Genomic DNA, 222,811 nt, shown 5'->3' on the forward strand with positions numbered 1-222,811 from the left:
CACATTCCTTGAGGTTGTAAATACTGTTTTCTGCTCTAGCTATAATCTACCAGTTTGGTTTTAAAATTCCAGTGAATCCTAATCCTAGAAAGTGGGAAAATAAATTTGCTATATGTGCAAAAATATTTTCTCGTAAATTAATTTCTTGCTATTTACTCAATTTAAGTTTGAAGTAAAATGTTTATAGACAGAAAAAAATACAAATCTGTCAATCTTGAATGTCATCATTATTACTCTCAAAATCTAAATTTAATTAGTTTCTTTTTACTATTCACTCTACCATTTTGTAACTACACACATTTATAAATTAATTTTTTATGTGCAACATTGCCAATTATGGTGCCAGATGAAAAACATTTTAGTGACTTTAATCTACATGTTTCTGCACAGATTTCTGATTTTGAAGCCAATTAAGTCATTCAGACTTAGATAATAGAATGATTCTCAGATCATTTAGACAGTAACAAATTTTTTTATGATACAAACAAGTTATTTGTTATTTATTGGGGAAGGGGACTAAGTTACACATTTATTAAAGCAGTTACAGTTCAGTGAGGATATTCTAATCAGTCATAAGTTATAAAGGTAATAACTATGATACCAGTTTATTACTATACACTAATGTGATCATTTGTTTAAAAAACCTTGAGTGAATTTTAAAGATGTAAATGTTATACTGTTTCTTTAATCTTTCTTCCTACTAAATTTAAGTGTTAAAAAACTGTAAAGTAAATGTTATGAAACCAGTGCTGTTTTATCACATTTTCTGTGAAAGAAATGTGTAAACTTGATGAAATGTTGGGTATGTTTTCATAAATTATATTCTAAAACACAATTGGATTCTTTCTGTCACTGCAATCTCCCTGTTATTAAAATTATTTGCATACTTAGTATATCTACAACTTTTTACTCTCCCACCCCTAAGAAAAACAACATACAACTTTGTAATTTTTCTGTAAGAATGCTGCAGGACAAAATCGTTTTAAAATGAATTAATTTGTACAAAGCTATGTGAGGGTTATCTACAGCAACCATCCTAAATTTAGCAGTGTAAGACCAGAGAAAAGGCAACTAGTCATCACCACCCACCACCAACTCTTACTAACAAATAGCAGAGTTGACTCCATATAACACCCCTATGGCTGAAAGGGTGAGTATGTTTTGATGTGATGGAGATTCAAATCTGCAATCCTCAGATTACGAATCAAGGGCCCCAAATGCCTGCCCACACTGGGACCCTATCTTATACTACCAAAGTTTAAGCTTGTTGTGTCAACTTAGTTTTTCATCACTAACATAAATGTATAGTTCTCTGACTAGAATACTTTTGTCACATTAGAAAAACTATTGGTTATTTCACAGGAATATAGATATAATTGTTTCTGTATATAAAACAAAATATTTTTAGAAGAAAAGCTGGCTGATAGCCAATTCATCCTGGATGTGTGAAAAATGGGTGATTCATTTAAATGATTAATAAGACAAATTAGGAAACTTGGATCATTTTCAGATAGTTAGCAAATTTTTCCTAATTTTACAAATCTATTATATAAAAAATTTCAATGTTAATGATATGAAATATAATTTAATATCCTGTTAACAGATATGTTTTTAAATGAAATTACCCTTTGACTTTTTGACATTGTTATGAGGTCTAGATTAGCATGGATAAAAACCATAATCAGACTAGAAATATTTATATTAAAATAAACAACACTTGCTTTATCAAAATGAGAGAAAAGGCAGAATGGGGAAAAAGAGATCTTGGATTGAAAAATTATTTTAATTTCTTCTCTCTATGATTAATCTATGTACACAAAGTCCACTTACAAGTCCATTATCACTTTTTCAAACTCATCTAGAATAATGAATGGGAAAGCAGCCCTGGCCACATGCTTTATAGAGGTTTTACTCTGACTTGTGAGAACCTAAATTCTTAGCTAGTTGGATACGAACAGACATTCACCCAATCCTCGAATATGGTATTAATAACTACAGAAACGTTAAAACTATCTTTGCAAACAGGAAATAACAATCAATCACAGATAATTGTTTTCAATATTTTATTCAATTTTTAGAACCACTTACATAAAAGGTCCCCTTAATTTGATTTCTAGGTTTATTTATTACTATTTCCAAAACCTGAGGCTGAAAGGAAAATTTACATTGCTTTTAAAAATAAGTGAGATGACCCACTGAACATCGAAAAGTTCCTGTACAGGTAAAATATATTGTACACATAACCATACATTACGTGGTTCCTTCCATCTGTGAAGAATAATTTGCATTCTTAATGAACAAATGGTATATGAAATGTTAAACTACACAAATAATCCATGTTTTTTTTTAACAATCTTTGAAGATGCCAACATTGATTGTTTGGATCCTCTCAGCATACAGAATATACAAACAAGGCTTTTACTGACTTTCCCAAGATTTCTAAAATATTACTATTAAAACTATCTATTTGGTCAATATCTATTCTATTGGCTTGGAACAGAACACTAGTTAACTGGATGATCTGTAAACTATAGCTACACATTTAGCCAAATGTCAGTAACCTTTTATGATAACTAGAAATAAAAGTGTCAGTAACAGAAATGCCAATAATATCTTAATACTCAAGGAATAAAAAGCTACTTTTCCATACAAAATTCTTGCAGTTCAAAACTTCATAACACTTAATTCTAACTTTAACTTCTTTATGATGAAATATTTACACAGTAATGTATAACAATTTTTAAACTTCAGTAACCTATTCACAAATCAACTTTAAACACTAGCTACTTCTGGGTCAATGTTTTCTGTCAACTGTATAAATTGAGATGTATGAATCAGTGCTGCCAGCTGCCAGGTTAGCCTACAACAGAAAATGTACAAAATATACTAAAACTCATAATATTTACACACAATCAAAAACTATTCTTTCATAACTTTCTTTTAATATGATTAAACCATACAGTGAACAGTTAAACATTATTTTGCCAAGAAAAGATTAAAAGATGCTAAACATAAATGTTTATATTATATATCAAAATAAATAATTATTCTTACAAAACAGAACTACTCAAGACCTAGTGATGTAAAAAAACATATGAATACCACAATGTTTCATGACTTCTCAACATGTTTAAAAAATGAAAAGATCAGAATAATTATGTCTTTTAGACAGACATAAAATTCCTCAATGGATTGCTGAATTTACAAAATCAGCATAAATCCATTGTAGAAAATAAATGGGGTGAAAGGTCTACTGTATTCTAATATGATGCATATACATTAATTTTAAACTGTCAGTGTTGTTTTCAATCATTAACACCAGTTAGTATAAGGTCATAGTGACCTTACACTAGCATTATGGGGTTAATGGGCACCACCTAAGTGTGCATTCAGTTTTGGTAGGATGCAGATGTATATGCATAAAATTATTAAAAAAACATTAATGAGAAAACTGCACCTTCTGGTCACAAATGCATTTAAAGAAAATTAAGAACTTTTAACTTTAGACAGCAGAACAAAGTCAGAAGTAGTTACCACTTATTATTAGCAACGAACAGTCATGGTTTGACATGTGGTGGACTACTGGTGAGTCACAATGATTAAACCTGTTGTTTTTTTTTAAAGGGCACTAGTACTGAACATCTTCCATGGCCCAACTGTTGAAAGTATCTTTAATACAATAGAAAATATTGGGAATCTTATTTCAGGACATATTAAATATAGTTAAGCAGACTGTGAAGTAGAGTTTGAGCTTTAGAGTAGTTCGAAACAAAGGAGTATTCCACAGTCTTGTTCAAAGGAATGTTTAACATAACAGGTACAACTTGAGACAACAGGTAAAGGATGCCTGTGAAAGTATAAAAACTTCTCATAAGTTTAGCTAAGAAACTGTTAAGAATTTCCCATAAATGGAAAATGGGTTGGAGAAGATGACTAAGGCCAAAAATAAACTACTATTTAAACACACTGAACCACTCCTCAAGTTTCAACTCTACTGTCAAAGGTGATATACTATGGTATTCTTCAGTATCTCAGTTTTAAAATTCCTCTGGGTGAAGGAAAGCCTCCCTCGTATCTACCTAGATATGGTGAAATTGTTGAAGTAATCTAAGTATGAACTTCCATTATATTTGTTCCCCTATTCACTCACACACACTTCGTAACAAAGATTTATATGCAATGTTAAAGAACTAATCTCTCAGAAAATTTCATTGTTATCTATCAATTTAATTTTAAGCTAAGTTTGAAAGGCTTTCATACAAACAAGCTACATGAATATGAAATACCATTAGCAAGTACAAAGTACACTTTATTCACGTTTACCAGCTTTCACTTACAGTTGTGACATATTTATCTGAAAATCCCTTCTCCTAAACTGATTTATAATTCAGAAGAGGTTGCCATTTCCCTTAAAATAAAACATATTTGCTCACTAAAATTTGACCTTAAAGCAAATTAAGGTGTAACATTTGGATATTAAAATAAGAACACCCAATATTTGAATGAAATTTCACATAAAAAAGATGTTGAAAAAGAGACAGGATTTTATATCTTGAAAACCAATCATATCAAACATACACCAACACCATTGAGAATGTGGTCAACAAGATATCTCTTCTGTACATAGTCCCCACTAGGTGCTATATGTACCCTTTACTGTTCAATGAGCTTCATCATATCAGTTGGTAAAATATTTACAAATATAAAATGTTCATGCAGACAGTATTTGATAGGACCACAGTACAGAAATTCAGAAGGTCCTAGAAATATACAATTTATGTTTCTCCACTGCATATCATAATATAGGGCTTTAAAGTATCCTAACCACCAGTGAATGTTGATACATGAATATGGTTATTTGTTGACTGCAACTAACTTTAAATAAATGTTTTTGAAAGCTATACAGACAAAGTTTCTACAAGTAACTTTTTGCTATTCCTCTGGTTAAACCATATTTGTATAAAGTACTTGTCTAAACTCATTGTGGCAAATGTTTAATACTCACATGCAATATATGAGATTAAAAATAGTTTCTTTCAGAACATCCTTTTAAGTGTGTATGTTTGTTTAGTGTGTAAGGACCTACACATACACACAACCAAGTGTAAAATAGTATTTCCATCCATTTACAAATTTACAACAATGATTAAGCACATAGCAAACAGTCCAGAACTATATTTACAACAATAACTTACTTTGTAAGGATGAAAGGCCAAACAGCTAATTGGTCCAATTCTTTGACCCATGAATCCATCATGGTATTTAATTACACTAACAGTTTCACCAAGAGTATTGTAAACATTGATGATCTGGTTCACAGAACCACTACAGGGGTAAAGAAAAACAAATCTTGAAACTTTTGAAACACCTCTAATGCTAATTACATATACGAAAAGAGGAACTTTTTTTTTCCAATTATACACACTTTATATACACTTTTTTACGACTGATATTTTCTAAAGAACGTATCAGAACTCTTGCATCTATTTATATGTACAATTTGCATTGTTTTCCTTTACTATTAGCTTTTCCTAATTTGAAAGTTTTAATACAATTCTATAATGCAACTGTTATATGCTTCCAAATACACAACCAATTAAAATAGTGTAAACAAAATTATCATCGTAACTACCTATTAAATCAATGGTTCTTAACCTTTTTCAGTGTTTGCACCCCTTTCAAATCAGTAATCATTTCTTGCACCCCCTGGAAACTTAAATATAAAAAAAGCTAAAAATACAAAGTTGATGTAATCAAAAATTTTTTTTAATCTTCATACATACAGCATACCTTTTTTCAAGACAAAAATTCAGGGTACATAATGAAAAATTAATTTCAATGTTTCTTCTTAGGAGAAATATAAAGCATACTCTTATGTAAAAATATAGATTTGCTTTAATTATTCATGGGCATCCTCGCACCCCTGGTTAAGAACCCCTGTATTAAATGAAACCTGAGTACTCTCTCTTTGATGTCATTTTCTACTGACTGTAAATTCCTGAACATTAAGAGAATTAATTGGATTATGTACTGAGATTAGTCATAAACCAGTGTTATAATTTTACACTTAATAACTTAAGAACAGCTGTTCCATCAATAACAAGTTTTTATTCCCAAGCTAATTTTTCTGGCTTCTTGAAATGCAATCAGTTTTTGAAAACATCTATATCCTGTTTTTGCGTTAAGTGTTAAAAAAATGTGAACATGCACCTTTACCGTTGCTCAATGAGCACAACTGATATCACAAAAGTTAATATTACTGTTTTTTTCTGAAATACAGTGACTGGTATTTAAAGCACAGTTCATCAAAACTCACCAGGCCAAGATATTGAGAGACTGATGCACAGCCATAGCTGTCATGCCTTGTGAGGAAGGTACTTTTTGGAGAGAGTTTGTGCGTCGTAAATCCCAGAACCTCACATCTCCAGCAACACTGAAATAGCAAAATCACAACTACAGCAGCAGTACATTACCTAGTCATAGCAAGTAGTATTAAATCCCCAAGACAACCATAATAGTGCACACATTAAGTACCAATGAAGTGGTACTTTCATCTGCTGAAGTAGTGTGAATCTTGAAACACCTACTTAGTGATAAAATGTTTTCCTCTTGTTTTTTTTACTTCTTATTGTTTGTATCACGTTAGAAAAATATGTTAATTACAATTTTATAGCTTACTCAAGATGAAACTATGACCAAGTTTATGAGAACTTACTACCATTATTTGATGTTGAGTTTGCTGTTAACAAAAATGGAACTGTTCACTTTATAACTACTATGGTTAAACTGCTAATTAGTTTTTAATTTTGCTAATGTTTATGGAATTATTAACATATATTTGGCACAGCTAACAATAGTTACATTATTAAATTACACAACACTTCTAAAATATAACCTCTAATGCAAGCTTAACATGGTTAACATGACTAAACTGTTATGTACCTGAGACAACCAAAAACAAAATTGTAACTATTTCAAACAAAATATATGAAAGTAAACAAGCTTATAACCTGAAAACAGCAGAATAAAATATTTTTATTGATTTATAATTAGCCTTAGATTGGCAACTGTCGGATCCTTTAAATACATAATTGCTGCTTATTTTCAGCTCAATAAACAATCACAAATTTGCTAATGGTGTCAGTAACATTAAATTCTGAAGAGACATATCATGCAGTATTCAATCAATTTTAAAACTTATTAGGAGTATGCACTTCTATATGTTAAAAAATACAACAACATAATTGTGGAGCCTATGTACCTATTTATAAGCCAGAATGAGTAAATATGTACTTGGCAAACTATAGCTTATTCTTAGGTCATACTTCAAACAGCTTGTGACCCGATTGCTGATATGACCAACACACATAACTTAGTTGAACTGCTAATATATAAACTAGTTGTTAGTTTCATACATAGTTATTTCTCATGTCTTTTTCTTACATAGTTCTTGTATATCCTAAAACTATTTAATACAGCTTTGTTCAAAGGAAGTACTAAAAATGTTTCTGAATACTCTTATTTTTGTTATCATGGTTATTATTGACATTACACAGATTCTCTCTGAATCCTCTGTTTGTTATTATTGACATTATATAGATTCTCTCTGAATCCTCTAATTTTTGTTATCATGGTTATTATTAACATTATATAGGTTCTCTCTGTTCTTGCCAAGTGCTGGTGACTCTATGAAATAATCATTGTACATGACATATTTCTGCCATCCACACCATGTTCAATTTTCATGAATTATTTCAAACACCATGTTGACACATGTAAACTAAACTGTTCTTATACAAAGAATGTTCTGTTTATAATTTGGTCTGTGGATATGCCATATGAATTTTCTCAAAGGTGGCTACTTCCACTGATTAACTTTGAATATATGCTTTTTGAAAGTTATAAAAGCTAAACTTCTAATACTCACTTCTAGCTATTCACCTTGTTAAACTTTGGAAATGTACTTAAAAAGATCATAAAGGACAAATTTTTATTACTCAATTATAATAGGTCACTGAATATATACTTATCAAAAGCTACAACTCTAACATTGGTTAAACACTGATGAAATACTTATCAAAACATATAAACACTAAGTTATCAATATTCACTTACACTGGCTATAAACACTGAACATATACCTAATGAAAATCATACAGACTAATATTCTTACACTCACTTATGGCTACTACACTGGTTAAGCATTCAATGTACACTTATCAAAAGTTATACAGGCAAAGCATTTTTATATGCTTACTTGTGGTTATGTTTGCTAATTACATTTTGAATATGCACTAATCAAAAATTATACTGTTATGTTTCTCCCATACAAACACTTGTTTCTACAGCCACACATACTTGTCACTACTTACTCTGAATTTAGCAAATACACACCTTCCACTAATTACTTGTCCATTTCCTTCAGAGTTCTGGAGAAACTTAGCCTTGACTATCCATGCTGAGTGTTCTCGTAAAGTCATGACTCGGCTAAGGTTAGGAAAGGAATTAACATTTATAAGTTCACTAACTATTATATTTTTAAAGAACTTTTCTTAGCCCTTAAACTCTAAAAAACTGAAATAATGGTCCACTGATCAGAATGATGATGATGTGTTATGAAAACATAGTGGTAAAATATGTAACAAAAACTTACTAATTCATCAATAACACATTTTACTAAGAATAGCACTGTGGTCATTCTTTGCAATGATTTTTATTATTATCTGATGCTGGAGGTACTTAAAAGACAGTGACATCAAACAATGTTAGAAGTGAAATGAAAAATTACTGAAAACAATGTAAAAGTTACTGAAAAAACCTGAAGAAACATTTAAAATTTTCTAAAGAAAGAAAGAAAGTGACATTATAAGCTACTCAAGAGAGTTAATGAAAAGAATGTTAAAGATTATTGCAAAAATCCAGTAAAAGCAATTTCAAAAGTGAAATGAAAAGTAAAATTGTATAGATATTGGAATATATTAGAACTATGTATTAACTCACCAAAAGAAAACTTTACATATTGGATATAACCTATCAGAAATGCTAGGATAGAGGTTTGTTCAATTCATAACACTAATATTTCTCATCTAGGAATCTACTACAGTTCATAATATAGTAAAATGCAAGCTTCCTTGATACAAACCCTTAATGCTACTGAGGAATGCACACACTTACAAACTTCTGATTGTCACCATTACTCATATATTAGTTTCTAGAAGTTGAAAGAAGTTCCTAATCCAAACTATATGTTTTTACTATTTCATAGTTTAATGAAGTTCTTTTCTAAATGTTCATTTTATTTCTTATCACTTTCCAATCCATTTTTTATATTGTCTCGCCTAGTTTCCCCACCACTGTGCCATACTATTATGTTTTGCCTTCTTTTCACATGTCACATTGATAGTACTTCTTCTTTATTACTGTATTCACTTAATTCAAACTTCTATTTTACAAGAATTTATAATTTCTGTGGCACCATTCTGGTTTTACTCCCTTTTTGATTCTGTTGAAGAGTTCTTTTCAAAAGCATTATAGCTCATCGGTCTTTTTTTAAATCACTTTAATCCCCAATTGCACAATTTGTTCCTTTCAAAACGGTAATAATATAATATATAAATATGTTCACATATTTTAAATTAAAATGCCAATTTTTTCAACAGTGTGATAATAAAACTAACCTAAACAAATATTAAACAGGGTTCATGTACACTTTACACATTAAAATTCCAGGAACGTAAAACTTATACTTAAACTTTTATGATTCTCAGTGGCTGAAACACAGAATTAAACTTTCATTTTGATTTATAAAATGTGACCACCAATAGAAATTTCCACAATTTCACTTCTTGCAAAGAATGAGATTCATTACAACATGAAATATAAACAAACCTGGTTCTAATAACCAAACTTTTTTGTTGTTGTTGTTTCCGTTTAACTTTCTTTTAATTAAGCCAATTACTTCATGGAAAAGTTTTACTGAAACAAATATGAGGATCTTTTACATGACCACAACCTAAACAGAAACGTTTGCCAAGACTTACAGCTCTGAAATTTTTAAGAGTTCATTTGCCATGACTTAAAGATCACAGAAGCCTGCCTGAGCCCTAATCAAAGGCATGCTTCCACCTCTGTAATTCTGAACTAATTCATATCTATTATATAATATAAGCAAGATATCTTGGAAATTGTTGCATAAGTTTGTTAGATATAAATGGACAATTTAAGTTTTAAGTACTAAAATAAACCATTAATATATCTTATAATCAGCTCTTACTCATTGATGCTTTAGCTCACTCCATGAATTTGTCTACTACAAATAGGCCAATGGAAAGCATCAATTAAAATATTTAACTTTAACATTAGTTTAGACTTGACATATAATTTTCTGCCCCAACTATATTTGTTTATAAACAAGTCCAACCTCATGAACAGATAATTTTAAGTAACCTAAAACAAGAGACAGAATATGTTTATGCTTTGTTGGTTGGTTCAGCATTTCTGTACTGACACACATAGTGGAACTTAAAATATTTCTTTACTGGCAGAGAGGTTGAGTAAGTCATATTAAAACATTTTGGAGTCTCAACATGATATTACAGCAATAAATATTCAGCTGGAAATGCATCAGTTGTTATAAAAAATACATATAAAAGGAATATATACATATGGTCAAACAACTATACAGAAGGACTATACATTTTGCAGCATATATTATATTAAACAACTACAGAGGCAGATTACATCATATTACATATTAAGATATTTTGGAGCTTCACCATATTGCTGCAGTCCACATTGTCATGTCTGGTCATGCTAAATCTTACAGTCATCATGTTCATAGCACTGTTCGTTTGTTTTTGTTTTAACTTTACTGAACATTTTAATTTTGATATTTTCTTTCATATCAAGGCTCTCCTTAAAGTTGGGTCAAAATTTTGGAATTAATCATCATAAGGTATTGGCTTTGAAAAACTAAGAAAAATGTCTCATTCAATGTCACTTTGCATTTAATTACTCTAATTACTGAAAGGATTTTGATTTCTCATCACACTAGATGATGAGTTGTTCAGAATCAATACATTTATTTTGTTTCTAAGAAACCTTTACACAATGTTTTTGATAATGAAGAGAAACTGAACACAAATGACAGGTAATTCTAACGAAAACAATTTAATCTGAAAGTAACAGAATTTTACTTCTTATATATTTATACATACCAATCAGAAGGTGACAACCGTTGGTCATACAAGCGGATGGTACCATCACCACAGCCTGCTACTAATAGGTGTAGAGTACTGTCAGATGACAGGGAGGTAATACAGCTGTCTGCACCAGTAGGTATATCCTGAAAATAATTACAAAGAAAATGCTAACACTAACACACTTCAATAAATAATAAACTCATCAATTCCTAAAAGGCATGGAAATTTGCACTTTTCTAACACACACAGTTCAAATTTTTAAGCTGTGATATTAATCACAAAACTTACTTCAATTTCTATCACATCTTTCTCAAATCATAAATGGAATATTCATGATCCAACAGAAATTGTTGGTTTCTAATTGAACTGAGTGAACTGTGTTCCTGAGTTCTTTGATATTCCTAGAGATAAGGGAGTAATAGTTGCAGGTACAGATGTAGATCTGTACTTAAAATCTCAATCCATTATTAATTTTGTTAGCCATAGCTATGTACTTCATTATCAAACAAGTAACAGAAATTGTCTTTGTAGTTATATAACATTTATGAATGATATTACTAACATTAGAAATGAAAAACTATTAATTTCATAAATGATTTTACAAACATAAATACCCTTAACATTGAACTTTGTATTGATGGCAAACCTACCAAGACTATTTACTACTGTCTTTACTTTTAAGCTACAAACCAGAGAGTTTTGACTGCTGCTATTAATAATGCACCAATAAACTTTGGAGCACCATTTTATGGTACCACACTTATCCAAACCTAGGATGCCAGCTCTATCTACTGTAACTTTCTACAATGAACTAACTGATTTGAACTTTTCATAGTACACTGGTCAATTTGGAAACTTTCATAAAGTGGGAATTGATTTGAATTTTTTATAGTGTACATTAATAAATTTGAACTTTTCATAATATACTAATCAATCTGAACTTTTCCACCATACAGTGAACAGTTTGAACTTTCCATAGAATACAAATTTATTTTAACTTTCTTTCTACATTCCACTAACTGATCTAATAAATATCTCACCTGAAACAATTGACTATACAAAATAGGCATCCTTTACTGCACCTCACAAAGATTTAGCAAATTATATTCAAAATTTCATTAATCTTTTTTAAGTTTTATATTATACCAATTAGCACAGCATAAAATCATAGCTAATTATCCATATTTTAACAGTATACAAGTTTTAGGTTTTAATTTTGTAAGTCAATATTTTAAAACATCCTGAATTTCTCCTAGTGTGACACATTTTCTCTATGTTATCCACCCCACACAATAAGTATAAAATTAAACATATATTACTCACTATAAGATTGCCATTGCTCAAACAAACCAAAATTTTAATAGCTTTCAAATTTGTTTGGTTACAGAGCTATCAAATGGAAAATCAGACCCCTCTTGTGACACCCATCTTCTGTAATATTCACATCTTTCAAGATCTGTTAATAGTTCTCTCTCTTACATTTAATTCTATATTATCTATAACAAATAGAAATCTAAGATTTTCATTTATCAAATGACATATTGTATGACTCATTTTCTGAAGAGAGAATTTCAGTTTCACTGTTAGTACAACATATAGATTAGCCTGGATGAATCTGTAGAAGCTCTTGTTGCATAATTAAGAAATCCAACAAATTTGAGAGAGAGGGAAAACTGTCTATTTTTTGCAGGTTATCAGTCTATCTTCTTTGATGCATTAATTAATTAAAATTTATTTAGTGTATTACTACCATTAGTATAAAAAAGTAGAGTTAAATATCATTAACAATCAACAGTCAGAAAAAACAAAGATTCAGATAAGTACTTTATTTCTTGTTGTTCATGTTTATTCTTCATTTATAATTATAAAGGTAATTCAAATGTACAAATAGAGATCTTTTTAGGTTAGTTAAGGTTAAATTTAGATAGAATAAATAATAATATAATCAAATTTTTTTGCAAGACATGCACCTAAGCAGCTTGTGAGTAATTTAATTTTGCCATGTAATGTGACCTCACATTCCCCAAGTGATTTACAACATATAATGGTGAGATTAGAAGTTAGACAAAGTTCAAAGGGCAATAAAATAATAAAAATTAATTATATATAGATGTGCACTGTTACAAATTTAAAGCTAAATAATATAAACAAATGTTGTTTCCTGTTACAACTTAAAATCATTCTAAAAAGAAAAAAAGGACAATTTAGATTTATTTTTATTGTTACAAAGTCAGTCAAGTTAATCAACATTGTATAGAGTTAGGGAAGAGAAAACAGATACAATATGAATTTTTACTGAAAACAAAATAAGTATTTAGCAGATTTTAGAGATTGCATAGATGAAATATGAGATTAAGATGACGAAAAGAATTTTTAATCTGAACATGGAAACCCCTTTACACAAAGACTACTCAAAACAAATATTTAATATATTCATGGACAAATTATTAGTAAAAAATACTTAATTATAATTTGAGTTTTTGTGTAGAGAATACTTGTAACATGTACTAAAAGTCTGCCAAAATTTGTGAAGACACACACTGTATTGAAAGTTATAATATTAAAACAATATACAAGTAAAATGGTCCTGTAGTCAGTCCCTGTGACTGACCTCATACTGAAAGAGATATAGAAGTTCATATTTAGACTGTTTCAACATTCATGTTTTCTATCTGATTAATAATCAATTTTGATGTAAACTAAGTCACAAGTAAATAATAACCTCTCATACTCATACGAAGGTAGGACAAGAAAATATCCAGTATGAATAGAAATATTCTCAGTTGACAAATACAAAGACATTATTCACAAATATTCTCAGATATTTGAGGGCAGGTTTTAGTAAATGTGATATAAAACTATTAATGAAATATAACTATCACATGCAACCAGAACTGATTAACCTAATGAAAAGAGCAAGAAGAAATGATTGTTAAATAATTTTAATTTGCTTTATTAATTTTATTAAATAGAAATTTGTAAATAATGTAAAAAAAAATCTGTTCATTTTGCCAAGGCACCACATGAACTCATATACAATAGTCACTAAAAATTACATCACCTTTGTCATGCATCTTAAAAATTAATACAACATGAAATAAATTACAAAAATAAAAAGAACGTTACAGCTTTATCTCCTTTGCAAAATGTCACAGCTATAACCAATAACAAGTGAGAACTTGTGAAAAATGATCACTTAATTTATATTTACTAAATGGCTATGCTAAGGCTAACAAAACTCAGTTAGCAGCAAAAGGTACACTCTCTTTTAAAATCTTATGTCATGCAGGATAGATGTAAAAATAAAAATAAAACTAGAAACAGTACATTTCTAAATACTACACTATCCTAGTAATATAATCAATTTAAAACACCACAGAATGTAGAATATCTTTAACAACAGGTTTATGAAAGTTAAACATACTAATCAATAATAACTCCAGAAACAACTGCTACTTGGAGTTAACTTTTACATTGATACATGTGAAAATGAGTCTTAGCAAGCCAATGAAATGATTTTTAATTACTTTTTCTAAACCTTTGAAAATGTTATTAAAAGAAGTTGTCATAATATTATATTTAATCTCTTTAACAAACTAATACAGTAAATTTCACACAATTTTTCATTGACCAGATATGGCTTCTCTGTTCATGAAAGTTTATAACACTCTAAATGTTCCATTCATCTACCTGTACTTTCCTTTCTTGAATGGCATCCCACACTCTGATATTTCTCACATCTCCAGAAGCAAAGAGTTTGGAGGTTTGCTGTTCCCACTCAAGCACCAGTCCAGAACCTAATATTTCAAAAAGTTAGAAATTCAACAATGTAATAAGGTTCTTACATACTGAGCATAAAACAAAAGTTTTGTGCTTAAAATAAGAACCAATAAATAATTTTTATTTGTAAATCTTCCAGTTTAGCAACACACACATACTGTGTTTAAGCAACCAACAATACTGGTACTAGTGACAGTTGCTATTTCAACAATATTCCAATTTTGAGAACAACTGTATTTCTAGAACTATTACAAAATTACAATCACAACTAATGTTCATTCCTCAAAAATGCTGAAAACTTTTTCCGAGTCGAATTTTTTCTGTACAACTACTTTAGGTCACATGCAATATTTTGGGGGATTCTCATGGAACAGTACTTAGAAAACAATTACACGTTAAAAGTAAAGCTAACAAACACAACAATAAATTTATGTGAGCATTAGTCTAATATTATACATTTTTGTTCCACATGCAAAACATAAATATAGACCAAAATAAATTACTATTACTTTACTACTGAATGGACCAATGTTACACTGTGCTAATATGTAACTATTTTCTGCATGTTGAAAATAAAACAGCTGTTCTGCATAGTTTAAAATTTTAAAACTCATTCTTTTAAATTTTTCTGTTTCACAGTTTGTTCTGTTAGTTAACTCACAGAAAAAAGTTTATTATATATTCTTTCCTTAAGGAAAAGATAGATTAATTATACTTGAGATCTGAAGCTAACTTTATTTTTTTAGTTTTTTCCTGTAGATTTTTTTATTATTATTATTTTTATCAACAAATCATTTATCCATTCATTACATAGTACGCTTACACAATTTACAAAAATGGTGCTTAGGTTAACATTGAATATATGTTTATGATTACTTTACACTTGATATTCCAGTACTGCATTATATATTTATATGAATGTTTTGTTTTCCCGAGCTACATGGGATCTCATCAACTATGAAGCCTAAGGCTTCAGCTTCAACTGCCATTGCCCCACTGATAATCCTACTCTGTCTAGAGTTTAGCAAAATGTCCTTTACCATAATGGATACAAATATATTTAAGTTCTCTGTAGAACTAAATGCAAAACACTATATATTTTTGTATCTTAAAAATAATTTGTTTCTAGCCCAATTGTTTTATGCTTAGCCAGAAATGGATAAAGTTTAAAAGTTCAATTCCACCATACTTTGTGTAAAAATAAATATGTTTAAAATGGTGCTGTCGCTCTCGATCGTAACAAAAACATGAGAGTAAGATGTGTACTATTGTGACTTGACTGCCACACAGACCATACATTGCTGCATCAGTACTAGATAAAAGAAAGTAGTGAGTTAAAAAACTGTGACCAATGAGTAGCCTAGCCAGAACAACTTCCTCCTTCCAATCCTTACAGTAGCAAAATGGCCAAAGAGCAATAGATGGTTTTATTTGGAAAAGCTTATTAACATGTTGCTCACTCCAAGTTGACTGCCAACTGGTGTGGAGCTGAGCCTTGAATACAGGACCGTAGCCCATGTATGAGACAGGCACGACAGTGATAGTGGCAGAGCAGACTGACTTAGATGTGATGTCAGTGAGCTCGTTCCCGTGAATACCAATGTTGCCTGGTATCCAGAAAAACTGGACAGAAGGAGATGATAGAGAGAAATGGGCAGTCAATTTTGAATATCGACAAGAATAGGGTAAGAACTGACATGAAGCGATTCCAGGGTTAACAAAGAGCTAAGTGAATCGATATAAACAATACAGTTCGTGTACTGCATAGCTTCTATGTGATTCATATGACTCTGGAACTGATGGTAGAAGAGATGCTGGAGGTGTACTTAATCCAAGATTTCTTCTGGCTTTGATGTTTTACCTGCTGGGCATGCACACAAGCCTGCTGGAATGGAATGTGGTTTAAAAACGTGAGATACCTACAAAATGTATCCCAAGCACGTTTGAGCTTTTCTTGTCATGTGACAGGCAGAATTCCACAAAGAATGAGGATACTGTGTGAAACATGTCAAGGTTTTAGGAATACACTGAGCAGCTGCCTGGACAATACAATCAGTTACTGCTACCACACAGTCATCTATTGATGGCTTACACACAATGACAGGATCAAGTTTTGAGTGAGTGGTGTAAGAACGTCAGTTAGCTTGGTCCAACTTCCATCGAGGCACACGGGTCGGATGACATCAACCATGGCCAGTCTCTCTCAAAATGATGGGAAAATTATCACTGCCCTGTGAATTACTGTAAAGCCTCCAAGAAAAATAAGTGAAAAGTGAAGGGAAGCACACAGAAAGATCTATAGCAGTAAAAGTCTGATTAGGTGCATGAAATAGGCATAAGGAACCAGTACTTAAGAGAGATAGGTTGTGGGGATTATGTCCATTACAATCCCCCAATAGTAAAAAGAGGGATTAAAACTGATTAGGTGCATGAAATAGGCATAAGGAACCAGTACTTAAGAGAGATAGGTTGTGGGGATTATGTCCATTACAATCCCCCAATAGTAAAAAGAGGGATTAAAACTGCTCATTGAGGGTATCAAGGTCAGACTAATTATAGATCTCCTCAGGAGTCAAGAAGAGAGAACAAATAGTGATGGTACGACCCAATGAAACACAGATGGCTATAGCCTCCAAAGGTGTATCAAGTGACAGAGACAAGGTAGACATGTGCTGATCAACCAACAATGCCATCCCACCATGCACTCGTCCACCACACGACCTGTCGTTTCTGTTCAAAGAAAATTGCAGAATGGTGACCATATCAGTGGGTTTCAAAAATATTTCCTGTGAGGATAGACACACTGGATGGTGAGAATCAATCAAATCCTTAATGTCTTCTATATCTGATCAAAAACCTCAACAGTTACACTGAATCTGAGTGGCCATTTTTACTTATGTGGCAGGGAGACCTTGTTTGCACCTTTTTTTTTTTTCTTTTCTTTATTGGACTAAGATCTATCAACCTCCATGGACCCTGTCCTGGGTCGAGTAGGCAGGTCTCTGTCTGTGGACAAAGATTCCAATGACTATAGATGTAAATGAATGGTTGATTTACTTTTTGGGGCTGCAGAAGGAGATAGGATGGACCCAAGAAAATACTTGAATATGAAGGAAGTGGAACTGGGCAATCACTGAAAGGAGTGGTAGGGACAAAGACAGAAGTAGACATAGATGTGTCAACTTTTTTAATTATGGAGAGCACAAGATACTTAAGGTGTTTTGCAAACAACTCTGTTGGATGCACAGAAAGATTCATCTGCACTCCCACTATGGCAGTGGAATGGAGTACAGCAGCACATGTCCAAGATGGAGTTGGGGACAATAATTTCTGATCTTCTGAGTAGGTGATATTATCAACAGTCTTTAAGCATTGCACCACTTCCTCTTCTACCCATTTAGGGCAAGAAATGGAGTAAGAGGGGTATTAGCCACTACAGTTAACACAGTGCAGTTCCAGGATGCACTCATAAGCGCCATGGTCTTTACTACCACAGCGAGTATATATCAAAGAACCACAACATGATATTTTTGACTGATCAAACCTCTGACACTGGAAACATCTGATGTTTGACTGTGGTTGGAGTATGTGGTGATGTAAGTGTTAACATCAGAACACTGGTAGTTCCAAAATTCCATCTTTATGAGTGAAGATTTGGCACACCACAGTAACACCTTGGACGGAGAAACCAGCGAGGATCTCAAAGTTGGGAATGTTCTTTAAATCCCTCTCAACTATAACTCCTCTGGAAGAATTCAAAGTTGCATGGGGGGTAACCTCAGTGGGTATATCCCCAATGGCCTTTGATTTCAATAAGAGTTTGGTATGTTGTGATGAAGATGTTTCCATCAAAATATCTCCAGAGAGAAATTTCTTTACTGACTTTGAGGAGCCAGCAAGTCCCTCTAATCTCTTTTAAATAAAAAATGGAACATCTGCCCCAAAGATTTCTCAGATAAGGAATGGATAATCAGAAATCAAGGTGCAGAATGTGTCTGTAATATTGACTGTAAAACAGAGCCGTCAATGCGTGGTCAGTTTTCAATTATCTCTTTTTTTTTTCAACTATTTCATTTTTATTTATTTTGTCTCAAGAGAAGCATCCATAATAAAGAAGTTATATTTCAGTGCTCACTGACCCCAGCCACCATGAAGCCCTACGAAAGGACACACTACAGTGCCAAACAAAGACACTGCAGCAATGGCAGGATTTTGTTAGCACTATACCCAAACACCAACCTCAGATACAATGTCAACAACACCCATTGAGAATATCCAGCATTGGTACTTGGTTAACCCTAGCCCAAATGGACCAACTGACTGATCCTAGGGGACCACTCCAAGGCTGCCTGTCTACAGGATTTCAAGGCCAAAGTGATGTTAGGGTCAGACTCCTCAACCACAATGATCCTCTCCTCCCCTTCATGGATCTCCACACATGGCAAAAACGTAGGTGGAAGTTTAGATCCCAGAGGAGATACACTGTAGGAACAGAACCTTCACTATAAGGTCCCCTCACCACATACAGGAATCCACGCCAAGGAGGGGAAGATAAAACCAGTCATGTTGCATGAAGCTAAGTGCTGAAGTTTAAAAAAGAAGGAGCAGATAAATATAATAATGGAAGAGAAAAGGACATGACAGAAGAAGAGAAGGATAGATGTATAAAGAGGAGGAGCACATATGAATGCAGCTCTGACACAGAATAGGAAAGAATAGATAGCATGGACCAGAAAAGAAGACCTCAAATAATTAGAATAAATGAAAAAAAGTCTAAACAACTCTGTATATTCACTGCAGCAAAACTGGTAAAAGTATTATAATATTTATTAAAATTGCTCCTAAATCTTACCTCTTGGTGAAGGTATCATTTCTGTCAGAGCTTGGAAAGCTGTGACCATCTCTGGTTCCTTTCCTTCTTCTCCAATAAAGTTACGCCATACTCTTACTGCTCCGTCATCTGAAAGATTAACACATATCTAACATTCATCTTCTCTTCTTCTGATAGAAAAAATAGCTCACCAACAAATGGTTAACAACTATAAACTAAAGTAATAATTTACAAAGGACAAAACAAAAACAACAAATTATCTAAATTTGAATTACAAAAAAATTTGGACAATCTTCATGAAAACAGTAAAGAAAAACTGATAAATAACAAACTAATTTGAAAAACTTACCGTCTACAAAAGTGTCCTGAACGTTTGTTCATAAGTTTTTTAAAATTTTACATAACCAAAAATTTTATTTTTACAAACATGTCTTTCTGTCCTGTTTTGTCATTCTGAACATACCAGTATTCTGACTTAACTTCTATCATTCACCAAAAATGACCAATTTTTTTATCTGTTAATTATAATTTTTTTTGCATTTTTATTCACTTTTATAAATGTTTAAATTTGTATAATTGTTATAAATAAACAATTATTGCTATAACCATTAATATGTCAATACTCACAAGAATTCTAGATCTATAGAAAACAAAAAGTTTTTCATTACACTAATGGTTGTTAAAATAATTCAAATAGTTATAGAAAGCTAACAGGAGGTTTGATAAAAACAATATTTTGGATATAAAATATTTTCAAAATAGAAACAGGATCCTTTACCGAAAGAATAATTATTTTAAAAGTCATATAAAAGCATACACACATTCAAAATTTATATACATATTAAATGAGGTATTCATTTAATACAAGGAAGTCACATGTAACCTCCAGGGGCCCTAAGGGTGTATGCCAGGATTGTTGATAAAGAATTTGTCTGCATGTTTGCCAACTGTAAAAAGGCACACTTTGGACTTCGTAAAATGCTAACATATATATAACATATTCATATGTTGATAAATAACAATCCAAAAACACTTCAAATAGATATGCAAAAAATACTTCCAGCATTTAGTTTCTTTAAAACTTTTTGGTAATCTTACAGTCAGAATGAACTGGTTTAGTGTAAATAAATGCTGTCAAACTTACAAAAAAAAATACTTATGCATGTAATAGCTTGTGAATATTATTATTTTGGAAATGTAAAATGGTTTATAATAATCAAGTTCTGATACTGAAATTATCACTCTGAACCTTTATTAATGTGTTATACATATTTTAAAATCTGTACATCACTAATAATAAACAACCAATTATTATGAACTATGATGAACCATCAAAATCTTGTGAAGCATAAATAATTTAATTTTGACTGATTCAACAGAAGCCTCACTCCAAAGTCAATCAGGCCTGATGACTAAATTTTAACTTGACACATAAAAGTAGTTCTAATTTTAATACTGTGATGTTGACATTCAGGTTAACTGGTGATCATTTATAACACTACTTCATCAATGGAATGTACCTGAAATATGAGAAGTAGTCTTTGCAATGGTAGCCCATACTGAGCTAGTTAAATGAGAAACATTGAAAATTGACAGTTGTTACCTTACTTTGGTTGAAAAAACTTACTACTACCTACCTGAACCAATAAGTAAAAGAGCCAAGTCATGACTGTTGAGGAAGTCCATTGCTGTAATGCGAGTATTGACAGGGTTTCCATTAGCATTATTACTTAATATCAAGCCTTGCTCCCAGTCCCAGATGCTGTTCACAGCCATTGAAAGTAGATTATTATCAAATGAATCACACATTGTAAACTACCATAAGTTAAATATACAAAAAATAACTCTAACCAATAAAACATAAGTGATCAGTTACTATCATTAAAACACTTGGAAAATTCATTAGATTCCATAAATAAACAAAATATAAACTAGCATCAACACAATATTTAGATATACAATCTGTATAAACTGAAAAGAAATAAACTATTATCAACATAATGTACAGACGAAACACAATCATTAAAAAATAATAAGATAAAGTTAACAGTAAATAATGAACACAACATAAAAATATTAATCAATGTACCCTAATAATATTACATACAGGCAAAGTAAAGCTTTATAATTAATACAGTATGTATCAACAAACAAAATCTTTAAAATGCAATAACATTTTGAAGAAATTCCCTTCTTTATTTAAACTTGTGCATTAAAGATCTCAGTCATACTGTTATGCTGAAACTGGTGAGAAACGAAACTGTGTAAATTTTTTAAAGTTTAACGTTAAATCTGTTTTAAACTATTACTACTAAAACGTTTGGAGTCAAAAGCTTCTAAACATTCAAAGATTTCATTGTGAAAACAAAAAAGTCTAACATTAAATTGGTTTTGTTTTAAATTATTACTGTTAAAGCTTTTCGAGCTTTCACAGATTTCAGTGTGAAACCAATACAAATTTTGATCAATGTACAGGTTGCATAATGCAGACAAAAAAATGGAAGCATACACAAAAAATGCAATAAAGTGCAAACTTATCATAAACTTTCCTTTTCCTTTATTCTGTGGTTGCATACACACAATAGCCAAAGAAACTTTATATATACAGTGTAACAAACTATATGTAATACAGTAACTTACAATTTATTACAATACATACTGGTGAACACTTTTAAACAATTTCACCAATTTTTACTCAAAACATTTTTAGAATTGAAATTTTGCCATTTTGTAATATTTATTCAGTGTAATAGTCCCTCCACTAAAAAAAAATAAACGTTTAAACTTACACTTCTACACAGTTCTGAAGAGTCACACCCCTTTTGTTTTTAATTTACTTCCCATTCCAGGGCATAAATCTATATTTTCTGAAAAACTGTTATCCCTTCCAAATATAATTATCATGGTTTTGTTTCTCATGTGGTTTTAATTCTCTTAGTCTTACTTTTAAAGACAGTGAAGTTAACAATGGTTTGTGGTACATATAGATAGCTAGTTTTAATTCCTTTCCTACCTGTATGAATCTTTATCTGACACCACAAAATAAGATTCATATGGATGAAACTGAATCACTGAAGGGATACTGGTGTTTTTGTTGATGAATATCTGTTCATCCAGTCTTCCTATGTCTGAAAAGTAATGCTGTTGTAGTAACTAATTCACTCTTCTTATATATGAAAGGTATTAATTTTTTAACTAATAAATGTAACATCATCACCTCTGAAAAGTTATTATATTAATTACCCAATTCTTGTTTTACACACAAAAATATAAACAAATCTCACCAGTAAATCTAACCTTCTCACAGCTAAAAAATATATACTAAATTAGTGTATTCAAACTTCTCACATATGAAAAATAATATTATTATAGTAGTGTTTATATTTGAAAAAGGCACTCCTTGTAGTTTGATGCACTCCAGGACAATTTACATATTTTCTAAAGTTTTATTTAAACTTTTCTGATTACATTGCACAACAATTTTTTTGAAAAGTTTTACTTCCTGAAAAGTTTTTGCTGATGGTGACAGGTACCTGATGGGTATGCACAAATATAGTTTTGGTTTTGCTTTATCACATGGGAACTTTGAGAAATAGACAGTTAACTGTTCACCAGCATTAACATATTTAATTGCAGTTATGTTTCTAATATGCTATTAACCAATCAGATGAGTCAAATATCATCTTCCCTAAAGCTGGGCCTGCAGCTAGCATCTCATAAGGTCATCGGGGATTTAATAACAAAAGAAAAGAGAAACATTATCTCAAATTGGCTGTTACACAATTTTGCTTCCTTAATGACTATTCACAGATAGTCTTTATAAAAACAAAAACAATTTACTAAGAACAGACCACTGGAAATGTTAAGTAAAACACAGATTCTCAAAACAGTCATTATAGTCCTCATAACACTCACATACTTCTACAAGTAGCATAATGAAACACAAATATTGAAATATTACTATTTAAATATAGAAAATTTGATTTTCTCATATACATTCCAATAATTTAGAACACTGGAAGGTTCTTAACAACTGTTTTTGCTCAACACTAAATTTCATCAAGCTGGTTAAACTGAGAACTTGTTCAAATAAATATTAAAGTACATAAGATGTTTCAAACTTTTAAGACAAAATAACAACTGCATGAAAAACAAAGTAAGTTGTTAAGTTTACATTCCTGGTGTTTAGCTAAAGAGAATCTCGTTGGAATCCTTTTTTGAAACAAATACAACAAAAAACAGACACTAAAAATCCTACTCACCAACTTTTTTCTGTTCTTCTGCTACACCCATCCTACAAAGAGCATTTCTTTTGAACCTTATCTCTCTTTCCAGGTACTGAGAGCTTTCTACGTCTACTTCATCTACACTCTACAAACAAAACAACTTACAATATAGTTAAAAATAAAGTAGTAAGAGGAGACTAACTACAGTCAACAAGTATGTTATGTAAAGTGTTACACCTAAGGTAGAAATGAATAACGTGAAAAGTGTGTGTGTAAATGCACACCTATATATAAAAAGAAAGGATAACTAAAAATATACACCATCCATAGCAGGACTAATGAGGCAAACTTACAAGATATATATGTTGAAATAAGCAATGTGTAAGTAGCAAGCTATTAAAACTGAAAAGCTAAATATCATAAAGTTGGAGAAGCAGTTAATAACTTAAGTGAAAAGATAAATAACCACAAAAACTGTAATAAAAGTGTTTGTTTACAGTGAAACACAAAGCCACACAATGGGCTATTTGTGCTGTGCTCACCATGGGTATTCAAACCTTAATTTCAGCATTATAAGCCTGCACATTACCAATGAACCACTGGAGACCATAACAGAAGTGATTCACTGAAAGTGAAAAAATAATACAAATTATGGTAAATGTGGTACAAGCTGAAACCAATGAAAGCACACATTAAGGAATAAAAGATGTAACAGGATAGATCATATGATACAAGTTTCAATTTATACCAAAAATGTTCTCTGTCTTCCTAATTATACTATGATTTTAACTTTTCACAACTGGTTTGGTCCCAGGGACCAACCTTGTAACCATTTTGTACTTGCCATATTTTTTGTATGATATGATACAAGTTTCAATTTATACCAAAAATGTTCTCTGTCTTCCTAATTATACTATGATTTTAACTTTTCACAACTGGTTTGGTCCCAGGGACCAACCTTGTAACCATTTTGTACTTGCCATATTTTTTGTATGATATGATACAAGTTTCAATTTATACCAAAAATGTTCTCTGTCTTCCTAATTATACTATGATTTTAACTTTTCACAACTGGTTTGGTCCCAGGGACCAACCTTGTAACCATTTTGTACTTGCCATATTTTTTGTATGATATGATACAAGTTTCAATTTATACCAAAAATGTTCTCTGTCTTCCTAATTATACTATGATTTTAACTTCTCACAACTGGTTCGGTCCCAGGGACCAACCTTGTAACCATTTTGTACTTGCCATATTTTTTGTATTATAACTTTTAATGCAGTAAGCTTATTGTGACAAAATGTTGCATACTGTAAGTAAACATTACAAGGCTAACAAATATATCAGATTTTTAAAATTAAGTTTAAAGATTTTTAAGTGTAATTTGCTCATACCTTTTCTTTTCAAATGTTGATCACCTAACATGTAAAGTAATTTTACTTTTAAGATGAAAAATAATTTATGCCTTAGAAAATTGTCAAATTTCACATGAAAGATCTGTACAACCCCTAATGACCTCAAGATAATTACCTAACTTTTTTTTCTGTTTATCTATCATTTCTTCTATTGTATCACTGTAAGGGTTTGGTTAATTGACCAATCTTGTAACCACTTTACAATTTAAGAACTAGTTATACATTTTGCTATTTTCAATCTAGGATTACTACAAATTTTAACATGGTATCACAAATGATTAATCTAAAATACCTTTAATCTCATAACATTATACATATATAAAAATGTATTACATTTATTTTATTGGCCTTTCAGCAGTGTCTGACTAACGTTAGAGACATTGCAATGATATAGTGCACATACAATCATGTTATCATATCAAATAGTATAAAACTGGCTGTTATAAAGCAGCTGTCTTAGTTTTATTCTACTGAACCAGTATTTTGTAGAATACAGTCACATAATTATAAAACATTACATACAGTTATTTATTTATTTACTATTTACAAACAAGTTCTTAAATTTCAGTTATTCTTCTCAGAATGTAGAACAGTAAATAAAAAAATATATAAAGCGATGATATATTCTACTTTTTATTGCAAAAATGTTTGTACTTGTTTGTCATACCTTGCATACTAAACCTCACATGTGGAGGATGTAAAACAAAACCTTTTAGGTTTTATAAATGCAAATTGAAATAAAAAATTGTAAGTAACTATATTAATATCACATGATTCTACTGTACTTTATCAGATTTACCAATTAAGCTCTACATGGGTCTAAAAAATATTGTTTTTCACACAAAAATTACACTTACCCCTTTCTTGTGAGATTTAAGACAAAAATAACCATGGGAACCAGTTTGAGTAAACCATGCAAAGGAAATTTCGAGCTTCTGATTGGTTATAAAGACATGACAGAACAAAGTGGGTATTAATAAGGAAGTATTTCCAAAAATGGAAGAGGTGGGTGGACTTCTTATTTTATAATATAGTCTGTCAATAATGGTAACTAAGAGTTTCTAATTCATAAGAGGCTATAGACTTCATATTTAGAAATTATGAACATCTAATCTGAACGAAAGTTGCATTCAACATACCACATGATATTTAAGTTTTTTTTCTTAAATATTTACTTTTACATTAGAAAATTAACTAATGTATAATGCTAAAATTTGATTTACAATCTACAATTTGATACCAAAGTTATTTACATTCATAAATAGTATTTCAATAAAATATTGAATATAAGTTTACAAACATGATGACATGCCCTTTGACCCATAACCATAGAAAAAACCCATAGTGATAGGGTTAATGCCAAATAATTATGGAATATGCAAAAAATAAAACAGAAAATCATATTTACTAACCCTTGTTATTAGCTGGCTAAACTGTTTGCAACACCAGTCTACAAACCCAGTATTAATAAGAGGAGATTTGTGACTTCCATTCTCTTCCTGTTCCTCTGCAATCTGTTAATATTTTGTATAAAACACAATATTTACAATGACAAATGAAAAATAACAACTTACAATCCAATATTAACAAAATTAACAAGCTAGTTTATCAGGTTAAACAAAGACAGTGGTGGTTTGTGTGAAACTACAAAAAAAAATCAAAACTATCCAAGTAAGAAAAATACATTCACTTGTTAATATTGTTAATCTGATTATAAATTAGACATAAATTGGGTACATAAAAAAATGTAAAAGTATGAATTTGGTGTCAAGAGGTTTCACACCTCCTCAACAGTGTAAAGATTCCAAGACACTAAATCTAGTTAAGTGAAGCAAGTTACATCAACTAAGAGTAACACAAGCATTTTTGCCACTATCAAGCAATTAAACAGAAATGAAAGAATTATAAGAAAATTAATCTTTACTGTCTATAGCTATAAACTTAAAGCCATTAATAAAAACTATTAATTGTGAATAAGCTTACTTGGTTAATAAGATAAAATGGTTTTATCCAGTAATAGCACAAAGTTATTTTATTAAAATTCTTAACAGTGAATACACAATACCATCCTGATAGCCACTCATACTTTTGTCTAGTATTCACATACACATACACACAAAAGAGGATAAGTATTTACTACAACCGGGCCTCTATCAAAAATTTTTCGAGTTCGTGTGAAATGAGCAGAGTAATGGTACTGCTGACGAGGTTCTGTAAGCTGTCCACTTCCTGTATGAGGGCGAGAACTATCATGATGTCCCATATTGGCTGGGGGAGACTCTCCCCTGAAAATAATATAAAAAATATGTAGCATAACACTGTATTCACGACCTAACACAAGTTTCAACTGCTTACACACAACTTCAAGTTTATGAAGAATCATTTAACTGAAAACCTTTCATTATTCTAAACTTCTACTGAAGTTAAACAACAACATCAACAAAGGAATTTGCTGCAATATAAACCAGATAATTATTCATTAGACTCTTCTCTATACATACAGAAATTTCTTCAATATGGCACTCAGAAAATTGTTCACAGCCACATCTAAATGCATAGTCCTCAAAGGTCTGACAATTTGTATCAATTCCCAAATAAAATATTTCAAGAAAGCAAATGGTTTTCTCTCTCTCTCTTTACACTACACACAAAACTGAAGTTCTAAAGTAATTATAATTTCTACACTATGCATACACAAAATTTTAAAAGTTATCTTCTACATTATATTCCCACATACATAACAAACAGAAACAATCACTTTCAAAATTAGTTACACATACAAATACAGAAGTTTGAAAATTATTATAACTTCTACACTAGATACAGTATTGAAAATAATTATGTAAACATTGTATAAAACAAAATATCTTGGGTTTGCTCCTCATCTCCATACTGTATAAAATTCACTGCTCCGATGTACAGTTTTGTACTGACAGTTTACACAGTGATTTACAGCCATCTAATCAGACACTACCACACCAGCACAATACCTATTAAATACAAGCAGTCACACTATTCACAGCATTAGTATTGTGAATGTATTAAAGGTTCTACAGAGACAAATTCAAGATAGTTACTCTTTATGACAGAATGACTCATTTTTAGGTTTTAGTAGAAGCTACCTAAAAATACCAAAAATGGCACATGAAACTAGTATAGCCAAGAAATAACCAAGATGGAAAGCTCATACACATCAAACGTAATAAGTAACACAGGGTATACTTTTAATACAATACACAACAATCCAGTACAGATCTTGCCAATGACCTAGCAGCAAGTACAAATGTGAAATGTCACCTCAGAACAGTGAGATATAAAAATTTCGAAGTGACCTCAGGGGATGTGTGTCTGTTGAGAAATCATTACTAAGAAGAAGTGACTAAACCAATGTGATGAAAGGCCTTTAGCCTTTCACCCCTGGAATGATGAATTCTAGATAAGAGTTCTTTATAGATTATTGATTGATTGACTGATTTAGTGTTTTATGGCACAAAGCAGCGAGGCTATCTGCGCCAGACATTCGGTAAAAATGTAAAAAAATAAATAAATAAATAAATGTAGTAATAGACATAAATGGAAATGAAGGTAAAACAAAAAAGTATAAAACCAATGTTGACACCTAGTCTACAATGTTAAGACAGAAGGCAGAGTATAAGAAGTTGTAAGTTATTTACTCTAGCAAAAAGGTAATGATCATAACCCGCCAGGAAGACTAACAGGTAAGTTCAAGAATCACCGTCAATCACCTGAAGTTGGCCTTTCCAGTCCTGGTTCCGGGTTATGTGTCATAGCAGCTATTATCAAAATGTAAAAGAATAAAAGTTTTAAAAGACACTCCGCAAAATCGTAATAATGAGTAGCCAAATTTCCAGTAAAAAGATAAAAGTCAAGTAAATGGAGTAAAATTTGTAAAAGTAATTGAAAATGAAAGCAAAACGGCAATTAAAACAGAAAATGGCGTAAAAAACCAATGTTGACATCCAGTCAACAAAGTTGTAAAGAACTACCTGTAGCAGAATGGTAATGATCATAACCCACCAGGAAGACTAACAGGTAAGTATAAAAACCACCGTCAGTCACCTGAAGTTGGTCTTTCCAGTCCTGGTTCCGGGTTATGAGTCAATATGGCCAGTACTAAAAAGTTAAGTAGTAAAAGTGTGAAATGATATGCAGCAAAAGTATAATAACAACTCGCCAGGACGACTAACGAGTAGTTCAAACAGTAGCGTTAGTCACCTGAAGTTGGCCTCTCCAGTCCTGGTGTCGAGTTATTTAATGTTCTGGCCATTGTCCAATGTCAAATTGAATGAGAGAGATTAAAACTGTAAAAAAGGAACCACAATTAAAAAGGTGTGATGAATAAATATGCAACACTTAAATGAGATTAAAAAGATTAATGGCCATTAAAAAATTAAAAACATTATCAAGGTGGACAGAGTCACCATCACCAATAACTCTGTCCAATGTTACAGATTGACCCTGGGAAAAAATATGTTTAAAATATTGCCGTCGTTGAGAATTGTAACGATGGCAAGAAAGAAAAACGTGGCTGATAGTGATTTGAGTGTTACACAAACTACACATTGGTGCATCAGTTACAGATAAAAGAAAATGATGAGTTAAAAAACTGTGACTAATGCGTAGCCTAGTGAAAACAACTTCCTCCTTCCAAACTTTACAGAAGCTAGAGGGCCAAAGTCCAATTTTGGGTTTGATTTGAAAAAGTTTGTTGTTGCGTTGCTCACTCCAAGTGGACTGCCAGCTGGCACGGAGCCAAGCCTTGAAGACAACACCATAGTTCATGTACGGAATAGGCATAGGAGTGATGGTGCTGAAGCAGACATATTTAGCTGCCATGTCTGCAAGCTCGTTCCCGCGAATACCAACATGGCCTGGTATCCAGAAAAACTGGATTGAAGTAGCTGCTAATGAGAAATAGGCCAGTCGGTTTCAAATATCAGCGAGAATAGGATGTGAGCTAACGTGTAGCGATTCCAAGGCAAGTATAGAACTAAGCGAATCAGTATAAATAGTGCAGTTGGAGTACTGCTCAGCTGCAATATGATCCAGGGCAAGAGATATGGCATACAGTTCAGCAGTGAACACAGAAGCTGTAGAAGGGATTCTGCACGCAACTACTGACCCATAGCAAACCATAGCAGAGCCCACTGAATTACCTGATTTGGAACCATCTGTATAAATGGGAACTGAATGATTGTTTGAAAGATATTCATTGAATAAAAGACGGTACTTCCAATCTGGAGTATCTGCCTTTTAGGTGACTGAAAGAAAGGTCACATTTGGGGGCTGTAATAAGCCATGGTGGGATGGGCGACCTGTGGAATCTACAATGTTATCCAAGGACAGACCCAATTCATCCAATTGCACCCAGATCACGAAGGCCAAACGGAGCAATGACAGATCGTCTGTTCTGAAAAGTACTGCCCACCGAGGAAGGAAAACACATTTCCAGGTGGGATGCTTTGGTAAGGAATGAAGTTTCAAGTATATTGTAAAAATAGTTGCAAACAGCGAAGGTGTAGAGAAGGTTCGTGAGATTCAATGTATATACTTTGAACTGGAGAGGTACGGAAAGCCCCAGTGCAGAGTCAAGTCCTTGGTGATGAATGGAGTCCAGCATCTTTAAGGCGAGGGTCTGGCAGAGCCATAGACCATTGATCCATAATCGAGTTTCGATCTAATAAGAGCACGATATACCTTTAACATTGAACAGTGATCTCCCCAACTGGTAGAAGAGAGAACACGGAGGATGTTCAGCTCTTGTGCATTTGATCGAAGCTGCTTTAAGTGTGGTATAAAGGTCAGTTTACGATCAAAGATAAGCCCCAAGAACTTGGTCTCCAGGACCACTGGCTTCAAAACTTCACCGATATGAAGTTCAGGATCAGGGTGAATACCCCGTCGACGGCAAAAGTGCATGCATACAGTTTTGGAGAGAGAGAAATTAAAGCCGTTCGCCAGAGTCCACTTCCATACACAATTGAAGGCGGTTTGTAGTTGCCACTCAATATATCTCATGTTTGACGACTGACATGAGATGTGAAAGTCGTCGACATACAGCCCATTCACAACAGTGAGAGGGAGTTGTTCAGTGATGGCATTTATCTTTATACTGAAGAGTGTAACACTCAATACACAGCCTTGAGGGACTCCAAGTTCCTGTATAAAAGAACGGGAAAGTGTCAAACCCACACGAACTTGGAATCTCCTGTCCATTAAAAAATTTTTAATAAACATGGGTAGATGGCCACGTAACCCATATGTATGGAGGTCTCGCAAAACGCCATACCTCCATGTTGTGTCGTAAGCCTTCTCTATGTCAAAGAATATTGATACAAGATGTTGGCGGTTGAGAGAGGCTTCTCTGATAGATATTTCAAGACGAATTAGGTGGTCTGTGGTAGAGTGCTGTCAACGGAACCCACACTGGATGGGCGAGAGGAGGTTGTTTGATTCAAGGAACCAAATAAGACGAGCATTAACCATCCTTTCTAATGTCTTACAGAGACAGCTCCTCAAAGCAATTGGATGGTAGTTTGAAGGAATCTTGGGATCTTTCCCTGGCTTAGAGAAAGGTAAAATAATAGCCTGGTGGCAGGCATCAGGAAAAACATTCTCCTGCCAGATCTAGTTAAAAACAATCAAAAGAATAGCAAGAGAAGCAAAAGATAGATGGTGCAGCATGTCATAATGAATATCATCAGTTCCAACAGACGTACTGGCAGACCGATGAAGGGCCATTTTTAGTTCCACCGGGGTAAAGGGACAATTATAGTCAAAGAAACAGTCAGTTCAAAAGGAAAGAGGTGATCGCTCTGCCCGAGTCTTGATGGCCAGAAAGGTGGAGGAACAAGCAGAAGTGCTAGATACCCGGCAAAAGCTTTCACCTAGAGTGTTAGCGATGTTCCAAACATCAGTCACCTCCTGACCATCAGAGAGTAAGAATGAGAGGGGGACAGAATTGTAGTGCCCATTAACCTTTCGAATCCTGTCCCATATGATCTTGGAACTGGTGGTAGAAGATATGCTGGTTGTGAACTTAATCTAAGATTCCTTCTGGCTTTGACGTCTTATCGATCTAGCATGTGCACGGGCCCATTGGAAAGCAACCAGGTTTGAAAGTGTGGGATATCTACGAAAAGTATCCCAGGCCCGCTTTTGAGCCTTCCGTGCTAAGTGGCAAGCAGGATTCCACCACGGATGAGGATATCGTGTAAAACGTGTCGAGGTTTTAGGAATACAATGAGCAGCTGCATGTGTAATACAGTCAGTTACCGCTGCTACACAGTCGTCTATTGATGGCTGATTTACGATGGCAGGATCAAGTTCTGCGAGAGCAGTGAAAGTGGACCAGTCTGCCTGATCCAGCTTCCACCGGGGCACGCGGGTAGGGTGGCATCGACCAAGGCCAGTCTCTCGCAAAAGGATCGGAAAATGATCACTGCCTAGTGGATTACTGTCAACCCTCCATGAAAAATGGGAGAATAATGAAGGTAAGCAAACCGAGAGATCAATAGCGGTAAAGGACTGACTAAGTGCATGAAAGTAAGTGGAAGAACCAGTATTGAAAAGAGAAAGATTGTGATCAGAGAGCATCCGCTCTACAGATTGGCCCCTCCCATCAATAATAGCACTTCCCCAGAGGGGATGATGTCCATTAAAATCCCCTAGGATTAGAAATGGAGATGGCAACTGTTCAATGAGAGCATCAAGATCTGATTGATCGTATGTCTCTCCAGGGGACAGGTAGAGAGAACAAACAGTGGTGGTATGACCCAAGGAAACACGGATGGCTACAGCCTCCAAGGGTGTGTTGAGTGACAAAGACAGGGTGGGCACGTGTTGATCAACCAACAGTGCCACCCCTCCATGTACTCGACCATCACACAACCTGTCATTTCTGTACAGAGAAAACTGCCGAATGGAGACAGTATCAGCAGTTTTGAGAAATGTTTCTTGTAAAGAAAGACAAACAGGATGGTAGGAAGCAATCAGCGTTTTGATATCATCCAGATTAGAACATAAACCTCGACAGTTCCATTGTATAAAGGTGGCCATTTTTAAGAACGGGTAGGTGAAGTGGCTGGAGAACTCTTTGGTTTACGACCACGTCTTTTTTCTTTACTGTCTTTAGTTAGAAGAGGTCAATCAACCTCCATGGATCCTGCTCTGGGTCGGGTGGGCAGGTTTTTGTTATTGGAAGGGGAATCCAGTGACTGAGGACGTGAACGAATAATTGTTTTGTCTCTTGTGGTGGGAGAAAAGATGTATCAGAAGAAATGCCTGTATTTGAAACTGAAGGACGTGGATCTTGAGGTTTGTTGGAAGGTATGGGAGGAACAGAGATGGGTGTGGAAGTCGATTCATCAACCTTTTTAACCATGGAGGTCAAAGGCTTTTCATTGGTTTTGAAAACGATTCTCTTGGAGGCACAGAGAGATCTGTCTGCACTCCCACTGTAGTTGTGGAATGAAGTGCAGCAGCATATGTCGAAATGGAGTTGTGGACAGCAATTTCGAGCCTCAGGATAACTAATGTTATGTGTCGTTTTCAAATGCTGCACCTCTTTTTCCTCCAACCATTTTGGTCAAGAATGAAAATAAGAGGGGTGAGAACCATTGCAGTTTACACAATGTGGGTTCATGTCACAGTCATAGGCATCGTGGTCCTTGCCTCCCTAGCGAGCACATGTCAGGGAACCACGACAAGATGTCTTTGAGTGGCGAATCTCTGACATTGGAAACATCGAAGAGGGTTTGGTATGTATGGCGAACCCTGCAAATGAGATAACCTGCCTTGATGGTGGCAGGGTGCGTGGTAAAGCAAATGTTAAAGCGAGGGTATTTGTTGGCAGTGTAACTCCATCTTTGCAGTGGAGATGTGCCTCACTGCAAAACTCCTTGAATGGAGAGACCAGCGAGAATCTCTGACTTGGGAACATTCTTCAAATCCCTTTCAACAATAACTCCTCGTGAAGAATTCAAGGTAGCATGGGGTGTAACCTCAATAGGTATATCCCCAATTGCCTTTGAATTCAAGAGGAGTTCACTGTGTTGGGATGTGGATGTTTCAACCAATATGTCACCAGATCAAAGTTTCTTTACTGACTTTGGAGAGCCAGGAAGTCCCTCTAGTCCCTTTTGAATAAAAAAAGGGGACATTTGCCCTAAAGGTTTTTCGAAAAGAATGTAATATAAGAAAATGAGGTGCGTGTGTTACTGATGTTGAAGATTGCTGTTCTGAGTATTCAAGGCGTGGTCACTTACCCATTGACTGTTTTTTACAATTTTATTTAAATTTTTAGAGGATCCATAGGAAAAGAAAAATTTTGGTACCCACTGACCCCACCCACCATGGAACCCTACAAGGGGACGCACTACAAAGTCACACAAGGACAATGCAGCAACGCCAGGGTTTCGTGAGCACTATACCCAAACACCAGCATCAGGCACAATGTCCACAACACCCATTGAGAACTTCCAAAACTGGTACTTGGTTGACTCTAGCCCAAGTGGACCAGCCGATTGACTCAAGGGGGGCCACCCAAAGGCCGCCCGTCTACAGGAATTCGAGGCCAAAGTGGTGTGTTAGGGTTGGACCCCTCAACCACCAGGATCCTCTCCTCCCCTTCACGGGTCGCCACGCACGGCAAACATGTGGGTGGATGTTTAGATCCCAGAGAAGGTAACCAGATAGAACAGAACCTTCCCTAGGAGGTCCCCTCACCACATACAGGAATCCACACCAAGGGGTCTTTATAGATTAATTCAAATGCAAGTTGTTTGGCAACAACAGTCTGTCCAATTGCAGAGGGGAAAACAATTTCACAGTGAACATGCAAAACTGATAGTGAAGTTTGCTTGAGGACCAACTACACCAGTACTCCTGTGGACTGCCTCCTGAGTTGGGAGCAAGAAGATTCTTATCAATCAGGAAAAATATTTTTTGGGTAACAACTGATTTTCAAGCACAACAGTGATCCCAAGAATGTACCCAAACAGATAAAACAATATATGGAAGTTACAAAGATACAATAAAAGAAGCAAAATGATGACTTGATCTGCACAGATTCCCAATATTAATATTATCAAGAATTTACCTGGCTTTTAAGAATCTGAGGCAGTCACACTGCAAACAAAATTTTGCAGAGTTTTGAGGAGTTATACATCACATTTCATTATCAATGGATGGATAAATGTATCATTACTATACACTGATAAGATGTGCTGTTCTGTTTAAAACAAATACAACATATTAATGCATTTTACAATATATCTCCTTTTATTTTATATTATACATAATATTTAGTACTGATGATAAAAATGACTATTTGGTTACAAGTATTCATTGGCTGTGAATTATGCACAAGTATCACCTGTGTTTCCATAGTTAATTCCAAATTTGTACACACAAACACTGACCATTTATTCAAAATCATTATAATACATACATACAAAACTTATAAACCAATTACAGCATCTTTAATAAATACACACATACAAAACATTAAAAGATATTCCAGATTCTTCACAACATTCTAGTTCAAAACAAACTAGTCAGTTTGTTTTTATACATTCAGTCAGTTTCACTTTGACTGACAGTCATTTAATTTATTTTGATACTTTCTTTTGTCAATGAAAGAGGTCACTACTTCAAGCTATAAATTATGAAAAACACAGCAAAAACTGGCAATGGTTTATAAGTGACTTATGACCTGACCTGCTACAGTGACATCACCATTAACTTTGTCAGGCTAAATAACAATATTTTCAGAAACAATATTCTTGTTTGGGACCATTTTATATCTAACAAGTATAGTTTATTTTCAGCAAATAATAAGATATTTTACATATTTATATTGCTTGTATAAAATAATTTTGACAATAATATTCCATAAGTAAGAATTTGAGTTTTTCTGTTGTTACCCACCATACTCACTAAATCTAAATAGGTTTATATTTCTTGTCAGTAACAAAAATGTTCATAGCTTCCAAACAGATATAATTTAACAAGAAAACATTTTCAGGAATGAAAAGAATGGCTAAAGAATCTATTAAAAAATTCACAGATCTGTGAAAGCCTTCTAAGCTTCCATTAGATTCCTTTGTTTCCTCTGGAGCTCCATGTAAACACTATGAAACCACAGATTACTGCTCATACCACTTTATTTATTATACATTTGCACCTAAAAAGTGTTCTGTGATCTGAAAATAGTTCAAGGAATATGGTTATAAGAATGTAGAAATGTCTGATTAGGTAATATAGTAGCTTTAACATACGTGATAAACTTGGGTCGACCTGAAGGTGATGACGGTTCTGAGTAACACAATGATTTGTTTTCTCTGGGAACATCAGCAGACTGGCTATTACCCACTGTCTAAAGAAAATGACAGAAGTGTACTTTTAATATATTTAGAAGCACATCTGAACATAACTACACAATTTTAAAAAAGTAGGCACTGAGGCTAGACATTAAAAAATAAACTGCTCAGTATCAGAATTTGTTTCTAATCTGCTCAACTGTATTAAGTCTAATGAACTGTTTTCACACAAGGTACAATAAGATGTGTGATGTATCTAATCTCAACAACTGATAGTATATCACAGTGATCTTGTATAACATAGTTATTTTTCTTTACCCACTTTTCACTATGCTCAACACTAATACACCATACAGTACACAATAAAGTGTTTAATTTATTTATTCATTTGTTGTTACATTCAAAACTACACAATGGACAATTTGTGCTCTTCCCACCTTGAGTACAAAACCTATTTTTAGCATTATAAGCCTTAATTATTTTGAGTTTTTAGTTGAGCAATCAAAGCACAAGATCAGCCCCTTAAAATAGCAAGGTTACATCTGAAAACCCCCTACTTTTCACATGGTCAGTTCTATGTTAGGTGTTCAAGAGAAGGTTCAACAAGAAATCTCTCTATTCTGGCCCAGGAAGAAGAAAGAATTTCTAATACAGTTTGTCAAGAAACAAAGTATAAACAGACACTGAGGCTGACAGGAATTAGTAAAAATAAACAAATTAGAGGAAAGCACAGTATTTGTTATACCACTTATGTAATGAGGAATAAAGTGGTTGTGAATGAATTAAGTATTAAACAAAATAGATATGAATAAAGTACATGTAAAATAAATTGTCTTTAAAGTAAAATATGCATGTAAATGTAAAGTTTTTGTTTAATTTATTAGTTCAGATCCTACACTCAATCTTCAAGACCCTAAACAGAAGACAGGTGTCTTAGTATGTTCTACATAACTTACAATAAAATACTTGACATTAAAGTACCATATGACATAACTGTTACATGAGCTTTGGTACAGGATAATAATTAGTTAAGAGTTTTAACAAATATTAAACATAGTAAACATTAAGAAAAAAAAAAAAAGCATATGATCCTATTAGGTAAACAGCATTAAGACATGAAAAAATTATCAGACAGATAAGAAAATATAAGATAACTAAAGATAAATACTGTAAAATTTGTCTTTTAACCCATAAGGTTAGAAGATAAATACTGTAAAATTTGTGTTTAATCCATAAGGTAAGAAGCAAAAGAAGTTACTGAAGAAATATGCAAAAAAATTTAAAAAAAACAACTGATAAACAATTAATAGTGGCTGATAAATTTGGGAAATGAAGCCTAATTAAAACAGTATTTCAAACATTTCATATACTAGCTAAGTTTTAAGGAGAAATTATAAAAGCATTCACAATTGTCTTTACATTTTTCTCCACAGTATTAGAAACAACAACAGGTCTTATTCTGTATAAAATAATAAAAAATGTTAAATCAGTGTTACTTTTATTCTGTTTATTAAGTAACTAACATTAAGAAAGTAAAAACATTATATGATTTTGGCATATAAACACCAACCTTGGACAAAATTGTATTGATCAGTGTTGTTGCTAAACCAGCAACTTCTGTTGACGGGTCATTGCCCATTGTCAGCACAGCTTTCCAAATGTTAGTGTAAACACTTGCAAAAACCAGTCCACTGAGCAAAGGTCCACCAGTCATACTACTGATTGAGGTGCTTGAGCTCACCCTCCTCATAGAATCTGAGACATGAGAAGCATCACTATATACTCCTGACTCCATATTACCACCAAGGCTTGCAAGAAAATGACCTACAATATGAAATATAGTATAATATTTTTATTTCCTATTTGGGTAAAGATTCCATTAATGTAAAATATCGAAAATAACTTCTGTTTCAGATTGTTACCTATGAAAAATCTACTTCAAGAGCAAGTATATTTTTAATCATTGGTTCCTATAGTACAACTGTGAAAAAAAATAAAATTAATATGTAGTCTGAGGACTCATAAATAAATAAAACCTACAGTTTAAAATTTTAATTCCTTTTAACCTGCACTTCCTTATGAAGCACATTTTATGACACAACTAAAATTATGTATTTTAAGTTGTGGAGTCATGTTTATTCTTTTATTATATAAATCAATCTTACAATTTCTTTGACTAACAATCTTTATTCTGACACAACAGCAGTTATTCCTAACTATGTTCCTTAATCACATGTATTGCTGATGCAGAATTTTGTTTCAATGATACATTTATATTTTAAGGGATACAAGCAAAACTAACTTAATGCAAGAGACTACTTAATAGTAAAGCTAACACTGAATAATTTATTCTGAGACTGATACTAAAACAAAACAGCAGATACCATTAATAAAGAACTCAGTGATTTTAACCAAGTATTTATAAAATCTACTAAAAGTTCAATGTTATCACTATCAGTATATATCAATGTATATGAAAACCTTTGCATTAAATACAAGGTTTGACATAAGTTTTAATTTCTTAATGTCAAAGAAATATTTAAATTAATTCTCAATCTTCACTTGTCTGTATCATGTAACACCTTTTTATGCTCAAATTACCCATTTTAAATTTTTAGTTTGGAACTTTGCTTGTTCAGGTGTGTGGATAATCTAACAGACTTCTAGCTTAGTTAAAAAACCAGATACATTCTAGTAGTTTTAAAACATTTTTGTTGGCATTTTTTTGTAATCTAAATTGCATAACAATATTTTTAAAAAATAATTTCTGAGACCACTTTTGTAATTACGATTTATGCCTAGAATTTCATACAAGATTTCAATAGTATTTAAATACTAATTTTCAGGTTTCTTATATTTATTATTAATTATTCTGATGAAAAAATTAAAATGTTATAATTAGACAATTATTACGTTAGATGAGAAAACTCAAATAAACAGAAAACTTTTGAAGCACATGATCAGCCTGATTGTGGCTTATCTAATTTGACAAACATATGCTGGTGACTTGATCCTTTATTTACAAAAAGTTGTCTGCAAGATAAATAAATAGCTATCTACAAATTTTGAAAGAGTCTACAAACTCAACTTTTTTTTTCAGGGTAGGTAAGTAATTTTATAAGCTGAAATATTTTACAGCAATGTTGCTGGTCAAGTTGGTAAGCATATTAGGTGAAAAAAGGTTTGAACCTGCAATTTAAGGTTTGCAAGTCAACCACCCTAACCACAAGGCAGTGCCAGGCACAAATTAAACCATAAAGAAATAAAACTAAAAGAAAAACACATTAGCTTTGGCTGTAAAAATAAATCATGTGCAACTGTTCATACAATCATTATATTAAGCAAAAAGGGTAACTTATATTCACTTCATAATCTTTCATGCAACAGTTACAAGGTTTGTTAAATTGACAGAAACTGATATAACTAATATCAATTGTATTTAGAGTTCATTTTATTTCACCATGTAGTTACCTAAATATATTTAGGTATATGAATAATGTTATGACATTTTATAATATTTATTATTCAATATTATACAGTGGACCAATTTTATAATGATTGTGTGTGTACATACATATATTAAAGATTCTTTTGTTTTTCACCAAACGTGAAATTGTAAAAAAGAACCTGTGATATAAACCTAATGCACTTTTTTTGTTAAAGTAGAGAAAATAATAGGTAAAATATGATATTCATTTAAACGTTCTAGAGATTATGAAATAAAGTGAAAATGATAAAAATGGAAAAAAGTAGCATCACTTTCAGCATAAAAATCACCTTGAACTCAGACTTAATAAGTAAGATTGTTTGTTTTGGAATTTCGCACAAAGCTCCTTGAGGGCTCTGTGCTAGCCATCCATAAGCTTGTCATCACCACCCACCGCCAACTCTTGGGCTACTCTTTTACCAACAAATAGTGGGATTGACCGTCACATTATAATACCCCCACGGCTGAAAGGGCAAGCATGTTTGGCGTGACCAGGATGCGAACCTGCAACCCTCAGATTACGAGTCGCATGCCTTAACACGCTTGGCCATGCCAGACCAAGTAAGATAGAAAATCCTGTACTTTCTAGAGGGGTGATAAATAAATTAGAGAAGAAGGAAGACCTAAAAATCAAATGTCATAGTTCTGATATTAGGGAGATAAAATATTTTTTATAATATTAAAATCTGATTTACTAATTACATTTTCAGGCCAATTTTATTTGTATACAATAATAATGGAGTAGTTTAATGAAATTTTGAATGTAACTCAATAAACGGTTGTGTCATACACACTTTGAATTACCTACTGAGAGAGATTTAAAGGCATCAAGCAAATGTGAACATAAGTGAAGATATGACTTCATAAACACTTTACTACAATCATTATACATAAAACTATAAACAATAACATTTAATTTTGAAAAGTATTCATAATGTGACTATTACTTCCTAAACTTTAGAAATATGTTACAAGACTAACAATCTTTTGAAGGTTGTTCATATAAAAACTTTAATTATGTCATAATTCAAAAAAGACACAGGAACAAAATTCCTGTAACCTCAGATAATTACAGTCAAAAACATTATAGGATGGAAATAAAGATATAATTTTTATTACTTTAGCTGCTAGGTTTTACTTGTTCTATCAGCTTTGACTATCTAAGCCTAATATTTTGTAACTAGAATTAATATTCTTCTTCCTTACCCTAAAGTTTAATAAAGTCATTGCAGTTTACTGGGATGCAGGTTATTTTCACATAATTAACACAGAACTTTCAAAATATTTTTATTATGTCAAATTGGTTAGTATTATTCATTCATTGTGAAAAACGTTTAAAACTATTAATTATAAACTACTTAAGAGAAGTTAAAATGGATATAGGAAAATTTCTTAAACAGAGTTAAGGTGATTTCACACTGTGCAAAAAAGTATCAGAATGTTTCCATGTAATACTTTTCACATAAAATCACAATTAGCCTGGAAAATTTGTTTCACTATATGAAAAGCAAACGTTTTCCAAATGTTTTTTCCTTACAAGATGTAATACACATACATTGTCCAATGGCAAAAAGTATTCTCTCTAATTTCTTGTGCACTACACATAATCTTTCAGATTCTACTAAAAGAGTAAGATAAATACACATATATATTTTGAACTATACACTTATATGTGTTAATATTCTGTAATGCCCTGCACAAGTGAGCACTGAAGGCAAAGAATGTCTACTTTACAGGTGACCAGTATAAGAGCCCTTATTCACCAATCCTATATTATTTAAAGTACAAATAAATAAAATATTGCATTTGTAAACAGCACAAGGTCTTAAAAAAATCATGTTTTTATAGCTCTACTAACCTCCACTTGGTGATCCAAACAGCTTCAGTCTATCTCTAGATGTCACTTTCCTCATTGTACTAGTAGAGGATATCACTTCAGGTACTGGAATAGAAAGTGAATATATTAATACTTTATTCTCCCAATATAAATTAGATGAATAATAGTGTGTGTGTATAAACAAAAACTATATTTTATTGCCCTCTTAATAAGATCATTATTGTTCTATAAATTTGAGATCCTTATTATACACAAGATAAATAAACATTAATCATTAATATATATATATATAAAAATTAAATTATGTACTATTTTTTCACCACAAATTAACAATAACAAAAGACCTGTCAGAACTTTAGGCAAAACAATATCAAACATAATTTGCTGAATTAATGTAGATTTTAAAACTTCTTATTTCCATTCATGATAAAAAACTTAGAATTTGTTCAACAAATGTATTCACCAGTTGGTAAAAAACTATTTGGACTTTGGTTCTGTATGGTATCTTTCAACCTCTCCTCTTCTAGGAACTGAGTAGCAACAGCAACAAACTGGTTCTCAAAAAGAAGAACCAACCACTGGAGGGCAACTACCAGCTCCTGGAACAACATAAGTGCTTAATTCCATTAAACAAAACAAAAAATGGATCAAAATACAACTGTCAATTTCTGTAATAATGAAATTACAACAAAGAACTCTATAAATACCTAAACGTACATACTCATTCATTGAATGACAATGTATACTCCCTTAAACATATCTCAATTTCCATAATATATTAGCTACTGAATAAAAAAAAGTTTTTAAAACTAATATTTAAAAGTATGTATATATTTCAACATCAAATGTTTATGGTTACTTTGGGGAATATGAACTGAGTGGATTCCATTAATTAAGGGAATAATAGATATATTTTGAAATGTTTATTGTCGCTTAAAGCAGTTATACTGCAACTTTTTAAAACTTATACATATCTTCACAAAATTTTGAATCACATTTCAGTTTACATATATACGTGCTTAAATTTAAATTATTTTTCTTAAAACATAGAACTGTAAATAAATGAATAAATAAGTACAGAAAATAATTATTTCTTCTAGTTATGAACTTTGTACTCATTTGCAACCTGTTGTAATTTAATAAGCCTTATCAAGTTTTGCACATGAAGAATATAAAACCTAAAAAAAATATTTTGTTTTCCACGTGCGTTTCGGAATAACAAAAAATCTTAATTTACTATAACATCAATACCAAAGAATTCCACTATAATTTATCAGGCTTAATAACTAAGCTGTATTTGGGTCTAAAAAATATGATTTTACAAGCTCAATAATGTCTTACCTTACAACTTGGATTCTACCATGGAGAGCAACAATTTCCTATGTACTTACTTCACAGAGCCTCAGAAAACCACGTGGGGAGCATTCTGAGATTTCAATTGGTTATTCACACATCATAGACAGAAGTTGGTGTATGTAAGTAAAATGGACAGAAGTGGGTAGACCAATGTGTTTGATTACTAAATGCAGCAATATTTCAGCAAACAGAAAGAACAGGAAGTTCTTATTTCATACCATAGCTTGTCAATATCAGTAATCTGAGTTTCTTATTTGTAAGAAACTATAGATTTTGTACTTTGACATCATAAAAATCTAATCTGAACCAATGCTGCATTAAACATACCAGTGACTCACAAAATGACACTGATTTTTTTAATATTTATTTTAAAACTAAGTTAATTAATTTATATATAAATACTCAAATTTAATTATAATCTACCATTTGATACCAAACCTACTGATTTACATACATATAATTATAGTTTAATAAAAGTTTTAAGTGTAAGTCTACAAATGTGATAACATAGCCTTTGTCCCTTAACCATAAAAAGACCCATCTTGGTAGAATCAACAGACCAGCTTAGTTGTCTGTTTTTGGACACTCACACAATGCTATTCAAAGATTGTTTGTGCTAACTGTTCTAATTACAAATTGATAAAGTGAAGACAGATAGTCAACAGCACCCACCACATCTTGGGCTAGTCTTATCTCAACGAATAATTGGATTTGATCATCACCCTAATAGCTTATCCACAGCTCTATAAGTGTAGTAATAGAAAGTGAATGCAGAACCACAATTTCAGTAAGCTAAAGCCAACCACTGAACCATTCTCAGGCTCTTTAACATAACTAGCAAATGACATACAACATGCATTATTTTCAGTAATGCTAGTAATTAAGTTATGATGGAGGTCTCCAAGAGTAAAAGCTATGCTAAATAACTATGGCAGTGCAGGATACAAAAATGCAACCCAAACTTTACAATGAAATATTTTTTTCCCTTGATTCCAAAAAACCTATGGTCTGTCTGAACAAATCATTGAATTTTTAATATTTCATACACAACAATGTTGTAAAAGCATCACTAAATTTCCTTACCTTTCTCACAAGGACACTTCCATCATTGGCTAAAGTACTAATTAATGTCATTCCTATGCTGTGGTCTATACTATTTGCATGGTCAGATCTTTCTGTGGCACTGTTGATAAATGTTCCTAATGCAAAAACTGTAGCAGCTCTAACCTAAAAGGATTGAACAAGTGCATATAGGTTGAAGTGTTCTCTCTGACAAAAACACTTAGATAAAGGAATTATAAAAGGGTATCACACTAATCATACTATCACTTAAAAATGTAAGATGATGTGAAATATGAACTCCACACAAGATTACTACTGAAAAATTAGAACATTTTCTTTATCACAATATAATCATCCTTTTTAGGTTTTTAGACAGTCAAACCAATCTAAGAGAAATAAAGGGATGAAAATAAAAATACTTATTCAAAAACTGGTAAGTCCTTGGTCAATTATTCCTGCTATATACCAAGTGGTTTTATTCAAAAACCAAATAAAGAAGAAATTTAACTTTAAACACATTATTGAACTTTTAAAGAAATTCAGTAAATACTACCAATTATTACTAAACCAATGTGAAATTCATTAAAGTGAAAGTCAAGCTCAAGGACCTCACTAACAACTGGATCTTATACTTTTACTTGCACATCATATAAGTGTTTAGCTCACATGTCCATTGGTAAAAAGTTACAAAATACATTCCAATAAATAAACTATCTTCTTCAACATATAATAATTAGTACAAATATTCTGATATAAACTGATTTCCTTGAGATGTACCTCAGGTACTGGATCATTCAATAAAGAGTAAAGTTTTTCATGGGCACTATCACGGACTCCACACCACCTTGCTGCATCATACTTTGTCCACGTTCTACCTAAACAAATAGCCAACCACTGACGCAGTCTGGAATTGGAATCCCCCAACTGTTCTAAGCAGATGGATATCAAATTGCCTTGAAGAGCTGCTTCCTGTAAATATAACAAAAACTATCTTTAAAAGCAAACTGTTTAATTTTTTTCAGGTAATATTACAAAACATATTTTGTTAGGTGAAACAATTTGTTATTAAAAATTTGTACATGTTCTTCATATTATGAGATTAATATTTTCTTCAATCATATTAGATACAAAAATTAACAGGTATCATGTTTTATTTTAATAAGTGATAATTTACAGAAATTAAGAATTGAACTTAATCACTGGACAGTACAAAATAAAACTCTAACAACTTTACTTATATGAATACAAAATTTTATAAACTAGTACCTGAGTAACAAGTAACAGTACTGGAATTGTAACAAAACATTTTTTTTTACCTGTCCACTTGGATATCCATTTACTATACATGCCATCACAAATGTTGCCATAGTTCTGTGTTCTGCCTGCAATAAATGAGTAGTATAAGTATGTGGAAATCAGTAAAAGTTAAGTAGATTAATAAAAAAACATCTTAACATTATAGAACTGATGTCCTCAATTCAAGTCAAACAGATTTTATTGGGATTTTTTTTATCTCCATGTGTCTGCAGAGTCTGGCACTTTTAGTAGCATAAAAGTTAATTTTATTTCTCTCAAAAATATTTACAAAACTCCATTTCACACATTAACATTTCAAAGTTTTCAAATGATCTACAGTCAGAGCAACTGTCTAGTTTAAAGTTAAAATTTTCTTGAACTGAAAATGTGTTCCTGACAGGTACTTCTCTCTACTCATTGTTGCCCTTGCACTTGAACTTTTGTTTTACGCATGCCAAGAGCCTTTTGCTCCCACCCTATTGGAATTAAATGATTACAAGATGCTTTTCATATAATGCATATGACTCCCTCTATGTACCTTTACTGAACTATCATTTCAGAGTTTGGCAAAAGAAGGAAGCACTAGAAGAGTGTAGGGAGGAAAGTGTGAGAAGAGGAAAGTAACTATTGGAAATACGTTTTCAGTATAGGAAAATTTTAACTTCTGATGTGGTAGATTAGCTAGAATTCCAGGCTGATTAGGAAAAGAAAGAATAGACATACCTCCCAGAAAGCATATGAAGGATACCTCTGCAAGTGAGAGAGTCAAATCTGACCAAGGGAGCCTAATCACTTCAGACCACTTATACTTTTCACCCATCAGTAAAGAGTGGAAAAAAGAAAGAAAAAAAAGGATAGCAGCACATTCAAGTGAGAGAGAATTGAGGGATGATAAGTATCTGAACCATTAAACAGATATATACAAGTCAATCCCATAAAACAGAAAAGTGGATAAACAAAGGATGAATTCCATGATGTAGAGTGGTTAGGCATGACACAACATTCTTGGAAAAAATCAACTACAAACAAAACCCTGACATGAGAAACAGACATCCATATGAAAGTAAGATAAGGATCATACCATCTTCACCTCAAGCTCCAGAGATCAAAGGGAATCAAGAACCACTCTAATCCTAGGGAGTAACACGATATTTGAGAAAAATTTCAATTTGGGAACATAACATCTGGTACCAAAAGGACATCTATGTAAATAAAACCTACTCCTCCAAGCAGCGAAACTGAGCAGAATCATCCAATAAGCAATAAAATCCATGGACGAAGGTACACAAGGGATAGATAAACAACAGAAACAGAACAATACCCCTTATCCCCACTATGACCCACAACACAGAGGGAGTGCACAATCGAGGGAGGAAGATAGATAATCTTGAACATGTGTGAGAAATTATGTTGGTTGGTTCACTCTAAATCCAAATCCCCAACTGTGGGGTACTGAAACCCACTTAGGGTTAGAATGAAGGCTCCCAATCATAGGGATGATTTCGTGATGATGAGAAACCCACTTGCAGTAAAAACGTATCTCAAGACAGCTGGTATGGGTACTAAAACTTTTATTAAAATAAAGTAGAGAACAATGTTTTAACCTCCTCAAGTCATCTCCAGTTTAACTAAGAGAGAGTTTGAAACAGACTGTTACCAGGCAGATATCTTATGGACGGGAGTGCAAACGTTTCAGATAGTAGGTGGCATTGCAGTTAGATGTTAGGTTATTAATTAGTATAGGTATAAAGGTGTTTATTTATATTGGTTTAATTTTGATTTTAGTTGTATGGCAAGGAATGGCAGCTATTCCCTTCTGCTTTATCCATGAAGTCCATGGATTGTACAATCCATAGCAGGCAAGTTTATGAAGCAACAGTCCAAGTTTATTCATCTTCAAGTAGTCTTGCAAAAGATCCCATATCAATGGCAAGCACTGTGAAGCCTTGGATATGGAAAGCCAGAGTTAACATGGCTGTATAATGCAAATTTTGAATTATAAGATACCTGACCAAGCACTACTTGCCAAAAAGCTGGATCCATGTAATGATAGTATAAAGGATGGGCTCCTGAAATAAAACATTAATACAGACTTACCTAGTCTTAAAGTAAAACCAAATCTTGAAGAATAGCCACTGACAGAAGACAAAAACCTGAGAAAGCCAAAAATTATATATGATGAAAATAATGGGAGATGAAGCGTTAAGTGTGGTCAACATGCCCAGTTGCAGGATTTCCTCCAATGGCCAACAAAGACGAGAAGTAATGGAAAACATAAGGTGTTGAATCTGACAAGAAGTTACTCTGAACAAATTCCTATGGGAAGGGGACAATGAGGAATTAGCCAATTGTATTAAAAAAAAACCAACTGGTGAGGGTGGAAGGGAAGAGGTCTTGAGATGAAAAAGAGTGTCAAGCTGTGCAGGCAATATAGCAATGAAGGGCACAAACCAAACCCTGAGGTCTACCTGAATCAGGACAAACGTAGAGAAAGAAGGACAGGAAATAGAAAATAAAGGAAAAGATAAGCATGGTGATAAAGTGTGTGCACAACATTGATAACATACAAGTCAGACCATCAACAACCACAGGCCAACATGAGAAGAAAATATGCTTTAAGGGAAAGGTGAAGTGTAGAACATGAGGAAAGAGGTTTGAACAGAGGTAAAGTAAAAGAACACAGGATCACATTAACATCCCACTCCAGAAAAGTAAGTCACTGGGAGGATAACAAATCTGAAAGGAACAAATTAACATGGTAAAGACAGGTGAAGCAAAGACATTACAGTAAGGGGAAAGACAAAACATACGAAACAAGACTGCCTGATAACCTTAAACTGAAGAGACCAAAGACTTCCAGTCAAAAAGCCACATCAGAAAGTTGGACACACCAGCAAAAGTAGGAACTAAAGCTGGAAATTTCCAAGCATGGGACCATGTGTAAAAAGACTTTCAATTCTGTTGATCTAACTTCATGAAAGAAGAATGTAAGGGCCAAGCCAAATGGGAAGCTATATGATTGGAGAAATCCAATCTCCTTGCCATGAACTGGATAAAAACCAAGCATGAAGAGAGAAAGAACAAATTACAGGATGTAGAACCAGTGATTAGGACTGACAAAGGAGGGAAGAGGATAGTTGGTTGTTTGGTGTTTTATGGCACAAAACAGCTAGGCTATCTGCACCAAACATCCGGTGAAAAGTTAAAAGTAAATTTAGTAAAATTCATAAAAGGAAATTAAGGTAAAACAAAACAAATTTTAAAAAACACATATATAGCATAAAACCAATGTTTACACCTAGTCTACAACATCAAGAGAAAATCTACAGTAATTCAAGTTGTAAAGCACTTTCTGTAGCATAGCTGGCCAGGAAGACTAACAGGTCAGTACAAAAACCACCGTCAGTCATCTGAAGTTGGCCTTTCTAAACCTGGTTCAGAGTTATTTGATGTTATGGCCATTTTCAAAAAGGAAAGTAATAAAAAGGTTTTAAAAGATGTGTAGCAAAATTATAATAATAACTCGCCAGGATGACTAACAGGTAGTTCAAACAGCAGTGTTAGTCACCTGAAGTTGGCCTTTCCAGTCCTGGTTGAGTTATTTAATGTTATGGCCAGTTTCTAATTTCAAATTGAACTAAATGAACTGTGATTTTTTAAAAGGGAGCCATATTAAAAGGGTGTAATGTATAAATTAAAAAACGTAAATGGCATTAAAAAGATTAATTTCAAAAACTAAAAACATTACCAAGGTGGACAGTGTCACCATAACCAAGAACACTGTCTATTGTTATGGACAAACTTTGAGACAGAACATGTTTAAAATAGTGCCGTCATTGAGAACCGTAACAACCACAATAAAGTAAAATGTGGCTTATTGTGATCTGAGTGCATCAGTTCCAGATAAAATAAAACGATGAGTTAAAAAACTGTGACCAATGCATAGTCTAGTTAGAACAATTTCCTCTTTCTGATCCTTGTGGAAACAAGATGACCAAACTCCAATGTAGGATTTTTTTTTTTTGAAAACCTTGTTTCTGCATTGATCACTCCAAGTCGACTGCCAGCTGGCAGCCTTGATTAAAGGACCATAGTCTGTGTATGGAACAGGCACAGCGGTGATAGTGCCAGAGCAGATAGACTTAACTGCAGTGTCAGCGAGATCATTCCAGCAAATACTAACATGGCCCCGGTATCCAGAAAAACTGGATAGAAGTAGATATTAAAGAGAAATGGGCCAGTCGGTTTTCAATATTGGCAAGAACAGATGTTCAGCAAATAGTAGACAGTATTTCCAATCAGGAGTGTCTGCTTTCCTCAGATGACTAAAAAATAGGTCACAATTGGGGACTGTAAGAAGCCAGGGAGGGATGGTTTGATCAGCGGATACAGAAATGTTATCCCAGGACAGACCCAATTCATCCAACTGCGCCTAGATAAGAAGGCCAAAAGGAGCAATGGCAGATCATCTGTTCTGAAAAAATATAGCCCACCGAGGAAGAAAAATACAACCCCAGGTGGGATGCTTTGGTAAGGAATGAAGTTTCGAAGCATATAGTAAAGATAGTTACAAACAGCAGAGGTGCAAAGAAGGTTCATGAGACTCTATGTATAAGCTCTGAACTGGGGAAGTGCAGAAAGCCTCAGCACAGAGCCGAAGTCTTTGATGATGAATAGGGTCTAGCATCTATAAGGCCAATGGTCTGGCAGAACTACAGATCAGTCATCCATAGTTTAGTATCGAATAAGAGGAATAAGAGCACGATATATCTTTAGCATAGAACTTTGATTCACTGCCCAAGTGGTGGAAGAGAGGACACAAAGGATGTTTAGTGCTCGTGTACATTTAACCTGTAGCTACTTGATGTGTGGTATAAAGATCTGCTTATGGTCAAAGATAAGCCCCAAGAACTTTGTCTCAAGGACCACAGGCAGCATAGCTTCACTGATGCGGAGTTCAGGATCAGGGTGAATACCCCGTTGGCCGAAAAAGTGCATGGAAACGGTTTTAGAGAGAGAAAAGTTAAACCGGTTCCTGTGGTGCTCTTCAATAGATGATTGAGAGCAGTCTGTAGCTGCCGCTCAATATACCTCATGTTTGACAACTGACATGAGACATAAAAGTCATCGACATAGAGCCTGTTTGCAACAGTAAAAGGAAGTTGTTCAGTGATGGCATTAATCTTTACACTGAAAAGTGTAACTATCACAACACAGCCCTGAGGGGCTCCAAGTTCCTGTAGAAAAGAATGGGAAAGTGTTGAACCCACATGAACGTGGAAGTTCCTGTCCATTAAAACATTTGTCATAAAAATGGGCAAATGGCCACGTAACCCATACATACAGACGTCTCACAAAATGCCATACCTCCATGTTGTATCATAAGCCTTCTCAATGTCAAAGAATATTCATGCAAGATGTCATTTGAGAAGGGCTTCTCTGATTGATGTTTCAAGTCGAATCAAGTGGTCCATGGTGGAACACTGTCATCGGGACCCACACTGAGTGGTTGAGAGGAGGTTGTTTGATCCGAGGAACCAAACAAGAAGAGCATTAACCATCCTTTCTAAGGTCTTACAGAGACAGCTTGTTAAAGCAAATGGACAGCACTTTAAAGGAATCTTGAGATTCTTCCCAGGCTTAGAGAAAGGTAGGACAATAGCCTAGCACCAGGCATCAGGAAAAACATTCTCCTGCCAGATCTAGTTAAAAACAATCAAAAGAATAGCAAGAGAAGCAAGAGATAGATGGTGCAGCATGTCATAGTGTATATCATCAGATCCAACTGATGTACTGCCAGACCAATATGGGCCAATTTGAGTTCCACCAGTGTAAAGGGACAATTATAGACAATCAGCTCGAAGGTATAGAGATGATCACTCTGCCCAAGTCTTGATGGCTAAAAAGGTGGAAGAAGAAGCAGAAATGCTAGATTCCCAGCAAAAGCTTTCACCTAGAGTATCAGCTACTTCCTGGCCATCAGAGAGCAAGATTGAGAGGGTGACAGAATTATATTGCCCATTGACCTTTCGAATCTTGTCCCATATGATTTTGAAACTGGTGGTAGAAGATATGTCAGTTGTGAACTTAATCTAAGATTCCTTCTGGCTTTGACGTCTTACTCATCAAGCATGTGCACGGGCTCGCTGGAAAGCAATGCAGTTCGAGAGTGTAGGATATCTACGACAAGTATCCTAGGCTCATTTTTGAGCCTTCCATGCCATGTGGCAGGCAGGATTTCACCACGGATGAGGATATACTGGAAAATGTGTTGAGATTTTAGGAATACATTGAGCAGCTGCTTGTATAATACAGTCAGTTATTGCTGCCACACAGTCATCTATTGATGGCTTACAATTTTGAAAGAGCAGTGAAAGAGGACCAGTTTGCTTGATCTAGCTTCCACCAGGGCACGTGGGTTGGGTGGCAATGACCACAGCCAGTCTCTCTCAAGATTATAGGAAAATGATCACTGCCTCATAGGTTGTTGTCAACTCTCCATGAAGAACGGGAAAATAATGAAGGGGAACAAACTGAGAGATCAATAGCAGTAAAGGATTGACTAGGTGCATGGAAATGAGTAGAAGAACCAGTATTGAAAAGAGAAAGGTTGTGATCAGAGAGAACACACTCTACAGAACAACCCCTGCTATCAATATCAGCACTTTCCCAGAGGGGATGATGTCCATTAAAGTTCCCCAGAATGAAAAAGGGAAATGGCAACTGTTCAATGAGAGCATCAAGGTCTGATTGATCATATGTCTCTCCAGGTGACCGGTAGAGATTACAAACAGTGATGATATGACCCAAGGAAACACAGATGGCTAAGGCCTCCAAGGGTGTGTCGAATGGCAAAGACAGGGTGGGCACATGCTGATCAACCAACAGTGCCACCCCTCCATCATATAGCCTGTCATTTCTGTACAAAGAAAACCGTCGAAAGGTGACTGTATCAGCAGGTTTCAAAAATGTTTCCTTTAAGGAAAGACATACAAGACTGTAGAAAGCAATCAGTGATTTGAGGTCACCCAGATTAGAAATTAAACCTCGGCAGTTCCATTGTATCAGGGTGACTATTTTTATTTACGTGTAGTCGAATTGGGTGGAGAACCTTCCCTTTTACGACCACATCTTTTTTCCTTATTGTCCTTATTTGAGGGAGGTCTATCGACCTCCATGGATCCTGCCCTGGGTCGATTGGGCAGGTCCTTGCTGTTTGAAGGGGATTCCAATGACTGAGGATGTGAACGAATGATTGTTTCGCATTGTGGGGTGGAAGAAGAAGATGTATCCAAGGAAATGCATGTACCTGGAACCAAAGGATGTGGATCATGGGGTTTGTTGGAATGTATGTAAGGGACAGAGATAACTGTTGAAGTGGATTCATCAACTTTTCTAACCATGGAGGTCAAAAGATTTTTCAATTGTTTAGAGAGAACTTTCTGCACTCCCACTGTAGTTTTGGAATGAAGTGCAGCAGCATACACCCGATATGAGGTGGTGGACAGCAATTTTGAACCTCAGGATAAGTAATGTTATGAATCGTTTTCAAACGCTGCACCTCTTTTTCTTCCAACCATTTATGGCAAGAATGAAAGTAGGATAGATGAGAACCACTGCAGTTGATGCAATGAGAGTCTATTTCACACTCATAAGCATCATGGTCCTTGCCGCTACAATGAGCACACATCAAGAAACCACAACATGATGTCTTCAAGTGACCAAACCATTGACACTGGAAACATCAGAGAGGGTTTGGAATGTATGGCCATACTCTGCAGTTAAGATAACCTGCCATTATGGTGGTAGGCAGATGTGGTGATTTAAATGTCAGAATGAGGATACTGGTCGGCAACATAATTACATCTTTGGGAGTGGATATATACCGCACTGCAGAAACTCCTTGGGTGGAGAACCAGGAAGAATCTCCAACTCTGGGGAGTTCTTGAAATCTCTCTCAACAATAACTCCTCGTGATGAATTCAAAGTAGCACAAGGTGTAACCTCAATCGCCTTTGAATGCAAGAGGAGTTTACTGCGTTGAGATGTGGATGTTTCCACCAATATGTCACCAGATCGAAGCTTCTTTACTGAATATGGAGGGCCAGCAAGTCCCTCTAGTCCCTTCTAAATGAAAAAGGAAGACATCTGCCCTGAAGGTTTGTCTGAAAGTGAATGCAATATAAGAAAATGAGGTACAACAGGTGTTACAGATGGTGAGGATTGCTGCTCAGAATCTTCAAGATGTGATCCTTTTACTATAGACTGTTTTTTCACTATTTTATTGAAGTTTTTATTTAGAGGAATCATTATAAAAGAAAAGGAAAGTTTAGAGAAAACTTTCTAAAAGTTCCCACTGTCCCTATCTACTATCTAGAGAAACCACAGCCAAGGGAACAGGCTTGGAGAAATCAGGACATTTCTGCCTGATTTATAGGCAGAACTCCTATAATCTGGAGTTCCCCTCACAATGTACAGGAAACCACACTAAGGGGAGGAGGGAAGAGAATAAGGAAAGGGGTAAAAGAGGGAATAACTGTTGTTGGTGAAAATAAGAAAAGCTCAGTTGAGCCAGCCGATAAGGAGCTATTAGAAGGAACTAGCACAGAGTAGTGTGGATCAGGAAAACCACCTCATAAAGCAACTGGATAAGAGGACAAACATATAGGTACTGATAGCCAAAGTCTGAGGCAAAGAAAGAGGAGTAACTGGTGATTGAGAGTGATATTGGAAGCATCGACATGAAAAAAAAGCCACCAAAAAATAAGAGGATCAAGGGTACACGCTGTTGGATAAATCATATTGGGTGGAAAAGACAATCCATCACAAGAGTGAGAGCATGGAAAACTGAACTGAATCCTTAGGAAATGTGTAAAAAGATACAGCAAAATCAGTAGGTGGAAACAGGTGATCAAAGTCCTCATTAGCCTAAATAGGTTAAACCTATTCAAGAGAAAGTGGGGCAATGTCTGGAAGAAGAGGATGATCCATTTAACATTCAATCTCTGCAAATAAACATTTATAAATATCCTATAAAGTCAGCCTCACATGAGACCCGAGAAACAGTACCTGTTGAAGCTGAGACACCCAAAGTAGCAAAACTGACTTATCATGCTTCAAAAGTCAGCAAAGAAGGATCATGTATAGAAAAATTAAGAAAAAGGTCACTATAATGATCTAGAAGTAAGGTAATGTGAAAGAAAACTGGTTAGTTTATAAAGTATAACCACTTCATGAAGAAACTATATCTCACTTTGAAATCAGGTTAAAAAAGAAAGGTCCAGGGGCTGCCAACCAAGAACCGACAGTTTGAAAGAGGGCATGAAGGAAGTCATGTCACGTAAGCACACTATGCTCCTATTGGTTTAGAGGTGATACATGATGGTTTACATGAGATGTGCTCTAACCACTTGATTCAATAGGAGAGAGCATAAGGCTTGTATAAATGCATAAAGAAAATATTTGCCTCTAGGGGGCAGCAATGAGAATAGCTAATCTTGGAAGTGGAAGAAAGTACCACATCAGAATTTTTTTTTTCTTCACTATTCACAAATATGTTTATTACAAGAAGTTTCATACTTATCAAATATCCAGAGCAGCACAATTATACAGATGTTATAAAATAAAGTGAAAGAAAGCATTTGGGTCTATTTGTATTTGGACACATAGCAATTTAGGTGGTCAATCTCAACGATGCTTCTATTTTACTCTTGAAATACTGAGAATTACAAAGTTATCATATCTCTGTGTTTGCTAAGTAATAAAAAAATATTTGGTATATGAAACAGTTACAAATGTTTTAAATTACTTGCTCTCTGATTAGCTTTCACACACAAATTGTAGTATCTCACCATCATCATAAAACCTTTGTCTCCTCTAATAGTCTGACTATTAATGGGCATTTAAAATTGAAATAGCATAACAGATTAATAAATTCAACATAAACTGCACCTTAACCAACATAAGGGCTAAGGGGCCAGTTTAGTGACCATTAACATTCAGACATAACAATCATTAATTTAAAACTGTTAATCAAAGATAGGTCAACAAAACAGCAGCAGCCACTACCTCATTCAGTCAACTGATACTCTTAATCATATAACAGGACAGACTATTGTGTTTATAACAACCTCACAGCTGAAAGTGCTGTGTATGTTTAGTAGCACACTGTGGTTAAAATCTTAGATCTTCAAGCTGCAGCCCATCAACCACTATATCATACTCAATTTAGCACACAGAGCATAACTGAAAACACCATTTGTAAAAAGAAAAGTAAAATAAAAAAATTACCAAACACAAACGAAAGCTTCCAACATTTGTTTTGCAGATAGTCATGAAAACTGATATACATACTCTCACTCTCTCTTTTTTTATTGGATTTAATGTAGCATATTAACCAAAACAATAAGCATATATCATACAGATGATTTATTAATACAAGCAAGCTCCTTTCTCAATTTAGTGAAGGTATCATAAGTATTTCATAAGTCAGCTTCTGGGTTTGTTTGGACTTTTTTTTTGTCTATCTATGCCAAACAATTGGTTATTAAAACAAGCCATTTTATATCAAGGTCTATGAATCAGTATAAAACTAAAAAAAAAGTCAACCAGAAAGATGTCATCACTGCCAATGACATAGTCCAAAGTCAGAGGAACACCATGGTTAAAAACATGTTTGAACTGGTGCTACCACTCAAGGTTGTAGAAACAGCAGGAAAGAAATACAGTGGAGCGCCGTTAAGCCACGGTATTTGGGGGGTCAACCTGCTTAACTGTGGCTTAAACCTTTGTGACTGAAAAGCCGAAGTCGCCAACAGCTCCGCCAAGGAGCCTCATCAGGGCCATTGCGTGATCATTATATCGGATTATTGAATTAAAAATAATACTTTAATTATTGATCACTTTTTTCACTGATTTACTGCGGATTAACTTTAATGTATGGAGAGGTGTGATTCGGTAACAATGGCAGCCTCCATAAAGCTGATATAGAGAGCGGATAAGGTAGATTAACGGTCAATTTCTATTGTAATATATTTTATTTATTTCCCAAATTAAAGCAAATCCTTTTTAAATATCCCCTTGAAGTTATAAAGCCAGGATTAAATTAGTAAGCTGCGTTTTTACACATTCTTAAATTAGCAGTGAGCCGTGATAATCCTCACTCACAAGACTTGATACAGCGGCTTAAGCGATTTCGCGGTTTACTGGTCCGTGGCTTAATGGCGCTCCACTGTATACGGACAACTGCAATTTGAAAGTCAAACTACTCAAAAACTGGCAAGTCACTCACTTATAAGAAAAAATGAGTAATAAAACTATGGTTAATGCATTTGTAAATATACTTGTAGCTGTAAAGGTATCTATACTGATAAAACTTAAACTCACCTACATGTACATGGACATGTGTTGCTTTTTGTAGTTAGTATGTTGTGAAATTTTCAAATATAAAAAACACATGGGAATATCAGCCAAAAGCGAAAATAAGCCAACTGATCCAACTGAATCCACATCCTATTACATAATGAAAACCACAACCCCATCCTTCCCAAGAATAACAATTACAAACTCTATTAAAAAAACAACAACTTATTTTCACTAAATAATCTACTCATCTACTTATACATCTACCCATTTCCAGATCAGCAGTTTTTCTTTTCTTTTCTTAAAGTTGCTGTGGTTTATATTTATATTTTAGCCTTTCTTTATAATGTTTACTCTTGACATATTCCATTATACTGTTACCATTTAAATGTTTTTTCTACACTTCCAGCAGTATCAAAAAATTCTAGCTTAACAGCTGTGTTGCTTTTTGTAGTTAGTATATCGTGAAATTTTCAAATATATATAAACAATCAATACTTACAATAACGTATGAATCTGCTAAAACATTAAGGAAGTATTTGTGACCACCATCTCGTACCAAATCTGCTTGACAAGTCTATAGGTAAAAAAACATTTAAACAAAATTTTCCAATAAGAAAATTTTCAGAATTTCAATAAAAATTGAAATAAAGTCAAAAATTCATCTTTGACTATCACAGTACTATTACTTGTTAAAAAAAATGTTTTCTTCTGATGTATAAATACTTTGTTTTTATGAGGTGAACCCTTGTTAGTCCAGACACTGAAAATCTTGAATGATTATTGATATACATAAATTTTCACAACACATTATTTAATCAGTAATCTGTACCTTTGTATTCTGAGTCCAAACAGCTATTTCTTATAATAAACACACATTTTCAATGGATGTATGTTTCAGTAATTCCAACATAATCCTTCAAGAGGCAAATGATAATTAGTGACCACAAAATACCTGTATGTGTAGTGAATACCACTTTACAATAATTTTGCTGAGAACAACCTTCACAGTGTGAATTCGCATAGACATTATAACAGATATTGAGAGGGTATCACAGTGATTATGCTACAGTCAAGTCATATTAGTCCAAAACAAAAATGTATAGAAATATCAGCATAATTATAATATGATACTCATTTATACAAGAAAACAATACTGACAACATGGAAGATAATAAACTTGCATTTTGTTTACTAGTTACATACCCCATTCTTACTTGTTTGCAACCTTACATTTATTGACCAATAGCACAGCACATGCTCTTAATGGTATCTAAGTGACTGATTCAATAATATGGTTTCACTGAATACATTTTTGTGAATTGTGAAGAGTACCTCTTCTGTATGAGAAAAAAAATAGAGTAACTTTTCAATCCTGATGTGAAAACAACATGCAATATTACTGAAATGCTTTTTAAGTTGTATTTTAATAGATTTTAATTAAATAATTACTTTTCATTGAAAGGTTTTCTCATAATAGTATTTTTTAAAACATTAATAAACACTTTTACAATTCTGAAGCACTTTGATTTTAATCATGAAAGTTAATCTTCAATACATCACTATTTATTATGCCTACATAAAACAGAGATAGTCAACTATTTTAACAGCAATGCCAATTTTAGGCTCTGAATTTTGATTACTATACTAATGATACAATGAAGTACTCCAAACCAAAGTCCATAAGAATTCATGGAACCAAATATAAATGCATTATAAATTAAATTAAATAATAATATGTCACAAACTTTGTGCTATGTGACACTATATTTCAGTATTTTTTTAAATTAGAGGCATATCCTAAGTTTTTTTCTCATATACCATGGGTTTATAGCCATTGATAAAAGTCATATGTTTGTATATTCTACTCAAGAAATCATAGAATATTCCTTAAATATATGTCACTGATTGACAATTCATCAGATACGAAAGAAATGTTTTGATTAATGAATAAATTACTTTTTTTACATAGACCATTAATGATTAAACTTCAATTAATTATAATAAAATGTATTTACTTTAACAAAGACATTTAACTGATATTTCAAATCAGACCACAATTACATTTAAATTAAACACCTGGCAACAGTTAATATCTACTTTCAATCAACATCTCAATAGACTGGAGTATCTTGTAATAAATACAAACATTCTTATGATGGGTTTAAAATAAAAAATGATATTTGGGAAACTGGAAGTAAAGTACATCAGTTTGTAATAAATCACAATTTTAAACTGATATGCAAGCTTCTTTTTCTCACTATAGAATTAAAAACAGATATTTCAGAAATAAAACAGAAAAAAATGATTAAAGAATTAGAAAAAGAAATCAACTTAACTGAAAAGCACCAACTGTGAATGAATTAAGAAAGCTCAATAATATAACTTGTATTTTTATTGATGAGATTTTTAAAAAGCATTTTAATCATCAACATATTTGCAGAGAGATTAACAACAGTAATAGTTTCAATGATCATCCTATCTACTTATACTTACACTATCAACAGCCAAAATTTTAGCCCAGATAAATACAAGCAAGGGTCGCAGATCTCTTGCTGAACTTTGAAGCAGTTTTAAGACATAAGGAAAAATTCCTACAGAAAGTGCCTGATGGAAGAAAAATATAAAGAACAAGAGCAAAACTATATTCAATATTTTAAGCTGCATCAGTTAATTAAATGAGTAAAACAAATATGTTATGGCCCAATGCTGAACAAAGGGTGCACTATACAAGTGTATTAGTGTAATTCAAATTAGTACTATAAAAAAAAATTAAAATGACAAAAGATACATGGTTAATTTATTAATTTCATTCATTCACATTTTAACATTTTCTTAAATTGAAGATGCATTTCTAACAGCACTTACCTCTTTCTCACACTTATATGTATTACTAGACTGCCAGAGTTTCTTCCTTTGCCCATCTAAGCATTTGCCTGATTTTTTTCTTGTTTGCTCCAGTCTGTTATACCCCACTTAACTGGCCTTGGTGATATCTGTCTCATGGCACTCTCCACCTACATCAATGTTTCTTCTATCCTGGCACTGTATGTAAGTACCTCATTCAGATAATGTTGTTATCACTTTTCCGAGACTGACTTAAGCCACTGTCTCTAACACTGGCTCTTAGTGGGGAGGAAGTGTGGGTAAGTGTGAAAGGAGGAAAGTATTACTTGAAATAAATTTCTGATTAAAAAAAAATGTTAACTTCACAAACATACCTACTATCTCACTTAAAGCTAGAGTCCCAAATTGAGAAGAGATTGATGAGGCATTATCCATACATAACACATCATCATGGATGTACCAATAAAAGACTGGCACTGTAATGATCACTGGCATTGATCTATTCAGGTTAACTATAAAATCTGCTCTAGAACCCTTAATTTCTAGGAGCAGATGTATTATTTAAGAACCAGAATATGTTTCCACTGGTAGGTGATGATAGGGTAAATCACATTGTTCTGACAAGTGTACCAGATAAGGCACAGTTATCCTTTCGTGCAACTGAGCAGTAAACTTCCCTGCGTGAACCGCAATGTCAGTGGATGAAGGTAAAACTAATTATTTGTTCCCATACCTTTCAGCCATCAAGTAAGGTGCAGGCTCAAAAGCAACTAGGACCAACTGAAGGAAAAAAGAGCCTAGGGCAGTTTATCTCAAAATGGCCTCCAGAGAAGCCAAAGGAATAAAAAAAAAGGTTCAAGAAAAATTAATCTAAAGTTTTTCCAGAATGGCCAGTATTGTTCTCAACTTGCAGCTTCAAAGTCACCCAGAGGAACATCACCAAACCAAATATCTGTCTCCATCTCACTAAAATAAGCTCACTGAGAGTCTCAACGAAGAGTTACCCTCCTCCAGATTGTTAAGTGATGCTATATATTAGAGAGACCTTACTTGCCTTTGTGCCAGAAATAATAATCTAGAAATTCATACCATATATTAAGTTGTCAAATGAGAAAATCAACTAGGAAACACAAAGAATTCTTTGTTGAGAAGAAGTGCAAAAACTATCTGAATGAGGTGCTTATATATGATACTAGAACAGAGGGTACACTAATGAAGGTGTCATGAGACAAATATCACCAAGGGCAATTACATAGGATATAAAAGGCTAGCACAATTTTTTTTAAAATTTGACCAATGCTTGAATAGGTAAAGAAAGAAACACTAATAGTCAAGTAATAATTGTCATGAAATATGAAAATACTTAACATATTATCATATCATATCACAAGTTCTTTTACAAAAGTATTATATTCATATATAGAGAATAAAAATCTGCATCATTTCTTTACATTATTAGAAAATGAAAGACAATATTAACTAATGACAAGCTCATGTCAGTTAATATTTTATAAACACAAATGAAAGAGAAAAGAAGCACTTAACAAGCTGAATAAAAATGTAACCAGTATTACCTGCATTATAATCTGCTTAATTAATATAAGAAAATCTCAGGACTGATCCCTCCTTACCAGGTTAACTGCCCAAGGACCAAGATCAAGAAATCTACCAAGCAAATCCAATGCACGTACTCTATGTACTTGACTTAAAAGAACCTGCATGGAAAAAGTATAAATATGCTAATAAATACCATAATATACATATGGAAAAAAACTTAATCAATAATTAACCTTATGCACATTAATAAAATAAGACATAAAAATTACAGAAATTAAAAATTATATCAATACACATTTTAACAAGTCCTCTTTTTGACCAATAGCAGTGCACAAGAATTATTGTTATTAGCTTCCTATTAGACTTAAAAGTTGTAACACAGCTGACCAATTATGTAGAATTTTTGTTTTTTTCCAGTCACTATTATAAACCAAAATCATCTTACTTAACTAAATTTTAAGGGTATAATCTTAGTACTGAAATTATTTTCAAATGAATACAATGTAACAGCTAAGCACTACAATGTATATTCAAAAGACAGAGTGTGCCAATATTATATATCATTTTCTTTTCATAATTATAATTCTGGAACTTTTACAATAAAGAGTCCTCTGAAAACTTAAAAATGTAACAATATAAAACAAAGTAATTACCTTAACCCTCTTACCTTGGGTATCCTTTACTTTGCATGGCACAAGGTTTTAGCATATTTCTTTCAATATGTTATTTGCATTATACCAATTAACATAGCATAAACTCATAACTAATAATCCATAATTTAATGGTATACAAATTTTACCTTCTTAATTTTACAAGCCAATATTTTAATAAAAAATACACAATTTCTCCCTAGTATGACATATGATACATTTCCTCTAGGTATCATCTAGTCTCTACTTTATCCACCCACCATCCAGAAACTACAAAATTAAATTTAAATTACTCACTATAAAATCATCATTGCTCAGACAAACCATAATTTTTAGATCCTTTAATTTTGTTTGGTTATCAAGCTATCTGTATAATACCCGTAAACTAAACAATAGAAAGTCAAGGTTTTCATCTATCAAATGACATATAATATAACAATGTGTTTTCTGAACACAAATTGACTATTCTTACTTGCAACTCAATATGGAAATCACAAAGGCTAGCTATGATGCATTTGTAGTGGCTTCTGTTGCATAGTTAGAAAGCCAGAAAAATTGTAAATGCTAGAGGAAGTTCTCCGTTTTTTGCATGTTATGAATTTATTTTCTTTGATGTATTATTTAATTAGTTTAGAAAAGTAGGGTAAACCAAGTCAACTGTAATCATTCTAGAAAGAAAATGAGAGTAATTTAGATTTTGTTCAATTTTTTTTAATGGTTACAAGATCAGTCAAATTGACAAATCTTGTATAGAGTTAGAGTACAAAAAAATAATACATAAAATATAAAGTTTTACCAAAAACAAACATTTTAAATGCATGTAAGAGGTTTAAGAGATTACATAAATGTAATTTGACCTTTTTAAGATGAAGAGAAGTATTTTTAATCTTCATATGCAAAATCATTTTGTACACAAACTATTCAAAACAAATGCTCAATGTATTCAAGAACAAATCTTTTTTATAGTTTATTAAAAATACTTCACTAAAAAATATGATTTTTTGTATATGAAAGACTTATTATATTTTCTGAAACTCTGCCAAAGTTCATCAAGATATACACACTATATCAAATATTAGTATCAAATCTATAAAGATTATACAAGTACAAAAAGGTCATGTGGTCAGTCAAATTGACTGAGTCCATGTGAAGATAATTAAAGCCTAATAACTACTAATGTATTTATAAAAAACTGAATGTAACTGCACGACTAGAATATGAAGTGTCTGACGCATTTTCCCAAAAAGTTTCACAATGATTTTAGAACAGAGAATTGAAACTGCATGCAAAAAAGTAAAAAATGAAAAAAAAGAAATGAATACATATCTTCTTTAAAGTACAGTATATTTAAATAATTTATTTATTTCATTTTAACTGACCATAATCTATTTTACTGTTATTAAAAATCCTAAATAAAACATATCAAGTCTTAGCCATACTTTTGTGGCAGATACACAAATTCCCACTTGCTGTCATTATTCTTACTCTTAGTAGAATTATTTTCCATCATCATGGATATGTTCCTAGCTAAATAAAAGTGCCTTATTTGTATGAAGTTATAAATAAAAATACATTCTTATAATATTTTATTATTATCAATTGCACCACCTCTGAACCACATATATTCTTCACCCAACCACAAAATATGTAATAGACAAGAACAGAAAAAGAGAGAAGTGCATCGAAGTGGGAGACAACAATGGCAACATAGTGATCGCAACCATCAAATGTACAAGTAACTCAATCCCACAAGGTTCAGAAGTGGTTAAATCAATGAATGGACCCCTTGGTGTAGAGTGGCTATGGTGAAATAGACAGTATTCAGTAATTCAACTACATTCAAAGCCCACGTTGCTGGGAACCAACATCCACAAAGGGAAGGATAAGAATCATACTGTCTTCTTGTCAAGTTCAAGAGACCATTGGGTATCTAGAACCACTATGACTCCTGAGCATCATATCTTTGATTTATCGATCCATGTACCTGATATCTTGTATTGAAATGATGTCCATATCATATAAATTAACTCTCCAAACAACAAAACTAACAGGAATCATCAAAAAGCAATAACATCCTTGGCTTAAAATACAATGAGGAATAGCAACAAGTACAGAATCAGAACACTCCTCCTTACCTCCACTGTGACCCACAACACATTAGGAATATGATCAAAAGAGGAATACAGACAAACATGGGAGGACTTATGTTGGTTCTACTCTAAATCCAAAATCCAGCCACAGGATACCAATATTCATGCAGAGTTAAAGAGAGGGCTCCCAATTAAAGAGGTGAACTACAATTTGATGTTTCACTCCTTTATGTTTGTATAATGCATATTGGAGGATATCACATCATCTACACAAACAAAACTTCACTACCCTAGACTGCACTGAATTATTGTAGCCATCTTTGTGTGGAATCCATTCAAAATAGTGCTTCCATGATCAACCATCCCAGTGACTTGAAACTGGAAAGTGGTAAGGAGTTCCATACTCCCTTTGAAGAGAAGTGGGTGAGAACACATTGGAGAGTTATCACCTGAGACAGCACAACAGATGACTGTGAATCCCTATTTTGAAAAGCAGGTCATATCAATTCATTCAATACAATGCATGGCAGGGATGGGAAACTATCCCCTTCTGCTTTATTCATGCAGTCCATATGTAAAACAGTGCAGAATGGACAAGCTTATGAAGCAGTGACATTATGAGGTTATTCACCTGTGAGCAATCTTCTGAAACACCCCATCTCAACAGTGAGCATTGCAAAGCTATGAAATACAAATCTAAAGTCAACACGGTTGTATAGTAGATTTCAAACCAAAGAATACCTGGTCAGGCACTAATCACCAGAAAATGGGATCCATATAATAAATAAATGAAAAAATAAAAAATGAATATAAACTAACCCAAACTTACACTGAAAACTGAAGAATGGTCACAGATAGCAGGTGAAAACCCAAAAAGAAGAAACTGCAATATGATGTAAATACTGGAAGATTAGCATATTAAGTATATTCCACATGCCTCCAAAGGGGACATGCAAGAGAAAAGGTGAGGTATTAAAACTGAAGAAAAGACACCCTGAACAAATTCCAGTGGGAAGGAAACAAAGAGGAATATTTCAATTGAATCAAAATTCGAATCCAAATGGTGAAAGTAGAAGGGGAAGGAACATGAACAAAGGAAGACTGTCAAGGGAAAAAAGAGTCATGAACGAGCACCATGGAAGGAAGCTGTGCTGGCAAAATAGCAACAATGGGTACGTACCAGACATAGAAGTCTATCTGGACTGAGATGAGAGTAAAGATTTAAAATAGAAGTAAGTGGAACAGGCAAAAAAGCAGAGTTACCCTCCATAGCCATCTAGGTTTTAGAGAGGAAGGAGCAGTCTTGATAAAGGAGAAGAAAGGTAGAGTAAAAAAGCATATGTAAAACATCAATAGCAAGCAAAGCAAACCTTCAACATATAGAGGTTAAAAGGAGAAGGAAATATGTTTTAAGGGAAAGTTGAAATCTGGAACACAAGAAAACAGGTTCAAATGCAGGTAACATGAAGGAATGGAGAACCACATTAATATTCCAGTCTGGAGGATTAGATCATCTGGGGGATGATAAATCCAGAATGAATGCAACAACACAGTAAGGATAGGGGAACAAAACATTGATGATATCTCAAAAAAGAAAGATACAAGATAAGGCAGATCAATAACCTGAGAGCAATGAGACTGAAGACACCCAGTTAAAAAGCCATGTGAGAAACTCAAGCACATAAGCCATAGTAGGTCTGTTCATGGGAGAATTGCAAATGCTGTGGAATACCTTACCTTAGTTCTGACATACTGCCACTGAATAAGAACATCTGGAATAAGCCAAAAGGAAAACTACTTGATGGAAGAAACCTGATCTCCTTGCCAAAGACTAGATAAAAGCTAGGTGGGAAGATAAAGGACATGAATGACTGGAAGTAGAACCACTGACCAAGGTTGACAAGAAGGGAAGGAACCAAGGAGACAAGTATGGGAGGAGAATTGCAGTTGTAACTGTGGAAATCATAGTTATACTAGCCTATAAGAAAGATTAGAAGGTCCTGACACAAAGTGGAATTGATGATGAAAACCATCTGATGAAGTACTCGGGTATAAGACAAACATACAGGATTTGGTGTGACAAATCATGGCTGAAGGCATCATCAGCCAAAGTCCAAGGAGAAGGTACCAGGGGCCAAAAGAGGGATACAAGGGCTATGGCAAATGCATCTACATTGAGAAAACTTCACAGACTGCAAAGCCACCAGAACTTGAGGGTATATAAAGACTACTCTGTTGGTGAAAGTTTGTATGGACAGGAAAGACAATGCACTAATAGATTGAAAGCAACTGAAATGTGACATGCAATATGATAAATGTGATATATGTGTACACAACATAGGAGATGCAATGTTTAAAAACATAAGAGATCTTGACTGGGTGCCTCCTTGCAAACTCATATGTGAAACTACCATAGAATTGTCGGAATGAATCATCACTAGACAATGTTTAGTGACAGGAAGGTAGTGACTGAAGTCCCAACAAACTTTAAGGATATTGATGTGCAAATACTTTTCACCAACAGTTCAAAAACCCAAAGCCTCTTGGTGAATGACCCACGCACCCTAGCTCTAAAGCAATGTGTTCATGAACAAATGTAATCCCAGAAAAGGAGGAAGGAGTAGAATGTCTGCCAATGTATAGCACATGTCCAACCACCAAAGCAAGTCATCTATCAGAATATCAAGAAGGGTAACGGGAGCTGCAAAGGGATCCCAAGTAAGGTTCCATTAATTTTGAAGAGCCCACTAAAGGGAGTATATGTATGTGCATTACCAAGAGTTTTCTTGGGGTTTTCCACACCTGAGTTTTCCTGGGATAACAAAAGGACTGGAATTAAAACCTGGTGAAGGACGTAGAACAGGTTTGATGAACTGCTGAGATAGTAGGTGTCTTGATCCACCTTCAAAAGACACTGGCTAGTCATTGTATCCTGAAATGGAGGGAAGGAAATGGATAATGGAAACACGGGAGGTGGGGAAGAAAAAGGATCATAAATTCTTCTGATAAAACTTGAAGAACCCAATTAACTGTGATGGAAGGATGCCAGTAATGAAAAAAATTGGCATGTTGACTTCCCACTAGACTAGAACCCACAGAGCACTCACCGAGGCTGTTGGCAACATAATGCTTGTCATCAAGAAAATGATGAAATAAGGTACCCAAGAAGGGATGGGGCAAGGGCTGGGAAAGGGAAGGACAGTAAAGAGATTTACAGGAGGTTAGTGTGCCACACCCTAAAAAGGCAAAGGGGAACTTAACAATTATTGGTAAAAAAAAGGACAGTTTTCACAATGATATGCAAGGGCAAACTGATCCAAAGCCCATGGGGGGAGGGGGGTTGAAGCATGCTAATCCTGTCACTTAATTGCAAAATAGTCAGCATGTACCTAAATATTTGAGAAAGAACCAAATAGGGATGTAAAGAATGTAAATTCATGTAAAATATGAGTAAGGAATAAAACATCACATACCTCAGAAATAAATCCAAAAATACCATAAGAGACTAAATTGAAAAGACACAGCAAGCTCAGGAAGTACAAGTAGGTGATCTAGGAAAGTAGGGTGAGATTTAGAGATAGAGGTTGATTAACATAATGTTCAATCTCCCAGCAAATAAATGTAAATAATCCCCTGCTAGGTCACCTGCACTTGAGGCCTGGGAAAAAGAATTAGTCACAGATGTGATACACAAAGTTGTAACTGAACTTTAGGACACACAAGTAAGATGAGTCAACCAAAAATCACGAATATGAATAATGATGCAACTGCAATAAACTGAGTTTGTGAAGTGAAAGAACAGTCTAAAGAAACTTGGAAATAACATAAATGAAAACTACTTCACGAGTATACTAAAGACGAACGAGAAACTTGAAACACATATGACTACAGAGGGAGTGATATGATGTGCTCCTATCAGTGAATAAGTGACAAATGAGGATTTACATGAGACATTGAACAAGAACAGCAATTCTTATGAGAAGAGGGAAGTGCTGTGAGAAATTTGTATTGTTTCCTTTTAATGCATTTACTGTATTCAGTCCAAATCTAAATGCTCTTAACCTACAATATCCCAATAAATATATGTAGAATGTCAAGTTAAAACACTTCCCAAAATGCATATGCATAATTAACTGTATTTTTACCAGCAAAATTATTTATGTTCAGATATTTTTTAATCATTTCTTTGTGGATAAACCTGTTGACTGTGGTGAGTGAAATGCATGCTTACACTGCCTAAAAAATTCCTTATATGAACAAAACATGCCTTTCAATGTTACATTAACTAAAAGGTTAAAATTTAGATGAATTATTATACTAACATTTTAAATTTTACACTAAAAAAAGACAAAATATTTTTGTATATATACAAACAAATAACAATTATCTTTTTTAAATGACATAAATGTTAATTGAAAAAGTTACTGGTTTCATATCATTACACTATATAATTTTCTCACATTGTTCCTAATCCATACAGCAAAAAAATAAGTAAAAATAACATTAGCACTTCATGGTTCTCTTTGCTGCACTTTGTCAAAGGTATTAAGGTTAAAGGTTAAAAAATATATACATCTGAACAATGATCTGCCCACTTAGATATTTCTACGGTGATTCATGAAAAAAATATTTCATAGCTTTGTAGTCTAGCAGAAACATTAGCACAAACATTACTGAACATTTGTTCATGAATAAGTTTTATTTCTTTAATAAACACAAAAAAATATTTTGTTTGTAAAAAAGTCATATCTATTCCATCAGTACATTCCATATATTGATTCATCAAATTGTTTAAACACTCTTAGGTTCAAATTATATTATTTCTAACAATGCCAAATATTTACTCACTCTGAATTAGGACAAATAGAGTATGCTTATGGTAAGAGGACGTTAATTTGATTATTTCTCAATAATGTGAAAAAAAATGGAACTTTGATCAATTAGAATAATTCTAAAGAATAGGGCAACAGCGAAATTCCACTTGGAGACTGGATAATATGGATCATAAAATAAATTAAAATATTAAGTGTCTATAAAACACTTGATAAACACAGAGCTAGGTCTAATTTTTGTCCCTTTTAAATATATATTTATACAGGTTCCTCTAATTCTTTTCAGCTCAGTAACTCGTATTTTTTGACAGCAAATTAGATTAAATTTCAAAATATTCTGTCTTAACTAACTCTTTATATTGCTTACAAAAATAAAAAAACACTAACTGAAACATTTATATTTGAGATGTTTGTAGTAACAAAAAGTATGAAGCTTTTAGTTTTACAGTTTCTGAACTTCTAAAGTAAACAGTCATAAATATATTGACTGAAAAATGGTGATATTTTATTTCTCACAATCTATTTACCATGCAGGAAATCTTCTTCCCTAAGGATTGTAAATTTTTAAGCTTTTAATTGTTACATTTAAATTTTTTTTATCACAAGCCTCCAAAAAATTTAACTACATGAAGGTTTCATATTTTTTATATGCCACATTAAAAGAAATTAATTTGATTGTTTCATTTATTCGTTTACTTGATACAATTACTTTAACAGTTGGTTTTTGCTTTACAAAACCTCTGGTTAGTATTTTAAAGCTATGGAGTCTTAGCCCCATTATGAAATTATAGATCAGTGATGAAGAGATTGAACAGCTATATGTATTTCTAAAAAGAGAACAGAGGTAAACTTCATAAATAAGTTACAATAAGAGAAATATACTGTCTGTTTAATTTAGTTTTAATAATATAAATTTCTTTGTAAAATTTTAGTCAACAAAGCAGACTAGCAAATAAATTCATTAGCTGTTTGACTGTGTTACTGCTATTGATTTGTTTGTTTGTTTTGAATATTGAGCAAAGCTAACCAAGGACTATTTGTGCTAGCCATCCATAATTTAGCAATGTAAGACTAAAGGGAAGGCAGCTAGTCATCACCACCCACCACAAACTCTTGGGCTACTCTTTTACTAATGAACAGTAGGATTGGCCATGTAATAAAACCCCCATGGCTGAATACGAGTCAAGTGCCCTAACCATCTGGCCATGCTTGGCCTTACTGCTATTCAAGAAGTATGTGTGAAACTTATATTTCATATCAATAGTTATGATTGCACTGCATAGTACATAGTCATGTTGTGGTTTTATTTCATTATAAACTGTAAACTTACCAAGGAAATTTAGGAAATTTAACTAACATTCAGTGGTTTATCATACTTTATGTTTAAAGTGCATGTATATATCAGATATGTGAATACTTAGAAGCTATTAACTTTTACAAATGAACAATGGATATACGACGTCACTGGGCTTAAACTGGCTAAAACAAACATGCATAAAATCAAGTGTGAAAATGCTAACAACAACATGAGCCTGAATCACATGTTAAGTAATGATACATGAAATAAAGAGAACCATACTGATTAACTCCATACAACAACAAAGTAAAATGTGTCTCTTGTTTTATGTATATCTTACTATTAACAAATTATTGTTTGTTACTTTTTAATTTGTTTCTGAAACAAATTCTACAGCACATTCTAAAATAGATGAAAAAATATACTGAACTGTTAAGTTTGTACAGTTTTATCTCAAGAAAGATAAAGAGGAAAAAAGGCTAATTAGAGAAGCAGAAAATATATAAGACAATACAATCTGTAAACATAATTCTGGTAGTACTGGCATAACAAAAGCATCAAGAATTGTATTGGTCTTCTGTTTAAAACTACTCTGCAACGTAGTCTGATATATGGTTTATAATACTGCAGTAGAGCAACATTCTGATATCTGATAAAAAAATCATTGGATATTTGGACATACAATATATATCTGATACATAATAAATATGGATTGTAAATTTACAATCACCAGAATAATCTTGAATTAAGTCTATATGAATACTGTAAGATCATACCAACCTGTAAAACAATGGGAAGTTGTTCTGGGGGATTCTGGGTCTCTGATCCAAAATTCAACCACACCTGAAATGCTGTTAGCTGTTCAGCAAAAAAAGGGCTGTGCCGAAATACTGCAGTTCCTGCCAGGATATCTGGAAGTTGAGATAGGCAAATATCTACAGCTAAGTCCCATGCTTGCCTGAAAGTTCATATTAATAATAAAAAGAAATTGTATTACTTTGTGTTCGAAATTACAGTTTTGATAGTAATGACAAAAATACTGTGTTATAAACCATAATAATTCAAGGAACTGCTGCAATCTAATGGAAGACACTTAGGATCAGTGAATAAATGTCAATGTCAGGATTCATGTAATATCTCAATAAAACATGTAGAAAAAGTTTTACACCAAATTTATGTTCATAGGAACAACAAAATTAAAATGGCAAATGTTTCAATTTTGTTCTTAAAGGTTAATAAACACTGAGGAAACTTTAGCATTTTTAAATTTTTGCCAGTAATACATTCCATTTTTTTGTTTTTTCAGAAATAATACTGTATAAAATTCAAATAAAATCATAATCTACATGAAATATTCTTATAGTTAGAGGTCAAACATGTTAAAATTACTTTAATGATCACCTTATTCCCATTTGCAAAAAATGTTTTTCTTTCACTATGACGTCTTCTTTAGACAACATACAAGATTTTTTTAATTTTGCGAAAAGCTACTTGAGGGCTATCTGTGCTAGCTGTCCCCAGTTTAGCAGTGTAAGACTAGAGGGAAGGCAGCTAGTCATCACCACCCACTGCCAACTCTTAGGCCACTCTTTTACCAAGAAATAGTGGGATTGACCATCACATTATAATGCCCACCCAGGTGAAAGGGTGAGCATGTTTGGTGCAACAGAGATTCAAACCCATGATCCTCAGATTACAAGTAAAATGCCTTAACCCACCTGGCCATGCTGGGCCAACATATAAGAATTAGCAATTTTGTTTTTATGGCCCCTACAAACTTGAAATTAGTATCAAATATTAAATTCTTTTCTATATATATATTTCAGTGAGATACTAGTTGCACATTAATTTTGATAATGAATTTTGGTCAATGATCTTCCAGTTCTTTAGATTTATCTGGTATTAATTATTATACTATTAAATATATGTCACCAATTAAACTGGCATTAGTTGTCATGCCATTTATGTCATTAGTTATCTTCTTATACTTTCTTAAAAATAAAAAAATATTTAGCATATTTACTTTATAAACACAGGTACTTCTCCAACATCATCTATAGACAATATGATGTTTAAAAAAAAATCTAGGTTCAAGAATTATAGAGATGAAATAAAAACCAAATGACAGAGCACTTTCAAAAGGTGGACATTTTGAAAGCATTTGCATTTTATTTCATCAACTACAGTCAATACATACAGATTTTGAGTGAAAACAATCAGGTAGTGCATGTTAGCATACAAGTACATATAATTTTTATTCTCAAGTTATTTTGATGTCCAAGAGCAAAAAAATAAATTGAGCATTTAATTAATTAATAAGTACATTTTTCATATTAACTTTGAAGACAAAATCTTACAGCAGGTATCCCAGAAATCTTTCAGACTAAAATGCTGAGACTACCGAAAGAGAACTAAACATTACATATCAGGCAAGAGGAAACTTACCTACACAAATATATTTGTCACAGTCCTCAAAATAATTACAAATATTCTGTTTCAATATATTTAGAAGAGAAAAGTTTTCAAAAGTAGGCTGTCCAACCCTAAAGTCTTGGCACTCATTTAAATTAATAGCCAGTATCATGTGAAAATTCTTTATTTCCTCAACCTGGCTTCATCAAGAGTTAGACACCCTACAACAGAAGCCCAGTCTTAACAGAACAAACAGTAGATATAATTAAAAATAATAATAATGTGTTCTTACAATGTGTCTGATTGAATCATGTTATCAACAATATAAAAATTAATAATGAACATAACAGATGTACAACAATAATATAAGTCTAGTAAAGAAATCACTAATTTAAAAGCAAAAACAAAAGGATGAGTCATGTTAGTCATTCACATCTAATAATTATATAGAGATAAACTGTAAACATTGTTATCAACACACAAAAACTGTTTAGAGAAGAAATTGTGGAAGGTATTAAAATGCCCATACACAGATCTAAAATTTAAAATCAGAAACTTTCTATCTCTGCTGACTAAATGCTCCTGAGAATTGATGTGAAGGAGCTTTTTGTAGTTCTGTCCAGGAAACCATTTTATTTTTGTTTTAATGTTAAAAACATCATAAAATTTGGACAAACTATGCCCATTAGTAGAATATGCAGCAACTGTAATCTTATCAACATCCTCCATTATCATTGCATGGATATGTTTTGTGCAATGCTCTTTTCTAAGTCTCTGAGTTTTACTAATATATTTTACATTACAAATGTCATGAGATAGTGTAAATTCCACCTTTCTCCATATATTTATTCAGAAGTCTGTGATGCAGCTGTTATGGTAATTATTATAGGGTTTAAATGTTGAGCATATTACATGCAATTTAAGCAAATGTCCAAGTTTTTTGTTTATCACATATGTAGGCAAACCAGAATCCTTCACAACATCCTTAATGATAATTATTAATCTTAGAATTAGTAAATTAAAAACATTTTCTTCTTGAGTCCTGTTCTTATTTCTTTGTTTGTCATAAGTGGTGAAAATTTTGTTAACTAATCTTTCAGGATAACCATTTGATTTCAAAATTTCCCTTTTCACAATTGTGGTGACTTAGTAAACCTGGAAAGCCTTCATTCAGTATGGATAGAGGGATGTTATGGTAAACTTCTGTATGTGTACATGGACATTTTAATGCCTTCTACTTTGTTTTCTAACAAGCATGTACATGTGGTTGTAACTACATTTACAGTTTACTTCTACATTTTCATCATATTTGAATGTTCACATGAATCACATTTTTTTAAATAAATATTTTATTCACCAAGTTTATATTAATGTGATACATTTTTTTATCCTTTTATTGTTGATAATGTGATTGTTATTACTTGAGTTCTGTATCGTGTCTCCTCTGAAGAAGTCACAAGGTTAAATGTTAAAGAAATGAAGAATTTTTGCTGAATAATGGCTGTTTCTCTTCATGAAATATGTTTATTTTCAAGTGTGCACTATGCTATACAAATTCATCTGGACTTACATAATGCTGATGCCCAAGTTTCTAATTCTGGCACACATTTAAAATAAACATCACATTTTTAACTATTTTTATCATAATTTCTTAACTGCATTGCAAATTGAAAAAACCCAAAGAATAAAAATTCATAAAAAGTACCAAATCCTGCCATATTTGTAATTTCATAATTTATAGTATTCTCCACATATGAAAGGTGTCAAGTTTCCTATGAAGAGTTTTTAGGCATTTGAAATTAATTTTCACTTAATAAAATTTCCAAAAGTTTGGTCAACTTTTACAATTAAAATTAAATTTTAATATATTTAATATTTGATACAGTAAATTAAACTAAACAAATTCACAGTATAATACCTTCTCAATGTTTTAGTCACAATAAAATAGTACTCATCATGTTAAAAAAAACCTCTTCAATGATAACTCAATATAATTGGAATAATTACCACATGTAATTGTTTAACTAATTTTATAATCAATGTTTCACAATAAATTTTTAAAATTAGTTTTCTTGTACCTCGATAAAAGTCCATGGAAATTACCCAAAATAAAGTAAATTATAACTATCACTTCTTCAACGCCAGAAACGTGAGTGGTAAAAAAGTCTGCTTTCTTGAATACCTTTTTTCATAAAGCAGAGCATAAAAATAATATGTAAATTTTATAATATGGTAACTTTCCCTTACAAGTTTCAAAGAAATGAGTATGTGTAAGCTGTAAGATGGCTTAATGATATGCAAAGAATAAACTGTTTTCTGAAAACACAATTATCTTTCTCTTTTTTGTCGTATATTTTCTCACTACCAATTCTGTTTTTCTTTTTTATTACTGATTTGAACTTATCACTTTTTGTCACCATACTTAAGATACGTTTCACTAGAATAATTAAAAACACTGACCACATGGGATGATGATATGTTGGTGGCAACTTTGGACTGGATACAGGATTGCAATTGTAAGAACGCATTATTCTTTCAGCAAGGAGAAAATTTCTGAAAAGACTTGCTACCAGTAAGTCCTGCCTGAATAGCTTCTGAAAGAGATCTTTTGGAAGAACATTCCATGCTATGGTGTCTGTGATTCCAGTGAATATCCAGTTAAGTTCCCCAAGCATGGTCCTTCGATCATTAAGTTGTCCTGGAATTCTAGAATTTTATTTTTTATTTTAATAGGATGCTCTAACATAAAAAAGTGATTTTAATTTTTACAGATACGACTAAGACAATATTTAATATAATGTCATAATTTTTGTTACACAATTCAGTAAAATTATTTGGTTTTGAACTATTACCTAGGTAACCCCAAATGTTTAACACAAGAAGCCAAGTGCAACACTTCTCTGAATACAAAACATTTTAATGGATTTTATACACAAAAGCAATTTGGTTGATAAATTTTAAGAAAACAAAAAATTGAACTCTAACAGATTTGTTATAATTCAGTAAGATTTTTTTCAAAACTTGTTTTTAAGTTATTATAAATTTTATACACTACACAGGAACAAATGTACACAAGGATCCACATGATTTTAAACAGAACAACTTTTCTTTGTGTTTGTTGACCATACAAATATGGTTTTAAGTTTGCAATAGAGATAAGTAAGGAAACTATTTTTTTAAATTGTTCTTGAATAAAAAATATAAAAATTCATTGTTTCTGTACTTAAAAATACTCATTTCATCCTTACTATGCATCAAACAAAACCTAAAAACCTTTTTTTAAGAAGCAATACAAATATAAAAATAACCAAATACAACATGTCACTATCATTAAGATCACCTGGTAAAAATAGTTAAACAGTTAGAAAAAACAGAAGTACAAATAGAACTATCAACAAATGTTGTTGCACCCACAAAATTAAAAAATGAAAAACTTTAAACAACATAACAGACCTTGTATAATGGAAGTTATAATTTTCTTATAATGAAAATGTATTTCTGATAGGCACTTACTTCATCTTGCAAGATTACCCATTCTTGTTCAGTGCTGCCTTCTATATGCAAATGTTTTCTTTATGCATGTCACAAAGCCTTGAGGTGCCCCCTTGTTTGATTTTGTATATTCCAATGTGTCTGTCATGAAAATTCTTATTCATCATACATCAATCAATAGTAGCATACCGTGCTCATGTGACAAATGACTTCCTCTACACTCCTCTACCAAACTTTTACTAAGAAGTTTGACAGAAGGTGTGAGCACTGAAAAAGGGAAGATGAAAGATGGGAGGTGTGAATGGAGGTAAATACCTGTCAGAAATACATTTTCAATATAGGAAAATTGTAACTCTAACACAGTACTTAACTCCTCTTATAAGATTAGTAAGAATCCAACATTAAGGAGGAGGGCCAATGCAAAGGAATAACAAAAGCATCACCAAAAAACATCTGAGGAATACCCCTGACTGTAAGGAAAAAAAGAGACCCAGAGATCAGAGGGAAACTGCACCACTTCTAAGCCAGGTATACTCTTTGCCCATATGTATAACTCATAAAATACAAGGGCAGAAAATGTGAGGTGTAAAATGGTTAGGGAATGTTGGACCATACTTAGCAAGTCAACTACATTCAAAACTTCCTCTACTGGGTACCAACATCAATGCATTTTCACCTCTTAGGGAAGCACCTGAAAGCAGATGTGTAAATGAATGAGGGGGAGGATGTAGCAGCTTAGTCCAGATACCAGTGCAGCTCATCTCCAAGGGAAGGCAGAAGGTAAATGGTGGCAAATGAAGATCCCATTGCAAGCAGTAAGTGACCGGGCTGAGAAAGTACAATGAACTGAAGAGTTCAAAGAATGTAGATGTGAAGGAGATGATAGTGTGTGACTGATTTGGGTGTTGAAGAAGACTCCCAAATGCAGAGGGATTGGGTGGGTCAAAGTAAGAACCTTTCTAAAGTAAAAAAAAACAGTCCTTAAAGATGCTCATAAAGGAGGTCATAAGTGTGAGCGGTTGACACCTACTCAGAATGAGCTAAAAGAAGCTACAAGTCTAGGTAATAATGAAATCACAATACCATATTCTGAAAATTATGAGAAAAAAAGGCTCATGATGTGACAAAACACCTATGGAGTTAAGACAAGACCAAAGTGTGTGCCTAAAATAGGTAAACCACCATAAGATAGAAAAATCGAAAGGTAGAAACTGAAGTACTAATGACATGTGGAGGTAAGAAATGGAGAAAACAGGGACAAATGAAAAGTGGGAAGGAAACCCTCCAGAGGGATGATGAACTGGTTTGACTACCCAATATAAAGCAAATTCTGAACCTCTACTGACAGAAGCAAATATGTCACAGAATCAGAAGGAGGAAGAAAGTAAATGGGTAATGAGATGGGAAGGAGAAAGAAACTTGATAATGAAACTTATTGAAAGAACCCTTATCACCCATTAATGGGTCAATAAAAGGAACCCAGCAAGGCAGAAACACCATTAGTTCAGCTCCTATGAGACTCAAACTCTCAGTGTAGTCACTGGTACCAATGGCAATGGGTGGTACTCCATCAAGGAAATCAACAAAAGGTAGCACCAAGAATTGAAGGAACAGAGAACGGTTGGGAAGAAAGGATGGCCTATAAATTTTCAACAGATACAAGTGGGCTACAAAGGTTGTTAGGGTAGACTACCAATGAGCTGACATCACTTGCAGCTTGATATTGTCAGAGGCTGAAGCAAATACATGAAGCCTGAGAAAAGGAGAAAGACATAAGACCCTGAGACATATAGAAGGTAAAATGACCTGAGTCAAAATTGAGTCCCTACCTAGAAGGTCCTAACAAGAAAGAAACCACAATGCAAGGCTAGAATTCAGAACAAATTACAAGCTAAATTGAAGGTGAGAAAGTAAAAGATATCAGCAAAAATCTCTCAGAATATGTTTGGAGATCCTCTAAGAGCTGATGTAAAGAAGAAAGATACCAGAGAAGGACACATGTAAGACTAATAGTATATTCAGGATCCACCCTCCAAATAGATAAACTCCAAACAACTGCTGATCAAAAACATATAGTCCACCTAATGCTATGAAATGGTGTAAATGATCAGAAATCCTCAGGGGAGTGCAAAAAATTAATCTCCTTGCTTAAATGTGAGATTAACAGAACAGCAATAACCCAAATATTATGGGAGAGAGTTAAAAACAAAGGTAAGAAAATATAAATAGTACATGTAAGATGGAGAACAAGGTGAAAAAGAAATAAGTAACAAGAATAAAACAACACAAATCTGATACAGAAATTCCAAGGAGAGTGAATTAGGACAAGGAGAAAAAATCCTCAGGTTGGGAATGGAATGACTAGCAAACTCTAGAAGTGGAAAAAGATTAACAAAGTCCTTGTCAACCAGCAAAGGCTCCTCAGCAGTTTCAGTAGGAACTGTGGCAAAGCCTGTAAAGAAAGATTGGACCTTGTAACATACAACCTCTAAATGAAAGACAGCAGATAAATCCATTGTTGGGTCTCCTACACTTGAGGCCAATCAAAAATGCTAGTTACTGTTGTAATCCCTGAAGTGGTAAAGTAATTTTCAAAATGCATTGCAAAGAATAGTTTCACAAAATTTTGAATGCAGAAATAAAGCAACATGAATTAACTGATAAATACAAAAAAAAATCTGGTTAAACAAATCAAATGAAGTTTAAAATGAACCACTTCATGGGGAAAACAAAATCAAGTATGCAGCAATAAAAAAGCATACTCAACTTCAAACATTACCAAATGAGAAGTGAAGATTTGATAAAGTGTAGAAGGAATCACATAAGCATGCTATGCTACTATTAATTGATGTACAATGATTTGCACAAGACACACATTGAATTATACTAATTTCAACAAGGGTGGAGTACAAGGCTTGTTGCATGCATAAACAGTTTGTATATAGATGGCAGCACTGAACAATAGCTAATCCTGTGGGATATAGTAAGTGCCACCTCAAAATTAGATGCACATTTCTGTATGCTTTGTAATCTTTATTTTTCCACCAAAATATAATTCAACATATGATAGAGGGATCATTTAATTTTGTTTTCTCAAGAACATTTCATGAAAACAAAGTAATGCAACAATAAGAATTCTGAATATACCATAAAAGCAATGTCAGAGCAAATACAATACTTATTAAATGCACTGTAATATAAAGTTAACATTTTACTTATCTGAACATGTATTTCAGGTGGATATCTCTCTTGGTTAACCATCTAACTCTAATGTTGACAAACAACGTTCATCAAAAACTGTAACTTAGTCGTTTTGATTCAAAAACGTTACTCACTTCTATGGACAATAAAGAGCTGTTGTCACTAAGTACACTACTGTGTATGTTCCTGCATATGTCAGAAGCCTTTAACAAAGCTTCAACCCTACGGGTATCAACGTGCCTGTCTATGATGTAATCTTCCATCAACAGGAAGGTATCAAACCTAGTATATGAACAAAGTTTCATTTTTCATGAGACAGACTAAACACACTGGATGTGAGAAAGAAGGATGGTAGGTTAACAGAGGAGTGAGCATCCCTCAAAAATAAATTTTTAAAGTTAAAAAAAGTAAACTTGAGAAATGTTACTTACCCCTCTGCCTCACAAATGGCTGGAATCCCACAATGAAGACAATGGAAGGACCAATGCAGAGAAATTACTAAGATAAGATCCATTCCAAAAACAGTGGCAAAAGTGAAAACCCCATAAAATGTGGCATCTGTGAGGCACAGGATAGATTAGGGGGATTGTACTTGGTGGGAGACCACATCCATCTTAAGCAAGAAACATTTTTGGTCATTGTTATAATAATATTAATTATTAAGTGCTAAGACTGCTAAGGTGGACAGGATGCAAGATTGCCCAACAAGTGATTACCTCACAGGTAGAAAGTTGAGTATGAATATGTAACATGGCTAGACCTATAAGTCAGGCCATTACATAAAGGAAGAGTACTTGCATGAGATACTCACCACAATAGCCAGGTACAAGCAAAAGCATCTCATACCTGTCTCCTGAGACAAACTCTGGTTATATCTAAACACCAAGAATAGCACAGTTCATATTGTAGTGTGGGTGTCCTATAGCATACAATAATAAGAAGTAACATCCAGCCTTACTAACCAACCAAGGAGTGCATCATGTGGTTTATAACAGGTGAGATTGCACAACCTGATGTGAGCAATTTCCATACTGACTTCCCCATGACTTGTGACTGGGAAAGCAATGGTTCTCCTGTAATCCACTAGAAGAAATGCAGAGGAACCAAAGAGATGTTAGAACCATGTCATCAAGCACAATCATCTTAAATTAGGTCTCACACAAAGAACCAGTGTAATGAGTTATCATGACTAAAGATAGCAGGTGTGAGAGCATGCACACATTTGGTACTATCATTTTTTGGGGTTGTTTTTTTTCACAAGTGCAGAATTGTTTGATAGGTAAAATACAGAGACACCATTGAAACAGTCTTGTGGAAAACCCTGTCTCAACATTGTCCACTGAGCAAAATTGGATAGGCTTAACACTTTATGTACCCCAATACCTGATGCAGATTTTATGAAAGCATTCTCTATGAAGTACACACTGGCCACAGGGGCTTCCAATGTCTCAATAATACAGATATATAAATGTTTTGAATAAGTTACTTGCAAGACCTGAAAAAGAAATGAGAAAAATAGCTCCCCAACATTATCTAGGTCAGAAAGACCATATAGCAAAGCATAAATGTGAAAAAGATGGAGAAAAACAACCAATCACCCTCCCATACCACCCAAATGTATGAGAGAAAGGAGTTGAAAGAGAATAGTAACAATTGCTACCTGTAGTAAAGAGTGTGGAAAAAGGCTAAGACAAATGTGAAAGGGATGTCTCCCACAAGCAAGAAATTGAGAAGACAGTTTAAAATGATTTATATATAAAAAACGGATAATTTATTTAAATTTGAAACACTCTCAAAAACTTTGCACACTACAAGAGAGTCTCTTGTTACTTTTATATAAAATGTCTGGTTATTTCCAGTAAAGAAAACAACATAAAAATCATGTTAAGATATCATATTAATGTACTTAATGCAAATTGCATTTAATGTGGCTTCTTACAGGCATTTTAGATTGTCTCAAATGTAGGAGAGTTGGAAAGGCAGTGATGACAGGACTCCCATATCAAACACACAGAAAACACCTTTAAACATGGGAAAAGACCAGATTCAGGAAAGACAATAGATCCACAACCAAGACCTAAGCTCCAGAGATATGATGAACCAATAACTCAACATGAGTCTTTTAGTTCTAAGACAGAAAATCCATGGTTATGAAGACAGAGGTTCCAGAATCAAGTATCTCCTATCTAGAAGATAAAAGAAGTATCAGATAAGAATCTAATTGGATCTCTATAAAACCAGACAGATAATGGCAAGCCTACAAAGCAGCCACCATCTCATAAATTTATAGATAAGGATATCCATCCTTCAAAGACCAATGGTTAAAAATATATAAGGCATCAAAAACAGCACCCTACCTGAACAGATGCAGTAGTGGGTAGGTATATCTGCAGAAATGGTTGATATCAAACAAATACCTAATGTGCACCTGTGCTCCTCCCATCATTAATACAGAACCTTATGAAAGCAAACGAAACAAAAATATGCACTGGTGGGACCAAACAAAACCAGTGAGTTCTTATGACTACAAAAGGTAAAATAACAGTGAATACATCTGTAATGACATGCCAAAAGCCAATGAATAAGACACATATAGACACCTTCAAAAGAAATATGAGATTCAAGAAAACAAAAAGGCAAAGCCCAAAACAGACAAGTCCCCAAAACAAGAAATGGAGACATGAAAGCCTGGTAATCCACAGCTTCAAGTCTCAAGTACATAAATACGAAGGCTGAGTTTGCATCTCATATAAAGGGAGAAAGACCTCTGACTTAAAAATATAGAGGGTGAAGATTGAGACTAAATAAAAAAAACTGAACCAGCAACTCCAAACTCCTGAATGAAAAAGAAATTTGCAAAGGAACAAGCCTTATTGAAAGAATAAAGCAGAAGCTACATATCTACAGAGCAGTAGAATAACAGACATAAAAAATGTAACTTCCAAGCAAAATCCCATCAGGTTCAAAAGGATGAAGTCGAAGTCAACTCAAATGGAAGAGTTAACAACTGAATGTTTGATCATTGTGGATGAACTGAAAGTAGTGAAAGGCAGGCAGACAAATAAGGATATGGAAAAAGTGTCTGACCCTTTGAATCAGATCATCCACCACTGAGAAGATTATCAACTTCACAGTATGAAAACTCCACAGGGAATTGAGGAAATATTAAAGTTGAATCAAGTTAGACAGACTAATAACTGATCAGCCGTTTTCATGGAAAGAACAAAATGATGGAGATAAAAACCCAGAAAGTGGAAGAGAATTTCAAAACAGGTGAGGTGGAGAGTACAAGAACAAACCAGTGGGAATGCACCTGAGGAACTCAAGATATTGTAGCAAAGAAAGTCACTTGTGTAGAGATTTTGAGAGCAAAGTTTCCAAAGAAGTGGTGCCTACAAGTGACAACAGAAAAAGAAAATTGCCCACAAGACCTACAACAGTTAGCCTTCAAACAAGGAGGACAATAGATAGTAACAAGAAAACAGAACATAAGAAGGTGCTCCCATGGGGCCATATATGATGAGAAACCCAGTGATCCCACTTGGTCTCAAAGGAAAAAGAAACAGGTGAACAGAGAAGGCTGCTGATCAGTTGCATCAGCTCAAGATGTCAAAGTAGGAAAAATATCCCACAAAAACCAAATCATGTAGAAAGGTGCAAGACAAAGGGCTTGAAGAGAAAAGAGAAGGGGACAAGTTAACCACTTCTGTACAGAAAGTGGTTACATGGCATGTGATCATTTTTTGTAGACTTGTATCAAAATTGTATTAAACTACTATTTTAGGAATGTACATCCATAAATTTAGTGACAAACTGTTGTTTATAATTTTAGGTTTAGTATTATACATTAGTCAGCTTCTTAATTCAAAAGCAAGTATTTTAAAAAAATTGATAAATATTGAATTTTTGTGTGTTATACAGAACATTGTTTTCTGCTTTAGCTTAAATTGTATTGTAGGCATCATAAAATGTGAAATCTACAATTTTCCATAAATTAGAAACTCAAATTACCAATACTAACAAGCTAGAATATAAAAAAGAACTGGCTACTTTTTCTATTTGCTGAGGTATCATTATATTTAGCATACTCACCAAAGTGGCTCTCCCCATCTCTTACTCTTTTGAAAATACTTGTTTACTTATGCCTACTTTTCTTACATACATGTTTACAAAGAATAAAAAATACTCAATTTCAACTGCATATTCCTGGTCAGTTTTCCTAAAGTATTTATACTTTTAAAGTCATTATAACTGTTGGAGAATTTGATAAGTGGTGAATGAAACAATATTACAATAAAAAATTATATTTTTTTAGAGCCAAATACTGCTTAATTAGAAAGCCTGATAAATCACAGTGAATTTTTGTAGTATTGGTACAGCAATTCATAGTTTTTTGTCATTATGAAATGCATATAAATATATATATATATATATATATATATATATAGCCTACCTTTTTTTTTTAAACCTCTATGGCAAAGTTCAACAAGACACAAAGACGTGTATGACACACAAGCACAAAAAATATTCTAACATTGCAAGTAGCAAAGATCATTGTTTTCTGTATATTTTTTATTTACTGTTTTATGCTTTATGAAAAGTAACTGAAATTTATGAATTTATTTGTAAACAACAGTAACAATACACACACACACACACACACACATGTATGTAATATGTGTGGTAACTGAAATGTCTCATTGGAACCTCATAAAATGCTTTATAAAATTTAGAATTATGTTAAAATGTCAAATGCATGTCTGGCAGTCCAAATATATCAAATCATACACTTACTAGCCTGTCAAATAAAAGGGTGCATAATTTAAACTACACACGTACCTCTCACAACCATAGTGAGATGCTAAAATCATGTAATTTCACCTACCAAAAGTATGCACACTAGCCAATACCCGGGGCACCAGTGTATTAAACCCTTGTGTGAAGTATTTATAACATCATATCTGCATCCTGAGAATGTAGTCAAAGTTCTTTGTGATAGAAAATGGAAGCAATACAGAAACATTGTGTAATAAAAAAGTTTTTCCAGTATCATACATATAAGTAAAAGTTCGATTATAGTATGTGACATATTCATAACATCATACCTGCACCCTGAGAATGAAAGAAAATAAAGTTCTCTGTAATGGGAAACAGAGGCAAAACTGGAACACCATGTAATAAAAAGAATTTTCCCAGTATCATACACATAAGCAAAAGTTGCATTATAGCATGATATGTGACATATTCATGATGTCATATCTACACCCCAAGAATGGTAAAAAATAAAGTTTTCTGGGACGGGAAATGAAAACAATACTGGAAAATCATGACCACTATTGCAAATCTACAGGCAAACAGAATAAAAATTTTGCAATGTTGGGGGTTGCACATTGTGTAATAAAAAAGTTTTTTCAGTATCATATAAGTAAGAGTTCCATTATAGTATGGTATCACTACCAGGTTATGACTAATAACGAAATAATGCACATTCCCATTTGTCATTTGCATCTGAATGTTAAAATGCAAAACATACTTCTTCAAAATTATCAGTCATAATAAAATTATGAACAATCCCATTTTCTCTTCCAGCAGAAATAATTAAATAATGAAACTGTTAGCAAATACCTACAAAGTTAAATGAAATGTTATTCATTCACATCCCCATCTTATAACTACTATATGTTCTGAGAACAATGTACAGAACTCTTTCATGCAATCAGTCACATAATTGGCTCTATATAATAGTGTAATTCCAGAAATAAGGATCAAAGTTTGATACTAGGAATGCTTTGTACCTGTCAATATGCTCCAATGTAATTCCAGGAACTAACTTGCTTGTGTTCTGCATAACAAACCTTCAGAAAAAAAACAACAGAAAAATAAGAAATTAACTCGCATCATTCTAACTGCAAAAAACATCAAATTAACTATTAAAAAAAATTTGTTATACAACCAGAAGTTTAGTAAGAGCACAGATTTGAAATGGTAACAATAAAATGGCAATACAACAAAAGTGCTTCCCCCTTTTAGTTTATGTAAATAGATAATAACAAGATCAAATGTACAATTTCAATGTCCTAGCTTCTCAATTTCATGAGATATCAATATATTTGTTCAGCTCACAACAGAAGTTCTGTCCATCTAACCTTGACCTTCAAAGCAGTTTTTAAAACCATATGAGCTTATTTAATATACAAGTTTATAACCAAAAAAAAGGTTTTTGTTTTGTTTTTCAAGCTTGCAATACTTCTTTTAAGTTTGGTGGCAATAGACATTGGTTAAGAGAAAATGATTAATGCAGGTGTATTAAAATCATGAAGTGAAAGATCCTTACCACCTGAGAGCAATTTTAATTGGCGTTGTAAGGCATGAGGTAAAAAGGTCAGCAGGCAAGTCTGGGTTCATGGGTAATATCTGATGCTTTCCGCAAGCAGCTAACTGTATGCAGTTTTTGTAATTAGATGGTGGTGGTCCTTGGTATTGGCCTTTACTGTTGGCAACAGACAACTGAAAACACAAACTTCATGAGAACTGCAGTAATGAAGTAATCATAAATACAGATAAATCTAGTTTACAGAAAGAAAAAAAATAGTACAGAAGACAAAAATTCCAAAACTCTACAAAGTTTTTGTCTTGTTGGATAGCAACACCTTAAATTACTTCAGATAATGAGCTACCTAAATATGTAACAATACGCTATGCAACAAATTATTTAACTATCTGTAATGGTTAAAACAGCAATTATTAAAAACAATATAAATTTTATTAACTGATAACATGACAGAATTAAAGATAGCATTACCCTTACCAGAAAATGTGTATTTCAGATATCTCAATAAAAATAAATAGCTAGTGCTCATCATTTCTGCCAAATGTTTTTGCACCAAGCCTTTGAATATTCTAACATTTACACATAATAACATGAATTATGCTAGTGTATGATGCAATTAGCACTTACCTTATCACAACAAGTTACAGGTCAAAGGCCATTTCATCTTCTTATTGACTTACATTCAAAATTTATTAAAATACTATTCTATGAACTTATGTCAATAAGTTTGGTGTAAAATTGTAGATTATAATTCAAATTTTAGTATAATATATTAGTTAATTTCATAATTTAAAATTAACTATTAAAATAACACAAATATGGATTTGTGAGAGTCATTCCATGGTATGTGAATGCAGCACTGGTTCAAATTAAATGTTTGTGATGTCAAAATACCAAGTCTGTAATTACCAATACCAACAAGCCAAAATATAAAATAACCTCATATCTTGTTATTTTGCTGAGGTACGACTTATGTATGTACTGAATCAATCACAATGACCCTGTTCACCACTTTCCATTTTTGGGAATGGCTCTTTGTATACACTTAATTAAATATGATATGTGAATAAACAACTGACAGCCCAGCCATTTTTATCTCTTAATTGGCTACCTCATTCTTTTGAGCCAAGGTTTCAAGGAAGTAGGATTGTCTTTATTCTGGTCAAAAGTTCATGTTTGTTTAGACCTAACTAGAGCTTACTTAAGAAGATTGATAAATTATAGTGGAATTCTACAGTACTGATATAGTAATTATAAATCATGATTTTTTTGGTTATTCAACTGTATACGTAAAACCTAAAAAACATATTTACTTTCCTATCCTCCACATGTGAAATTTTAAAATACTTAGCAACTTATTTCCAACAGCAACTGAGTTCAAATATCATAACTAGAAGAAACAATTATTTGTTTTACTTCTTTAAGAAAAATAAGTTTAATAACTTATTCATAAGTAGTAATGATCTAAACATGTATAAAATATATAATAATTGAAATATGACCAGTCCACTAAAACACAGCCAAAACATAATCAGTTTGTAAAGACCTAAAGTCAGTTTTATATTCTTGGATACAGTAACATAAATGCATGTTCACCACTTTAGTACAAGTTATGTAATGTTAGCTAGACACAACTGAAAAGTCAGTATAATAAATAAATATATTTATATGATTTATATATATATCATAATGAGACTTAAGCTATTTAGACTAAACATTTGTATTTGCATTATAATCTGCAGTCATTCTAGAACAAAAAAAACAAACTTATATTTATTTCCTCATTTTCTATGGTGATTATGGGGTCAGTGAAATGTATAGACCCCACATACTTATAATAGAGAAAATAACACAAAATATAGTATTTCTGAAAAAAACTGTTTGAAATTCACAATGACAAGAAACCAACCTGAAGTAACAACGTATTCTCAAGACAGCTGGTATGGGTATTAAAACTTTAATTAAAATAAAGTACAGAACAACGTTTTGATCTTTTCAGGTCATCTTTATGTTAATATTTTAATCAAAGTTTTAATACCCATACAAAATGTTTTAGAATATAAATGTTTGAAATGTATTTAGGCAGTTTTAGAGATTACACAAATAATATTTGAGATTTAGAAAACAAATTTTAGATTTTTAATAATAACATGAAAATCACTTCATACTTGGACTTGTAACACAACACACTCAATACTTTCACAAACAAATTTTAGTAAAAATACCATTAAAAATATGATTTGTGTACTAAAAGTCTACAATACAAACCTTTGTGAAGATACGCTGCATCACTAGTTATAGTATAAATATTTAATATGTCTAAATATGTCTACAAACTTGTGTATATTATACTGAGCCCATCAAGATATAGTTTAACTATACCCTCCTACCAATAGGAGGACAACACATCCTCTTTGCACAATACTACTATTAAGTACTTTATGAAAACCAAATGTTCATCTTCGATGAGGCAAACTGATAATACAAAAGTGGGGAGGTTGAGTACATGGTTTTGTGAATGGGTGAGTATCTATCTGAAATACATTTTCAGGTATGAAAAAAGTTAACTTTAGGCTACATTATCTACATCTCACAGAACAAATACCTACCTAGATTCTCACACTAACATAGTGGAGGGGCCACTGTGGAAATGAATTTAAAAAATGAGTTCCTTTCTGAGACGGTAGTTACAGAAAGAGAAAACTAACAGTGAATGTGTCTCCCACTGAGGAAGGGACCAAACTGGAACAGCACTCAATAAGAAACTGCACCCACATATAACAAGGTAATGCAGAAAGTTTCTGTCAAAAAAATCTTGTACTTATTGCTAGTCTTTGCAAATATGAGTGAAATTGTGAAAGCTGCTTAATCACCCTATATAGCCCAGGAGGTTAGAAGTAAAGTATATCATACAGCATAAGGGCAACACAAAAATATGCATGTTCAGGGATGAATAATCTAAGACCTTCATCCCAAAAACTCAAAACCCACATGACTAATTACAACCACTGGGAATTGTCCAGTTCTTAGTGTAGGGGATGGCCTGTACTATTCTAACAGGGTGATACCCTTATCCTACTTCCAATCCAAGGTGCATCCAGTTGGTCTTTATATCACTAAGATTAAACCAATCCAAAGGAGAATTCTTCATGTTAACCACGTAAGCAGTTTGGGACTGGGGAAGCAAAAGTTCTCTTGCTGCACTAGAATAAACTGAAAATGAGAAAGCAGAGTAAGGTGGAACACTAGAAAGATGTATGAACTGAATAGGAATCATTTCAACAAACTGGGTTATTACAAAAATGGACAGAAGAAATTGTCCAAACTAGTGGAATTGTTCCCAAGTTTCTTTTATTGGTCCAGTATGGTTTGGGCATTGCACAAAAGGCATATATGTTGTACATTTTCTGTCATTCCCTACTTAATGAAGATTTTGGGATAGAGAATTATTCCCTGCAAAGAACAAATGCTGCATGATTGTTTCCTTTTGGGTTTTTCTATACATACTTATTTATTAATGTATTTATTAAATTATTTTTCTCCTGGTGTTGATGGTGAAAAATAGTGACTGGAAAAAGACAAAATGCTAATGAGACTACAGTGTGATGTAGGTAATGTGACAGAAACAGTGTTTGGGGTTGTCCACATCTGCAACTGTAGAAATTCATCCAAGGGACACTGACAGCCAGAAAGGCAAAAAATAACAAAACTGATGGGGAAGAACAGCAAAAAAATGAAAAGTGTTATATCCCATGGAGAACAGACAAGCTAAATGAGTTATTTAACCTATACATTAAAAGTGAAAGGGGAAAAACTTAAGAAGAGGTCCCTCAGCAGGACTATATCAGTTGCATCCGAATGAAGTTGTATGAATAAGATAACAATGTAATATCCACATATGCGAAAGAATTGGGCTCTAAATGACTACACAGAAGAAACTGAAGAGAGGGTTACTGGAGAAAACATTTAATCAACCTCCTGGGTATCCAAATCTTAACATGGAATGGAACAAAAATCAACCTCTTCCTATGAAAAAGAGCACAGGAAGTAGTCTCCCACAAGCATAAAAGGTAAAGACCATACATTATGCTAGAATAACTAGATATTATAACATCAAAATACAAATGTTTAGTATAGGTAGCTTAAGTCTTATAATGCTATATATTTACATTTGTATTTATTATTTTTTATGATACTGACCTTCTAGTTGAGCCTGGTTAACATTACATAGCTTGCATTGACATCATTCACATGCATTCAAATTACCATATCCAGTAACACAAAACTGAACTTTAGTCTTTCCAAAGTGACCCTTGCTGTGGTTGTATTTTAGTGGACTGGTATTTTGTAATATATATATTAATATTTAGAAATAAATCATTAAACTTTTTTTTCCTACAATTTAGGACAATAAGTCAAAAATTTCAGCAAATAATTATCTCTTTCAGCTACAACCTTTGAATTCAGTTGCTGCTGGACATAGGTTGCTCATTCTTTTAAAATTTCACACATGCAGCATATGAAACAAAATATTTTTTTAGAGTTTACATATATATAGGTGAATAACCAAAAAATCATAAATTACTATATCAATACCACAGAATTCCACTATAATTTATCAAGCTTAGTAACTAAGGTATAAACAAATACAAAATACCGACCAAACTAAAGACACAATCTACCTCCTTAAAATCTTGGTTCGAAAGAATTCGGAAGCCTTTTGACACATTAAAATGGTTAAAAAAACCACAAGGAGGACATTCTATGCTGTTGATTGGTTATTCATGTTATATTTTGAAGTGTATATAAGGGAACATCTCAAAAAATGGAAAGGGATGAATAGGACCACTTTGTTTGATTCAGTAAAATTAAAAGATATGAGGTTCTTACTTTATATTCTAGCATATCAATATTGGTAATTTGAGATCATAATTTGTACAAAACTATAAACTTAGAATTTTGATATTACAAACATCAAATTTTAAAGAGTGCTGCATTCAACATACCAGAATTCGCAAAAATCGACATTTAGATGTATTCTTTTAATATTTACTTTTAAGTTAAAAAAATAACTCATATATAACATTAAAATTTGGATTATACTCTAAATTGGATACCACATTTATTGACATAAGTTCATTAAAATATTTATTGAATTACTATTTAATGCAATTCAAATATTAGCATGGTCTTGGACCCTTGAACAGTCAGGAAATGGTTATTACAAAGAAAAAGATTGAGCTTTGGTTTACACAAAGTACTCAGCAGGAGTATTGTACCAGCAAGATATATCCTTGTCCTACTGGTTGAAAGGTATCATCCAATGTTGATTGTATCATAGAATAGTGCAGGTTATGTTATATGAAGGGATAAAAGCTCATTCAAAGATTTAGCATATTTGGAAAAACTTTCAACATTAGCTCATAGTGATAACTCTATTGTTTGGGAGGTGAATGGCCTAGTATGATCAAATGTTTATTTCATGAAAGAGATGTTATATTTTAAATGATATTCTGATATTGCAAGAAATGGATATTTTACCACTTTTTATAGCTCATCGGATCCTGTATGTGACACTAATAAAAAATTAGTAAATAGCTTTGATTATTTTAACAAAATTAGCTCAAGACTTCTTTTGCTAATACAAAAGAATTTAAAAAAGTTAAATTTGTCCTATTACAGCAAAATTTTCGTGATCAGTAGGAAATTTTTGCCTCAAACACTGCTGAGAAATAATTGTATTTTCCAGAAGCAGAAAGATAAAATTTACTTCATATTCCCTTTCATGCTGAATGGCAAATTGTTTGAAAGATTCTACAATAAGTCCTGCACAGGAACAATCATAAACATAGATTGAAGGTGATCCCATCCACTGCTGAAGATCACAGACAGACAGAGGAATATACTGTGTAAAATTCTGTAAAGAAAAATAATTGGTCATGAATTAATAGAAACATCCTCCAAATGATTCTATATATATACACACACATATAGTTTTTATACACAGACCACTCATCTGTGCTGAGAATAAATATGTTCATTCTAAGAAATATTTTCATGGTATTTAATGTTATAATTTATAGTTTCTTATAGTTACAAAGCCAAGGTGAATATGAATAAATATATCCATTTAATGGTCTAATCTTTATTCCACATGAAGTACTTCAATCAGTTGTACAATCAGTCTATGAGTACTTAGAACTCTATGGAAATGTATATAATTGGAAAAATAAGCCAACTGATGTTTGACATCTTAAATAGGAAGTACCAAACTTCAACAAAATGTCATGCTAGCTAACTAGTTGCTTTTTTCCTCCTTCTCAAAGTTTTAAATTAGAACATCTCAGTTTTTGTTTTAGTTATGCTCCAGTCTTTAAAAAATTCTGAAGCATATATTAAAATATGCTAATTATACAAGTAAATACAAATAATAAGTTCACAAGATAGAATTAATTAGATTTATATTTTAATGTATATTGAACTAAAGAAGTTTTTCTCTAAACACACACACACACATGATATTCACTCTAATTATGTTTATTAATTTGTTGTGAGAAGCACTGTTTGAAAATAAAAAACTCTCTTTTGCATTAGAATTTCAGTTTTTTTAACATTAATCAGAAAGTTACATATATATCCAACTAGTTTCAACTTTACCGTTATCAAGTAATGCTTAATTTTATACCTTATTGTGTTGTTGCTTCTTAAACCTCACCCACTAGTTTATCTGCTCTGTCTAATAGTATTTAAACTTACCCTGTTAAATACCCAAATTTCTCCATTCACAGTGGGCTTTGGAACACCATGACCATTAAAATGGAAGAGTACACGTTCATCCTAAAAGATATGTGGAGAAATAACAATCCCCCTTTCAACATTTGAGGTATTTCAACACTTTAGTGTATCTCTCTAGAAATTCACAAAAAGTATATTTTCAAAACTAGCAGTTATACAAGATGGCATATTTAATTAAGGAAATTTTTTTTATTACAGAATAACTTATATAATAAAAATGTATGTGTTTCTTTACAAAAACAGTTTGTTGGACCAATTAGAGTATTATACTATAAGCTAGTGTTAACTGTAATATGCACATACTGTCTACAAGAAGATTCCAAGTCATTTTTATCCTGATTAGCCCTTTCCAGACATTTTTGGGTTTGGGGGAAATGTTATTGATACACTTATAATTTATTATTCTCATAGTGAAAATATATAACGAAATAGCATGAAATTTATACAAGATTACTAAATAGTATCTAGTTGTATCTAACCCATAATTTTATTTAGTTTTCCTATACTTTTCATGTTGTGAAATTGTGAGAAACACTGTTTTGAAAAAAAAAAACATTAAAATATCTCTTTTTATTGATTGCTTTTTTTTCGCATTTACTGACACAAACCAACTACACAATCTGCACAAAACAATCAGTAAAAACCATAAAAATAAAACTCTTATAAAATGTAAAAACAAAACAAATTAAAAATAAAAATGTCCAAATTTCACAAAAAAAGACTTGAAAGAATTAAAAGGGCCAAAGGCTCATAAAATTTGAAAATAAAACCAAGTTGAATAGTGTCACCATCATCAACATCAGGGCTAAATTCTCAGAAAACATATCTAAAACACTGCTCTCAGTCAGTCATAATGACAGCACAACAGTAAAATGTGGGTTATTGTAATTTAACTGTCACAAAGGCCACACATTGGTGGAATTAGTCCCAGAAAAAAGAAAATGGTAAGTTAAAAACTGTGACCAATGTATAGCATAGTTAGCATAACTTCCAATCTTTACAAAAACAAGATGGCCAAAGAACACCAGAAGATTTGATCTGGAAAAGCTTATGATGTTGTTCACTCAAAATTGACTGTCAACTGACATGAAGCTGAGCCTTCAGTACAGGACCATAGTCCACATATGGGACAGGCATGGTTGTGACAGCATCAGTGCAGACAGACTTAATTGCAAGTGTCAGCAAGCTTGTTCCTACAAATATCAACATGGCCAGGTATCCAGAAAAAAATTGAATACAATTGGAAAGTAAAGAGAAATGGGTCAGTCATTGTTGAATATCAAGAAGAACAGGGTGAGAACAAATGTGAAGCAATTCCAGACCAGCAGAGAGTTAGTGTAAATAGTACAGTCAGTGTATTGCATAATTTCTTACATGATCCAGGACAAGATAAATGCATAAAACTCAGCAGTGGACACAGAAACTGCTGATAGGATTCTGCAAGCAACTACCTAGCCACAGCAAACTATGGCAAAGTCACCTGATTTTGAACCCTCCATGTAAATAGGAACAGAAGAAGGGTTCAAAAGATGTTTAGTAAAGAGAAGATGGCACTTCCATTTCTTGTCTGACTTCTGATTAACAAAGAAGAGATTTGTCTGAAAAATAATGCATAATGATAAAATAAAGGTGCAGAATGGGGTGGAGACTACTGTTAAAATTCAAGACATGGTCCTTTACCAGTTAGCTGCTTTTTTATAAACAATTTTTCAGGATATGGGGGATCCATGATGAAAGGAAAGAGATTCAGTGTCCACTGACTCCACCCACTATGAAGTCCTAAGAAATGATGCGTTGCAATGCCAAACATGGATAATGTAGCAATGCCAGGGTTTTGTGAGCACTATATCCAAACATCAGCATTAATTATAATGTCCACAATACCCACTCAGAATGTCTAATACTGGTGATCAGCTAACCCTTCCCCAACAAAACCAGCTGACTGATAATGAAGAGTCACATCAAAGCCACCCATCTACAAGGGTCACTATGCACAGCAAAGACATGGGTGGACGTTCAGATCTCAGAAGTTGTAATATGAAAGTAAAGAACCTTTGCTGGTAGATCCTCTTACCACATACAGAAACCTAACCTGAGGGGTTTCTTTTCTGTATTAGAATTTCAATTTTTTTAATGTTGAAAAGAAAATTACACATAACTAGTTTCAACTTGACAGATATTCATTAGTGGTTATTTTGATACTTTATTTTGATAATTACAGTACTTACTGCTTCTGGCTGTAAACCATAAACAACAAATTGACCAAGACTTATCAGTTAGTTGGTTGTTTAGCATTTATTGGTGCAAAGCAAGTGAGCTATTTGTGCCAAACAACCAGTAAAACGGTAAAAAAGTAAAATCATTAAAATAAGTAAAAAACAGAAGCAGTGAGTACTGTGATGCCAAAACAAAACATAGTTCAAGTTTCAAGTTAAAATTTTAAATAAAGTTAAAAAAAACCAATGGCCATTAAAAATTTAAAAACAGAACCGAGATGAACAGTGTCATCATCACTAATGATACTGTACAATGTCAAGGGTGAACCCACAGTTAAAATGTGTTTAAAATGGTATTATCACCCTTGAATGACATCATGTGAGCTATAGTGACCTGACTGTCACACAGACCACACATTGGTGCATCAGTACAAGATAAAAGCAAGCAATGAGTTACAAAACTGTGACCAGTGAGTAGCCTAGTCAGAATAACTTCCTCCTTCCGATCCTTAGAGAAGCAAGATGGTCAAAGAGCAACAGAAGGTTTGATCTGTAAAAGCTTGTGAGCTATAGTGACCTGACTGTCACACAGACCACACATTGGTGCATCAGTACAAGATAAAAGCAAGCAATGAGTTACAAAACTGTGACCAGTGAGTAGCCTAGTCAGAATAACTTCCTCCTTCTGATCCTTAGAGAAGCAAGATGGTCAAAGAGCAACAGAAGGTTTGATCTGTAAAAGCTTGTTATAGCATTGCTTACTACAAGTCGACTGCCAACTCATACAGAGCTGAGCCTTGAATAAAGGACCATAAGTCCATGTATGAGACAGGCACGGTAATGATGGTATCAGCAGACAGACTTAGGTGCAATGCCAATGAGCTCATTCCCATGAGTACCAATGTGGCCTGGTAACCAGAAAAACTGGATAGAAGTAGATGATAGAGAGAAATGGGTCAGTTGGTTTTGAATATCGATGAGAATAAGATGAAAACTAACATGAAGCAATTCCAGAGCCAAAAGAGAGCTAAGTCAGTATAAACAGTACAGTTTGTATACTCCATAGGTTCTATGTGATCCAGGGCAAGAGACATGGCATACAAATTGGCAGTGAACACAGAAACTGTTAAGGGAATTCTGTGTGCAACAACCAAATCACAATCAACCATAAGAGAGCCCACAAAGTCACCCGCTTTCAAACTATCCATATAAATGGGAATGGAAGGATGTTTCGAAAGATGTTTGGCAAGTAAAATGATGGCTCAAAGAAAGGTCACTTTTGGGAATGGTAGTTAGCCATGGGCTGATCAGTGAGTACAGCTATGTTGTCCAAGGACAGACTCAATTCATCCAACTGTGATAAGGATTGGAACCTGCAAACCTCAGATTACAATTTTAGCATGGAACATCAGTCCTCTCCCCAAGAGATGGAAGAGAGTACACGGAGGATGTTCAGTATGCTTGTACACTTGACATGTAGCTGCTTGATGTATGGAATAAATGTCAGCTTACAGTCAAAGATAGGCCCCAAGAACTTTGCCTCATGGACCACGGGAAGCACAACTTCCCCGAGATCGAGCTCAGGATCTGGGTGGATATTTCATTGGCAGAAGAAGTGCATGCAAACTATTTTGGATTGAGAAAAGGTAAAACTGTTTGCTGTGGTCCACTTCAGTAAGAGATTGAGGGCAGCCTGTAGCTGCCATTTAATAAACCTCATGCTCAATGACTGACATAGAATGTGGAAGTTGTCGATGTAGTGACTATTTGCAACTGTAGGAGAGAATTGTCCATTGATGGCATTAATCTTTATAATGAAAAGTGGAACACTCAAGACACACCCCTAAGGGATTCCAAGTTCCTGTGTGAAAGAACATGAAAGTGTCGAACCCACACGGACTTGAAATTGCCGGTTCATTAAAAAAAGTTTAATAAAAATGGATAAATGGCCACACAGGTACTGGTGGAGGTCTCACAAGATGTCATACCTCCACTTTGTATCATAAGCTTTCTAAATGTAAAAAAATACAGAAACTAGATGTTATCACTTGAAAAAGGCTTCCTTGATTGATGTTTCAAATTGAATCAGGTGGTCCATGGCGGAGCACTGTCATCGGATCCCACACTAAGTGAATGAGAGAAAGTTATTTGATTCATAGAACCAAACAAGATGAGTATTAACCATCCACTCTAAGATCTTACAAAGACAGCTCATCAAAGCAATTAGACAGTAGTTCAAAGGAATTTTGGAATCCTTCCTAGGCTTAGGAAAAGGGTGTAGAATAGCATGACACCAAACATCAGGAAAAACATTCTCCTGCCAGATCCTGTTAAAAACAATAAGAAGAATAGCAAGAGGCAAGAGAGAGATGACACAGCATCTCACTGGGTCTGACTGATGTACTTCCAAATCAATGAAAAGCAAGCTCAAGCTCCACCAGCAATTATTGTTATAGAAACAGTCTCTCTGCATATGTCTTGATGGCTAAGAAAATAAGGGATGAAGCAGAAGAGCAAGATGCACAAGAAAGCTTTTGCTGGGAGTACTGGTGATGCTCTGGGCATCAGCAAATTTCTGGTCATCAGAGAGCAAGATCGAATGGGGGACAGAAGTATACTGTCCACTAACCATTCGAATTTTGTCCCATATGACTTTGGAACTGGTGGTAGAAGAGATGCTAGAGGTGTATTTAATCCAAGATTCCTTCTGACTTTGATGTCTAACTTGTCCGTTGTGTATGGGTCCATTGAAGCCAGGTAGAAACAAACAGTGATTGTACAATCCTAGGAAGCACAGATGGATACAGCTTCCAAGAGTGTATCAAGTGACAAAGATAGGGTGGGCACATGCTGATCAACCAGCAGTACCACCCCACCATGCACTCAACCATCACACAAACTAACATTTCTGTACAAAGAAAACTGCCAAAGGGTGACTGTATTGGCAGGTTTCAGAAATGTTTACTGTAAGGAGACACACACAAGATAATAAGAATTAATGAAATCCTTAATGTCATCTATATTTGAACAAAAACCTCTGACAGTTCCACTGGATCAGAATGCCTATTTTTATTTATGTGAAGGAGAACATGGTGATAAGCCCTTCTGTTTTTCACTTTTTTTTTCTTTACTGGGTGAAGGTCTATCACCTTCCATGTATACTGCCGCAGGGTAAGTAGGCAAGTTTCTTTCTGTGGACAAAGATTCCAGGGACTGAGGGCATAAACAAATGGTCCTTTTACTTCTTGAGGCTGCAGAAGAAGCTGGACCCAAAGAAACACCAGAACTCGAAGCCAAATGAAGTTAAACAGAGCAGTCACTGGAAGGAGTGGCAGGGACAGAGATGGAAGTAGACACAGTTTCATCAACTCTTTTAATTGTGGAGGGCCAAAGATTTTGCAAACAACTCTTCTGGAGACATGCAGAAATCTGTCTGCACTCCCATTGTGGGTGTAGAATGGAAGCAGCAGCATATGTCTGAGATGGAGTTGGGGCCAATAATTTCCATGCCTCTGAGTCGGAGTTATTATTTATATTCTTCAAGCATTGCACCTCTTTCTCCTCCACCCATTTAGGGAAAGGAACAGAGTAAGAGGGATGTGAACCACTACAGTTAACACAGCATAGTTCTAGTTTGCACTCATGTGCATTTGGTCTTTCCAACTGCAACAAGCACCCACAGCATGATGTTTTTATGTGACTGAACAGTTGACACTAGAAACATCTGAGAGGGATGGGAATGTATGGCTGTACCTTAAAGTTCAGATATCTGGATTTAACTGTGACAAGAGGAAGTCATAATGTAATCTTCAATATCAGAACATTAGTAGGCATCATAATTCTATCTTTGCAAGTGGAAATTCAGCACACTGCAGAAAAACCTTGGCTGGAAAACTCAAGAATCTTCTTTAAATCCTCAACTATAACTCCTCTGAAAGAATTCAAAGTTGCATGAGGAGTAACCTTGATGGGTATATCCCCAATGGCCTTCCATTCAAAGAGTTTGGTATGTTTTGGTGAAGATGTTTCCATTAAAATGTCTCCAGAGTGCAACTTCTTTACTGACTTAGGGGAGCCAGCAAGCCCCTCTAATCCCTTTTAAATAAAAAAGGGGAACGTCTGTTGTAAAGATTTCTCGGATAAGGAATGGATAATTACAAATTAAAGTACAGAATTTGACTGTGATGCTGACTGTCATCCATGCATGATCGTTTTTCAATAATCTGTTTTGTTTTTCAATTTTTATTTATTTTTCTCAAATGGGGGTATCCATAATAAAGGCGTTATATTTTATTGCCCACTAACCTGATCCACCATGAATATCCACTGTCAATTATTATGTAATTGACAGTAAAAAATATAAAGATACAAACAGCCTACCTTAAAATAAAATTACAATATAAAAATTCATCATTACTTTTCCTAGATACTGCATATTAGATATATGAATGCCTGTATGAAGAAAAATAATAATAAAGATTATATTAATACTACAAACCTTTGAATTTCTCCTCAATGAGGTACAAAGTTTCTTTACCTCCTCCACTGTTGGGTCTAAAGATTGTTTATAACGAGCTCGAGGCTGCCACCGTTCATACTGCTTTAACAAGTTACTACCAATTGTTTCCAGAGCTTTATGAGGTGCCATTGACAAAGGATCTAGGAAAAATTATACATTTAGATAATTACGTCTTTTTCAGAAAGTGTTAAACAAAAATACTGGGAACCCATAAAAAAAGCAACTAAATCCAGAGCAACTAAAATATCTTAGACTTTTTTCTATGATGTTAGTGGAAGGAAATATATACACACACACACACACACACACATTTAGTTTTAAGTTTAAATAAATTGTATAAAAAATAAAAACAATATAATATTAAGACATCAAATATAAACTATATGAATCTCATTATGCAAAAATCTAACTGCTTAAGTAACTTTCAGTATTGACAAGATCATTAAAAATGGTAAAAGCAAAGGTTGAAGATTATAATATATCCCATGTGCAAAAACAGTGATTAACCCTTTCGGCGCTGAATAACAACTTTGAATGTTTGGCATGGTGCTGAATATGTTTGATGCTTCAACTAATTATGGTATCAGTACTAAAAGCATGATATCTCAGCAACAGCTCAACAAAAGCCCCTGAAATATTCAGTGATTGTACCCAATACTATATATGTTACATTCAATACATAAGAATAACAGGAATAAAGGAAAGTCGCCTGCCAAGCTGAGCCTTCAAGTCAACTACAGTCACCAACCTCGCCGAAAGGGTTAAAAAACTTGTAATGTTAAAATTTTAATGTCCACTTTGCAGAATACAAGTTTATATATAATCACCTTCATTATATAACTATTTCATCTTAGGTTTTTTGTGGTTGAACAAATTTGAAAATTTATCACGCTAACAACTGTCACTGAATATATACATGCACGTGCAATAAACGTTTATGATCACTACTATGGTACTATCATTAACTCCCTCAAACATAGACAGATATATATGAAAATAATCAGTAAAAATCAACACAAGTACATCTACATGTAGTCACCAAAATTGATACATAATACTTTAGAGAAAACATTTTACAGCAATTAAAATATATACATTTATCTTTTTCAGAGAAAATAGTAATAATAATAATCTATGTAAAACAACTTTAACCTATGGTGTTGTGATCGTATGAAAGTTAACATTTTCCTAAACTTAAAATCTATTTTGGACTAAACACCTCCTCTCACACACACACAAAAAAAAAAGATTTCTTTATCAGTACTGCCCTCCATCAGCACAAATTTTTTGCTCACTACTAACCTTGTAACTCCTGCTTTTTTCTGCATACCTATATGGAAATTATCATGCAGAAACCTCCACCAACAACATGATGCAACATGAAGCACCATCTCTAATAAGGCACCTGTTAGTCACTTCAGACTAGCCATGACAAAGTTAACCAATACACTGGAAGTGAGGGAGACGGGTAGGAAACGTGAGAAGAGGTAATCATATTACTAAACTGAAAAATGTTAGTTTCAGATACAATACCTTACCTTCTCTCACAAGAAGCTAGAATCCCACAGAAAAGTGGTGGATGGCTTGAAAAACCACCCCCAAAAAAATCATGAGATGTGATAAAGAATGTGATAAAACAACACACCATTTCTGAGTCAGATATATTCCTCACCCTACAGGAATGTTGCCAAAACTGAAAAGGTGAAAACATGGATGGTCCTAATATCTTATCAGCAGTAATGGGAACCCTAGATGTCAAATTGCTAGGGCACAACAGACAAAATGGAAGTTTAATGTTAACCAACATCTGGTGACATCTGGAATTGTACATCAGGTCCACAGAAGGAAGATGGTCCTCTAACTTTCATCTCAGAAACAGATATTGAATGGAAATATGAGCATCCATACCAAAAACCTGACTCCATACGTGCACACCTACAACACTGGATCCACAAGGAACCAACATCTAGCAGATAGTTGAAAGTAAGAAGAGCTAAGGAGGCTTTCATCTCCAGTACAAAACCTGGCAGCAGTGGGAATGTTACATCCAGACACTGATAAGAACAGGAAAGTCAGTTTTACACATGCAGGTAATCATGTTTCATCCACCTTCAAATAACATCAGATCCACCAGTAACCAACATCCAGTGTATGGTAAGATGTAAAGGTACATCAGTTTGGAATAAAATCTCCACTCCAAAACCTAGCAGCATTTGGAATTTGTTATCCAGTCTGCTTTTGGGAGAAAGAATTAGCCAAACAAATGCGAGGGCTTATATGGTTGTACCATCTCCATCCAATTCCTGACTCACTTAGGAACCAGCATCTAAAGAATGGTAGGAAGGAGCAATATTACAGCCAGTGTAGCAGACTCACAAAATACCACCACCCTACTCTCAACTGAGTGGTACTGTGCTTCACTTAGGAGGATTGACCTCCATGGTTACCACTGCCAGCAGTTAGAAACTAATAAGTGGCAGGGACTCTCATACAATGCTAGAAGTGGGTGGATGCATTTAAGAGTAGGGAGGACCACAGCATCAGAGAGAGTGCAATGGCTGACCACAAAGCCCTAGTTTGGAAAGTAAAGCTACAATGTGGATGTACTCTATATACCAGCATCTGATGGCATCTGGAATTATGCCTCAAGTCCATCATAAGAAGCACCCCAATATCACAGTCAAATTGAATAGTCACAGGGAGTACAATGTAAATTTGAAACTAAGAATACCTGGTCAGGCACTGCTTGCCAAACAGTGAGATTCATGACATCTATGCATGAGTGCCAAGTAAAAAAAAAAAAAACTTAGGATTTTCCTGTCACAAAAAAAAAAGGTGTATAAATTGCTTAATGAATGTAAACAGAACTCCAAAGAGCACAAATTAGCCATGTGATACAGGTAGTGTAGCAAAAAGGCATGTAAGGTAGTCTATAAACCTACAATGATGATGTCCTCCATAGGAAGACAGAAATGGGCAGCCAGAGAACAACAAGAAAGTGATTCAGAGCCAATAAACCAATTTCCTATCTTTCGGAAAACTACATACAGATAAGAAGGATCTCAGTCAATGGCACCCTTGCAAAATAAATCTTCAATTACCTCTGATGGGAAAAAAAAAGACATGAAAAAGTTGACAATCAATTGATGAAAGGGAAGAATATACTGGGTGAATTACCTGGCAAATCCAACCTGTGAGGTTATTGAGATAGATCACATGAAATGGCAGAACTCTAATGAATAAACAAATGGATTTGGGAACTGTGAAATGGAGCAGTGTATGGCATATAAGATCAAAAGCCTGACTGGGCATAGGAAGCAATCAGGATCTCTCTGGTCAAAAAGATGAGATAAAGGGGAAGGAAATGTGAGTGAAAGCAGAATTACTCTCACAAGCAACCAATCCTGGATAAAAGGAATGGTTAGGAAGAACAACAACACAGGAATGATGGAACAATAAACATCAATCACATGTCAACAACAAAAGATATCACAAGAAAGCAGGGGCATAGATCCTGGGGGGAATGGGGGATACACCCCCTTCATTTCAGGTGGGGGGTATGGTGCATACAATCATCACCCCCTACAGGTTGATCTGTTGAATTGTTTTCTTGCATTACAGGCCTATAAATTGTGTGTGTGTTCTTGTGATTCTCGTGTTCTTACCAATCAAATTACATAATTAGGCCTAGATGTAGACTTTTTCAGTAGCCAAAATGTACATCTTTAATATAGGCGTGCTCCTAAGCTTTTCAATCTAAGTGATAGTTCGTAAGTATCAGTCAGTAGGCCAAAGTATACATGCAAGGCTTGCAAGCATTATCACAGAATCTACCTACATCTTGTACGTAGTGTAATATTAAGTAAAATTTTCATCACAACAGATTGAACAGAGCATGAATTTCGAAAATATTACTCCCAAGCGTAAACTCCTGTGATCTATATCTGGCAGGCCATTTGTAGCTTGTAGCTACATCAATCTTATGTGTATATTGTACGGTATTCCTATGCCATTTGTTCTTATGCATGTCTAGCCAGTTTTATTATCGAACGCCTGATTCTTCTTAGCTGCCAAAGCCGCTGACCATAGTGTATGTTTAGTGTACAGTTAACGACAGGTTCAGGCCACTCAGATCCAGATGTGCCCTACATCACCACCCTCTGCTCCCTTTAGTTTGAGCCTCAATTTTACAACAGGGCTCATTAGACCTGTGTTTGTGGCCCTCATTAATCCATGAAATTTCAGATTATCACTGCCCTCTAATAAAGTGCTGGTGCTTTATGGTAAAAAAACAATATATTCTCTTATCATGGATAGTAAAAATATTGTATTTTCTTGTATAATTAAAACACAAAAGGAGCAATTTCAACAACCTGAAGCCTCTACTCAAATTGTATTGCTAGTTTATGTTTAGGTGTTTTTATTTAATAGACGTGCTTATAGAATTATATCACAACGTGTTTGCCTTTTGATGAACTTTAACAGGAATATAATATATTTGTGACTGTTTAAGTATTTTTCAAGAAACTTGCAATTACTTGTGTTGTAACTAGCACACAATAGTGTCACAGCGATACCCAGGCAGTCAGTCAGCTCAGTAGTCACTGTGAGGTTCGCGCATTCGACTTAAATACATTGTACTGTTCAGACTACTTCCATTCTGTTCTATCTTCGTTTGTTGTATGTTAGAGTTTTTCAATAAAAACTGTATTTTAGCCTGTTGAGTCATCTGGGAAACAGATTCCAATTATGACAAGCAAGTGTCTGAAACTTTCCGATATTAGACAGTTCTGCAAGCCAGTTACTAGTACTACAAGTGACAATGCAGATGCAGATAATCCAACAACCTCAAGCAAAGGAATAGAAACTTGCCATACAGAGGAAATACCATGTTCATCAGAGCATGAGCCTGAAAATGCTTGTGCAACTATTGCACATCATGAACCACCAGATAGTTGTGAAACAGGTTTGTGCAGTAATGAAAAATCTGACACTCCACAGATACAGTGTGGAAAGCCATATCATCCAGATGCACAACTAATACCATGACAGAAAGCAAAATCTCAAAAAATAAACTTCCAGGGCAAGTGGTTTGATGAGTTCCCATGGCTGCACTTCGACAATCAGATTAAAAAAATCATATGCTTTCATTGTGCTAAGGCAGAAAATAGAGGCCTTTTTACAGGGAAATTGGAGAGGCCAGTGGAGTATACCTTCATATCCACCAGTTCTTGCACCTCTAAAAAAAAGCAAAACAGAAATTCCACAAACACCAACCCTCCTCAAAGCACAGATTTGCTAAATCTCCAAAAGGTTCACTTGATGTAACTCCAGTGACTGTCCAGCTACATAATGGAAAAAAGCAGCAGCAGGAAGAATGCAAAAGAAGTCCAGCCAAAATATTCAGAAGTTTTTACGTTTCTTACTGCGTCAAGATTTAGCATTACGTGGACATACTGATACGGAGGGGAACTTCCTGCAGTTAATGAAGCTCCTGGAAGAGGAAGATCCTGAGTTGATGGCCTACTTGTTAAAGAAAACCACATTCACATCACCCCAGGCTCATAATGAAATAATGGAGATGTTCAGCCATCAAATACTAAGGAACACAGCACAGGAAGTGCAGCAAAGTAAAGTCTTTGCATTAATGGTTGATGGCACTCAAGATTTTACAGGTGACGAACAGGAAGCAATATGTGTACGATATGTAGATGAGGACCTTGAAGTCCACGAGACATTTCTTGGTTTGTACAGTGTCTCTAATACAACTGGTGAAACAATATCCTCGACTATACATGATGTACTGACTAGACTCAATTTACCACTGTCAGGATTAAGAGCACAAACCTATAATGGAGCCACTAACATGAGTGGTGCGTACAGTGGATGCCAGGCAAAAATAAAATAGAAGCAACCGTTAGCTTGTTTTTTCAATGCAGAGCAGACAAGGCTAATTTAATAATGCAACATGCAGTTGAAGCATGTGAATGTGTTCGAGATTCTATCCAGTGGGTACATGAACTTTGTGTCTTGCTTCAGAGGTCAGGCAAATACAAGACAATCTTTGAAAATATTGTATCGTCAGACAGCCACAATGGTCCAGTTAAATACATCTGCCCACTGTGTCCAACACGCTGGTTGTGCCACCTATCTGCAATTAAATGTGCTAATGATCACTATAGTGACATTGTTGATTCTTTGAATTAGCAAATGAAAAATCAAATGTAGCAGTGAAAGCACGAGGTCTGCTGGACAGATTTGGCAAAGGAAAGACAGTTTTAGGATTGCTGATGGCTCAGCATCCACTACCTGCATTAGAGGAACTAAACCGTGCATTCCAAGCAAAATCAGGGACAGTATCTGGCATGATTGAAGCATCTGCAATGACAGTTGAGCAATTGTGGGTTTTGCGAACAGAGGAAAATTATAACAAGATATTTGATGAAGCTGAGAAAAAGGTAACTTCCCTAGATCTGGTGCCTATTGAACTACTGCACATTTGCAGACCCCCTAGAAGGATCACAGGTAATGGCTCAGCACACCTTTCTGCAACAGCTGGAGATTACTACAGAAGCCAATATTTTGAATTTATGGACATAGTCATAGAACATCTGACCACTAGATTCAATGAAGACAACAATGGCTTTAGGCATTATCTGGCACTTGAGAACATGATCACATCTGGCAAGATTGACAACTCGGTTATAAACTTCTATCAAGAAATCTCTGAACAACGGCTCGAATTTCAGTTGCCCATGTTCAAAGGAACAACAAAAGCAGTATCTCTGAAAGGTGTGATGCTTACTGTAAAATGCATGAAACAAGCCAGCAGTTGTTTAGTGAAATATTTCTTCTCATGAAAATTTTGCTTGTATCCAGTATCCAGCTGGAAATGTGAACACAACTTTTCTGCATTGGGACAGTTGAAGACGTGGTTAAGGTCAACTATGTCTCAGTGCCGCCTCAACCACTTTGCAGTTTGTTACACTCACAAAGATGAAGCTGACAAGAAAAATATAGAAGAGCTTATGAAAGAATTCATAAACAGATCATTACAAAGGAGGTCTACGTTTGGGAACTTGTAGACTAGAGGACTAAATGAATCTTACTTCAATGAAAAGTATGAATAATTATGTGCTACATTGTATTGATGTGTTATTATCAAGAGTTTGCAAAGACATTTTAATTATTTTTATCAAACAACATGAACAGTTTTTCAGTAGATATAAACTTATCAAGGATAATTACTAATTTTATTAATGTTTGAAAACATAATTCATGCAATGAAAGTTATCAGTAACCTTGTCAAGTATAATGGCCATCTTTTATACTGTGCAGTGTGCAGGAATAAATTCATGTGGCAGTTAATTTGTGACACATTTGTCTTTATTCTATTAACATTTTGAAAACTGTTCACAACACCTCACTCACACAAACCTACATGGAAACACTGAAGTATCGTGGCAACAAGATTACTCAGTGACTGCATGTTTACAGCTTTCAGGTTCACGTAATCAGAGATTACCAATTGGCAAATTGAACAGTCCACATAAATGATTGCAAAAATAATCCCCCCCATCAGGTGTAAAAAATCTATGCCCCTGCAAGAAAGGTGATATAAGTTAAAACAAAGGACAACACTGAGGTTGAAACTGAGGAAAGAAGCAGGATGAAAAAGATAAACAATGAAGAATGAATAAAATAACACAGATAGGACAGGAGACTGGAATACAGATGCAAATCTGTATTGTAGTGCATCCCCTCGTAGGGCTCCATGGTGGGTGGGGTCAGTGGGTACCGAAATTTTTCTTTTTTCCAATGGATCCTCCTACAAAAATTTTAAATAAAATGGTGAAAAAACAGTCAATAGGTAAGCGACCACCTCTTGAAGACTCTGAGCAGCAATCTTCAACATCTTAGACACGTACCTCATTTTCTTATATTACATTCTCTTTCAGAAAAACCTGAAGGGCAATTGTCCCACTTTTTTATTCAGAAGGGACTAGAGGGTCTTGCTGGCTCTCCAAAGTCAGTAAAGAAATTTCGATCTGGAGACATATCAGTTGAAACATCCACAACCCAACACAGTATATCACAATTGGGGATATACCTATTGAGGTTACCCCTCATGCTACCTTGAATTCATCACGAGGAGTTATTGTTGAGATGGATTTGAAGAGTGTCCCCGAGTCAGAGATTCTTGCTGGTCTCTCCACTCAAGGAGTTTCTGCAGTGAGGCACATCTCCACTCGCAAAGATGGAGTTACACTGCCAACAAATACCCTCGTTTTGACATTTACATCATCACGTGCACCTGCCATCATCAAAGCAGGTTATCTAATTTGCAGGGTACGGCCATACATTCCAAACCCTCTCCAATGTTTCCAGTGTCAGAGGTTTGGCCACTCAAAAACATCATGTCGTGGTTCCATGATATGTGCTTGTTGTGGTGGCAAGGACCACTATGCCTATGAATGTGACATGGACCCACATTGGGTCAACTGCAATGGTTCTCACCCTTCCTACTTTCGTTCTTGCCCAAAATGATTGGAGGAAAAAGAGGTGCAGCGTTTGAAAACGACTCATAACATTAGTTATCCTGATACTCGGAAATTGCTGCCCACCACTCCATCTTGGACATATGCTGCTGCACTTTGTTCCACAACTACAGTGAGAGTGCAGACAGATTTCTCTGTGCCTCCAAGAGAATCGTTTTCAAAACAAATGAAAAGCCTTTTGACCTCCATGGTTAAAATGGTTGATGAATCGACTTCCACACCTATCTCTGTTCCTCCCACACATTCCAACAAACCTCAAGATCCACATCCTCCAGTTTCAAATGCAGGCATTTCTTCTGATATATCTTTTTCTCCCACCCCAAGAAGCAAAACAATCATTTGTTTGCATCCTCAGTCACTGGAATCCCCTTCCAATAACAAAGACCTGCCAAATCGACCCAGGGCAGGATCCATGGAGGTTCATAGACCTCCTCCGACTAAGGACAGTAAGGAAAAAGTCATGGTCGTAAACAGAAGGGTTCTCCAGCCACTTCGCATAGCCGTCATTAAAAATGGCCACCTTGATACAATGGAACTGTCGAGGTTTACGTTCTAATCTGGATGATATCAAAATGCTGATTGCTTCCTACCATCCTGTATGTCTTTCCTTACAAGAAACATTTCTAAAACCTGCTGATACAGTCACCATTCGGCAGTTTTCTCTGTACAGAAATGACAGGCTGTGTGATGGACGAGTACATGGACATGTGGCACTATTGGTTGATCAGCATGTGCCCACCCTGTCTTTGTCACTCAACACACCCTTGGAGGCCGTAGCCATCCGTGTTTCCTCGGGTCATACCATCACTGTTTGTTCTCTCCACCTGTCCCCTGGAGAGACATGTGATCAATCAGACCTTGATGCTCTCGTTGAACAGTTGCCATCTCCCTTTCTAATCTTGGGGGACTTTAATGGACATCATCCCCTCTAGGGAAGTGCTGTTATTGATGGGAGGGGTCACTTTCTAGAGCGTATGCTCTCTAATCACAACCTTCCTCTTTTCAATATTGGTTTTTCCACTTATTTTCATGCACCTAGTTAGTCCTTTACCACTATTGATTTCTCAGTTTCCTCACCTTCATTATTCTCCCATTTTTCATGGAGGGTTGGCAATAATTCACTGGGCAGTGATCATTTTCCTACACTTTTAAGAGAGACTGGCCGTGGTCAATGCCACCCTACCCGCATGCCCAGGTGGAAGCTGGATCAGGCAGACTGGTCCACTTTCACTGCTCTTGCAGAACTTGATCTTGCCATTGTGAATCAGCCATCAATAGACAACTGCGTGGCAGCGGTAACTTGCTGTATTATACAAGCAGCTGCTCAGTGTATTCCTAAAACCTCGACGTTTTCCACGATATCCTCATTTGTAGTGGAATCTTGCTTGCCACTAAGCACGGAAGACTCAAAAACGGGCCTCAGATACTTTTCGTAGATATCCCACACTTTCAAACCACATCGCTTTCCAACAGGCCCGTGCACATGCTAGGTGGGTAAGACATCAAAGCCAGAAAGAATCTTGGATTAAGTTCACAACTAGTATATCTTCTACCACCAGTTCCAAAATCATATGGGACAGGATTTGAAAGGTCAGTGGGCACTAAAATTCTGTCCCCCTCTCGATCTTACTCTCTGATGGTCAGGAGGTGGCTGATGACCGGAGCAGTATAAAGATAAATGCCATCACTGAACAACTCCCTCTCACTATTGCGAATGAGCTGTATGTCAACGACTTTTACATCTCGTGTCAGTCGTTGAACATGAGATATAATGAGAGGCAACTACAAACTGCCCTCAATCATGTACTGAAATGGACTATGGCGAACAGCTTTAATGTTTCTCTCTCTAAAACAGTTTACATGCGCTTTTGCCGCCAACAGGGTATTCACCCTGATCTTGAACTTCATATTGGTGAAGTTTTGCTGCCAGTGGTCCCTGAGACCAAGTTCTTGGGGCTTATCTTTGACTGCAAGATGATCTTTATACCACACTTAAAGCAGCTACGGGTCAAATGCACAAAAGCACTGAACATCCTCCGTGTCCTCTCTACTACTTGTTGGGGAGAAGATCAATGTTCTATGTTAATGGTATATTGTGCTCTTATTCGATCAAAACTCGACTATGGATCAATGGTCTATGGCTCTGCCAGACCCTTGGCCTTAAAGATGCTGGACCTCATTCATCACCAAGGACTTCAACTCTGCACTGGGGCTTTCTGCACCTCTTCAATTCAAAGCTTCTACGTTGAATCTCATGAACCTTCTCTGCACCTTTGCCATTTGCAACTATCTTTATTATATTCTTTGAAACTTTGTTCCTTACCAAAGCATCCCACCTGGGGATGTGTTTTCCTTCCTCAGTGGGCCATACTTTTTCAGAACAGATGATCTGCCATTGCTCCTTTTGGCCTTCACATCCAGGCACAATTGGATGAATTGGGTCTGTCCTTGAATAACATTGCAGAATCCATAGGTCAGCCCAACCCACCGTGGCTTATTCCAGCCCCCAAATGTGATCTTTCTTTCAGTCATCTGAAAAAGGCAGATTCTCCAGATTGGAAGTACCATCTTTTATTTAATGAACAATCATTACATTCCAATTTTTACAGATGGTTCCAAATCACATAATTCAGTAGGCTCTGCTATGGTTTGCTGTGGTTCAGTGGTTGCGCACAGAATCCCCTCTACAGCTTCTGTGTTCACTGCTGAACTGTACGCCATATCTCTTGCCCTGGATCATATTGCAGCTGAGCAGTACTCCAACTGCACTATTTATACTGACTTGCTTAGTTCTCTACTGGCCCTGGAATTGCTACACATTGGTTCACACCCTGTTCTCGCTGATATTCAAAACCGACTGGCCCATTTCTCATTAACTGCTACTTCTATCCAGTTTTTCTGGATACCAGGCCATGTTGGTATTCGCGGGAAAGAGCTTGCAGACACGGTAGCTACATCTATCTGCTCTGGCATTATCACCACTGTGCCAATTCCATACATGGACTATGGTACTGTATTCAAGGCTTGGATCCATGCTAGCTGGCAGTCCAATTGGAGTGAGCAATGCGACAACAAGCTTTTTAAAATAAAACCCTATATTGGGCTTTGGCCATCTAGCTTCCGTATAGTTCGGAAGGAGAAAGTTGTTATAACTGGACTATGCACTGGTCACAGTTTTTTAACTCATCATTTTCTTTTATCTGGAACTGATGCACCAGTGTGTAGTTTGTGTAACACTCAAATCACTGTAAGCCACATCTTACTTTCCTGCTATCATTACGACTCTCAACGACGGCACTATTTTAAACATGTTCTGTCCCAGGGTTTATCTGTAATGTTGGACAGTGTTATTGGTGATGGTGACACTGTCCACCTTGATAAAGTGTTTAGTTTTTTAATGGCCATTAATCTTTTTAATCTCATTTAAGTGTTGGATATTTATTCATTACACCTTTTTAATTGTGATTCCCTTTTCAAAGTCTCAACCTCTCTAGTTCAATTTGAAATTGGAAAACGGCCAGAACATTAAATAACTCAACCAGGACTGGAAAGACCAACTTCAGGTGACTAACGCTGCTGTTTGAACTATTCATTTGAACGACCCATTAGTTGTTCAGAAGAGTTGTTATTCCAATTTTGCTGCATGTCTTTTAAACTTTTATTACTTTACCCTTTGGTACTGACCATAATGACACATAGCCCGGAACCAGGACTGGAAAGACCAACTTCAGGTAACTGACGGTGGTTCTGGTACTTGCCTATTAGTGTTCCTGGCAGATTATGATCATTACCATTCTGCTACAGGAAGTCCTTTACAACTTTATAGACTGGATGTCAACATCGGTTTTATGCAATTTTCTGTTTTTAATTGCTGTTTTGTTTTTACCTTCATTTACTTTTACAATGTTTAGTTTACATTTACTTTACTTTTATCTTTTTACTGGACATTTGGCTACTCATTATTACGATTTTGCTATGTGTCTTTTAAAACTTCTATTCTTTTACATTTTGATAATGGCTGCTATGATACATAACCCAGAACCAGGACTGGAAAGGCCAACTTCAGGTGGTTCACGGTGGTTCTTAAACTTACCTGTTGGTCTTCCTGGCAAATTATGATCATTACTATTTTGCTAGAGAAAGTACTTTACAACTTCTTTTACTCTGCTTTTTCTTTTAATATTGTAAACAAGGTGTCAACTGTGGTTTTATGCTTTTTCTAGTTTTCAATGATGTTTTGTTTTACCTTCATTTCCTTTTCTGTATTTTACTACATTTAATTTGTTTTTACCTTTTTACCGGACATTTGGTGCAGATAGCCTAGCTGCTTTGTGCCATAAAACACTAAATAAATAAATCAACCTTTCTATTTGATCTACTGTTCTTCATCTTTCATCCTCTTTTACTTGGCTTTATGATGAAGGTTTCTTGGTTTTTTCTACTGCAGGTTACAGAGCTACTTTGCCTTCCACATTTTGATTTACCAGATTTGCATCTGTATTCCAGTCTCCTGTCCTATCTATGTTATTTTATTCATTCTTCATTGTTCATCTTTTTCACCCTGCTTCTTTCCTCAATTGCAACCTCAGTGTTGTCCTCTGTTTGAACTTATATCACCTTTCTTGCAGGGGCATAGATTTTTTTACACCTGATGGGGGGGGGGATTATTTTTGCAACCACTTATGTGGACTGTTCTCTGATTATGTGAACCTGAAAATTGTAAACATGCAATCACAAAGTAATCTTGTTGCCACAATACTTCAAGGTTTCCATGTAGGTATGCATAAGTGAGGTGTTGTGAACAGTTTTCAAAATGTTAATAGAATAAAGACAAATGTGTCACAAATTAACTGCCACATGAAATTATTCCTGCACACTGCACAGTATAAGACATCATGCAAGGACAATGCAGCAACGCCAGGGTTTTGTGAGCACTATACCCAAACACCAACATCAGATTGTCCACAACACCTGTTGAGAACTTCCAACACTGGAACTTGGTTAACCCAAGCACAAGTGGACCAGTTGATTGACCCAAGCAGGGCCACCCAAAGGCTGCCCATGTACAGGAAGTCAAGGCCAAAGTGGTGTGTTAGGGTTGGACCCCTCAACCACCAGGATCCTCTCCTCCCCTTCACGGGTCGCCACGCACGGCAAACACATGGGTGGATGTTTAGATCCCAGAGAAGATAACCAGACAGAACAGAACCTTCCCTGGGAGGTCCCCTCACCACGTACAGGAATCCACACGAAAGGGAAGTAGAAAGGTAACCACAACCTACAGATCAACAAAAGTATGTAGACCACTTACACTGATAAACCACATGCTAAGATTGTTAAACAGGATGGGAAATCAAAGAGGCAACATTTCTGGAAAGTGCATACTGACTGGCAATGGACCATACAAAATCAATGTGTGAAGATGTAGTGGAGAAAGAAAAATATGGCAAATACCAGAGTGAGACTGATAAAAAAGCACAGGATACAATGTGAAAGAAACTGATGGTGATGCCAAAGTCCATCATAGACGTATAAACCATATTTGAATCAGCCAATAAGGAGCTACCAACATAAAATGGCTAAGAGTGATCAGAACTATTAAAATAGCATGAGAAAAAAGGTGAATAGAAGAATCAGCATAAATGTAACAATCAGTTCAACTGCAGTTGAAAGCATCCACTGCACCTGCCTGTGGATAAGGAACAGACAACCAAAAACAGAGAAATTTCATGCTGAAAGGAGATGCAAGTACATTTAAATCATGGTTACCCCTGTGAGCACATAAATTCCATAAAATATGGGATACAAGGACTACTTTAATTGGTAGAATCTTGTCATATATGGACAACTGATAGACTTGCATATTCTAGGCAACCAGAATATGCCACAACAGCAGAGTAATGTGATGGCTGTGAGCCCAATAAAAGAGATATAATGTCCAAAAATAAATGTCCTTCCTCACTTGGAGGTATGGGACACCATTGTCAAACTGTCTGAGTGAAACATCCCCACCTGTTGCAGAAGATGCAACAGGAAGAACAAAGGTTTTGAAATGAAGAATGGATTCTGTAAGAGTCCACCATCACAAAACTTCCTGACCATCAAGATACACTCTCCAACCAGAAAAGGAACCATCAGTTAAAAAGGTGACAATACAGACTAAGCAGAGAAGGAGTAACCCTCATGGTAGTATAGTTTTGATCTACACACCAAGTAAAATCTATCACTTATAGAGAGAAGGGTAAAAGGAGCCTCCAAAGGATCCTGAACAAAGCTCCATTAGTCAATTAACGAATACTGAAGATGTCACGTGGGCCTTGTGAGAGGCCAATGTTCCCAAAAGAAGAGGATAAGGAAAAACCTTGCTAACAAAATGCTCCATATTTCTTAACTGAAGTGGATGAGGCTGGACCCAAATGAGAAATGAATTGAAAAACACATCAAGATGAACCAGAAGCTGCTTAAGTAAGAGGAATGACTTCTCCACCTTCTTAAGCCAACCAGTCCTGATATCTTCCTGAAGAACAAACTGAGTGTGGAGGGCTAAATCAGTCTAAGAAAATGCTGACACACAGGAGGGAGCCATGGCTATGCCAACAGGAAGGACTCAAAAATAAAAAATAAAACACACCCATAATGAACAAAGCATAAGAAAAATGAGTTTGCTGAAGAGATGAGACTATGAAGACATTTACCCAACAATTCCAAAGACCTGAAGTGAATACCTCAACGAGGTGTCAAGCATGATTTCACAATGAACTTGGGAATGACAAAGTGATTCAGAGATGATAAATCAAACACTGAGTGCCAGTTGCCAGTTTTTTGGGGAATGAGAAACAAACAAAAATAAAATCCTGGAGAAGAAAGACATTCTCGTTCAACGGCACCCTTGCGAAGTAAATCCTACACCACCTCTGACAAATGCTGCCATAAACCAGCAATCCATGGATGGTGGAAGGATAAAGGATGGAAAGACAATGGTGAAGGTGACAGAAAACAAAGCAGCACACCTTCAGAAATAAACTTTAAAACCACAGATTGACTGTAAAAAACCTCCAAATATGGGAAAATTGTAATAATCAGGCCCCCACTGACTCTAACTTACTGGCATGTAATGCACTGAAAACAATGATGGACAGCACAATGACTGTGCCAAGCTGATGAACAAGAAGTTGGGAATGGCAAAAGGTTAGAAGGTAAAATGAATGTCACTGAAACAAGAACAAGTGTTTGAGACAAACAAAAAGACAATGAGAATACAGAGTGGTGTAGATGGGCTGATTCAACCTTGTATTTCAAATTATTGAAAAAAAAATTGAGGTTAAGAAAAGGAAACTGAAGTATTAGGACCTGAACACACTAAGAAATAAGAATTTTAAAAGCTTGAAAGTCTATATAGGAGTGGTTTACAAAAAAAGAAAACGAAAAGCATAATCATCCAATGTACATGGAGGTTGTAGCATACTGGACCCCACTCTCAACCATTCCCCAAAATGATTAGCATGAGCCCCAATATTTAGAATGAAGGTGGAAAAATCAGATATTGGCTCAAAGATTTGTCTCCAAGAATGATAAGGGGTAGAATCAAAGGAAACAGGAGACAAAACAAAATCAAACACACATGATGAATCAAGTCAACAAAAGGAAAAGGCCAAGCAATTGAGAAACGTATTGAGGGAGAAAAAAGCTGTCCAAATTTTCATCATCTCTGTAGAACACACCAAACACTGGTATGATAGGATACTCCTTGAGGGGTGGCGAATGTTGCATGAAATTAAACAATTTACTACAGATCATAGAAGTCACATCATCAGTAAATAACTGTGGAACCAATCCTTAAAATCCCACAAATCCTGCTGGAGCATAAACAGCAGTAGTAGTAGTAGTAGTAACAACATGAAAATGTAAGTGCATACATATAAAGTCTAAACTAAAAAAAACAGTGTTTTGAAAAATGTTCTAGAAAAAATTTCAAGTACACTTGAAATTCAAAAGTAAAAAACAACATATCTTAAGTGTAAGACTGAAAATAGAGAAATGATTAACAAGTGCATTATTTGACTCCTATTGGTAAAGGATTGCTAGATGATCATTTGCACAAATATGCAGGAAAAAAGTGGATGTTAAAAGGCTAGTGGTAAGAGAAATTTGCACCTATATAAAACAGTACAATCAAGAAAGTTAATTTGTGAGTAGAAATAAGATATCATATCAAAAAAGGTATTTAGTAAAACCACAAAAAATAAAATAAAATGAATATATTCATGCAGACAATACACTTCATAAAAAGCAAATATTTACTCCATACCTGTCATTTAAAAAATATAACATACTGCAGCATATAGACTAATGTTATATCTGTACCTGCATGAAATGTTATTAAAATATGTCATAATTAATTAACCTAATTTGTAATTCATTTTAATTTGACTGTTTTGAAATATCCTTCATCTATGTCTTAATATGAGTCGCAATCTAAACGAAATGTGGATCTGGTGACTTAATTAAGGTTACCTGTCCAACACTCAAGTCTAGCACATGGTTGTGTTTTCACAACATCTGGAGGGTCAACACCTACGTTCAAGCACAGTACAAGAGCTACACTAACTGTTTTCATCTGTGAATGAATAAAAAAAAATTAGATTGGAAGGTACTTTTCAATTATATACAATCACATGTAATAGTTTCTTTCTGCACAGAGAAAGTACTAAATTCATAGCTTTTCGTGTTGATAATAGGTTTTGCAGTGATTACTCATCCAATCTAATAATACATTAGTCAAGAATTTGTAGAAACATTATGGCTAACAATCACTGTTCTAAAAAGAATATAACAATGTAGCAAAGAGTATATTTCATTAAATTTAAATTAGTTTAAAAAAAGGAAAAATGAAACTTCTTCCTTTAAGCAACTGATTACAATAAAAAAGAAATAAGTATACATAAAAAATTTGGTGCACAGAATTAATGAAATATTAGTAGGAGACAAAAGTCCCATTTAACCATGTTGTACTCTCTGTGATAAATTTTACATCTTAATTATTACTATATTTAGATATTTTTGCTAATTTTTCTAGAATTGTAATATAATACATTTACCAAATTATATGAACATCTTTATACTCTTTGTCAATCAATTAAGTATTCAGATGTCAAGTATCAAATAACTTCACCAAAAGTTTTTATTTTCACTATGCTTTAAGTATTATACTTCTAAACCCCTCATTGCCCCACCTACTCTATATATATATATACTTGTGAGAATTGTAAAACCAGGAGAAATAAATTTTGGCAGTGTAAGGAGTATCTTCTGACAAGACATTTACTTTTCAAACAAGATGAATGCCTTTAGAATGGACTGTTTTCAGATATGGTGGATGTGGTAAATTTAAGGGAGTTTAAAGGAAGGTTCAATTAATATTTTAATGATAAGGTCTGACTTTGAAAATTGTATTTAAACATTTAGATTGTTCAGTTATTGGATGGGATAGAAAAGATGAGTCAAAAGGGCCCTTGCTGTCTTTAAAGTTTATATTTCTTACAATATTAAGTCAACAATAAATCATTATAAATTGTACAGGATTAAGCCAACATTAAGAACCATCATATGACTGCCTGTTGACCAGAGTATGATGTATGCTTAGATCACTTAAGAAAAAAATAATTGCTTATACAGTACTACAGAGCTCTGAATAACTGTACCTGCACAATTATTTATTTTTAGGCAGTTTCCACCCTGTATGATACTTATTTGGGACTGTATGGTTATTAAATTTTATCCAACGAGGCAAGAAAATCTGTCAATATTGTTACTTGAGATAGATTTTGGTCACCTCATTTGCCAGGCAAATCCACAAGCATTGCTCAGGTTAGTCATTGCAAGACAAGGAAGTAAAGGTTAGACTGTCTAATTATAACAATTTGCAACTTGTCAAGAGCTGTGTCACAAAGCAGTATATAAATTTTAGCCTATTTGAAACTCAAAGTAAAAGCATTTCCATTGAATCTAATGGAAATTGGCAGGTTACCTGTCCATAACTAGCCAGTTTGCTTAGATGTTTGATAACATTGACATTACAGTACACTTATTATCAGCAAGGATTCAACTTTAGCCTAAAATGCTCCAAATAAACTTGTTTAAAGACAACTGTCACTTCCATTTCCTTTTGTATTTTATTCAAATAAATGTGGTATTATTACTGCCACCACCATAACTACAAGAAGAATAAAAAATAAGTACAGATTAAAAAACAAACAAAAGTGTTTTCTACACCATAGTATTATTCAGAACTGTATAATAAGTTGTAAGGTTATTAACATACCTGCAATGTATTATGTGATTTGTGTATGATAATGACTATTATAACTTGGCATTTCATGGTATTTGTTAATTGATTAGTACATACAAGCAAATAAACAAATATCAGCAATAGGTATAGAGTCAGTTGCCTTTCCTTTAGACAGAAGTTCAAAATTAGTGAGAGTGTCAAATATCCTGAGTAGCTTTGCCATTACCAAAGCTGAAAAGACTTGAAGAAAAGAGAAAAAACCCTAAACGGCTAAAACTGTGCAGAGCCAGATAATTATGGAGCTTTGTGTTTCATAACAATCAAACATAACAATATTTTGATTAACTGGATATTTGGAATAACAAAAATAATAATTATTGGAAATCCTAATTTTAATTATATGCTTGATTTCATTACAGATGATATAATTGGAATTTCAATTAACCCTTTTGTGACAGGCCAGGGGTGAAAGGACATGTCATCACATTTATTAACTGCATCCAAATTTTTTATTGAAGTACTATTTTATGATTCTATGTCAATACGTTTGGAATCAAATTATAGAATATAATTCAAACTTTAATAATATATACAAGTTAATTTCTTAAGTTGAAAGTAAATATTAAAATAACACCTAAATATAGATTTTAGCAGTGTGTTGAATGCAGCACTGTTTAAAATTAAATGTTTGTGATGTCAAAATACGAAGTCTGTAGTTTTGTACAAATTATGAGCTCAAATTACTAATATTATCAAGCTAGAATATAAAATAAGAACCTCACATATTTTTATTTTGCTGAGATATAACTTATGTTCTGGATCAAACACAGTGGCCCTATTTACCTCTTTCCATTTTTGAAAATGATTCTTCATATACACTTGCTTCAATATATGACATGAAAAATGCAAAATTTATATTTATTTCCTTTACTGATTTTTTATGATAGCTACAAGGTTGGTCAAGTGACTGTTCCCACACAGTTGAGAGTATAGAAAATAAAAATATAGTCTTACTAAAAACAAATGTTGGATTGATATTTAGAAGGTTTCTGAGATTACAAAATAATATTTGAGATTTTCAGGAAGTTTTTTTTAAATCATAACATTAAATCACTTTGCACTCGTACTTGTAATAAAACAGGCTCTCTTTTCCTAAATAAATCTTTAGTACAAATATTTAATTCAAAAATCTGATTTTTTGTGCATGAAATACTTTAATCTTTGCTAAAAGAGTACCGAGTGTTATGAAGATATGCAAGTTGTATCAAAAGTTATAGTGCAAATGTGTAGACAAACTTTATGTACATTAATTATACTGAGCCCATCAAGAAACAATTGATCAACTGCTGGAATAACTGAAAACAGTAACAATAGTATCCGATAATTATAATTAGTTTATTATTTTCATGAGAATCAATTTAATAGTGATTTTATTTAACTGTTGAAGTAATCAAAAAATACTTATTTTGATTATTTGTTTCATAATTATTTCTGTTAGTCAATTAGCTTATGTGATACCACCTGATAATTTACTGTTTTTTATTCACTGATTAAATTGCCCAGCTCTGGTGTAATTATGGATGGTCATCTGCCAACACACACCCATTTAAAACAGAAAGAAATATATAATATATATATAAATACACAAGCATATATAAAATGCTACATTAGTTCTCAGTATATTTCCCCACCAAGAAATTTGCATTCTCAAACAAAAACTAAATATCCCAATATATTAGAATGAAAAAGGTGAATCTAAGGACATGTGTTTTTGTGTTTTTCTTATAGCAAAGCCACATCTGGCAATCTACTGAGCCCACCGAGGGGAATCAAACCCCTGATTTTAGCGTTGTAAGTCCGTAGTCTTACCGCTATACTAGAGGAGAGCAAATCTAAGGACAAGACTATCAATCTTGCTATAAGGGACACAGTTATATGCCAGCATCTATGTGTATAACCACAACTCTTGTGCCATCTGTTGAAAGGCACCAAAAACAAAAATCCATAGAAAATTTCAAACTTTGAGTATTCAAGATTCAGACAATTAGAAAAATAACTGTGGTATGAACAACAACCATTTGTTTTATAATAGAACACAATTTTAAATAACAGTACTCTCCTCACAACCAGAACACAACTTTCATAAAGATAATTTGTAAGAGTTTCAATTAGTATTTAACAAGTCAAGGGTAAAGATGATAGCCTCGAGCACAGCTAGATGAAAGAGATGATTGCCAGTATTTGATATTGATGATAAATGAAACAAAAAAGGGAGGAAAATCTAGCAAATTAACTGAAAAGTTAGTCAAAACTTCTGAGCAATAACCTTCATTCTGAACTTGAATAAAAAAATAATTCCAATTAACTTTACATAATTCTTGTAAGACAATAGAATAATTGTCTCTAAAGATTTTCAGAAATGACATTTTATTTGAATTTAGTGTATGTCAAGTTTCATATAGATCTTGTAAAGTATCAAGGCACCAAAAAATCAAGGTTTCTCTTGAGTACTGGGAAATCTTCAACAGCCATACTTTACCAAGATCCACTATCACACAACATGAGCTTCTGGAAACTGCTTATTAAACATTATAAACGACACAATTTGCACATACTGAAAAAATTACGTGTATTCTCCCACACACACACAGAACGGCATGAACTGCATTAGTTTACAATATAAATCAATTCAAATGGTTTATTAGTACTGTTACTTATAGACAACTCTGAAGTACACACTATATAGCCTGTGCAATGTTATACAGGCAGCTGCCCTACTCCCATTACCTTTTACATCACCTAAGTTATCTATGCATACACTGCAACTCAGTATACAGGGATGTAACTTATTTCCAAAAATTTACATGTCTCTTAAAATGACAATTTTAATAATAAACACATTCTCTTCACAGTAAATTATTTCCATAAGAAAAGCACATTAGACATAAAATATGTTATATATATCATTTTCATGCTTTGGCTTAACCAGTGAACTAATGTCAATGTAACTTACTGGTACAAATGCATAAAACAAAGTTTGTTAATCTTAGGCAAATGTCGAGTATTGTTAAACTTAAAGAATTATTGATAAAATTGTTAACTTAAAATATGATACATATAATCAGGTTGATGCAGAATGTTTTAAACTGTAATTTTTTAACATTTCATTTTGTATGAATTTTACACATTCATATTTTCAGGTGTGCCTGTAGTATCTGGTATTCACAGTGATATATACACATTTTACCACAATGTATTGCATACAGTAACTCTGTACAGTAAGTTACTGTTACGCTGAAATCTTACTCTCTCTTTCATTCTCCATGTGTGAGCAAAAGGTTTCATCCCTTCAATCTTCTCAGTATGTCTTTTTTCATTAAAAGCCAAGGAAAGTTGCCAATCTGAAAGATCACATACATCTTCATCTGAATCAATTTCAAAAAGCTGTCCGTGAGAAACTGGGCTCGTGGTCCGCTTTTTATCATTAGAATTTTGGTTATAAGGATACAAAGCATTCGAAGTCATGACTACAACCAAACGTTTTTGAGTCTCGACTACAATAATAATATTATTAGTCACGTGTCGTATATAAATTAGGCTTAGCGAAATAGCAACACCAACACTATTCAACGTATCTGAATTTTACCATAAATATATTTATTAACTTAGCTTTTCACAAAATCTTATCGTAAACACATTGATATTTCAACCATTTTGTTTTAAAAACATGACTCTTTAAACAAATTAATTAGTATTTTTTCTATATTTGATAAAATACATTTTAATTTGACCAAACTTTACACTGCGAAAAGTAATAACATTGTTTTCCATTTAGCTTAGTTTATATTTAAACCACGAGAGGATGCAACAATATTTTCTTTTTCATTTTTATATGTGCCGTTAATTATTCGTGAATTTATTTTCCTCATCATAATGAAAATTTCAATAAAAAAAAACTAACGTAAGAAACCTAATCTATTTTCTGATTCGTCACTTTATTTTATAAAATGAAACTTTAATTAGATTTTAAATGTTTAAGTTTTACATGTTGAATTAAATTATACAACGCATGGAATGGTCAATATTATAATACACGTTACGTTCTATATGTTTTGCTAGTGGTTATAAATATCATTGGTATTAGTAAAAACAAAAAAAAATCTTATTAATTCTATATCAAACAACATTTGTCATTCATTTCTGAAATATTATCTTTAGCGGAAAAAAACAGTAGAGATAAAAGTGTGGGATATTTATATTTAAAATATATATATATTAGAAACTGTGATGAGAAGAAAGTGGATGTTTTTAAACATTTAATTTTTTAGGGATGCCAAATAGCTAAAGCGTTTTTTCGCTTGTTTTCAAAGGCATCTTTAAAACAGGAAGGAGAGAGAGGCTTGTTGAATTGCAGCCACCTCAACTAGCTTGTCAAACACTCTGGTGAACTACACATCTTTACAGTGACCACCCTCAATATTTTATATAGTTTTCACCACCCCTCCCACTTGAAAAAAGCCGGCGCCGGATCTGCTTGCATTATTTATCAAAGTGTTTACCACTTTTTTAAAGTTAGAATTCCTGAAAGTAATTCTAAAATGAAACACTTAAATATTTACAAATAGTGGAAAATATAAAACTAGTTTTGCTGAGACTTCAGTAATGAAAATTGAGTTCACGACTGAAATAATTTGACTTAACATCAAATGCTCATAATTCACATGAGTAGCATATTTAGTCATTCAAATTCCATTGTTTCGTCTTCAAAAGTAGGTCATTTACAATTCCCAATTTACATGGAATTTGGTACAATGATATTTTTCTACAGTAAATACGCATTGACAAACAAAAATGTTGTATTTGCCTATTTTTTAGCAGCTATAGGAGGGCCAAGTTTTCACAAATAACATGATTTTAGGACTTTTTGACAGCTACTCCGTCGTATTTCGCCCAATTTGAATGGGATTTGGTATAAAGATACTTTTTAAATGTTTCAAACAGAAGTGCAAACAGTTTAAGAAGTTTTGTCTTTTGTCCTATTTTGAAGCGAGGAATATACAAGTTGAGGTTTTTGTGAACTATTTGTGTGTATTTCAACCAACTTATATTGGATTTGGCACATATACCTTTTTTCGGCCCCAAGCAAGGATATAGACAGTTTTCCATTTTTCTGGTGTAAAAATTGACCAAGTTGGCATTGCTCGTGAATGTTGGTTTTTAATTAGTTAGTTATATTGGCATGTGCTATTTGCATATGTTTCCTATTTTCTTATTTTAATGTAAAACTTTTCAAAACGTTTCAGTCATTCAATACAAAACGATTCAATACAGTTTTTGCATAATACGTGGTCCAGTAAACAATTAAACTTTCTTCGTTCTAGCTGCCTTTGTTCCTTTTTTATACTCTAAAGTTAGTACATATTTTGCTCATGGAGGATATTGTTGTAAAATTGCACTTTGTGCAAAAAGTCAATGACAGTAGGATACTTTACCGATAAAGCAGGTGATACCTAAATGTTATGGCCTCCAGTATGTTCAACAAGGATGACTATTAATGTAATAATACTAGTTACTATGAGTAGATCCACCGTTTCCCATCAAGCACAAAACATTAGTTTTTAAAATTCTACATTGTTTCTTCAGTGATTTGTTTAACGGGAAAACATCTTTAGGAAAAAAAAATTATTGCTCAGTTCATAAGCGCAGCAACAAATGATCATCTACTGTCTTAATGCAAGTATAAACATTGTGTTTGTCCATTAATCTCAATAAAAAATTATTTCATTTTGTATAACATATTATGTTTAGTGTGATTATTTTTCTCTTTGAATTCAGTTAGCTAATTTCAGGCTTCATAATTTATTCTGCCAATCTTCTCATTATAAAGTGAACCTATCAAATATTACTTGAGAAAAATCAGTTTAACCTAAATCAAATGTGATCAAAAATAGTTAAATTGCTTTTGTTCTAGCTGACATATTTCTTTTCCACTTGTTTGAAGTAATACATGATCTGATGTTATTATTATTATTGTAGCTCATGTTTTAATCAGAATTGTTAGTTTGATTATAAGGTTCTTCACATAAAAATATATTGATGTGAATCATGGCTTTGGTCTCAATAGCCTTGGTCTAGGTTCTGGTTTTTACCCACTTAGTCTTGGTCTCACCCACTCGATCTTGACTACATCTTTGCTTTTAAGTTTAAATAAGAATGACCAATCACTTAAATAATGCCAGTTGTTCTACGTACATCTGACGTTACCTGAAAAATAAATAACATTATATTAAAGTAGGCTGATATACAATACTGACTGATACAGACTGGATATAAATCAGCTTACCATCCACTAAAATGAGCTGTCCAATTTCTTAAACAAATGTAAACTCCAAAGTGTCTTACAAAGCACTGAACTTCTGTATTTCATTCTCATTAACTAATTGGGTTTCAGGAAAATTCGGAACTACTCTGTAAAATATATCTTGTTTAATCGCCTCTTATTCAACAGACCTATCCCATTACTATAAGTAAAACCAGTTTGATCTAAGTATATCACAAATTTCGCCAATCATTTCTATTGTCCTCAAAAAGCAATATTAACCCGTTTGTAGATTTATGCTTATAACTTTATTATTTGTAATATTTGTACATGATTCATCAGGATTTTCATGTACGAGATTGAGAGCTGGTTGCAAGACTTTTCATTGCCAAGAATTTCTCTTGATTGTTATAGCTGAAATAATTGCTAATGCCACTTATGTAGAAGATAATTTTCATAAATTTCTTTGCACTTTTATGTGAAATCATGACATTTTTCTAAACAGAATATTGAAATATCATGAACATGTGCCAATCCTTTTACACAAACAAAGATGTGTTATTTTAAGTCAGAATACTTTTCTGAAAGGATGATTTAAGAAAATCCACTATATAATCAGAGACCCTAGTGGCAAAGTGGTATGTCTGCGAACATATTATGCTAGAATCCGGGGCTCTATGCCTAGGGTAGGTAAAACACAGATAACCCTTTGAGTAGCTTCGTGCTTAATAACAAACAACACCAATAATATATAATCAAACGTTTGACAGGAAACGTTGCCAACTGATATTGAGTTCTGATAAAATTGATTGAGGTTCTGCTGTCATATAAACGAACAGGACACAAAGTGCAATACACAATAAAACAATCTTTTTGTGTACAATATAAAACAACAATGTGTCTACTTCAACTCATAGATGACTGATAAAATTGTGTTCTTTTAATCTGGTTTCCATTTTTATGCTTGCTCCTCCAATACAGAAGTCGTGGCAGTAGTTACATTGTATTTTATAAATAATGCTGGTGCTTTGTTTATCAATGTATTTTTTACATAGTATGAGCTTTAGTTTTGAAACCTGGTTTTTGAATAAATTTTGTGTTTACTGGAATGTTGTCTTTTGGTATGTTTTTCCAAATATTGGTTATTTTTCCGTTGATGTCAAGAATGTATGGGATGCAGCAGTGTAAGGTTTTGTAGTTTGTTGTATTTTAGGATTTATTGTTGTTGATCTAGGTGTGTGTGTATAATATTTTCAACAACTTTTGGAGGAAATTTGTTGATGTTAGTAAAGCGTCGTTTCATTTTGTTGATTTCACCGTTAATTTTATCGGGTAAGCATAGCTTTGTAACTGTGTTTATTTGGTTTCTTAATATGTTAAGTTTTTGATTTTTCAATGTGCTGAGTCCCAAGAAATATATAATCCAAGATGGGTAATTTTTCTGTGTATTTCTATTTTGAATTGTGTATCGATTCTTGTGATTTAGAGGTTGAGGAATGCTATTTGATTAGTTTTCCTGTTTACAGGTTAATTTCATGTTTGAGTGTATAGCATTAACGTGGTTGAAAAAATTAAGTGTGAGTTCTGTTGATATGAATCTAGCAATTGTATCGTAAACATATCTGTACCAGTACAGTGGTGGGTATAAGGCTGCAACGTCCTTTACTATTAAAATAGATTTTTTTTAATTTTGCAACCAGGATATGCAGTAAGAGAACAACAGTCACGATGCGATGCCCTCATAGGAGAAATAATAAGCAGTTTGTTTTTTGGTTGTTGTTTTCAAAGTTGAAGCAACTAGTTTAACAAAGAATCATACTGAGAGATAGAAAGCTGATATTCTATATATTGGTTTAAAACAGATGATCATCCACCTGCTTATACAGGTACACACAGTTGTTTTTGTTTTTTCTGTAATAAAGATTATTTTGATTGTCCACCAAATGTATCTAATCTGTTTATTTCTGACGCAACTTAAAGCTTTCGAGTTTTCATATTGAAATTGCTCCCGAATTTCCTGCTAGGCTCTGCTGTTATAAAGTGAGCCACTCTAATAATTTTATGGAAATACATTTTTCCACATCTGTTTCAGTCTTGTTCTTAAATTAACCTTAATTCCAACGTCAAAAGCAACTAGATTTGTGAATGAACATTGGTCAAAAAGTATTGTAACTCTTTTCACCCCTGTAAATATCTGCTAGTTATATAGGAACAAAATCTTCAACACAAATAAATACAATGCATAATAACCTTCAATTTACATGACTGAATGTTTTTAAACATAATCAAATCAAATAATAAATACGACACGTTTATATTTGTTATGTTATATAACACTATTCGTGAATTTTACTTTCCGTAGATAACTTCATCCACTCTCACATTTTAGTTCAAATGGACTGAAATGTTTCTGGCCAACACTTGTGAAACAACAGATCAAACCGTGTTATTCTGGAAATAAAAAAACACACATGAGTCTAACCCTTACTGTATCTCTTTCCACAAAATTCATCATTTGCAAAATATTCCAATGCCAAAACTGAAATATTCTCTTATTGCCACTTTATCTTCAAATAATGTTTAAAAAATCGGTCTTAACATGAACATCAAATTTTTGCTTCTCATTTAAATGTTGCATACTAGTTATGTTCTTAGTTTATTATAAGATTATGCAGCTGTTGCATAACATGTAGTCCAGAAAGTTGTTGAGATGACCTTGTTGTAGTTGCCCAGGTTTTTGCTGTTTTTATTCTGGAGATAATATTCTTTCTGCCCATTAAAATTATTGCTCTAATGTTGCATGCTGTGAAAGAATGTTGACAGCAGTGTCTGTCAATGCTAGGTTAAATGGTATCTTGAGGTTATTACGTTATTAAAATCTCCCCTATGTTGAATGAAAATGGCCATTACTTTGAGTAGTGTTAGTCACTAGGAGTCAATTAGATGTTTCCCTTTAAATAAGGAATGATAGATTTAGACAGAAATACACAAGGACCCTATTGACATTGTAAATGAAGAAAACCAGTTGATCAATTTACGAGTCTGGTGAAAGGCAGCCATCCAGTGTCTGTTTGAATTTCGCACAAAGTTACACGGGGACTATCTACAATAACTGTCCCTAATTCAGCAGTCAGAGACTAGAAGGCAGCTGGTCTTTATTATCCACCGCCAATTTTTGTGCTATTCTTTTACCGGCGAATAGTGGAATTAATCGTCATATTATAAACCTCCATAGCTGAAAAGGCGAGTATGCTTGATGGCACGAGGATTCGATCCCACGACCCTCATATTACGAGTCGAACGCTGTCACCACCTGAACATGTCAGACCTTGTCACCAGAGAAGGAAGAACAATATAAAAGTATAAAAACAATTGAATACATTCTACTAAGAAAGACGCGAACACACTGTAAACCTAACTCATGAAATTACTGAAAAATTATATTGAGAGTATCTGCAAAATGATATATTTATGATTAGAGGGACATTCAATAGAGTGCATATCTCCGTCACGTATAGTTGATCATACTCTTCCCTTAAAAAAATACGGAAATGTGTTCATGTGTCTGATATTAAAAACAGACACAAAACATTTTTAGTTGGAAAATGAAGAATAACATTCTACATAAGTGCTCCAAGTTTTATCAAAATTCAATCATTTTTTACCGAGTTGCAGAGCAAAAATAATGTGAAAAGCCGGTCTTCATTTTAATATATAGAGGATATTTTGAATTATTAAGACCTTGACCCTTCCATAACTAATCACTTTTAAGTTGGGTCATAGTCCAAAGATATATAAACTTTCGTCCAAATGCATTCAGCCATTTTTGAAAAATTTTGTTGACAAACACATACACACACAGGGTTTTAAATATATTCTCCGTCAAATTAGGCGGAGGAGGTAATTATAAAAAAAACTATATAGTTTCAGTTTCGAACTGCTTTACCTCCTCCTTATTGTCATAAATAAAAAAGAAATTGAAGATCAAACTTACATACCTGTCTAATTTTGTTTTAATTTTCATAATAACGCTTTTAGAATACAAGATGACATAAAATTAGATATGAGACACAAAAATGAAAACTTTTGTTAAATACAAAGGCCCCATACAATTCTATTTCTCCAGCGTATTTGACGTCTTAAAACATTACTCTATTCCTTCATTTTCTGTTAAAAACCAACCAAAGTAAAAATGACTAAGTTTAAAACATCTCTGTACATAATGCAGATTTATCTTTTCTCCTCTTTCTTAAAGTTACAAGTTGTCGTGAGGATGTGGTTAATCAAATTGTAATTTAATTTGGTAAAACTCAGGTGATCCCAGGAAGTTTGCACAAAGTTACACAAAGGCTATTTTCGCTAGCCGTCTCTCATTCACCAGTAGAAAGCAATTAATCATCACTACTTACCGCCAACTTTTGGGCTACTCTTTTACTAACGAAAAGTGGGAGTGACCGAAACTCATAACACGGCTGAAAGGGTGAGCATGTTTGATGTGACGGGGATTCGAACGCGCGATTCTCAGATTACGAGTCGAGTGCCTTAACCACCTAACCATCTCGGGCCTGATCTCACGCAGATCAAATTTAAATGAGTAAGAAATCTGGGGGTACGGTTCGAATTTAATACAGCGCATATTTCGGGTATCTCTGCCAATGACCCGAACTCAGGGAATTGCAACATGCATCAGTCAACAAAATAAATACATGCACATTTGCTACTTAATATTGAAACATAAAAACTTTATTCGTTTCTTAGTATTGCCAAAATTGTAAAATTTCTGACCCTAGACGTAGAAAGTATTTTTGATATAAAATATACTTGGCATTGACCAACTGACCTGGCGTATATGTAAAGAAAACAAACAAATTATCTGCATGGTTTAGCGTTGGGAAACCTTGATGTTTTATTGCAAACTCAAGAGAACAGTTTATCTTTCTGACGCCTTGAACGTGATCATTTCGGAACATAACCTTCAACAAAATTTACGAAAGGTAACTTTCTTTTTGTTAAAATAAATGTGACGATATTATTTAATGAAATGTTAAGACTTTGCAGACGTTGTTATGTAAATAGGATTATCTTTTAGAGACTCCGTTATAATTGCTCATGGCTCTAGATTGTTTCACTTTATTTTTAGTTTTAAGGTAGACTACGAAAAGTTGCAAATAAACTACTTGCATCATTTCATGTGTATTATTGTACATTCCACTTGAGTTAATCACCATTGTTGTGTTATATGGGCCACACTATCACTATATTGAGGAATTTTGTTGCGTGACCGATACGTGAAACTTTGGACTTTAGAAGCTTTCCATTTGGTTGTTTGCCTACTTCTGCCCTTGAACGCCTGGAAACACAGAATATGTATGTTTTTTCCTGTTTGTAAACTGTTACTTGCATTCCTTATTATTTTTCGTTTGATATAGTTATAGCTAATTTATTTTTATTATTAAGATTCTTCGAAGTTTTTCAATACTTTTCAAATACTGAATACTTTTCAAATTACACTCAGAGTTTCACACTAAATTTCACCAAAAACTGACTGACATGTAATGATTCCTTTTTTTAGAAAGAACAAATTAATAGAAAAAATCAACTCCATTGCAATCTTAATAGTTTCACCTACACCATAATTAAGATAGAATAAAAAATGATTTGCAGTTGTAATGAGTATTTGCTGTCTTTTCTTTGGAAACACTCATTTCTACAATCCAGAGTTAAAATATTTTAAAAGTTAAAATGGAAAGTTGCAGAACATTCAAAAACTAAAATAATTTGTGCCTATATGACACCAAAAATTGAGAAGTCTTTGAGAAATTCCTTTTGATAGTTCACGTTTTGTTAAAATTCTACACAAGGTTTTGTCTGTTCAAAGCATGTTTCGAAAAGTTAAATGTAGAATGCACTTATTCAATAAATATTAACAGTACCCTGAGATGCACATGGAATAGACAATTATTTCTGATTACATTTATCAGACAAGAAAGGAAATGTGAAAACATTTTAATTGGCAAATTGTTCAATACAAAATATATACAATAAACTTAGTTTAATTCAAAAACTAAAAAGTATAATTATTTTGGTTAGGTCTTTACAAGATCTGAACTATGGATTACATATACACATATTCATGCTCACTTACAGAACAAGAACATGAGCTTTAAGTATATACAACCTGCCTAACAAGCATGTTTTTAACTGAGCTTATACTAGAAGCATAAAAATTTATAAACTATATTGTAACAAAACAAAAAATATTTTTACTACTTTTTTACATTCCAAACAGCTCTATGTGAAAAATAACAGGACTGTATATTTAACAAATATTTTGTATACATGGCAAACATTTTTCTTCTAGAAAATCACATCAATACAATATTGCCATTATTTTAGAGCACATTCAATTTTAAATTGGAACACTTTAGAAGATTTACATAGATTTAGCCCCTTTACAAACAGAAATGGGCAAGTAAAAAACAAAGGAGTACAAAACTTCACAAATTGTTTCCATATATTTCTGACCTTGAGATGCAAATTTTACAGGAAACAGAAGTTGTACGACTATAATAAGAACATTTGATACAATATTTTGTCACACAGAAGATTTTTATGGTTAATTTTATGCTTGTAGATGAGTTTCATTTGTGTAATTTCATCCTTTATCCATAATTTATGGGTATTATGAAAACAGTAATCAAGTTTAAATTAAAATTTTTTATTTTAAATGTGGAATTAACCAAATTTACATATTAATAAATAATGCATAATGGAATAATAAACAAAAATCAAACTTTTCATTCTAATATTACTTTACATGAAACTAGAACTTAAGTTTCAAGAAGAGTTCCAAAGTTAAAATAGAGTTAATTAGCAACTATTTTATGAACAAACAAGACTTCTTCAGGTATAAATGGCTGAAAGTTTTAACCTAATCAAGATTGTAAATAATTAAGATTTTGGCATTTCTCAAGTCATTTGGCAAAACTATCACAACACACATGTTGAAGTTTGTATAATCATTTTAAAAGTGTACAGTCCTTTTCTGGGGCTCCTTGACAATTGTCTGGGGTAGAGTAAACATGTGTCACTCCATTTTCAATTACTGTCTTCTCCACTCCCATCAACAGATATTGTAGTCTCTTGCACAGAGTTAGAATAGCTACAGTTGAAGCTCCAATACTGACTACTGTAGCAATGATTACTAAGAGTACACCACTCAAAAGAACAAAACCTGCCATCAAGAGTGTTCCTAAAAATTGTGTAATACATTTTCAAATTCTGATAATATTAAGGTACTATTGTGAAAATTCTCTTTTTTTCAAACACAGAAATTAATAACTAAAGGCTCACTCATTTTATTTATTAAATTCAGAAAAGTTTAAGGTCTTTAGTCTGTAACAACTGTCTCAGTAGAAATAAAGAAACATTCTCATATTTCATTCAATTTCACATACTCTTTTTTGGTCTGTTTAAAAAAAAAAAAAAATTTAAGAAGTGATCAAAATGTTATCCTAGGCCTTTATCCAAAACAGACAAGAATAAATAACTTTAAAATCTAGAATTATGCAAGAACAACACTCATTTTCTGCCACAACCTGATTTGTCAAATACATCAATATCCTCATCAAAACCTCACACAATAAATGTGTTTGCTCATATTAATCTTACAATTTTCTAACAGACTTCCATCTTGAAAGTTTTTATGGAATACATGAAGAAACTACTTGCAAAAACAGTTTACTTTTAATCCATTTTACATAAATATCAATTAAATGTCCCAAAATAGGAAGAGAAAAAAAATGTGCATGTATACACGTGTGTGTTATTTTTTTTAAAGTTAAACCTAATTAGAATATATTATCTTATGAAAATTATCATGTTTTAACCAGGTTAAAACAATGAAAATCATGTTAAGTTATTACTGTACTTCAACTGATTGATTCATTAATTGATTAAATACAGATTTTATCCAACTTTTAAAGATTAAATGTAATTGTAACAACATTTTTCCAGTACTGCATGCTATATTTAATAATACTTTGTTCACAAACAAGTCACATGTATTGTTGACTCACCATGGTTCACAGTGGCAAAGTTCACTGTACTTATATCACATGAGTGCAATACAAACTTAAACTTATTACAGGTGCTTCCTAGCACTTTTCACAGAGACTTAATGAAGCAAACAGTATGGCTATAGAGTATATTCCAGTAAAATAAATTATTTTTCTACTCATTTTCTATATCTCATCTGACATTTTTCATAATGGCCTGCTTCACCCTTTAACTAAAAATCAAGGATTTTGTGTCATTATTTTAATAAATAATTTTTCTCGATTAGATAGCCAAAAAAGCTTTATTGGTGTGATTTTAAAAAGATTTGAACATAATCCATAACTGCAGGAAATTAAAATTAGCTAAGTTAAAAAAAAAAAAGAGAAAGAAACAGAAATTATCTAGCCAAACATTTTAAAAATTACAAGACTCCTGATTATTTGAAATTACAAAAAATAAAAAAATAGATGGATCTCAACATTGGATTATTTCCGTGTGTTTTATGTGAATACTTAATTGCATAAACTTAGCAATTTCATATTGAGCACTGTTTTTGTGAATACCTCACCCTAAGAATGTGGAAAATCTGTAATATCTTAAGAGAACACAAAAAATAGGCATACAGGAAACAAATAAATTAAACAAGGAGATATTCTTATAGTAATGGTTTAAAATTAATAAATGTTTAAGAAAGCACATTGCATGAGATTATCTACAATTTTTACATCTATGTAAAAATAAAGTTAAAAATTACAAAACAAAAAATATTGGGAAAAAATTCTGATGCAACTTAAAGGTTTTATATGCACAAATGAAAGGAAAAATGTTTTTATAGTGGAATAAGGATCAAAGATAAACTTATTTTCAGTCACAGTGTAGAAGCTTGTACAATTGGTAAGATTTGTGTGTGTGTGTGTGTGTGTGTGTGTGTGTGTGTGTGTGTCCATTATCTCTTCACCAATTTGAGATCTAATTACAGTTTTGGGCCAAGGATGTCAAACCCTTTTGATTGATGTATTTGGTCACACCAAAGGTATCATATATCAATTTACTCTAATCCTGCCTAAAATGATTTCAATTTGATCCTGATATGTAATAAAAGAGAATTGGGTATACATGCACCCACAAAAATATAGCTAATAAAAATGGAAAAAAAGGTCTCAAATTAATTTACCCTAATTTTGCATAAAAGAATTTCAAGTGCCAAGACTATTGAGAATTCCCTCATTTCACTTTACAGACCACTTATCAAAACAGTCAAGATTCTTTTGATGAGAAATATACTCAACAGAACAATTCTTTCAAGCATCCAAGTAATAAATTAAGCTAATTTTAGAGTGACAAATTTATTCTAAAGATGCAATTCCCATGAATAAATTGTCATTTATATATTCACGTAGCAATGCTACACCAAGACACGAGTAGAATACACCACCAGATGGTCATTTACTTGTATAAAAAAACAAAAGAAGGTAACTAGTGCTACTCAGCATGTCCTGTCAAAGAACAATGTTACTAACAGTAGTGATAATTTCATTATAGTATTCATTCAAATGTAGTGATTGGTTTATCCCTTCCTCCAACAATTTTAATGAATAGCAAAATTATTATATGAATCTTTGTCATACTGGTATTTACTTTAAGTGGTAAATGATAGACTACTAGGAAACAGAATGATCGCTAATAAGCAATACATATATAAAGGATTTAGAATTGTGTGTTTTATAACTTTATAAAGAATTAATTTATATTACTTAAGAAATGCTGGTTTGCAGTTCATTCAAATTTTAAAAATATTTAATAAATGTTTTTAAAAAGTACTATAGCCATAACATTCTTAAAAATAAAATGCTTATTTATCAAACTACTTCTTAGGAATTGTCAAAAATATAATTTTCTACACTTCAGAATGTGTTGCATGAGCATTACAATAATAAATTTTATATAACTATTCATACTGTTGGAATCTAATGTTAGAAGTAACTTACGAAAAAGTTGCATTGTTGGCATTTAACAACTGTAACTACAGACTCAGAATTAAAGAACTGTATTTAAAATTGCACAATCCTAATAGGTTCTTTTACACATTGAGCCACAAGACAAACTTTCACAAACAATCTTCCCAATCACAACCCAAACTCTGTTGAAGTGCATTTTCTTATAGCAAAGGCACATCAAGCTATCTACTGAGGGGAATCAAACCTGATTTCACTGTTGTAAATCTGAAGACTTACTGCTGTCCAAAGAGGGAACAACTCTCTTGAAATAATCATCCATTCATTTTCACGTTTAAAATCACCTATTAACAGTTTTTTTTAAACAAATAAAACTCAACCTCTTCTTCTGTTCAGTTGCTTTCTCCCTCTATGAGTACATTAAATTCTTCAGGAACCACATTATAACATTTTTCAGCAAACCTCCTTTGTTATTTCAACAACATACTTACTGAAGCAAAAATAGCTTCAAGTTCTAATATGCTTTTCTTCAACCATTAATTTTTTTTAAGTTGTGCTTTACTTCATTTTTGGCTATTTTTCTTCAAAAGTAAAAATTCATATTTTCACCCAAGATGATTCAACACTTCCTCTAGTGAAAGTATCCAGCATCTGCTTGTAATACTAATCCTCAACCTGTTCAAAGCATCCTTCCCTAGTCAAGTTTGAATCATGCACAAATTATTGCACAACAATTACAAGTCCTAGCAGTTCTCAATAAGGAATGTTCAAAAAGTTATGTTTTTTTTGTTTTTAGAAAGGGATTTTCTAATTAAGCTAAATGAACATAACATTCAAAGGCAGCAAGAAACCTTTTAGTGTACCTAGGCTGACCTATCCACTAAATTAAAATAAATAATGAAAAAACAACCTTATAAAAAGAAGGTGTATGAACAATCTCAGACACACCCCTTTCAATTCTTCTTCTGTTCAAGAAAAAACAATTTCAGAGATCTTAAGCCATCTTCATAAGATAATCTTTCTATCTTAGGTAGAAAGTAGGTATATCCTTATACCCTTCCTTCAAACTTTTCCAGCAATTCATTGTCCTTCCTGTAGTAGCTAAAGACTGAACATAGTACTCCAAATGTAGCCTAACATTTTAATTCAGTTCAAGGATTAAATGAAATTATTATAGATATGGGTATTAATAGACTAACAAAAGATTTGTTAGATATGTTTTACAAAAGGTGTTTGAGTATCATAGGTTTTATTTAATAAAATTACAGCAATAAGCTTCAGGAGCCACTAAATTCATTCATCAGCAATTATTTAAACTAAGTTTGGAGAGATATAAACTATTTGTAAATGAATGAACTATGAAATGGCTAGATAATTTTGCATTAATAAATCAAAATATAAAATCTGTACATGTGTAATAGTTCTTTAAACCAGTAATTCTTTAACACATTAGGTTCCATATGAACAAAATAAATTTTTCCCACTTCTTGCCACAAACTGCTAATCCTATCAACCACATACTAAAATCTTTGTACCAAGTAAAAATTTTTCAGTTTCTTGAGCAGCCCCTTCAAATAGAAACTTATTTGGGTACTTAACTAGAAAAGCCTCAAAACAGATTAAAAAATTCCCTGATCTCCTAATATGGCTAACAAGTACTAAGTACCCTGGCCACCTTTCTTCAAACTTTTAAAAGCTTTTCTCTTCCAATATCCAGTTTTCTTAGAAGCTTTCAAAATTCACTTAAGTTGTTTTATAGTGTCAAGATATACAACAGGTTAGCCCTAATACAAAAAATCAGTAGTCTTCTAAAACAAGAATTGGTTCAACAAATAAATATATTAAAACCATGCTCATTGCTATTCACTTCCAGTTTTTAAGACAAAATAGTTGCAAATTATTTCGTGCAACATATGTAATTATCTTATGACTAGCACTGTAATTTGACAGATTTTTTTTACCCATTCCTCTTTTTTTTTTTTTTTTTTTTTTATAGGAACATATTAGCAATACTTTGTCAGTAAATTCCCTGTTGTCAAAAATGCTTTTTCTCAATACCTTCTAGAGCTCCCAACAGCTTCTTTCTTAAATTATTCTCAACTGTCTAAATATTTTATCAAATCACAAGTACTTACTCCTTTAATATTTTAAAATAAATTTCAAAATTTTCTTTTCTTCAGGAATAAACAAACTACAAAAAATAAGGGATTTTTAAATTTACTTCAGAGCCAAGGAACACTACTCAACTTGTTAGACAGACATAAGCTTATCCTTCCTCACACTGGTGCAAAAGATAAATCATAGCCACTAATAACATACATTTTTCTGAATTTTCCAAATACTAGATTTTGAGCAATATACATTCTACAAGTTTATAAATAATTATTAAATGTTAAATAAACTATACATTTTATTCTGTTTTAATGTAAGTAATAAAAAGCTATTACTATACTGTTAGTTTTAATTACAAAAATATTGCACTTAAGTTTTGTGAAATTCTGTTTGAAACATCTTAAGGATATTGTGACAAAAACATAATAAATATGTATATACACACACTCACCCTCAATGAATAAAAATGCTAACAGCAAGGCTAACATTACTCCCAGAATAAAAGTAGCAAATGCTATCAGTGGGACTGAGCACACACTAGCAGCTATTGTAACAAACAATGACAGAATGGGGTATTCCTGACACATTTCCAGCCAATGCTGCACCATCTGATTATTTTTCAGCCATAACTGAATATTTTCTAACATTATTTGAAGTTCTAGCCAAAGTAGTTCAAGACCAGAAGGCATGTTGTTTAGATCTCCAGAAGAAATCTAAGAAATTCAACAATAAAAACAATTTCAACTGTTACTGGAAACAATTTAGAATCTTATGATATTAACTCAACCTATAAACAACAAAGTTATTGCTAATTATTTTACAGCACTACAGTACACTTATTCATGTTCAATCAACAACTGTATGCAAATAGCAAGATGTATACATATATTCATTTGTAAAAATTACTTATTTCAGCACTTAAGAAATACAGCTTTTACTGACAATTTTGCAACCATATATTTTAAAGCATGACAGAAGTTTTAAGTACTTATTTTGTGTCTGTAAAGAATGCCTGTTCAAGTGACATAATGAGATTAAGTTGACGAGCTAGAGCAAGTGACAGAATGAAATTGAGTTGACGAGCTAGAGCAAGTGACACTTTCTATTTGTACAATACCATGTGATTGTTATGTGACCTATGTTCACACAGAAGTAAACTAAGTGCCACTCCTACTACATAGCACAAATTTGTCTCATTGCCTATGTGACTGGTATTAACCTAGTTATTTTTGTAGATTGTAGCAGTAACAAATTTACTAATGATGTCAGGTTCTTGAATATCTAATAATGGAAGACATGAAGATGAACAATAAATTTTCAAATAATGAAGAATTATGAAGTGCAGTTTAAATCCTAATATTTTTATTTATTTGATTTCAAAATAAACAGTCATAGTAGCAGTAGCAGATCTACAGAACTTTAAATACCATGTAAAACGATAAAGGAATAAAGGTTAAAACTAGTAGTAATGAGTTAAATGTCACTAAGATGTAGTTTGAAAATACAGGACTAAAGTGTTTATGTAGACATGATATCGATAACTGAAAATTAACTTCAAGTCAACTTCATCTTGCAACGGTCGAAGCTGTGCAATTTACAAAACATTATATTTTATATTTCGTTTATTATACATTACTACTACTTATATAGCCTCTATCTCTACCAAATCCGAAGCAAACACATGCACGGCGTCATAGAAAATGGGAAAAGAATAAGACTAAAAGCACGAACGATTTTTCACTCCTTTACTTCTTACTTTCGTTTTATATCCACTTCTACTCACACACTTATTTATTATAATGCTAATAGTAATAATTAAAGCTTCAAGATCAAATTAAACTTCAAAATTCAATGGTCGTACGTCATTTTCCAAATTCCAGCCATTAAAACTAGAAAGTACAAGTTAAACAGCAAACATTACTCACGTAGTTAGGATATTTATCGTCAAAGTTAAACTACTCTAAGTAAAATGTTACATTTAAAATAACTTTTATATCTTAAATTAATCACATTAGTTTAGCATTACTGTACCATTCTAATGAACTGACATACATTGAACATAAACGATACCTCAAACTGTACTTGCATTAACCACATGAATTATCAATTCATAGATGTCACCATAATTTATTACTTTTTTGTACATACACATTGCCTAATTTGCATCACAGTACAAAAAAATTCAGATATTTTTCATAACTAGAAATTCACCATAAAATGTGAAAAGTGAATGAATAAAATGTAGTTTTACTAAAGAGTTTTTTTCTTGCACCATGTTTCTCAAATCGTTTACTGAACCTTCGGCTTTTTTTTTTTTTTAACGAAGGTACACGTGCCAATGTTGTTTATATATTTAAAATAACGCTCCAGACACACAGTGATATGTTTGTGGAATTACAACGCCACAAAAAAATGGTTATGAAACCCGTAGTAGGAAGAGCGTGGAGAGCTCATTCTGTAGCTTTGTGTTAACTACAAACAAACAAAGTTTAAAACATATTCCTCGAGGATACTCCACAAGGAGGTTGCCTACATCACGTACATTGATGAAAAGGTAAACCGATAATAATTAAAAGTTTTTAAATATTTTTTATCGATTAAACGAAATAATCTGGGTTATTTAAGATGTTGACCCATCTTAACCAGGTGGTTAAGGCACTCGACTCGTAACCCGAGGGTCGAGGGTTAGAATCCCCGTGACACGAAACATGCTCGCCCTTTCAGCCGTGGGAGCGATAATGTTATGATCAATCCTACTATTCATTGGTAAAAGAGTAGTCCAAGAGTTAGCGGCAGGTGATGATGACTAGCTGCCTTTCCTCTAGTTTTACACTACAAAATTATGGACGGCTAGAGCAGATAGCCCTCATGTAGCTTTGCACGAAATTCAAAACAAAACAGACCAATTTAAGATTTCAACTGTTGAATATGTATAAATATGCTTTAAAATGTAGATTAAAACTCTAAAACAGGTTATGTTGATTACTCTAAATGTCAGGAAAAACTGATACTGCGATGAATTTTAAGATTTAAGAAGATCGCAAGATTCGCGACAGAAGTGTTATGTTGACAATTTGAAAAAAAAAAACTTAGGTGACTAATGCCCGAGCAAAACGACTTGACTGTAAGATGTTCCTTTAAATGAAGACTTTGCTCAGTGGAAGCCGAAAATCAAAACAAAAGTTTCTATTTTGTGTGTATGTGATAGGAACATCACAACCACTTTACTTCTGCGCAAAGACCCGTTGAGTATCCCGAATGTTTTGGCAAAACAGAGCAGTAGTGGCCAGGAAAAACAGGAGGTTCGCAAATTTCATACATGGGTGTGCTTCCCGATGGTTGTGATGGAAGGACTAATAAGAATGAGAAAGGACACAGATTTAAACAAGGGACCAATATTTAATGAAGATCTTCACAGTTTATAAAAATAATAATACTTTATTTTACAATACAGTGCAAGCGATCGTGTACTTATACATGCATCATAAGAAGGTGCGTGTGACTAACATAAACAACAGACTTTATTAAATTATATATATATATGTGTATGCTCTTGCTAGAGCGTGTATTTTCCCATCCAGTAACTTGAGCTAGATAATAAAATTTTACAAACAGATAGTTTCTCAAGTTAAAATGTGGCACAACAAAGTTGCTTCTAACCTTAACCTTATTAAATAATGCTACACTATTCTGCGGAGGGAGGGTAAACTTTACACTGTTCACTCACTAGCGAACTTAAACAGAATACCTAAAAAATTTAACATAACCATAGACGAAAGCCAAATAGAGTTCGCTCAAATGAAAATGGAAGTCGACTTTAAAGTCACGGAAACACATGAAGAGTTCTCATAAGGTAAAACTTCCAGGCCTGAGGAGAGGGGGGTTAAGAGAGGGGCGGGCGTCAATTAGGGGGTCCGGGGAAATATGGGGTAAAGAATAATGCATTCTCATTTTCATAATATACTTAAGGAAATATTGCAGTACTACGGGAAATCGCTTTGCTTCAAAAAATGTAAATTCTCAACATATTTGGTTTCGCCCACCAGAAAAAAATTTCATACGCCCATGAATGTACCACGAATTTATGAAGACTTTAAAAATGGGCCCGGGGAAATAACTCACCCGGGTCCGACCTACCTCTCGACGCCCCTGAAAACTACACCAAAATATATAAACCTGTTACAGGCAATCGAAAGCGAGAACATTAAGAGTTCCTAGGTAGAAGTGACAGTGACTACAATCTTGGAGTTTAATAAAAGTTGCTAAAATCTTTGTAAAATCTGTGGTAATTCTACGTGAATCTGGTGCAAAGCGTAACTTATATCCAGATGAATCGTTATACCAATCTATGTAAATCTAAATTATCATCTGAGTAAAGTCTAGAAAAATTCTATATAAAATCTGATTAAATTCTGTTTTCTAGACCAATGTAACCATCGAGGTTCTATATCTTAAAACAGCAGTTTGTGCCCGATTTATCAATTGGCTAATTTGTGAGTCCACTCGCACCCACTGTCCAATTCGTTGACAAGAAAACTTTGGTGTACTATTTACAAAGCACGTTTTAATTTCTGTAAGAAACTCCTCACGACAGATCATTCCAAAGTCATCACCCATTTCACACTAACTCTCAATCACATCCATAACTCTTTCTTCCTTCTCGAAGTTGCTACACTACTTCTCAGTTTTAATTAGATACTGACCTGATAGAGTATTTGGCGCCTGATCAGCGAAAGTGGGTTTTCCTGGAGTACTTTCGTGCCTCCCCATATCTAATTTTACGCAAAAGTTTTTTAGATCCCCCACCGCCTTGAAGGATCATAAGTTCCATAAAGGCTATTTGGCTATTGAGCGGAATTACAGTGACACCACCAGTATACTCTAATAATGCTAGAATCATGAAATCCAAGTAAAGCTCCCTATCTCTATCACAAGTGGGACGAAAAAACGCTAAAGCCTCATAGCACCCCAGTAATTTTATACAGCTTCATCTCGAAAGATCTTATACCAAGACAACAGCAGAGAATTTGTGCGTACGTGTTCTGTGAGAGAATCAAAAAAGAGGTTGCTTAATCTCCACTCTAGTCAGTTAGCCCCAGAGGAGAGTTATAGTTAAAAAGCCTTTTGGGCAATGCTGTGTTTCAGTTTTGTTTGTTTTTTGAATTTCGTGCAAAGCAGTCCCTAATTTAGTAGTGTAAGACTAGAGTGAAGGCAACAAGTCATCACTGCGAACTTTTGGGCTACTATTTTACCAATGAATAGCGCGATTAACCGTAACTTTATAATGCCCCCACGGCTGAAAGGGTGAGCATGTTTGGTGTGACAGGGATTCGAAACCGCGACCCTGAATGCTTTAACCATTTTACCATGCCGGGCCTTGTTCCAGTTTTTGGAATTAGAGTAGAAAATAAAACACTTTTAGTGCATTTAACTCTAAACTAGAAAGAGAGAAAAAATGCAATACAGCCAGTACTACTATATATGACCTGTTATAAATTAACAATTTCTGAGAGTTCGCTATAACAGTGTTGAAACCAAACTTTTCCACCGGAGGAGAGAGGAGAGAGAGAATTAAACTACTTGACTCTACAAAGTTATTATGATATATTTATTATTATTGATTATAGTGTTTTAGGTAATTTTTTACGAATCTGTGAAAAAATACTGAATTAAAAGAAAACACAAAGCCAACCACGGTTTCTAGCGACGTGAGTTTATAGACATATCGTTGTGCTACTGATGGGACGTGGGAAATAAAGCCAGGAAGTTCACTTTATCTTATCTTAGAAAAAATGAACGAGTCTTGTTTTTTTTCGTTTTTCACGCATATAAGTCGATAACCCTTAACAGTAAGGTGTCGAAAAGTGCATTAGGTTCCTCGATATTAATTTTCAAGCACCTTTGAAGCGTTTCTTGTCATATCCGATATCCCATCTTATTAAAAATACGATTCATGCCGTTTAGAATAGTCAAAATAGGCACCACCATCAGGGATTCAGCCATTTTTTAATATCGTCATAATCGATGTTTGCCTTTCACACATAATGCATAACATTTTGATCTTGACCATTCCTCCCTCCTGCAGCACACTCGAAGGAGCTCAAGATCGGCATTAGCATACAGTCCATCAAAGAAGCTACCTCTTTTTTTCACGTCATCACATGATAAATTGAACACTGACTGGACCGTTTAGAGCAGAGGTCACCAAACTTCGGCCCTCGAGATCATTTTGTCCGGCCCGCCAGCAGCTAGCCGCTTGGAAATAAAAAGTGACATTTCATCAAATGTCCGACTGTCATAACAAAATAAATCACACCGATGGTCGCTTTAAACTGGCAAACACAAGACGTTATGATAAAAAAAAACAAGGCTGTCATGAGCATTTTTAACCAGTAGGAAAATTCTTCTTTCGTCCTTGCTGCCCATTTTTTCATATTGAGGCACGTATCTATGAAAGCATCAGGATTTCGAAAACAAATATAGACTTAAACCTCGTCCAATCGACTCGTCTTGTAAATTCAGCGGCCTAGGGTTACCATTTCAGCAAACTCATTTCTCTTAGTAGTCGGGTTATGCGCTTTTTGCAACTCGTTCTTAGGTAAGTTTCATGTCAAACGTACGTTTCAATATATTTTGTTTGTGCGTTCTTGGACCAGTACAATACTTTTCTCACAGCGTTCTGTACTTTTCATTTTCAAATCCTGTTTTTTTTTCACCCATCTTTATTGTTATGGCTGCTTTTAAAAGAAGAAAAGTGGACTCTGAATGTCGTGCTTTCAATGAAGAATGGGGAGAAAAGTACTTTTTTGTGGAAACAAAACAACCAGAAAGCTACTTGTGTGATATGCACCGAAAGTTTTGCCGTTTTGAAAGAGTACAATCTTCGGCGTCACTATGAAATAAAACATCTATCAACATATTTGAAATTTTCAGGAAAGTTCCATTCTGAGAAATAAGAATCCATGAAACGTGTTTTTGAATCTCAAAAGAATCTCTTCACGAGAAAATTTGCTGAAAATGAATCTGTCACTCGTACAAGTTACAAAATAGTACATAGGATGGCACAACGAGGAAAACCTTTAACTGATGACAACTTCATCAAAGAGTGTATGATGGAAGCAGCAAATGAGGTGTGTCATGAAAAAGCCAATTTCTTGGAAAGTATCAGTCTTTCAGCAACTTCAGTTGTACGGAGAGCAGAAGAACTTGGAGAGAACATCGCATTACAGATACGCAAAAAGCTAGAAACTTCCTATTGTATTCTCTGGCGCTGAATGAGTCTACTGATCTCTCGAGAACGTCACAACTTCTCGTGTTCATTCGTGGAGTTAATTTGGACTTTCAGATCACGGAAAACTTGGCATCAGTTTGCAGCATGCACGGAAGAACAACTGGAGAAGACATTTTCATGGAAGTGCATAAAACTTTGCAAGACTATAACCTTCAGTGGAATCAGCTTAGAGGTGTAACAGTTGATGGAGATAAAACATGGCTGGAGTAAAGAAGGGTTTGGTGGGGCTGATCAGGAAACAGTTGGATGATCTTCAACATCCAAGCGCTCTGTTCATACACTGCATCATACATCAGCAAGCACTCTGTGGAAAATACTTAGATATTTCTTGCGTACTGAAACAAGTCATTTCTGCAGTGAACTTCATTCGGGGTCATGCACTTAATCATCACCAGTTCAAGGCGTTTCTTGAAGAAATTTATTCGGATTTCTGTGACTTGCCTTATCACACAGCGGTGAGGTGGCTCAGCTGCGGTAAAGCCTTGTCTCGTTTTTATAAGTGGAGACGAAAAATAGATATATTTCTTATCGAGAAATATACAGCCAATCCACTTCTGTCGGATCCAACTTGGTTGTCAAAGTTGTCATTTTTGTTTGACATCACATCCCACATGAATAAATTGAACTTGAAACTTCAGGGAAAAAATAACCTTGTCTTTGATCTCTATAGAATCATTAAAGGATTTCGGAAAAAGCTGTCATTGTTTGAAGCACATTTGGGAGGAGGAAACCTCTCTCATTTTCAGTGTTTCAATGAGTTGTATGCTGGAATCACAGAAGATGTCAAGCTGGAGTTTCAGAAAAAGATTATTGGTGATTTAAATAAGCATTTTAGAGAGATATTTGAATCTCGATAGAATCGAAAGTGACATTCTTCTTTTTCAGAATCCTTTTGATTGTGTCATTGATGACGTGCCAGTGGTACTTTAGCTGGAGGTTATCGATTTGCAAGGAAATGACTTGTTGAAAGCAAAACACAGAGAGGGGTAACTTATTGAATTTCACAGCTGCATACCTGAAGATGATTTTCCAAAACTGAAGCAGTTCGCATCTGGTATGGTATTAGTGTTCGGAACAACTTATCTCTGTGAACAAGCATTTCCAAAAATGAAGTATGTGAAGTCAGAACATCGATGAAGGTTGACTGATGAACATTTGAGAGCAATTCTGATGGTTGGATGCAGCAATTCAAAACCGAGCATTGAAGATATTTTGAAAGCCAAACGCCAATTTCATAAATCTCACTAACTTTTTTGCGGCTTAATGAAATTCAGATATGTACTCACTATGTGCGATGAGACAATTGTTTTTGCTAATGTCATCTTCTTTGATAACCTTTTGGTAAATAAAAATGTTGGTTCTATTTCTGTTTGTTTTTTATTATATGTGTGTATTGCATGCTACTTCCACATGGCTAATGTGGCATCTTAAACTTAGTGTTAAGTCTTTTACAGAGAGCTTTCGTTCTAACTTACGAGTATTGAACATAATGATCATGTGTACCGCGCTTCTCATTCCCCAAGTAATCTGGCCCAAATCACCAAAAGTTTGGTGACCCCTGGTTTAGAGGGAAGCACATATGTTGATGAGAGAAACCGCTTGATCATTGAATAGATGCTTCATTTGTTCAGTCATAGCGCAAACATTGTTTTTTTAACGTTTTAACTTTCCAGCTCATTTTCAAGAATCGGTTGCACACCAGTAGCTCAGTGTTTTGTCTCAAACGGGATTATAGAATTTAAATTCCAGTCAAATGGAAACTTCCCATAACTTTTTAAACCATTAATTTGTCCTAAGTCACTTTGATGCATTTTTTTTTTCCACAATGGGGAGATATTTTGTGAATTTAGGTTAATAACTCGGTAAAGCGCGACTTGATTGGTGTCAAATTTCATGGACACCTTAAGGTTGTGTCTGCTCAACGCACTACAGAAAACGATCCAAATAGTTGTTAATTTTGAAACTGTGAAATACATTTTTAATTTCCGAACCTTATCCAATAGAAACCAGTCAATCTTGAATAGGAGGATGGGGCGAGGATATGTATTCTTTCTGCTTGTTTTGTTTCCTTTTTGAAAGAGGGCTTTTTCATGTAAATTTAAATGACGATCGCATATCTTTTGATTTGTGTAACGTAGGTTGTATCATATTATTAATTCTGCTAGGCTATCATCAGTATTAGAATTTTGATCATAGTTCAGCATAAAACAAGAAATATACGAAAATGAAAATCAGTGTTTTAGAAATCATACATAACATTACTACGGAAGCATTGAAATAAAAGTATGAACACCTTGTGAAATTACGAGTTATTTGTAATGATAATCCAAATGAAGCCTACGAGTTTTGTTTTTGAATTTCGCACAAAGCTACACGAGGGAGATCTGCGTTAGCCTTCTCTAATTTAGTGGTGCAATACAACCCACCACCAACTCTTGGGCTGCTCTTTTACCAACGAATAATAAAATTGAATGAAACATTGTAACGTCCCCGTGGCTGAAAGGGAGTGCATGTTTGGTGCGAAGGGCATTTGAACTCGCAACCCTCAGATTACGAGTCGAGAGCCTACGAGAAAAGGAGAATTGTAAAAATAATTATTATATTTGAAATTATCTGTGATGAAACTGACATAAATGAACCAAAGTAAAATTAAATGTTTTATTATTCACTGAGGTACTTGAAAGCATAACATGAAAAATTAACTTATGTAGATTTCCTGAACTACACGTGTATGATATATACAGATGAAAAACAATGCAATTTTAACGAAAAGTTAGGATCACTGGTTATTCGTAAAACTATTATAAAAAGTATCCAAAACAAAATAAATACTGCAATAAAAAAGTACACAAACAACAAAAGTGACGGTGGTTGGATATATTTAGACTTCTTCATTTAGCTTTACAAATCACAACGCTAACCAAAGAAGGGATTGGTAATCATTTTCAAACCTATCCAACTGTTGCAATTTTTGTTTCTATACTTTTCATTGCAGAATTTATTCTGTTTTGGATACTTATACAAATAACTAACGGTCCACACTTTGTTAAATTTATGTTTTCTATTTATTTCTTCAGTTTTTATGGGCATGTCTATAATTTTAGAATATCCCTGATAGCTACAACGTTAAGAAGAATTAAAACTACAATCACAATATATCTGAATGGTTCGTTTTTCGGCGTGTGAATTATTTGGAAAACTTGTCGATCCCATTACGAAATGAGTATGACACGCACACTTGGTATCCTTTACATCTGGTACGATCATTTCACACAATTGTAGTGTACCTAAATTAAAAAAAAAGAAAGAAGTATTCTTCTGTGGGATTCTTGGTCTGATACAATAATCCAGTGTGGTATATTTAAGAACAAATAATTATTACAAAGAACAAAATAAAATATGGTGTTATATTTTGAATCTAATCCAAAAAAAAACTGTACCAATGTCATGTTCCCGAGTCAGGGTAAAATCATGGGAACTCTGTTGCGCTTTTCATCGAAGGTTGTAACGTATTAGAGTTAGTGTAACGAAAAGTGACTGGAGTGAAAAGCCGTCTTATTCTAATTTTTATTTAGAATTGAAACTTTAACGTGGAATTTGTTTTTCTTGGATAAAACCGTTAAATTTTTCAATAAAATTAAATGACAAAATTATGCTTCGTTAATGCATGTTTTAGCATGTACATTGTTTAACACTTACATAAGTTCTCATAAGAAATGTTTGGTTCTGGTTTAAGAAAACATAGGATGATCTAACAATAGATAAGCAAATACACAACAGAAATGAAAGATTTCTGAGTGAAGGTATATTTTGTATTTAAAGACATGTTCCAATCTTTATTTCAAATTAAAATATTAAATAAATAACAAAATATTTCATGTTTTCTTCAGAAAACATTAATTCTAAACAAAATTATTTTTACCCAGTTATTGCTGTGTCCTTTATATAACAATTAAAGGATTCTTGCTATAAGGATGTATGATCCTATCTTCAAAAACTGTAAAATGCATAAGAAAATGAAAACTCTATCTAATCTACAACTTTCTAAAGCAGAACTGTGTAGGTCCAAAACAGTTATTGATAAAAAATATTTCATGCTTTTAATTATAAAGAATGAAATGTTGAGGGATGAATCTCTTGCTTTCTGGTATTTACCTGGTCTTTGAGAAGTTTAAATTATATTCAACACCAAATATAACAAACAAACAAAAAAAACACTGCCCTCAAGGTGCAAAAATATATCTTACAGAACACATTCTGTATGATCTTCTCAGGCTGAATTTTGTGACATTTCTATTATTTCTAAAGTAGCCAAAGCCTATCTTAGCATTACTTGTACATTTAATCTTAGTTTTCCCTGAGATCAGAGGTCAAGGAATAATAAAATAGTATGACTAGTGTTTCAACAATTATTCAACTATATATAGAAAGTAAAATTTATGCAACCAAAGTCAAGGCTTCATGAAAGTAGGGAGTACACGTTTGGCTAAAGTTCTAATTCTACATTTTTTATTTTATTTTATTAGTGTGACATACTGTATGTCAGTAAAATTACTTTAATAATTTTGAACTGGTAAATAAAATATCAGAATATATCTACACCATGTACAAGTTATATTAAATGACTAGAAATATAACTTTTAACAATGTTTAACTTAAGCCCAGGCATCCAATCTCAGGAAAATCTGCAGCGTGTCTTCGATCATATAGGCTGATATTAATTCATACAATGTAAGAACAGGATAAAAACAATTTAAATATAGCTAGTGTATATTTTTGAAACTGTTTTTTAACATGGTAAATACTACTTTTACACAGACTGTTAACTTTCTGAAATAACTAAATACTTCCATGATAATAAACATGTACTATTTCAACCTTCTGAATGAAAACTGAACAGAAAATACCAAATTTTTTTTTGTCTGTTTACGGTCATCTGTATTAACATTTTTTTTCTTTCAAGGTACAGGTTCCAATAACATGGAAATATATAATTGCCAACTGCTTTAAAAACAGATGGCTAATTCAAAAAATGTAAACAAATTTGTTGAATACGTTTATTCAACAGCATCTTTAAAAGGATAAAATAAAAAAAAATCTGATAATTGATGAATTGTAATAAATTAAAAATTTCTGTATTAACATTTCATGACTTGGGTTTTTTGATTTATGTTAATCTTTGAAAAGAAGTTCTAATGACAGGCTGAAACAGTGTCCCAACAGGGCAGAGTACAAGGATCTATCTGAAGAATATGTATATGTATGTCTGTGTGTTTACGTACCTGAATCATAATGTTTATTAATTACTTAATCAAATATGGCCACATTTCAACCACAACCATTTTGATACTAAACTTTGCCTTGTTATCTAAGGAATTAAATCACTGAGAAATTGGTGAAAATAGGCAAATATGAGGATGATAAATTAGGCCATATAATCAATTATGATGTGTAAGAAAATATCCGGCTGTGGTTTTTATATAATGAAGTCTACATTCCTACAGGATGGACATCAGTGTACTTAAGATGGCATTTAAATTCGATGCACAGTCTAATCTAGCTAGCCATCTCTGAAGGCTGGGACTTCTGTAGTTTTTGCATATCCAAGATACACGGAGAATTGCCTTAGATTCTGCATCCCATTTTGTTGAGGATGGTTGAAAAATACTTCGCCACATCAACACATTCCAGTTCTGATCGCTGTATGAATCTGTGTTCCTACAAGAAAGATAACTTTACCTAATGATCCTTGAAAAATAAAGTAAAATTATAAATACAATTAAAATAGAGCCATACAGCTTATTAAAAAAACTTACACCAGAAATGGGGAGGTTGAGTGGGAAATGTGAGAGGAGGTAGGTATTAATTGGAAATACATTCTCAGTATAGGAATGGTAGGAAGGTGGATCTTCAGTTCTTCACCAAGTAGTGTGAGGAATGCATCATTCAGTGTGAATTTAAAAGATCCTTGGTGTTCAGTGACTAGAGCACGTCAGATTGTAAGTGGGAGATCAACTTCAAACTGTGATAGAAAGATCTGGCCCACAGTGCAACACTCTTCACAAAGTGGGATTCTAAGATGTGAAAAAGTAACACTTACCCACTCAGAGAATTACTGAGTGCAAAATAGTGACAGAATAAAGACAACTAAGTGTAAAACAGAAAATGGATAGGCTAGGTGGTGAAGATAATGATAAGAGAAAGTATGGGGGAGTTGCTCATATATTGGCATAAATGATGCCATCTAATAATGGTGGAAATAAGCAGTTTGAGGTATGGTAAGGTGATGGATTTGATGGGAAGAGACATGGAAAAAATGGCAAACATTCAGTGAAAGAGAAGACTATGCCAGGTGAAGAAACTGGCATATCCAACCTGTAATGGAAACATGAGAAAGTTCATGGGGACTTGGAGGAATCTCGGGGAATATACAAATGGGAATGGGAACCAGGGTAGGAAGCAGAAAGCTCTGATCAGATGGAGAAGGTGAGCAGGTTCAAAATAGTCATAAGAGTATGACAGAGAAGGAAGGGAGACGGGTGTGAAGCTGGAATTACCCTCTCGAGTGACTGAAGTTTTGGGCAGAAAATAGTACACATGGAAAGGACTATGTAGGAGCAGTGAAAACAGGTGCATTGGACACAAAATCAAACATCTGATCACTGACCACCCCTGCCTGCTAACAGAAGAAGGAAAAAATTATGTCTGAGTGATTAAATCAAAAAGGGAAAAGGAGGCTCAAGCACCTACCCCAATATGAAACATGACTGTGAAGCATAGGCAAGAGAAGAAAACATGTTGCTCAAATCCTCATCTCCTTGTCCAGGCACACCTGTGTGCACATGTTATGAGAGGGTAATCGTCAGGTAGCACAAAAAACTGCATAAAAGTAGTCAACTACCTTCAAATGAAAGTGGCAGGAAGACCAGCTGTATCAATCACAGCAGCAGAAGAAGTTGTGATGTGGTATTGTAAGATCATGATGAGTGGATCTGACCAGGAAAAAGAAGCAAGACTCCAAGAGCAAAACAGTCAAAACTTGAAAGGTATGGTTTGAACATTCCAAAAAACAAAAATAAAATGAGGCCTTAAATAATATTCAAAGCTTGTGCAAGAAAGCTAACAGGAAAGCATGAAAAGTAATCCAGGTTACTTGAAAGATAGGGCACTAGTCATGACAGAAGTCGCACTCTTATCGGTGGTGAGTGCTGAAAGACAGCATTTAGATGCTTTATGTGAATACATGAGAGGGTAGGTGGGAGTGTTAAGGTGAGTGGGAAGTGAAAATTTGTACACATAGAGGACAGTATAAGTCGAGAAAAGCTATTTGTGAGGTGAGGTAAAATATTTTATTAGAATATAACTTTTTTTACTACAGTAAATGAGTCCTTTGAAAATACTAATTTTTTTTCATACTTTCAAAATGAAAAAAATAATTTTCAGTCAATTTTCTAGCATTTAGTCAATATTAAATCCATAAAAATCCATTTTAGGAACTTTATGTTTATATACAGTTGTTATGAACAAATGTAATTTCAGATGGACCAATTGATTTTCTATGAAACATGCATATATTTTATTATATGCTCCAAATTAAACATAAAATATCTTCCTTTACTTTGTCATTTGGCTGAATGGTAATAAATGTACAAGATGTTTTGTTGGTTGAAGCTATACTGGTTCAACTTACCAGAAGTTTCTTATACTTGGGTCGATGTTGTTCTTCTTTTATCAAGCTAAAAAAATAAATATTTCTCTTTTATTAAACAATATGACAGTTATACTTACAGAACAGCAAATGCTGGTAATGGTAACTTGCAAATATTTTGGTGTTACATTTCCTTTATTTACTTGTATGTCACATGTTGTTAAACAAAAATATGTATGTTGTTCATTTTGAAAATGTCTCAAAAAGTCTTTTCCTGAATACAGTCAGGTAGAGATTTTTAACCAAATCATTCACAAACAATATATCTATACAATATAAATACAAGAATAAATTACAAGTGAACTAAACAAAGTGCATTCAGTCTAAGTTGTTTCCTCTGACCAGTATCTTTCACAATATTCTGTTTTATGTACTGAAGGACTAACAGTTGCAGTAAAACAGATTATTTATTACTATATCTGTGCTGAATTACCATCACTTCATACATTTCTAAGACTGAGGGTCCAATAAATTAGCTTAATTAATTAATAAACTTTACATCTGAGTGAAAATAAGTCCAATAATATTCATCAAATTCTTATGTAGTTTTACTTCAACATATAGGTGACAACTGGATTTTGTTAGTAAATTTCTTTTGGCAACTTCAAACTACACGTTTTCATAAGTTATATATAGGGCTCACACAGCATACATGAAATACATTTCCATGTTTCTTTATAGATCCAAACACGGCTCTTCATCCATACCTTTCATACTAAGAAAAAGTATTTTTACAGGTATAATACTGTGTTGTTTATTCAACAGAAGGCAATAACCCAATTAATTTCAAATCAAAGTGGCAGGAAGACCAGTTGTATCAATCACAGAGCAAGAGATATCTAACCTAGTACTTGAGTAATTATAAAGCATAAATATATTAACTACTGTAGAGTGACACAAAATAAATACATTGTCAAGTTTAATAACAACATTCAAATGTCTTCAACATTATACTGTCAATACTTAACTATCCTGAAATAAAACAAGGATCTACAATTAAACTGCCCTTTTACATTTTACACTTTATATCCTTGCAATTTACAGTTCTAGGTTTTTGTTCATTTCTTTCAGTTATATTTTTTACACTTTTATAGATTTATCCAGGGCATTTGATTTAGATATAAAATTAAGTTTTATATAAGTTTCTTCCATTAGTACACAAGTATTTGCTGATATCAGCAAATTTTTCACATTCATTTAAATTTCTTTTCTCTTCACTTTTATACTGTCAATCCCTTTAAGCAGAGCAATTCTTTTCACATCCATTTCCTTTTTCCATACTGTTCCCTGTGTTCATCCAAATAGCAGCAGTTATTTAAAAATGATAATTATATTCATGCCACCAACACATTTCATATGATATACAATCAGTCTGAGTTTCAGAGAATGTTCCTTCATATTTTCTACAATTACCTCCTTGTTTACTGAAATACCTCTCTTAATAGAAACCTGTCCATGATATTTTTAGGACAACAGCTCCAAGAGATGCTCACTCAGTTCTTATTTACTTATATTGTGGCATACATCAGTGTCCAAACAAGTGCTAGAAGTGAGTGACCTAAAATCAATATTAGCTAAATTCCCATCAAAGAAGTTCTTAAATTGTCTTAGGATATCATAACAAGTCTATTTTTGACACCTTTTCTCTCACTCATGATTTCTAATGTTCTCTTGAGTTGTATCAAAACAGGTCCTGGCTGAATATTTTCAACAGGTTTATCCATGAAAATATGCCTAACTAAACTACACTGGATTTGTGATTTTTTCAGAGACCTTGGAAAAATTTTGTTGGTAAATTTCTTTCTTTCAGTTCTGACAGTGAATATCTCTCTCACAAATGCACTTTTTAAACTTCAATTACTTCACTGTTCTGCCAATCGTGAATCCTACTTCAACTTTGGAATTTATCTAAGTACAATGATTTATTTTACAAAACAATTTTCATCAATTTAATGACTGCAGAAAGAATGTTACTGCATACATATCATTTTTCAGAATTCTATTTAACAGACTTTGTAGCATCTTGCATGAGTCCTTTAACAAGAAAAGCAGTATAGGTACGACTGTTTGGTACTTTGTTAAAAACGGTGCAACTTCTTTTGTTATTGATAAAAAACAAAATGGTTGCAGTTATGATAAAGACCTGTATCTATCACATTAAATGATGTTTAATTGGAAATTTAAAACTCTCCTCAGCTGCATAGTTTTGACCCATTTTTGTACATATGGCCACACTTCCAGTACACTTTCAACCACCTGTATATTTTCCAGCCTTATGTGTTTACAAAAAAGTGCTGATTTTGTATAGGCTTCTCATTTGGCTGGTGTTTTATTGAACAACCAGAACAAACTCAGGGTTTCCTGAATGTACTATCCCATTTCTTACAGTCTGTTTGAAAAGCACTTGATGTAGTTCACATGATCCAATATTAAGTATAGTAAAAGTGGTATCTTCTTCAAAGTTATCTGACAATAAAGTATACAGCTTCTAATTTATGTTAGGGCTATTCACAGAAATTGGCATATAACCAATGTTTCCTGAGTTTTCCATGTTGATCATCAAAAGCAGCATGTCCCAAATCTATTGGTTAATTGTAGAATGTGCTAACTTGATAGTCTGCTTGTGTTCAAGGTCATGGCTGTTCCATTATATAACATCAGCACAACATTTTACATACAAGTTGATGCTAAATGTGGAGGTGTGTTTGCATAATATAAATTACCTTTTTAAAAAAAAAAAAAGAAGAATTACACTTTGTTTTTTTCTAACCACACTTTCATCACAGTTTTAATGTTTTCTTCCATCCATTTATGTGGCTTGTCAGACCTGCCTCTCTCATAACTAAAACATTAGTTTTTTTGACACCATACATTATGCTTTTATGTTAGATTCATTAACATTCGGCCATTCTTTGTTTATAAAAGAGGAATGTAAGTTGACTACTGGGTTTCAATATTTAAAATTTTATGAGAAGTAGTGTGATATATAAAAAATATTATAACAGATAAAACTTAAAGAATTAACAATATTTGAAGGAACCTGACAATTTCTGACATTAGTTAAAACAATATCAAGTTTCTCACCAAGTATTGACAAAGGCCACAAAATCTTTAGAAAAGGCCCTTCCATTTTCATACAGACGTAACTGAGGTGGTTCCCCCTGCACAACTTGAGTCAGCTGTTCAAAAACACTGTTCCATTTAGGGTAAGGGAATTTCCCTGTAGCAACTTCAATCTGTTAAAAAAGTAAAAATGTTTTGAAATATAGTTTTTATAATCAATTTAAAATTTTTTACCTGAGTAAACAACTTGATACATATTCTTTTATATAATGATAGTATAGCTAAAACAAGCCTATATTATTTTATGAATTGAAATTTGTCAAAAACAAAAATCTAAATTTAATTTTATATTCTACTATTGTTAAGCATAAAGCTAGACAATGGGCTATCTCTGCTGTTGCAGTGATAGAATAACACTGAGATAATATAATGATAACAAATAAAATTCTGTGCATGAAGATGCAATTTCCATTTACATCTAATAAACTACAGTGACAACCAAAGTCATTAAAATATAGCATTATTAAATCATCGAGTAAGTATATTCAATTCTATGAACAGATTTAGTTTAGTCACTGTGGAAGAATTATGTTAATAAAAGTAAATAAATGCTTTCCCACTTTTAAACTAAAATTATACTAAATGTGATGTATGATTTATATTTTGTGCATCTAATACAAGTCACACAGACACCAGAAATAAGCCTATACACATTTACAGTCCTTGTAGCTTCACTGTTAAACATTACAAATTAATTGCTAATTTGCACAATACACAATTTTTATACTGGATAAACACACATCTTATGAGGGGGGGAAAACAAGAAGAAAGACTGCACAGTAAAACTCTGATATCTAATCTTGTGTGTTAAATACAAAAAAATTCAGAAATGAGATCAAACCCTTATCACTATGAAGAAAGTAGGAAATTTGATGTATGTGATATGATTTCAAAATGTTCAACTTTTCTTACTAGCTTTTACAATATACTAAGTTTATTATGGTATTTTCTTAGAATTACCACATTCTCCTTATGTTTTTTGAATAATCAGATAAACAATAAACAGAAACCCATTGCGATGTTTCTGTCCAATAATCTTAACTGGGAAAAAAATGGATGTAAATGTAAGTAAATAAACAAACTTATGAAGGTGTCTTTAGCAAAAATTTCTAAATGTAATATGAATAGAATTTCTTCTTTTACCTTATCACATTACTAAAAGATATACGAGTAACAAGTAAAATCTGATGAGCCTATAATAAATTATTGTTTTTGATAAAACTGTAGTTTGATGATTTTTACCTATTATAATGATGATAGAAGAAGAGGAATTCTACATTAAAAACATGTAGATAAAAAAGACATTAAAGTATTTTAATTTAAAGATACAGAAAACTGTTGATGTACTTTTACTGCAACAGAATACAGTGTTTAAATGACCAATATAACTACAATAGTATACTTTGGGAAACAGCTAGTTTTCCAAATAGGAAAGAATCAGTTGAGGTTTTCAGTTCTCAAACAGGCTTGTAAAAACTCATATGATCATAATTAATCATCATTTCAATTATACATGAATTTTTCAAACTGTACTGTAGTAATAATCTTAAGTTAATTTACAAACTGCAATACAAGAATACCAGCTTTATATGCATAGGTGGCACAATACTATTGATGAAGAGTAGTCATATGATATGTACATGCTGAGAAATGGTGTGAAATGAATGGGTTATATAGACTGGTGCATTGATCATAAAAAACTTTTTATATAAATGCTTAGACTGCGGTGAACATCAACACAGCCTTCTGAGAGAGACAGTAAGACTGTATTGAAATGTAGGTTGATTATAACTGGTTTTTTACTAATTCTAATTAAAAGGAATAAAATATACAGTAAGGAAAAACAGTTATTGTAAAATAGATTCTTAAGTCAAAGAAGAAAGTGAATAAAAAATGCAATAAGTTGTGAAAGGACATATCAGTAAATAATGAATTGACAAGTAAAATATCAATGTTAATTACATCAACAAGTATAATAGTAACTTTGTTAACAATACATCAATAACTATGATAGCAATGTTAAAAACAACATTAAACTTAAAATATATTAAAAATTTAATAATTTTACAGTTAGAAAATTATTTGCTTTCTGTTATATTTTTTAAACATGATTACTAAGCATGTATACATGTGATTCTAATAGGTATACTGAAAAAACATGTATTTTAAGTTTTGTTTTTAAACAGAGCATAATGAACTTATGTAATGATCCAGTTGTTTACTCAAAATGCATTAATAGAAATGCAATACTTATTAACATTATCACCATTGGCATCCTTTAGTGCACATGTCACAAGGTTTTAGTGACTTACATTCAAAATTTTATTAATCTAATTTTGTATATGTTATGCCAACTGGTATAGCATAAAATTAGTTAATAATCAATATTTTAATAGTGTATAAGTGTGAAGTTTTTTATTTTATAAGGAAATTTTGTAAAAAATCCTGAATTTCCCCAAGTGTGACATATGCAGGAGCAGATTGTGTGTGCCACCTAGACATTGGGCAAAATGCTGGTAAAACCTAGACCAGTGAGATAATAAACTGCTTATACTGTCTCAGTGCTACTGACTAGCCTACTGTAAATCTTTATATATTTATCATCCTGATTTTTGAGAATTTGCCCAAGACATTTTACGTTCCAAATCTGCCCAGAACACATTTTCTCTAGGCTTCTCCTCTTCTCTATTTTGGCCATCATCCCTCCAATAAGTACAAAATTCAACATAAACTACTCACTATAAAATTGTTCTTGCTCAGACAAACTATAATGTTTATAGCCTTCAATTCTCTTTGGTTACATACTCATCAAACACAAAATCAGACCATTCTTCTCACATCCTATCTTTCAGGATTTGTTAATAGTTCTCTCTCATGTTTAATTCTGTATTATCTATAACTTATAATAAGATAACGTTTTCATCAATCAAATGACATATTATATTATGTTTTCCAAATGGAAAGTTGCCAGTTTCACAGTTAGTATAAGCTTCATTCCAAATGTAACAACTAGTCTGAATTAATTTGAAACAAATTTTGTCACATAGTTAGAAATTTAGAAACAATTGTGATAGTTAAGGTTAATGGTCTACTTTTAGCCTGTTATTATTTAATATTCTACAGTATTTACTGAAATAAAATTAAGTTCATTACTACCATTAGTATGAAAAAAGTGTTTGTTAAGTGTCATTGAGAATTGATAGCAGAAAAACAAACAAACTTGGGTCAGCACCATATTTCTTGTTTTTCAAGTTTATTGTTTAATTATTAATCTAAGAGTAACTAAAATATAAATAAGGGCCTCTTTATATTAGTTAAAGTTAGATTATATAAAATAAATAACAATAGTAATATAATGGTTGTTGTTGATTTAGTGTTTTATGGCACAAAGCAGCGAGGCTATCTGCGCCAGACATTCGGTAAAAATGTAAAAAAAAATAAAAAAAATAAATAAATGTAGTAATAGACATAAATGGAAATGAAGGTAAAACAAAAAAGTATAAAACCAATGTTGACACCTAGTCTACAATGTTAAGATAGAAGGCAGAGTATAAGAAGTTGTAAGGTATTTACTCTAGCAAAAAGGTAATGATCATAACCCGCCAGGAAGATTAACAGGTAAGTTCAAGAACCACCGTCAATCACCTGAAGTTGGCCTTTCCAGTCCTGGTTCCGGGTTATGTGTCATAGCAGCTATTATCAAAATGTGAAAGAATAGAAGTTTTAAAAGACACTCCGCAAAATCGTAATAATGAGAAGCCAAATGTCCAGTAAAAAGATAAAGTCAAGTAAATGGAGTAAAATTTGTAAAAGTAAATGAAGGTAAAAACAAAACAGCAATTAAAACAGAAAATGGTGTAAAAACCAATGGTGACATCCAGTCTTCAAAGTTGTAAAATATTTACTCTAGCAAAATGTTAATGATCAAAACACGCCAGGAAGACTAACAGGTAAGTTCAAGAACCACCTTCAATCACCTGAAGTTGGCCTTTCCAGTCCTGGTTCCGGGTTATGTGTCATAGCAGCTATTATCAAAATGTAAAAGAATAAAAGTTTTAAAAGACACTTCGCAAAATCGTAATAATGAGTAGCCAAATGTCCAGTAAAAAGATAAAAGTCAAGTAAATGGAGTAAAATTTGTAAAAGTAATTGAAGATAAAAGCAAAACGGCAATTAAAACAGAAAATGGCATAAAAACCAATGTTGACATCCAGTCAACAAAGTTGTAAAGAACTACCTGTAGCAGAATGGTAATGATCGTAACCGCCAGGAAGACTAACAGGTAAGTATAAAACCACCGTCAGTCACCTGAAGTTGGTCTTTCAAGTCCTGGTTCGGGTTATGAGTCAATATGGCCAGTACTAAAAGTTAAGTAGTAAAAGTGTGAAATGATATGCAGCAAAAGTATAATAACAACTTGCCAGGATGACTAACAGTAGTTCAAACAGGAGCGTTAGTCACCTGAAGTTGGCCTTTCCAGTCCTGGTGTCGAGTTATTTAATGTTCGGCCATTGTCCAATGTCAAATTGAAGGAAAGAGATTAAAACTGTAAAAAAGGAACCACAATTAAAAGGTGTAATGAATAAATATGCAACACTTAAATGAGATTAAAAAGGTTAATGGCCATTAAAAAATTAAAAACATTATCAAGGTGAACAGAGTCACCATCACCAATAACTCTGTCCAATGTTACAGATTGACCCTGGGAAAAAATATGTTTAAAATATTGCCGTCATTGAGAATTGTAACGATGGCAAGAAAGTAAAACGTGGCTGATAGTGATTTGAGTGTTACACAAACTACACATTGGTGCATCAGTTCCAGATAAAAGAAAATGATGAGTTAAAAAACTGTGACCAATGGGTAGCCTAGTGAGAACAACTTCCTCCTTCCGAACTTTATGGAAGCTAGATGGCCAAAGTCCAATTTTGGGTTTGATTTGAAAAAGTTTGTTGTCCCATTGCTCATTCCAAGTGGACTGCCAGCTGGCACGGAGCCGAGCCTTGAAGAAAACACCATAGTCCATGTGCGGAATAGGCATAGGAGTGATGGTGCTGAAGCAGACATATTTAGCTGCCATGTCTGCAAGCTCATTCCCGCGAATACCAACATGGCCTGGTATCCAGAAAAACTGGATTGAAGTCGCTGCTAATGAGAAATGGGTCAGTCGGTTTGAATATCAGCGAGAATAGGATGTGAGCTAGCGTAGCGATTCCAAGGCAAGTATAGAACTAAGCGAATCAGTATAAATAGTGCAGTTGGAGTACTGCTCAGCTGCAATATGATCCAGGGCAAGAGATATGGCATACAGTTCAGCAGTGAACACAGAAGCTGTAGAAGGGATTCTGCGCGCAACTACTGACCCATAGCAAACCATAGCAGAGTCCACTGAATTACCTGATTTGGAACCATCTGTATAAATAGGAACTGAATGATTGTTTGAAAGATATTCATTGAATAAAAGACGGTACTTCCAATCTGAAGTATCTGCCTTTTTTAGGTGACTGAAAGAAAGGTCACATTTGGGGGCTGTAATATGCCATGGTGGGATGGGCCGACCTGTGGAATCTGCAATGTTATCCAAGGACAGACCCAATTCATCCAATTGCTCCCGGATGCGAAGACCAAACGGAGCAATGACAGATCGTTTGTTCAGAAAAAGTACTGCCCACCGAGGAAGGAAAACACATTTGCAGGTGGGATGCTTTGGTAAGGAATGAAGTTTGAAGTATATTGTAAAGATAGTTGCAAACGGCGAAGGTGTAGAGAAGGTTCATGAGATTCAATGTATATACTTTGAACTGGAGAAGTACGGAAAGCCCCAGTGCAGAGTCGAAGTTCTTGGTGATGAATGGGGTCCAGCATCTTTAAGGTCGAGGATCTGGCAGAGCCATAGACCATTGATCCATAATCGAGTTTCGATCTAATAAGAGCACGATATACCTTTAACATTGAACAGCGATCTGCCCCCCAACTGGCAGAAGAGAGAACACGGAGGATGTTCAGTGCTCTTGTGCATTTGACCGAAGCTGCTTTAAGTGTGGTATAAAGGTCAGTTTACGATCAAAGATAAGCCCCAAGAACTTGGTCTCCTGGACCACTGGCAGCAAAACTTCACCGATATGAAGTTCAGGATCAGGGTGAATACCCCGTCGACGGCAAAAGTGCATGCATACAGTTTTGGAGAGAGAGAAATTAAAGCCGTTCGCCATAGTCCACTTCTGTACACAATTGAGGGCAGTTTATAGTTGCCGCTCAATATATCTCATGTTTGACGACTGACATGAGATGTGAAAGTCGTCGACATACAGCCCATTCGCAACAGTGAGAGGGAGTTGTTCAGTGATGGCATTTATCTTTATACTGAAGAGTGTAACACTCAATACACAGCCTTGAGGGACTCCAAGTTCCTGTACAAAAGAACGGGAAAGTGTCGAACCCACACGAACTTGGAATCTCCTGTCCATTAAAAAATGTTTAATAAACATGGGTAGACGGCCACGTAACCCATATGTATGGAGGTCTCGCAAAACGCCATACCTCCATGTTGTGTCGTAAGCCTTCTCTATGTCAAAGAAAATTGATACAAGATGTTGGCGGTTGAGAAAGGCTTCTCTGATAGATGTTTCAAGACGAATTAGGTGGTCTGTGGTGAAGTGCTGTCGACGGAACCCACACTGGGTGGGCGAGAGGAGGTTGCTTGATTCCAGGAACCAAACAAGACGAGCATTAACCATCCTTTCTAATGTCTTACAGAGACAGCTCGTCAAAGCAATTGGACGGTAGTTTGAAGGAATCTTGGGATCTTTCCCTGGCTTAGAGAAAGGTAAAATAATAGCCTGGCGCCAGGCATCAGGAAAAACATTCTCCTGCCAGATCCGGTTGAAAACAATCAGAAGGACATCAAGAGAAGCAGGAGATAGATGGTGCAGCATGTCATAATGAATATCATCAGGTCCAACAGACGTACTGGCAGACCGATGAAGGGCCATTTTTAGTTCCACCAGGGTAAAGGGACAATTATAGTTAAAGAAACAGTCAGTTAGAAAGGAAAGAGGTGATCGCTCTGCCCGAGTCTTGATGGCCAGGAAGGTGGAGGAACAAGAAGAAGTGATAGATATCCGGCAAAAGCTTTCACCTAGAGTGTTAGCGATGTTCCGAACATTAGTCACCTCCTGACCATTAGAGTAAGATCGAGAGGGGGATAGAATTGTAGTGTCCATTAACCTTTCGATTCCTGTCCCATATGATCTTGGAACTGGTGGTAGAAGATATGGGTAGGGTGGCATCGACCACGGCCAGTCTTTCTCAAAAGGATCGGAAAATGATCACTGCCTAGTGGATTACTGTCAACCCTCCATGAAAAATGGGAGAATAACGAAGGGGAGCAAACTGAGAGATCAATAGTGGTAAAGGACTGACTAGGTGCATGAAAGTAAGTGGAAGAACCAGTATTGAAAGAGAAAGATTGTGATCAGAGAGCATCCGCTCTACAGATCGACCCCTCCCATCAATAATAGCACTTCCCCAGAGGGGATGATGTCCATTAAAATCCCCTAGGATTAGAAATGGAGATGGCAAATGTTCAACGACAGCATCAAAATCTGATTGATCATATGTCTTTCCAGGGGACAGGTACAGAGAACAAACAGTGATGGTATGACCCAAGGAAACATGGATGGCTACAGCCTCCAAGGGTGTGTTGAGTGACAAAGACAGGGTGGGCACGTGTTGATCAACCAACAGTGCCACCCCTCCATGTACTCGACCATCACACAACCTGTCATTTCTGTACAGAGAAAACTGCCGAATGGAGACAGTATCAGCAGTTTTGAGAAATGTTTCTTGTAAAGAAAGACAAACAGGATGGTAGGAAGCAATCAGCGTTTTGATATCATCCAGATTAGAACGTAAACCTCGACAGTTCCATTGTATCAAGGTGGCCATTTTTAAGAACGGGTAGGTGAAGTGGCTGGAGAACTCTTCGGTTTACGACCACGTCTTTTTTCTTTACTGTCTTTAGTCGGAGGAGGTCTATCAACCTCCATGGATCCTGCTCTGGGTCGGGTGGGCAGGTTTTTTGTTATTGGAGGGGAATCCAGTGACTGAGGACGAACGAATAATTGTTTTGTCTCTTGTGGTGGGAGAAAAAGATGTATCAGAAGAAATGCCTGTATTTGAAACTGAAGGACGTGGATCTTGAGGTTTGTTGGAAGGTATGGGAGGAACAGAGATGGGTGTGGAAGTCGATTCATCAACCTTTTTAACCACGGAGGTCAAAAGGCTTTTCATTTGTTTTGAAAACGATTCTTTTGGAGGCACAGAGAGATCTGTCTGCACTCCCACTGTAGTTGTGGAATGAAGTGCAGCAGCATATGTCCGAGATGGAGTTGTGGACAGTAATTTCCAAGCCTCAGGATAACTAATGTTATGTGTCGTTTTCAAATGCTGCACCTCTTTTTTCTCCAACCATTTTGGTCAAGAATGAAAGTAAGAGGGGTGAGAACCATTGCAGTTTACACAATGTGGGTTCATGTCACAGTCATAGGCATCGTGGTCCTTGCCTCCACAACGAGCACATATCAGGGAACCACGACAGGATGTCTTTGAGTGGCCAAATCTCTGACATTGGAAACATTGAAGAGGGTTTGGTATGTATGGTCGAACCCTGCAAATGGGATAACCTGCCTTGATGGTGGCAGGTGCACGTGGTGAAGTAAATGTTAAAACGAGGGTATTTGTTGGCAGTGTAATTCCATCTTTGCGAGTGGAGATGCGCCTCACTGCAGAAACTCCTTGAGTGGAGAGACCAGCGAGAATCTCTGACTCGGGAACGTTCTTCAAATCCCTTTCAACAATAACTCCTCTTGAAGAATTCAAGGTAGCATGGGGTGTAACCTCAATAGGTATATCCCCAATTGCCTTTGAATTCAAGAGGAGTTCACTGTGTTGGGATGTGGATGTTTCAACCAATATGTCACCAGATCGAAGTTTCTTTACTGATTTTGGAGAGCCAGCAAGTCCCTCTAGTCCCTTTTGAATAAAAAAAGGGGACATTTGCCCTAAAGGTTTTCCAAAAGAGAATGTAATACAAGAAAATGAGGTACGTGTGTTACTGATGTTGAAGATTGCTGTTCTGAGTATTCAAGGCGTGGTCGCTACCCATTGACTGTTTTTTCACAATTTTATTTAAATTTTTTAGAGGATCCATAGGAAAAGAAAAATTTCGGTACCCACTGACCCCACCCACCATGGAGCCCTACAAGGGGCGCACTACAAAGTCACGCAAGGACAATGCAGCAACGCCAGGGTTTCGTGAGCACTATACCCAAACACCAGCATCAGGCACAATGTCCACAACACCCGTTGAGAACTTCCAACACTGGTACTTGGTTGACTCTAGCCCAAGTGGACCAGCCGATTGACCCAAGGGGCCACCCAAAGGCAGCCCGTCTACAGGAATTCGAGGCCAAAGTGGTGTGTTAGGGTTGGACCCCTCAACCACCAGGATCCTCTCCTCCCCTTCACGGGTCGCCACGCACGGCAAACAGGTGGGTGGATGTTTAGATCCCAGAGAAGGTAACCAGATAGAACAGAACCTTCCCTGGGAGGTCCCCTCACCACGTACAGGAATCCACACCGAGGGGTAATATAATGGAAATGTGTCACAAGGCATGCATGCGAGCAGCATGTAGTTTCATGTTAGAATTTGAAATCATTCTATGAAGAAAAAAAAAAAAAAAGGTAATTTAGATTTTTTTGTGGCTAGAAGATTGGTCAAACTGAGTTAGAGTAGAGAAAGTAACAGATAAAATATAAAGTTTTACTGAAAACAAACATATGAAATGTATTTAGAGATTACCAAAATTAAACCTGAAAGTTTTAAAATGAAGTATTTTTAATTTTAACATGAAAATCACTTTGCACAGGGACTATTCAATCCAAGTAGTGTATTCACAGAGAAATCTTTTTCTTTAGTTTACTTAAAATACTTCATTATATATATTATTTTTCTGTGTTTGAAAGATTCATAATGTTTACCGAAAGACTGCCAAATTTTGTTAAGATATATATATACTATATTAAAAGTTAGTAGTATCAAATCTTTTGACTTTATATGAGTGCAAAGAGATGACGAGGTTAGTCAAATCGACAGAGCCCATACTGAGAGTTAAGGACCTGATCAAAATAAAATAAATCAACGATAATTTTGACAGTAATATTGAATTAGTACACTTCTGCCATGACTGGTGATATAGTATTTAACCATTACTGAACTCTGATTACAAAAATGTTTCCTGTTGACAAAATTTTACAATATAGTCTAGTATTAAAACTTGAAAAATTGAGTTTAAAGCATATTTATGATGATACATAATTAATAACTTTTACACTACATTCTAAAAAGGAGTTAAAAAAGCAAATCAACAAAAAAGGATAAATAAATTTAGATTTACTTTGGTTATCTCACCTATTTTCTCATGGATTTATTTCAATGTTTATGTGAAATAAACATAAACTGTTCTTACCAAAGTTATTCCTAAACTCCACACATCAGATCGGACATCGTACCCTCTGGCCTGGCTTGGATCAATTCTTTCTGGCTAAAAAATAAAATTATTTATAAATTATAAAACTCTCACAAGACACACTTGAGTTGCATTAGAAATGTTCATATTAAAAACCTAGAAAGTTGGTCATGCTGTTGAAGACCTCTTACAAATCACTACATAGCAAGAGAGTAATGAAGTTGAAGGACCTATCTTGTTGTTAAATGATAAAAATTTACAATAATCAATGATAAATTTGCAATCAATATTACAAATAAAGACACAAGTGGATAATGTAAATTTTTTTACACATATAAATGATTATTCTGAAACTTACAAGAGTAATAATACTATCAGAATAGGCTGTACATCTAAAGTAGTGGTGGAAAAAGGACCTTAATATCAATCCATCAATGTCAAATTAATGTAGTACCTCTATTATCTTTTTAGGCTCAGAAATTTTGAGATACTGTTAGCACTTCATTTTATAACTTAATATTTTTTAATTGAAAGTGCTCCATTTCATACATCCAGTCAGTTTCAACTTGAATGAAATTTATTAATTTAATTCTTTTGTTACTTTATTGTGCCAACTGAAAATTTACTGCATCTGGTTCCATACCATAAAAGGCATGGTGATTTTTGTCAAAAATATTTCTTGAATGAGGTTAATTTATTTCAAGTAAATATAGTTTATTTCTAATAGGTAACGTCTTTGATTTTGTATTTGATACTTATGTATGATAAATTTAACAATAATATTCAATAAAGAATTAAACGAGTAATCCAAATAATTTTCCACTGCTTACAATAATCAATAACTTGTTACCCAATGACTTGTTAAAGAAAAAAGTTCCTGTAACTTTAAAACATTGTACAGATTTAAAGAGCATCAAAAGAAACTATAAAAGATTTCCAGCTCTTGTTTTGTTCTTAAGTGTTAAGTTTTGTACTAGAATCTTTTTTTCAAAATGTATCTCAAAACAGCTGTTATGGGTATTAACATTTTTATTGATAAGGAGAGAACAACATTTCAACCTTCCTAGGTCATCTTCAGGTTAATCTGAAGATGACCTAGGAAGGTTGAAATGTTGTTCTCTCCTTATCAGTAAAAGTCTTAATACCCATAAAGGCTGTTCTGAGATACATTTTTATTTCAAGTTGGGTTTCTCGTCATCAAGAATTCTTTTTTCACTCTAAATGAATGGCAAAAATACTCAATATATAGACAAAACATAAATTACAGCTAAAAACACTTTATTTACTCTGTACTGGCACAGATGGATAAGAATGTTTTTCAGCTTAGGCTTTGACTCTAGTTATTTTCAAAGTCAAGCCTCATTAGTAATTGCTCAAATAGGTTGTAATATGATTAAAGAACCATAGTAACGAAATCACTGACACAGAATGAAAAACCACCACAAAACCATTACTGAATCACTATTTTCAAGGAGTGATAGCTTCTTAATAGATATAATCTAAAACATTGGGATGGGCAGAAGAATTTTAAAAAATACTACTTGATAAATGTGTTGTTTATGAGCAAAACTCCTTGGTCCTGTGCAGAATTAAAGTTGGGGATGAAACCATTTTATGAATGACTTTAAATGTTAAATAATGATAAAATATTAATTCTAAAACATTTTTGAGTAAAAAAATAATTGTTTAAATAGTGTTAGAAGTGTATTTCGAATATAAAATTTGAAACTTGATATTCAGGTGTTCATTTAACTCCTAAGAGATGTTATGCTAATCGAGTTAGGGTTAAGTTCCTTCCTATTTAACACAATCCAACTTACTGCCATGTATGGTCTACAGCCTGCATCTCTGGTATTGGCTATAGAGTCCACTAACTGACCACTAATGCCAAAATCACACAATTTAATATTCCCTCGTTCATCTAAAAGAATGTTGCTAGGCTTCACATCTGAAATAGCAAGTAAAGAAAAAAGACAATAGGGTAAGGGTTAACTATTCAATCACATTCACTATAATTAGATTCTTTAAAAGTCAAATATAGATAATTTTAAGTTTAAGAATCAGAATAGATTTAGATTATTGTCTTTCTGGATGTTTTTTGTTAATTTTTTCAATTTAAGGTAAAATCTAACTCTTTCTTAAATTATATGATACCCTTTTATTCCCATTCTACTATTAAATATAACCTAATGCATATGTAGTGTAGAAACAAAACAATCATTTATGCAAAGCTACAATTAAATGTATTTTGTTGTAAAAAAGTCTATGTGAATTTGCATTCATGATTACATTACATATACATGCAAATAGTTAACATTCTTTATCAATAAAAGTAGAAATATAAAACTATACTAATGGAGAATACAGTGCTTAAAAACTTAAAAATGAGGGAAAGATGGGTTTTTACCACAAGTATTATCTGTAGGGTTACCATAATTTCCTTGAATAAAGGGCAGAGGTAGGCTCTTATTTAATTGGTATCATTAATTCTCTAAACATGGCTCAGTTAACTGAACATGTGAAGACTTTGTACTCATTTAAAGCAGTGTGGTTTTGATACTCCTAACTTTTAATACAGTCTATGTATCTTCACAAAATTTGGCAGACTTTCCATAAACATTATAAGTCTTTTACATACAAAACATTACAAAAAATGTATTTTTAATAAACTAAAAAAAAATTTGTCCATGAATATATTGAAATTTTTTTCACAAAGTCTGAGAACAAAGTGATTTTCATGTTCAGATTAAAAAATACTTTTCTTCATCTCAAAAACCTGAAATTTCATTTGTGTAACCTCTGAAACCTCTTAAATACAGTTCAAACTTTTTAAAAGGAAGTCTATATTGTATCTGTTACTTTCTTTACCCTAACTCTACACAAAGTTTGTTAATTTAAATGACCTCATAACCACCAAAAAAATCTAAATTACTTTTTCTTCCTTTTAAAATAACTTCAAATTGTAAGAAGAAACTACATTTGATTAAGTAGTTTTACACTCATAACAGAAGACATCTATTTTTACTTAAATTTAATTGTTTTATTGCTCTTTAAACCATGTCTATTAATGTCATTACAAGTTTTAAATCACTTGGATAGCATGGGACTAAATGTTACCATATTACATCACTAAGGAGTTACTCTGAACTGCTCAATTGAATGCCTTAACAATTTGTTTCATTATATTATTATTTATTTTACCTAATCTAATTAACTAATCTAAAGAGATTCCTATTTTCACATTTTAGTTACACATACAATAATAAAGAATGTAGATAAAAAAACAACAAATAAAGTACTTGGACCTTTTTTGCTGTTGATTATTGATGACAATTTACTTTTTTTTATAGTAATGGTAGTAGTGCATAAAATTTTTATTTAATTAAATAATGACTCAAAGTACATGTAATAATAAGCAAAGAACAAACAATGCCCTATTACAATCTCAGTTATTCTGGGCTACTTACTATGTGACATGAGATGTTAAAATTTCATCCAAGATAATCAATGTTTTCTATGGGAAAAATTTAGCACTAAAAGAAAAATTGACAATTCTCTGTTCAAAAAGTAAAGTAATATGTGATTTGATTGATGAAAGACCTTGGCTTTCTACTGATTATAAATAATACAATATTAAATACAAGAGAGAACAACTAACAAATCTTGAGAAAAGAAAAAAAAAAAAGGATTTGACAAGTGGGTAAGGTAAGAGGAGTATGATTTTTTATTTGATGGCTCTGTAACCAAACAAGATTTACGGCTAGGAAACTATGCTTTATCTGAGAAATGACAATTTTATAGTGAGTAATTTGTGCTAAATTTCATATTTATTGCAGGGATGGTGAATAAATAAGAGAAGAGAGAACACCTTAGAGAAGATTTTTCACATTTCTTACACTAGGAGAAATTCAGTATTATAAGTTATGATTTTATGCTATACTTATTGGTATAACATAAACAAAAATTTAACTCACTAACACCTTTGTGACAGGAGTAGTAATGGATGCTCATGGCATTACCACACAAAGGGTCACCTGTACTCTGCCAACAACAGGTATTGAAAACCAATTTCTAGTGTTATAAGTCTGCAGACATACTGCCATGTCACTGGTAGGCCTCATGGCAAGAGAGTTAAAAAGCTAAAACCATGCCCACAACTGGTTCCAGACAGTGATTGCATAACTGTGGGTTAAAACATCTAGGCTCTACCCCTTTAGTTACAAGTACCTTTGTTGTTGCACCAGAATACTCAGTGAGTAGCTGATATTCCCAATAACATATGGAGCTATCAGTTATTCATAATTAAAAAAAAAAACTTTTATTTTTGCAATTGGAATAATATTTTGTGTTGCCAAATATATATAAAAAACAGTTCATCTACAAAATTCAAAATTATAATTTTTAATTGCTATTAAATGAACAACCATTTTTCTTGATTCTGCTTTCCTTTAACACTGAGTAAGTAACCTATTTTTATAGCTATGTACATCAGAAAATAAAATTCACATTTTTGGTGATGAAATCTACAGGATGTTCAGAAAGTCACTGTGCAGTTTTGTAATCATATTTTATTCAGTCTATTCCAAGCCAGCAACTGATAGTGGTGTTTAGAAACAAAATAGAAGGATCCAGGCTTTTATTGATGCCAATGGGGTCACTTTCAACATTGTTTATAATTGTAATTCATATTTACCTCCTGTATTCTATATTGAAACATGTCTGTTGATAAATATATAAGTGCACAGTGACTTTCCGAACACCCTGTTTTATAAAAGATACATTTAATGGAAGCCATTAACTACAGCAATTAATCTCTCACTGCAGGCTAAGTCAATGTAAGGTGCAAAGCCATTTTCATGTTAAGATTAAATATAGTTTTCTTCAAATGAAAATTGTCAAAATTCATTTGCATAATTTCTAAAACCTCCAAAATAATTCTTTTTTTTTTTTTTATCAGTAAACCTTTATATTTTATCTGTTATTTTCTCTACATTTAGTCAATTTCTTTGAGCTGGTAACTACCATAAAATACCCAAAATAAATCTAAATTACTATTGTTTTTTTGAAGAATGACTAAAAATTGCAACATTAAACTATCATTGTTTTTTTCCTAAATAGTTTACAGCTCATAACAATATACAGGTGTTTATATTTAATTTTAGTGTTCTTTTGCCCTTTGACCAGTGTCTAACTAATATTCTGACACATAAGTTATAAATCACTCTGCAAATGAGTAACTCACATTTTCATATTGAATGGTTTGACACAAAAGCTGCTCGCTAGCATATCTTGCAAATTGAATTTAAGTCTATTTTCATACTAATGTTAACTGCACATTAAACAATTCACCTCAGAAAACCAAATAATAACATACAAAAAGTAAATTTCCTGTAACTGGTTTTCTAACAATAGTTGAGAACCTTTCAAACTGAAGGTGTAACAGACAATTCTCTGTGCAGTAGGTAATGTAATACAATATGTTGTTTGATAAATTAAAACTTTGGTTTTCTATTGGTTATAAACAATGTAGTACAAAGCATCAGAGAGAACTTCTGGTAATTTGTGCAGAGAAAATGATGTGACAGCTGGGTCTCATTTTCTAAATAATGCTTTGCCTTTTAAAGAGTAATTTAAGATAAAATACATATTTCTCACAGGGAGAAGTAAAAAAATTATAGACAAGGAAAATTTACCGAGAACATACGTTACAATTCTCATCCTAAAGGAGATTGGATTTTCTAACTTTTCAACTTCTAATATATAGAAAAGCCAATATGTTTTGGTAGTACTGTGTCTTAACAATGGCTTTTATGTCATGCTTAGCAACAAAAGTGTAATCTAATATTGTTAGTCTGTGTACTGAAAGTAAAAATAGAAATGAATAGACAATAAAACTGAAAAAAATATATTTGTTGAGTTCTAAATTGAGAGTCTCCATTTATTAAACAGGTTTGTTTTGTATTAAAATTGTTGGTGTGATACCAGAAAATAGCTTAACTTGGAGGAAATTTAAGTTTAAAATTGAATTGATATTTTTACATTCAGAATAAATGAGATGTATTTGACTCTAAGCTAAGTGATCCCATACCATGTCTTTACTTTATGCTTATTATACTAACACTCACTACACTTGCAAGGTATCATAGCATGCTCCCCTTGGAACCTCCTCCCTACAATCATAATGGGCAGACAGTAACCTAACTACACTATTTAGATAAATACATTTTGGTTTTTATGACTCTTCCTATTTCATGAAATTGAGCATAACATGATGCACTCTGGCTTTTATATTTGAGTAAATTAAAATTTGAATATATAACTACATTTTGATGTCAAATTTATTTGTATATAATAATAATAAAACAGTTATATTTTGATTATAATTAAAAAAAGATTTGACATGGACACTTTGATCTACTTATAGTGAGAAGATTAAAAGAATACCTTTAACCAGAGATCAACAGATAATTAAAAGAAAAACAGTATGAACAAAAAACCACAATAATTCAGGTTTTATCGGTTCACAGTTTAATTGGAAGATTCCACATAATTATTGACGTGTACTGAACTTAAACATCAAGAGCTTGAAGTATTGACTTGAGGCTTAATGAAAAAAACACCTTGCAATAATAAAGAAACATCAGATTTCAAATCTTATGGTATATAATGCACATGTTGGTGAAAAATAATCTGTTGATTAGTAGTATGTATGACATTACATTGGAAAAAAATAATAATAATATTAATTATATCTTTCTTTATTGGCTCCATTCAAATTTTCTTACATTGTTTATCAATTCATACTGAAAAAAAATAGCAGCACACAGGCATTTACCACAATTGTATTCATTTGCCCTAAAATCTACTCTGGGATTGTGGAATTAATTTTTTCATACACAAACTTAAAGAACATGTTTATTTATAATGCTTCAACAATGATAAATTTTTGTACTCAGAAAAAGCCTCTTCAGAAATAGTATGTGCTATCAAGGTATGCAGTTTAAATGCTACCATACACTCTTCTTAATAGAAACCCAAGTAGACCCAGTGTGTGTGTGTGTTGGGGGGGGGATGATTAAAATTATTAACGTTCTCATTTTAATATAATACAACAAACTGCAAATCAACATGAAGGATGTATTTTTAGTTTATCATTCACTTAATACCAGAAACTTTTCAAGTATTTTATTATCGCATTCTTTTTAGTAATTTTTATTAATAGTAATAATAACAACTCTAAAGACTCTAATGACAAGAATTTCACCTAAATCTGGATTTGCAATTTGTGTTTTTTATTCTCTTGCTCTTTAGCTATATTTGAAAGATTAGTATACATTGGTTATCAGAAAAACAAATTATTGGCTTACCTCTGTGAATTATGTTAAGCTGATCCTTAAGATAATTGAGGGCTTTGACAGTCTGATGAAATATATACAAAGTGAAAAATCGTACAATATCAAAGACAATATCAATTTTTTTTATTAATTTTTTTTACAGGCAAGCATCAGCCCACAATTAAACAACTAAAAAAAAGATAATCCTTTTCCTAGAATTATATTTTTGAGTTATTTAGTTTTAACAAAATATATTATCCATTTGACTTTCTTATGTTACATTGAAACTTTAGTATAACTCACGTTCACTGACCAAAACATAAATAATTTTGTATTTTATTATTACATTATAGGATTGGGGAATGTTAAACAAAGTAACCTTCCTGTCAGAAAAACAAACAAAATTGGTTACACATGGTCATTACAAGTATTTTGAAAATTATAAGATAAATACAAAAGAGCTCAACATCATAATTAATTTGAATTATAGCATCATGATATTTCTTTCAGTTAAATGGATATCAAAGACAATAACACAAAGCAGGTTCTTTGCTGTTTAAAATAGCTTTATTTATATTCAGTAATCTGATTTTCCACAAAGAAATTTATTATTATTTTAAAATATAAGTAAATGTTGAAGCTAAAGGAAAGAAGAAACTGAACAGTCTCATTAAAACCAAAAAGCTTCTATATGTGTGTGAACTTTGATTCTGTGTCCATAAAGGAAGTTATTTACTTCAACACAAAGTTACTAAAACCAATACCCACAATCTAATCAAACATATTCTAAGTCCTCACAGTATATTGTGCAACTGCTATGCTCCCTTAAATCAAATAATTGAAAATGAGAGCAAAAATGATGGTGATAATATTACCAGACCAAGACTGGCAATAAATAGAAAATAAAATTATTACTTTGACCTCTCTCTTTGACTTTGACAACCCATCATAAAATTGAATTTGATCTGCAACCTTTGTCATTCACCTATATGCAATTAAAGCACAAGTCTAAACTTCACCTACATTTAGCAACTGAATAGTTTGATATAAATTTTTTTTTTAATTATGTTGAACTTTAACATAAAATGCAACATGATGTATAATTTACAAAAGTAAGAAAAAGGTAACAACCATGCTTTCCCTAACTCTCAAAGATAGAATATCAAGAAAGAAGTAATAAAATTAGATTAATTTCCTATAACTATTATTATTATCTGATGAATATGAAAACAAAGAAAAAATAACCAGACATCAATCTCTTTTTGGCAGTATCTTGATCTTTGCAATCACAATGGACAGTAGTTGAGATTAAAAAAGTTCATCTATGTTACCTTGGTCCAAGGAGTGAAGATACCGTTTTATTTACAATATCATGGGAATTCAAATATACAAAAATAAGTTTTTCACACACATTTTAGCCACAACAATACCATTCTCCTTCTTGTCCAAACATTTCTTGGACCATTTTTGTGAAGTTTCATCCATTTCTGAAAAATGTTTATTAAGCCCATAGTTTCACATCAAATCCTACTTGAGATATGTAAACACCCATATTATAGATAATTTTCTTGCAAAATTCTACACGTTTTTTGTTAATCTACAAGAAATTTTGACTTTCCAATGCTCATTGTTTGAACATTGCTAGTAATAAAAATATTTTCAGTATGATTTGTAGAGTTAAATTTTGTGAAAAACACAGATACACACAAAGACAAATTAACTTGTATAACAGTAGGTAGTCACTTACCACTACAGTTATTTTCCCTAAAATACATTCTGGGATTGTCTCATTCATTTTCTCATACACAAACTTATAAAACTTGTCTACTGATGAGTCCATCAGCTCCATACAAATCCAGCAGTCCCCCTTTAATAGTGGAATGTCACATTTTATTAAGTGAACATATTTCTCTAATCTCATAATTAATTGAGTCTTTTAAAATGTAAATAAAATATCCAGAATATGTTAATTTAAAATTTATTTACCATAATTTTTCACAAAAATAAAACAGCATTTTAAATTTCAAGCAACATATAGCAAGGAGTTTTAGTGGGCATTAATACAAATATTCTAGTGAAAGAATGCCCTCATTTTGTAGATATGCTTCTGAACTAAAATCTCACCTCTTTAAATATTGCTCCAAAGAACTGAACAATGAAACGACAGTCACTGCTTCTCATAACCACTTCTAAGTCCATGAGCAGCTGTTTCTGTTCCTTTTCATCAACAGTTGATCGGATTCTCTGAGGTTAGGACCACAAGAACTTTTTAGCTCAAAACAAAAACTAAGAATTATACAATAGGACACATACACAGATACTCTTGTTGATACCATATTTCATATTTTACTGTTAAAGATTACATTAAGTTTAACTGCAGTATATTAAGCATGGATAATATCAAAACTACAGCTGAGTTGCTATTATTAGAAATCTTTAAGGTAACAAATATTGTCAAAATTTTTGTTCTATTTTATTTAAGACTAAAGTTTTTGTAATTCATTGTTCTGTACTTGATTTTAATCAAAGTTTTAATACCTACACCAGTTGTCTTGAGAATAAAGTGTCTGTAAACTTACATAATTGTTTTCAGTATTTTCAATCTTGTTAACATGTTTTCTAAGTCACAAAAGATTTAAAAATAACTTTTAAGTTGCAGTTGATACATCAAAGTTTGTTATGCACACAAACAGTTATACATAATGCACAATAATACTACAGCTCCTTTGCTAATAATAAATAGAATATTATATGTTAGATTTAATAAACTATTTAAACTACTACATGGATATAATGAATAACATTCAGTAGAGATTCACTTTCACAGTTAAAATATATAAGAAAAGTTAAGTAAAATGAATATACTTGAAAGTTACGAATTTTTTTCTTCTTCAGTAATTAGTGAGTATAAAATATCTTTTATGACTACTACCCCAGTAAGTTTTTTTAAACATATTTTCTCTGATATCTTTGAAACAGTGTTTCAACTCTTAAGATTTCATTGAAATTAATTCAAATGAAACAACAAAAACTTAAAAGTATTTAGACACAGTCCTTTTTGTAAATGAACTACATCTATGTAGAAATGCTAGTTATATAAAAAAATTAAAAAATTTCTTATCTTTACTGATTTAAATTTTTTGCATGGTTTTATGAAGCTTGGACAAGTTGTAACTAGTTAAATCAAACTGCTTATGAAATATAAATGACCCATATTATAGGAGTTAAAAATCCCACCTTTACTGCCATAGTAATATTACTTCGTTTATGAGTCATTTTATTCACTGTTCCAAAGGCTCCTCGACCAATTTCACCAAGATCTTCCAGGTCATCAGCAGTAAAATCATATGTCTAAAGAAACATAAGATTAAGAAGGCTTCACAATTTTTCAAGTCATAAGTAACCTTTCACAATAAACTTGTTAAATATCTGAAACGATAGTGTAGTAGACAAATAGAGATGGAATTATAGCAAGCACGTTTACATATGTATATACAGGGTGTTCGGAAAGTCACTGTGCAGTTTTGAAAGCAGTGATAACAGCATTCATTCAGTCGATTTCAAGCCAGCAACTGATAGATGTGTTTAGAAACAAAATAAGAAGGATCCAAGCCTGTATTGATGCCAACGGGGGTCACTTTCAACATTGTTTATTATTGCCATTCATATTTACCTCCTGTATTCTATATTGAAACATGTCTGTTAATATATATATATATATATAAACGCACTGTATATATTCTTTGTAATATTAGGGGCTTGCTGAGAGATTCAAATTTAAAACTAGATACATTTAAGAAGAAAATTTCAAATCTCATTGTTTAGAGAATTAAACAATTAGTATTCTTTACAGAATCACACAGGAAATCTGAATAGTCTGAAATACTATAAAATATATGAAATAAAGTTATTTAATGAAAAATTGAGCTAATAATGCTCAAAATTTTATCAGTAGTCTGAATCAGCATGATAAAGGATTTAATAAGTAATTTTGTAATTATTAGAACAATGTTATTTCCTAATGATGACCTTGTATACTGTTAATATTTACTGTTTCTCCGAGATAAAAATTACACTGTTAACTATTTCATAATATTCAGTAAATCTCTTTGACTCTTTTGTATTTTGAGACATAAGTTAAAAAAATTCTGTATCTGTATCTTAATATTGTTAAGATGCAGAATTTATACAGCTTGGGTCATCTAAAAATGGAAGCCCATTCTAATTCTGAAATACATTTTCCAAGATCTTCAATTATTGAATATTTTTGCCAAGCCTGACAAATGCCTATACATCAGCTTGGTAATAAATAACTGAAACAATGACACTATGTTCATTTATGGAGTAAAAATGTGAAATGTTGTTAGTTAAACTTCCTCTACTATGTTTACAGTCAAATTTACAGCATAAAATAAAGCATATATTCATCTTCAATGACAGTCCACAAATACACAACTTTACTTGGTCACTATGATGACTGAAACACTTCAACATTTCTCAGGAGTATCAAGTTTCACATCACAATCTTCTTCAACAGTTTTTAAGTTATGCACTTTCCTCCTTAAACTATTCTTCTGAATTGTGTGTAATTAAGCACAAAGATACATAAATAGCTATTTGTGCTCTACCACTGCAGGTATTGAAACCCAGTTTCTAGCATTGTAAGTTCACAGATATGCCACTGTGCCACTGGGAGGTATTCTTCTGAAATCAGCAAATTTAACACTGCAGGAAAAAATGGTTATAGGAGTGATAAACATTTTATTTGCATAAGTTAATTTAAAAATACACTTATTCCACCTTCAGACAAATCATAAAACAAGATGTATTGATAATATATCAGGAAATAACTTAAAAGAATATAATCAAAATGTTATTATTAGCATAAAATGAATGGTAATGGATACATATCTATAAATGATAAGCACAAACTAACAAAAACAGAATAGCAATAAATAAGTCACAATTTACAATAAATTGATCGTTTTCATCATTACACTGATTAAAACAGTTAATATAAAGAATGTTTGTAAATCAGTTAGATCAATGATATATTCAGTCTGTTGATAAGGTTGTGACAAAGTTCATGAGTGTCTAGGAGTATTGAGTAGAACTGATGACTTGTGAATTTCAATGGCAATGAAAGCAGTTTTTTCTTCCAGCAGGTGAACCTTTGAGTAGATACTACTGATTTCATAACATGCTTGAAATAATATCCCATCCTGTTACCTCAGCTCCAGTTTTGAAGGAGATGTGAATTATGTGAAGTGTACATAATCCAATGCTCATCAATGAAGCATCCAATCTGCAAAAAACTCCATTATGTCCAATTCACTCTGGGCTAACCCATGCTTATATGAACTATATTAGCAATTGTCAGCTCACTGTTGAATACTCCACATTTGAATTGTTCAGACACATCATTAGCTCTTGTAAGAATCAATAATTTTATATAAACCTTGAAATCTAACCAGTTAATAATTAAACTTACAACAACACATATTATATTAAATTGTTTTATAAGTTTATACAAAGCTCTCCATGATGTTATCTAATATGAAATTCAACACACACACACACACACACCAGTGTGTATACATGCAAAATATTTTAACCATCTACATCACATTATTTCTTTTATACCAATTTATATATTTATGCATAATTGATCATAGTTTTGCTAAGCACTTGCAACATCCAACTCATATCAATTCTTAGCTATGAACTGTTATTCCAATTAGTAAATCATAATTCTGTTTCCATCCCAGAAATGTACCACTAAATTTACCTACGTTCTTTACTTTTGTTTTTTTTTCTTCAAACTTCCTTCAAAGAAAATGATAAATTGCCCTTTAATTATCTATTAGTCCTTTCAAGTACTCAACAATGCCAAATCCACACAAATAAATTGTCTTTTTTTCACCATACATTAATTTTGATTCAAAACTGTTGTAGGAAGCATAGTCATCAATAATGAAACTTTGTTGAATGGACGACAACTGCCTGTTGCAGAGACACAAGTCTAGAGGACGACGTTTTGAAAGTCTTCCGCCTTTCTTCTTCAGGTCATAACATGCTCTTCACAATCCACCAGGACACTATAAAAGACCGACAACACCTCACACACACACTGACCTGAAGATAAAAGGCAGAAGACTTTCGAAACGTCTTCCTCTACACTTGTGTCTCCACAACAGGCAGTTGCCGTCCATTCAACAAAGTTTCATCATGAATACTCTGCCTAAACAATCTATCAAAGAATAAGCATCAATAATTTTTATTCAATTTAATTTAACCTACAAGAGTACTATGCTGAAATTATTTGCAATGTTCTCACAACTTATGTCTTCAGAACATATTTTATCAATGTTCAAAACAGATTGACAACGATTTGCAACCAAAATGCTTTCCCATCTTGGAGAGGCCAATTGTCTTCTTTCAACAGTAACAAATAGCTTAGTACCTATTATTTTTCACAGGCATTGACAGAGCTAAATTGTTTAACCCATACATCTGAATCAGTAAAGATATGAAATTGGTAATTATTAGCAACAGGAAACTGGTCTGAAAGACTACCTACAGGATATAAAGCAACGAGTTAAAATTTAATTTCTTGTGCATATTCATTTTTGTTTTCTATATATATATCAATAAGTTTCATGATAATGTTTGAAATTCAAAAACTTTTCAATATAATGCCTCAAATTAAGGGCTTTTCAACCCTATATAGATAACACACAGAAATTCACTTCTCTTTATAATTTCAATGTTTACTATAAAACTTAGAGCTTACCTCTTTAGGAGAAATCCTTAATTTACCAGAAGTTTGCTTACTTTTTGTAAGCCAATTTTCTCTGCTGTAAAAACAAAAATCAAGTTTATAATAAACCATTAAACATCCTACATATTCTTCCAGATTTATTATTCTTACACAGGCATACAAAGTAATATTAACACTTGCTAGTGGGATGATACATCCTCAATATATTTTTCCTTTTCACTGTGGAATGCTCAAAAATTGTATAAACTCAGTACAAATGTCCTAAATGATATATAGTTCTGCTTTCAATATTCATATAATATGATTTAGTTTTCTATAAGTTTTTATTCTGTGAAATTTAGTAAATATTGATGTGAAATACCTTAAAAATGTTTCATATCATATTATAATTTAACTTTCTCTTACTGTTGATCAGAAACCTCCAATTTACATATAAGCAAGTTTTAACCTGGTGGTGTTCATTAAAATATTTATTTTGTCAATTACAGTTGTCATCACTTCTGGCTACACATATAAACCACAGATAAAAATGACAGATTTATCAATGACCAATACTATAACCTTTTAAAATGGCATTAAACCAGACTAGGTAATATTTTTATGAACAATATTCTTGGTCAAGCTCAATCTATATCTTATAAATACAGTTTCTTTTAATTATTTACATTGTGTTCTCTTGACATTTGAATCATAAAGAAACACAAAAAACATGAATTCACAAAATCTTTGAAATGCAATATAAATTCACCAAAACCACCTTAAACCCAAGTTATAAATCAGAGATATGTCTACTTTAAAAAATAAAGAAACAAGTTCAAGAATTGTAACAGATCCCACAATTCTTCATTTCAGCATAATGAGTAATGTTTGTGAAAAGTTTAGTACTAGGTCACATGATAATGTTAATGGTTGGTTGGTTGGTTGGTTGGTTTGGTGTTTTATGGCACAAAGAAACTAGGTTATCTGCACCAAACATTTGGTCAAAGTTAAAGTAAAATTATAAAAATTCATAAAACAATTAAGGTAAAACAAAATGTTGAATTTTGAATTAAAAACATAAATTGCATTAAATCCAATTTTTACACCTTGTCTACAGCAGTAACAGAAAAACTACAGTAATACAAGTTGTAACGGACTTTTTGTAGTATAACTGTAATTATCATAGCTTGCCAGAATGACTAATGGATAAGTTCAAAAATCAGCATCAATTACTTGAAGTTGGCCTTTACAGTCATGGTTTTGAGTTATTTGACATTATAGCTGTTTTCAGAAAGTAAAGTAATACAAGTTTTAAAATACTTGTGGCAAAATTTTAATTATTATAACTCCCCAGGATGACTAAAAAGTAGTTCAAACAGCAGTGTTGGACACCTGAAGTTGGCCCTTCAAGTCCTGGTTTCGAGTTATTTGACATGACAGTCATTTTCTAATTTCAAATCAAACTAGATGTACTGTGATTCTTAAAAGGAAATCACATTAAAAAAAGTCTAATGTATAAATTAATAAACTTAAATAGCATTAAAAAGGTTAATGGCCTTTAAAAAACTAAAAACATTTCTAAGATGAACAGTGTCACCATTGCCAATAACACTGTCTAACATGATGGATAAGCCTTGGGACAAAACATGTTTAAAATGGTGCTGTTGTTAAGAGTTGTAACGATGGTAAGACAGTAAAATGGAGCTCATTGTGATGAGTCTTACACAGACAAACATTGGTGCATCAGTCCCAGATTAAAGAAAACGATGAGTTACAAAATTGTAACCAATGAGTAGACTAGTTAGGACAATTTTTTCTTTCCAATCCTCATGAAAACAATATGGCCAAAGTCCAATAGAGGGTTTTATTTGGAAAAACTTGTTTTCATGTTGCTCCCTCCAAGTTCCATGCCAACGAGCATGGAGCCCAGCCTTGAATATGGGACGATAATCCATGTATGGAACAGGCACAGCAGTGATAGTGCCAGAGCAGACAGGTTTAGCTGTAGTGTTGGCAAGCCCATTCCTGTGAATATTAATGTGGCCTGGTATCCAGAAAAACTGGATAAAAGTAGATGTTAAACAGAAATGGGCCAGTCAGTTTTGAATATTGGCGAGAACAGGGTGAGAACTAACGTGAAGCGATTCCAGGGCCAGTGGAGAATAAACGAGTCAGTATAAATAGTGCAATTCGAGTACTGCTCAGCTTCTGTGTGATCCAGGGCAAGAGAAATGACATACACTTCAGCAGTAAACACAGAAACTGTAGAAAAGATTCTGTGTGTAACCACCAAACCACAACAAAACATGGATGAGCCCACAGAGTAACCTGATTTTGAACCATCCGTAAAAATGAGAATGGAAGGATGGTTTGAAAGATGTTCGGCAAATAGAAGGTGATACTTCCAATCAAGAGGATCTGCTTTTCTCAGATGGCTTAAAAAAGATCATATTTTGGGATGGTAATAAGCCATGGTGAGATGGGCTGACCAGTGGATACAACAATGTTATCCAAGAACAGACCCAATTCATCCAACTGCACCTAGATATGAAGGCCATAAAGAGCAATGGCAGATCATCTGTTTTGAAAAAAACATGGCCCACTGAGGAAGGAAAACACATCCCCAGGTGGGATGTTGTAGTAAGGATCGAGGTTTCAAAGCATACAGTAAAAACAGTTGTAAACATTCTGCACTTCCCAAGTTCAATGCTGAAGTTCCTGATGATGAATGGGCTCCATTATCATCTAGGCCAAGATCCTGGCAGAGCCATAGACTAGAGACCCATAGTCTAGGTTCAATCAAATAAGAGCACAATATATTTTTAGCAAAGAACATCGATTTGCTCCCAAAGTGGTGAAAGAGAGGACACGGAGGATGTTCAGATGGTAATAAGCTATGGTGGGATGGGTTGACCAGTGGATATTATTCAAGGAGAGACCCAACTCATCCAACTGCACATAGATACAAAAGCCAAAAGGAGCAGATCATCTGTTCTGAAAAAGCTTGGCCCACTGAGGAAGGAAAACACAACCTCAGGTGGGATGCTTTGATAAGGAATGAAGTTTGAAGCACACAATAAAAACAGTTGAAACAGCAGAGGTGTAGAGGAGGTTCATGAGACTCTGTGTATAAGCTCTGAACTGAGGAAATGCAGAAAGCCTCGGCACAGAGCCAAAGTCCCTGATGATGAACAGGGTCCAGCATCTTCGAGGTTGAGGTCCTGGCAGAGCCACAGACCAGTGATCCATAGTCTAGTTTCAATTGAATAGGAGGAAATGGAAGACGTTCAGTCCTTTATACATTTTACTCATAGCTGCTTGATGTGTGGTATAAAGGTCAGCTTATGGTCAAAGGTTAGTCCCAAAAACTTTGTCTTAGGGACCACAAGTAGCACAACTTCACCGATACAGAGTTCAGGATCAGGGTGAATATCCCGTTGGCTGCTAAAGTGCATGCAAATGGTTTTAGAGAGAGAGAAGTTAAAACCATTTGCTGTGATCCACTTCAGTAAATGATTGAGGACAGTCTGTAGCTTTTGCTCAACATACCTCAGGTTCGATGACTGACATGAGACGTGAAAGTGGTTGACATAGAGCCCGTTTGCAACAATGAGAGGGAGTTGTTCAGTGATAGCATTAATCTTTATAATGAAAAGTGTGACACTCAAAACACAGCCCCAAGGGTCTCCAAGTTCCTGTAGAAGAGAACGGGAAAGTGTCAAACTCATACGAACTTGGAATCGCCTGTTCATTAAAAAATTTATAATAAAATGAGCAAACAGCCACATAACCCATATAAATGGAGGTCTTGCAAAATGCCATACCTCCATGTTGTATCAAAAGCTTTCTCAATGTCAAAGAATATTGATACAAGATGTAATTTGAGAAAGGCTTCTCTGATTGATGTTTCAAGTCGAATCAGGTGGTCCATGGAGTGCTGCTGTCAGAACCTACACTGGGTGGGTGAAAGGAGGTTGTTTGAGGAACCAAACAAAATGAGCATTAACCATCCTTTCTAAGGTCTTACAGAGACAGCTTGCCAAAGCACTTGGATGGTAGTTTGCAGGAATCTTGGGATCCTTCCCAAGCTTAGAGAAAGGTAGTTCAATAGCCTGACACCAGGCATCAGGAAAAACAATTTCCAGCCAAATTTGGTTAAAAACAATCAGAAGAATAGCAAGAAGAGCAGGAGATAGATGGCACAGTATTTCATAGTGTACATCATTAGGTCTGACCAGTATTTGGTTAAAATTTGGCCAGACCAATATAGGGCCAGTTTGAGTTCTACAAGTGTAAAGGGATGATTATAGTCATAGAGACAGTCAGCTCAAAAGGAAAGAGGTGATCCTTCTGCTCAGGTCTTGATGGCTAAGAAGGTGAAGGAAGCAGCAGAAGTGCTAGATACCTGGCAAAGGCTTTCACATAGAGTAATGGTGATGCTCCAGGTATCAGCTACCTCCTGGTCATCAGAGAGCAAGATCGAGAGGGAGACAGAATTATATTGCTCACTGACCTTTTCAAATCTTATCCCATATGACTTTGGAACTGGTGATAGAAGATATGGTGGTTGAGAACTTAATCCAAGAGTCCTTCTGGTTTTTATGTCTTACCCACCGAACATGTGCACGGGCCTGCTGAAAAGTGATGCACTTCGAGAGTGTGGGATACCCAAGATAAGTATCCCAGGCCCGTTTATGAGCCTTCCATGCCATGTAGCAAGCAGGATTCCACCATGGACGAGGATATCATAGAAAATGAGGTGTTTGGAATACACTGAGCAGCTACCTGTATAATACAGTCAGTTACTGCTGCCACACAGTTGTCTATTGATGGCTTTCAGACAATGGCAGGATTGAGTTCTGCGAGAGCAGTAAAAGAGGGCCATTTGGCTTGATTGAGCTTCCACCAAGGCATGAGAGTTCGGTGGCATCGACCACAGCTAGTCTCTCTCAAAATTATAAGAAAATGATCTCTGCCTCATGGGTTATTGTCAACCCTCCATGAAAAGTGAGAGAATAGTGAAGGGGAGCAAACTGAGAGATCAGTAGCAGTAAAGAACTGACTAGGTGCATGAAAACAAGTATAAGAGCTAGTACTGAAAAGAGAAAGTTTGGGATCAGAGAGCATATGCTCCCATCAATATCAGTACTTTCCCAGAGGGGAAGATGTCCCCCAAGATTAAAAAGGGAGACAGCAACTGTTCAATGAGAGCATGAAGGGCTGACTGATCATAGGTCTCTGCAGACATTAGGTAGAAAGAACAAACAGTGATGGTACGACCCAAGGAAACAGAATGGCCGTGGCCCCCAAGGTGTGTCGAATGGTAAAGACAGTACCACCCCTACATGCACTTGTCCATCACACAGCCTGTCATTTCTGAACAAAGAAAACTGCCAAAAGGTGACTGTATTGGCATGTTTCAGAAATGTTTCCTGTAAGGAAAAATATACAGGATGGTAGGAAGCAATCAGTGTTTTGATGTCATTAGAACGTAAGCATCAACAACTCCATTGTATCAAGATGGCCATTTTTATTTGGATGGAAAATCCTTCTGTTTGTGACCATTCCTTTTTCTTGTCACTGTCTTTATTCGAGGGAGGTCTATCGACCTCCATGGGTCCTGCCTGGGTCGATTGGGCATGTCTTTGCTGTTGGATGAGGATTCCAATGACTGAGGATGTGAATGAATGATCATTTTGCATCTTGGGGTGGGAGAAGATGTATCTGAGGAAATGCCTGTACCCAGAGCCAAAGTAAGTGGATATTGGGATTTGTTGGAATGTATGTTAGGGATAGAGATGGGTGTTGATGTTGATTCATCAATATTTTTAACCATGGAGGTCAACAAACTTTACAACTGATTTGAGAACTATTCTTTTGGAGGCACAGAGAGATCCGTCTGCACTCTCACTGTAGTAGTGGAATGAAGTGCAGTGACATACATACAAGATGAAGCGGTGGACAACAACTCTTAAGCCTCAGGGTAAGTAATGTTTTGAATCCTTTTAAAACACTGCACATCTTTTTCTTCCAACCATTTAGTCTCTCTAAATGTAACTAAAACCTTTACAATAAAAGGTACGGAAAGTATGACCGTACCTTGCAATTAAGAAAACCTGCCTTGATGGTGGCAGGTGGATGCAATGATGTAACTGTTAAAATGAGGACATTGGTTGGCATTATAATTCCATCTTCACCACTGCTTCATCTTGTATGTATGTCACTGCACTTCATTCCACTACTACAGTGAGAGTGCAGACGGATCTCTCTGTGCCTCCAAAAGAATAGTTCTCAAATCAGTTGTAAAGTTTGTTGACCTCCATGGTTAAAAATGTTGATGAGAGTGGAGATATGCTGCACTGCAGAACCTTTTTGGTTGAAGAAACCAGCAAGAATCTCTGACTCGGGAATGTTCTTCAAATCCTTCTAGCTCAACAATTGCTCCTCATAACAAATTCAAAGTAGCATGAGGCATAACTTCAATGGGTATATCCTCAATCACCTTTGAATGTAAGAGGAGTTCACTGTGTTGAGATGTGGATGTTTCCACCAATACTTTTTGACTGACTTTGGAGAGCCAGCAAGTCCCCTTCTAGTCCCTTCTGTATGAAAAATGGAGACATTTGCCCCAAAGGTGTGTATGAAAGAGAATGTAGTACAAGAAAATGAGGTACAGGTGTCAAAGGTGTGGGAGATTGCTTCTCAGAATCTTCAAGGCTTGGTCATTTACCCATAGGCTGTTTTTTCCATTATTTTATTCAACTTTTTAGTTGGAGGATCCATAATAATTAAAAAAGAAATTTTTGGTGCACATTGACCCCACTCACCATGGAGCCCAAGGAGAGAATGCACTTTACAATGCCAAACAAAGACACTGCAGCAACACGTGGGTTTTGTGAGCACTATACCCAAACACCAGCATCAGATACAATGTCCACAACACCTTTTGAGAACATCCAACATTGGTGCTTGGCCATCATCTATAGGAATTCAAGGCCAAAGTGGTGTGTTATGGTTGGACCCCTCAACCATCAAGATCCTCTCTGTCCCTTTATGCATCACCATGCATAGTAAACAGGTGGGTGGATGTTTAGATCCCAGAGGAGGTAAACTGGAAGAGCAGAACCTTCCCTGGGAGGTCCTCTCACCACAAACAGGAATCCACATCGAGGGGAATGTTAATGGACCATAATGCTTTTTCAAAGAGATGTGTGTTTGGTGTTTGTTTGTGTTAGAATGGTTACATCGTTAAGGCAGTGGTACCCAACTTTATTATTCTGCATTTTCTTTTCAAATAAAGCCAGTGGCTTACTCCTAACATATGTAATGTGTAACAAAAAGGTTTAAATTGGATTATATTTTTTAAAGAAAAGGTAAATCAAAAGAAGTAATTCAAGGTTGAGCCAACAATACATAAACATCAAGGGCTGGCTTGCAGATCATGTTGATAACGTACTGAGACTGGCCTCCAGTTTTGAGGTATGGTGTTTATTTTCTTTTTGATGTTTTTCAAATGTTCACACACACCAAGAAAAACTTTACACACTACAGGTTGGGGGCAACTGCCATAAGGTTTATAAAACTAAATGATGTAATGAAATACTTCAATGTTTAACAAGATTTCTTAGTATATTTTAAAATATCAATAATAGTGTGATATTTACAATATGAACTGATATGCACTTGAACTATCAAATATTGATTTTTAATGCCTACCTTTTTATACAGTTATTTGCTACCTACATAAATAAGCTGACACTAATTGTTAAAATATCTTTTATCTTTTTATTTCAAAATATCAAAATTATTATTGTGCAATATTAACTGCTTTTATTGTTAAAAATGTTGGTCTGTACTGTAGGGGAATGGGGTACAGGTGTTGCACTCAGGGAAAAGTGGACCTTTTACAAAAAAAGCCACAATTTACTATCAAACATGTCATCATTTTTCAACTATAAAAATTACACTTTCATTACAATTTATCACAGAAATAAATAATCTGTAATCTTTAAAAGAATAAATACTAACATTTTAAATATATAAGATATTGTGAAAGGTACAGATGTACCTATGCATGCGATTTGTGTACACATTTTGTATTTAAACATCTTCACATTCAGAAATATAATTATCTTTTGAGATAAAATGCCCACCTTATTTAATTATATTAGATACTAATTGCAAATAATACACAGAAATAATTTTTTAACAGTATGATGTATTTTTAGGCATGCCATATAATAAGGGTTGCATCTAACTCATTTTCTTTATTAAATGCATGCTTTAGTTTATAACTTTTGACAATTACTGCTTAAGAGTACAAAAAACAACTAACATGCTAAGTAAATAAGCACCTTGATAAATAACTTATTCAAACTGCTTTACATTTAGTAAGATGTAGAAAAAGTTAAATTCCCATATCAAGAACCCATGTAATTTTTGGTAGGTTCTAAAGTTAGAAAAAAATTACTCCACAAATGCTTATTAATCACAATTATAACCTACGTAGGAACTTGATAGCTTATTCCAGGGAGACAAGTAGGTATCTGAGCCCTTCGTGAACTTCTTCCTGGTGTAAAATTCAACCTCAGCTGCCCACGTTTTTCTATTAAAAATGAAACATTGATTTCAGGGGAAAAAGTTACCTATATAATTTTTATAATAACATTATCAATGTAATCTGTGTATCATAACTTAAGGAGCAAATACCAATGAAGTTCAATAAATATATATAGGCTGATTACATTTAACACTTCCATCCTTTTCCTGAACATTACTTAACATTAAGCTTTGATTACTGAAAAACAGTTGTCAAGAATAACTTATCACCATCAGAGAAACTTAGAACTGTGGGACATAAAAAAAAGATTCAAGCATTCTGTTTACTTTGTATTATCAACATGAATAAATAAACGTATTAAATGTTTAGCTTACACACATAATATCCAACTTTAAAGTGTAAATTAGCTAAAAACAAATTCTGAAACTTTCAAAAAAATTTACAAAAAACATTATTATTAGTGAGATTAATCCAGGTAAAAAAAAAATACTGTTGGTGTCTGTAAAATGTAATATAAATAAACAAATATTTTTCACTCAAATATTGTTTCGTGAATACCAGAGTTTAGTTTAATCGGGTGAGGTAAATGTTTTCCTTCATTTTAGTGTTGCACCTATCAGAGAAAATTTTTTAAAGAAAAAATATACATTATTTACAGTATTACTACAGAAGTATTTTTCTTAGCACATTCACACTAACATCAGGTTGGATGTTCTTATAAAGCAATGAGACTCCTTGTTAAATGTAATGTTCAAAACATTTAACAAAAAGATACAATAATAATGACAAATAAAATTCCTTCAGTATACTATCAGTCATATATATTTCATTAATCAAATCATTAAGTATAAAGCATTTACAACTGAATAATCTCAGAAACATTTCAAAGAAATCAGACTCAAATCCTGTAAGTCATAACCTTTGGCAAATGCCAGGTTTATAAGGTTGTGAGAACTAGAATTTGATACTGAATGTCCCAGCTTCAAATAAAAATATACAAAGAAAAATAATCATATGTCAAATACTTAAACTTCTCTTACATTCTGTATATGAGACACATAACAGTTATAGGTTAAAAAAAGAAAAAAATACCAATTTCACATCACGACAAATCTTCTTGAGCATAAAGAAACAAAACAATAAAAGCACAGATTAGAGATTAACTTTGATGTATGATTTCATTCATGTACCTACTACCACATCATTCTTTATTTAAGCTCTACATTTACATAAATGCTATGCTTAAAACTTGTTTATTAACTCCTGAAAAATATACTTATGGCTCTTCTTATTATCATCTATAATTCCAAAATACTCTTTCCATTCATACGTTGTGTTTAAATAATTACACGTATCTCACAGAAACACACCTTGTGAAAATATTAAATTTCTTCTTTGATCACACATCTTTGCAAAACACGTCCAGTTTCTAACAAAAACAGATGGGGTGTAGTTTTCAATCACTTTCACCTAGTATCACGCATAGTGTTGATTGTTCAAGTTTGACTTGAATACATCTGGATTTGGATATTTCTATGAAAGTAAATGAAATTCTTTATACTTATGTACAAATATGCACAAATGTGCAGATTTACCATTTCTGTTTATATACTTTACTATGTACTTATTTCAATATGTTAAAAATATTACCAAATGTAGCCTTATGACATTACTTTTAATGTAGAGATTGATTAATACAAGTTAAGCAGTTTTGTGAATAAACACTTATATTATTTGTAAACTTATATTTACATACCAGTTATGTACATATTACAAACATACTGCAAAGTATCATGATTATTAAACATATAAATAATTTCATCTTTGAAATATAAAATTCATGTTACACTTTCTTAATCAGGAGTTTTTTAATGGCAAATACAACTTTTTAATGTATAAAATCTACTGGATCCAACTTACAAAGTATGTTTTATTTTAAAATCTAATGGGTTTTTTTTAAAATAAAAATCAGCTAAATCAGTTAGTGAATTTTTTTTAAAATACATATATTGAAATGTATGAATGTGGGTGTGTTCATACATATAAAGAGTTAGAATTACTTTGGTTGCTTGCAATTAGAAACAAGATGATTAAGAGGTTTTAATATTTATGGGCTGTCTCATTAATTACATTGATATAAATTTATTTGTAGTAGAAAGCACAGATAAACTATGACTAGAAATTGCTTCACAGATGATAAAGCACATGGCAAAATAGTCATATTGATAATTTAATTACTGGCACACAAGGAACTTTTTTTAGTTCATATAGGAGTGAATAACATTGAAAACTGTAAATCAGAAAAACTGCTTAAATATACAAACAACTTATTTAGGCATTTATAGATAAAAATAGACGTGGCTAATTTCAGAGTGTAATACAAAAAACATTCACTTCTCAGCAGAATCAAAGGCTTAAAGTTAACATTTACATTACCTGAAGCCATATTTCACATAGATAATTCCCAATAATTAATAATTGCAATTATTTTGGAATTTCAGGTTATTAATTATTTAACAGTGACAGACTTTTTGAGACAGGGGTAAGATGGATCTTCATATAAGAAATTAACTGCAGCCTATTGGGCTCGTTGGTTGTTGGCATTTTATGGTGCAAAGCAATTAGGCTATCTGTGTCAAACAATCAATAAAAAAAGTTAAAGTAAAATTATTAAGATTCATAAAATGAAATCAAAGTAAAACAAAGTTTAATTTTTGAATTAAAAACTGAAATAGCATTAAATCCAATTTTTAAATCTAGTTTACAGCAGTAAGTGAGAAAATAATAGAAGTTCTAAAAAACTTTCTGTATCATAATTTTAATCATTATAAATCACCAGGATGAATAACGGGTAAGTTCAAACATCAGCATTAGTCACCTGAAGCTGGCCTTTCAAGTCCTGGTTTCGAGTTATTTGAAGTCATGGCCATTTTCTAATTTTGTATCGAACTAATTTTACTTTAATTCATAAAATGTAATCACGTTTAAAAAAAGTATAATTTATGAATTACAAACTTAAAATGCATTAAAAAGGCCAATGGTCTTTAAAAACCTAAAAACACATGTAAGGTAGACAGTGTCACCATCACCAATGATACTGTCCAAGTTATAGGTAAATCTTGGGACCAAACATGTCTAAAATGGTGCCATTGTTGAGAGTTGTGATGACAGCACGACAGTAAAATATGGGCTATTGTTACCCGAGTGTCACACAGACCACACATTGGTGCATCAGTCTCAGATGAAAAAAAACAATGAGTTAAACAACTGTAACCAATGTGTAATCTAGTTAGGACAACCTTCTCTTTCTGATCCTTATGAAAATAATATGGCCAAAGTGAAATGAAGGATTTTATCTGGAGAAGCTTGTTTTCACATTTGTAATTCCAAGTAGACTGCCAACTGGCATGAAGCTGAGCCTTGAATACAGGACCACAGTCCATGTATGGAACAGGCACAGCAGCGATAGTGCCAGAGCAGACAGACTAGATGTAGTGTCGGCAAGCTTGTTCCCACAAATACCTACATGGCCTGGTATCCAGAAAAACTGGATAGAAGTAGATGTTAAACAGAAATGGATTAGACAGTTTTGAATATCTGCGAGAACAGGGTGAGAACTGATGTGAAGCAATTCCACGGCCAGTAGAGAATTAAGTGAGTCAGAATAAATAGTGCAATTTCAGTACTGCTCAGCTTCTGTGTGATCCAGGGCAAGAGAAATGACATGCACTTCAGCAGTAAACACAGAAACTGCAGAGAAGATTCTGTGTGTGACCACCAAACCACAACAAAACATGGATGAGCCCACAGAGTAACCTGATTTTGAACCATCCGTATAAATGGAAATGGAAGGATGGTTCGAAAGATGTTCAGTAAATAGAAGGTGATACTTTCAATCAGGAGTATCTGCTTTTCTCAGATGGCTTATAAAAGATCACATTTGGGGATGGTAATAAGCCATGGTGGGATGGGCTGGCCAGTGGATACAGCAATGTTATCCAAGGACAGATCCAATTCATCCAAGTGCGCCTGGATACGAATGCCATAAAGAGCAATGGAAGATCATCTGTTCTGAAAAAACATGGCACACTGGGGATGGAAATCACATCCCCAGGTGGGATGCTGCAGTAAGAATCGAGGTTTCAAAGCATACAGTAAAGACAGTTGTAAACATTCTGCACTTCCCAAGCCCAATGCTGAAGTTCCTGATGATGAATGGGGTCCATTACCTTCAAGGTCAAGATCCTGGCAGAGCCATAGACCAGAGACCCATAGTCTAGATTCAATCAGATAAGAGCACGATATATCTTTAGCAAAAAACATCGATTTGCTCCCCAAGTGGTGGAAGAGAGACACAAAGGATGTTCAGTGCTCGTGTACATTTGACTTGTAGCTGCTTGATGTGTGGCATAAGGGTCAGCTTATGGTCAAAGATAAGCCCCAAGAACTTTGTCTCGGAGACCAAAGACAGCACAACTTCACCGATATGGAGTTCAGGATCAGGGTGAATATCCCATTGGCAGCAAAAGTGCATGCAAGCGATTAGAGAGGGAAGTTAAAGCTGTTTGCTGTGGTCCACTTCAGTAAACGACTGACAGCAGTCTGGAGCTGCAGCTCAGTATACCTCTGTTCGACAATTGACATGAGATGTGGAAGACATCGACAGAGAGCCTGTTTGCAACAGTAAGAGGGAGTTGTTCAGTCATGGCATTAATCTTTACACTGAAAAGTGTGACACTCAAAACATAGCCCTGAGGTACTTTAAGTTCTGTAGGAAAGAAAGGAAAAGTATCAAACCCATACAAACATCGAACCACCTGAACATTAAAATTTTTTAATAAAACTGGGCAATTGGCCACAAAACCCATATAAATGGAAGTCTTGTAAAATGCCATACCTTCACATAGTATGATAAGCCTTTTCAAAGTAAAAAAATATTGATACGAGATGTCATTTGAGAAAGTCTTTTCTGATCAATGTTTCAAATCAAACCAGGTGGTCCATGGTGGAGCACTGTCGTCAGAACCAAAACTTGAAGGACAAGAGAATGTTGTTTGATTTGAGGAACCAAACAAGGCAAGTATTATGGGGAATTCATAATAAAGAAAGAATATTTTGGTGCCAACTGACCCCATCCACCATGGAGCCATATGAGGAGATGCACTACAGTGCCAAACAAGGACAATGCAGCAATGCCAGGGTTTCATGAGCACTAGACCCAAACACTAGCATCAGATACAATGTCCCCAACACCCATTGACATGTGGGTGGATGTTTAGATACCAGAGGAGGTAAACTGAAAGAACAGAAAATTCTCTGGGAGGTCCCCTCACCACATACAGTAATCCACACTTACTGAAAGTGAAAATCTTGAAACCTAATGGTTGAATCGACATGGGATGCAATCAGGGTTTTAAGAGTAGAAACTTTCAATCAGCAATCATTTTCAGTCATATGATTAGAAAGATAATGTCAATAACAAATTGTGTAACAAGGTTAGAATTGTTTTTAATAAGGATGTCAATGCAGCAATGGAAGACTAATATCAGACACACTAATTATACTGTATATAGTCACATAGTTTTCTTGAAGTGATTTAAAATGGCTTTCTATATTCAAATGGCCAAATAGATGTCACTTTAGATTTATTCTTTACCACTAATGAGGATATGGTTGCAATGTTGAGGAAGGGTCATATTTAGGAAAATTATTATTGCTCAAGAGAGCTTGATGTTCAGCTACATGTTAATTATGTAAAATGTAACATTTGTTCCTAACTTTTAAAAAGCCAATTATGAGGCCAAGAGACAATGTGCTATTAATGAAAAGGGTTAAATGGTGATGTAGAATAGATACAAGAAATAAAAACAAAAACGAAAGAAATCTATGGACAACAAAGGGTCATTTGCTCCTTCAAGGCTGTCTTTGCATACCGACCCAACCTCAAGAAAAATAAAAATTTAAATGCCTTTTCTTTTTATAAAATCATTACTTTTGCCACTTTAATTTACTGTAAAGTGTTGGCTTTCACCATTGCTAAGTACAACTCATTTAAGTTAATTACCATGTTATAAACATAAAACTGTCTTAACTAGTACCAAACTGGCTTTTTTTAAAAATCTTAAATTTGGTCCTCTTATCCTGTTATTTTCAGATTACAGTACAAAGTAATCAGAGTTCTTAATGTTTTTGATCTCTTAAATAATAATGTAAACTTCAATAAGATCACCTCTTAACCTTTTCTCAATGGAAAATAAAAAAATATACCCTAACGGTTTATTAAGTATTAACAAGTTCGACAGACTTATCAAACACTACATCAATATCCTTTCCTTCTTTCAGCAATTAACTGATTCCCATCTATACAAAATGTGTGATACAAATAATGATAATCAAAATGCATAATTTTTCACTACACCAAATATTTTTCCAACTTACAATTTACTCTAAGTCATCTTTTAGTATTTCAGTATTCTCAGTATAGCTGTCACAAACAAATGCTCATACAGATTCATAATGACATTTTGGCCTTGATTGAAGATGGTGATAACGACAAAGAAAGCAAATATGTCATGAAAGAATGCAAAAATGAATATGAAATCAGAGACGTTTTTCAGAACAGATGCTTCTTCACCAAGCCAAAAATCATGTGAAAATGAATCCTTTAGTATTTCAGTACTAAATTAAAATATACGATGTTGTCTTACCACATGAAACAGACCAATTACACAATGTAAAAATTTACTTTTTCTTGTTCCTGGGCAGAAAGTGTTATTTCCCAATTGCTTATGCCTAAAGTAATGTAAAAGACCTATTTTTGTTTTCAAAATTTGCTTTTACCTGGGTGATGAAATTTTCAAATTTACCCATTTTTCAGAACATACCAGGTAGATTCAATGCTGAGTAGTTGACAGAGAATTTTCTCGAATTTACAAGAATGTTTAAGAACTTTCTAGAATGTTGTAGAACTTATGAGAATTTTCAAGAAACTTTTAGAATTTTCTAGAACTTTCCATAGTAATATATACATATACAGGGGCTCACCACTAACCACTTCAGTTTTATTCTAGTTGCCTAAGTGAACACACAGACTTATCTGTTTTTATCAGAGATGGCATCAAGAAGCTGCAAGCATTCTCCAGATGCATTCTGCTGTAAATGTAGCCAATTTATCAAGACAAGAGCAAAAACATGCTCTGTGACAGCATATTTTGGCATGCCTGTTTGGGATCAAGACAAACCTTGGACACCTCATTTTACCTGCAAGCACTGCAGAAAAAAAACTCTGGAAGGTAAGACAAACAATTTTTGCTTGCTTGAATAGTAAGATTTTATATTATACAAATTTTAGACCTTTTAAAATTTAATTTTTTTTTTAAATTTCCAATAGTGTCGAAAAAACATCACATATAAAATATTTTGCATGAACCTCTTACACATTAGTTGTGTATGAAATAAACTTATTCTTCATAATAACAATTTTATTTTGCTCTTTTGCAGGATGGTACATAGGGGAAAAGAGCCATGAAGTTCGTTATTCCAAGGACTTGGCATGAACCCACTGACCACTCAAGCAATTGCTACTTCTGCATGGTGGACCCTTCTAAATGTTGGGCTGGCAAAAATGCATCTGTTATCATGTATCCCAACCTTCCATCATCCATTACCCCAGTGCCACACTGCCTTGAGCTCTCTGTACCCCCTCCGCCAGAGAGAGAAACAGGCATCCTCAGAGGAGGTAGACGTTGAAGATCCAGATTACAATTTTAGAGGTACAGCTGATGAGAGAAACCCATACTACCCCAACCAAAGAAACCTCAATGACTTGATCAGAGATCTTGATCTAACAAAGTCAAATGCAGAGACTATATTTGGGAGCTGATACATGAAAGTGGTTTACATTACAGTTGCAAATCTCGAAAAACTACTCACTCCTAAACATTTTTGTATAACTTTAGTATAAATGCATGTAAATCTTGATTCATATGTTGTTTCATTCAAACCTTATGTACATAAAAATGTGCAAATTTGCCCATTTTAACATAGAAAATAGATTAATTTCTAAATTTCATTATCCAGGTCACAAAAGCAAAGTTCCAAGGGAATAATGTCCATTTTCTGTACTTTTACAACATAAGCAATTAAGAAATAACATACTATTCAGCAACAAAATTTGTGTTACATAGTGTTATTGTTTAATGCAGGAAAACAAGTTGTGAAAAAACAGGAGAAACCAAACAAACTATATCCATAAAGAAGCTAAAAAAATACAATTGAAGTATGATCCAAACTTTGCTGCATTTTATCCATTCTAGCAGATTAGTTTTGTCAATAATGATATAAAGTTTTATATCTAGATATTCTTTCATGCATATTATGGTTGCTAACACTTATAGTACAGCATAGCAAAGAATAGTCCAAAAACTGATAAAGAAATTGTTTTATATTAACACTGATATCAACTAAAATGACTTTTAATCCATGATGACAAGAAAACCCACCTGCAGAGAAAAATTATATATGTCAAAACAGTTGGTATGGGTAAAGAAAGCACTACGTAGAGGAATGAAAAACGTCAGGTTCACAATGACTGAAGGTCAAAACGTTGTTCACTCCTCCACATAGGGCTTTCTATACCCATACCAGCCATTTTTACATGTATAAAATGACTTTTGATATGCATCATTGAGTTTGGATCATATTGTGAAGAAAAGCAATATAACAATTATTGTCTAACTACGAGTTTATGTATTCACCAGGAATGTATATTTATGTATACAGTTGTGGTCTGAGGTATAGAAGTATGCATTTTTAAACATTTATGTGTGGTGCTGGGTAGTTATCTTAATTGTCTGTGAGCACCAATTCCATTGATTAGCATCACAAAAATAATTAACTGAAAGCTAATATTTTCCTTTACTGAAAATACATTTTGGATAGATATTTCATTTTCCTTACAGTTATAGCTTTCTTTGATTTGAAACTCTCACTTAATTCCACATGCATACCATATTGTTCAGTCATGTTTAAGCATGCAAATTAGCATGTGATAGCTCTCCACCAACAGGTGTGCCACACATTCTCTTATCACAGAAGACTCTCTTTATACAGTTGAACCCAATCTTCACTTTGAGATTAGACATGAAAAAGGAAGTGGAAGTAGGGAGAACAGGTGAGAAGTGTGAGAGGAGGTAAACATTTATCAGAAATAGGTTTTCAGTAGAGGAAAACATTATTTTCCAACATAATTATGCATCTCTTCCCACAGTTACAGGTAGAACCCCACATTAAGCACGTGTAATATAAATAATAATAATATATAAATCCACTGCAGACAAAAATTCCCAGTCTAGTTGCATGCAAGATCCTGCGTTGCTTAGTCTGTCTCCAACCCAGACCAGTCACCCAAGGAACCAACATCCTGGCAGTAGGATTAATGGTTCCTAGCTAGAGAGGTGAACTGCAAAATAGATGAAATAAAACATCACACTCATGACAGGAAGATAGTCATGCTTTTTTCACAGGCAGAACAGCACTATTCTACTCTTGACTGAGTGGAATTGCACATTCAGGAGGAGAATTCATTGATCTACAACTCCAGCAGCTAGAAGCTGATTAGGACTCCTACACTCAATGGAAGAATGGGGAGAAGAAATATACTGGAGATTCTGGAGTAGTGCATTTTCTAAGAAAGTGCAATAGGTGACCATGAAACCATATTTTGAAAAGCAGACTCTTCCCAATTCCATCAATCTAAAAAATGTTAGAGATAGGCAGCAATCTCCTCCTGCTTTATGCATATTAGTCATTGAACAGATGTATGACACAATATACCAAGAGAAAGAACATGTAAATTGTCCTACAGTACACCAAGTCTCACAGTGAAAATTTTCAATATACTTATCCCTGGACAGGCACAACTCACCACATAGCAGGGTCCATAACATGTGAATTAGACCCCTAAAAAAAAAAAGAGAAAAGAAAAAAGAAAGCAAGCAAGAAATATAACTTTCTCACTCAGAGGTGTACCAATATATTGATAATGATAATTGGAAGATAATTATATGGCTGAGGTGGAAACTGCCAGATAGTGAAAGTTGTGTGAGACAAGGTGCAAGGAGTGGCCCACGTGCTGGCCTGAATGATGTCTTCCAAAGGATGATGGAAATGAACAACCACAGATTGTGGGAGGTGTAGGATTCAGGAGAAAAAAATGAGAGCCATGAAAAAGTTCTGTGTGAGACATATAACACTGTAAAGCAGGAACTGGATACATAAGAAAATTTGAATCAGATTGGGAGACAATATGGAAAGAAGAGAAAAAGAAATGAAAGTGAAATCTCTTTTATGGGCATATGATGGTTTGGGAAGGTAAGAATGGTTGGAATATAAAAGGACATAGGATTTTTGGTACAAAATGCAGTAAACATCGAAGGCAAACAATTGTAACTGGTGACATCCACAAGCCAAAAGGAGAAGGAAAATGAAGGGGAGAATCCATGCCAGAAAGACCAATGATGGAATAATTTTCACTCCCATCAATACACAGATATGAGTAAAGAATGGAGAAAGACAACAGGAACCAGAGGGAAACCATGCAAGAAGTTGGAGTATGGGAACAGAAAGATGAAGCACTCCTGAGTGAGGCTGCTGGAGAATAGATTGTAAGGTAACAGGCATAGTTCCTGGAGAACAGAGAGAAACCATATGTGAGCCAGCCAGAAAGAAGATACAAGAAGGACTCTGCATGAAGTGAAATCGATGACATAAATTACTCAGGGTAACATAAAGATAGGAGAGTATGTATAAAGAAAAAGAATCTTCTAATCCTGGCTGAATGCATACACAGCTGAAATCAAACTATATGGAACTGAACACCAAAAGAGAGGAAGTTTGGCAGTAAACAAATAGCAGATACATACAACTGGAATGCATCCATCTGAGAATGTAACTACAGGAATACTTGGGGGTTAAGAGACCACTCAGTGAGTAGAGCCTTGTAGGGATGAAACAGATGAACCATGACAAGACTGAGAACACTTGATACATTGCAAGCCAGCCAACAGATCTGATAGATGTAAGCCCAGATGAGAAGTTCTAGGTTGTGGAAATATAAGAACTGGAATCAAACATCCCATTTTCAGAGGATGTAAGTTACAATTACCATATTGTCAGAATGAATCATAACTGTCATACCCTACAGAGGTGACAGAAATTGAACCACTGCCTCATAAACTGGAAAGAGTTCCAAAAGGTTGATGTAAAAACCTAACTCCTCTCAAGACTCATGGCAAAATATCTTCTGTATACTGTAGCATGCACCCCATTTTGACAACAAGACACCTGTGAAGCTATGGATGTCGAGATGGGAAGAAAAAATAGGTACCCCCCTGACATGTTGTCCCTGTTCGACCACTAAATAAAATCAGATGGAAAAGAAGCAGAAAGGATATCTGTGGATACAGAGGATTGATGAGATACCATCGTCTTGTAGTACCCATTGTAAGGAATGCATGTGGGCATGGTCCAGAGGGATAAGAGCCTCCACTGATTCCCAGGTTCCCCAAAAAGATAGAACCTTCTGTGTATAGAGAGAAAGAAAAGGTGCTTGATAATGGCCTCTAAACTAAAAACTTGATGGTTTGCAGATGAAGAGGAGAAGACTGGACTCAGTTGAAATGCAAGTTAAAAAATCACCACCAGAAGAACAAAAATTTGGGTGGGATGGGTAATAGATTTCTCTAATGAGATAACCCAACCAACCAGAGCAGCTTTTCTTATAATGAGTTAAGTGTAGGAGACTTTGTAAATGATGGAGCCAGACATCCATATAGAGGGAAACTGAGCCCACAGAAAAGTAGGAATTAGGCAAATGATAAGATTACCCAAAAGAAAGTGAAGGGAGCCAAAGACAACCTAAAATGAAGAGCACAGAACTGATAAACATGACTCTCATAGATAAATCACAGATAATGATATGAAGCCCAAGCAATAGTGATGTGAAGATATACATCAACCATGTCAAATATCATCATCCAAAGTCCTGGAAGAAAGGACAATCTAAGAGATGGGTAGGATTCCGTGGTGAACCAAGGTATGTTGAGGAAGCAATTCAAATGGGAGAAACTGAAAATGTAATGCCAATACCTGGTCTTCTTGTGTACAATAAAAAGTCACAAATTGAATCCTGGAAGCACAAGAGAAGACTTTTTGATGGTACTCGAGAAGGTCCTGAACCACTTATGTGAGATGCTGACAAGAAATGATGGGATCTTGAAGGTGAGAAGGAACTGGGGCAGTGGAAAAGGCAGAAGGTGCAAGGAAAGGGAGAGAGACTCCATCTTACAAAACTTAAATGATCCAAAGGTTTGCTGAATGATATGTAAGAACACAAACCTCTGCAGAACATGGGGGTATGGCATACTAACCCCTGCATGTAATTGATCTGCCAAATATTTAGCAGAGACACCAATATGAAGCAAAGGAGGAAAATAAAGAACTCAACTAGGTGCTGCATTTAATAAGAAAAGTGAGGACAAAATGACACAGTTGACAAAGACAAAACACAACATACCTGCTATTCAAGTCTAGGTGCTTTAACAGGCTAAGAACAGCAAAGAAAAGGGAGAGGGAGTTGTCAAAGTCCATATTGTCTTGATTCACGTCCTCAGGTGAAGGAAGAATTGCTTGTAAACTGAGAGATCCTTTGATCCACATAAAAGAAGTTATCTCCTGACAATCTACGTTTAACACTTCCTCTTTAACACTTGCACCAACTGCAACAGGCAGTTGTATGCCAGTACTGTCAGTAGGCATTGTAGCTGAAAGTCAGTCATGAATTCAAAAATATTGACTGACTACTGGTAATTGAGTGAGAAATAGAATTCAAAATCAAAATAATACAACTTGATAATGGACTATAAAATACAGATACTTTGAATGTGTTCAAAATACACTAAAGAAAAAAACAAACAACATTTGAGATCAAGTACTAGATCTTAACACTGTTGTGCCAAATTGATGAGTGATGATTAGGTTCAACTGTACAGAGGGAGTCAGTTGTGACTGGAGGATTTGTTGCATTCCTGTTGATGGAAGCTGAAACAAATAGTATATACTTGGAATTAGGCAGAAGTTTCAAAGCTTGTGGCAAACAAAAATTTGTGCATCAAATGACACTCAAATTCAGAATAGCTGTAACTGTGAGTAGAGGTAATTAATCATACCAGAAGTATGATTAAACCAATTAAGGTCACAGAAATAATCAACTTAAAATACGTTTCCAAATATTCAAACCATCCAAGCAATTGCAAAAATGTCATTATGACCTCATTTCTTTATTAGTTGAAGGTTTATCAGCTTAATAGAAATGTCACAACTCCAACAAATAACCAAAAATCAAAATTAGTATTTCCAACTATTAATATTTTTTATTATTCTATCTAAACTTCATGTTTGATTAGTTGAATGCAATTGATTAATAAGCCTGCTGAATCATTAAAAATTTTGTGTACTGTTAGCATGTACACTAGTCTTTAATGTATTTATAAAAATTTTGAATACATCTCTAGAGAGGTTACATATTATGTTCTAGGCCATATTAAGTACACAAGTTTTTATAGTAAGAAAGGTTTCAGTATTTAAACACTAAATGTAGTCTAATGTTAGGCTATATATATATAAAAATTTTCTTTTTTCCAATTTAATTTATGGAAGATGCTATTTAGACACTTATGTTAACAGACAAAAATTCTAATGAAACCTGAATTGCCAAACTTTCACTGAAGGTATATATATATATTTCTTAAATTTAATGACACTGAAAGCTGCTTAAGAGTGAATAATAACTTTTTTTTTTTGTTTGTATTGACAGTGAGGTAAGACTGAGAATAGTCACTGTGACTTAATATTTTCAACATTTTGTTGGATAGCCAGCATGGTTTCAATATGATAAAATATTGCCTTACTGATCTTTGAAGAGATTACAGCCTATGTTGTTGAGGGCAAAAATGTGTATCTAGGATATCTGAATGTTCAGAAACCATGTTTTAAAAAATTATCTACGTATGTGTGAAGGAAAAGTTGGCTCAAAAAATAGCTAAATAGAAGAAAGAGGGTTATTACAAATACTGTTCAGTCAAACTTGATTAATGCCACAAGTTGAATACATCAAGATGTAGTGTCAGTATCTTTAATCAATTTCATTTACATCACTGACATGCATGAAGAAATTGTAAATAAGTTACTTTAATTTGCTATGATATTAATATTCTAGGTGTTGTTTGCTGTAAGGAGGATGCTATTGCTTTAAAAAAGGATTTACATTAGTTGATAAGTGGAAGACAGTTTCTAATTATAACAAATTAAAGGTAATGCATGTGGGTTATCATAATTTATAATTTTGATGAGAATAACCTTAAGAGCAAATATAAAAAAAAAAAGATGGGATGGTTAATCAGTCCGTTAAGACATTCATAATGGTTAAGGTAAATGGGATCTTAGAATGTATTTACACAAATTTTGAATAAATCTCCAAAGAGTTTACAGTTTTACTGTTCAGGTCACTGTTTAGCTCTATTTGAAGCACTCTGTTCAATCTTGAGGTCCTTGTTTTAAATAGAAGCAATAAATTGTTGTAAACGGTTAAAAAGACAGCTACCAGGATCATACAAGGACAGGTTAAAATCAATAAAATTGTTTTTGAAAATAGGAGAATTAGAATGGATCTGATTGAGGTGCTTATAATTGTTATGAGAACTGAGTGTTGGTGCATCACTTTGATGGTATGAATATTAGGACAAAGGGGATTCACATATTAATTTTGACAGGGTAGCAGCAATCATCAGTTTAGACATTTTTACTTTTGTAACAGGATGAATGGCCTTTTGAATGACCTACCTTCTGATGTAGTGAATGTATTAAATATGAGTACAGGATAATTTGTTGTTGTTTTTTTTAGCTTTGTTTCACTGATGGGACAACCTTGATGTAAAGTTACACTCAACAAGACTTTCATTTCTCAACAGCATGTGCTTGGTCATCTGAAAAATCTATGTAAAATGCATAAAGAGAGCTAAAAAAAGCAGAAAAATATTAAATTGCAAACCTAACTGTATGAATTACGCATCAATTTTAAGCAACTTTCCTCCTAAAGGGTATGAAAAAAACTCAAGTTTCTTGTCACAAAATCTTAACTAACCAGATAAATTATCATTTTTACCAAAGAACTAGAAGATTAAGTTGTATTCAGATATGTACATCTGTGTCCAGATCCCCATGTTACTTTTTAGTTAAAGCTACATGATAACCAATGTGGTCTGGAGTGTATATAATATACACTGCAATGACATTAAAAGAAAACAAAGAAAATCTGTTTGTGGCTAACGTACACCATCCATTTTAAAAATAATGGTGATGTCATTGCATCTTTTTTTTTTCATATTTAAACCTTTTGTGATGGGTCATAAGTCAAAGGCAATGTCATTGTGTTTGTTGACTTTTATTAAACTACTATTTTATGGATTTAAGTCAATATGTTTGGAATCAAATTGTAGATTATAATTCAAACTTTAATGATATACATGAATTAATTTTGTATTTTAAAAGTGAAAACTAAAAGAATACACCTAAATATACATTTTAGTGAGCCATGCAGTATGTTAAATACAGCACTGTTTAAATTAGATGTTTATGATGTCAACATATCAAGTCTACAGTTTCATATGAATTAGGAACTCAGATTACTAATATTGACAAACTAGAATATAAAATAAGAAACTCGTATCATTTTATTTTGCTGAGATACAGTTTATGTACTGAATCAAACACAGTGGCTCTGTTCAACTCTTTCCATTTTTTGAAATGGTCCCTTATATACTCTTGCTAGAATATAAATAACATGTGAATGATCAACTGATAGCTTTGAATGTCCCCTTTATGGTTTTCTCAGCCATTTTAATCTGTGAAAAAGCTACCACATTTTTGCAAACCAAAATTGTATGCAAGTAGGTTGTGTCTTTAGTCTGCTCGAACTTTCGTATTTTTTAAAATCTAAATATACCTTATTTACTAAGCTTAATAAATTATTGTAGAATCCTATGGTATCAATATAGTTATTTATGACTTTTTGGTTATTCAACTCTATATATACAGCCTTAAAAACCACTGTTTGATATCCTCCACACACAAAATTTTAAAAGGCATAGCAACCCTTGTCTAGAAGCAACCCAGTTCAGAGATCATAGTAGGAAGAGACAATTGTTTGCTTTACTTCTAGAGTTATTGTTCTATATTTCAAGAAAAATAAGTTTAATAATTTATTTTTAAATAGTAATAACCTGTACACTTATAAAATGTATTATAACTGAAATACAATTGTATATAACAAAATACTAGTCCTCTAAAATACAGACAATACAAAAGGTCAGCGTTATATTATTGGACATGTAAAGAGTGCATGTGCATCTCCTCAATACCAAATGTGTTGATTCCCAATTTGTAAAAAATTCTTACATGATAGAAAAAAAATTAATTATTTTTGAAATCTGTGTAGTTGAATTTTGGAAAATCCATTATTAAAACAAAAACAGCTTTTATGATGTTTAAATTTGCTTACCTGTATAATTGATAAAAAAACAATGAATAAGAATACCTATAAACTGACATTTTGTACAATGCAATTAAAATTACTTTATCTGGTAACTTCAGATAAGGTTAGATAAAGAGTAGCTCTAATAAAACATTTCAATTTAAAACCTGTAAGTATGAATTTATATTATATTGAAACTAAAACTGTCAACAACCAAGTGTTAAACATCAAATATGAATTTATGCATGATTGAAGTATGGAAAAAATTTTGTATTCACAATGGTATCATGATCAACAGACATATCTATGATGATATACAGCATACTCTTGTCAAAGCAACATATTTTCTAAAAGTATCAATTCATTTTTTTTTTTATATGCTGCTGGTTGAAATTATGCATGCATATATATATCTACTTATAAATTATCAAATAAAAACCACAAAGTTCATCATATAGCTTAATTTTTTTTTAATTAAATGACCAATATGTATTTATTAATGGTTTTAAAATTTGTTTGTGTGTTTCAAGTAGAAAATACTTCTGAATACAAAAAAAATCCAGAAGAATAGAAAGTGAACTAATATTAGAAAAAATCACTGACTCTTATTAACCAAGCACCCACACATTGATGCACTGCTTTTGTTGCTAACATTCACTTACTGGTAAATGGAAGAGGAATTTCAGCAATCATAGCACTCTTATTATAGCCAATTTACAGCTAGTAGAAGTATGGTTGCCTTAAAATAAACAGTGCAAACTCAGCTTGTAATAGTACTGTAAACCTTTTTTATTTGTTGTTTTGCATACAGTAATTTAGTATTTTGGTTATATGGGATTTGCATATCCCAAATAGTGACTTCACACTCAGCACTTCCATGGACAAGAACTATAATTTTCTGAGAATCCTTAAATCAAAGGTGGCAGATGCAGTACTTTTAAAGGAGTTTATGAGAAAGTTTGGCAAATTTCTCTAAGATAAAGACAGTTAAGAGGATTTATTAAAGTATTATCTTCATTATTCTAGTTTATTAGCTGAAACAACTTCAAAATTCCAAGGGCCAACAGGCCCCTTGTTGTCTTTAGAGTTAAATATTATGATGCTTGATCACTTCCACTATTAAAAGTGTAAATATAATGCAGATAAAAAAACAACACAAACAAACTAGTGTTGCTGTAAGTATAAATGAAGCACTACCTAGATTGTTTTGCCTTAGGACTAAGAGTGGGAAATATCAATACAAATTCTAATATAGGCTAAGCATTACTTCTACCTGAGCTGGTACTACTGAAATTATTAATACAATAATTCTGGCATCAAGAGTACTAAGTATTTTATTCTCCTTTCACTTTCAATGTTTCACTTTTAGTTTCACCTCTCACTAGCACTACTAGTAGTAATACTACGAGTTTAACATAAATTGGTAAAATATTCGTATTCTGCCTATTTTGAGCTAAACTAACTTCTGAAGTTTGCTAAAGTTTTGCCATAACAATGTTACATTTAAATACCTTAAGCATACATTTAATTTTAAAATTCACATATTTTCAACAAACCGTTTCCAAATCGTTACCATGATGCACATCAAGTCACTAACATAAAAATTTCAGATCTCCTTACATTGCTTTACTTTCACTTTGACATTTCAACTGCCATCTAGTGGCGAATAATATTTGATCAGATCATTATTTTCAAAGCAGTCGTGTGGTAAACTGTCAGATCAGACCATTGCTTCCAGTTCATGTCATGAAAATATCCAACAAGAGTATACCCTTCTTTTACGTAGTGAAGTAATCAAAAGAGTAAAGATAACTTTTGTTGCATCATCATCACCCCAAAAGGAGAAAACCTATAAAACTGGACTAGCTATAAATATTTGAAACTTCTTGATTGTTTGTGGTTGGGTTTTTTTAATTTCGCGCAAAGCTACACGAGGGCTATCTGTGCTAACCGTCCCTAATTTAACAGTGTAAGACAAGAGGGAAAGTAGCTAGTCATCACCACCTACCGCCAACTCTTGGACTACTTTTTTACCAACGAATAGTGGAATTGACCGTCACAATATAACGCCCCCACGGCTTAAAGGACGAGCATGTTTGATGTGACGGGGATTCGAACCCGTAACCCTCGTATTATGAGTCGAGTGCCTTAACCACCTGGCCATGACGGGCCTGAACCTTCTTGAAGAATTCCTTAAAGAAATGAAAAAAAAAATGAAATGCAAAAATGGCCCGGCATGGCCTAGCGCGTAAGGCGTGTGACTCGTAATCCGAGGGTCGCGGGTTCGCGCCCGCGTCGCGCTAAACATGCTCGCCCTCCCAGCCGTGGAGGTGTATAATGTGACGGTCAATCCCACTATTCGTTGGTAAAGAGTAGCCCAAGAGTTGGCGGTGGGTGGTGATGACTAGCTGCCTTCCCTCTAGTCTTACACTGCTAAATTAGGGACGGCTAGCACAGATAGCCCTCGAGTAGCTTTGTGTGAAATTCCCAAACAAACAAACAAAAGAAATGCAAAAAGTGCATGTAAAGTCACTAATGTAAGAAAAAAAATGCTTTAGTCAGTGTAATTAATATCAATGTAATAATCCTAGCAAAACAATTACACAAGTTAAAGTATAATTTTGTTATTCAATAAAAACGTTCATATTAAATCTGTTTAAATCTTTTGTTATATAGCTGTTTCATTTTTAAGCTAATTGATAATAACTTTAAATTTTTAGTCAAAAAATGATATGTATGATAATAGATTATTCTTGGAACTTCTTAAGCAAATTGAAACGCAACTTTTCTCTCTCCCTACCTAATTTTATAGACAGGCACTCTTGCTACTGAGAAAAATCTAGCATGTGTTTCGTAAATGCCGTTGTACTCAAGATATCCTAATATCAATTCGTGATTTGATGAATGTACCTATTCCAATATAGTATACGTATATACTCCGCATTTTCTACCTTCTTTTTTAATTTTTCGTTTATTCTTGATATATCGAATTTTAAACACATGTTAAGAAAGTAGTTAAATTATTTTACTTTAGCTACCCATTAAGTTTCGTCATTCCCTTGGAACAGCATCTGGCCTGTACATGAAGAAGACAGCTAGCTGTAAAGTTGCATTTTATAGATAAGTAAAATCTAAAAATTATAGCTTCATTACTTTCTAATGGGAACACCAGTCATGAGTTTTGTGCTATTCATCATTGGATAATATGAGGTTCTATATTTCATGTATATATATCGATGCTACCTCAGACTGGGACAGATATTAGATAATTTACTAACTTTGTAAAATTTCAGTTTAAAAAGACATAACGAAGTAAAGACAAATGTTCTTAGTGTCAATACCCACACTGTCATTTCGTGTTATTAAATTAGATTTAGATTCACTTTGTGAGTCTCTGTGTGTACACATTTGTCCGTAATGATGAGAAAACCCACTTGTAGAGAAAAATATATATGTAAAAACGGCTGGCATGGGTAAAGAAAGCTCTATGTAGAGGAGCGAGAAACATTTCGACCTTCTGAACCTGACGATGACCGAAGAAGGTTGAAACGTTGTTCGCACCTCTACATAGAGCTTTCTCTATCCATATCAGCCGTTTTACAAATATGTGTCTACACATTTGTGTTCAGTCTCTTTCTTTTAAATAAATCAAGAATAATATAATTTAGAAAATACATGCCTTGAAAACCTTGGTGAAACAAAAAAGTAAAGAATCACACAATACTTACAATACTTCAACCATTAGTAAAGAAAGGTAGATAAATTTACGTTTTGCCTTTTAAGTGAGATACTTACCAAAAAGTCTATACAAAGACACGTTTTCTTGCCTGAGACTTAAGTATACAGGTTTCATTATGTAGCTTTTAGCATACATTTACAACCTTCAGACGTCACGTCATTCTATATGTGATTAAGTCTATAAAAAACTGCATAGAAATTTATGAAAGTTATTACTTTAATGTAACCGAACTATGATATGTTATACCAGTCATGGAAATATCAAATTCACGTATAGTTCAGTTATTACAAAAGCTCCAGTCTTATCTCAAGCGTGGGTGTGCCAGTAACTTTAAAATCAACATTAATAACCGAATAAGAAAATTAAGTACGGATTATAAAACTTTGTAATCGTTTTTCTCATGTGATATGTAGGACATGACACTACTTAAATAAATACAAGAAAGATTAACACAAAATATTACCATGCAGTTACAAAAAATAAGATAAATATATCTCAGAATATTAATAATTAATAATGTCAAGTATGGAATTCGCTAATGTTTATATAAATATTCCAGTTTTAGTAACATAAGCATTGGGTAGCATTAATTAAAATTTATTATTCAACATTTACTCATAAAACAAATACCGAAACAATATTTTACATGATCTTCTTACAACACAACCAATACTCTTTAATTTCTAATTCATTATATAATATAACACAAGTACACATCACAATGTTAAAAAGGAGAGTTAGTTTAGTTAGTTATCACCATTAGATTCCATCTAGGAACATAGGGCCGCAATCGCTTGCGGATTCTTCAACAAGTATTTAAGTGAGTAGGTTGTCAGCCCACTGCACCGAGCCGTCTCTAATTTAGCAGTGTAAGACTAGAGGGAAGGCAGCTACTCATCACCACCCACCGCCAACTCTTGGGTTACTCTTTTACCAACGAATAGTGGGATTGACCGTAACTTTATAACGCCCCCCACGGCTGAAAGAAACTGGATGTTCAATATAAACATCATCATGCAACAGAACAGCCATCAACTGTCAGCTTGAGCTGTTCACAGAAATCCGATGCCTTCAACGCTGGAGCAAATCTATAACAAGGCTTTCAATTTATTGAATGCCGCATTATACTCTGGATTCCAAAAAAACTTTTGTATCTTCGTAATCAAGTTGATGAGTGAAACCACAATCTCAGACGTTCTTATAAAAGATCTGATACTAAACAGTCATGCCAAGAAATTTATTAAGTGATCTCATAGTTTTTGGAGTTAGAAAATCCATAATAATAAAAACTGTTTCAATTTTAGCTCTCACAAATCCATATCACCATGGTCAACAACATGACCCAAATATACCATTTTGGCCTGTCCAAACTCACTTTTTGACAGATTTACAGTCAAAGTCAAATTTCCCTGAAAACGTCCCTCAAATATTTTGTAAGTCCCTTATATGCAATAAAATCACCAATGCAACCTTTCATATCTTTTAAACCCGTAATTCACAAATTTAACGAGCCAATGCAGGTGAGTGGCATTTTCTACATTTCAAAAGGCATTACTTTGTATTCATAAAACACATAAGAGGTGATAAATGCAGAGATTTTCCATGTCCTTTCAGGCAAAGGAACACACTTATGCCTCTTCAATAAACCATATTTGCTTACATGCTTGGATTTACTAATCTTGTCAAGACAGTTGTCAATCCTGGGGATTGGAGACAAATCACTCATGGTCACTGAATTTACTTTTCTCAAGTCAGTGCACAATCTAGCACTAACAACGAGTTTGAGCACAAAAACAAACGATTAACTCCACTTACTTTGACTCGATTGTATGATGTCAAATTTCAACATGTAATAAATTTCATTTGTTGTGCTTTTTCAGGAGTGATCCTGTATGGATGTTGTTTTATAAGTTTGGTTTGTTTGTTTAGAATTAATCACAAGCTACACAATTAATCACAGGCTGTCTGTGCTCTGCCCACCACGGGTATTGAAACCTGATTATTAGTAGTGTGAGTCCACAGACATACCACTGTGCTACTTGGGGGCTATAAGTTTGGAATCACTGGCATCAACATCAATAAAAACATGGTTGGTTTATTTGGAACATCAGGAGACAACCATTTATTGTTGACAAACTTCATAACTCTTCCTTCCCAACTGAACTTAAGTGTTCCAATTTTTTATCAACATTTATTAAGATTTCAAAATTAAGTTTAATTTTCACAACATTTAACCCTCAATATCATTTTTCGTGCCACCAAAATATTTTCGCTCATCATTTCTAGTTTCATCTTACATCATTGACACTTGCTACAACAGATGACTCATCACTATCATTGTGATGATCAGGGGTTTTTATAACACAACCAAGATCATTCACTATGTTTATTACCTGATACGGGCCATGAAACGTGGTTTGCAAAGAATGTTCCGTGATTGGTAGTGACACAGGGACTTTCACCTGGCTTAAAAGACCATTTTTCTGCATTTTTGTCATTCGAAGTTTTTATTTTACACTGAGGTGATTTAAAGTTTTTTTATGAGCTAGTTGCTGGTTCGAATCCCCGTCGCACAAAACATGCTCGCCCACTCAGCCGTGGGGACGTTATAATGTTACGATCAACCCCATTATTCATTGGTAAAATAGTAGCCCAAGAGTTGGCGGTGGGTGGTGATGGCTAGCTGCCTTCCCTCTAGTCTTACGTTGCTAAGTTATGGACGGCTAGCGCAGATAGCCCTCGTGTAGTTTTGCGCGAAATTAAAAACAAACCAGCCCAATCCTGAGCTAGCTTGCATACATTATTATGTTTTACTTTAAACTTGGAAATATTCCAGCAAATTCAGACTTTCTGTCTCTTCACTCACTCAGGTTTCCTCAATCAACTTCAGAAGACCTCTCTCCTCAATGTATGACCAAACATTAACTCAAATGGATTGAAACCAAATTATTCCTGTACTAACCTATTCATTCTCATTACAGTAGGTCTTAATCATAGTCTTCAAAGTGGGATGAAGTCATTTTAAGGTTCTTAAGACTCTGCGTGACATGCACTATACTTAATTTGTTTGAATTCCAGTTGATATACCCCTTGATAGAAAACACTAAACAAAATTCTATCTCTAATTACATTGCATCTCATTTGGAAGATCAACTATAGAAAGAATTTGATTAAAGTCTTGGAAATATTCCGTGCTTTAATATTTCTTATTGGGATGGCTTTGGAAAATCTGGTGGATACACATAAATGTGCCAATAGATATATAATTTCAGATTTTTTTGTTATAAATCAACGCAATTAACAATAACTAATGAATAATCACAAAGTGCAAGAATTGGCCACATCAATATAAACTGGGACATTAGATTTACCAACCATTTGAGATGGGTTGCAAAATTTTACAAAATTTAGTCACAGCGTTTCTAAGACTTGATCAAACAAAAAATATTTCTTACCTTCTCACAGCTTTTGTTCATATTCACGTGTCTAAATACTGAATTTTTGCGTGCGATTCTGATCTCATATCTATACGTCCTATGCACAACAACTTCATATATAATAATACGTTCTTTATTAGCAATAATATCAAGTTGACGCCATGCATCTCAGAAAGCCGAAACGTTGTTCTCTGATTTATTAGTAAAAGTGTTTATACCCAAACTAGCTGTTCTGAGATACATTTTTATTTCAAGTGGGTTTCTCGTCATCAAGAAGTGGACGCTATTTTCTAATGAGGACATCACCTTTAATAAAATATTTGATCTGGACAATCTCTAATTCATCGGTAGGTAGAGTCTTATTTACTAATACGACAATCTCAAGATCTTTTCTCTGCTCTCAAAGAAGCCAACTTTTCAAAAACAACTCAATTTTCTTATTACTTTTCTGTCAGGACTCTTACAGGCCATCTCCGAGGGAGTCTTTGATAACAGAAGAATGATCATTGTTCTCTTGATGGAACATAAGTGTGTCTGAAATCGAATAAATCACCTGTAACACAATTTTAATCGTTGCTGGATTTTCAGCATTTACTGATGCCTTTTTTGGCTATCGCGAGTCATTGCGCAGGCCGGAAATAAAATCGACACTTTGTTTCAAGAATTTACTTTCCTTACAAGGGATTGACTTTGAAAGAACACAAGAATCTGTAATAATATGACGACCTGCCAAGTCATTACTCAACAGCAAAGATACACTCTTAACTAGCAAGGTAGCACTAACACCGAAGGTAACAAATTTTGTTATGAAATTGGACTGCAAATAAACTTTATGCAAAAGTGCATTTACAAAGTTACCCTCAATTCCTTGAGCTAAAGTAAATTCACCAATGGTTGACCAACTAGAAAGAAATAGAGTCTCCTGCAATAACAAAGAATCAGTAACCCCACTATCACCAAAAATTTTAGAAGACATGGAATTAGACTTATCCTTACTAATGGACACAAAATTCTCTGACACAAATGGTGGAAATTCTTTTTTTTCGCACGTTCAGGCTCACAATGACTTATGTAAGAAAATAAAAGCATTAGATAACATGTTTTAGTTCTTTGCTTTCAGAGTCCAACAGTTGGAAATTACGTGACTCTTACATTTACAATAATGGGGAAAAAAGCATTATAATCTGACTGACTGGACTTCATTGGTACCAAGATTTGATTAGCAACTTTGACCAAATTTGGGAGCAAAAAAGGACTTGAGATCACTAGCCTAACGACCATTGGAACTACCATTATTATTACCACCTTCATTTCTATAAGAAGAAGAATAAAGTTATTTGGTTTATTTGTTTTTGAATTTCGTGCAAAGCTACTCAAGGGCTATCTGCGCTAGCCGTCCCTAATTTAGCAGTGTAAGACTAGAGGAAAGGTAGCTAGTCATCACCACCCACCGACAACTCTTGGGCTACTCTTTTACCGACGAATAGTGGGATTGACCGTCACATTATAACGCCCCCACGGCTGAAAGGGCGAGCATGTTTGGTGCGACCGGGATTCGATCCCTTGACCCTCAGATTACGAGTCGAACGCCTTAACACGCTTCGCCATGTCGGGCCAGATAAGAGTGTATGTGTTTTTTCTCATAGCAAAGCCACATTGGGCTATCTGCTGAGTCCACCGAGGGGAATCGAGCCCCTGATTTAAGCGTTGTAAATCCCTAGACTTACCGCTGTACTAGCGGGGAAAGTCGGCATGGCCAAGTGTGTTAAGGTGTTCGACTCGTAATCTGAAGGTCGCGGATTCGAATCCCGGTCGTTCCAAACATGTTCACCCTTTCAGCCATGGGGCGTTATAATGTGACGGTCAATCCCACTATTCGTTGGTAAAAGAGTAGCCCAAGAGTTAGCAGTGGGTGAGAATGACTAGCTGCCTTCCCTCTAGTCTTACACTGCAAAATTAGGGACGGCTAGCACAGATAGCCCTCGAGTAGCTTTGTGCGAAATTCCAAAAACAAACCTTTTTTCAGCCTGTATAATTTATTTACATTCTTATTTGTCTTTCTGCCCTTCTAGTTATGTTCGAAACGTTTGAAGGAAGGACCGTCTTCCTCACGATAGATCCCTAATACAACATTTTTCATTCTGTTATCATCTTCAAGTCTGTCCACAACCAAGAATATAAGCTTCTCCTTTTTTTTTTCATTGACTGTTTAATTTTGTTTGTAATTGCCCACGCCTTAGTCTTTTCCATAAACTCAAACACTTCTCATGGATTTTTTTTTCGAATTTCAACCATACAGTCACCTTTTCCATGTTTGTTAACTATCAATAATTTCGTCTAATTTAAACAATTCTTTTTTAGTTCGAATCGCAGACTAGCCCCCACTTTGTTACGTATAGAATTCGCCAACTTTATAAAAATACTCACACATAAATAACATTGTTATCATGTCACATTTAATTAAAACTTACTATTCAATACTTAGATATTAAACAAATACCTTTCATTTTGTATCCCATACAATATGTGCCTCACTTAGTGGGTAAGAAAGGAAACAGTAAATACCTGTAACATTATTAAGTTAGAAGTGGAATAAGGAAACCAAAAACACTTAAAAATAGAAATATATTAAACCTAAAATCAAAATAGATCGACCACTTATGTTCTGAATGTGAATAATTTATGACTAATATATATTTTCCAAGGATACGTGATTTAATAATCCCTACACGACTTTACGAGACTCAGTTAAGGGTCGATTAGAACAACTAATGAGGTGATAATTGCTGATCACAAAACACCTGCTCTAGCAAATGATTTCCGCTTTACTTTTTTTTTTCTGGTAATAACTTCAATTTGCACTAGGTACCTGTTCATGACAGTTTCATTGAGAGAAACTTCCACAATAGGGATGTTTCTTTAAACTACAACAGATGTTGTAACAGATTTGGAACAGATATAAAAGTAATTTACGCTACAATCATGCTAAGAAAAGTTGTGTAGAAATATCAGCATCATAATAACGTGATGTTTGTTTATGCAAGGAAGCAAGTCGAAGTGCAAACCTTGACACCATTAGTATGCATTTCAGTGCAGAAAGAAATATTATCGTGGGCAAGTCAACCAAAGTTGACATTCTTAGCAGCAAAAAAAAAAAAAGATAAATATTGCAGAAGATTCTAGTCAACAAACAAGGTAAAAAAATTTAAAGTCTGCAAACATAAAGCAAACTGGTTGTGTATGTTACATCAAGAAATGTGTTTGCATGACTAACTGCTTGATGAGAAAGCTGATCAACTTGGTCAATAGCATAATGTAATAGAGTCTGGACACGACCTATGCTGATGCAAGGACGTTTTAAATAAAGAAAACAAAATTGGCAAGGTATGAATTAGTAATTATCTACAATCTAGATTAGACCGTTTTATTCTATAAGTTTGGACCTAGTCAGTCTTCGGTAAACCAGCGAGCTTAAGGTACAAACATATTTCAAAATCGCATAACAATTGCTTTTTCTGTCAGTGCAGGTGGTTGTGACAAGCTACAGCCATTTGGTATTGTTAAATCTAAGCGACCAAGATACTTTGAAAGTTATTTAAAGCCTATTGTACTTGCAAGATACTGGTGGAATAAGCAATCCTGGATGATGTCAGCATTGTTCAAAGAGCGGCTGAAAGAGTTGAAGCGAAGGGTACACTCAAAGAATATAAAAATAATTCCACTTGTGGAATGTTAGTAGTCATGCTACATTAAATAAATTGTAGTAGTCCAAGTAGCCCAAGAGTTGGCGGAGGGTGGTGATTACTATGATGACGTAATGTTTAATTTGTTTAAATCCCTGGCCGCCGCTAGCCGTTCTCTTGTGTAGTCTTACACTGCTAAATTAGGGACGGCTAGCGCAGATAGCCCCACCTGAAAGGGCGAGCAGTAGACTTAGCTGTGCGAAATTCAAAATAAAATAAATTTAAAACAAACAAAGAAATAATCCTTTGAAAGATGATTTATTGTATATTTGACCATTATTATTTGTTTTGTGGTCTGTAAAAATTACATAATAGGTTTTAACAAAACGATTTTTTATGTGAAGAAAATGAAATGATACATTGATTATGTAATTTTTTAATTATTGATGATATGAAAAATAATAAACTGATAAATTTATTGTATACACAGTTGGTGTTTATTAATCAGTTGTATGCCTACCCTCACTAGTTTGAGCTCTTACATTCATTGACCGAGAATGCATGTTATTAATAGTGTTCGTTGTATTCAAAAAGACCTATTTAACTATGTGGAGGAATTATTTCATGACAAATGTTTTTGGGTTAATGGGGTTTCCTTATAGATATATATATATATATAAACACAATATTACAAAATTGGTCTGGTAACCTCTCCTAAATGTAATGTTCTCTTCTGGGCTTAAACCCTGAATCAACAGTTAATGAGGTAGACACTTGAGATACATTACTTTATGCTGGTGATGCGTTTCAGCTGCATTGGGCTACAGCCTTTAGGTTTGACAGGCAATTCACTGTGTACTTCCAATGTGTGCAATACATTGTCAAGAATATCACAAGATTATAGCTTCCTGAAGAAGTTAGGAATGAAAACTGGAAGTTTCCTCAGTCTGTTTAGACAGCAGCGTAAGGTTAAAACCCCAACCAATCAGATCATATTCTGTCTCTTTTAAAAAAAAAACGTTATTGGAACTAGATCTAGCAGACAATCAGAATCTTATGTCATTAATGGTGAATGTATTTGCTTTTGTGTGAATGTATTTGCTTTTGTGTGAATGTATAATACACATAACTTCATATGCAGAAATATGCATTCAGACACCTAAGCTATATCTATACCATACCAGCTCCAGGCCACAGTCAGTAGTCGGTAAACTACGTCCTCTCATATACACGTGTATTCATCCACCTTTATCTGGTTGTCATTAAGTCATATCCAGGGTCTGTTAAGAAAGGGGAGGTAAATTGCAAGAAGACACCTTTATCTCGTATGATATACAGCGATGTCACGCGTTTCTTATTTCTTTAACTACTAGAAGCTCTTCTACACTTTCAATGTGTTGTGGATGTGTTTTAAGTATAAAACACCAGTTAAGGGAGCTTTTAAGACCTTCTGAATTAGGTTATTCATGAGCTTGCCAGTTTCATTAAGAACGTTGTGCTTGTTCAGCTTTTTGAAATGACTACAGTATTGCAAACTGTGCGTTGGTGTGACGTGTTTTCTCACTGAGCAGGTGTTTTGGATTATTTAATAAAATAATGCCAAGTCTAGCTATATTACTTACAGTTACATGGGTAACTGTACTTGGACTAATTAATAAATTTATTTATTTGATAAGCGAATAATGTTTGTTTCAATAATGTTTGTGCGACTTCAGGGGCTTTGTCGCCCTCCCAGCCGTGGGGTGTATAATGTGACGGTCAATCCCACTATTCGTTGGTAAAAGAGTAGCCCAAGAGTTGGCGGTGGGTGGTGATGACTAGCCTTCCCTCTAGTCTTACACTGCTAAATTAGGGACGGCTAGCACAGATAGCCCTGTAGCTTTATAAACAGGAATTCTAAGATTAAAGGTACACTTAACTCACAAATAATCTTATTTGAAGATAAATAGATGCAATAATTTTCACTGACTCATTCATTGATACTAACTGAACAGTCGACTGCTTATTAGTTAATTCACTGACTTGGATATTTATATTGTTATTTGTTTTCTATTTACTTCACTGAGTTAACATCATCATCACTACATGACGACAAACTCAATTTGGCCAACAAACATCTTAATCAAATACAATTCTCGGCTCGGCATGGCCTAGCGCGTAAGGCGTGCGGCTCGTAATCCGAGGGTCGCGTGTTCGCGCCCGCGTCGCGCCAAACATGCTCGTCCTCCCAGCCGTGGGGGCGTTATAATGTGACGGTCAATCCCACTATTCGTTGGTAAAAGAGTAGCCCAAGAGTTGTCGGTGGGTGGTGATGACTAGCTACCTTTCCTCTAGTCTTACACTGCTAAATTAGGGACAGCTAGCACAGATAGCCCTCGAGTAGCTTTGTGCGAAATTCCAAAACAAACAAAAAACAAACAAATACAATTCTGCACTCCCCTGCTGGATTGTGAAGCTTCTTGAATAATCTTAAAAAACAAATAAAACAGCATAATAAACTGCTAATTTACTAAGACTTTTTGGTGATTTTTCCTTCCGAGACTCGTGATATACAGGTGGAACGGCATTAACCTCCTTATTGTTACTGGTCATTCTATTGCTGGGAAAGTTGTTCCAGGGTTGATAGTCGAGTGAATTCACCAGCAGCTCATGATCTTCTGGAAGTAGTCTCGATATGAAATCTGGACTTCTGAGAGTGTTAAATTTCTGCAGAAAAGTTCTTCTTTGGATTTACCCAGTTGGATGTTGTTTTCTCTGTGTGCTTCCTAAGGTGATGATGGTGGATGACTTTTGACTTGGATTGCCTATCCTTTTAGATTCTGTAAACCGCACCATTTTTTCAGTACAGCACTTGGCTTAACTTAGGAGTTAATTTTTATTGAGGTGAGGATTGTACAGCCATTCCATGCCACTTTAATTGAATTATTTCACATCAGTATTAACACCATAGTGAGGTTTCGTTTTGGCACAAGCTGATTTGAATCTTCTTTGGGTAAAAGCCATATTATGCATATTTATCTTTCACATCCATCAGATCACTTCCAACTACCAGTTTCTCAGGATATGGAAGAATATTTAGTTCCACAGCATCCTAGCCATCAAATGAAGATCCATTACTAATAACTTTTATTAGGAGTACTTATAGGTGATACATTGATCACTGTTTCTTCTTGTTACTGGAAGTGCAACCTCCAATGTAGTAATTTTCATGCACTCTCTTTCTCTCTTGGTACTATACACAAACAGGTTGTTGGTGACCATAGCCCTCCACAGATCTCTTCTCTTTGAGGCAAAAAAGATTTCTATTGTAGATACATTCATCCATTTAGATAGACCCGTGATATAAGCCAACTTCTGAGTTTTATGATTTCTCCTTCTTTCAATCTTTCCAGTTATGGTTAGATTTTTAGTAACTTACTCTTGACGAAATGTTTTCATTTGGGGTGTGACTTTTCCAACATACCTTCCAGATGAGCTTTAAAAACTACAACTCAGTTGGTTAAATTTTCTTATATTGTTCAATATTCTAATGTATAAGTGAGAACTGGTGGTAAAACAACTATCCACAATTCTTAACGTCATTCTCAAAGACATTTTACAATTTGTCAGTACCTTTTTCACTTTCAGAAATGTATCTTTGTCTTTCCAAGTCTCTGTTATATTTTGTAATCACATTTACCATCTCATTTTAACTAGCTCTCCAGATAATTGAATTTATTGACTTGCTTTATTTGTTCCTTATCTGCTTTGATACACAGGAGTGATCTTAGTCTTTGTAGTTACCTATTCATTAGTGATCAGCCCTGGTAAATCCTCAATCTCTCTCAGAATTTTCTCAATGTAAAAGTTAAATAAGTCAGAGGAAAATACATCATTACTTTACATCTCTCTTAAGTTGGATGAAATCACTTAATCTATTTTATAGTTTTACTGCTGCATTTTGGTCCCAATAGAGGTCCCTCTTTATTTCTACTGCCTTCTCCAAAAGTATCCATGAAGAACCTTTTCTTATATTTCATTGATTATATGAAAGCATTATCTCAAGCATACGTTGGATTGATGAAAATGATGGAAGAACTTTACATTAATGGTAAAAAGTTGAGAATTTTAAGAAGCCTCTATTGGGACTAAAACCATAATAAAACCACCTAGAACATTTGCATGATCATAAACGTCTTTAATAGGATCTTTATCACATGGCACATTAAACTGATAGTTCTATGGAGCCGAAATTCGAAGGTTTTAGGTCTTTTGGGGGAGTTCAATGAAGATTAATTTACTGGGATTCTCAGGCATTTCGCCATTTTCACAAACCTCATTAATAATACTTGTTAAAGTTTTTATACTTGATAATTCTAAACACTTTACTTGTTCTATTACAATTTAATTTGGTTCTATAGCTTTATTGGTTTTCATTTTGTTAATAACTGTACATACTTCTGATTTAATAATTTCCAATCTCTTCACGCTCTTCTTAATAGATTCTTTTCTACATGACAGCCATGGAATATATATTTTTTCATTCTTTTCAGCATTTGTTCTCATTCTGTAATTACATCTTCATTCTTAGTTTTATACTCCACTAGCAGTGTATCCCCCTTTACCTGTGGGAACTTGGATATTATTATACACTAATTAAAATTTTTATTCTTTTGTGGTCATCAGGCAGGATTGTGGCAAGTTGTCTCTGTGATTGCCTCTGGATGCAATCTCCCCATCTTTCATTAACAAATGGAGTCGAGCAGTTGTAGCTGTAAAACCAGTACTAATAAGAACACTACAAGGTTCTCCATCAACAAGCCCATAGACGTATGGACAATTTTTCTTAAATAATGAACTTCTTTTCTCATTTGGAGTAAATGGGATGTTCTCAGCTAAACTTCACCCCATAAATTAAGCTAGATCCTCTCTTTTTTATGTCTTGTTAGTCCTTTGTTCTTTCAATATGATTGAGCTCTGGGGCATGTATTCAGAGTATTGTGTCTCTGACATGATAAAAGCTATTGATGTATTATAATTTCAGCTGTAATGGCCATGTTTTTCACAATTATAGCAGTTTTCACTTTCTAGCATATAACTGTAATACACAGGTTTTGGTTTGTTTAGAATTTTGCGCAAAGTTACGCGAGGGATATCTGCGCTAGCTGTCCTTAATTTTACAGTGTAAGACTAGAGGAAAGGCAGTTAACATATGTATCTTCGTAAGAAAAAGCTCTGCTTCCAATCCATTGACAGGCTGTATTATAGTGCAATATAGGAAAATTAACATTATTTGCAAAAGAGTATTTTTGAATTTATTAACTTTCTATAGTTTATTAAATTCTCAGAGTGGATCGTTTTTTTTTCTTTTAGAAGCACGCAATTAGTATTGATGTTGAAAGTATACTGTTATCGTATAAGGCCCAAGGTTTCATAATTGTATTACCATGACAAATAACAATAGCATTAGACAACGAAAATCAAACTAAAATATTACTTGATGCCCTTGACGATTGTGTTTATCAAATTATGTATCAGTTTAAACCTTCTATATTAGATGGTGAAGATGAATATATCATCCCTCGACAACATAAAACTTTCAATTAACTTCTAACTCATCCCAAGTTAAAACAACTTTTGTAAAGCAGTAACTTCAATTTAAACACATCGTGGTTCAAGACACGCTCTACTATTTGTGTTGAGAACATAATACCACAGCTTGAGGGGGCTCCTCATCACACCCCTTTATTAAGTTAGCGTATAACAAGAAATAATAGATCACACCCGCATAACACAATTAGTAAATATTTTGTGTTCTTAAAGGATACATGGAAGCTAGTAACCATGCGGTAATGAAACTAGTGTAAGGTAAGACTCATGTTGCCGAGGGAGTGATAGAAATCAGAAAATGCAATAATATCAAATAAAAGATAGGCTTTACGTTGTAAAAATGATTGGAAAAATATATATAGCAAATGTTGGTACTAGTGGGTATATTTGACGTTACAAGAAGAGTAGTAACAACATAAAGTGTAAGCATAACAAGAGTAAGAAATATCTAACGTTGCAAATAGATTTATGACCATAGACTACGCAACAATCTGTGTTTCAGGTAGATTTTATTTTGTATCGGATGTGATAATTTGACCATCCAAAGACAAGTTGATGTAGTGAAGAAAGTGGTAACAATAAATAACCTAGTTAGCAGTGGCATATATATTTGGTGTTATGTCCCACCCATAATTAATTTATTTATTTTTAAATTTCGTGCAAAGTTACACGAGGGCTATCTTCTTGTTTGTTTTGTTTTTGAATTTCACACAAAGCTACTCGAGGGCTATCTGTGCTAGCCGTCCCTAATTTAGCAGTGTAAGACCAGAGAGAAGGCAGCTAGTCATCACCATCCACCGCCAACTCTTGGGCTACTCTTTTACTAATGAATAGGTGGATTGACCGTAACATTATAACGCACCCACGGCTGAAAGGGTGAGCATGTTGATGTGACGGGGATTCAAAGTCGGGATACTCGGATTATGAGTCAAGCGCTCTAACCACTTGGCTATGCTGGGGCAAGCGCTTACACTACAGTCTAAAAATAAGAAATGCAACTCGCATACCACCTTAATAAACTATATGTGTGCGTGTGTGTTTGTATGTATAATATCAGGAAAACACGTCTGTTCAAGAAGTCTTAATATATAAAAAATAAAATCCCCATAACCCTATAATATATATGTGCAAGTCAGTAGTTCTGAGGCTGTCTAATACACTAATTGTAAATACGCGATTTTAAAATCAACACTATAAAACAATAATTACGAAATTAATAAAAATCAAAAATATTACCAAGAGACCTAAAAATCAAAATGATTTTTTTCCATTACAAGCCCTTCTTTTCTTCATTAAAACTTACAACTGGCAGAATTTTTTTCAGGTTAATATGATTTGCGAATAGTGAGAATAAAGGACACAGATATAAATTTGGGTATGATATGAGTCATTTTCTGCTTAGGAAGTTTTATTTTTTTATTAGGGTAGTTGACCTTTAAATTAGTCTACCTACAATTGTTGTGAATGGGTGAATTTAAGCTCGAAAAATATTTGAATGATGAGGGTGGCTTTGAGTAATTTTCAAAGTTTAGTTTAATTTGATTGGAGAGAGGGCCTGGATGGAGCAATAGATCCTTTCTATTTATCTTAGTTTTTGTAATGTTTTTATTTTAACTTTTTGTTGTATTAAATGCAAAAATAAAGAGAAGATTTCATTGGTAAAAATTATGTTAAAAACATAGATGGCGTTAAAGAACGTGTACAAGCGTATGTTAACAAATCGTTATTATGTCTTAATGTGTTGTA

At 33.6% G+C, this 222,811-nt stretch overlaps 3 protein-coding genes across 9 annotated transcripts; all 3 read right to left on the reverse strand.

Annotated features, from left to right (window-relative positions):
- Window positions 1-2,049: 2,049 nt before the first annotated feature.
- On the reverse strand, window positions 2,050-122,129 carry raptor (regulatory associated protein of MTOR complex 1). Of its 2 annotated transcripts, none has more exons than XM_076456173.1 (31): window positions 121,587-122,129; window positions 116,507-116,609; window positions 99,414-99,574; window positions 92,661-92,741; window positions 91,675-91,821; window positions 85,908-86,080; window positions 85,369-85,428; window positions 75,341-75,586; window positions 71,249-71,426; window positions 61,674-61,757; window positions 59,692-59,802; window positions 57,698-57,772; window positions 45,855-45,920; window positions 45,316-45,507; window positions 44,560-44,703; window positions 42,584-42,719; window positions 42,142-42,225; window positions 38,367-38,620; window positions 36,755-36,852; window positions 27,598-27,739; window positions 26,867-26,968; window positions 24,075-24,183; window positions 22,826-22,940; window positions 21,450-21,574; window positions 19,834-19,941; window positions 14,892-14,998; window positions 11,217-11,344; window positions 8,395-8,487; window positions 6,317-6,433; window positions 5,196-5,325; window positions 2,050-2,860 (listed from the first exon to the last, which is right to left on the reverse strand). In XM_076456173.1, the coding sequence occupies exons 1-31, from the start codon at window positions 121,803-121,805 to the stop codon at window positions 2,795-2,797; spliced, it is 3,954 nt and encodes a 1,317-aa protein (XP_076312288.1). In that variant the 5' UTR covers window positions 121,806-122,129; the 3' UTR covers window positions 2,050-2,794. The 2 variants fall into 2 exon arrangements, with proteins under 2 accessions (XP_076312288.1, XP_076312286.1); XM_076456171.1 differs by having other exon boundaries at window positions 27,592-27,739.
- Window positions 122,130-130,589: 8,460 nt separating this feature from the next.
- Window positions 130,590-138,940, reverse strand: LOC143225926 (uncharacterized). Of its 5 annotated transcripts, none has more exons than XM_076456176.1 (3): window positions 138,795-138,940; window positions 137,176-137,437; window positions 130,590-131,851 (listed from the first exon to the last, which is right to left on the reverse strand). In XM_076456176.1, the coding sequence occupies exons 1-3, from the start codon at window positions 138,819-138,821 to the stop codon at window positions 131,619-131,621; spliced, it is 522 nt and encodes a 173-aa protein (XP_076312291.1). In that variant the 5' UTR covers window positions 138,822-138,940; the 3' UTR covers window positions 130,590-131,618. The 5 variants fall into 5 exon arrangements, with proteins under 5 accessions (XP_076312291.1, XP_076312290.1, XP_076312289.1 ...); XM_076456175.1 differs by having other exon boundaries at window positions 138,777-138,881; XM_076456174.1 differs by having other exon boundaries at window positions 138,756-138,836.
- An 8,883-nt stretch (window positions 138,941-147,823) lies between these two features.
- LOC143225927 (dual specificity mitogen-activated protein kinase kinase 4-like) lies at window positions 147,824-206,299 on the reverse strand. Of its 2 annotated transcripts, none has more exons than XM_076456179.1 (13): window positions 206,174-206,299; window positions 189,400-189,562; window positions 187,975-188,074; window positions 179,503-179,566; window positions 175,947-176,060; window positions 174,834-174,953; window positions 174,457-174,576; window positions 172,743-172,794; window positions 167,196-167,323; window positions 165,376-165,450; window positions 154,808-154,959; window positions 151,706-151,751; window positions 147,824-149,733 (listed from the first exon to the last, which is right to left on the reverse strand). In XM_076456179.1, the coding sequence occupies exons 2-13, from the start codon at window positions 189,434-189,436 to the stop codon at window positions 149,641-149,643; spliced, it is 1,101 nt and encodes a 366-aa protein (XP_076312294.1). In that variant the 5' UTR covers window positions 189,437-189,562; window positions 206,174-206,299; the 3' UTR covers window positions 147,824-149,640. The 2 variants fall into 2 exon arrangements, with proteins under 2 accessions (XP_076312294.1, XP_076312295.1); XM_076456180.1 differs by having other exon boundaries at window positions 206,238-206,261.
- Between the last annotated feature and the right edge of the window lie 16,512 nt (window positions 206,300-222,811).

This window comes from Tachypleus tridentatus, chromosome 9 (assembly GCF_004210375.1).
Source record: "Tachypleus tridentatus isolate NWPU-2018 chromosome 9, ASM421037v1, whole genome shotgun sequence".
NCBI lineage: Eukaryota > Metazoa > Arthropoda > Merostomata > Xiphosura > Limulidae > Tachypleus > Tachypleus tridentatus.

What these genes read in the sequence shown, in the direction of transcription:
- raptor (XM_076456171.1), bottom strand. Translation starts at nt 121,805, where the DNA reads ATGACTTCGAATGCTTTGTATCCTTATAACCAAAATTCTAATGATAAA. An exon ending in AAATTTTGGCTGTTGATAGT is followed by an intron (nt 57,773 to 59,691) that starts GTAAGTATAAGT and finishes TTTTACCTATAG; the next exon opens with ACTTGTCAAGCAGATTTGGT. An exon ending in ATGGATATCCAAGTGGACAG is followed by an intron (nt 45,508 to 45,854) that starts GTAAAAAAAAAT and finishes TTATATTTACAG; the next exon opens with GAAGCAGCTCTTCAAGGCAA.
- LOC143225926 (XM_076456174.1), bottom strand. Translation starts at nt 138,821, where the DNA reads ATGTGGTTAATGCAAGTACAGTTTGAGGTATCGTTTATGTTCAATGTA. An exon ending in TATGTCAGTTCATTAGAATG is followed by an intron (nt 137,438 to 138,755) that starts GTACAGTAATGC and finishes TGAATTTCTTAG; the next exon opens with ATTTCTTCTGGAGATCTAAA. An exon ending in AGCATTTTTATTCATTGAGG is followed by an intron (nt 131,852 to 137,175) that starts GTGAGTGTGTGT and finishes CACAATTTTTAG; the next exon opens with GAACACTCTTGATGGCAGGT.
- LOC143225927 (XM_076456179.1), bottom strand. Translation starts at nt 189,436, where the DNA reads ATGTGTGATCAAAGAAGAAATTTAATATTTTCACAAG. An exon ending in TAAGGATTTCTCCTAAAGAG is followed by an intron (nt 176,061 to 179,502) that starts GTAAGCTCTAAG and finishes ATGTTTCTTTAG; the next exon opens with ACATATGATTTTACTGCTGA. An exon ending in TTGGAGCAATATTTAAAGAG is followed by an intron (nt 174,577 to 174,833) that starts GTGAGATTTTAG and finishes CCACTATTAAAG; the next exon opens with GGGGACTGCTGGATTTGTAT.